At 46.0% G+C, this 288,358-nt stretch overlaps 1 protein-coding gene across 1 annotated transcript; it reads right to left on the reverse strand.

Annotated features, from left to right (window-relative positions):
- Positions 1-19,262: 19,262 nt before the first annotated feature.
- On the reverse strand, positions 19,263-237,539 carry LOC141100332 (adhesion G protein-coupled receptor E3-like). Its single transcript, XM_073588730.1, has 19 exons — positions 237,214-237,539; positions 181,470-181,544; positions 176,905-177,027; positions 170,255-170,308; positions 157,768-157,875; positions 156,854-157,012; positions 94,605-94,675; positions 92,410-92,490; positions 89,813-89,999; positions 52,973-53,086; positions 46,736-46,917; positions 45,395-45,565; positions 39,242-39,436; positions 38,848-39,083; positions 24,765-24,828; positions 21,519-21,610; positions 21,208-21,376; positions 19,654-19,746; positions 19,263-19,572 (listed from the first exon to the last, which is right to left on the reverse strand). Exons 1-19 carry the CDS (start codon positions 237,254-237,256, stop codon positions 19,495-19,497), a joined length of 2,295 nt encoding a protein of 764 aa, XP_073444831.1. The 5' UTR covers positions 237,257-237,539; the 3' UTR covers positions 19,263-19,494.
- Between the last annotated feature and the right edge of the window lie 50,819 nt (positions 237,540-288,358).

Below are 288,358 nucleotides of genomic sequence, written 5' to 3' on the forward strand. Positions count from 1 at the left end.
ACTCTGGAGAATGATAGATGGGGCCCACCATACACTGGAACATTCCAAAGGTGGACATCAGACACTGGAGCAGCATTTACAGGGCCCATTATACACTAGAGCATTAGAAATGGGGCCCATTATGTTTGGAGCATTATTTGGGCCCATAAGACAGTGGAGCTTCATCCATGGGGACCAACATATACTGTAGCATTATGTGGAGCTCATCATATACTGTTTCAAACATTATATGGGACCAATGATTCTGTATGGAGAAATAGATGGGCCTCGTCATGAGATGTAAAAAGTGAAGTATTTTTCATTGTACTATACCGCTATTTCTCTGCCGTATCGGAGCATGATGAGTTGTGGTATGTGTTAAAGGGGCGCTCTTTCGCCCAGGACACATGAAAACCTGGAGCCAGCCCTACCCCCCCACAACTTTAGCCAAATAACCCCCATTTTTCAGTGCGTAACTTGTATTATGAAGTTAATTAAGGTTGACAAGCTTAAGTAAGAAGCATTGATGCTTTTGGCATTCAAATGGGCACTGTAGGTGTGTTTCCTGTCCTCCTCTCACTGCCGACTTTTATTCCCCATTGACTTACATTGGGTTTCGTGTTTCGGGACGACCCCGACTTTTCCCTATAATCGTCCGATCTTGCTCGACCCGATTTTTGGAAAAGTCGGGTTTCACGAAATGAAACTCGACCCTAAAAAACCAAAAGTCGCTCAACTCTAATCACAACCTTTAACCCCAGAAATGCCAGTCATCAGCACTGGTTCCAGACATTAACCTCGCATGTGCGAGTCAAACCCGCACTGAGATCATGACACATGGTATGTGAAAAGAGCTCCATGGAGTAATCTGAAGTGTGGCCTGCCGCATCCTTCACTTTTGGTGGGGGTGAAGGACACAAGGAAAGGTGTTGTTCCTGACCAGAAGCCTGCACTGACGACTCAGTGCTTGCAGTTTTTGAAACTTCAGAAGAGGAGGCGATAGAGCAGGAGGCTGTTTCGGCAATGTAGGCCAAAACCTGTTCCTGATGCTCCGGCTTTAAAAGCGGTTTACCTACTCCCAGGAAAGGGAACCTTACAGGCCTTCTTGAGCCAGACAATGACGCAGGCTCAACATTTCCTTCCTTAGCTGCTATTGTGCTTTTGGCATAACCAGCAGATGCACCACCACCACCATCAGTACCAGCTTCCCCCCCGCTCATGTCCGCGGCCTCTTCCACCATACTTCCTCATGTTTGGGAAAATGTACCATAAATACCAGCAGATATATGGTACTGTATGAGGAGCGTACAGCTGTATAAGGTGTAGTGAAAAATTTAAATCTCCGCATATATTTCCTTAGTCACAGACGCTCTCCCAGTATGTATTTGACCGTAACTCAACAAGCAGATATACGGTACTGTATCAGAAGCGGACAGCTGAATACAGTATAGGGGAATGTTAGGGACGGCGGAAGGCACTAAGTAATAAATAATAACAAGTGCCACCTGGGGTCCACCATGCAGAAGGTGTTAAGTTGCTGCTATGTAATGGCAGACGCACTATATGGCGGTATAACGCACGTGGGTTGAACGTCACCCGGAGTGCGCTGGGCGATCTCTGTTCCTTCACAGAGGCGCCGAGGCGTTAAATATGAAGACTAAGCCTGTTGACGTCACTGCAATGCCCTTCTCTAAGATGGTGGTGGCCGCTGCCCATGTCATCGCGTTGCCCACAGTGTGCGTCCTTGCTCATTGGCAAAAAAAGGTGCCTGAGAGCATTATGGGAAACGCGACTTTGGCGCTCGGGTCGGCGACCGCATGGCCAACCTCACGCTATGGTCGGGTTTCGCTCGGCGAAACCCGACTTTGGCGAAAGTCGGCGACTTTTGAATCTGGCCGACCCGTTTCGCTAAACTCTATTCCTCCACTCTATTCTGCAGGTGACACCTGAAACCCATAACATTTTTATGATTCTGAGGAAAGGATCCAGGCTAAAGACATTACAATGGACTGAGAGGACAGCCCTGTCTCACATCCATCATGATCCTGAAGGATTCAGCTAAGTGGCCATTAATCCGAGGCTGGATAATTGCCTTCTTATACAGAACCTGTACCCACTGTGTAACGTGGTGGGGACGGTAGCTGTATGGAGGTCCCTGCTGGGTGTGTGGACTTGTGCTGTGAGGGAATTATGCCTGTGCAGGCCGCATGTAACCGATGTCGCTGGTTTGCCAGGACCAGATGTTTTCAATTCAATGAGAAAGACCACTTTTCCATAATAAACTCTTTACTGAATGGCAATTTGATAAGGATTATACAAAAGGGATATCGGGTACAAAGTCTTATGAACATTTCAATTACAACTCAAGACATTTTCCATAAAGTTTCCTTCCTTAGTAGTTTACTCCAGGTTTCTCTATGTCCATTGTTTCTCCCTACATCACCATCTTTATACATGAGAGTCCTAATCAACAAGTATCATCTACTTGTTCTTCGGTTCCGCGTCCTCTTTTCCTTTTAGCTTGCCACTATGGCTGATAAAGCTGATGCTCTGGAACTCCCGCTCGGGACACTTTACTCGTCCCACGTACTCAGTCCTGCTTTATGCCCGTTACCTTCTAGCATTATAAGTTTGGGGTCTCGTAGCTAGGCATCCTCTCCTAGGATCCCAAAGAAGAGAGCTAAGAAAACATACACCAAAAGCAGGGATCTCCTAGGATCCGTTTCCGCAAGGTGGCTCCTGATCTCGCTCTCCCTTTTCTTTGGTCTTCTCTCACTTAGGGTCAGCCCAGAATGCGTCACTGCTCACATTGTACATTTTGGTCCACTTTCTAAGCACTCCAAGCCTCATCTGACTTTCCAACAGTAAACTGTCGCTTTACCTGTTAACTCAGCCCCTCCCGCTTTGGGTTAGTCCCAAACATTAAATCTAACTAAGCAACTATCCCTATAGTCAAACTACACATATTACTGACATTACTGACGGACATCACAAGTCACAATATATGTTATATGTCACATTACACTACACAACGATAAACTTGCTTCTTCAGAGGCAAAATGTGGGCAGCATGTCCATAACCTGTACAAATCATGCCAGAAAACTGTTCTCTAATAACACCTGATACAGGCAGTCATGATGTACTTTATCAATGGCCTTACAAGCCTACAATATACATCCCAAAGTTATGCTGTTTAATGTACATCATGCTTTTTCTCACTAACAGCAATGAGTCCTAATAGTCCGACCCCTCACACCACACGTTGGGTCCGAGATGATAAGCTAGCCTGTTGCCTCACTCAGCATATAGTTCAAGATCTTGGAATTGTGGAAGTTTCCCTGCTGAGAGGCAATCCACATAGACCTGCACCAGGTCCAAAGCTAATAAATTTCAAAAATCTTTTTTAGAACTCTTTTTAGAACTTTATTAAGGAGTAAATGCTCTTCTTTACCTCCTCCTCAGTTGTGGGCTCACTACACTAACTGCCTGCACTGAGTCTAATGCCAGCAGATCTCTTCAGATAGACTTTGATGTCATCATTACTAATCTGAGCCCTTTTAAAGAGATCTTTGACTTTTCCATGACGTTCTTATCTTATAAGTGGGTATCAGCTTTTGACTGATTTTGTTCTTAAAGGTGACAAAGTGGTCTGGGATGTGAACCCCTCACTTATCAAATTGATCTTCTACTTCAAGGTAATTGTACTGCAGATTTTTCATCTTTGGCTTTATCTGGTTGACACACCTGCTCTCTAACTTGTCTCCACCATTCATTCTTCTGTATAGCTGGCTCAGGACTAATCTTAGGGCAGAGTACCTTGTATAGCCCATATTACTAAATCTCTGGCTGCTTGCATCATAAACTGCTTGCTGTCGCTCTTCATAGTTTCCCACTACTTCGCTGACTCATCACATGGTATACTGTTATGATTGGGTCACCGAGGAGGAAAGCAAGACCAAGTTAAGCCACAGAAAACCAGAGAGGTTGGTAACTAAGCGGATTGCAGACCCCTGATCCTAGCCACACAACTAGCAGCAGCCATGGATCATACCTACGATGATCCTAGATGCCTCGACACAGCCGGAGAACTGTTGTGAGTTCATTTTCCCCTTCACCTTTGATGTCTGATGAACTCCCTCTGCTGGTGAAGGGAGGTAGTGAAATTGATTTGGATGGGAAGAACCTGTCATCTGAACAGGCGGAGTGTGATTGGACATCCGGAATCTCTGAGTGGATATAAGGCAGCCGACGCCCTGCAGGGTTGCTGGTGATCCTTTCTGCTCTGAGCTCTTGCATCCAGTTTAGTTCCTGTCTACTAAAAGCTAAGTTTTTGCCCTGCTATTATTCCATGAGATTTTGTCTGGTTTCCTTAGTGTTCGTGTTCAGCCAGCCCTGGTTGGGACTGGCTGAATTCCATTTTTATCTCTGATCAGTTGATCTCTTTGCTCTGTTTTCAGAATATACCTGAGTGCTGATATAGTGATTTAGAAGTCTAGCGACTTCAGGGCCTTTTTTCCTATCAGACGGTTGGGACATTTTTGGTAGGGTTTTTGCGGATTGCAGCCAGCATCTTTTCTGTCCTGTCCTAGCTAGCTAGTTGGGCCCCTTCATTTGCTCAGCCTGTCTTTCTGTCTGTGTTTGTGTTTTCATCTGTTTTTCACCGACAATACATGTTGGGGGCTGTCTATTGCTTTGGGGTCTGCTCTGGGGCAGTTTAGATTTCCCCTTTCTTTCTTTAGGCTTATTTAGTTCTCCGGCTGTGACGAGGGGTCTAGGGCACCGTAGGAACCCCCCACGGCTACTGTTAGTTGTGGTGAATAGGATCAGGGGTCTGCAATCCGATAGCTACCAACTGCTCCGGTTTTCTGGACTTAGCTTGTATTTTTGTTTTCTCCTCCTCCGGTGACTCATTCATAACAGAATCACCAGCCATACCACAGATTCTAGGGTACTCAATAGCAGGAAAGAATTGTTAAAAAAAAAAAGTGTCAGAATTTTTTTTGTGTATATTTTTTCCTCTATTTCTCTGAGGCCGCAGGGGGAATTTTTTCTTAATGGAGATTAAGCAATTGTCTGATCGTGTGGAGCAGCTCACTGCTGAAGTGCGGGGAATTTCCGCCTGTCTTGCTCATATGCTGCTGAACCGAAGATCCCCACTCCTGATGTGTTTTTTGGGGATCGGTCTAAATTTTTGAATTTTAAGAATAATTGTAAATTATTTCTTGCCTTGAAGCCTAACTCATCGGGGAGCTCCGCGCAGCAGGTTAAAATTGTCATCTCTTTGCTGCGCGGCGATCCCCAGGATTGGGCGTTTTCTTTGCAACCTGATGATCCTATTCTAACTAATGTGAATGCATTTTTTCAAGCCTTGGGGTTGTTGTATGATGAACCTAATGCGATTGATCAGGCTGAAAAGGCCCTGTTGGCATTGAGCCAGGGTCAGGATTCTGCAGAGTTGTACTGTCAAAAATTCCAAAAGTGGGCGGTCCTTACTACCTGGAATGATGGTGCATTGGCAGCTCTCTTTCGGAAGGGTTTGTCAGAAACCGTAAAAGATACTATGGTGGGATTTCCTGTTCCCTTTGGTCTTGACAATTCTATGTCATTAGCCATTCAGGTTGATCGGCGTTTGCGTGAACGCAAAACTGCACGAGAGATGTTGCCACCTGTTGAGCAAATCTCTGAACCTATGCAATGTGATAGAGTTTTGTCTAGGGCGCAACGTCAGGAGTTCAGAAGGCGTAATAAGCTGTGTTTTTTCTGTGGAGATGCCTCTCATATTATTTCTGTCTGCCCTAAACGAGAGAAACGTTTTGCACACACATTTGCTATGGGTGATGTTCAACCTAAGTTTCTTCTGGAAATTACTCTGATCTGCTCCCTGTCCGCATTTTCTGCTAAGGCTTTTGTGGATTCGGGAGCGGCTCTGAACCTGATGGACTTGGATTTTGCTAAACGTTGTGGGTTTCCTATGACGCCTATGCACTCGCCTATCTCTTTGAGGGGCATTGATGCTACTCCTTTGGCGAAGAATAAACCTCAGTTTTGGACCCAGGTGGTAATACGGGTCGCCCCAGACCATCAAGAAAATTGCAGATTTTTGGTGTTGCATAATTTGCATGATACCATTGTTCTGGGGTTTCCCTGGTTGCAAAGCCATAATCCAGTTTTGGATTGGAAATCTGTTCTGTGGTGAGTTGGGGTTGTCGTTGTGCCCTTAGTGACGCTCCTGTTTTCTCCACCTCTCCCCAGTCGCATGATGTTCCTGACTATTTGGCTGATTTTTATGATGTATTTAGTGAGAATGAGTCTGCGTCTTTGCATCCTCATAGGAGTTATGACTGTGCAATTGAGCTGAGCCCTGGGTGTAAATTTCCCAAGGGTCGACTTTTCAATTTATCTCTACCCGAGCACGAGGCTATGCGATCCTATATTAAGGAGTCATTGGAGAAGGGTCATATTAGACCATCCTCTTCACCCTTAGGTGCTGGGTTTTTTTTCGTGGCCAAGAAAGATGGTTCATTAAGGCCTTGTATTGACTATCGTTTCCTCAACAAAATTACTGTTAAATATCAGTATCCGTTACCCCTGATTTCTGATCTATTCTCCAGAGTTAAAGGTGCTTGCTGGTTTACCAAGCTTGACCTCAGTGGGCGTATAATCTTATTCGCATCAAGCATGGGGATGAATGGAAGACGGCGTTTAATACTCCAGAGGGACATTTTGAGTACCTGGTGATGCCTTTTGGGCTCACTAATGCCCCTTCTGTCTTCCAGTGCTTCATGAATGATATTTTCCGAGACTTTGTGGATAAATTTTTGATCATCTATCTGGATGATATTTTGATCTTTTCCAAGGATTGGGACTCTCATGTGGAACATGTTCGGACTGTGTTCCGGATTTTGAGGGAGAATTCCCTGTATGTCAAGGGATCGAAATGCCTTTTTGGTGTACAGAGGATTTCATTTTTGGGATTTATTTGGTCTCCGTCAACTATTGAAATGGACCCGGCCAAGGTACAGGCCATTTATGATTGGGTTCAGCCCAGTTCTTTGAAGGCCCTCCAGAAATTTTTGGGTTTTGCTAATTTTTATCATAAATTTATAGGTAATTTTTCTGGTATTGCCAAACCATTGACTGATTTGACTAAGAAGGGTGATAATGTGCTGAATTGGTCTCCGGAGGCTGTTTCTTCCTTTCAGGAGCTGAAGCGAAGGTTCACTTCTGCTCCGGTTTTGCGGCAACCTGATGTCTCACTCCCATTTCAGGTAGAGGTGGACGCTTCTGAGATTGGTGCAGGAGCTGTTTTGTCCCAAAAAGATCCTGTGACATCTAAAATGAATCCCTGTGCTTTCTTTTCCCGAAAGTTCTCCCCATCCGAACGTAACTATGATGTGGGGAATCAGGAACTGTTAGCCATGAAATGGGCATTTGAGGAGTGGAGACATTGGTTGGAGGGAGCTAAACATCAAGTCCTGGTCCTTACTGACCACAAGAATTTGATTTACCTGGAGTCGGACAAACGCTTGAATCCTAGACAGGCTAGGTGGGCCTTGTTTTTCACACGTTTTGATTTTGTGGTCTCTTTTCTTCCGGGCACTAAGAATGTCAAGGCAGACGCCCTCTCTAGGATTTTCTTTGCTGATTCTCCTATTGTGACCAAGCCTGCTACCATCTTAGGTGAGGGGGTAGTTCTTTCTGCCATCTTGCCCGATTTGAGACGTGCTCTGGAAGAGTTTCAGGAGGACAAACCTGAGCGTTGTCCCTTTGGAAAATTGTATGTTCCTGACCAGTGGAGGAAGAGAGTAATGTCTGAAGTTCATTGCTCTGCATTGGCTGGTCATCCAGGTATTTTTGGTACTAGAGATTTGGTGAGTCAGTCTTTTTGGTGGCCCGCCTTGTCTCGTGATGTCAGGAATTTTGTGCAGTCCTGTGGGACTTGCTCCCGGTCTAAACCTTGTTCTCGCTCTAGTGGGTTGTTGATGCCTTTGCCGATGCCCAGGAGGCCATGGGCCAATATTTCAATGGATTTTATCTCTGATATGCCTGTCTCTCAGAGAATGACTGTTATTTGGGTGATTTGTGATAGATTCTCTAAGATGGTCCATCTTGTACCACTCCCTAAGTTGCCATCTTCCTCAGAGTTGGTGCCCTTGTTTTTGCAACAGGTGGTTCGCTTACACGGGATTCCTGAGAACATTGTATCTGACAGAGGAGTACAGTTTGTTTCTAGATTTTGGAGGACTTTCTGTGCCAAGCTGGGAATTCAGTTGTCCTTCTCCTCTGCGTTTCACCCTCAGACCAATGGGCAGATGGAGAGAACAAACCAGACTTTGGAGTCATATTTGAGATGTTTTATTTCTGCTGATCAGGATGATTGGGTTTCATTTTTGCCCTTGGCCAAATTTGCTTTAAATAATAGAGCTAGTTCTGCCACTTTGATGTCACCTTTTTTTTGTAACTTTGGGTTTCATCCTCGATTCTCTTCAGGGCAGGTGGAGTCTTCTGCCTGCCCAGGCGTTGACACTGTGGTGGAGAGAATGCACCAGATTTGGGACCAAGTGATGGATAAGTTGTCTCTCTCCCAGGAAAAGGCCCAGCGGTTTTCCAACCGGCATAGGACCATTGGTCCCCGGTTTAAGGTGGGTGATATGGTTTGGTTGTCATCAAAGAATATCTATATGAAGGTGGCTTCTCCAAAGTTTAAACCTAGATTTATTGGACCTTACAAGATTTTGGAGATTCTTAATCCGGTCTCTTTTCGATTGGCTCTTCCTGTTACATTCAAGATCCATAACGTGTTTCATAAGTCTCTGTTAAAGAGGTTTGTTGAGCCAGTAGTTCCTGTGGTGGCACCTCCTGACCCTGTATTGGTTGAAGGTAATGTGGAATATGAGGTTGAGAAGATACTGGATTCTCGTCTGGCTAGACGGAGACTCCAGTATTTGGTTAAGTGGAAGGGTTATGGCCAGGAGGATAATTCTTGGGTCCCTGCATCCGATATTCATGCCGAAAGATTGGTTCGTGCTTTTCATCGGGCCCATCCTGATCACCCTGGTGGCGTGGATGAGGGTTTGGTGACCCCTCCTCAAGGGGGAGGTACTGTTGTGAGTTCATTTTCCCATTCACCTTTGATGTCTGATGAACTCCCTCTGCTGGTGAAGGGAGGTAGTGAAATTGATTTGGATGGGAAGAACCTGTCATCTGAACAGGCGGAGTGTGATTGGACATCCGGAATATCTGAGTGGATATAAGGCAGCCGACGCCCTGCAGCGTTGCTGGTGATCCTTTCTGCTCTGAGCTCTTGCATCCAGTTTAGTTCCTGTCTACTAAAAGCTAAGTTTTTGCCCTGCTATTATTCCATGAGATTTTGTCTGGTTTCCTTAGTGTTCGTGTTCAGCCAGCCCTGGTTGGGACTGGCTGAATTCCATTTTTATCTCTGATCAGTTGATCTCTTTGCTCTGTTTTCAGAATATACCTGAGTGCTGATATAGTGATTTTGAAGTCTAGCGACTTCAGGGCCTTTTTTCCTATCAGACGGTTGGGACATTTTTGGAAGGGTTTTTGCGGATTGCAGCCAGCATCTTTTCTGTCCTGTCCTATCCAGTTAGTTGGGCCCCTTCGTTTGCTCAGCCTGTCTTTCTGTCTGTTTGTGTTTTCATCTGTTTTTCACCGACAATACATGTTGGGGGCTGTCTATTGCTTTGGGGTCTGCTCTGGGGCAGTTTAGATTTCCCCTTTTTTCTTTAGGCTTATTTAGTTCTCCGGCTGTGACGAGGGGTCTATGGCACCGTAGGAACCCCCCACGGCTACTGTTAGTTGTGGTGAATAGGATCAGGGGTCTGCAGTCCGATAGCTACCAACCTCTCCGATTTTCTGGACTTAGCTTGTATTTTTGTTTTTTCCTCCTCCGGTGACTCATTCATAACAGAGAACTAAATAAGCCTAAAGCAAGAAAGGGGAAATCTAAACTGCCCCCGAGCAGACACCAGCGGAATAGATAGCCCCCAGACATATATTGTCATTGAGAAAAGATGAAAACACAAACGCAGATAGGAAAATAGACTGAGCAAACGAGGGGGCCCACACTAACAAGACAGGACAGGAAAGGAAAGACTCTGTCTGCAATCATGCAAAAAACCCTGCAAAAAATGCCCAACACGTCTGATAGAAAAATACTGAAGTCACTAGACTTCGCTCACTATATCAGCACTCTGGTATATTCTGAAAGCAGAGCAAAAAGAGGCCAATCTAATAAGGGACAAAAACAAACTGGCACAAGCAGTAACATAAAGATGGAAATTCAGCACAGCCCCAACCGGAGCCGGCTGAACACACAAAACTGAAATAGACAAAACCAGATCAAATGTGAACGATAGCAAAAGAACACTTAGCTGAACATGCAGGCACTGAGCTGAAAACTAAGACCTCAGGAGGCAGGAAAACATGGATTTTTGTGAGTACTCACCGTAAAATCCTTTTCTCCGAGACGCTCATTGGGGGACACAGATACTGTGGGTGTATGCTTCTGCCGCTAGGAGGCTGAAAAGTGAAAAAAAGAGGTTAGCTCCTCCTCCGCAGTATACACCCTCGCCCCTATTGGGGGCGGAAATCAGTTTGGTGCCAAAGCAGTAGGAGGACAACAAATCAGCCTTAATACAGGTACAACATCCGCCGAAGCCTGAGTATGACTATTACAATGTCTGGCAAATGTGTGCAGGCTGTACCAGGTTGCTGCTTTGAAAGCCTGTTCTGTCAAAGCCTGATGCCGAAGCGCCCAAGAGGCGCCCACTGCCCAAGTAGAGTGCGCTCTGATCCCTGCTGGAATCGGCGTGCCTCTAATGCGATAGGACTCCTAAAAAGTCAAACAAAAAACCATCTATCTGGCTATGGTCGATTTTGAGGCAGCGAGTCCCTTTCTGCACCCTTCGGGGAGCACGAACAGCGTGTTCGTCTTACGAAAGGGAGCCGTCCTCGACCCGTACCCCCCGATCGCTCTTACCAGGTCTAACATGTAACGAGCCTCTTCCACACGGTGCACCGGTGCTGGACAAAATTACGGCAAAACAACATTTTCATTAATGTGAAAAGAGGACACGACTTTCAGCAGAAAAGGAGGGGTTGGTCTGAGCACCCCTTATCCTTATGGAAAGTGAGAAATGGAGGTCGGCCGGATAGTGCCATCAGCTCTGAAAACCCACCTGACAAAAGTGATGGCCACTTGGAACACCACTTTCCAGGAAAGGTACCTCAAAGAGACCTCCTGAAGAGGTTCAAAAGGAGCTTCCTGCAGAACCCTTAGGACCAGGTCAAGGTCCCAGGCATCCATAGGCGCCTTATAGGGAGGTACCAAGTGGGAGACTCCCTGGATGAAAGTCTTAACCTGTAACCTGGTAGCCATTTTGCACTGGACCAGGACGGATAAAGCCGATATTTGTCTCCTGAGGGAACTTGGGCCAGGCCCAAGTCTAGGCCCGACTGGAGAAAAATCAAGATGTTGGGGATCGAGAATCTCAGCGGAGAAACACCGCATCCTCGACGCCAAGCGAAGAACACCCTCCAGGTGTGGTGGTAAATTTGTGATGAGGTCGACATCCGGGTGCTAACTATTGTAGCGACCACCCTGCTCCCAAACCCTGCCTGGGTTAGAATCCAAGATTAACTGGCCATGTCGTCAAACACAGGGCCACTGAGCTCGAGTGGAAAATCGGCCCTTGAGAAAGTAGCTCTGGGCGCTCTGGCAGTCGACCAAGGAACGTCGGCGAGCAGGTGCATTAGATCTGCGTACCACGCTCAATAAGACCAGTCTGGGGCCAGCTGGATTGCCGGAACCCCTTCCCTCTTAATCCTTTTGATAACTCTTGGCAGTAGCGACAGCGGGGGAAATAGATATGGGTGGCGATACTGGTTCCATGACAGAACCACTGCGTCCACCGATTGCCTGCGGATCCCTGGCCGCATGTGAGCACCTTGGCATTCACTCCGGAAGCCAACAGATCCACATCTGGTGTTCCCTGTAGTTAAAAAATTTGCTGGAAAACTTTGGGATGTAGAGATCACTCTCCGGACACAGGACCCTGAGAAAGTCTGCTGCCCAATTTTCCACGCCCGGGATGTGAGCTGCCGAGATCACCGAGTGGTTTGTCTGACCCTCTGAAGAATGTGCCCCACCCCGTGCATGGTTGCTCTGCTGCGGGTGCACCCTTGATGGTCTATATAGACCGCTGCCTTGGCTTTGTCCGATTGAATTCGGACAAGGCGGCCTGCTAGAAAGTGATGAAACTGTTGCAGAGCCAGCCAAATTGCCCGTATCTCGACTAGCTTGGTCGGGAGGAGAGCCTCCTGGGGGGAACACCGCCCCTGGGTCGTGTGGTGGCAAAAACCCTGCTCCCCAGTCGAGGAGACTGGCTTTGGTTGTCATCACCAACCAATGGTCTGGGTAAAAAGGGCTTCCCCTGGGACAGAGAGGGACTGGTTATCCACCATTCGAGCGACTCCCTGACTTGACAGGATCGCCGGCCCCGCTGAACGAACGTGAACGGAATTCTTGTCCCAAGCTGACAAGAGGGCACGCTGCAGGGGGCGAAGATGGAACTGGTGAACGGTAACACTTCTATTGCCGCCACCATTTATCTTAGAATCCTCATCCTGAACCAGATGGAATGAGGGACTGGTTGGTGAAATGTCCAGACTCCCTCCGAAGAGTAAGCATATCTTCCTGAGGAGAATTACCAGCCCCCGGCAAGTGTCGAGGATCCTTCCTAAGAAGAAAAAACCTCTGAGCTGGCACAAGAGATGAAGACCTCGCGCCGACCAACCACCCTAAGTGGCCAAGAGTATCCAGCGTGATGTTGACATTTTCCTCACATGCCCGTATTGAAGGGCCCTTAACTAAGAGGTCGTCCAAGTAAGGCAAAAATTGACTATGCCTCAAGAATGTAGCATGGCCATGACAACTGTCATAACCTTTGTGAACACTCTGGGAGCCTTGGCTAGCCCGAAGGGTAGTGCTATGAAATGAAAATATCGACCATTGATGTCGAAGCGCAGAAACCTCTAATGAGCCGGAAAAATGGGCTCGCCACCTGATGAATGCACTCTTGCTCAGCCTAGAATGGCCGGTGGCAATGTGCAGATATGCGTTCTGGATATCTATTGAGGCCAAGTATTCTCCCCGCTCCATGGCCTATATGACTGACCGGAGAGACTCCATCCGGAAATGTCTGATGCTGGTGAACCTGTTCAGAAGCCTCAGGTCCAAGACAGGTCTGACAGACCCATTCCCTTTTTGTGAACCGCAAACAGCTTGGAATCGAAACCTTGAGCTCTTTCGTGTTCTGGCACGGAAACAATGACTCCGTTGTGCAGGAGCGATTCGATGGCCCCTAATAGAGCCCTTGCCTAGGTATCCACCCTGGGAAGACGAGAAAAGGAAAACCGTCTTGGAGGGCATCTGACAAATTCTATTTTGTAAACCTGAGGCCACCAACTCCTTTACCCACGTGTCGCGTGCAACACTAAACCAGACGTGGCGGAACCAGAGTAGACGGCCACCCACCTTGCCAGTGTCGTCTGGCAAACGCCTCGAGTCATTTAGCTGACTATCTTTGGGATCTGGATCCCCTTGATCTGGGCTGCTGAGTCCGCATTCCCCCCAATGGGTTGGATCTAAATGAGATCTGCCGCTCCCTATCCGGCCTGAAGCAGCGGAATTGGCCGCTGTGGTCCACCTGGGGTTGCGAAAAGATCAAAAACGCACCTGAAAAGGGTGCGAAAAAGGCGGTTTGACCCTTTGTTGAGGGAGAAAAATTGCTCTTTCCTCCGGCGGAGTCAGAGATAAGCTTATCCAACTTCTCTCCAATAAACGGCCGCACTGCTCATAAGGCAGGGAAGTCAAGGACTTCTTGAAAGCAGAATCGGCCGCCATCCATAGAGCTCTTCTGATAGAAATTGCGTTAGCAGCAGCAAGTGCCGAGCAATTAGCCGCATGCAAGGACGCATTGATTACATAGTCCCAGGTCCAACGCCATCTGCCTCGCGATCTCCGATATCTTGGCAGGTAGCTCTCGCTTCTGCGTGACCCTGCTTAACGATCCTGACCATGAATTCATGGCCTTGGCTGCCCAAGTTGCTGCGAACGAGGGAGAGAGCGCTGATCCTGACACCTCACTTACTGAGCAAGAAGCTCTTTATGAGGTGATCCAAGGAACAACTAGAAACGAAACAACAGGGTTTTAGTGGCTAGATGTGACACCGGTGGAACCACCATTGGAGATTTCATCCATTTTTTACGGATGTCCGGCAATTGGATACCTTACTTCGAGTGCCTTTTGACCAGAAAAACCCCTGTCTGGTCGTTCCCTGAGTCACTGCACCATGTCCTCAAACTCAGGATAAGTGGAACCAATTCCATGCCCGCTTCATTCGCTTAAATGCCACCTTATGGCCTAAAAGCCGCGGTGGAACCATCTTCAATCCTCAAGGTCTGACCGACGGCTTCTATGAGCCTGTCCACTATCTCAAATGACCCCGGAGCATCCAGGTCAAGGTGTCTGTCTGAGTCGACTTGAGGTCTGCGTGCTATGAACCACTAGTGACGGGGAGCGAGAAGCAGGACTTACGGATGCCACAGCATCGGATGGACTAGGCGACACCGCGAGGATTCCTTCCACCGGGTCTGCCTGAAGTACAAGCGGCCCCTGCAGGCCGAAGGCTCTAGTGAGGTGGAGGTCCCCTCTAAGGCCGATTAGCCACTGTCCTTGCCCCTATCTGGGGCCTGACAGAACTCGATTGCCCTCGTACTGTGACAGAGATAGGGCCCACTCCGGGGGGCTTGCACATTGGTTGCGTCGCAGGGGAGGGCTCACAGGCTGAGGAGGAGAGGAACCGTCTGCCGCCTTGCAGCAACGCCGTCTAGCTTTGGTGGAGCTGTGGGGGCCGCTCAGACTAGTCTTGTGCCTCTGAGCAAGCCCATGGTTTCAATACCTAGGGGTGGACAGGGCTAAGTCCGGCATCGTGTGCCACGTCGCGGAAGAGGATACGTGGAGGGACACTCGCACGTGCTCGCCCGTTGTTGGTTTTGGGAAATCGGACCCTTTCAATAGGATCTGTTGCCCCTGTCTCTTCTTCATAAAATAACATACAAAAATAGACGTCTGGGGAAAAAAGCCCAGATATGTCCCTCGGTGTGGGAGACGATACTCAACACGTGCTCGCCCCTGTCTTATCTGCATGGAAAAAAAGAAAGAGAAAAAAAAAAAGTCTGGAGAAAACCAGACACGTGTGCCTCCAAAGACACTAAGCAAAAAACTGATTTCCGCCCGCAATAGGGGCGAGGGTGTATAATGCAGAGGCGGAGCTAACCTCTTTTTTTCACTTAGTGTCAGCCTCCTAGTGGCATAAGCATACACCCACAGTATCTGTGTCCCCCAATGAGGCAAAGGAGAAAAATCACCAGCAGGGATAGAGGGAGTCGGCTGTCTTAAATCCAGTCAGAAACTCCAGATCTCCAATCATCCTCCTCATTATCAGGTGGCAGGCCTCTGTTAATTAGATCAGCTCCACTACCTCCAGTAACCACCAGAGGGAGCCCAGAAAGAGAGCTCGCGACCCCTCTGTCAATATAACCAGCTCCACTACCTTCACTAGTAACCAGAGGTAGGCCAGAAAGCGAATTCACAACAGTATACATTAGGTGAAAATGAATTATTGAAAATGAAGACATCGCTAAACTCTGAATTAGAGATGGGCGAACCTGAACAGTAAAGTTCGGTGTCCATACTGAACACCTACTGTTCGGGCGAGGACCCTAACACAGACTTCACCAGGATGTCTGTGTTACTATTCGGGTTCAGTATCCCAAACACCGGGTGTGTCTCGCACTGTCATGCACCGGCGGCTCTGATTGTCCATAAGATTAATATCATCGGTCAGAGCGCTGCGGTTCTCACACTGTCAGATGACAGTGTGAGCCTGCAGCTGTGACTGGAGGTAAAAAGTTTACCTCCGATCACTGGCGTCAGCTGATGGGACTACTACTCCCATCAGCCTACACCTGATGCCATTAATAACAATGAGAGCAGGCGGCAACTGATGGGAGTATTCATTAGCCTGTGCTTGCGCTCTACATAAATAATTAAAAAAAAGATGGAGTAGGTTACCCTGTATTTTTGATTTCCAGCCAGGCAAAATTAACAGCTGCTGGCTGTTAGCTTTGCCTGGCTGGTTATCAAAAATACAGGGGAACCCACACCATTATTCTTTTTAATTATTTATTAAGAACGCAGGTGCCGGCTGATGAATTATCCCATCAGCTGCCACCTGCTCTCGCTGTTATTGGCAGCAGCAGGTGTAGGCTGATGGAAGTAGTAGTCCTATCAGCCGACATCAGAGACCTTAGGTGAACTTTTTACCTCCGAGCAAACAATTGATGTTCGCCCCCCTCCCCCTTTCAAGTGAATGAGGTCCGTGAACTTTTCTGGTACCTGAACCAAACTTTTTTTTAACTGTTCGGCCGAACCCTCTGGACCCAAACATCCAGGGGTTCACCCATCACAACTCTGAATCCCTTAGTACAGACTATAGTGTGGGCCAGATCCAGCATCTCATTCGCCACACAATGGTTGGAGTACTCTAAAGGGCTTATCATGTACTAACAGCACCTCTCCTCTCTCTTTATATACATGCAGTCTATTCTGCTGGTGTTACCGGCTCCATGATATCTGTATGTCTACCTGGTGTGATGGGAACCATAAGGATCTACTAGATGGGCCTGCTGGACTATATTATTAAGAATCTTTTCATCATATCTGTCATTTTTGACTACTGGGTCTGTCCACATTACAAGAGACATTATTAAAGTCACCTCACAACATAGACAGTTTACATGTAGAGCAACAGGTCTTCATGTGGTCAAACTTCTCTCTCCGATCTTTTCTGCTCTGCTGAACTATGATGTCAGTAGCTCAATAATGGACTGAGTCCAGCATCAGACAACGAAGACAGAGAATTTGAACATGGTCATTTCGTCTGGACCAAAGGACCCGAATCATGGCCAGTATCTCCAGTATTTCTTGGGTACATGCACATGAGCATTGCTCTTGAGATACGTCTCCCGTAAGAAGACATCAGATCCCTCATCAGACAGATGCTGATAAGTCGTTTGCCTCGCCCTGTTCACATAAAGCTGATTTTGGGCACTTAAGCCCCCGTCACACACAGCGATCTCACTAGCGAGATCGCTGCTGAGTCACAAGTTTTGTGATGCAACAGCGATCTCACCAGCGAGATCGCTGTGTGTGACACTTATCAGCGACCGGCCCCCCTGCCGGGTATCGCTGATCGTTCTTGAATGGCCTGGACATTTTTTTGATCGCTGGTCTCCCGCTGGCCAGCACGCATCGCTGCGTGTGGCAGGTGGGAGACCAGCGATCAGCGAGCTGGTAACCAAGGTAAACATCGGGTTTCTAAGCGCCACGCAGCGCTTAAAAACCTGATGTGTACCTTGGTTACCAGCTCCCTGCACCAGCGCGCTGGTAACTAAGGTACACAGTGGATAACTAAGCGACGTGCGTCGCTTGTTACCCGCGTGTCGCTGTCCTGATCGCTGGTGAAGCTGCCTGTTTGGCAGCTCACCAACAATCATGTAGTGACACACCAGCGATCCTGACAAGTTCATATCGTTGTCGGGATCGCTGGTGAATCGCTATGTGTGACGGGGCCCTTAGACTTTCTAGTCTTCCTTTAGTGTGTGTGTGTGGGGGGGGTTAGGATCATCCTCCTGAAGGTCATCTCTACGGATGTATGAAGGATTTTGTTCATTTGAAACCTATTCTTCTTGGTCTTCTTCTCCCAGTACTCTATATTGACCATGACTTATTGCCAGCTCTGGTAACTCAGATATTCTTTGCAGAATGTTGACTTTTCTGGAAGGATCTGCAGCACTATTTTTTCTCTTTATAGTCTGGAACCCTTCTTCATTCACACTGACCCCTGCAGATGGTTCAACTGGTTCTGTAGGCATACTGGGTCTGGATACTGGGTCATGGTAAAGTGAATGGTGGCATTGAAAACAACTCGTCCTGAAAATAAGCAAACCCTCTTATGGATGTGTAGGAGGTGGCCAAGACGGTAGTCGCAGCCGAGGACACCAGGGCTCTCGTGTCCTGGCCTCCTCCCACAGAAAAAACCACCAGCTTCTGCCGGCGTACCTGTTTGCGGTGCTGGTCCATGGACAGGGATTCCACTGCGGTGCGACTTGGTTCTAGTGCTCAGGGTTGAAATAACGGACACAGATACCGGTTCTGATGCCAAATCAACGATTTTACTTTTCTCTTCAACGGTCCCGAACACATCAGTTACATTACAGTTCACACAGCCTTCCTCCTGCACTTTCCCTTTCTTACTTTCCTTGTCCTCATGCACCTTACGGGGTAGTAGCGCCCTTGGTGGTACTGCAGCTTCACTACTGTAGGACCTCAAGACATAGGGGATCCCGTTCAACCGTTTCGCCCTGGACGTACAAGCTTCAGCCCTATTTAAGATCTGCCACATGATGAATGTTTTGTGCCCTTAATGACTTTTGGGCCACGTTTTCCTTTCCGTTGCTGCTGCTGCCATAAACTGTAATTCCCCGGGTGCTCCGGTCTTATCCAGCACCCGTCTGACTGTGCTCGTGCTTCTCTTCTTAAGACAACATTGCGTAACTGCTATGGCATCCTGGGCTTAGAGCCCTTGTGAACTTGTCGGGCTTGCTCTGCCTTCTGAACTGTTCCTATCTCCTACTCTTGCATAACCCATAGCAGCTCCTCCTATAATTAACCCTTATGTAAACTTCCTATCAGCTATACCTAACGAGGCCCACTAGTATACCCCCATCAAGTGGCCCACAACAGAACTACGCTTACCCAGTCTATGGAACTATATACTAACAGTGCCCTCCACTATTGAACCCGAAGGATGCATTGGCTTACCCTAAACCTAATACATCAATATGCAAAACATAATACAATACAATATGATCTATACATTAATATACGGCATACAATTCAACATATTACAACATGGTAACACATAATGTGGCAGTACCAATGGGACAGGCAGTAATACACAGTAGTGTAGCAGTACCGAAACATAATAATATCCGTCCTTAAAGGGGAGGTGTCATTAAAGGGATATTTTACTTAAATCCCCTGCAGATGCATCACCAGAAAAAGAAACAGGTTGTGGATCTTGAAGGTAAAAAAAAAGAAAAATTGAAAATCATTTCAAAAACACAAACACCCCATTGTTAATATGCATTTATTTGTATTGAAAATTACAACATAGATTAATGGTTAGCCACACAAATCTTGTGTTCACATACATGAGCAAAACCAACAAAGAAAATAAACACTGTGCAGGTAGATAAAAAAATATCAAAAAATGTTTTTTGTTTTTTTTCTGGCGAACAAAATATTAAAGTTCAGCTCTAATACTGTTTTCATATTGACTTCTCCCCCCCAGATCCCTGTAAGCTATTTCCAATTCACTTTGTTCTCTGATTCAGAACTTTGTTCCTTGGTCACTGGTTTACTAATTTCAGTTAAGTTTACCTGTTAAGTAAAAAAAAAAAGGAAGATTTAGACCCCAGAAAGGACGTAGGAGGGAAAATTATTGTTGAAGTGGACACTTACTGATTTGGTGGCTTCGTGAGGAGAAGTGTCATCCGATGACTGCTTTCTGTGTTTTCCAGCTTTGCAGAATAGTTTTCTATACTCCTGTCTTACCTGTTTATAAGATGGAAAAGTGGGAGCAGTTATATATATCGTGGTCTTATCCAGTTTCTTATGTAATTTTTGTTCTGTGTAAATAAACTGATCCCTCCTCTACAGCTGGACGACACCTCTAGACTGCTGTTATAGTGGGCTCCAGACTACACATCCAGACTGCTGTTATAGTGGGCTCAAGATTACACCTCTAGACTGCTGTTATAGGGGGCTCTAGACTACACCTCCAGACTGCTGTTATAGGAGGCTCCAGACTACACATCCAGACTGCTGTTATAGTAGGCTCCAGACTACACCTCCAGACTGCTGTTATAGGGGGCTCCAGACTACACCTCTAGACTGCTGTTATAGGGGGCTCTAGACTACACCTCCAGACTGCTGTTATAGGAGGCTCCAGACTACACCTCCAGACTGCTGTTATAGGAGGCTCCAGACTACACCTCCAGACTGCTGTTATAGGGGGCTCTAGACTACACATCCAGACTGCTGTTATAGGAGGCTCCAGACTACACCTCCAGACTGCTGTTATAGGGGGCTCTAGACTACACATCCAGACTGCTGTTATAGGGGGCTCCAGACTAAACATCCAGACTGCTGCTATAGTGGGCTCCAGACTACACATCTAGACTGCTGTTATAGGGGGCTCCAGACTACACCTCCACACTGCTGTTATAGGCGGCTCCAGACTGCTGTTATAGAGGACTCCAAACTACACATCCAGACTGCTGTTATAGGGGGCTCCAGACTACACATCCAGACTGCTGTTATAGGGCTCCAGACTACACATTCAGACTGCTGTTATAGGGGGGCTCCAGACTACACATCCAGACTGCTGTAAAAGGAGGGCCCAGACTACACACCGAGACTACTGTTATAGGAGGCTCCAGACTACACATTCACACTGCGGTTATAGGGGGCTCCAGACTAGACTACACATCCAGACTGCTGTTATCGTGGGCTCCAGGCTATACCTCCAGACTGCTGTTATAGGGGGGCTCCTGCCTTCACTTCCAGACTGCTGTTATAGGGGGCTCCAGATTACACCTCCAGACTGCTGTTATAGGGGGCTCCAGGCTATACCTCCAAACTGCTGTTATAAGGGGCTCCAGGCTATACCTCCAAACTGCTGTTATAGGGGGGCTCCAGCCTACAATTCCAGACTGCTGTTATAGGGGGCTCCTGCCTTCACTTCCAGGCTGCTGTTATAGGGGGCTCCAGATTACACCTCTAGACTGCTGTTATAGGGGGCTCCAGGCTATACCTCCAAACTGCTGTTATAGGGGGGCTCCAGACTTCACCTCCAGACTGCTGCTGTTTGGTGTTTCAGCCTGGATACATTACACAGTCAGAATCCTGCTATGCTTATTTGATCAAGATGAGATTCTCTGGGACACATGCTGCAATTTATCAACGATTTATTAAATGTCATTTTTATGACAAACCATCTCACGGAATCTTTACCTGATTGTTCAACACACAATGTACAAGAAAGATGTAGACGCCCTGTAGACTGTTACATATGGTGAATATATAAGATATGACTGGGGAATTGTTTCCAAATCGTAAATAGCCGATACCCCAGGTACAGCCAAGAATGAATAATTGTGCCAAGGCTTTAAACGACAGCATCCTAAGTGGAGAACATAAGAAATTAAAAGTGTAAACCCTCTATTAATGGTAGAGACATTTACATGACAGCTGTATGTAGGGTGTCAGTATATACTGTACATATTACTTGTTCTGGCCATCTCGTCACTGTCTTTCATACTCACCTACTGTTTTGAAGGGTGGACACATTTGTGTTCAGAGACGTAAGCCTGTTCCTGAGGAGAACGAAAGTGAGGACTAAAAGACTAGTGTTCGTCTATAGAGGAGGGAAACAACATCAAAGAAAAAAGTCAAACGTTTACAAGACCATCACAGTGGATTCCCAACCGAAACGTGTCGCTACCCTCACATTCATGGCAGGACCCTGCTGGGCTCAATGTCAGTACAGAAAATGGCCTGAAAATCTGCTGTCTTATAGGGGTAGTTTTTATGGAAGTCGGTGAAACCTCAAGTATAGCCCCTTAAGGGCCGGTCAATTTTTTTTTAGCTTTTGCACAATTTTCCTCAAGTGATTGGCAGCAGCCATGGGCTGTTAGAGCTGTTAGAGGCAAATGGTGGATGAATAACATAGTCAACATCTGTCGGTAAAGATGCAAGTGCGAGCCCATATCAAAGGCTGGAGCTGCCTTATGATGAACATAGTCCATCATTAAATGGTTAAAAAGGATTTTCCATTCCTAACCTTATAGTCTGAACATAGCAATGGATATTTTGAGTCCATATTGCAATATACAGGATGCATTCAGACCATGCCAGAGGAGCATCACTGGTCATACATTTACAGACAGACAATGTTCACAGTGACACAATCTTGAGAACTGTTTACTCCCATTGTCTGATTTTTTTTTACCTCACAAACAGTAATATGTTTATTTTTTTGTTATTGCAAAACATGGAGACTTATTTAACCTTTGCCTTCTGTTGATGTATGTGTTTTTGGGGAGTTTTTGAATTGTGTGGGTTTATTGCCCCCATTGTCCGAAGTTTGCCTTGTATCTCTGATTCATCTTATTCCAAAGGCTGGCCACTGGAGGGCAAGGGTGAACCAGACTTACCACATAGTGCAAATCACTATGTAAGGCCAGAGAAACATGACCAAGACAGAAGCAGAAGCTGTGTACCTGTACTTATATGTGTACAGTGTTGTGATACCTGCACAAGTGGGGACACACATGCAGAGTTGTGAAATATCCAGGAGTTCTCTGTCTTGGTGCTTACTTCCCTGATATTCCAGACGGATGATGTTCAAAAAGCTCCTTGGTGATGATGTGAGTATACAATATGTATGAATGATACTACTTGTATTGCTCTATAGTTACAGCCTGTTTTATAATAAAAAGCTGCATTCATAATTCTGGAGGTTTCAGAGCTTCAACCAACCAGCATTATTTGCAGGCTCGAATCATTCTTTGACATTCTTGGAAGTATAATTTATACATAACGCACTGAGTAGTAATCTGATCTAGGAGAAAATAATCATCCAGAATACAGTAAATCATGTGACATTGTAATATCTAATTTCTGCTATATTGTACAGTGTTTTCACTAGTCTACCCCTCTGCAGGTTCTTTCTCTAATTTTCAGTTATCTCTGAGCTACTGGGTGAAAACAAGTTCCTATTATGAGGGACTCTTCCTCTACAGAACATAAAAGAAAAGGGGGAGACAGGGCGTTTCCAATGCATAGGTCTGTATGGAAAGTAGATGAGTGCACAGCAAGTGTTAGGCTCACCTGATAGGGTTGTGAGAGTCACAACACCTATAATCGCATAAAACAGCTGCAGCAGTCTGCATGAGGTCCAAGGACTTGGTACAAAGAGAAGGCTGGTAGTGCAATAAAGATATCTTGAATTCTACCACAGCAGCGCAGTCTCTTATTGCACTACCAGCCTTCTCTTTCTACAGAACATAGCAGATGCTCAGAATCAGCAGCATAAATGAGATTATATAGCAGTTATGAGCAGTGTAGCTGTGAATCCAGCTCTATGGTAAGGTAAAACATTAATAAGTAACCGGCAGCACATGTTTTTTTCTCTTTCTTGGATCTACCTGCTTGCCCCTCAACTCTCCATATACTTTAATCAGCAGTGAGCCTGCAGTTTGGATTCTAGTTGCTTTTTAGCATGAACAATAATTTTAGGAGGAAAGAGGAGGGCAGGGAAGGGGGTGAAGAAATGTCTGATAAGCAGAAATAATCATATTGCTTGTACAATTAATTTATGCAAACATTGTTGAAAGTGACCATTTCATGATGTTTCAAGTGACAGCTAGTAGAATTGTAGATACATTTACATTTTTAGACTATAATTTAATCTGTACCTCGGGGTAAATAGAAATAATGTAAAGTTTTAGTCTCAAGATAATGAAAAGTTAAAATTTCAGTGTTTGTAAAGACAAGCAACTTTGCAATTTATTTGTTACTAAAAATCCTCTTCATGTTCAAGAATGGAAGGAGTTTTAATGTTATTGTTCACTGCAGTCTATCACTGGTGGCGAGTCTCCTAGGCAAGGAATTCAGCACTCACCAGCTCTTTGCTATAGAGTTTGTAAAGTCTGCTCTAAAGCTGGTTCCGGCCAGTTTCATGGTCAGTGTGCTCCTATGATGCTGAAAAAACTGCCTCTAATTGCAGCACACAGAGAGCACACAGTTCAGGCCAATGGCACAATAATGCCACCAATCCCAACAATCAGGAGTGTTCTGTCCCCTGGCAAAGAAGACTGAGGGAGGCTGGAGAATGGAGCGCTCCTGAAAATATGTATTGAGAGACTAGAAGCAATGGGATGAAACTGAATGGGAGGAGATACAGATTAGATATTAGAAAAAACTTTTTAACAGTTAGAGTCATCAATGAGTGGAACAAGCTGCCACGAGAAGTGGTGAGTTCTCCTTCAATGGAAGTCTTCAAACAGAGGCTGGACAGACATCTGACTGGGATGATTTAGCGAATCCTGCTTTGAGCAGGGGGTTGGATCAGATGGCCCAGGAGGTCCCTTCCAACTCTACCATTCTATGATTCTATGAGAGCAACCATTTTCTGCTGCGTTTTCTACTTTTCCTGTTGAAGAACATGTTGTGTATCTACAAACTTGCTTTCAGTTCAGTCTTATATATAGAGCAACACACCAATTCCCATTGGAGATAGAACGAATATAAGGGCAAAGACAGATGACCGTATAACTCATTATATCTCATGGGAGGATCACATTGTAAACCTTGAACTGTCTGTCTGCTCTCCTGACCTAAGGTTGAAAGCTGCTCAGGTGAGGAGAGGTGCCAGGCCAGTTCCTGCAATGCGATCTGATCGTCGCACGAGTTATATGGCAGTCTGTCTCTGCCCTTAGCAATAATTAATATCCATCTATGTTACATTCATTTTGATGATTAGTCCGATTATTACAGTATGTACTCACAACAATGAACACAGCGACTGGACCAAGGAAACACCAAACTGCAGATGGAGATTGGAGCCAACAACTGTTAGAAACATAAGATACATTGCAAAATGTAAACCATTTGGTGACTCATATTATACAGTTTATATTATACTTCTCTGTGACTAGAACAATACATTTCACCATAGTATGATTTTAACCATCTTGTCCCTATAGGAAGCAGTTGTACCAAAAGCAACATAAATACATAGCTACCAACAATGCTGTTGGCAATTAAGGCATATTTTTATTCCCGCCTCCGGTGCCACCTCTGAACCCAAATTTGTGGGCCAGGTTTTCTAAAGCCCCATCCCCTTACAGCTTCGGACAGCCATGAATTTGCTGAGACTGTTTCAAAAAAATCGGCACGGTCCTGGCTAGAGTTGAGCGACTTTTGGTTTTTTAGGGTCGAGTTTCGTTTCGTGAAACCCGACTTTTCCAAAAGTCGGGTCGAGCAAGATCGTCCGATTATAGGGAAAAGTCGGGGTCGTCCCGAAACACGAAACCCAATGTAAGTCAATGGGGAATAAAAGTCGGCAGTGAGAGGAGGACAGGAAACACACCTACGGTGCCCATTTGAATGCCAAAAGCATCAATTCTTCTTACTTAAGCTTGTCAACCTTAATTAACTTCATAATACAAGTTACGCACTGAAAAATGGGGGTTATTTGGCTAAAGTTGTGGGGGGGGAGGGCTGGCTGCAGGTTTTCATGTGTCCTGGGCGAAAGAGCGCCCCTTTAACACATACCACAACTCATCATGCTCCGATACGGCAGAGAAATAGCGGTATAGTACAATGAAAAATACTTCACTTTTTACATCTCATGACGAGGCCCATCTATTTCTCCATACAGAATCATTGGTCCCAAATAATGTTTGAAACAGTATATGATGAGCTCCACATAATGCTACAGTATATGTTGGTCCCCATGGATGAAGCTCCACTGTCTTATGGGCCCAAATAATGCTCCAAACATAATGGGCCCCATTTCTAGTGCTCTAGTGTATAATGGGCCCTGTAAATGCTGCTCCAGTGTCTGATGTCCACCTTTGGAATGTTCCAGTGTATGGTGGGCCCCATCTATCATTCTCCAGAGTATAGTGCTCCCAAAAAATTGCTGTCCCAACATTGAAAACAATCAAATAAGTCTCCTCGCTAGGGAATCCCTGTACTAGTCTAGACTCCTCGTCGTCCCCATCTTCCATCTCACTGCACAGTATTTCAACTTTGCAAGTGCTGTGATCCTGGGCAAGCAGGGGGGGCCCACTCGTTGGCGACGGCACTGGCACAGGGCCCCTGATAGTACGGTGGTGTGTCTGATGGCGGGTGGGCCGAACCTGCACTTTCATCTGCAGCTTCCTCTTTGTCACCGTGTAAGATGGAACTGTATATGGGAAGGGTAACCTGAGTTTCATCAGGGTCAGATTCAGGCCGGGTAGCGTGCGAGGGGAATGTAGTGGTCTGGGTCAATGTACCAGCAGATTCATCGAGCAGTGGCTGGGCATCAGTGCACTTGTGTCGCCCCCAGGAGTACGGTCGCCACAGTGGCATTACCTTCTTCCTAGGGAGTGTGATGTCATGCTTGGGAGCAACGAAGGATCTCTCTAGCAGGTTAACTGATTGGGCGGCGTTATTCCCACGAGTCATGACCCTCCAAACAGCGTTCATGAAGGCAAAGTGTTTGTTTTACGTGGGCAGTATGGTTGCAAAGCTGAACCTTAAAGGAATGTCCAGAAGGGCACCACCAGGAGTGGAGACTACGGTTAAATTCGACTCCACCTGGGAAACCTCAACCATGCCAGCTACAGAACAGATGCACACATTGCAAGCTTAATTCCGTTAACGAACGAGACTCCGTCATGCCCCGCGGTCCGAGTCCGGCTTACTAGAGGGACATGTGAGGCTCTGGCACATGAGATTGGCCAATAACTGGTGTGTCATGCTCTTACATGTCCGTGGCTGCATGTGCGCTACACTGAAAAGGCCAGCGTTTGTCGCTTACAGGTGCAGATAACCCTGAACAACGTTAGTGATGGGGATCACTGATTACAATTATTACCCGCGAACAATGATTTCCCAGTAAGTGCAGGTCAACCACAGTTCCGGAATTAGGCCTAACCGTCATTCCTGAAAAAATGAAAAACTTACGTGTGCAAACCACAGGTGCTGTAGCTTGCTTAACAGCTCGCCAGCCGTTCTCACGCCCAGTATGGATTACACGTGATTGCACAAAGGTGAGAAAGGGTACCGTATCCCAGGATAACATGTATGGATAGCGTACACATTCAAAATATATGTCTATACATCAGGAGGCAGGCTCAGACGGTGTTAGGCCCAGTATGGATTGCACGTGATTGCACAAAGGTTAGAAAGGGTACCGTATCCCCAGATAACATGTATGGATAGCGTACACATTCAAAATATATGTCTCAGGAGGCAGGCTCAGACGGTGTTAGGCCCAGTATGGATTGCACGTGATTGCACAAAGGTTAGAAAGGGTACCGTATCCCCGGAAAACATGTATGGATAGCGTACACATTCAAAATATATGTATCAGGAGGCAGGCTCAGACGGTGTTAGGCCCAGTATGGATTGCACGTGATTGCACAAAGGTTAGAAAGGGTACCGTATCCCCGGATAACATGTATGGATAGCGTACACATTCAAAATATATGTCTCAAGAGGCAGGCTCAGACGGTGTTAGGCTCAGTATGGATTGCACGTGATTGCACAAAGGTTAGAAAGGGTACCGTATCCCCGGATAACATGTATGGATAGCGTACACATTCAAAATATATGTCTCAGGAGGCAGGCTCAGACGGTGTTAGGCCCAGTATGGATTGCACGTGATTGCACAAAGGTTAGAAAGGGTACCGTTTCCCCGGATAACATGTATGGATAGCGTACACATTCAAAATATATGTCTATACATCAGGAGGCAGGCTCAGATGGTGTCAGGCACAGTATGGATTTGACGGCCCAGATTACACAGCGGAGGAGCAGGGAGAGGTAAAGATTGCAAATGCTGGGGCCCTGCCCAAGCAAGGGGGGCCCACTCGTGGGCGTCGGTACTGGCACTGGGCCCCTCATAGTACAGCGGTGTGTCTGACGGCGGGTGTGCACCACCATCGTCAGAGACACTTGATTGCACTATGAGGGACCCTGTGCCAGTGCCCGCGCCCAAGAGTCGGCCTACCCACCTGTCCAGGGCAACGGCACTCGCACGGTGTCGTGCGCTAGGTGGTGACCCCGGCCATGGGGGGGAGGCAGCACAGTTAGGGAGTTTTAGAAAGTGGCATATGTTGATGTTGGACATTCAGCTGATGCAAAAGGCGAAATAGGTGAAGTCCCAGGAAGAGGTGGACCAAAGCAAGCCATTTTTCTGTCACCCTATGTGTCATCAGGGGAAGGTGGGACAAAATCCTTGGAAACCCATGCATGGTTCATTTTAATGAAGGTTAGATCATCCACATTTTGGGTTGACAGACGGGTCCTTTTTTCTGTCAGGATAGATCCAGCTGCACTGAAGACTCTTTCCGATAGCACACTTGCAGCTGGGCAAGCGAGCTCCTGTAAGGCATATTGGGCCAATTCAGGCCAGGTGTCCAGTTTAGCGGCCCAATAGTCAAAGGGGAATGACCTGTGTGGGAGAACATCGATATGGGAGGAAAAGTAGTTTGTAACCATAGTTGACAACTGCTGTCTCCTGTCACTTTCCATCGATGCAGTATTACCAGTTGTGTGAGCGGTATTTGAAAAATCAGTCCACAACATTGTCATGAAACCCCTGTCTCCAACGCCACTTCTGCTGTGTGCACCACGAACACCTCTGCCAAGCTGCCCCCGGCCCGTACGGCTCGTGTGAGAACCATCACCGCTGCTGTGTGCTGGGAATGCCTCAAGCAACCGATTTACCAGAGTTGCTTGTTTATTAGCCAATATTAGGTCAAGGTTCTCCTGTGGCATGATGTTTTGTAATTTGCCTTTATAGCGTAGATCCAGGATGCTGGCCAACCAGTAGTCGTCATCGTTCATCATTTTGGCAATGCGGGGGTCCCTTTTTAGGATCTGCAAGGCATAATCTGACATGTGGGCCAATGTTCCCGGTGTCAATGATGCACTGCGAGTGCTGGGTGGAGGAGCACTTTCTGGCAAATCCACATCCCTCCAGTCACGCACAAACCCTGTACCAGACCTTGCCACGCCAACATTTTCACTTGCCCCACAAGATGCATCCTCCTCCCCTAAGTAATCATCCCCATCATCATCCTCCTCCTCCTCTTCTTCCTCCACCTCGTCCAGGAGAGGTCCCTGAGCAGACAATGGCTGAATGTCATCAAGGATTCCCTCCTCCTCTTCCTCCTCATCAACATTGGCTGCAGACGCCTGCTCCTTAAGGTGCGTCAAAGTTTGCATGAGCAGACGCATAAGTGGGATGCTCATGCTTAGGATGGCGTCGTCTGCGCTTACCAGCCGTGTGCATTCCTCAAAACACTGAAGGACTTTACAGAGGTCTTTCAGCTTCGACCACTGCACACCTGTCAACTCCATGTCTGCTCTCAAAGTGCCTGGCCGTGTATCCTCCCACAAATGCATTAAGGCCTGCCTCTGCTCGCACAGTCGCTCCACCATGTGCAGGGTGGAGTTCCACCTTGTTGCAATGTCGATAATGAGGCGGTGGTTGGGAAGGTGGAGCAATCGCTGCAGCTTCTGCATACGAACGGAGTGTACAGGCGACCGGCGGATGTGCGCGCACAGTCTTCGCACCTTCTGGAGCAGGGCTGTTAACTCCGGATAATTTTTGAGGAAGCACTGCACCACCAGGTTCAAGGTGTGAGCCAAGCAAGGTATGTGGCTGAGTTTTGAAAGGGCTATGGCTGCCACAAAATTACGTCCGTTATCACTAACTACCTTGCCTGCCTCAAGATGTACACTGCCCAGCCATGACTCAAGTTTGTCGCTTCAAGTACTCGGCCAGCACCTCGGCGGTGTGTCTGTTGCCCAAACACATCATCTGCAACACAGCCTGCTGACGCTTTCCACTAGCTGCTCGATAGGGGGACACATCGTGTGCAACAGTGGCAGCTGCAGATGGAGTGCTCGTACGACTGCGCTCTGTGGACGAGCTTTCGCTTCTGGAGGAGGAGGAGGAGGAGGAGGGTCGAACGCCTACGGCCAACTGTTTCCTATACCGTGGGCTAGGCAGCACTGTCCCACCACCGCTGTCCCCTGTGGACCCTGCATCCACCACATTAACCCAGTGCGCAGTGATGGACACGTAACGGCCCTGGCCATGCCGACTGGACCATGCATCAGTTGTGAAGTGCACCTTTCCGCTCACTGACTGCTTGAGTGCATGGACAATGCGGTCTTTCATATGATGGTGGAGGGCTGGGATGGCTTTGCGAGAGAAGAAGTGGCGACTGAGTAGGTCATAGCGTGGTACTGCATAGGCCATGAGTTCGCGGAAAGCTGCGCTTTCCACCAACTGATAGGGCATCATCTCAAACGAGATTAGTTTGGCAATGTGGGCATTCAAACCCAGTGTACGCGGATGAGAGACTGAGTACTTTCTTGACCTACTCATAGTGTCTGGGAGGGTGAGCTGGACTTGAGAGCTGCATATGGTGGAAGTAGCGGTGGACAGGGCGGACTGAGAGAGGGTTGATGATGGTGATGGAGTTGGTGTTCTTTCTGATGGCCTAGAATCAGTCTTTCGTTGATATAACAGTGGGATTCCCTGACTGCTGTGGCCTTGCAACGACACCTCAACATTTGCTGCTGTGCTAACCGGTGGGCTTACAGTGGGGGAAACAATGTAGCGTTGCTGACTACCTTCGTTGTGATCAGTTGCACATGTGGCACTTGAGGTTTGGTGTTGTGTCCACGCTTGCAAGTGCATGCTGGTTAAATGTCTAAGCATGCAACTGGTATTCAAATTTTTCAGATTTTTCCCTCGGCTAAAGGTCTTTGCGCACTTCTTACAGATAATCGTGGCCTGATCATGAGGATTTTGTTCAAAAAAGTGCCACACTGCACTCTTCCTACTTTGGCAGACATTTTGCGGCCTAGCACGCTGTGATCTTTTGACCCTCTGGACAAGCTGTCCAGCAACTCTTTTGATGTTTGGAACCTGTCTTTGGAGTGCTACGGGCCTGCCAGATAACAGCTGTTGCGATGTCGATGTCTGCTGTGGATGCTCCTCATCTGAGCTATTGGAAGCAGCACCCTCTTCCCCCAATGGATGCCAATCTGGGTCAACAACTGGGTCATCCATCACCTCCTCTTCTATGTCATGTGCACCTTCCTCTGTGTCACCGTGTATGGTGGTATAGTTTGCGGGAAGGGGCACCTGAGTCTCATCAGGGTCAGAATCTGGCTCTGTACACTGCGAGGACAATGTAGTACTCTGAGTGAATGTACCAGCAGAATCATCCATCAGCGGCTGTGCATCAGTGCACTCCATGTCAGATTCATCCTGGCCTGGGTAATTCACCATTTCACTTGATAATCAAGGCATGGTATGTGAAAACAGCTCCATGGAGTAATCAGTAGTATGGCCTGCGTCATCCTTCAATCTTGGTTGGGGTGAAGGGCACAAGGAAAGGTGTGGTTCATGAACATAAGCCTCCAATGACGACTCAGTGCTTTTACTTTTTACAACTGAAGAAGAGGAGGCGATAGAGCTGGAGGCTGAGTCAGCAATGTCAGACAAAACTTTTTCCTGATGCTCTGGCTTTAAAAGCGGTTTGCCAACTCCTAGAAAACTAAGCGTTCGAGGCCTTATGTAGCCAGACGATGACGCAGGCTCAACACCTCCTGCATTCGGTCCTATTTTGCTCTTGCCACTACCATCAGATCACCACCAACACCATCATTACCAGCTGCCAACCCCCACCCAATTCCACGGCCTCTTCCACCAGCCTTCCTCATTTTTGGTAGAAATGTAGACAAAATCCAACAAACTATATAGTAATGTAAAACAAGGTACAAGGTGTCTATAGGACAGGGGAGATTTTGAATTTCTGCAGACACTGGACACTTTTGGATTGTGTGAGGCCCAATGAATATCTGAGCGCTATGTGACAGGCTCGATGGCACAGCTGTGACCAAAGTGACTAGAGGATAAGGGAGATTTTGAATCTCTGCACACACTTTTGGACACTGGACACTTTTGGATTGTGTGAGGCCCAATGAATATCTGAGCGCTATGTCACAGGCTCGATGGCACAGCTGTGAACAAAGTGACTAGAGGATAAGGGAGATTTTGAATCTCTGCACACACTTTTGGACACTGGACACTTTTGGATTGTGTGAGGCCCAATGAATATCTGAGCGCTATGTGACAGGCTCGATGGCACAGCTGTGACCAAAGTGACTAGAGGATAAGGGAGATTTTGAATCTCTGCACACACTTTTGGACACTGGACACTTTTGGATTGTGTGAGGCCCAATGAATATCTGAGCGCTATGTCACAGGCTCGATGGCACAGCTGTGACCAAAGTGACTAGAGGATAAGGGAGATTTTGAATCTCTGCACACACTTTTGGACACTGGACACTTTTGGATTGTGTGAGGCCCAATGAATATCTGAGCGCTATGTGACAGGCTCGATGGCACAGCTGTGACCAAAGTGACTAGAGGATAAGGGAGATTTTGAATTTCTGCAGACACTTGTGGACACTGGACACTTTTGGATTGTTGACATATTTGATATATTGTCATCCCCTGATGAAGAAATGGTATACATTTCGAAACGCGTTGGGAAATAAATGAATTAATCTTTTTCCTAAATATTGGATTGGTGAATTTATCTGGCAGCGCACAAAAGTCCGAGAATTTATTCCAAAAACTGATGTGTAAGCGGTCACAGAGCTGACCTTTGGACGTGCAGCAAGCAGATTACTGATCCTACATGCTTGAACCTCTCTTAAAAAGGGTGAGTACAATCTAAATTACTTTTCCAGCATTTAACCCGGATAAGACCCTATTGCGCTTTTTGTGTTCCTTTAGTTTTGACACTTTAGGAAGCCTTAAAAGGCAGCCCAACAACCAACACCACTGATACACCACTATATAGCCTCCCCTTGCACTGCACACACAGTGACTGGTGTGTTGTGCAGGCCAAATCGCTAGCAGCAGAAGCAGTTTTTTTGTCTTCTTCCCTGCCTAACGCTCTCCCTACAGAATCAGCAACCTCTCCCTATACTGAGATCGGCAGAATTAAGATGGCGGTCGGCGTGCACGCCCTTTTATACCCCCTGTGACGCCCACCAAAGCAAGCCAATCACTTGCATGCCCTTCTGAAAGATGGTGGTGACCCCTGCCTATGTCATCACGTTGCCCACAGTGTCCGTGGATCCTGATTGGCTGAAAAAGAGCGCAAAACAAACTTTTGAAACGCGACTTTGGCGCGTAAGTCGCCGACCTCGTGGCCGACCTCATCCTAGGGTCGGGTTTCGTTTCATGAAACCCGACTTTGCCAAAAGTCGGTGACTTTTGAATTTTTTCGACCCGTTTCGCTCAACTCTAGTCCTGGCATATCCAGGACTGTTGGTAAATATGTGAGTAGACTTCAACATGTGCACAGTCCACAAATAAATGTTAGCCTCTGTGTACTAAGTTAATAATTTTATCCGGTTTTAACAAGTCACAAGCCGAGCAATAGCCTACAGCCCTGAGACAAAGCAGTTTTCAAAAATTGGTCCCTGCAGGTAATCTGAAAGTGGAGATGGAAAAAAACATCATGCTTTGCTGTCAATTTCATAGTTTGGTGGCGATCATGTCATATTGTTCTGATATACTGTTAAAATGGGATGTAAAGTGGCTGCTGGACACATAGTGGATGAGAGATATGTATCACAGGAGGTGCATGTCCTCTATGATATAAATCTGGAGTAATTCTCTAGTTCCCATAATACTAAGAGGGTTTAATCAGCCATGACAGGATGACTGGAAGCAGCTGAAGAGTAGGGAGAGACGTCTGCTCAGCTCACCATGTCTCCACTCATGGGTGTGATTAACATTGTAAAATGAGGCCTGTTTGTCTCACAGAAGTCAGTATGTGTGGAGGTTTGCAGACCTCCAGGATTGTGCGCGTTTGCTAAAGGACTATGAAGCTGGACTCTAACTCAAGCAGGCGAACCCACACTATTGTATGGATTTGTTACCTAATGTTTCACTTTCTGCTGGACAAGGGTTGTATTTGAGTTTTCCTGCTATGCATTTTATGAGGATTGAAATAAACCAGCCAGACTTTTAAAGAGAAACGGTTCCTGTGACACTTCATCTCGCTCCCAAGTGGGTAGGATTGTTACAGGTATAAAAGGACACAAGTTTCTATTTTTATAAATATGTAAAATAGCAAACTGTCATGTCCGACGACTTTGGAATCATTCAGTATTATATAACATTGTGCTGTTTCATTGCTATGCAATAAGGTTTGCCCCTCTTTAGAAGTTTGTCCTTCCTCTCTCCCTGTCTCTCCCTCAAGCTATGAGGTCAGTAGCCTCTTCCTTCTTCTTCCTCATTCACTGTATATCAGCCATTTTAGGAGCTTATGTGTTTGCAGCTCAGGGTCAGAATAGTATTTTTTTCCCTACTGTATTTGTCATGCCCGCCATGTCTGTTATGCCGCATGACTCCTGGAGCGGTGTGCACGTGTACTGAATTCTCATGCCCGTTATGTCTCATGCTGCAAGATGCCTGGAGCGGTGTGCACGCGCGCCTTACCTCATGGCTGCACGCCGTGGCTAGGTAACCATCTGTCTCTGCTCTGATTCTGCAATCCTCTATGTATTCCTGGAACCCCTGATCATGTGACCTTTCTCATGTTCTAGCACTGTCTGATTCTGCAATCCTCTAGGTATTCCTGGAACCCCTGTTCATGTGACCTTCTCTATGGTTCAGCCCAGTCTGATCTAGCAACGCTCTCTATGATCCTGGAGGATCTGAACCGGAAGTCTTTCCCTGATACTCACCCGGAAGTGCAGGTGCTATAGTGCTATATCAGACCGCCCATTCCTATGGTCGGGGCCTGAGTATCGTGTTGCTTCCCTGCATGGCTGCTTAGTTTGCTCGGTCGCTCCCTGTATTCTGTGCCCCTGCACTCTGCTCTGTAGTGCGTCTCTGCACATGCTCTGTGCTTGTAGTCTGCCTCTTGTTTCGTGCCTTGTCTTGTGTTGTCTCTCATGCCATGTTTGTCCTTGCCTTGCTTTGCCTTGTATTACTTCCGCTATTCTCTGCCTTTGCCTGTTTCGCCATGTCTGGTCTTTGCTATTCTGAGCCTTGTAGTGCTTCTCATGTTTCTTGTCTCTGCCTGGTTTTCCGTACTCTGCCCTTTGGTGCTCTCTTGCACATTTCCATGTCTAGTCTCAAGGCTCTGCCTTGACCCGGCTCTGGGCTTCGGCCTACGCTCCGCTGCTAGACTCTGTCCTATCGTGCTCTCTTGCACATTTCCACGCTAGTCTCAAGGTTCTCTCTTGACCCGGCTCTGGGCTTCGGCCTACGCTCCGCTGTTAGCACTGTTCTCGCTCTGATCTGGCTCTGCGTTTCTGCCTTTGTTCCGCTCCGTGTTCCGTACCTTGTCTTGCCTTGTTTCTTGCTTTGCCTTGCCTTGTTTCTCCGTGTGCCCTTTGCATGCGCCTGGCCTTCCTAGCCTCCTGCTTGTGCCTCAGCCGTGCCTGCCCTAGCCGTGCCCGCCTGCTTGTGCCTCAGCCGTGCTCGTCGGTCAGTGACAGCTGTGTCGCCTGCTATGCCCCAGCCAGGTTCGCTGGAGTCTTACCCGCCTGTTTGTGCTGCAGCCCGTCCACCTAGCCAGTGCCCCAGCCGTGCTCTCTGTGCTTCCTTGCACCCACGCTGTCTCTGCACTGTGCTTTGCGTGCTCCACTTAGCACATGCAGGCCATCGCTTGCCCCGTGGCATACCTCCCCGTGCTTCTGTAAAAGTACGCGCAGGTCTTGCCATGTACCCTGTCGTGCCCTCTCGCACGTACAGGTCCTTGCCTGTACTCTGTCCCTGGCATGTCCTCTGCACGTGCAGGACTCTGCTTTTAACCCTGACCCTGGCGTGTCTCTCTGCACGCGCAGGACTTTGCCTTGAATCTGACCCTGGCGTGTCTCTCTGCACGCGCAGGACTCTGCCTTGAAACTGACCCTGGCGTGTCTCTCTGCATGCGCAGGACTCTGCCTTGAAACTGACCCTGGCGTGTCTCTCTGCATGCGCAGGACTCTGCCTTGTACCTTGTGCCTTGGCGTGTCCTCTACACATGCACCCTGTCTTGTTTGTTGAACTTTGAACCCTGGCGTGTCCTCTACACACGCACCTTGCCTTGCACCTTGCTTTGAACCCTTGAACCCTGACCCTGGCGTGCCCTCTGCATGCGCAGGACTCTGCCTTGAACCTGACCCTGGCATGTCTCTCTGCACGCGCAGGACTTTGCCTTGAACCTGACCCTGGCGTGTCTCTCTGCACGCGCAGGACTCTGCCTTGAACCTGACCCTGGTGTGTCTCTCTGCACGCGCAGGACTCTGCCTTGAACCTGACCCTGGTGTGTCTCTCTGCACGCGCAGGACTCTGCCTTGAACCTTGTGTCTTGGCGTGTCCTCTACACACGCACCCTGTCTTGTTTGTTGAACTTTGAACCCTGGCGTGTCCCCTACACACGCACCTTGCCTTGCACCTTGCTTTTAACCCTGGCGTGTCCCCTACACACGCACCCTGCCTTGCACCTTGCCCTGCACCCTGGTGTGCCCCTAGCACGCACCCTGCCTTGGACCTCGGTGTGTTCCCTGACACGCACCATGCCTGGATATCTGTCGTGCCTCCTTGCTTGTACCCTGGTTTGCCGGATGCCCGGGTCCTGCCGATCGCCATCAGAGCTCCGGAACCTGACAACCCTGTTGATCGTTGCCTGTTGTCCGGAGTCCGATACCATTGTGTCCTTGCCGGTAACCAGGCTTGCCTCCTGGCACGTACCATGCCATGGACCTTGGCGTGCCTTGCACGCACCTTGCCGTGTTTGCTTGTTATCACATTTTGCACTGAATGTTTTCCTGAAGTTGTCTTAATGAAGATACCTTGAACTTATGTCATGTCTTGCTTCCTGCTCGTCCGACACTCGTACCTAGTGTCTACCTGATCCGGCCGTCTGGTGGCAGCAGTCGTGGTGGCTCACCCCCTTGGTCTTGCCCCTGACACTCCCTGTATAGGGGGTGGTTCCTCACAAGGTCAGCTCACCCTAGGTGGGTGGGTGCATCGACCCAGAGGGTCCACTCTAAAGAAAAGTCGACTCAGCGTAAGCTGACCTCGTCACAGTATTTGAACATAACTACCAGAATTCAACTGGAAAATAAATCTTCTTTTGGAATTTTTTGCCATTTTAGTTTGAAAAACTTCTGATCTGCTAGATCTGCCCTGATCAACTGTAAGAATTATTAAGTGGTGAAGTTTGGCAGTAACAGCAACTTATCCATAAAGTGAAAACCCAGGCAGACAGCATAGGGATCAAGTGCCGAACAGTTGTAGGTGGGTGGGGGGACATCATCCCACCCTCTGCTTCATCACTCACTACCAAATTCCTACTTCCTCTTAAAGCAGGGGTGGGGAATCTTTTTTTTCTGCCAAGGGCCAATTGGATATTTATACCATCCTTCGGGGGCCAAACAAACTCCGCCCACAAATTACATCCTGACTCTGGCTCTGGTGTCCGGACGTAATCTTTCATTGCATGCTCTTCAGTGTTCTGTAGTGAACACTGCGTGTGTGTACTAACAGAGCAAGAATAAATTACTGAGCTGGTGGCAATCAAAATACAACTCCCTGCCAAAGCACTGCAGTCCCTGAGAATCTGCCCGGGGGCCTGATAAAAGGCCATCGAGGGCCGTAAATGGCCCTAGAGCCTGAGGTTCCCCACCCTTGTCTTAAAGTAATATCAGAGCAAGAACTGTACATCAGGAGATTCAATAAAATGGCAGAACAACTGCACACAATCCACAGTACAGTATGCACAATGCCAGGAGTTGGCTGGAGTGGTGTACAGCATGATGTAAATGAGCTCTGTTGTAGAAATGTGTTCTTTTGAGTGCTGTATAACTTTTCACAAACTGGTAATCTAAAACATGAATCTGGGTTTGGTGGGTACCCAATGAGATTGCTTAATGCCTACTGTAAAATTTGGTGGAGGAGGAATAAAAGTATCGAACTGGTTTTAAAGGTTTGGCCATTTATTTCCATTGAAGAACAGCATTGCTACAGCAGTTGGATAATTTTAGCTTCCCACTTTATGGGAGCAGTTTGGGGAGGCCCTTTTCTGTTTCCCATAACTGAGCCCAGTACACAATACAAGGTCCATTAAGGCATGATGTGATGAGTTTGACGTGGAAAAATATGACTGAATAAACAAAGCTCTGACCTCACTCCCATCCAACACCTTTGGGATGCATTGGAACAAACTTTGAGCATGACTTCTCATCCAACATCTGTATCTGACTTCTAACCTTACAAATGCTCATTCCACAAACACCTCCAAAATCTAATCTGAACAAAAGAGACCACAACAGCCACAAATGGGAGCCCAACTCAACATTATAACTAAAGGCTTTGGGACAGGACTGTCACTATGTGTGGTTTAGACAGTGGCCTACATTTACATAGTGGGCTATTTATATGGATACACCTGGGTGGGTCATTTATATGGACACACCTAAATTAAATGGGAATGGTTGGTGATATCAACTTATGATATCAACTTCCTGTTTGTGGCACATTTAGTATATGGGAGAGCAAAAACTTTTCAAGATGGGTGTTGAAGTCGGCCATTTTGGATTGTATCTTTATAAATGGCCCACCCAGGTGTATCTATATGGCCCACCCTGTATAAGCAGGATCCTTTTTCCTTAATTCATTATGATATGTTAAAATGTTCTAGAATAATTGTCATTCTATTGGGTCACATCTTACCTTAATTACGATAGAATAACAAATATATATCTTATAAAAAACTTGAATAGTATACTACAGTGACATCGTAATAGGCCTATAAAAGTCTAAAAGGGTCTTACTATGTTATGGTTCCATAGGCATCTGGCTGGACTGCTGCAGAGATCCCAACAATGACAGTAGGAACCCCAAATCCCAGCAAACACATCATTGGGAAATTTGACCTTCGAGATGTCATATAATTCACAGCTCGGAGGTTACGAACTGTCATAAACAACAGAACACTCTCTATGAACATCCAACAGAATGCACAGAGGAATAAGAAGTGGAGCGCTCCAGCAATGATAGAGCAGAGGATCTGTAGATAATGGAGAAGAAGATTAAATCAGAATATGTATAATATACCACGATCTTGCAGATATTGCATAAATGTTGGCGATGAGAACGTCCTTCGATGTGTCTGATTCACAGCATTTCATTTTACATGTAATGCCATCACAGACGGTCATCACTTACCTCGACGGATGTTTGTTGGATTCCCAACAGAAACAGAAGTTGTCCCAAGAAAAGACAACTACACATAGCCGTCAAGACAGACGTGTGCGAGCTTCGCAACGAGCGACAGAGGGTGAACGTGAGAAGAGACAGCGCCAGGCAGAAAACAGATAAACTTAGGCCAATGTGCGAAACAATGGAAAGACCGTGATCATGCTGTGAAGAAAAGAAAAATACAAAGGAATAAACTTTAGTCTGGTCCTGTAGAAAAAATGCATATGTGTAAATAGAATACTAATATGGCCTTTTGTGCGCTTTTTAGTAGATTTGATGCTCAACATAGAATATGTAACTTGCCCTCATCTTTTAAGTGCCATTTATAATACTGGTGCTTCCTTATACAGTAGAGGGCCACCCGTTGTAGCGTTGCAACGCAAAGTGGCCGTCGCCCACTCGACCTCTCCCTGCATTACTCAGTAACCTGCACTTCATGTCAATGTCCAAATCCCTGATTCCCACAGTATGGAATAATAGGTATTAGACCTACCGGTAATGATGTTTCCAGGAGTCCATCCTGACAGCACTATGGAGGACGTCCTCCTCCTCCTTACAGGGACAGGAAAGCACACGAGAGGTTAAAAGGCCATGTCCCACCCCCTTTCCCTCAGTGATTTGACAAGTACCACAAGGTGGATGATGCTAGTAACGGTTTAATGAAACAGTCATATTACAGCATATGACATAACATAATACAACATAGTATAACATAACAGGGAGGGAACTACCCGTGCTGTCAGGATGGACTCCTGGAAACATCATTACCGGTAGGTCTAATACCTATTTTCCAGGACGTCCACCTGACAGCACTATGGAGAGTACCAAAGCACCTCCTCAGGGTGGGATTACTGCTTGGAGAACTTTTCTCCCGAATGCGGTTTGTTGGCCAGCTAACACATCTAGTTTGTAGTGTTTGCAGAATGTATTAAGACTAGCCCAGGTTGCCGCTCGACAAATTTGATCAACTGACTCCCCTGCCCGCTCGGCCCATGAGGCCGATACCGCCCTTGTAGAGTGGGCTTTTAAGGAATCAGGCGGGCTGGCGCCTTCAGCCTGGTAGGCGTCCGAGATTACTGAGGTAATCCAACGCGCTATGGACGCCTTAGAGGCCTTCTTCCCTTTATTCCTACCACCAAAGAGAACGAACAGGTTCGGGTCGATACGCCAACTATTGGTGGCCTCTAGGTATTCTATAACTGCGCGCCTCACGTCTAGCGAGTGGAGCTGCCGCTCCTTCTCATTTCGGGGATTATCACAGAAAGAGGGTAACACTACCTCCTGGTTCAGGTTTCTTGTGGAGGCTACCTTCGGGGTAAATGCCGGGTCTAACCTAAGGATTATACTATCCTCTCTTATCTGGAGGTATGGATCCTTAGTGGATAGGGCCTGGATCTCCCCTATTCTTTTGGCCGTGGTAATGGCTACTAGAAAGGCCGTTTTACGAGTGAGAGCACGGATGGGTATCTTCTCACTAAGGGCGAAAGTGTCCGAGCAGAGGAACCGAAGTACCAGGCCCAGGTCCCATGGCGGGGTGAGCTGCCTAATCGTGGGACGCAGGCGTTGTGTGGCTTTTATAAACCTTATCACCCAGGGATGTGCAGCTAACTGATAATCAAAGAAGGCGCTCAAAGCTGAAACCTGGACTTTTAGAGTGCTGGGCTTGAGGCCTTTATTAAAGCCTGCCTGCAGGAACCCTAGTATGTTAGGGAGATCCGGGGTACCTGCCACGAGCTCGGACCTGCCACCCTCCAGACAGAATCTCCTCCATATCTTCCGATAGATTGCCGACGTCACCGGCTTCCTGCTGGCCTGTAGGGTGGATATGACCTGCTCCGACAATCCTTTTGCCTTCAGGATGTCCCTCTCAGGATCCAAGCCGATAGATGGAGTCTTGCTGGGTCCGGGTGGTGGATCGGGCCCTGGTGGATGATGTTCTTCCACAAGGGCAGCTCGACTGGATCTTCTACTGCCATGGCTCCCAGAAGGGAAAACCAGCTTCTCCTCGGCCAGTATGGCACTATCAATATCACTCTTGCGTGGTCCTCGCGTATCTTTCTGAGCACTGCCGGTATGAGGGCCAGTGGTGGGAACGCATAAGAGAGGGATTCTCCCCAAGTCTGACTCAGGGCGTCTACGCCCTCTGGATGGTCCATCGGATTTAAGGAGTAGAATCTGGGAACCTTCGCGTTCTTGCGGCTTGCGAAGAGATCTATACTGGGGTTCCCCCAGCGCTGACAAAGCTGGTTGAAGATCTCTATGTTCAGTTCCCACTCTGTCGGGTGGATCTGTTGTCTGCTCAGGTAGTCCGCCACTTCGTTTTGGGAACCTTCTAGATGTACCGCGGTCACGGATCGAACTGTCCGTTCTGCCCACGTGAATATCTTTTCCGCCAGTGCCTGAAGTGGTTGATGTCTGGTTCCTCCTTGGTGTTTCAGGAATGCCACTGTCGTCGTATTGTCGGATAAAATGCGGACATGACGACTCTTTAGTACCGACCGGTTTCTCCGCAACGCTTCCCAGACCGCGAAGAGTTCCTTGAAATTGGAGGATCTGGCCTTGATGCTTGCTGGCCACTTCCCCTGGAAGATCTTCCCTTCTATGTGGGCTCCCCATCCCCACGCACTTGCGTCTGTGGTGACTACCACGTATGGAGAGGTTGTCCAATGCACGCCCACCTGAAGATTCCTGGCCTGTAACCACCAGCGAAGGGACTCCTTTACTCGTCCTGAGAGTCTTAGGGGTTTGTCTAGCGACGCCTGACTCCTGTCCCACCTCGCGAGAATTTCTCTTTGTAACAACCGCGAGTGGAATTGGGCCCAACGGACACACTGGATGCAGGCTGTCATAAGGCCCAGGACCTCCATTGCTTCCCTTATGGAGCATTGACGCTTCAACAGACCTCTGGTTCTGGCCTGAATGGACTTCTGCTTCTGCTCGGGTAGCCAGGATATTCTGTCGGCTGAGTCTAGGAGGACTCCCAGGAATACCTTTCTGGTGTTTGGAGTGAGGTCCGACTTCTCCCAGTTGATCACCCAGCCCAGGAACTCCAACACAGTAGTTGTTCGGATCCTGTCTCGGATGAGCGCTTCCTTGGATCTTGCCACCAGTAAGAAGTCGTCCAGGTATGGCACAATCACAATACCCTGATCTCTCAGGTAGGCCACCACCTCTACCACCAGCTTTGTAAAGATCCTGGGAGCTGAGGCCAGCCCGAATGGAAGACCCTGAAACTGAAAATGGCAGGTCCGGGCTGGTGAACTGATCGCAAACCTTAGTAGGCTTTGGGATGAGGGATGAATAGGAACCTGATAATATGCCTTTTTTAGGTCTAGGGTGCACATAACTGCGTCCCTGTCTATCAGAGGAATTGCGGATCGGATTGACTCCATCCGGAACCTCCTGTATCTGACCCAAGCATTTAGTGGCTTCAGGTTTATGATGGTGCGGGCCTCTCCGGATTTTTTTGTAATTACAAACAGGGAAGAGTAGTGACCTTTCCCTCTTTCTGATGGTGAAACTGGTATTATGACCCCTGAGTCTAGCATGTCCTGAAGATCCGACCACATTGCGGAGTCCTCCTGGACGACAGTGGGGGCAATATATCTGTCGGGGGGAGGAGAATAGAGCTCTATCCTGTAACCCTCTCTGATGGTTCTGAGAACCCACTGATTGTTGGTGACTCACGACCAGTTTGCTGCAAAGTGGCGAAGTCTCCCCCCAATGCCTATGGCGTCATTGTCTCCTCGACCTAGATGTCGATGCAAATGGGGGATCTCTGCTCTTCCCACTTTGGCTGAAGGAGCCTCTGTAGGAGCTTCTATTAGACCTCGCCCGGCCCCTAAACTCTGACTGTCCTCTGAAGAAGGAGCCTCTCCGAAAGGACTGGGACCGTCTGGGCTTTTCTTCCGGGAATCCCTTATTCTTATCAGACACCAGCTCAAGGATATTATCCAGGGCTGGACCAAACACCCTCAGACCCGAGAAAGGGATGGCACATAACTTGGCCTTAGAAGGGTTATCTCCCGACCAGGATCTAAGCCAGACTGCTCGCCGGGCCGCATTAGAGAGGGAGCTGTTTCTGGCCGCAAACCTAACTGATTCCGCCGACGTATCCGACAGGAACGCCGTGGCTGATTTCAAAAGAGGAAGAGATGCTAGAATCTCTGACCTCGGGGTCTTGTTGGATAGGTTTTCCTCCAACTGCCCCAACCACAGGAACATAGACCTGGCCACCGAGGTGGCTGCTATGTTGGCTCTAATCAGGGCCGCCGACGTCTCCCATGTTCTTTTTAACAAGACGTCCGCCTTTCTATCCATTGGGTCTTGAAGACCGGACGAGTCCTCGGCTGGGATAGCCGATTTCTTCGTAACCTTGGCAACCGGGACGTCGATCTTAGGGACCTCTTCCCACGCCCGAGTTTCCTCGGGATCGAAGGGCAGTCTATTTTTAAAGTTTCGGGAGAGTGTCAACCGACGCTCTGCTTCCTTCCACTCCTCCTGGATCATTGCTTTGATGTGCTCGCTCACAGGGAACACCACCTGTTTGCGGGACACCAGTCCTCCAAACATTAAGTCCTGTCTGGACTGTGGCTTAGGGACTTCTTCCATCTGCATGGTATTTCTGACCGCGTGTACCAGCTCGTCCGTATCCTCCAGTCTGAACAGGTACTTTCTGTTCTGTTCCTGACTATCCCCCAGGATCTCGCCTTCTTCCTCCTGATCTGAGTTCCGGAAATCGGATTCCTCGCTAGGGCTCGCCTCTGATACTGGGACTGGTTCCCACCTCGGACGCTTGCGACCTGGACCAGGGCTGGGGGATCGACGGGACGTAGAGGCCTGAATCTCTTCCCTTATCAGCGACCTCATTTCAGAAAGCAGAGATGGCTGTTCCTCGCCTATGACCCTGGAGGTACAGGGACCGCATAGGGTCTTGCTATAGGTGTCTGGCAGCTTTACTCTGCACACCGGACATCTGACTGATTTGGCGGTAGCTTTCGCCGGGTCCTTTCCCGAGGGGGACTCAGCCGGGGTTCCCTTTTCCTAATAATATAAGGGGCACCTCATCAGATCTGGGCTGTGGGGACGAGTGGGGAGGGTGGTCTGCGCTATGCGCACTTACCCCTCCACCAGATGCAGTGTTGCCTTCCATCCCCTGGCGTCCGATGCAGTCACACAGCCTGGAACCGCCTGTGACGACTCTGGAGAAGGCTTTGGTCCAGGAGCGCGCGCGCCCTGGATTTGAAACCGGCGTCTGACGTCACCGGATGTGACGCTGGTAAGCCGCGCCTCCACTTCCTGCCGGGCATCCGCGCGCGACCGCGCTCGGCGCGAGCCCCCGGCTTCCACTGCCCAGCGTCAGCGTCGTTCTGCGGGCTCGGCCCGCCGCCCCGCTTCTGTCGGTGCCCGCATGGCCAGCCGCCTGCGGGGAGCCGACCCGTCCTGGAGCCGAGAGCCCCCCCACCGGGAGGAACGGCTCCCTCCAGGAGCGCCGTCCTGCTCCTGGCCTTTGGAACCGAGGGACTCCCCACCGGGAAGTTTCGGCTCCGGGACCTCTTGACAGGGGAAGGATTGGACCGGCCGCACGATCCCCTGGGTCCCTCCGGTAAGCTCTCGCGTGTCCCTCCGTGCAGGGACAGGAAAAACACTGAGGGAAAGGGGGTGGGACATGGCCTTTTAACCTCTCGTGTGCTTTCCTGTCCCTGTAAGGAGGAGGAGGACGTCCTCCATAGTGCTGTCAGGTGGACGTCCTGGAAAAAAGGACTATTACAGATTTCTCAACTTGGTGAGTGCCGCATTAATTCTTTTTCCCACTTTGAAAATATTGTATACTCAATGCAGAGTACCTAACACTGTTAGCCGCTGTAGCTCTAAAGTGTGGTATTAATTTAGCCTTCCATGGAATCTTTCTACGTTGTCTGGTGCCACTACTTTTTTCTCTGTACATCATTGTTTCTGCATCTGGTAGCCCATGGTACACCTGGTAGTATCAGGCTGCACTGCCCTACCCCTCCTGAGCACCAGGATAGGTGGTTCTGCTGGTAGTATATGCCAGCACCAGTACAGTCCCAAAAAGAGTGGTTGAAATAGTATCATTTCCAGCACATAGCCCTCAATCACCTCGAATCCATATGGTGCCATAAGTAACGCAAAGCTGGATAAATGGTTGCAGGAGCAGGTTGTGTGTGTGCGATTACTCTTGGAAGATTCAGTTGCGCATCCATCTTCGCTCCATCTATTCTCTATTGGGTCCCAGAATACACAGATCAGATTATGAAAAGGCTTGGGATCCTGAAATGAAAACAGATTAAGACATTCATTGACGAGGCAATCCTTTATAGTGTATGCTTTACATGTAGACCCACTGTGGACAGTCATATTATGAACTAAATCAATATCCAAGGAAGTATCTCCATTCTTGCAGTTGAATGGGATCTCAAGAGACTGATAGAGATTTGACCTTTGAGACTGTCAACCCAGCAGGGAAACCAACCAAAGTGACTGTTCTAGGTAGTGGCTCCACCTTCTTGACATTTTACATGTGATTTGAAAGCCCAATACGCTCACTTGAAAATTCCTTCTCAAGGTTATGCAAAACCACCCAGAATATAGAAGCACATTATCAAGCTGCTATCATCCTGGTCTGTCACAGTTTGAGGTCTAAATTTTTTTATGACAGGTTACCTTTAATGGGGTTGGCCACTGCTGAACATACCCAGCCTAATCAATTCAGTGCCGCCTATAGAATTAAAACAATGGCTGCCAACCCCTATTCGGCAGCAGCCACTGTTCGGAATTGCGTTTTTTGCAGGTGACGTTACATTGTTATGTCATGTGACCTCTGCCGGCAATGACTGGCCTTTGATCGGCTACAGATCATTAAATTCCATCAGATCAAATGCCTGTTCTGACAAAATAGTAAAGGTTGCAGTTAGTCAGTAGATGGTGATTGGCTGCAGCTCATCAAAATTCCATCAGAGCAAAACTCCCGTGCTGACAAAATAGTTAAGGTTGCAGCTAGTCAGTGGATGATGATTGGCTGCATCGGTCAGGTGATACAACAACGTCAGGTCATACACATAGAAGAGCAGCTGGAGGTACGTATACATTGGGGGTGATTCATCAAAGCATATTTGGCAAATTTCGAGTGGAAAAACAATGAAAAGTAAATTTTTTTTGCGCTTTCTAGCCCCAGCTCCGAAAAAGTGAGCGAAGCTGGAGTGGGATGGGTGGTGAACCTTACTCATCAAATCTTACTCCAGCCGCTACATGTACGCCTTATGATGATGAATCAGGACCTCATAAAGACCAGTGAGAAAATTGCCGGTTTTGATGAATCAAAGCAATTATTTTTATTTTGCAAAGGGCGCTGAATTAATTACGAAGTTCTTTAGTATTGGACAACCCCTTTAGCACGCATTGCCCACTCTTTTTTACAAACCTAATCCTCATTATACGAACCTCAATATGAGCAAGTATCAAGGTCACATTGGAGGTTAGTTTTCTTTTTATGGCACCAGTAACCACCCTCGAATTCACTACAGCCTTATAACCATGATCTTCTGAGGCTTCCGAAGGAAATAGTATATTCCTTTTTAAGCTGGACTCAAGGTCTTTGTAGACAATAAAAATGCCACCATCACCTAATGGAAGAAAATTAATGAAAACCTATTAGAATCAATTAAACATTAGCTGACATTATCATCTGGACATAGGCTAACTTTACAAAATGTAAAAATTATTCATGCACATGTCAGAAACATTACAGTCCTAAGTAAGTTAAAGATTTCTGTCATCTCAGATAACTTTTAAGCTGTCATATGTGGGTATGTGAGAAATAATACTATCTCTGGTCATTAATATTATATGACTTGAATTCTACCTTTTTCACTCGATTTACCCTATGCAAAGTATATCCTGACTTATGGATATGGGACGGACCCCCACTCCATCTTAAAACCACCATAACTACAGTAAACCTAGGCACTAGAATAAATACACAACACATTATTTTGGTTGTCAAAATGGCCACAGCTTTATTTAAATCACAGGATTAAAAACAATCACAGTAGGAGTCAGGTGAAGTACTAGTACATTGGGATTCACAAGTACTGTGATATCCCCAGCTGTCTGACATACAGAACCAGGCCAGACAGCCATAAAGGGGCGGCACGCACTGGCTTGCCATTCAAGCAGAGCCAGTAAACTTTCAGGGCACCAATGACCCTATTATCCTCACTCCAGTGCTTAACCACTGTGCCCGCCCCTGATTGACGTTACCATTACAACGTCCTTGAGGCTGGCCACCAAAGCCGAGCCTGTTCACCACCATGAGGTTTTACATCCTCTATTAGTTAAAATGAGTCCACCTTAACTTGCCTGCAACTTCCACCTGACTCCTAAACCGCCACCAGAGAGGCCATTTGACACCTTAAATGGACTCGACCCCCATCAACCATTTCTACATTGTATGGAAAGTCTGTGCACACAAGTAATAAACTTAAAATTCCAGAGCTCCGACAGATTAATTTTATCAATGCCATGCTACCAAGTTATGATCGATAATACGGTAACTACAGCAAAATAGCAGTTGCTAAACATCCTGCAATGAGGATCCCATAATGGGGAATGTGGAAAGTAAACCATAATTAAGGTTGTAGCCACAATCTGAATACCTGTATAATGACATCTGTCATGCCTCAAAAAACTATTATACCGCTCGTATTGCAGCCAGCTCTAATAATTCACCAAATCACAGATTTTAGTTCTAGAAACCACCATTATTTACAGTAGCTGTGCAGTAAAATTTCTTAAACCCACTTACTATCACTACCCGAAAAGTGATGAACACATCAATAGAAAGATATTATAAATAGGGAGTAATTAAAAACTATACACAATATAACAACATTATAACGGACCATAAAATAACGTTCAGAATATCTGGAAGTAGTAATTTAAATAAATCTAACATTTACTGTTGACCTCTCCAACTGAGTCAACGGCATTGGGAATAGGCATATTGCCCTTCGTGTTAATGCACTTGATTACTTTACCCTTAGCCGCTCCCACTGGCTCAAGGGCACATAGATTAGGTACACTGCTCTTCAGTTTCATGCACTAGATAACTGCATTGTCCAGACAACAACCTTGTTCTCTTCTCCCCTCCAGCCGCTGTTCCTGGCTCAGAGGAGGCAATTTCTTCTGTACCGGGGGGGGGGGTCAGCGGCCAGTTTATTAACCACTAACAAACATTTACAATAAGTATTAAATACACAATCTTATACGACATGAGGGAAGGGTTCTTGGAGCCCCAAAAATTCTGGCTAAATATTTGGCAAAAAACACAAGAACTTAAAAATCCACATTACCCTCAGCCGTAAACCACCAGCTCGAGGGCACCAAACATCCCGTTCCGGGAAGTCCAACCACCAAAAGCTCCCGGGTAACACCCCGTCCAGTGTTACCCGTCCAGAGCCGTAACCAAAAGCCAGATCCAAAAGCTCCCGGGTAACACCCCGTCCAGAGTTACCTGTCCAGAGCCGTAACCAAAAGCCAGATCCAAAAGCTCCCGGGTAACACCCCGTCCAGAGTTACCCGTCCAGAGCCGTAACCAAAAAGCCAGATCCAGAATTTTAACTTCCAATTCCTTTTCGCTGATTCAGCGTCAACTCCAAGAACCCCACCCCAGAGGTCCATACTTAATATGGTTACCCCTACTGACAAATTTATAAATAACTTCCAATGACCCACTAAAAGGAAAACAAATAACTTTTTTTTTTTTTTTATAATTTTAACTTCATGTCCTTATTAAAATAAACATCAAAGCATAAATAACGTTAACACGCTGGGGGGAGTCCTTGAAGCTCCCAAGTCTGGTGATTACCAAACATAGTGAACATAAAATGTACCAACAATTACTCCCAGCCGTTACCCCACCAGCTCGGGAGCACCATAACCACAAGGGTTCCAATGTTCACTTGAATTTCCTGGGGATCCGACAAACCCTTGCCGAAACTCCCCTCCACCTTTCACCAAATCAGAACCATATTAACTTCCAAAAAGAGGAATCCATATCCCAATGGATCCCCCAGACCAATTTCTAACCAACTTCAAGGACCCCCCCAACCACCAGGGTCCAGGTAATCCACTCAGGCCTGTGCTATCCGCCATCTTAAGTAATATAAAATAAGCACTTGGTTGGTATACACCGATCCCTTTTTTTTTTTTTTTTTTTTTTTTTTTTTTTTTAATATAATTATTATTCACACCTTTATTAAAACAAACATACCATAAAACATCAAAGCATAAATAATATTAACACGCTGGTAGGAGTCCTTGAAGCTCCCAAAAATCTGGTGATTACCAAACATAAAGTGAACATAAAATGTACCAACAATTACTCCCAGCCATTACCCCACCAGCTCGGGAGCACCATAACCACAAGGGTTCCAATGTTCACTCGAATTTCTTGGGGATCCGACAAACCCTTGCCGAAACTCCCCTCCACCTTTCACCAGATCAGAACCATATTGAATTCCAAAAGGAGGAAACCATATCCCAATGGATCCCCAGACCATATTTAACCAACTTCAAGGACCCCTCCAACCGCACAAAATGTGGGATAAGTGAGGGTGAAAATCATGCAGGTTTACAACCAAGGTATACAACAGGTTAATAATGGAAAATATCCCATCGTAAGGTCCAGGAATAGGCAGAGATGGGCAATGCTGTGTTATATGCTGTAACAATAAATGAGAAGCCAACTGCTCCACTAAAGCAGTTACAGACAGACTCTAATCACCAGCTGCGCATAAATGGTAAGAAACATGTAGGTCTAATATAAGCTGCCTGCAGCCATAGGTGTGTGAGCAGAAAACTGCAAGTTCTGTATCCCAGCCAGTCACTCTACTACATACAATAGACGAAAGACAGGGCTGAAAACTGGGCCCATGATGTGTCCTCCAGAGCAATGTGCAGCCTCACACTAGGAGTGCCCACTCACTGCCCGCCATGTGCGGAGTTATCAGTGCCCACTCACTGCCCACCATGTGCGGAGTTATCAGTGCCCACTCACTGCCCGCCATGTGCGGAGTTATCAGTGCCCACTCACTGCCCGCCATGTGCGGAGTTATCAGTGCCCACTCACTGCCCGCCATGTGTGGAGTTATTAGTGCCCACTCACTGCCCGCCATGTGCTGAGTTATGAGTGCCCACTCAAATGTGCCGAGTTACTCCACGATTATTTATTTTACACATGATAAAACATAATCCATTCAGGCCTGTGCTATCCACCATCTTAGGTAATATAAAATAAGCTCTTGGTGGGTATACTCTGATCATGCAACATACGAGGGAGACAATATAAACAGGATGGATATATCCGGCAGGACAGAATGTAACATAAGAGGACTAAAGGCAGCAATAGCTACAGAAATCAAGCCCTAAGCTGGAAGTCATGTCCAGATTATATGTACAGCCAGGAAAATGACCTGGAGACACAGGATGTCTATACCCAGCATGATCCGTATATAGCAGAGTGAGGAGTGATATCTTGTATACAGATCTGAGGTACGGGTTAAGTATACAGCACAGGAATAGAGCCTTTACACATATACCACATATAGTGAGTAACCTGGTTACACGGGATCTGTACACCCAGCATCAAAGTATGTAACAGAGATGAGGTCACATACAGATCATCAGACTCCATAACTGGGAAGGGGGGATAATCCGCACGCAGCAGGGTCAGTATACAGTGCACTGACATGAAGAGCAGCCTCTCATCATCATACATATACCATCCCCCCACTGCTCCTCTCACCAGTGTCTCTAATACATGGGACTGTCCAGCTCCACCATAGTAATGGCAGACACTGTATGCGTCCCTGCTTTGTCCTATCATACATATACCCAGAACTCATGAAGACTCTGTATAATACAGCAGTAATGTGGTATATCAGAAATGTCTGCAGGGAGGTCACACAAAAGCTGCCTCTGCTATAAGTGAGGGAACATGGCAGCTACATGAATTTCTGAGGTAATATTGTCCCAGATATGATATAGGAGCTGATACTACCCTAGTACACACTACACAATGTCTGAGGTGAATGCAGAGTAGTATATAAAACATGTCTGCAGGGAGGTCACACGGAAGCTCACAGTCTGTGAGGAAAATGTAGCATGCACATGAGGGACATGGCAGCTGCATGAATTGCTGAGGTAATATTGGTCCAATACATAATGTAGGAGCTGATACTACACTAGTACATGATGTCTGAGGGGAATGTGCTCCTATCGGCTGTAATGTGAGGTGATAACCCCAGTATTATACTCCCTGACACTTCCTCCTGTTCATCCTGTGCATGAAAGAGAGACACAGATTTCCTGCTCTATATAAGCCCCACCCTCCTCACAGTAACCCACCAGGCACAGACATACTGGGCTTCTTACTCTGAAAGCAACATCCCTCCTGCTTAAAATCTATACCACTATACCAAAAAAGCTGCAGGAGTAAAGGTCCACCCATCCCCAAGTCATGTCCTCCTCCGCCTATGGCTCCAGTGGTTTCTTTACTTTTTAGCTGTCTCTGAGCTAGTGAGCAGAGACCACCTGCTATGACTGCACACATACATGAAATATTTCTACTCACCTTTCTCTCTATAGCACATGGAGCACCCATGCCATTGAAAAAAAAGCAAAAAAAAATCACAACATATTCTTTAAGAAATTTGGAGAGCTTCTCATTCATACAAAAAGGAATGGTGGCAGGATTTGGGAATGTTTAGAGGGGACTTAATAGCTGTCTACAAATATCTAAAGGGCTGTCACATTGTAGAAGGATCAACTTTATTCTCATTTGCACAAGGAAAGACTAGAAGCAATGGGATGAAACTGAATGGGAGGAGACACAGATTAGATATTAGAAAAAACTTTTAGACAGTTAGGGTACCGTTACACCTAGCAACTCACCAGCGATCCCGACCAGCGATATGACGCTGTCAGGATCGCTGGTGAATCGCTGGGTGGTCGCTAGTGAGCTGCCACTCAGGCAGATCTCACCAGCGACATCGCTGGGGACGGGGATCGCTACTTACCTGTCAGACGCGGCGATCCTGCGTCCTCCCGCCCAGCTCCACGCGTCGCTCGTCGTCACAGCAGGAAGCGCCGCAGGAAGCTGACAACGAGAAATGGTCCAGCAGCTTCTCGCGCGATCAGCGATAACCAGCGGGGGAGCCGGTCGGAGGTAAGTATCACATGCAGCGATATCGCTAGTAATATCGCTGCTGCGTCACAAAATCGGTGACTTTACAGCGATATTGCTAGCGATATCGCAGTGTGTAACGGGGGCTTTAGAGTGATCAATGAGTGGAACAGGCTGCCACGAGAAGTGGTGAGCTCTCCTTCAATGGAAGTCTTCAAACAGAGGCTGGACAGACATCTGTCTGGGATGATTTAGTGAATCCTGCTTTGAGAAGGGGGTTGGACCAGATGGCCCAGGAGGTCCCTTCCAACTCTACAATTCTATGATTCTATAATTCAAAAAATAAAAAAATAAGAAAACTCTCCTTTCTCTGTACTTCCAAGGTTATCAGTGCCAATGGAATGTTTTTTCATACCTATAAAATTATATTACATGACCCTTTTATTGAATTAGTAGGGAGAAGTCTTCTTTGCATCATCCACACTCTAGATTACCTGCATCTTCACTGAACTGATCACATGGGACTTGCATAGCGTTATCACTCAAAATCATCGTGAAGAACTTGACAACAGGAGAGCAGATATTCTGAGAAGCTTGAATGGAAACATCTGAAAAACACAGGTGCACAGTAGATAGAAAAATAAGGATTTTTACAGAAATGCAGTGTGAACTTTAGAAAGGGGTATGACTGTTTTTGGTCCCAACAGAATAGATTATAACTGTATTATAGGGGTCCCCTGTGAATAGTGCGGTAGTGTCCAAGAATAGGTTGTGAGGAAAATATGCCTTAGTTAGAACAGATTTTCAGGGTCAGGTCATTACTTGACCTGGTCTCATTGACCCACTGTTATATTGTAGGTACATGGGCCGACTGGGGAGGTGGTCCCTTTTTCGCAGTGAACAGACTGGAGACAGAAACCGATGCACATTCAACAGGTCCTCTTTATTGCCCGTCCTCCCGACGACCACAGCAGCACGACAGCTTCCGTACACACAGGCCCGGGAACCTTTCACCTTCTTTTCTTTCCTAAATTGACGTCCCTCGCGGTTCTATCGCTGTGGCTGCCCTAGGCCTACCACTACAGCGCTTTGCCTGTCCGAGTCCATCCGTCTGATACCCCGGGCTTCCTCTGTCCTGCGGCTCTCCTGTCAGGGCCACCTCCCTGACTGTTTCTCCTTCCAGTCCCTCGCAGAGTCCTTCCTCTCTCAGTTTCTTCCTCCTTCAGTCTCCTTCTCTGCTGAACCCCTTCTCCTGGACTGGCTTCCTTCTGGAACTCTCTTTCCCTTTTTATTCCCCTACCTTGGAATTCCCCTCTCGAGTCCCGTTAATTCCGCCCACCATGACTATGCGGTTTCCTAGCCTTAAGCTGCTGTTAAGCCCTTTTCTCACTGCTCTCTGCCTCCACCTTGTGGCCAAACCTTAGTACTGCACCGTCTCCTTTTCCTGCTGTTCTTTGTCTGCCCCTAGTGGTCAAAACCCAGTACTTGACCATCTTTCACTGTCTCTAGCTGTCTCCCCATATGTCTATACAAATTCGTGTCACGTATATCTGCTGCATATCTTACATTCACTTTCCTGCTTCAGACAGGTCCATAGGTCAGTCCACTTCACTTATCGGTGACATTTTTTTCACATTGGGTAGTAAAATTCACATTTGGGCTGAGCCACAACCTTGGCACAGAGCTATCTTGCTAGACAACTGGACAGCAGACTCAATATGAATTTGTCTTAAAGTTTTTCCCTCTGTAAGCTCCATCTCTAATTTTCAGTTGTCTCTTAGGTAGTGGTTGGAGACCAGCTGCTATGATGTCTCCCATACACAGGACACACAGACATGAGGGATTCCTGCTTTCCTATCGCTTTGTAACACATGTTCAGGAACAGCAATATGCAGGACATTATACAGCAGTATACAGTGTCACACATAGAAATCACAGGACCCAATAACAAAAGTTTCAATTATCCCCCTCCCCACCAAAAAAAACAACAAAAATATATATTTGGTGATTTGGTGGAGTCATATCTCCCAACTTTTATAAACTAGGAGTAGGAGAATGACATGTATTAAAGCATTTTAATTGGTATGTCTGCTGAACCAGCTTCTTAATCCAGAATACTCACTGAACCCCTGAACACTCATGCATTGGTCATCCTCTGTTTTCAATTGGTATGTCTGCTGAACTCGCTTCTTAGTCCAGAATACTCACTGAACCCCTGAACCCTCATGCATTGGTCATCCTCTGTTTTCAATTGGTATGTCTGCTGAACTCGCTTCTTAGTCCAGAATACTCACTGAACCCCTGAACCCTCATGCATTGTTCACCCTCTGTTTTTAATTGGTATGTCTGTACTCTGTTTTTCCCCTGACTTTAATTACATGTATCATACTTCAAATTGACTGTATGCATATTGATATACCCATGCTCCTCACACCTTCCATCATTCCATCTTATCCCACCTCTTTCCTCAACTTTGATGCTAGTCAAATGTCCCATTAACTGCAATCTGTTAATTGCCCCCTGCTGTGAACCGTCCTCCAGCCCCCCTCTCCTCCTCCCTCACCTGGCTTCATTTCATGTACATTTGAATGGTATAAGTTGAACAAAGCAGGTCAGATATGACCTTGGTCAGATGTGACATCATTTGAAGTGACATCTTTAAAGTGATACATGAGAAATATACCAGACATAGTCCAGAAATCGGTCAGACGGTAAGACTAACCACTGCTTTCTTACTCTACTTGCTTTTTTTTTACCCTGCTGTTTAACCATGCTCACATTTGCCATCACCGTTTTTGCTCCACTAATCTTCATTCTCCTTCGCTATCCCCAAACCCCTGCACCCTCGAACCGAATAACTATCTCCCTCTCTCTCTTACTGCCCACCTCACTTTTTCTGCAGACATACTCCTTAACCTCAGACCTCTCCTACTAAAATACAATTCAAGACGATCACTCTCCTTCACCCACCTGCTTTCCCTTTCTCTGCTTCTTCTCACTGATGGTGACATATCCCCCAATCCTGACCCCCTGTTATGAATGGGTCACCGAGGAGGATTGCAGGACCAGGCTAAGCCACCAGAAAACCAGAGAGGTTGGTAACTAAGCAGATTGCAGACCACTGATCCTATCCACACAACTAGCAGTAGCCGTGGAGCGTACCTACGATGCCCTAGACGCCTCAGCACAGCCGGAGAGCTAACTCAGCCTAAAGCAAGAAAGGTGAAATCTAAACTGCCCCAGAGCAGACCCCAAAGGAATAAATGGCCCCCAACATATATTGTCGGTGAGACAAGATGAAAACACAAACGCAGACAGAAAAATAGACTGAGCAAATGATGGGGCCCAAACTGACTAGACTGGACAGGAAAGGAAAGACACTGTCTGCAATCACGCAAAAAACCCTGAAAAAACCAACACATCTGATGCACAAAAAAACACTGAAGTCACAAGCCTTCGCCCCCATTATATCAGCACTCTGGTTTATACTGAAAGCAAAGAAAAAAGAGACCAATATAACAGGGGACAGAACAAACTGACACAAGCAGTAGCATATGGGCGGTGATCCAGCACAGCCCCAGCAGGAGCAAGGTGACCCGCACAAAGCAGAGATAGACAAAACCAGATCAAATGCAAAAAGATTAGCAAATGAACCACTTAGCTGAACCATGCAGGAACAGAGCAGGAGACATCAGACCTCAGAAGGCACAGGAAGAAAATCACCAGCAGGGATTGAAGGAAGTCAGCTGTCTTAAATACTCCAGTCAGAAGCCCAAGATCTCCAATCGTCGTCATCATTATCAGTGGCAATCCTCTGTCAATCTGACCAGCTCCACTACCTCCAGTAACCACTGGAGGGAGCCCAGAAAGATAATTCACAACAGCCCCCCCTGCCTCATACATCCCACTAATCCTCACCCCTATCTTTCTCACACTAAGAGAAACTACCGCAATCCCTCACACTTAAAACCTGTGCCACTGACCCCCTCCCTCCTGCACCCTCTTTCTGGAGCACTTTGGAATGCTCGTTCCATCTGCAACAAGCTCCATGTGATCCACTACCTCTTTACCTCCCGCAACCTTTCCTTCCTGGCCCTCACTAAGAACTGGCTGACACAACCTAACAGGGCCTCCCTGGCCGAGTTATGGCGGTTTCCACATTACCCACACTCCTCCCCCTGGCAACAGACAAGGTGGAGGAGTGGGTTTCCTCCTTTCTAAAAACTGCTTCTTCAACCCTATGCAACCCCCACCCTCCCTTATCCTCCCTTCTTTCGAGGTTCTCTCTGTCCGTATTTACTCTCCCTCTAATCTCCAAATGGCTGTCATATACTGACCACCGGGCTCAGCCACTGCCTTCATTGACCAATTCTCCACCTGGCTCCTCCACTTTCTGCTGACATCCCCACCATCATCATGGGGGACTTCAACATCCCCATTGACACCCACAAGCCAGCAGCCTCAAAACTCCTGTCACTTACCTCATCCTTTGAACTTACTCAGTGGTCCTCCACAGCCACCCACACAGATAGACATACATTAGACCTCATCTTCACCCGCCTCTGTTCCCTATCTAATCTCACAACCTCTCCCTTCCCCCTATCTGACCACCATCTACTCACCTTCTCATCCTTTTCCTTCTCACCTGCCCCCCATGTCCAGCCACTAGCACATCCTCGCGGAAACTTCGCACACCTAGACATCCACAGACTCTCAGACTCTCTTCTACCTCTGTCCTCCATATCTTCACTCCACAACACGGACAGTGCCACCACTTTCTACAATGCCACCCTCACATCAGCCATAGACTCAGTCACTCCTCTCATGCATGGCAAAGTGCGACAAACCAATAGGAAACCATGGCACAACAACCTCACCAAAAAACTTCGACAAGCATCCAGGGTCACGGAGCGGCGTTGGAAGAAAACACGCCTGCCAGATGACTTCACTGCTTTCAAACAAGCTACACTTGCCTTTAAATTAGCCCTCACCTCTGCTAAACAGACCTATTTCACAAACCTTGTATCTTCATTATCCCACAACCCAAAACAACTGTGCAGCACATTCAACTCTCTCCTCTGCCCACCACTGCCAACTCCATCTCCCCTCAACTCTGCTGAGGATTTTGCCACCTACTTCGAAAACAAGATTGACCAAACAAGGCAAACCTTTACAGTTCCACCACCCCAACCGCTCCACATACCAGACCTCTGTCCTTTCCTAATAACCTCCCTCTCCAACATCACTGAAGGAGAGCTTACTCATTTCCTTTCCAAATCACGCCTCACCACTTGTGCACTTGACCCCATCCCTTCCCACCTGCTCCCCAACCTCACTAACATGATCATTCCAGCCCTAACCCATCTCTTCAACCTATCCCTAACTTCTGGTTCCTTCCTCTCTGCCTTCAAACATGCCACCATAACACTCATCCTCAAAAAATCAAACCTTGACCCAATTGCTATGCCCAGCTATCGCCCCAAATCAGTGCTCCCGTTTGCTTCCAAACTCCTTGAACAGCATGTCCATGCTCAACTTTCCTCCCACCTCTCATCTAACTCCCTCCTTGACATCCTGCAATTTGACTTCCGCCCCCACCACTCCACTGAAACTGCCCTGACCAAAATTACTAATGACTTACAGTCAAACCTAACAGACAGTTCTCCATCCTCCTCCTTCTTGACCTGTCCTCTGCCTTTGACACAGTTTTCCACTGCCTACTGCTACAGATTCTTTCTTCCCTTGGCATCAAAGACCTTGCCCTGTCCTGGATTTCCTCATACCTTTCTGACCGCACATTCAGCGTTTCCCACTCCCACACTATCTCCTTATCCCGCACCCTCTCTGTTGGAGTCCCCCAAGGCTCTGTCCTGGGGCCCCTACTTTTTTCCATCTATACTCTTGGCCTAGGACAACTCATAAAGTCCCATGGCTTCCAGTACCACCTGTATGCAGATGACACACAGATCTACCTCTCTGGTCCAGATGTCACCTCTGGGCTGTCCAGAATCCCGGAGTGTCTATCAGCCATATCCTCGTTTTTCACCTCTCGCTTCCTAAAACTCAATGTAGACAAAACTGAACGCATTATCTTTCCTCCATCTCACGTATCTTCCCTACCCGATCTATCTATTATGGTAAACGGCATCACGCTCTCTCCCGCACCTGAAATCCGCTGCCTTGGAGTAATTCTCGACTCTGCCCTGTCCTTCAAACCACACATCCAATCTCTTGCCACCGCCTATCGCCTCCAAATCAAAAATATTTCCAGAATCCATCCCTTCCTCAGTCCTCAATCTACTAAAACTCTTGTACATGCCCTCATCATCTGCCACCTTGACTACTGCAACACTCTCCTTTGTGGCCTCCCTGCTAACTCTCTTGCACCACTCCAGTCTGTCCTCAATTCTGCTGCCCGACTAATCCACCTCTTTCTTCGCAACTAATCTGTCTCCCCCCTCTTCAAATCCCTCCATTGGCTCCCAATTCCCCAACGAATCCAGTTCAAACTACTAACACTGACCTACAAAGCCATCCACAACCTTTCCCCTCCCTATATCTCTGAACTAATCTCCCAATATCTTCCCTCACGTAATCTTCGATCCTCCCAAGACCTCCTACTCTCCTCCACACTTATTCGTTCCTCACACAACTGCCTCCAAGATTTCTCCTGAATATCCCCTATCCTCTGGAATGCCATGCCTCAACACGTCCGATTATCCACCACCCTTGGATCCTTCAAATGGAACCTGAAAACCCATCTTTTCAAGAAAGCTTACAGCCTGCAATGACCAGTCTGCTGCCTCACCACCGCCTGAGCTGCCGCCTCATCACCACCAGAGCTGCTGCACCCCCGACCTTCTGTCTCTTCCCCACTATCCTGTAGAATGTAAGTCCGCAAGGACAGGGTCCCCTCCCCTCTGTACCAGTCTGTCATTGCAAATTTGTTTACTGTTAACGATATCTATAACTTTGTATGTAACCCCCCTTCTCATAAACAGCACCATGGAATTAGTGGCGCCAGGGGTGGATTAAGGGTAGCCAGGGCCCGGGGCAGTTCAGACTCTGTGGGCCCCCCTCGTCACGTGACGGGGGTCACGAATCGTAGAGCCACACTCTACATAGAGAATAATGGGGCCTCCAGCACCGACCTCCACCCGCAGAGCCGCACTCCACATAGAGAATAATGGGGCCTCCAGCACCGACCTCCACCCGCAGAGCCGCACTCCACATAGAGAATAATGGAGCCTCCAGCACCGACCTCCACCCGCAGAGCCACACTCCACATAGAGAATAATGGAGCCTCCAGCACTGACCTCCACCTGCAGAGCCCCACTCCACATAGAGAATAATGGGGCCTCCAGCACCGACCTCCACCCGCAGAGCCGCACTCCACATAGAGAATAATGGAGCCTCCAGATCCGACCTCCACCCGCAGAGCCGCACTCCACATAGAGAATAATGGAGCCTCCAGCACCGACCTCCACCCGCAGAGCCGCACTCCACAGAGAATAATGGGGCCTCCAGCACCGACCTCCACCCGCAGTGCCACACTCCACATAGAGAATAATGGAGCCTCCAGCACCTACCTCCACCCACAGAGCCACACTCCACATAGAGAATAATGGAGCCTCCAGCACCGACCTCCACCCGCAGAGCCGCACTCCACATAGAGAATAATGGAGCCTCCAGCACCGACCTCCACCCGCAGAGCCCGACTCCACATAGAGAATAATGGGGCCTCCAGCACCGACCTCCACCCGCAGAGCCGCACTCCACATAGAGAATAATGGGGCCTCCAGCACCGACCTCCACCCGCAGAGCCGCACTCCACATAGAGAATAATGGGGCCTCCAGCACCGACCTCCACCCGCAGAGCCCCACTCCACATAGAGAATAATGGAACCTCCAGCACCAACCTCCACCCGCAGAGCCGCACTCCACATAGAGAATAATGGGGCCTTCAGCACCGACCTCCACCCGCAGAGCCCCACTCCACATAGAGAATAATGGGGCCTCCAGCACCGACCTCCACCCGCAGAGCCCCACTCCACATAGAGAATAATGGGGCCTCCAGCACCGACCTCCTCCCGCAGAGCCACACTGCACATAGAGAATAATGGAGCCTCCAGCACCAACCTCCACCTGCAGAGCCACACTGCACATAGAGAATAATGGGGCCTCCAGCACCGACCTCCACCTGCAGAGCCACACTCCACATAGAGAATAATGGGGCCTCCAGCACCGACCTCCACCCGCAGAGCCGCACTCCACATAGAGAATAATGGAGCCTCCAGCACCGACCTCCACCCGCAGAGCCCCACTCCACATAGAGAATAATGGGGCCTCCAGCACCGACCTCCACCCGCAGAGCCGCACTCCACATAGAGAATAATGGGGCCTCCAGCACCGACCTCCACCCGCAGAGCCCCACTCCACATAGAGAATAATGGAGCCTCCGGCACCGACCTCCACCCGCAGAGCCGCACTCCACATAGAGAATAATGGAGCCTCCAGATCCGACCTCCACATAGAGAATAATGGAGCCTCCAGATTCGACCTCCACATAGAGAATAATGGGGCCTCCAGCACCGACCTCCACCCGCAGAGCCACACTCCACATAGAGAATGGAGCCTCCAGCACCGACCTCCACCCACAGAGCCGCACTCCACATAGAGAATAATGGGGCCTCCAGCACCGACCTCCACCCGCAGAGCCGCACTCCACATAGAGAATAATGGGGCCTCCAGCACCGACCTCCACCCGCAGAGCCGCACTCCACATAGAGAATAATGGAGCCTCCAGCACCGACCTCCACCCGCAGAGCCGCACTCCACATAGAGAATAATGGAGCCTCCAGCACCGACCTCCACCTGCAGAGCCACACTGCACATAGAGAATAATGGAGCCTCCAGCACCAACCTCCACCCGCAGAGCCACACTGCACATAGAGAATAATGGGGCCTCCAGCACCGACCTCCACCCGCAGAGCCACACTCCACATAGAGAATAATGGGGCCTCCAGCACCGACCTCCACCCGCAGAGCCGCACTCCACATAGAGAATAATGGAGCCTCCAGCACCGACCTCCACCCGCAGAGCCCCACTCCACATAGAGAATAATGGGGCCTCCAGCACCGACCTCCACCCGCAGAGCCGCACTCCACATAGAGAATAATGGGGCCTCCAGCACCGACCTCCACCCGCAGAGCCGCACTCCACATAGAGAATAATGGAGCCTCCAGCACCAACCTCCACCCGCAGAGCCGCACTCCACATAGAGAATAATGGGGCCTCCGACACCGACCTCCACCCGCAGAGCCGCACTCCACATAGAGAATAATGGGGCCTCCGACACCGACCTCCACCCGCAGAGCCGCACTCCACATAGAGAATAATGGAGCCTCCGGCACCGACCTCCACCCGCAGAGCCGCACTCCACATAGAGAATAATGGAGCCTCCGGCACCGACCTCCACCCGCAGAGCCGCACTCCACATAGAGAATAATGGAGCCTCCGGCACCGACCTCCACCCGCAGAGCCGCACTCCACATAGAGAATAATGGAGCCTCCGGCACCGACCTCCACCCGCAGAGCCGCACTCCACATAGAGAATAATGGAGCCTCCGGCACCGACCTCCACCCGCAGAGCCGCACTCCACATAGAGAATAATGGAGCCTCCGGCACCGACCTCCACCCGCAGAGCCGCACTCCACATAGAGAATAATGGAGCCTCCGGCACCGACCTCCACCCGCAGAGCCGCACTCCACATAGAGAATAATGGAGCCTCCGGCACCGACCTCCACCCGCAGAGCCGCACTCCACATAGAGAATAATGGAGCCTCCGGCACCGACCTCCACCCGCAGAGCCGCACTCCACATAGAGAATAATGGAGCCTCCGGCACCGACCTCCACCCGCAGAGCCGCACTCCACATAGAGAATAATGGAGCCTCCGGCACCGACCTCCACCCGCAGAGCCGCACTCCACATAGAGAATAATGGAGCCTCCGGCACCGACCTCCACCCGCAGAGCCGCACTCCACATAGAGAATAATGGAGCCTCCGGCACCGACCTCCACCCGCAGAGCCGCACTCCACATAGAGAATAATGGAGCCTCCGGCACCGACCTCCACCCGCAGAGCCGCACTCCACATAGAGAATAATGGAGCCTCCGGCACCGACCTCCACCCGCAGAGCCGCACTCCACATAGAGAATAATGGAGCCTCCGGCACCGACCTCCACCCGCAGAGCCGCACTCCACATAGAGAATAATGGAGCCTCCGGCACCGACCTCCACCCGCAGAGCCGCACTCCACATAGAGAATAATGGAGCCTCCGGCACCGACCTCCACCCGCAGAGCCGCACTCCACATAGAGAATAATGGAGCCTCCGGCACCGACCTCCACCCGCAGAGCCGCACTCCACATAGAGAATAATGGAGCCTCCGGCACCGACCTCCACCCGCAGAGCCGCACTCCACATAGAGAATAATGGAGCCTCCAGCACCGACCTCCACCCGCAGAGCCGCACTCCACATAGAGAATAATGGGGCCTCCAGCACCGACCTCCACCCGCAGAGCCGCACTCCACATAGAGAATAATGGAGCCTCCAGCACCGACCTCCACCCGCAGAGCCACACTCCACATAGAGAATAATGGAGCCTCCAGCACCGACCTCCACCCGCAGAGCCACACTCCACATAGAGAATAATGGAGCCTCCGGCACCGACCTCCACCCGCAGAGCCGCACTCCACATAGAGAATAATGGAGCCTCCGGCACCGACCTCCACCCGCAGAGCCGCACTCCACATAGAGAATAATGGAGCCTCCGGCACCGACCTCCACCCGCAGAGCCGCACTCCACATAGAGAATAATGGAGCCTCCGGCACCGACCTCCACCCGCAGAGCCGCACTCCACATAGAGAATAATGGAGCCTCCGGCACCGACCTCCACCCGCAGAGCCGCACTCCACATAGAGAATAATGGAGCCTCCGGCACCGACCTCCACCCGCAGAGCCGCACTCCACATAGAGAATAATGGAGCCTCCGGCACCGACCTCCACCCGCAGAGCCGCACTCCACATAGAGAATAATGGAGCCTCCGGCACCGACCTCCACCCGCAGAGCCGCACTCCACATAGAGAATAATGGAGCCTCCGGCACCGACCTCCACCCGCAGAGCCGCACTCCACATAGAGAATAATGGAGCCTCCGGCACCGACCTCCACCCGCAGAGCCGCACTCCACATAGAGAATAATGGAGCCTCCGGCACCGACCTCCACCCGCAGAGCCGCACTCCACATAGAGAATAATGGAGCCTCCGGCACCGACCTCCACCCGCAGAGCCGCACTCCACATAGAGAATAATGGAGCCTCCGGCACCGACCTCCACCCGCAGAGCCGCACTCCACATAGAGAATAATGGAGCCTCCGGCACCGACCTCCACCCGCAGAGCCGCACTCCACATAGAGAATAATGGAGCCTCCGGCACCGACCTCCACCCGCAGAGCCGCACTCCACATAGAGAATAATGGAGCCTCCGGCACCGACCTCCACCCGCAGAGCCGCACTCCACATAGAGAATAATGGGGCCTCCAGCACCGACCTCCACCCGCAGAGCCGCACTCCACATAGAGAATAATGGGGCCTCCAGCACCGACCTCCACCCGCAGAGCCGCACTCCACATAGAGAATAATGGAGCCTCCAGCACCGACCTCCACCCGCAGAGCCGCACTCCACATAGAGAATAATGGAGCCTCCAGCACAGACCTCCACCCGCAGAGCCGCACTCCACATAGAGAATAATGGGGCCTCCGGCACCGACCTCCACCCGCAGAGCCGCACTCCACATAGAGAATAATGGAGCCTCCGGCACCGACCTCCACCCGCAGAGCCGCACTCCACATAGAGAATAATGGAGCCTCCGGCACCGACCTCCACCCGCAGAGCCGCACTCCACATAGAGAATAATGGAGCCTCCGGCACCGACCTCCACCCGCAGAGCCGCACTCCACATAGAGAATAATGGAGCCTCCGGCACCGACCTCCACCCGCAGAGCCGCACTCCACATAGAGAATAATGGAGCCTCCGGCACCGACCTCCACCCGCAGAGCCGCACTCCACATAGAGAATAATGGAGCCTCCGGCACCGACCTCCACCCGCAGAGCCGCACTCCACATAGAGAATAATGGAGCCTCCGGCACCGACCTCCACCCACAGAGCCGCACTCCACATAGAGAATAATGGAGCCTCCGGCACCGACCTCCACCCGCAGAGCCGCACTCCACATAGAGAATAATGGAGCCTCCGGCACCGACCTCCACCCGCAGAGCCGCACTCCACATAGAGAATAATGGAGCCTCCGGCACCGACCTCCACCTGCAGAGCCGCACTCCACATAGAGAATAATGGAGCCTCCGGCACCGACCTCCACCCGCAGAGCCGCACTCCACATAGAGAATAATGGAGCCTCCGGCACCGACCTCCACCTGCAGAGCCGCACTCCACATAGAGAATAATGGAGCCTCCAGCACCGACCTCCACCCGCAGAGCCACACTCCACATAGAGAATAATGGGGCCTCCAGCACCGACCTCCACCCGCAGAGCCGCACTCCACATAGAGAATAATGGAGCCTCCAGCACCGACCTCCACCCGCAGAGCCGCACTCCACATAGAGAATAATGGAGCCTCCAGCACCGACCTCCACCCGCAGAGCCACACTCCACATAGAGAATAATGGAGCCTCCGGCACCGACCTCCACCCGCAGAGCCGCACTCCACATAGAGAATAATGGAGCCTCCGGCACCGACCTCCACCCGCAGAGCCGCACTCCACATAGAGAATAATGGAGCCTCCGGCACCGACCTCCACCCGCAGAGCCGCACTCCACATAGAGAATAATGGAGCCTCCGGCACCGACCTCCACCCGCAGAGCCGCACTCCACATAGAGAATAATGGAGCCTCCGGCACCGACCTCCACCCGCAGAGCCGCACTCCACATAGAGAATAATGGAGCCTCCGGCACCGACCTCCACCCGCAGAGCCGCACTCCACATAGAGAATAATGGAGCCTCCGGCACCGACCTCCACCCGCAGAGCCGCACTCCACATAGAGAATAATGGAGCCTCCGGCACCGACCTCCACCCGCAGAGCCGCACTCCACATAGAGAATAATGGAGCCTCCGGCACCGACCTCCACCCGCAGAGCCGCACTCTACGTAGAGAATAATGGAGCCTCCGGCACCGACCTCCACCCGCAGAGCCGCACTCCACATAGAGAATAATGGAGCCTCCGGCACCGACCTCCACCCGCAGAGCCGCACTCCACATAGAGAATAATGGAGCCTCCGGCACCGACCTCCACCCGCAGAGCCGCACTCCACATAGAGAATAATGGAGCCTCCGGCACCGACCTCCACCTGCAGAGCCGCACTCCACATAGAGAATAATGGAGCCTCCGGCACCGACCTCCACCCGCAGAGCCGCACTCCACATAGAGAATAATGGAGCCTCCGGCACCGACCTCCACCTGCAGAGCCGCACTCCACATAGAGAATAATGGAGCCTCCGGCACCGACCTCCACCCGCAGAGCCGCACTCCACATAGAGAATAATGGAGCCTCCAGCACCGACCTCCACCCGCAGAGCCGCACTCCACATAGAGAATAATGGAGCCTCCGGCACCGACCTCCACCCGCAGAGCCGCACTCCACATAGAGAATAATGGAGCCTCCAGCACCGACCTCCACCCGCAGAGCCGCACTCCACATAGAGAATAATGGGGCCTCCAGCACCAACCTCCACCTGCAGAGCCGCACTCCACATAGAGAATAATGGAGCCTCCGGCACCGACCTCCACCCGCAGAGCCGCACTCCACATAGAGAATAATGGAGCCTCCAGCACCGACCTCCACCCGCAGAGCCGCACTCCACATAGAGAATAATGGGGCCTCCAGCACCAACCTCCACCCGCAGAGCCGCACTCCACATAGAGAATAATGGGGCCTCCAGCACAGACCTCCACCCGCAGAGCCGCACTCCACATACATGGCTGCTCTCAGTGCTCTGTGCTGTGCGCACAGGACCTGTGATGAGGTCACAGGAGGGGAGGAGACAGGGGTCACATGATCGCAGGCCCTGACACCTTACCTCCTGTGATCTCATCACAAGCCTTTGCACGCTACCAGCAGCATCAGCGTTCACGCTACTTGTAGATGCTGCTGGTAGCAGAGCACATAATGCCGCCCCCACGGTCACTCACTTTTAGGTGGGGAGAAGATGGAGTGCCATTGCAGCAGCCAGCAGGAATGTGGTGGGGGCCCCCTTAGAAGCTCTTGTGGTGGGGGCCCCGGGGCTGAAGCCTCGCCTGTCCTGCCTATAATCCGGCCCTGCGCGGTGGCGGATTATAATGGGGCAATTTACTGGCCTGGGCTGTGGGCCCCTTAACCCCACTGGGCCCGGGGCAACTGCCCAAATTGACCTCATTATAATCCGCCACTGAGTGGCGCTATATAAATAAATAATAAAATAATCATTTTAATGTTCTCACCACCGATAACCCTTTTATGGCCACTTCAGAGTATGGATCTCTCAAAAATGCCTGCACCCTCACACACTGAGTATGGTATTCCCACAGTGAATCCCCCCACTTTTTATATGTACAGTATAGTATGCGACGACTCCACAGTTCCTCCAGCAAAGAATGATGGCCCCACAGTGCCATCAACATAATATAATAACCCCACAGCAGAATGTCCCTAAATTGCCCCCCATAGTATGATATCTCCACAATCTCTCCCCAACACACACAGGTTTATGGCCCCAACACAGTATGATGACCTTTTGGTATGATACCCCAAGTTCGTATGAAGGCCTCTATAAACCCCTACTAAGAATGAGGGCCACCACAAACCTCTACTCAGTATGAGTGGCTCTACAGCCCCCATACTGAGCATGACAGCATCCTACTTATTATAAGAGACTTCACTGCCCTGATATGAATATACAGCCTCACACTCAAGATGAAGGCCTCCACAGTCCCCAACATATCAAGGGCCTCTACTCATCAAACACTTTTTTGATGTACTTGTAAGAAGATGGACGGGACCGGGAGTACCTCTCTTGCGCCAGTTCCGGAACTGTCAGGGCTGTCACCATTGTTGGGTCGGGGGAAAGCTTTCCAACCCAGACCGACCTTTGAACTTGAAAGGAGGGGGCGTGACGATGATAAAAGGTCCTGTGCCCGGAAAAGGGGGAGCAGAATTGGCAGGAAGACAGAGCGCACAGCAGGGGAAGCTTGCTGCTCCATCCTCAGAGCATTGTGATAGCGCAGGCTCGCACTGTAGATTCCCTGCGTCCAGGTACACTGACTGAGGACAGAGTACTGCCGTGTGCCCCTTGTCTCCCGTGACCGAAAGTTACAGACTCTCCGGGCCGGTGGTTACTGTGCGCATGCCACCTAATACAGACTGGGTGACTCATTTAAAACTGTGTCATTCCTCACCCGGATACTACTGCCGACTTGAGTCTTGCTCTGGCAGTGTTACAGACTGTGCTGGATTCAGGACCCCGCTTAAGACAACGAGGACTCAACACCATCACCGAGAACCGGACCACCAACTTCTTCAGGATGACACCGGAGTCATCACACGCTAGCTGCGTCGGGGCCACCGTTGTAACCTAAGGCTCTGCAGCCAGCAACCCGGCGGACTGATAAGTTAACCCTTTCATGAACATTGGCTTACCTTTTACATCACACACACTCATACCGTGCTAATATCACCTCTAAACCCCCCTGCTTAACCCATTTCCTCCCTGCGTGGTGTATACCCCTGTTAATAAGTCTGTTAACCCTTGCTCTGCCTCCTATCCATTACTGCAGCTGCTCACATACTTATTCATAGTTGTCCTGAGTGAGAGCCTGTTAGCAGTTCTTCAGCGGTTTGGGTGCTTACTGCCTCCTCATCCTCCTGCTTCTTTGGGTCATATGCTTCCATTTCTCTTCTGCAGATACATTGAAAGTTGATCTCTTTGAACATTCTGAATAGTTATTTCTACTCTGTCATTAGCTTCTGCAGGAACACTGAAAAGTTCGTCCCTTGCAAAATTGAAGAGATTCTTCTGCTCTGTCAAGGAAATCCTCATCTTAGATGAGCTTCGGTGTAGCTATTCTCTCCTCAAGACTTTGCACCTTTTCCTCTAACAGAGTCACAAGCTTGCATTTCTGACACGTAAAGTTTGTCTTTTCCTCTGTCAAGTATGTAAACATAGAGACATAATGATTAAGGCTATGTGCACACAGTGCGGATCCTCCAGCGGATTTTTCCGCGCAGATTTTACTAAATCCGCAAGTCAAATGACCTGCATTTTTCCTGCGGATTTCTTACTTTTTTGTGCGGTTTTCCACCTGTGGATTTGTAGAATGGAGCAAGTGGAAAACTGCAGCAAAACTGCACAAAAGAAGTCACATGCTGCTTTTTTTTTTCCGCACAAAAACTGCGCGGAAAAAACCTCAACATGTGCACAGCGTTTTTTTTTTTTTGTTTTTTTTTACATAGGCTTTAATGGTACTGTACATCACCTGCAGTTCTGCTGCAGATCCGCAGCGGCAAATCCGCCGCAGATCCGCAGCAGAATCCGCACTGTGTGCACAGGGCCTTATTGCCCTCCAGTAAATAAATAGCATCGTACATGAAAATAATATACAGTATTTAGTTAACATGTTTTTTGATTAAAAAAATGCGAAAGCCATCCCGCCTCGTCAAGGCAACCATAATTGGGACAGTCCTAACTCTAATATTAAAAACTATTATGCACTATACCATTTATTTATTTACTACAGGGTATTTAATCATTATGTTTCTGTCTGTTTTTTTCTGTTAAGTGGCTAATGTGAACATGCGCTTACACGCTGCATGCACACCAATTTATATCCCAGTTCATACCTCTGGGGGGTTTTCTGTCTGTCTGCATTATGTGCATATAAAGGTGTGGCTTGCCTTTCTCTTGAGCTGGGCATTATTGATGTGGTCTCCCTTGGCTATGGGTCCGCTAGTTGGGCTCAATCCGTCTCAGCCCTTATTCACATGCATGTCACCTGATGAACGGTAAGGTTTTCAATATTGGAGTTAGGACCGTCCCAATTACAGTCACCGTGACGAGGCGGGATGACTTTCACATTTTTTTAAATAAAAAAAATGTTAACTAAATACCGTATGTTATTTTCATGCACTATGTTTTTATTTATTTAATCATTATGTTTCTGTCTTTGTTTTTTTTTCTGTTGAGTGGCTAGTGTGAACATGTGTTTTTTTTTTTTTTTACGTCTGTAAACATAGACCACACATTGCAGCACATTGTATGGTAATCTCCTTCTCCATGTTGAATAAAACAAATTTCTGTGGAATCGCCGTAAAGATATATCACTGACATTTATATTCAGATATATTATTGACGTTTTAAAATCTAAAAATGGAAAAACACTACTCACTGTGCCCTGTTACACCAGTGTGCAGCTCTGGTCTGTGTAGTGTGAGTGCTGCGGTTTCAGCATAGCAGGTGCGATGTAGTGACGTGGTGAACAGAGTCTCCGACTCACAGGTACATGCTGCAGTAAATGGCGAACCACAGGGCCTTCAGCCCCCTGATTCACCATTCTATACACCTTTCTCTGTATCCAGCTCACAGGTCCCATTGCGGCTGTGTGGGCTTCCGCTATGGACTGTATGGCACTGGCAGTACAGCTAAGGATCCAGCAGTGGGGTAAGATACAGCAGTTTTTACAAAGCTGCAGTATTCTTTTTCTCTCTCTTTCTCTCTCTTTCTCTCTCTTTCTCTCTCTTTCTCTCTCTTTCTCTCTCTTTCTCTCTCTTTCTCTCTCTTTCTCTCTCTTTCTCTCTCTTTCTCTCTCTTTCTCTCTCTTTCTCATAGACCTCGTAAGGCAGCTGTACTCTGGCACCTCACTGTCATCTGGTAACCTCGGTTAATTGACCAAAACATGTCATTTGGATATTTTTAGATGGAAACCCCAAAGTAAGTGCTGAGTGTATAGCGTTGGATAAATGTGATCCCAAATATTAAGTAAAATGTTCCCAATAAAAGCATCAACACAATCCACAAAAAAGCAAGTCCCTACTCCGGTCTATCATCTGTTAACGGAAATATAGGGGGCTTCCACATTACTGTAGTACAAAGGCTCTGGAAAAGTGCTACGGCTCCTCACCCCTCCAAAAGAAATCCAACAAATTCTGCACTCCCAAATCCAAATGCCCCACAGTGCGCCTAAACCACATGTTCGGCATTTCTGTAGTGATGAGATCCCAGGCAAAGGAAGAATTGGTTCCAGCTGCGTATAAAATCCTTTTCTTCTTTATTGAAAAAAAAAAACGTATTAAAATGCACAAATAGCTTATGCGCTCTCCACAGGTGCCATAACAGACAGAGGCTACGCAGATCAGAAAAATTGCAGCTAAATATCTTCCAATTCTATTTGAAGATGACAAATTAGCCAGTATTTTAACCCCTAGTATTAATGTGGTATCAAGAAGGGCTCCTACATTGGGGAACAAATTATCTCCAAGTTTATTTTTTCTGGATAAAAAATCCCCAAAAAATTGGTTGAACTGCACTGGATTTTTTAAATGCGGGTCTAAATTGTAAGACGTGCAAATACGCATTTATTTAAAAAAAATTTCTCAACTACGGATAACACGGTCAATTTTAAAGTAAAAAATTATATTAATTGCAATTCGTCCAATGTTGTATACAAAATAGACTGCAAAGCTTGTAATGTATCATATATAGGTTGTACTTCTAGGACACTAAAAACACGAATTAGGGAACATATTAATATCACTAAGAATACCAACAATACAGATCGTAATCCCAGCAGCTTCTTACAATTTCATATCCCAGCATGCTCGCAATACAGCGCATTTTCGGGTACAGGGAATAGAACGTGTCACCATACCTTTTCGGGGAGGGGATGCCAGACGGCGTCTCCTTACCAGAGAAGCTTATTGGATCTACCGCTCAAACACTAGAATCCCTGGTCGTCTCAACAAAAGAAATGATTTAATGCTACATTATTGTTAATTTATCATGTTTTTATTTATTTATTTTTTTTTTTTGTTCATTTTTTTTATTCATTCATTTTTCTGTTTGTTTTGTACCTTAAGGCCCTGTGCACACGGTGCGGTTTCAACTGCGGATCCGCAGCGGATTTGGCCCTGCGGATCTGCAGCAGAACTGCAGGTGATGTACAGTACCATTATAGCCAATGAAAAAAAAAAATCCGCTGTGGATTTTTCCACGCGGTTTTTGTGCGGTGGAAAAAAAAGCAGCATGTGACTTTTTTGTGCGGCTTTGCTGCAGTTTTCCACCTGCTCCATTCTTCAACTCTGGAGGTGGAAGACCGCACAAAAACGGCAGTAAAACCGCAAAAAAAGGAAGAAATCAGCAGGAAAAATGCATGTCATTTGACCTGCGGATTTCTTAAAATCTGCTCGGAAAAATCCACGGGAGGATCCGCACCGTGTGCACATAGCCTAAATATCATGGTTAATGCTTTTAAATTTTGTATAGGACCTGCTTATCTGTCATGTGATATACTATTGTGTTGTGATTGGTTACAATTTTCTATATAGAGATAATCTGTATATGTACTAGTATGGCTTGGTTAAAGACCGACAAGGTCGAAACGCGTAGCCTCTGTTTGTTTTGGCACCTGTGGAGAGCGCATAAGCTATTTGTGCATTTTAATACGTTTTTTCAATAAAGAAGAAAAGGATTTTATACGCAGCTGGAACCAATTCTTCTTTTGCCTTGTTCGTTTCCACGTTTGTCTGCACGGGGTTCCGAGGATATGCGCAGGTGGCTGGTGAGCTGGCTTACTTTTCATTTTGACTTCAGTGATGAGATCCCGCCTAATTTACGGGTGCATGTCTCGAGACGCATGAGCTGCACATAACATACTGGTCACTACTAGTGTTGAGCGATACCATTCGATACCCAAAAATATCGTATCAGATGGTATCGCCCGATACGAAAAAAATATCGGGTATCGCCGATTCCGATACCGGAAGTCCCATTCAAGTCAATGGGACTTCCGGTATCGGAATTTAAAAAAGCCCTTTATTTCCTTGTTGGCTAATTCTACATACAGTCATGGCCAAAAGTATTGACACCCCTGCAATTCTGTCAGATAATACTCAGTTTCTTCCTGAAAATGATTGCAAACACAAATTCTTTGGTATTATTATCTTCATTTAATTTGTCTTAAATGAAAAAACACAAAAGAGAATGAAGCAAAAAGCAAAACATTGATCATTTCACACAAAACTCCAAAAATGGGCTGGACAAAAGTATTAGCACCCTCAGCCTAATACTTGGTTGCACAACCTTTAGCCAAAATAACTGCGAACAACTGCTTCCGGTAACCATCAATGAGTTTCTTACAATGCTCTGCTGGAATTTTAGACCATTCTTCTTTGGCAAACTACTCCAGGTCCCTGATATTTGAAGGGTGCCTTCTCCAAACTGCCATTTTTAGATCTCTCCACAGGTGTTCTATGGGATTCAGGTCTGGACTCATTGCTGGCCACCTTAGAAGTCTCCAGTGCTTTCTCTCAAACCATTTTCTAGTGCTTTTTGAAGTGTGTTTTGGGTTATTGTCCTGCTGGAAGACCCATGACCTCTGAGGTAGACCCAGCTTTCTCACACTGGGCCCTATATTATGCTGCAAAATTTGTTGGTAGTCTTCTGACTTCATAATGCCAAGCACACGGTCAAGCAGTCCAGTGCCAGAGGCAGCAAAGCAACCCCAAAACATCAGGGAACCTCCGCCATGTTTGACTGTAGGGATCGTGTACTTTTCTTTGAATGCCTCTTTTTTTCTCCTGTAAACTCTATGTTGATGCTTTTGCCCTAAAAGGTCTACTTTTGTCTCATCTGACCAGAGAACATTCTTCCAAAATGTTTTAGGCTTTTTCAGGTAAGTTTTGGCAAACTCCAGCCTGGCTTTTTTATGTTTCGGGGTAAGAAGTGGAGTCTTCCTGGGTCTCCTACCATACAGTCCCTTTTCATTCAGATGCCGACGGATAGTATGGGTTGACACCGTTGTACCCTCGGACTGCAGGGCAGCTTGAACTTGTTTGGATGTTAGTGGAGGTTCTTTATCCAACATCCGCACAATCTTGCATTGAAATCTCTTGTCAATTTTTCTTTTCCGGCCACATCTAGAGAGGTTAGCCACAGTGCCATGGGCTTTAGACTTCTTGATGACACTGCGTACGGTAGACACAGGAACATTCAGGTCTTTGGAGATGGACTTGTAGCCTTGATATTGCTCATGCTTCCTCACAATTTGGTTTCTCAAGTCCTTAGACAGTTCTTTGGTCTTCTTTCTTTTCTCCATGCTCAATGTGGTACACACAAGGACACAGGACAGAGGTTGAGTCAACTTTAATCCATGTCAACTGGCTGCAAGTGTGATTTAGTTATTGCCAACACCTGTTAGGTGCCACAGGTAAGTTACAGGAGCTGTTAATTACGCAAATTAGAGAAGCATCACATGATTTTTCGAACAGTGCCAATACTTTTGTCCACCCTCTTTGTTATGTTTGGTGAGGAATTATATCCAATTTGGCTTTAGGACAATTCTTTTTGTGTTTTTTCATTTAAGACAAATTAAATGAAGATAATAATACCAAAGAATTTGTGTTTGCAATCATTTTCAGGAAGAAACTGAGTATTATCTGACAGAATTGCAGGGGTGTCAATACTTTTGGCCATGACTGTAATTGAAAACAAATAAGAATCATGTAGAATGTATTGTGTGAGGTGGAGGAGACATTAAAGGCATAGTGGTTTATTCAAATCACATGGCATAGCATTAATTCCAATTTTTTTTTTTCAAGACATTCGGAGTTAAAAAGATATTGACTATGTTAACCTTTTTTATATTTTGTCAGATATGTATGTTTCACAACTTCCATGCTCTTCACCTTCTTTTGTACTTCTCCCACACTTTCTCCTTCATGATCCGCAGCAGTAGCATTTTTTTCATCAACTTTTTCTTCACCTTATTCATCTTCTTCTTCTTCATCTTCTTCCCATTAATTCTTTTTTCCATTCTTCATATTCTTCTTATTCAGCTATTATTAATTTTAATATGCTATTTCTTCATCTTCTTCCTATTCTTCTTTGTCTTCATTTTCTTATGGTGACAGGCATTCCTGTAGTACTTATCTATAAAAGTTATAAGATTACACCTTACGTTCTGCCTGTCACAAAAGATTTACAACAGGATTTGTCCGCGTTCAGTTTGGCCTGCAGCAGCAGGCATTTTCCAGGGGCACCACGAGGAGGAACGGACTCGCCCCCATTGACTGCTTAGTCTTCTTCTGCTTATAATTTTGATTTCTTCTATGATGATTTTTAGTCTTATGCTTAATGTTCTTCTGCTTTTGCTTCTTGTTCTTCTGTCTTTTGTTCTGTATCTTGGTGGTTGTCTTCATGTTCTTTGTCCTCTTGGTGTTATTATTTAGGGTCATATTTCTGGTCTTCTTTGGTGTGGTCTTCAGGATTGTCGTCATCAGGGTCGTCGTCATGGAGATCAATAAGGATTACCAAAGACAATTTCAAAAAGCTTGATCTTGGAAATGTAGCAGAAGGTACAAGAAGGCTGAGAAACTGGCGAGAAGCACAAGACAGTGCTGGCACCCGGATGGGTAGCAGAAGGAACAAGAGCCAATGGCACTACCGAGGACCAACTGATGGTGCTGGACCACGGTTACTAAGCAGAAGGTACCTGTGCTAAAAAGCACTACCAAGGACCAGCTGACGGTGCTGGACCTCGGATACCGAGATGGAGGCACCTAGGCCAAAGGCTGTGGCGAGAACCAGCAGACAGTGCTGGCACCCGGATGGGTAGCAGAAGGAACAAGAGCCAATGGCACTACCGAGGACCAACTGACGGTGCTGGACCACGGTTACTAAGCAGAAGTTACCTGTGCTAAAAGGCACTACCAAGGACCAGCTGACGGTGCTGGACCTCGGATACCGAGATGGAGGCACCTAGGCCAAAGGCTGTGGCGAGAACCAGCAGAGAGTGCTGGCACCCGGATGGGTAGCAGAAGGTACCCATTCAAAGCAAAGTAGCCAGGCCGCAAGCCGGCCGCAGTTGCCGAAACCCACAGTCCTACAGGGGGTCCATGTCCCATTGGCACTACGGATCCAGCCTTCAGTGCCAGTTCCCGCAGACCACATAGGAGTCACCTAAACTGCAGGCACCGTAGAGTCGGCTAACCCGGCCGCAAGACGACAGGACAACGGATTGGTGGCATAGTGACCTTGACACTACCCAGAAACAGCTGGCGTGCTGGAACCAGGCTGGGCAACAGAGAGTACCCGTGCCAAAGACACTGCCGAGCACCAACTGGCGTTGTTGGAGCCCAGGGACAATCATGGTGCAGGCCGAGGCCTACTTGGTGGCTGTTTTTGATTGTTTGTAGGCTACAACAGACTGTCAACGTGCTCCAATTAGGCATCTGTCTCCACTCTGTTTCTAGGATTCACGTGACCACCAACACCGCCAGTTTATGCGTACAGCAGCCGTCTACCCAATCCACACGTGTTCCTGGGTTACTGGGGTTCTGTAATGTCGGCAGATCCCCTGATGTGTATCTGCCACTGTCTCCTGCTCTGTCCACCTTCCCACTGCTTGCAGTGGGAAGGTGGACAGCGCAGGAGACAGTGGCGGACACACATTGGGGGATCTGCTCACGTAACAGAACACCAGGAACACATGTGGAATGCGTGGACGGCAACTGTGAGCAGGAACTGGCGGTGTTGGAGGTCAGGGGAAATACTAGAGACAGAGTGGAGACAGAGGCCAAATCAGAGAATGTTTAAATCTGAAGTAGTTACAATTTGGAGGCAGCAGCAGTTTGCCCTCCACCCAGCAGGGGATCAGCTGACGTTACTGAACCCACTTTCACATGAACAAGTGTGTTTTTTCTGTGTGGACAGCACTTCCGAGCACCAACTAGCATTGTTGGAGCCCAGGGACAATCAGAGTGCAGGCCGAGGCCTACTAGGAGCCAGGTGTAAAGCTGAGGTATTTTGACTTTAGAGGGAGCAGGACACTTTGCCCTCCACACAGCAGGGGATCAGCTGACGTTACTGACCCCCACTTTCACATGAACGAGTGTTTTTTGTTTTTTTTTTCTGTGTGGACAGCACTTCTGAACAACAACTGATGATGTTGAAGCCCAGGGATAGTCATTTTGTAGGCTGAGGCCTACTTGGAGGCAGTTTAAGATAAGACGTTGTTTGAATTTGGAGGCAGCAGGATAGTTTGCCGTACACACAGCAGGGGATCAGCTGACGTTACCGAACCCCACTTACACATGAGCGAGTGTTTTGTCTGTGCGGACAGCACTTCTGAGCACCAACTGGCGGTGTCGGAGCCCAGGGAAAATCAGGTAGAAGGCCGAGGCCTACTTGGAGCCCGATGTAAATCTGCGGTTGTTTGACTGTGGAGTGAGCAGGACACTTTGCCATACACACAGCAGGGGATCAGCTGACGTTACCGAACCCCACTTACACATGAACGAGTGTTTTGTCTGTGTGGACAGCACTTCTGAGCAACAACGGGCGTTGCTGTAGCCCAGGAAATAAAGTTCAGGTCATAGAAACATAAACACAACAGGAGACCTGGATCCTGTTGCCAGCCAATTATTTATTCTGGAAGAGGACTGGCAAATTCAGGTGAGATCCAGGCCTTGTTCATTTTCAGAAAAGTAAGCCGGTCAACATTATCGGCGGATAGTCGCGTGCGACGGTCTGTTACCACACCACCTGCAGCACTAAAGACACGTTCCGATAATACACTGGCAACATGGCAAGCCAGCACCACCAATGCATACTGGCTAAGCTCTGGCCATGTATCCAGCTTAGAGACCCAATACTTGAATGGGGAAGAGCCGTCTGGGAGAACACTAACAGGGCAAGACAAGTAGTCTGTCACCATCTGACGGAAACGTTGCCTCCTGCTGACTGGAGCCGTCTGTGATGGTGTAGCCGTTTGTGGCTGTCCCACAAAACTTTTCCACATTTGGGCCATACTGGCCTTGCCTTGTCCTGCAGCATTGCCTCTGCTACCTCTTTGTGCAGAGCTTCCTCCACTGCCTCTACCCACATGGCTGCTTTGAAAAGCACTACCAGCAACACTTGCGGGGGGAATGGAGAACATGATGGCCTGCACAAGTGTTTCTTGGTACTCCCGCACTTTTTGCTTCCGGTTCAACTGTGGTATGAGGCTTTGTAAGTTGTCCCGGTAGCGAGGATCTAGGAGGTTGTACACCCAATAATTAGCCGTGTGGAGAATGTTGGCGATGCGGCGGTCATTTAACAAGCACTGCAGCATGAAATCAACCATGTGCTGCAGACTGCCAACTGGACCGGAAACGCTGTCCCCAGCTTGAGGCAGCATCTCTGTCTGCTCAGCATCACCCCACCCTCGCTGTACACACTGACTACTAGAGCCTTGTGTACCTCCCTCCTCTGGAGAGATGTGTTCCTCCTCCTCCATTGACTCCTCGTCATCCTCCTCACTAAGTGTCCCCTGCCTGGGCCTTTGTGTGGAAGTGCGTTGCGCAGACTTGCCAGAAGCAGATGGCATTTCTGACTGCTCATCCTCGACCTCTTCAAAAACCTCCTCACTTAGTGCTTGTAAGGTTTTTTGAAGCAGACATGAGGGGGACAGTCATGCTGATTAGTGCATCATCTGCACTGGCCATCCGCATGGAGTCATCGAAGGCACGCAAAACTTGGCAGATGTCCCTCATAGTGGCCCACTCAGTGGTGGTGAAGTGTGTCCGGCGCACAGTGCGACTTGTTTGCGCCTGATGCAGCTGGTACTCCATTACTGCTGCCTGCTGCTTACACAACCGCTCCAACATATGTAACGTTGAATTCCACCTGGTGGGGAGGTCACATATGATGCGATGTTCTGGCAGGCGGAATCGGCGTTGCAGAGATGCTATGCGCGATCTTGCCATGCTGGAACGCCGCAAGTGAGCACACTCTAGGCGAACCTTGTGCAGCAGTGCATCAAGATCCGGATAGTCCCTCAGAAAGCTCTGCACGACCAAATTGAGCACGTGTGCCAGACATGGTATGTGAGTGAAGTTGCCTAGGCCCAGAGCTGCCACTAGATTTTGGCCATTGTCAATCACTACCAAACCTGGCTGGAGATTCGCTGGCACAAACCACACATCGCTCTCCTGCTTGATGGCATTCCAGAGCTCCTGTGCTGTGTGGCTCCGATTCCCCAAAGAAATTAATTTAAGGACGGCCTGTTGACGTTTGGCCACACCTGTGCTCATATCTGGCCTAACAGGCTCATGCAGTGCTGATTCCGAGAAACTACAGTAGGAGGAGGACTCAATATGTACAGACTGCATTCCTGCAATCCTTGGAGTTGGCAGAATACGTACAGAGCCACTCTCCAGGTCTGTACCCGGCTCCACAACATTGACCCAATGGGCAGTGAGGGAAAGGTATCGTCCCTGTCCATGGCTACTGGTCCACGCATCGGTGGTGAGGTGGACCTTGCTACTGACGGCATTTAGTAGCGCATTTTTAATTTTTCCCTCCACATGCTTTTGCAGGGCAGGGACGGCTTGCCTGCTGAAATAAAAGCGGCTGGGCACATTGTATTGTGGAACTGCCAATAACATAAAGTTCCAGAAGGTGTCAGTCTCCACCAGCCTGAATGACAGCATCTCAAGGGCCAGTAGTTTGGCAGTGCCGGCATTCAGAGCCAGTGCTCGGGGATGGTTTGCCGAGTATGGCCGCTTTTTCTCCCATGCCTGTGCTACCGATTGCTGGTGAGTGGCCTGGGAGTGTGCTGATGACTGCGAACGTGGTTCAGTGGGTGGAATTTCACTGGGTCTCTGGACAACAGTGGCAGTGGTTCTTCCATGGCGTTCCAGTGAGGAAGCCGAACCAGCTGTGTGTGATCTGGAGGAAGAGGCCCCAACACGAGTTGAAGAGGTGGTAGGTGCTGCTGAAGGTTGGCCTACATCTTCAGTGTGTCTGTGTAACTCCACCTCGTGCTTGGTACGCACATGTTTCCACATATTTGTGGTATTGAGGTTGCTCACATTTTTCCCTCGTTTCACTTTCTGATGACACAGCTTGCATTTGACAAAGCAAATGTCATCTGCAACTGTCAAAAAAAGACCACGCACTGCAAGTCCTGGGAGCGCCCGTTTTGTGCTTTGGAAGAGGATTGCTCCTCACGGGTGCCAAAGTGGAGGCTACAGGCAACCAAGTCTGCCCCCGCCCTCTCCCTCCTCTTTTGTCCATTCGGGGAATCTCTTCCTCAGAGCTGCTCCCACCACCTTCCTGTGGCTGACGCCATGATGGGTCAAGGACCTCATCATCTCCACTCCCCTCTTCAAGCACCGGCTGGTCCTGGGTTGTCTCGCCAGCACCGTACGCACCAGAAATTGGCAACTGAGTCTCATCATCAGATGAGCACTGAGGTGTGCTGACAATAGGCACTGGCCCACCCGCCTCTTCAGATTCAGAGGGACAAAACAGTTGCGCATCACTGCATACTCCCTCTTCTTCACGCTCTAGAATGCTGCTTGGCTGGCCACCTCTTTCCAAGCCAACAGATTCTGAGAACAGAAGTAAAGATTGAGATGGCTCCTGTCCAGGGCTCTCAGACTGCCTGGGCAATTTGGCAGGTGGTGAAGAGACAGATGGTTGCTCTTCAGTGCTCTGGCCTTGGGAGGATGCGGAAGTCATTGAAGTGGATGCGTTAGCTGCCATCCATCCGACAACGGCTTCAATTTGTTCTTCACGCAGCAGTGGGGTACGGCGAGGTCCTACAAAGCTGCGCATGAAGGACTGTTGCCTGGTAAAAGTGGGGGATGCCGGGTCACTGGTGGCCGCAGCAGATACCGAATCCCTACGTCCTCTCCCTGCTGAATCCCCCCGTCCTCTCCCTGCTGAAACTCCACGGCCACGACCACGTGCCTTACTCCCTGCCTTCTTCATCTTGGTAGACTGATAAAGATAGGCAGAAAAGTAAAAAAGGGGTGGCTTAGTGTTCTTATTCCTGAACACCTGCTAACCAGTATAAGAAACACTAATTTGGCTAAGAGTGTGTGTACTACACTTTAATATGATCTAATGTGGCCTAGACAACTGTAAAGTGGAGTGTTTGGTGAACTTTATTTCCTTCTTTTTGGGGGGGGGGGGGGAGAAAAGGATGTGACCAAAGTTTGAAAGCTATAGTATCACAAACTTTTTGGAGCGATTACAATGCAGGAAGCTAACCTACAATGCAATTGATGAGGCTCCAAAAAATAGGGTGATACTAGTCTGGCTGGCCCTGAAGGGCACAAGCCAGCAAGAATGCTCCTCTATCTAATCCTATATAGTGTTTGCAACCAACCAATGACAATGGATGCGGTTGGAAGCACACTAATATAGGAGCAAAAATCTGGCTAAATTAGCTGCAAAAAAAGGACTATGTATGAGGCAGTGACGCACGCTGAGCGGACTACAGCTAGCGGTGGCTGTAGAACACACTGCAACGTGAGCTGCATTCACACACAGAGACCTATCAGACAGCCAAAAAGAGTGCAGAGAAATGGGCTATAGCACTGAAAGGCTGCTGAAAGGCTCCGCTGTCCACTCCTTTAGTGTTTGCAACCAACGTATATGGATACATATGGAAGCACACTATAGAGGAGAAAAAAAAAGCAGCAATAAAAGAAAAATGTGTATGAGGCAGAGACACACGCTGGCCGGCCTACAAGCAGATGTGCCTACAGGACACACTACACAGCTTGGGTCTGCACTCACACAGCCCTTGCAGACAGCTATTAAAACAGCGCTGCTGGGCTACAAAAATTCTACAGTGGTGGATTATGTAGCCTGGGTAGAGCAATAGATATTTTGGATGATCGCTATTTCTAACTGTCCCTCACAGTCTTCAACAGCAGCCTGTCCCTAACTGAATTCACAGCAGAGTGACCAGAAATGGAGGCTGCAGCGGTTTTTATAGTGCATCATGACATCATTTCAGCAGCCAATCACAGCCATGTCAGTAGTTAACATGCCTACATGCCTAACAGGATGTGCCCACACTTCTGAGGATCCCCATTGGCTGAATCAAATCGAGCGGGCTCCTAGCATTATGGGAACTTCCGATTCCGGTATTCGATATGAAAAAAGTATCGGAACTAAGTATCGGAATTCCGATACAGCTAATATTGGCCGATACCCGATACTTGCGGTATCGGAATGCTCAACACTAGTCACTACAACATACTGGTCACTACAGCGTACTGGTCACTACAACAGCAGTTTGGAATTTTCACTCAGCCACATAAAATGCTACTTGCTTCTGGAAAACACTTATGGAGTCAAAATCGTTACTACACCTGTACATAAATTCCCAAAGGGGTGAAATTTCCAAAATGGAGTTACTTGAGGGGGTATTCTGCTCTTCTGGCATGTAGGGACTTCTGTATATGGAGTGCGCAAACTATTCTATGATTTGTTCTTCAATAGTCAAATAGCGCTCCGTCATTCCTGAGTCTCGCTGTGTGGCTAAGTAGTACTGTACAACCACATATGGGGTATTGCCCCATTCAGCAGAAATTGTGAGACACATTTCGACACCATTTTTCCATGTGAAAATGTAAAATCTGGAGCTAAAACTATTTTTTGTGGTAAAAATCTAATTATTTTTTTTTCACTGCTTAATGGTATAAAATTCTGGGACCCACCTATGGTGTCAATATGATCACTGCACCCCTAGATGAATTAATTGAGAGGTATAGTTTGTAAAATGGGGTCACTTATGGGGGGTTTCTGCTGTTGTGGAATCCCAGGGGCTCTGCCAATGTGACATGGTCCCCTCAAACCAGTGCACCAAAATCTGCACTGTAATATAGTGCTCCTTCACTTTTGAGCTTTGCACTGTGCCTCAAAGTAGTTTTCAACCACTTATGGAGTATTGATGCACTCAGGAGAAATTACATAACAAATTGTACTGTTTTCTCCTATTACCCCTTTTTAAAATAGCAAACTTGGGGTCAAAGCAACATTTTAGTGGAAAAAATAGTAATATTTCATTTACTCAGCCCAATGTTATACAAGTTTGTGAATTGCCTGAGGGTTAAAAACACTCACTACTACACCTTAATTAATTCCCTGAGAGGTTTAGTGACCTGCGGGGATTTTGGCATGTCAGCGGCTCTTTAAATGTGACATGGTATCTGCGACTATTCCAGGCAAAATAACGCTTATTCCTGCCCTTCCAGCCCTACCATGTGCCCAAGCAGTTGTTTTCCAACAAGTACGGGAGTCCTCTGTAAAAATTGCACAACAAATTTTGGCATCCATTTTCTTCTGTTACCCTCGTTAAACAAATTGGGCTAAAACAACATTTTTGTGGGAAGAATTTGATTTTTTACTTTCACGGCTCAACGTTATACATTTCTGTGAAGCACATTAGGGTTCTAGATGCTCACCACACATCTAAAGTCCTTGGGGGGCCTAGTTTTCAAAATGAGGTCATTTTTTGTGGGGTTTCCACTGTTTAGGAACCTCAGGGGGTCTCCAGTTGAGGCATGTTGTCAGCTATTGATTCATGACAATTTTGTATTACAAAAGTCTAATGGCATTCCTTCCCTTCTGAGCCCTGCCGTGCGCGCAAACAGTAGTTTTTCTCCACATATGTGATATCGGTGTACTCCGGAGAAATTGCACAACAAATTTAGGGGTCCAATTTTTCTTGCTACCCCTGTGAAAATATAAAGTTTGTGGTTAAAATAACATTTTTTGAGGGAAAACTGTGGTTTTTAATTTTCACGGCTCAACATTATAAAATTCTGTGGAGCCCCTGAGGGTTCAAGGTGCTCACCACACATCTATATAAATTCCTTGTGGGGTCTAGTTTCCAAAATGGGGTAATTTGTGGGGTGTTTTACTGTTTAGGCACATCAGGGGCCCTCCAACCGTGACATGGCGTCTGCTATCGATTACTACCAATTTTGCATTCCAAAACTTAAATGGTGCTCCTTCCCTTCTGAGCCCTGCCGTGCACCGAAACAGTAGTTTTCCACCACATAAGGGGTATTGGTGTACTCAGAAGAAATCGCACAACACATTTTATGGTGCATTTTCTCTTGTGAAAATGAAAAATTTGGTTCTAAAGTAACATTTTTGTGGGAAAAAGTTAAATCTTCATTTTTTCCTTCCACATTCCATTACGGTACTTCCTGTGAAGCACCTGAAGGATTAATAAATTTCTTGAATGTGGTTTTGAGCACCTTGACGGGTGTAGTTTTTAGAATGTTGTCTGTTGTGAGATCATCTGTTCATTCATCTTTTGTGTCCAAGGATCTCCCTCTTCTGGTGAAGGAAGGTAGTGAGGATGATTTGGATGAAAGAAACCAAACACCTGATCAGGTGGATCGTGACTGGGTAACGGGAACTACAGACTGGATATAAGGCAGCCGACGCCCTTCTGAGTCGCTGGTGATTTCTCTGCTGCATTCTTGGAGACCAGTCTGATTCCTGCTTCCCAAAGATAAGTTTTTGCTCTGCTATTGAACTTATTAGTTTTGGTTTTGTTTACCTTGTTTTTTGAGTTCAGCCATCCCCGGCCGGGGGTGTGCGGGATTCTTTTTCCTTGATCAGTGTTCTCTTTTGCTCTGCTTCCAGAATATTCTGAGTGCTGATATAGGGTTTGAAGTCTAGTGACTTCAGGGTCCTTTTTTCTTATCAGTTGTGTTGGTAGTATTTTTTGGCAGGGTTTTCTCGGATTGCAGACAGCAGCTTTTCTGTCCTGTCCTTCTTAGTTAGCTTGGGCCCCATCGTTTGTTCAACCTATCTACCTGTGCTAGTGTTTTCATCTTGCTTCACCGTCATTATATGTTGGGGGCTGCCTTTTGCTTTGGGGTCTGCTCTGGGGCAGTCAGTTTTTCTCTTTTCTCTTTAGGCTTGTGTAGATCTCCGGCTGTGACAAGGTGTCTAGGATCACCGTAGGAAAACTCCACGGCTACTGCTAGTTGTGTGATAGGATCAGGGGTCTGCAATCTGCTAGTTTCCAACCTATCTGATTTACTGGGCTGAGTTTGTGTTTTGTTTTTTTCCTCCTCTGTGACTCAATCATAACAGTTGTCACTTTTGGGCATTTTTTGTTATATAGGCCCCTCAAAGTCACTTCAAATGTGATGTGGTCCTAAAAAAATGTTTTTGTTAATTTTATGAAGAAATGAAAATCGCTGGTCAATTTTTAACCCTTCTAACTTCATAACAAAACATATATTTCAAAAATTGTGCTAATGTAAAGTAGACATGCGGGAAATGTTATTTATAAATTATTTTATGTGACATGACTCTGATTTAAGGGCATAAAGATTAAACATTTGAGCATTGTGAAATTTTCAAAATTTTCTCCAAATTTCCAATATTTTCAGAAATAAATATGAGTTATAGCGAACAAATTTTACCACTATCATGAATTACAATGTTACGAAAAAGCAATCTCAGAATTACTGATACATTGGGCCAATTTTTGCAATTCTGACAATCACAAAGGCGAAAACAGGCTCTGGCATGGAAGGGTTAAGTTCATTGAGGATTGTGGGCATTTGTCTCTGCATAGCTCTTAACCTTCCTCCACAACAATCAAATTCGGTTGCAATTTGGACTTTGACTCGGCCATTTGAACATCCCAATTTCTTTATTTTTCAACAGGTTGGGATCATTGTCACATTACATGACCCAGTTATGGCCAAGCTTGAGACTTGAGACCCATATGAGACTCTAAAATACTTAGATGTATACAGAGGAATTCATGGGCCATAATATGACTACAAGGTGTATTGGTCCTGGGCTGTAATACAAATCAAAATCATGTACCCTCCACCACCTTGCTGACTGTTAGTATGAGGTGTGTGCCGTGCTTGGTTTTCACCAAACGGATCGCACAGTATTATGGTCAAACATCTCCACTCTGGTCTCTTCTGTCCAGAGGACATTGCTTCAGAAATTTTTCAGTTTGTTCCATCTTTGCATTCTGTAACCTAACTGACATGGGTTTTTTTTATAGTGTAAAGTGGAGTGTTTGAAGATTGTGATTTAGTCTGAATGTTTTCCACTTCTCTACATAGAGAGGTGAACTGCTCATTGTTTGGAAAATATTACAACCCTTCCTAGATTGATGAGAAGGAAAAATTGCTTCTTCAAGATCATTTCTTATGTCTTTCCTCCTTGGCATTGTGTTAACAGGCACCTGAATAATCTAGACCAACAAATTGTTAACCTTCTGCTTTTATGGAGGTTTTCACACTTGCTGAGGAACCATTAATCATGGTCATTTGATTAGTAAGATTTGGAGGCTTCTTAGCCTCTTAATCCCTATGAAAGCTGTCAGTGTGCCTAATTTTTGTCGCACTGTTTCTTCATTTAGGCACAGGTTTTTTTAAACTGATAATGACATGGTGTAATTTGTCATATGTTGATGTTGATCTGAGATTGTATTTACCTAATTTTAAGACCATCAAAGTACCATTTTTTTATTATGTTCTTATAAAGGTCGGCCAGGGCAGTAGTCGTGGCTGAGCTTTTCAGGTGTCTGATACCCTGGCCTCCCTCTACATGAAAAAGGTGTTTCTGATATTGCATCTTGTGTTCAGTGCTCACTGTGCTGTCAGCGTCTCCTGTGCTGCGCTGGCCAGCTGCTGCTTCTGGATCCCAATGAATTGAGTGGCAGTCCAGGGTAACTCTTAATTGAACAAATTTATTTCCTTCAGAACACAGCACATCCAAGTAACTTCCAGCATTTCCATCACAGTAGATAGAGCACATCACTACTTCTTTCCCTTCACTGTTTCCTTCGTCACTAAGAGTTTCTGTGGGTCGGAGCGTCTCAGATGGCCCTTCGGTGTCCTCCCTGTACAGCGTCACCACGGTGTAGCACTCTCCTGCCTGTTTCACCCCAGATGGCCCACGAAGCTATCCGCCACATTTGGAGCGATCTGCCCGTACACGTTTATGGTGACCTTCAAATATTCCTCTGTTTCCTTTCTTCCTCTGTCTACTGCTGGTTCTGCTGTGCCTAGCTATTTCCTGTGTACATGGCACAGCACACGCTGGGCTGGGCACACGCTAGAACATTATGGGATCATTAGGCAGCTCGGGCATATAGCCCACCCGAGCACTAAGGGATCTGGCCCCTGACTGACTACTCAAGGGAGACCTTCCTGGCTTATTCCCCAGCTAACCCCTCCTACAGTTAACTCTTATATGTACTACAGCTATATCTACCAAATAGTGGACTAAGTGCCCCCATCTAGTGGCCCTAACACAGACATGTACATGGTGCAGCAACCAAACAGTATATTATACAAGAGTAGCACAGAAACATGAAATACAGTCATATGTAAAAGTTTGGGCACCCCTATTAATGTTAACCTTTTTTCTTTATAACAATTTTGGTTTTTGCAACAGGTATTTCAGTTTCATATATCTAATAACTGATGGACTCAGTTATATTTCTGGATTCAAATGAGGTTTATTGTACTAACAGAAAATGTGCAATCTGCATTTAAACAAAATTTGACCGGTGCAAAAGTATGGGCACCCTTATCATTTTCTTGATTTGAACACTCCTAACTACTTTTTACTGACTTCCTGAAGCACTAAATTGGTTTTGTAACCTCATTGAGCTTTGAACTTCATAGCCAGGTGTATCAAATCATGAGAAAAGGTATTTAAAGTGGCCACTTGCAAGTAGTTCTCCTATTTGATTCTCCTATGAAGAGTGGCATCATGGGCTCCTCAAAACAACTCTCAAATGATCTGAAAACAAAGATTATTCAACATAGCTTTTCAGGGGAAGGATACAAAAAGTTGTCTCAGAGATTTAACCTGTCAGTTTCCACTGTGAGGAACATAGTAAGGAAATGGAAGAACACAGGTACAGTTCTTGTTAAGCCCAGAAGTGGCAGCCCAAGAAAAATATCAGAAAGGCCGAGAAGAAGAATGGTGAGAACAGTCAAGGACAATCCACAGACCACCTCCAAAGACCTGCAGCATCATCTTGCTGCAGATGGTGTCACTGTGCATCGGTCAACAATACAGCGCATGCATAATGCCTTTTTGTATGACCAAACAACTCAATCTTTGTTTCATCAGTTCACAGGACCTTCTTCCAAAATGTAACTGGCTTTTCCAAATGTGCTTTTGCATACCTCAGGCGACTCTGTTTGTGGCATGCTTGCAGAAACGGCTTCTTTCGCATCACTCTCCCATATAGCTTCTCCTTGTGCAAAGTGCGCTGTATTGTTGACCGATGCACAGTGACACCATTTGCAGCAAGATGATGCTGCAGGTCTTTGGAGGTGGTCTGTAGATTGTCCTTGACTGTTCTCACCATTCTTCTTCTCGGCCTTTCTGATATTTTTCTTGGGCTGCCACTTCTGGGCTTAACAAGAACTGTACCTGTGTTCTTCCATTTCCTTACTATGTTCCTCACAGTGGAAACTGACAGGTTAAATCTCTGAGACAACTTTTTGTATCCTTCCCCTGAAAAGCTATGTTGAATAATCTTTGTTTTCAGATCATTTGAGAGTTGTTTTGAGGAGCCCATGATGCCACTCTTCATAGGAGAATCAAATAGGAGAACTACTTGCAAGTGGCCACTTTAAATACCTTTTCTCATGATTTGATACACCTGGCTATGAAGTTCAAAGCTCAATGAGGTTACAAAACCAATTTAGTGCTTCAGGAAGTCAGTAAAAAGTAGTTAGGAGTGTTCAAATCAAGAAAATGATAAGGGTGCCCATACTTTTGCACCGGTCAAATTTTGTTTAAATGCAGATTGCACATTTTCTGTTAGTACAATAAACCTCATTTGAATCCAGAAATATAACTGAGTCCATCAGTTATTAGATATATGAAACTGAAATACCTGTTGCAAAAACCAAAATTGTTATAAAGAAAAAAGGTTAACATTAATAGGGGTGCCCAAACTTTTACATATGACTGTATATACATGTAGAGCAACAACATGGAGGCTTTAAAGGGGTAAAATCTCCAACCCCTTAACATCTGATACGTAAAACCACAGAATGCATAGAAGGTACATTTAGTTTTATACATATACCATAAACTAGTTTTTGCATTGTTTTACACAATTTGGTTCTCCATCTTAATTAGTTAGGCTGTGAAAACCCCTTTCCTTTGCACACACCCCAGTAGACAGTTTTGGAAGGTGAGAGTGGATAAGCTTAAGGAAAGGAACAGCCCAAGGATGGACAGTAGCTCATTGAGAAATAATAATCCTACCATGTAGTTTATTTCTGTCCTGCCCCCTAGGCAGGGGGACGTCTGCAAGCCCCATAGGGGTGTAACCCTATTAGTAAATGTAATGAAGTAGTTTGGCAGTCGTTCGAATACTACACTATTATAAAAAGTGGGATGAGTGCAGCCCAAACGCCAAAGGATCAGCTAGCTCCAAGCTTGAGTAAAACCCACGCTACCATCCATTGTTTTGTTTTCTGCTTCTGTTTATTAAAGCTTATGCTCTGTTACAAGAAGGAACTGCCAAGAATTCTTACACTGCATGTAAATGTGAGTTTTACTTAAACAGCTCCCAAGTTTTTTTTGATTTTTACTACTTCTCAGGTGCGTCACCTAACAACGGCCAGGAACAGCACCGTAACTATTTGGGATAGCACTAGGAGCAGGTACTTTGGCCATCACCTTCTTGGAGGCAGGTTTCTCCCAATAGACCCTTCTACTTGCCCTAATTCTCTAATCCTATACTCTACATGTGTCCTGTCAGAATTCTTTTATTAAGTAGTGGCTGAAATAAGAACCCATTGGCACCTAGTGAGTGCTGCCTGGGAAGGACATGTGACCGCCGCCAGTAACTGGTCAATGTCCCAGTCTGATACTGGAATACGAAGTACGGAAACAGGAAGAGCAGGAGCTAAACAGGAATAGCAAGGATTGGTTGAGTAAATATTTTATATTTTAATTTTTTTAGATGATTTTGTTTGCATTTTTTTTTTATTAGGGATGTATAACCCCTTAAGTTATATAACTGATTTTGATCTGTAAAACCAGTAATTGGACAGCGGAGATAAGGAAATGGTGGGTGGAAAGAAGAGGATTGGCTACAGAAATATATACTGATATGATATGTATATTTTTATATGACAGTACAGTATTTTTTTTTTTAATATTCATTAGGTTACACAACTACTCACCTAGCTGGGTTGTGTTGATGGTTTGGGTCCTTGGTGCATCCACAAAAGACTTCAGCACTAAGTTCTCCACATTTCTTAGGATGTCCGTAGTGAATTTAGCAGCATTTGTGTCATCAATGGCGTTCTTGTGCTTGTTGAGTATGTCATTGAGGTTTACTGTGTCTACTTTGAGTTGTCTTTTGGCTTCCTAGAGAGAACATAATATTATTGTGCAGAATTAAAGGGTTTTGGGTCTCTCACCTCTCCGCTTCTTGCTTGCATTTCAAGAGGTTGTTTAAGATATGTGAAATGACTCCTACAGATGTGGTACTCGCAGGTATGCATGATGCTGTGACGAACTGGAGACCGAGCAAGGGTTAAACTGGACTTATATATATATATAGAGAGAGAGAGAGAGAGGAAAGCTAACAATGGTTTTTCCGCACAGGGAATCCAGACACAAATACACAAGTAACAAAATGGTAAACAGTACGACGAGGGGTGGCAACTATATGGCCACACTAGGGCCGGCTACGGGTCCTTGGATTAACTATAAACGCAAACGAAATGTCACTTATCGATCTCTGATGTCCTGCAGAGTTGTAGTCCAGGGAGATGTCTGATCGGCATCTGAGCCGCTGGGTCCAGCCAAGGAAGAGTTGTCGCAGGCTTCGGGTGTTCCCACACCCTGGTGCTGGGGAAAAGATACAGGCCCCAGGCCGGCTCCCCTCCGCTGGGGTTGCCCCATCGGGCGGTGAGGCGTTCGGGTCTCGCTGTACAGGCCGCAGCTGCGGTATTGAGCATGGCACTGGAGGCCGTGGGTCTCGCCGTACAGGCCGCAGCCGCAGTGTGGAGCGGGGCAGTGGTGGCCACGGGTCTCGCTGTACAGGCTGCGAGTCTCACTCGGTCTCCTCCTCATGCTGCTCGGCACAGTCCTCCCTCCCAGTCAGGTGAGCCTCCGTCTCCCTGGTCTTGAAGATGTTGACTCACTCTCTCTCTGGGACGCCAACTAAGCTCCTCCCTCCAGAGTCTTCAGCTGGTTCCCTCTGCTCGCTTTGTCCCACCCCCATGTTTTCTGATGGACTGTCGGTCCTGTCCTGCTATTCTTCCCCCCCCCGGGAACATATCTCCTGGGAACCGGGGTGACAGCCCCCTCAGTTGCGGCCCAGACACACGGCAGGCCCTTTTACCGGGACTCTCTCCTCTACACAGACACTAATTCTCATCGTATTGCAGTGCTGCGCCCCCTGCCAATAAACTGTTTGCATTGACTGCAGATATCAGAGCCCACATTCCCCACGTTACATAAGCAACCAATGATTAGCTGCAGTGGTATATGGCCTGGGACCAGTGATTGGCAGCAGACATCATGTGTAGTAAGAAGAAGACTGTGACTTCTGCAGTCAATGTAAACAGTATATCGGAGGACAGCAGTGGGGTAATGAGGTTGAGTAAGTATTATTTCCCAGTGTGCACAATTTTCACATATTAGACCATTTCATTATGTAAAAATACTGTAATCCTTTAAAGGGAACCTGTCAGTAAGATCAATCAACACAAACCGCATGCAGGTCTTTGAATTTTAAATCCATAGACATCTATATATCATCTGTTTGTTGTTGCATTCCCAAGAAATTAGCATTTAATTCCCATGGAAAGAAGGTATTAAGTGCTCTGGGCTTGACAGAGCACTTAACAATCCTCTGCCTTTTGAGATTGTTTCTCTGCCTGACACCAGCATCTTTATCTTGATCGATGGCTCAGTCTAATTTCCTTCCCTGGTGCTTGACATCACATAGACAGTAAGCTATCAAATAAGCTAAAGAAGTTGGTGCTGGGAGGGGGAACAACCTAGAGATGCAGAGTCTTGGGATGTGCTCTGCCATGCACAGAGCACTTAAAGCCTCATTTACATATGACTTAAAACATTAATTTCTCAGGAATACAGCAACAGACATAAGTGTGTCTATTGGTTTAAATGTCAAAACCTGCATGTGCATTTATATGGTTCAGTAGGGTTGATCTTACTGACAGACTCCTTTTAACGGGACTGCACTCAGACACCCCATTCTTACGTTCTTTATTCCTCCCTCTGGTGCCGGCACCATTCCAGCGATTTAGTCACCGGGTCACCCGGGGGTTACATGACGTTGCTATGTCACGTGAGCAATGCTGTCAATCAACAGCCGCTAATGGGCAGCTTCACTCGCACTTCCATTAGATGAAACTGACATGTGGTGGAAGTGAGAGAAGCAGCAGTATTTCCTCCAGAGGGTCATTTCGTCTAAAGGAAGTGGAAGTGAAACGGCCCATAGTCACTGCTGATTGGCTGCAGGGCTCACATGACATAACAATGTCACACGAGCCCTGGGAACAACACCTGCATCATACGTGAGTATGGGCTGTTTTATTTTACACGGAGGAACATAGTAATACAGAAGGGGCATTTTTAGCACTATAGACTGCATAGAAAGGCATGGTACTGTAACATGGACCATACATGGCGGCAATGAATGCATTTTTTAAGCTCTGTATTTTGTATCTATATGCATGTATACAGTTATAAATATATGTACTATACTTTCATATACAGATCTAATCTCTTTGGACATACTTACCTCTATTGTTTTATGGCTTTTTGAATGACAGGAAGAATTAAAAATCTGAATTGTGGTCAGCAGCACTGAGCAGGCAGCATCCTACAAAAAAAAACATTGACCATTATTCATAAAAAGAACAGTATATTGTTTATGTAAAGGGATTATGTAAAAATGTTCATTGTTGTGTTTATTACTCTGTGCTAACTGGTATTGCTACATGTTTACATGTATCTCTGCACGTATGAAATGGTACTGCTACCCTTTCTGGGTATTACCATCATTTTGTCTTCACGTTTTATTGTATTACTGCATTTATTTGCACATAATTGAGATAATGTTTACTGCATTTCCATTTACAGAATAGGGAAAGCATAGTGCTCCCTTTGGACACTAGAGGGGGGCACTCTAGTGTGTAGGACTCGTAGTAGGATAGGGTTAAGTGTAGGAGGGGCTGCCGGGAGTTAAGGTTAGAGTAGAAGGGAAGTTAGTTCAGACGGGGCCAGGGTGCCCCAAGTGTCCACATGGGCTATTGGCCTAGGACGGCTCAGCAGCAGCACAACGTTAAGTAGCGACAGCCCACGTTATCCACTTCCACTGGACATCAATACAGTGGGTCAGTTCAGTAGAGAGAAGATGGGGCGACTCATAGCCTGAGCGGACACCTTTAGGGCGGGAGTCGGTTGGAGTGAGGAACAGAAGAAAGTTGAATCTTCGCAGGGAACCGTACAGATGGATTGGATGCACAGGCAGAAGGAATTGTCATCATGGCGAGGTTAGGCCAGGAAGAAACTGGGGAAACAGTCTAAGACGGTCCGGACGTGTGCCATATGGAAGCGTCAGCAAAGCAGGGAGAGCTGAGGAAACAAGTAAGGATGACTGTGTAACCTATGATGTGCCAACTGTGGATATATTGTGTGAAGTTATCAGTAAAGAAACCATTCAAGTTACTATGGACTGTGTCTCAATTACTGGGAGTTGCCTCGGAGAAGGGCCATCGCCGCTTGGGAAGTGCCCAGGGGGACCCGACCCTGAAGAAGCAGGTATGATGAACAGTGAAATGTAATTTTCTGTGAGGGAAGGCCAGGACACTGATGCTTTAGTGTCTCTGGCCACGACTATAGTCCTGGCCAACCCTTACATTTACATGAACCTAGAAGATTTGTAATTTTTCACATTTTTTTGTACAACGTATTTGGTACATAATAAGGAATGGTGCAGACGAGCGTATTTTCGGTCCAAGTGCGACCTGACAAAACATCAGATCACACTTGGACAAATGTTATTTTGCAGGGCTGTGCACATGTCCAATTTTTTTTCTCAGACCGAGCCTGTCCCAGGGAAAAAATTGCAACCTGCCCAAGTTGGCTCTGATTGGATCACACTCAGCCATGCAAGTCAGTGAGTCCATGGAACTCATCGGACTGCACTTGGATGACATCTGAGTGCAGTCTGATTTTCACGAGCTGACAGAATGGAGAAGATAGAAACCCTTTTTTTTTACCCATCTTTTCCTTATTGCAGAAAATCGGATCGCACAATGAACAAACTTTGATCAAACTCTGAGAGTGATTGGTACGAGAGAATTAGGCAGATTGTATGAGAGAAAATACGTCCATGTGACGCTGACTGAAAAGCAATTTGTAGTTTCTTATCTGTGCTAAAAAACATACTCCCGGGGAGTATACACTAACAAGTTTTCTCATTTTCTAAGGGTGTGTGCACACGCTGCGGATCCGCAGCGGTTTTGGCCCTGTGGATCCGCAGCAGTTTTTGCTGTGGTGAACAGTACCTTTATATTCTATGGAATAGAATATAAACCTGTGGTTTTACCTGCGGATTTTGCAAAATCCGCGTGGAAAAATCCGCAGCAGAATCTGCAGCGTGTGCACACACCCTAACCTGTGCAGAAATACTAATATTCATGTCTAATTATTAATTAACTAAAAAAAAAAAAAATATTTATCATCAGGTAACATACATACAGGGCATATTTGTCGATTTGTAATTGATTTTATTTTTTTCCATCAGTAAAAAATCACTGATGAAACTCTGCTGGAAATCAAATCCAAAACACAGATGAATAACGGTCAATGAATGTTTTTACATAAGTGAAAAATCACAGACGTCTGAATGAGGCCTTACACTGGGAGCTTAAAAACATGCTAAATAACTGCTAAAACAAAGCAATAAATCATTATGAAGTAAGTACTTACTGGCAGAGTCATATTTTCACATAATTCCTTTTTCTCCATTTCTGATCTACTAAATTCACATTTAATCTTGACTTTTTTTGCCAAAAAGAAAAAATGGAGAGCAAGTTACCAGCAGGCACTTATAGTGAACAGCACAGCCATAAATTTACCAATCCAAACATAACACTGGAAATGTAGAAAACTAAAACATTCAGCACCTAATTGTTCTAGATTCTCAAAAAAAAAGACAACTCCCAGCCACCACAAAATACAGTTTTTGAAGAAGTTTTAAAGAGTGAGGCTGGAGTCACACACAAGGTAGAAAAATACGGACCGTATTTTACGTCTGTAATATGCATAAATGGTCCCTAAATAGTGCTCCGTATGTCATCCATTGTCAGGGTGTGGCTGCGTATTTTTCTCATGTAAGTATCCGTATGTAATCCGTATGGCATCCGTATACAGTTTTTTTTGTTTTTTTGTTTTTTTTTTTTTTTCTCGCAGGCTTGCAAAACTGACATATAATGGAGCCCAATGACAGGTTTTCAAATCCAAACAAAAGAATAGATACACATATATATACATAGAGACACATGTATACAGTTGTGGCCAAAAGTGACACCCCTGCAATTCTGTCAGATAATACTCAGTTTCTTCCTGAAAATGATTGCAAACACAAATTCTTTGGTATTATTATCTTCATTTAATTTGTCTTAAATGAAAAACACAAAAGAGAATGAAGCAAAACATTGATCATTTCACACAAAACTCCAAAAATGGGCCAGACAAAAGTATTGGCACCCGCAGCCTAATACTTAGTTGCACAACCTTTAGAAAAAAAATAACTGCGACCAACCGCTTCCGGTAACCATCAATGAGTTTCTTACAATGCTCTGCTGGAATTTTAGATCATTCTTCTTTGGCAAACTGCTCCAGGTCCCCCATATTTGAAGGGTGCCTTCTCCAAACTGCCATTTTTATATCTCTCCTCACGTGTTCTATGGGATTCAGGTCTGGACTCATTGCTGGCCACCTTAGAAGTCTCCAGTGCTTTCTCTCAAACCATTTTCTAGTGCTTTTTGAAGTGTGTTTTGGGTCATTGTCCTGCTGGAAGACCCATTACCTCTGAGGGAGACCCAGCTTTATCACACTGGGCCCTACATTATGCTGCAAAATTTGTTGGTAGTCTTCTGACTTCATAATGCCATGCACACGGTCACGCAGTCCAATGCCAGAGGCAGCAAAGCAACCCCAAAACATCAGGGAACCTCTGCCATGTTTCACTGTAGGGACCGTGTTTTTTTTCTTTGAATGCCTCTTTTTTTTTTTTTTTCTCCTGTAAACGCTATGTTGATGTCTTTGCCCAAAAAGCTCTACTTTTGTCTCATCTGACCAGAGAACATTCTTCCAAAACATTTTAGGCTTTTTCAGGTAAGTTTTGGCAAACTCCAGCCTGGCTTTTTTATGTCTCGGGGTAAGAAGTGGGGTCTTCCTGGGTCTCCTACCATACAGTCCCTTTTCATTCAGATGCTGACGGATAGTACGGGTTGACACTGTTGTACCCTCGGACTGCAGGGCAGCTTGAACTTGTTTGGATGTTAGTCGAGGTTCTTTATCCAACATCCACACAATGTTGCGTTGAAATCTCTTGTCAATTTTTCTTTTCCGTCCACATCTAGGGAGGTTAGTCACAGTGCCATGGGCTTTAAACTTCTTGATGACACTGCGCATGGTAGACACAGGAACATTCAGGTCTTAGGAGATGGACTTGTAGCCTTGAGATTGCTCATGCTTCCTCACAATTTGGTTTCTCAAGTCCTCAGACAGTTCTTTGGTCTTCTTTCTTTTCTCCATGCTCAGTGTGGTACACACAAGGACACAGGACAGAGGTTGAGTCAACTTTATTCCATGTCAACTGGCTGCAAGTGTGATTTAGTTATTGCCAACACCTGTTAGGTGCCACAGGTAAGTTACAGGTGCTGTTAATTACACAAATTAGAGAAGCATCACATGATTTTTTTGAACAGTGCCAATACTTTTGTCCACCCTCTTTTTTATGTTTGGTGTGGAATTATATCCAATTTGGCTTTAGGACAATTCTTTTTGTGTTTTTTCATTTAAGACAAATTAAATGAAGATAATAATACCAAAGAATTTGTGTTTGCAATCATTTTCAGGAAGAAACTGAGTATTATCTGACAGAATTGCAGGGGTGTCAATACTTTTGGCCACAACTGTATGTGTATGTATATATATATATATATATAAAGCTCAAGTGTGTGTATGTGTATGTCCGGGATTGGCATCCGCACCATTGCAGTTACAGCCCAAAATTTGGCACAGTCACACGTCTGGACCCCGAGCGTGTCCTAGGCTATGTTGTGAGGTGAAATTTTAACCCCGCGTGTTCCAATTCACCAAACAATTTTGCCCCTATCTACATAATGGGGAAAAAGTGTGTGTGTGTATCAAGCCCCGCCCCTCATTATGATGTCATAATGGTTGCCATGGTGACACTGATGTCATCATAGGTTGCAAGCCCCGCCGCTCATTATGATGTCATGATGGTTGACTATGGGATGGAGGATGTGTGATGGGTATATGGGCATGGGACTATGGGATGGAGGATATGTGTGATGGGTGCATGGGACTATGGGATGGAGGTCATTAGTGCATTCACAGATCAGCCGGGGACTCCCTGCAGCCTCAGTGATGTCAGCAGGAGTCCCCGACTGATCTGTGAATGAACTAATGACCGTGGGAAAAAAGTCAGAAACTTTCCCACGGTAATTAGATCATCTACAGGCAGCCATTGAGGCTGCGCAGAGCTGAATCAATTCATTTTGTAGTAGATTACAGTGAGGCTGGTCGCATTAGCACTGGTCCTCATTGTAAACTATTTAACCCCTTCTGATGGATTGCAGTGTAGGACATGACTGAACGGCGGAGAGGTAAGGATATTGGTGATTTTTTTATGTTATTTTTGTTGCAGGTCATGGTTTTATTTTGGATTACGAGACTAATAAAAATTTGTCATAAACTTGGTGTATTTATTTCATTAAAAGACTTTTTAATTAATGTCTGTGTGGTTTTTAACCCTTTCTTAGTATAGGGTTAATAATGGATCGGTGTCTTATTGACACCTCTCCATTATTAATCGGCTTAATGTCACCTTACAATCGAATGGTGACATTAACCCTTTGTTATATTAACCCATTCGCCACCGCTACAGGGCAATGGGAATAGAGAGGATAAGTGCCAGAATTGGCGCATCTTATAGATGCGCCATTTCTGGGTTGTCTGGGGGGCAAATTTTTGTAACCGGGGGGGGGGGGCAAAAACAATGGTCTCTCTCATGGCTATTTAAAATCTGCCCTCACTCACCTGCTCTGGTTGACAAATTACAGCGGGAGCCCACGCATTTTTTTTTTTACGAATTAACCCCTTAAATTAACACCTACACCTCCCAAATTTGGCACACAAACCCTCATCTAATTATTAGTCAGGGACATATAAAAAAAAAAAACATGAAATTAAATGGTTTACTGTATGTAAACCATGTGTCATTTCATGTCGGGTTGGGGAATGATTTGACAGAAGCCGGCAATTGAATTAGCGGCTATTCTGCTATGAAGAACTCTGTGAAGTGTATATATATATATATATATATATATATATATATATATATATATATAATGTGTGTGTGTGTGTGTGTGTGTCTCAATGACGTGTGTGTGTGTGTGTGTGTATATATATATATATATATATATATATATATATATATATATATATATATATATATATCTAGATCTATTCTTTCATTTCTTTATTAAACCTGTCAGTGTGATTTTACTGTATAGCGCACAGAATTGCCGGCTTTTCTAAAATACACCGGGTGCGTATTTTTCGCAAGTCACACGTGTGGTCCATGTGTAATGCGTATTTTTAGCGCACCCATAGACTTGCATTGGCGTACTACGGTCGTAATACGCTGACAATCGCAGCATAGAGAATCATTGGTCTGTGGGCAATGCGTTTTTTTATCGCCTCTCACTCGTCCGTATTCCTCTCTAGTGTGACGCCGGCCTTACCGTCATTTTAATTTTTATTTCATAAAACAATAGTACACATGAAAATAAAAAACTTTGTAATATATCTTAGCAGAGAAATCTGCTTTTTTCTATGCCAAAATTGATCAGTCATAATTAGTGTTGAGCATTCCGATACAGCAAGTATCGGCCGATACCCGATACTTGCGGTATCGGAATTCCGATACCGACTTCCGATATTTTTTCAATATCGGAATTCGGCATCGGAATCGGAAGTTCAAAGTTGATTGACAGACTGACGTCATCATGATGCGCGGTGTGTGCGCATCATGATGCGCCGTCATTTCGGGCCTGCCGGGGGTCTCTGCCGGCCTGCCGGGGGGCTGTGCCGGCCTGCCGGGGGGCTGTGCTGGCCTGCCGGGGGGCTGTGTGGACTGCCCGGGGTCTGTACCGGCCTGCCGGGGGGCTGTGCCGGCCTGCCGGTGGTCTGTGCACCCTGTGGGGGTCTGTACCGGCCTGCCGGGGGGCTGTGCCGGCCTGCCGGTGGTCTGTGCACCCTGTGGGGGTCTGTACCGGCCTGCCGGGGGGCTGTGCCGGCCTGCCGGTGGTCTGTGCACCCTGTGGGGGTCTGTACCGGCCTGCCGGGGGGCTGTGCCGGCCTGCCGGGGGGCTGTGCTGATGTCCGGGGGTCTGTGCAAGCATCGTCCGATGGGACTACAAGTCCCATCGGGCGATGCCTGCTACCATGACAGTGATTGACACATTAGCCAATGATGGGACAGTAGTAGTCCCATCATCCGGCTAATGTGTTAAATGTTAAAAAAATAAATAAATAAATAAATAAAAAAAATACTACATACATACTACATGCATACTACATGCTACATATATACTACATACATACTACATACATACTGCATGCTACATACATACTACATACATACTACATGCATGCTACATACATACTACATGCATGCTACATACATACTACATGCCACATACATACTACATACATGCTACATACGTACTACATATATACTACATGCATGCTACATACATACTACATGCTACATACATACCACATACATGCTACATACATACTACATATATACTACATGCATGCTACATACATACTACATGCATGCTACATACATGCTACATACATACTACATATATACTACATGCATGCTACATACATACTACATGCATGCTACATACATACTGCATGCTACATACATACTACATACATACTACATGCTACATACATACTACATATATGCTACATGCATGCTACATACTACATGCTACATACATACCACATACATACTGCATGCTACATACATACTACATACATACTACATGCTACATACATACCACATATATACTACATACATACAATACATTCATACAATACATACATAGACATACAGTACATATAACATAGAGTAACATACTTACCAATACTTGTCACATTGTTCCCCGAAGCCATTGTCTTTTCCGGAATAAATATTAACATAACAAACCACAAAAATACTCACCCACGATCCGAAGCAGTCCACGAGTGTGTCCCACGACGATCTTGGGTAGAGAACGGCAGCATCAGATGATGCTGCCGTTCTCTACGGGCTGCAGGAATCCAATGACGGAAGGTAGGTATCCTTCCGCACTGTATTCCTCCGCCACTTAAAAAAAAAAAAGTCCCTAGTCTCACTTTATGCCATTGCTGCGTGGGAAATTCCCACACAGCAATGGCATAAAGTGAGACTAGGGACTTTTTTTTTTTTAAGTGGCGGAGGAATACAGTGCGGAAGGATACCTACCTTCCGTCATTGGATTCCTGCAGCCCGTAGAGAACGGCAGCATCATCTGATGCTGCCGTTCTCTACCCAAGATCGTCGTGGGACACGTATGCATGTAGTATGTATGTAGTATATATGTAGTATGTATGTAGCATGTAGTATGTATGTAGCATGTAGTATGTATGTAGCATGCATGTAGTATGTATGTAGCATGCATGTAGCATGCATGTAGTATGTATGTAGCATGCATGTAGTATGTATGTAGCATGCATGTAGTATATATGTAGTATGTAGTATGTATGTAGCATGCATGTAGTATATATGTAGTATGTAGCATGTATGTAGCATGCATGTAGTATGTATGTAGCATGCATGTAGTATATATGTTATGTAGCATGCATGTAGTATGTATGTAGTATATATGTGGTATGTATGTAGCATGCAGTATGTATGTAGCATGCATGTAGTATATATGTAGTATGTATGTTGCATGTAGTATTTATGTAGTATGAATGTAGCATGTATGTAGTATGCATGTTGTATGTATGTAGCATGTAATTTTTTTTTTTTTTTTTTTTTTTTTTTTTTTACATTTAACACATTAGCCGGATGATGGGACTACTACTGTCCCATCATTGGCTAATGTGTCAATCACTGTCATGGTAGCAGGCATCGCCCGATGGGACTTGTAGTCCCATCGGACGATGCCTGCACAGACCCCCGGAGCCTGCACAGCCCACCGGCAGGCCGGCACAGCCCCCCGGCAGGCCGGCACAGCCCCCCGGCAGGCCGGCACAGCCCCCCGGCAGGCCGGCACAGCCCCCCGGCAGGCCGGCACAGCCCCCCGGAGCCTGCACAGACCACCGGCAGGCCGGCACAGACCACCGGAGCCTGCACAGACCCCCTGGCAGGCCGGCACAGCCCCCCGAAAGGCCCGTACAGACCCCAGAGAGGCTGTACAAGGGCAGGAAAGGGTTTTTCTTATTCCGATACCGGAAGTCCCATAGACTTGAATGGGACTTCCGGTATCGGAATCGGCGATACCGATACTTTTTTTAAAGATCGGCCGATACCATCCGATACGATACTTTGAAGTATCGGACGGTATCGCTCAACTCTAGTCATAATCAAAATTCAAAATTCTAAGAAAATCTATATTCAGTGAAGACAGACGTTCTCATTACTAAGAGAAGACAGTTGCTAAGTATATACACTTCTATCCGTGTGTCTGTGTATCACATCCGTGTGCCCGTGTGACACGTAGCTGCACCTGGGAAAAGTAGTACAGTTCACAGTGTTCCCAGGTGCCGACTGCTGAAGGCAGCTCTCATCATTGTCGCCTAGTCTCCCTGAGATCAGTGTGACCAGGCAACAATGATTGAAGTTGTATTCAGCACCTGCTGTGTACATCGTGTGTAAAATAAAGAATTAAATAAAAAAAATGTCATGGGCTCCCACGTAATTTTCATAACCAGCAGAGGGAAAGCAGATCACTGGGGGGCTGATGTTGCTAATCTGGTAAAAGGGACACTATCCCAAAAGGTTAATAACAGCTTATGGCTGTTTACTTAGCCTTTACAGGTGAGCTTAAGGGGGAGTCCAGAAAAAATGACGTAGGGTCCCCCTATAAATTCAAACCAGTAAAGGCTAAACAGACAGCTGTAGGCTGATATTAATAGCCTGGGAAGGGGCCAGAGATATTGCCCCCCCCCCTCCAGGCTAAGAACATCAGCCTTCAGCCACCCCATAAATGGTGCATCCATCTGGCTCTTAGTCCCACTCTTCGCATTTGCCCTGTGGTGGTGGCAATAGCATTGGGGTTGATGTCAGCTTTGTAATGTCAGGATACATCAAGCCCAGGGGTTAGTAATGGAAAGGTGTCTATAAGATGACCCCATTACTATCCCTATAGTAAAAGTTTGGAAATATAGCCTGAATAAAATCCTTTATTTGAAAAAAATACTCCCCAACCCTTGTTTTCTCCATTTATTACTGAAAAAAGGAAAATAATAAACAACCATATTCCTCACCTGTCCAACGAGATTTTTTTTTATCATTTAATTCTTGATTTTACACAAGATGTGCACAGCGAGTGCTGAGAACAACTCCCATCATTGTCACTTGGTCGCTCTGATCTTCAGCAGCCGACACCTGGGATCAGCACAAACTGTACCTCTTTTTCCCAGGCATCGGTATGTGTAACACCGATGACACATGGATGTGTGCCGCATGCATTTTAGGAATAAAAAACTGCGAGTAAAAAACAGCTCTGTTGTTCATACAATGCCAGTAGGTAATGCTGCCAACCAACATGCAATATCCCCCTACTAAGGGAAAAATAGCAGCACACAATACAAGATTCAGAGAATTTTTGTTTTATTTCATCATGTCCCTCACCACTAAAACATATTAGTACATCATCAATAGAAGAAGAAATATGAAAGTGGGACATAGAAATACCTTCATGGTCAAAGACAAATGTTTATTCCCACAATACAACCAATAATACTGCAATACAGATACCAATTCTACATGGGCACACTGTAGAGTATTAACACTGATTTTATTACTATCACACAGTGAAAGTCTAGGAACTAAAAACATTTAATAGTGGAAAAAAAACTATTAAGCTAAATATCTGGTTGCAGCAATTTTGGCAGAGCAAAAACACTTTAAAATGTAATGAAAAAATACCACAAAAAACATGGTACTCAATTCATTATTCCATTTGCATCTTTTTTTGTCTAGCTTTAGGTGTTTTTTTTTTCATTTTATATTCTTCTTTTAATTTGCACCTTTTAAAGTCTATTTTATGTGTTCATCTGTTGTTTTTGTTGTTGTTTTTATGTTTGTTTGTATTGTGGCCAGAGTTTGTGGTTTCTGTTTTCTGTCGATTTCATCATTTGGGACTTTTTAAAAACACACACAATTTTGGTGTAAATATATTTCAGTCCCACATCAAGAACAAGTCCAATGCTTATCTCCAACTAATTCACTCCTGAAGATGGAAGAACTTGATCATCAGGCTCCATCAAGTAATGTCGCTAATGTTTGCCCACAAATTGTTATCTCTTCTGTATAGGGGGTAACTTGCTATTTTGAGGAAAAACAATCTTAAGTGGTTTTCCTAAGAGTATCATTTATCAGCTATACACAAAATAGGTGAAAAATGTCTGACTGCACCCCATTGGGATCCCTACTAATCGTTATAGCTTGGGTCCTGAGCCCCATATTTCTTTTCACTGCATGCATAAGTGCTGCTTCTTTTCAATTTTCGCAGAATCATTGGAAACAGCTGAATTGCATACTTTACTAATTTTGTCTTAACCCCTTAACGACCAAGCCATTTTGTAGGTTAAAGACCAGGCCTTAATTTTCAAATCGGACCACTGTCACTTTATGTGGTTATAACTTTGGAACGTTTCAACGGATCCCGCTGATTCTGAGATAGTGTGTGGTTTTTTTTTTTTGTTTTTTTTTTGTGACATATTGTACTTCATGTTAGTGGTAAAATTTCTTCGTTATGACTTGGGTTTATTTATGAAAAAAATGGAAATATGGCAAAAATTGTTAAAATTTTGCAATTTTCAAACTTTTAATTTTTATGCCCTAAAATCAGAGAGATATGTCACAAAAAATAGTTAATAAATAACATTTCCCACGTGTCTACTTTACATCAGCACAATTTTGTAACCCAAATTTTTTTTTCTTAGGAAGTTATAAGGGTTTGAAGTTGACCAGCGATTTCTCATTTTTCCAACAAAATTTACAAAACCAATTTCTTTAGGCACCACCTCACATTTGAAGTGAGTTTGGGGGGTCAATATAACAGAAAATACCCAAAAGTGACACCATTCTAAAAACTGCATCCCTCAAGGTGTTCAAAACCACATTCAAGCTGTTTATTAACTGTTTAGGTACTTCAAAAGAATTGAAGCAATGTGGAAGGAAAAAATGAACATTTAACTTTTTTTTCCCAAAAATTTTTATTTGGACACAATTTTTTTAAATTTTGTCAAGGGTTTCAGGAGAAAATGAACCACAATATTTGTTGTGCAATTTCTCCTGAGTACACCGATACCTCATGTGTGGCCAATCTTTAGGTGCACGGCAGAGCTCAGAAGGGAAGGAGCATCATTTGAGATTTTGAATGTCAAACTGGCTGGAATCGAGAGCGAACGCCATGTCGCGTTTGGAGAGCCCCTGATGTGCCTAAACAGTGGAAACCCCCCATAAGTGACCCCATTTTGGAAACTAGACCCCCCAAGGAACTTATCTAAATGTGTGCTGAGCACTTTGATCCTCCAAGGGCTTCACAGAAGGTTATAACGTATAGCCGTAAAATTAAAAAATCATATTTTTTCCACAAAAATGAAATCTTCACCCCCAATTTTTATTTTCCCAAGGGTAACAGCACCCCAAAAGTTATTGTACAATTTGTCCTGAGTATGCTGATACCCCATATGTGGGGGTAAATTACTATTTGGGTGCATGGCAGAGCTCGGAAGGGAACGAGATTTTGAATGTCAAACTGGCTGGAATCGAGAGCAAACGCCATGTCGCATTTGGAGAGCCCCTGTGTGCCTAAACAGTGGAAACCCCCCACAAGTGACCCCATTTTGGAAACTAGACCCCCCAAGGAGCTTATCTAGATGTGTGTTGAACACTTTGAACCCCCAAGTGCTTCACAGAAGTTTATAACGTAGAGCCATGAAAATAAAAAATCTTTTTTTTCCACAAAAATGATCTTTTTGCCCTCAAATTTTTATTTTCATAAGGGTAACAGGAGAAATGGGACCCCAAAGGTTGTGGTGCAATTTGTCCTGAGTACGCTGATACCCCATATGTGGGGTGGATCCACTGTTTGGGCACATGGCAGAGCTCAGAAGGGAAGGAGCGCAGTTTTGGAATGCAGACTTTGATGGAATGTTCTACGGGCGTCATGTTGCATTTGCAGAGTCCCTGATGTGCCAAAACAGTAGAAAACCCCCACAAGTGACCTCATTTTGGAAACTAGACCCCCCCCATGGAGCTTATCTAGATGTGTGGTGAGCACTCTTAACCCCCAAGTGCTTCACAGAAGTTTTTAACGCAGAGCAGTGAAAATTAAAAAATCATATTTTTTTCCACAAAAATGATCTTCAATGAGCTTTAATTTTTCCATATTATGGCCGACAGAGTCATGTGTGGGCTTGATTTTTGCGGGAAGAGCTGACATTTTTATTGGTACCATTTTCGGGCACATAATGTTTTTTGATCGCTTTCTATTCTGATTTTTCTGTTCATTTTTTGAATGAACAAAAACCAGCAATTTAGGAATGCTTTTTCTTTTTTTTTTTTTTTTTTTTTGGGTCGCGCACCAGGGCATTGGGGTACTGGGCCGGTATCTCAGAGGGAAGTGTCACAGTAGCAGTGACCCGGTCCGTGGCCCTTGGTGTCCATGTAAAAGGGGTTAAGCGTGGCTGGTTGAAGTTTATAAGTGGATGATACGTGACGCCACCTGTGGTGATCGGCAATAAAGGGGTTAAGCCGACGCTGCAGACAGATCCTCTGGGACAGATGGTATAAGGCAGCAAGATGTAATAGCTCCCCACAGGTGGAGCTGTGGTTCCAGGGCAGTGGTAATAGGTGTTGAGGAAGAGGGTGCAGTGTTAGGCACAGAGATGCAGCAGTGCTGAAGGGGTTGCAGGAAGAAGGCAATGACACAACAGGGTGCAACTTCCTTTACCTTTACTTTGCTTTGCAAGCGCAGTCCAGGATCCAGATTACAGATGGAACAGAGGCTGGCCAGCTTGAAAGCACCTTAGGAATCTCTCTATGCAGATGGGTTGTGTAGTCTCCTTTCTAGCGCTTATCTGAGGTACATGCAGTACTGTGTTACACTGAAGTTCCACTTGCTTGTTCTCATTTAGAACTCCCTCGTATGGCAGACAGCTGTAGCCGCCTTCTTCTGGCTCACACGTTGCTGTTGTGCCTCCGAGTCTTATGTGGGAACAGAGAATTTAGAGCTTCCTATGCCTCCGGTTTCTGCTGCAGGAACATCAGTATCTGTACAACCTTGGAGACCGGACTCCAGAACATGCACTATAGTTAGAAGTGAGCCTGAACTCTGCTCAATCTTTCAGCTCTTCGCCTCACGTCCACACACCTTTCCCTCCTCACACGAACTCCCCTTTCCCCTTTTCTGGCCCCCAGAGAGCAGCTCTTCCCCCAGTTTTGGTTCAGAGGTCCCTCTGCTGGCCTGGAGTGGGAACTGTGCTGTGTGTTGTATTTAACTGATAGAGAGACCCTTTATTGCTTCCAAGCATGACATCACACTCCCTTGGAGGAAGGTAATGCCACTGAGGAGACCATACTCCTGGGGGCGCCACATTTTTCCCCTTGTGGTAAAATTAGTATGGCAGCTTTATTCTTTGGTTCACTACGATTACAGCGGTACCTCATTTATATCTTTTTTTTTTTTTATGTTTTGGTGTTTTTTACACAAAAACTTTTATAGAAAATATTTTTTTGCATCACTTTATTCTGTGAGCTATAACTTTTTTATTTTTTCGCTGATGATGCTGTATGGCAGCTCGTTTTTTGCGTGACAAGATGATGTTTTCAGCGGTTCCATGATTATTATTATTCGTGCTTTTGATTGCGTGTTATTGCACTTTTTCCAAGCGGTATGATACTGCTTGGAAAAAGTGTAATTTGCTACTTTTTTGTGTTTTTTTTTGGCGTTCACTGAAGGGGTTAACTAGGGTGACACTTTTATAGATGGGATTTTACGGATGTGGCGATACCAAACGTGTATTTTTATTTTATTTTTTTACATAAAAATGTGTACATTTTTAGGAGATTTTTTAGGGAATTTTTTATATTTTTTTTTAAAAAATTTGTTTTTTTTAACTTGTCCCTTTATGGGACTTTCACTTTCACTTTAGGTATAATACATTAAAATGCTCCAGCATTGTAATGCATTATACTTATGCGGAAAGCTGCTGACACACATGGTCTCACCAGCTCTCCGTAGGTAAATGACCCGGAGGTTGTCATGACACCTCCGGGTCATCATGGCACAGGTAGTGCCCCACGATTACATAGCAGGGATGCCGTCCTGAGGCAGAGGGATCCCCCTACCTTCTGCCTCCCCCTCTGAACACTGCGATCACGCTCGATCGCAGCAGTGAGGGTGTAAACAGCCAGGGGCGGCGGGGGCACCGCTCCTAGCTGTCAGTGCAGAAGCTCAGCCACTGCAGGCTGAGCTCCTGCACTGATCAGGCAAGGAGAAGCTCAAATTTCAGTTTCTCCTGCTCATCACTGCTGTGTTTGGTCTTTCAGATTAACCGACCAATCACAGTACTGTGGGTGCAGGGACCGACTGCAAGGGTCCCTGCCCCCTTCCTGTGCTTCTCAGCTGTCATAGACAGCTGTCGGCACTGAACTGAAACTGCGTGCAGAGTCCGTCATGGTGCGGTAAGTTACCTCCTGCCATGACGGACTCTGCACGTCCATAGACATAAAGGGGTTAAGCTAAGTCTACACGGGGACATGTATTGCATAATATGAATATTGGAGTGTGATGTTGTGACAATGCATCTAAGCATTGTCAGTGAGGTTTTGTTGAGACTCGTCCAACTGCGACTGTGATGCAGTTGTCACAAAAACTCCAATGCTGTTGCTAATGCTGCGATGTTACAAACAATTATTTGAAATGTGGAGTCTGCAAGTTGGGTCACCATGTGGTGGGTTGAATATTATACTGTTTCTACTCTGTGGAAATTGATGCCACTTTAGTGCTGTATGACAATAATTTTTGGAAATTTGGTGACTCCAAGTTGGGCTCTCCTTCATGTGTGTTGCCTGTAGCAATAGGGCTCCCAGACCGGTAGGCCTGCGCTTACTACTTACCCCACTTGCCACCGCCACAGGACAAGTGGGAAGAGCGATGCTAAGGGCCAGATGGATGCGCCATTTCTGGTGTGGCTGAGGGCTGATGTTCTTAGCCTGGGATGGGAGGCAATTTCTCTTGCTCCTACCCAGACTATTCCCACAGCAGTCTGTTTAGCCTTTGCTAGTTTGAATTTAAAAGGGGACCCCCCAAGTCATTTTTTTTTTCTGGGGACCCCCATAAACTACCGTATATACTCGAATATAAGTCGAGTTTTTCAGCCCCCTTTTTGGGCTGAAAAAGACCCCCCTCGACTTATATTCGGGTCACGGTTCAAACTTACCTGGTCCTCTTCTCCGCGTTCCCCGGTATGTGTCTGCGGTCCCCTGCAGCCTGTCAGTGTCCCGGTGGCGGCGGCGTTACAAGTCGCTGTGCGCCGCTCTCTCCCAGCGCGCCGCTGTCTCCCGTCCTCCGGCAGTGACGTGCAGGGGGCGCGATGACGTGGCTAGCACGCGCCCTCTGCCTGAGTCACTGAAGAGCCGGTAACGCTCAGGAGCAGCTGTCAGCAACGGAGGTGAGTATATAGTGTTTTTTTTTTTTTTTTTTTTTGTTTTTTTTTTAAATTCCAGCAGGGGCAGCAGCAACATGATAGGATTACCGGTAATCCTATCACTTGGCCAATAAATCATGCACTGTGCAGCATTTATGGGGCATACCTGTTTTGCAGCATTACGGTATTTGGGCCACCATTACTCACTGTGCAGCATTTATGGGGGCATACCTGTTGTGCAGCATTATGGTATTTGGGCCACCATTACTCACCAGTATCTTCGGCAGTTCTTAGGTTTTTGAGGCAAAATTAGGGGGGTCGACTTATACTCGGATCGACTTATACTCGAGTATATACGGTAACCAGTAAAGGTTATGCAAACAGCTGTGATCTGTTATTAATATCCTGATAATCTTTTGGGACACTGTCCCTTTTTCCAGATTATTAGTATCAGCTCCCAACTGTGGGCTTTCTCTCTACTGGTTACGAAAATTCAAGATCCCAAGTCATTTTTTTTTCATTTAAATCTTAATTTTACACATGATGTACACAGCAGGTGCTGAATACAACTCCCATCATTGTCACTTGGTCGCTCTGATCTCAGAAAGACCAATCGACAATGATGAGTGCTGCCTTCAGCAACCGGTATGGTGCCCCTGAGGGTTCAGTCGCCACAGAGGTACTGCACCTCCTCCTGAGGTGTAATATCCCACCTCCCAGGTAAGATGGTAACACCTGACCAGCCTCCAACACCTACATCCAGCGCAGACACCTTAGAACAGCAGAGCACCCTTTATGGCAGCTGCTTTGGTTCATGAAGGGTGCTGGGTGGTGGGTGGAGCTTAGAGACACTAAGGCTGTGTGCACACGCTGTGGATTCTGCTGCGGATCTGCAGCGGATTTGGCGCTGCGGATCTGCAGCAGTTTTTGCTGCGGTGTACAGTAGCATAATATCCTATGGAAAAAACGCTGTGCAGATGCTGCGGAATTTTCCGTGCGGATTTGCTGCGGTTTCAAAACCGCAGAAAGAATTGACATGTCAATTCTTTCTTCGGATTCCGCTGCGGTTTGCCATCTCCTCCATTGTGGAGATGAAAAACCGCAGGAAAAAACTGCAGGCTAATCCGCAGGCTTGACCTGCAGATTTACCTGCGGATTTTACAAAATCCGTGCAGCCAAATCCGTAGAGCATTCCGCAGCGTGTGCACATACCCTAAGAGGGAAAGCTGATAGGAAGTTGGGAGCAGAATCCCCTGAGAGGGGAGGAAGGCAGAGGTTCCCTGTAAGGAGGGAGTGGAGAGGAGAAATCTCGACAGTGATAATCCCCGGAGGGTGGATGGAGAGAAGGACGTAGAAGCTGGAGCTGTTAGCAAGGAAAGAGGAAGAAGGAAAGATCAGTTGTTTAGAAGGAAGATAGATAAGCACGGAACGTAAGGAGGAGAGAGACTGGGAGTTAGGGCTAGTGCAGAGCCCTTTCCTAAGTTCATTGCGCCAGGGAAGGACCCAGCCAAGGAGTGGCTCCTTTCGGAAACCACCATTACCACCATATTAAGTGGCCCTTTAAGTCAATATACAGCTCTTTACGAGTTTACAGATATGACAAGGGAAATACCATGGTGGTTTCCAAAAGGAGCCACTCCTTGGCTGGGTCCTTCCCTGGAGGAAGATCTGGCTAGTCCCGTGTTTGAGACTCTTAAATGAGGCTCCACGGACTTTATTTGTATATTTGTATTTCCCAGGGAGCAATGCACCTAGGATTTCACTGTGGTTGAGCGCCTTTGCTGGCTGCCGCAGTGTTTTCTTTGACTGGTCTCCCTGAGGTCAGTGATTGTTTCATGATGTTGGTCTACTAGGCATTGCTCCCACCTTGCCAGAATCCTACTCCACACTGATGATGGGCAAGACCCCGAAACAGCTGTCTGTGGATGGATACCTGGCCTTGGTATTTCCCTTGTCATATCTGTAAACTCGTAAAGAGCTGGATATTGACTTAAAGGGCCACTTAATATGGTGGTAATGGTGGTTTCCGAAAGGAGGCACTCCTTGGCTGGGTCCTTCCCTGGAGGAAGATCTGGCTAGTCCCGTGTTTGAGACTCTTAAATGAGGCTCCACAGACTTTATTTGCATAAAGAACTGTGGAGATCATGAACACTGAATGATCCGGACACTCCAATTGTATATAGTTAGCGCCTCTTAAGGTGCTTCCTCTTGGTTTTACATAAATCTTTAGAAAGATAAGGATCCACCATTTCACAACAATTACAGACCTGAAGAAAAACCCACTGGGTTGTGGCCGAAGACAGGGTCTAAGCGGGAAGACCAGCATGTCCTGCAGCCCACCCAGGACCACCGTTGGAGGTTTAGAGCGGGTCTTCCACACAAGTACAAGGACATTGGAAGATACCCCGGCTGGGAGAATATCTGTCATTTTCCATTTCATCACTGCAGTATTTGTATAATAAAAGTGTTACTATAACTGTAATGTATATACTGTGTGTGTGTGTATGTGTGTGTGTATATATATATATATATATATATATATATATATATATATATATATATATATACACACATAGTAGAATGTTTTGTAAGTGTAGGATTTTTGATAACTTTTTGATGATCAAGTACCTTTCACTGGAGGTTGGAACAAACCTAAGCACTTTTTGATAACTAGCTAACTGGTTAAATAGGAACTAGAAATGTTTGAAGCAGTGACGAACCTTAGTGTGGCGGTTGTCATCCAAGAAGTTAGAGAATAGCACTTTACTGATGATGTCTTGTAGGTAAGATAGGAATGTTTTAATATATTTGTAAGGTATATAGGTAGGCTAAGAAGTACTAAATATTGATACAGGGACAAGAGAATGTCCATATCTGATGGCGAACCTGATAGATGGAAGTGGTTGCCCCAGTAGCACTTTATGACAATGTGACAAGAATTAGATAGTACTTAGGACATAGGATGTTATAATTAAAATGTTCAGTAATGTTCAAATTTTTAGTCCTCTCCTTAAGAGAGGTGTTTTTACCCAGTTAATTTAAAAGCAAAATTTTGTATGTTTCAGTAACATCTTGTTTCTCATTTGTTTACAGCCCGCGGAGGTGCTGCTGTTAACAGGGGGGTATGTGGCGCCCCTGAGGGTTCAGTCGCCACAGAGGTACTGCACCTCCTCCTGAGGTGTAGTATCCCACTTCCCAGGTAAGATGGTAACACCTGACCAGCCTCCAGCACCTATATCCAGCACAGACCCCTTAGAACAGCAGAGCATCCTTTATAGCAGCTGCTTTGGTTCATGAAGGGTGGTGGGTGGAGCTTAGAGACACTAAGAGGGAAAGCTGATAGGAAGTTGGGAGCAGAATCCCCTGAGAGGGGAGGAAGGCAGAGGTTCCCCGTAAGAGGGGAGCGGAGAGGAGAACTCTCGACAGTGATAATCCCCGGAGGGTGGACGGAGAGAAGGACGTAGATGCAGCAGACTCCTGTAAGCTGGAGCTGTTAGCAAGGAAAGAGGAAGAAAGAAAGATCAGTTGTTCAGAAGGAAGATATATAAGCACGGAATGTAAGGAGGGGAAAGACTGGGAGTTAGGGCTAGTGCAGAGCCCTTTCCTAAGTTCATTGCGCCAAGGCCGGGCGCCGGTATCCGAGGCTGTTTGTGATACTAATGATCCTGCAGCAGAAACCGGAGGAATAGGAGTTGTGACCACTCTATTCCCACCAAAGACTCGAAGACACAGTGGCAACCTAGGTGTGAGCCGGCACATGATTGATGGAGTCCCTGAAGCAGGCTACAGCCACCTGTCATATGAGTGGAGTTTAAGTAACATCAAGAAGGAGGCACTTGAGTGTAATTCAGAACTGCAAGTACTTCAGATTAGTGCCTGTAAGGAGACGTTCAGCAAAGGTACACGAAAGGGAGTTCTGGAAGGGTGTATTCCATCTGCCTGGGAGCTGGCTGAGTTCCTGACCTGGACGCTGCGGCATTGAAGCGGGCACCTGTCTGTGCCAAAACCGTGAGTAAAAGAACTGCACTCAGCTGTGTCATTGCCTTCTTCCTGCGCCAACCTACTCAGCACTGCTACATCTCTGTGCCTAACACTACACCATCTACCTCAACATCTATCACTACTGCCCTGGGACCACAGGTCTACCTGTGGAGAGCTATTATATCTTTGCTGCACCCCACCTTCTGTACCAGAGGATCTGCACCGCAGCGTCCGCTTAACACCTCCCTTGCTGAGCACCACAGGTGGCGTCACAAATCATCTACCTACAAACTTTACTCAACTACAATTCATTTCCCCCATATTTTACAATTGGACGCCCTGAGCCACGAACCGGGTCACCGTCACTGTGACTCATCCCTCTGAGACACCGGCCAGTACCGAGTAATCCCACAGCCCTGGGGGTGATCCACCGGCACCTGGGATCAGTGCAAACTGTATTGTTTTTTCCCAGGCACCGGTACATGTCACACGGATCTGAAAGCCTGACATGTGCACACCACCATTAGATACAATTCTTCACTGAATACAGATTTTGCTTTAGAATTGAGAATTTTGATAATGGCCAATCAATTTTGTCAGAGATAGAAACAGAGTTCTCTGATGATGGTGATCAAGGAGTGGAACAGGCTGCCACGAGAGGTGGTGAGTTCTCCTTCCATGGAAGTCTTCAAACAGAGGCTGGACGGACATCTGTCTGGGATGATTTAGTGAATCCTGCTTTGAGCAGGGGGTTGGACCAGATGATCCAGGAGCACTGGCGTAACTACCGGTGTAACAGCCGAAGCGGTTGCTTAGGGGCCCGGGTCCCCGGCTCCGATCGGCACTACCCCAGGGGCGGACCTACCGCCTGTGCAGCCTGTGCATTGCATGGGGGCCCCAGGGGAGAGGGGGCCCCTCCAGCACCGCATGGCTAATTATTCAAATTAGCCATGTGGAGCGCCAGGCTCAAGGAGGAGAGGAGCCAGCCCTGAGCCTGAGGTGAGATGATATCAGAATCAGTCACGCTGTGCTGCGCTGCTGCTGTGGGGGAGGAGAGGAGGAGACACTGTCTCACTCACTGTGCCTGTGGCGCCGGTGGCTGCAGCCGCAGGTCAGTCAGTCACGTGTGTGTGTGTGTGTGTGTGTGTGTGTATGTATATGTGTATGTCTGTCTGTGTGTGTGTGTGTGTGTGTGTATGTATATATGTCTGTGTGTATGTATTTGTGTATGTGTGTGTGTGTGTGTGTGGGTTAGCCTGGCCCTGGAGGAGATGCGGACATGAGAAGAATGATGAGGAGAGAAGGCCATGAGGGGTAATGGGAGAAGGCCATTGGGGGGTGATGGAAAGAAGGCATTGATGGGGAGAAGGCAATGATGGGAGTGATGGAGAGAAGGGAGTGATGGGGAGAAGGCAATGATGGGAGTGATGGGGTGATGGAGCAGGCAATGATGGAAGTGATGGGGAGAAGGCAATGATAGGAGTGATGGGGTGATGGAGTAGGCAATGATGGGAATAGGCAATGATGGGAGTGATGGGGAGAAGGCAGTGATGGGATGATGGAGAAGGCAATGATGGGAGTGATGGGGAGAAGGCAATGATGGGGGTGATGGAGAGAAAGCAATGATGGGATGGTGGGGGAAAAAGAAATGATGGGGTGGTGGGGGAGAATGCACTGGTGGCGGAGGAGGAGGAAATGATGGAGGTGGTGGAATGGGCAATGATGGGAGTGGTGGAGGAGAAAGCAAAGATAGTGGTGGGGGAGAAGAAAATGATGGAGGTGGTGAAAAGGGCAATGATGAGGTGGGGGAGATGACAATGGGATGCGAGGGGAGGAGGACAATGAGGGGTGTGGGGGATTGGGATGTTAGGAAGGGGGACTTATAATGGCCTTAGGAACAGGGGGAGGTGGAGGAAGACGTTATCGCTTATTATGTCTAACACTGTCCCTTAGTATATAGTGTACTCACTATGTCTAACACAGTCCCTTAGTATATAGTGGACTCACTAATTCTGTATAACACCACTCTTAGTTACATAGTTTCCTCTTTTATTATGTATAACACGTCCCTTATTACGTACCATCCTCTTTAGTTATATATGGTGCCGTCCCTTATTATATAGCTTCCTCTGCTGTTATGTATAGTGCTGTCTCTTACATAGTGTATTCTTGTTAATTTTGTTATTTACAGTGCCCTCTTTTACTACATAGTCCCCTCTCTTGTTAGATATAAAATGACTGCTGATGGAGCAGCCGGTGACCAAACTACCAGTCCATCAGCTCCTCCATTAGAAAGGAAGCTTTCCATGCTCCATCAGCCATCATTGTATTATACAGCTAACAAGACAGGACGGTATGTAATAAAAAACAGGGCTCTATATAATTCAATATGTAAGAGACGGTACTGTACATAAGTGAGGGCACTGTGTAAGGGACAGCAATATACATAATAAAGGAGACTATGTAATATATATACATGTATGTGGGTGTGGCTATATGACATCAATATATATCTCTTTGACGCCATAAAAGGAGGGGGGCCCAGACACATTTCTTGCACAGGGGCCCCAAGCTGTCAGTGTCCGCCCCAGCGCTACCCGGTAGTGCAATTTAATTAAGTACATTACTGCGGCGCTCCAGCGGGTGCTGTGGGTGGCCAACGCTGTCTTGGGGGCCCGCCGGCCCGGTGCGTGTAGTGTAGGGGATTCGGGGCCTCAGCGGAAAAAAATATACACTGTGATTTCGCAGCCTACGCTGCATTTCTGTGCCTGTTGTGCGGAGCGAAGCACATACTGGGCCCAGCTCCCTGCCTGCAGCCAGTCAGAGTGTATTGCTTCAGACTAGTTCAGTCCTGCCCCTTCCCTGAGCCCTCGCTGTCTATTAGCTCTCTGCAGAGCTGCCTGCCGCATGGACCTCTGGGAATGTCTTGAAGGGGGTGTGTCTATGAGGGGATGTGTCTTTGAGGGGGCCCCGTTTAAAAGTTTGCTATGGGGCCCAATCAGTTCTAGTTATGCCCCTGCCCAGGGGGCCCCTTCCGACTCTAAAATTCTATGATTCCATGATTCTATAAGATATATTACAAAATTGCTTTTTTCACATGTACTAAAGATTTATGAAATAAAAATTAAAACAACAATTATGCTTTAAGTTTTGATCAATATACTATCCACACATAAAACTGACATGTTGCAGACTTGAAACAAGCACCACAGTGGGCAAAATTAAAATATCATCAAAAAGTTAATTTATTTCAGTTCTTCAATACAAAAAAGTGAAACTCCTATATTATATAGAGTCATTACAGAGTTATCTATTTCAAGTATTTATTTCTGTTAATGTTGATGATTATGGCTTACAGCCAATGAAAACCCAAAAGTAATGATTTAAATTAGAATACTTTATAACACCAGCTTGAAGAAATGATTTTAAAATCCGAAATGTTGGCCTACTGAAATGTGTGTTCAGTAAATGCACTTAGTACTTGATCGGGCTCCTTTTGCATTAATTACTGCATCAGTCTATTGGTCATGCTCGCTGCCTCCACACTGAAGCGATCACAAACAAGGACACATGTGGGAGCCACATGCCAGCTGCAACCCTCTGTATGGAAAGTGATTAAGGCTCATTGTGGTCTGAACTACCTCTTATAACACTATATGGGCATTTCATCATCTTTGCAAGACCACTTTTTGATAGACGTCATAGGACAATCTGAAAATCTGGGACCTACACAAGATATAACTACCAGAAGATTGTCTTCCTGATGAAGGCTCGTGCCTGAGCCGAAATGTTGTTTGAAAACCACTCTTTTTTGCACGAGACAAAGTAAGAAAACTCTAAAAGCAACAAGTTCTCTCTTCATATTTTTGGCGTGTGCCGGGGTTAGATCTTTTGTATTGGTCATGAGTGGCTTGACACAAGGAATGCGACACTTGTAGCCCATGTCCTGGATACGTCTGTGTGTGGTGGCTCTTGAAGCAATGACTCCAGCTGCAGTCCACTCCTTGTGAATCTCCCCCAAATTTTTGAATGGCCTTTTCTTAACAATGTTTGCAAGGTTGTGGTTATCCCGGTTGCTTGTGCACCTTTTTCTACCACATTTTTTCCTTCCACTCAACTTTTCATTAATATGCTTGCATGCAGCACTCTGTAAACAGCCTGCTTCTTTAGCAATGACCTTTTGTGTCCTCCAGATTTACATTTATGGTGAATTATCATGTCATGTTAATATATATTTGTATGCACTTTATCATAATTGCCTTGGCCATAGGACATTTGTATGGAAGTTTGAATGTTGTATAATCATTATACCCACTACCTATATGTTTTGCAGTGAGTTCCTTGTAGGAGTTTTTCCCCCATTATGTGTTTTTATCATATCCTACTTATTTTTTTTATCCTTTAATTAAAAAATATTATCTCTTTTATCTACATTTCTTGTGTCTATTCACCTCTTTTGAGCAGGTATATTTGTTAAACTAGTGAATATTAAAACTATTTATGTGGAACTATTAGTAATTTATGTCACTTTGATGTTGTATAACTAATAGTGTTGAGCATTCCGATGCCGCAAGTATCGGGTATCGGCCGATATTAGCTGTATAGGAATTCCGATACTTAGTTCCGATACTTTTTTTCATATCGAATACCGGAATCGGAAGTTCCCATAATGCTAGGAGCCCGCTCGATTTGATTCAGCCAATGGGGATCCTCAGAAGTGTGGGCACATCCTGTTAGGCATGTTAACTACTGGCATGGCTGTGATTGGCTGCTGAAATGATGTCATGATGCACTATAAAAACCGCTGCAGCCGCCATTTCTGGTTCACTCTGCTGTGAATTCAGTTAGGGACAGGCTGCTGTTGAAGACTGTGAGGGACAGTTAGAAATAGCGATCATCAAAAATATCTATTGCTCTACCCAGGCTACATAATCCACCACTGTAGCATTTTTGTAGCCCAGCAGCGCTGTTTTAATAGCTGTCTGCAAGGGCTGTGTGAGTGCAGACCCACGCTGTGTAGTGTGTCCTGCAGGCACGTCTGCTTGTAGGCCGGCCAGCGTGTGTCTCTGCCTCATACACATTTTTCTTTTATTGCTGCTTTTTTTTTCTCCTCTATAGCGTGCTTCCATATGTATCCATATACGTTGGTTGCAAACACTAAAGGAGTGGACAGTGGAGCCTTTCAGCAGCCTTTCAGTGCTATAGCCCATTTCTCTGCACTGTTTTTGGCTGTCGGATAGGTCTCTCTGTGTGTGAGTGCAGCTCACGTTGCAGTGTGTTCTACAGCCACCGCTGGTTGTAGTCCGCTCAGCGTGCATCACTGCCTCATACACAGTCCTTTTTTTTTTATTTATAGCAGCAAATTTGTCCAGATTTTTGCTCCTATATTAGTGTGCTTCCATCCGTATCCATTGTCATTGGTTGGTTGCAAACACTATATAGGATTAGCTAGAGGAGCCTTTTTGCTGGCTTGTGCCCTTCAGGGCCAGCCAGACTAGTATCACCCTATTTTTTGGAGCCTCATCGATTGCATTGTAAGCGCTCCAAAAAGTTTGTGATACTATAGCTTTCAAACTTTGGTCACATCCTTTTATTTTTCCCACCCCAAAAAAAAGGAAGTAAAGTTCACCCAACAGTCCACTTTAGAGTTGTGTAGGCCACATTAGATCATATTAAAGTGTAGTACACACACTCTTGTCAAAATTAGTGTTTCTTATACTGGTTAGGAGGTGTTCAGGAATAAGAACACTAAGCCCCCCTTTTTTACTTTTCTGCCTATCTTTATCAGTCTACCAAGATGAAGAAGGCAGGGAGTAAGGTACGTGGTCGTGGCCGTGGAGTTTCAGCAGGGAGAGGACGGGGGGATTCAGCAGGGAGAGGACGGGGGGATTCAGCAGGGAGAGGACGTGGGGATTCGGTGCCTGCTGCGGCCACCAGTGACCCGGCATCCCCCACTTTTACCAGGCAACAGTCCTTCATGCGCAGCTTTGTAGGACCTCGCCGTACCCCACTGCTGCGTGACGAACAAATTGAAGCCGTTGTCGGATGGATGGCAGCTAACGCATCCACTTCAATGACTTCCGCATCCTCCCAAGGCCAGAGCACTGAAGAGCAACCATCTGTCTCTTCACCACCTGCCAAATTGCCCAGGCAGTCAGAGAGCCCTGGACAGGAGCCATCTCAATCTTTACTTCTGTTCTCAGAATCTGTTGGCTTGGAAAGAGGTGGCCAGCCAAGCAGCATTCTAGAGTGTGAAGAAGAGGGAGTATGCAGTGATGCGCAACTGCTTTGTCCCTCTGAATCTGAAGAGGCGGGAGGGCCAGTGCCTATTGTCAGCACACCTCAGTACTCATCTGATGATGATGAGACTCAGTTGCCAATTTCTGGTGCGTACGGTGCTGGCGAGACAACCCAGGACCAGCCGGTGCTTGAAGAGGGGAGTGTAGATGATGAGGTCCTTGACCCATCATGGCGTCAGCCACAGGAAGGTGGTGGGAGCAGCTCTGAGGAAGAGATTCCCCGAACGGCCAAAACAGGAGGGTGAGGGCGGGGGCAGACATGGTTGCCTGCAGCCTCCACTTTGGCACCCGTGAGGAGCAATCCTCTTCCAAAACACAAAACGGGCGCTCCCAGGACTTGCAGTGCGTGGTCTTTTTTTGACACAGTTGCAGATGACATTTGCTTTGTCAAATGCAAGCTGTGTCATCAGAAAGTTAAATGAGGGAAAAATGTGAGCAACCTCAATACCACAAATATGTGGAAACATGTGCGTACCAAGCACGAGATGGAGTTACACAGACACACTGAAGATGTAGGCCAACCTTCAGCAGCACCTACCACCTCTTCAGCTCGTGTTGGTGCCCCTTCCTCCAGCTCACACACAGCTGGTTCGGCTTCCTCACTGGAACGCCATGGAAGAACCTCTGCCACTGTTGTCCAGAGACCCAGTGAAATTCCACCCACTGAACCACGTTCTCAGTCATCATCACACTCCCAGGCCACTCACCAGCAATCGGTAGCACAGGCATGGGAGAAAAAGCGGCCATACTCGGCAAACCATCCCCGAGCACTGGCTCTGAATGCCGGCATTGCCAAACTACTGGCCCTTGAGAATGCTGTCATTCAGGCTGGTGGAGACTGACACCTTCCGGAACTTGATGTCAATGGCAGTTCCACAATACAATGTGCCCAGCCGCTTTTATTTCAGCAGGCAAGCCGTCCCTGCCCTGCAAAAGCATGTGGAGGGAAAAATTAAAAATGCGCTACTAAACGCCGTCCGTAGCAAGGTCCACCTGACCACCGATGCATGGACCAGTAGCCATGGACAGGGACGATACCTTTCCCTCACTGCCCATTGGGTCAATGTTGTGGAGCCGGGTACAGATCTGGAGAGTGGCTCTGTACGTATTCTGCCAACTCCAAGGATTGAGGGAATGCAGTCTACATATTGAGTCCTCCTCCTACTCTAGTTCCTCGGAATCAGCACTGCATGAGCCTGTTAGGACAGATATGAGCACAGGTGTGGCCAAACGTCAACAGGCCGTACTTAAATTAATTTCTTTGGGGAATCGGAGCCACACAGCACAGGAGCTCTGGAATGCCATCAAGCAGGAGAGCGATATGTGGTTTGTGCCTGCGAATCTCCAGCCAGGTTTGGTAGTGAGTGACAATGGCCGAAATCTAGTGGCAGCTCTGGGCCTAGGCAACCTCACTCACATACCATGTCTGGCACACGTGCTCAATTTGGTCGTGCAGAGCTTTCTGAGGGACTATCCGGATCTTGATGCACTGCTGCACAAGGTTCGCCTAGAGTGTGCTCACTTGCGGCATTCCAGCATGGCAAGATCGCGCATTGCATCTCTGCAACGCCGATTCCGCCTGCCAGAACATCGCATCATATGTGACCTCCCCACCAGGTGGAATTCAACGTTACATATGTTGGAGTGTTTGTGTGAGCAGCAGGCAGCAGTAATGGAGTACCAGCTGCATCAGGCGCAAACAAGTCGCACTGTGCGCCAGTCACACTTCACCACCACTGAGTGGGCCACTATGAGGGACATCCGCCAAGTTTTGCGTGCCTTCGATGACTCCACGCAGATGGCCAGTGCAGATGATGCACTAGTCAGCATGACTGTCCCCCTCATGTCTGCTTCAAAAAACCTTACAAGCACTAAATGAGGAGGTTTTTGAAGAGGTCGAGGATGAGGAGTCAGAAATGCCATCTGCTTCTGGCAAGTCTGCGCAACATGGTTCCACACAAAGGCCTAGGCAGGGGACACTTAGTGAGGAGGATGACGAGGAGTCAATGGAGGAGGAGGAACACATCTCTCCAGGGGAGGGAGGTACACAAGGCTCTAGTAGTCAGTGTGTACAGCGAGGGTGGGGTGATGCTGAGCAGGCTGAGATGCTGCCTCAAGCTGGGGACAGCGTTTCCGGTCCAGTTGGCAGTCTGCAGCACATGGTTGATTTCATGCTTCAGTGCTTGTTAAATGACCGCCGCATCGCCAACATTCTCCACACGGCTGATTATTGGGTGTACACCCTCCTAGATCCTCGCTACCGGGACAACTTACGAAGCCTCATACCACAGTTGAACCAGGAGCGTAAAATGCGGGAGTACCACGAAACACTTGTGCAGGCCATCATGTTCTCCATTCCCCCCACGAGTGTTGCTGGTAGTGCTTTTCAAAGCAGGCATGTGGGTAGGGGCAGTGGAGGAAGCTCTGCACAAAGAGATAGCAGAGACAGTGCCGCAGGACAAGGCAAGGCCAGTATGGCCCAAATGTGGAAAAGTTTTGTGGGACCGCCACAAAAGGCTACACCATCACAGACGGCTCCAGTCAGCAGGAGGCAACGTTTCCGTCAGATGGTGACAGACTACTTGTCTTGCCCTGTTAGTGTACTCCCAGACGGCTCTTCCCCGTTCAAGATTTGGGTCTCTAAGCTGGATACATGGCCAGAGCTTAGCCAGTATGCATTGGAGGTGCTGGCTTGCCCTGCTGCCAGTGTATTATCGGAACGTGTCTTTAGTGCTGCAGGTGGTGTGGTAACAGACCGTCGCACGCGACTATCCGCCGATAATGTTGACCGGCTTACTTTTGTGAAAATGAACAAGGCCTGGATCTCACCTGAATTTGCCAGTCCTCTTCCAGAATAAATAATTGGCTGGCAACAGGATCCAGGTCTCCTGTTGTGTTCATGTTTCTATGACCTGAACTGTAATTCCTGGGCTACAACAACGCCCGTTGTTGCTCAGAAGAGCTGTCCACACAGACAAAACACTCGCTCATGTGTAAGTGGGGTTTGGTAACGTCAGCTGATCCCCTGCTGTGTGTATGGCAAAGTGTACTGCTCCCTCCAAACTCTAAGTACCTCAGATTTACACCTGGCTCCAAGTAGGCCTCAACCTACTACCTGAATTTTCCTGAGCTCCGACAACGCCAGTTGGTGCTCAGAAGTGCTGTATGCACAGAAAAAACACTCGCTCATGTGTAAGTGGGGTTCGGTAACGTCAGCTGATCCCCTGCTGTGTGTACGTCAAACTCTCCTGCTGCCTACAACTTCTGACTACCTCTGATTTAATATGTTCTCTGATTTGCCCTCTGTCTCCACTCTGTTTTGAGTATTTCCTCAGGCCTCCAACACCGCCTGTTTCTGCTCTCAAGTGCCGTCTGCACAATCAACACTTGTTCCTGTGTTACCATGGTCCTGTAACATCAGCTGATCTCCAGAGGTGAGTCCGGCAATGTCTCCTGCTTTGTCTACATTCCCACTACTTGTAGTGGAAAAGTGTACAGAGCAGGAGACATTGCCTGACTCACCTCTAGGGATAAGCTGCTGTTACAGAACCCCAGTAACACAGGAACAAGTGTTGGCTGTGCAGACGGCATTTCAGAGCAGCAACTGTCGTGTTTGGAAGCCAGAGGAAATACTTGAAACAGTGTGAAGACAGAGGCCTAATTGGAGTACGTTGACAGTTAGTAGTAGTCTAGAAACAATCTAAAACTGCCACCAAGTAGGCCTCAGCCTACTACCTGATTTTTCCTGGGCTCCGACAACGCCAGTTGGTGCTCAGAAGTGCTGTACGCACAGAAAAAACACTCGCTCATGTGTAAGTGGGGTTCGATAACGTCAACTGATCCCCTGCTGTGTGTATGGTAAAGTGTACTGCTCCCTCCAAATTCAAACGACCTCTGATTTACACCTGGCTCCAAGTAGGCCTCAACCTACTCCATGATGGTCCCTGGGCTCCAACAACGCCAGTAGGTGCTCGAAAGTGCTGTCCACACAGAAAAAACACTTGTTCATGTGTAAGTGGGGTTCGGTAACGTCAGCTGATCCCCTGCTGTGTGGACGGCAAACTGCTGCTGCCTCCAAATTCTAACTACTTCTGATTTAAACATTCTCTGATTTGGCCTCTGTCTCCACTCTGTCAAGAGGAATTTCCCCTTGACCTCCTACACCGCCAGTTCCTGCTCACAGTTGCCGTCCACACATTCCACACTTGTTCCTGTGTTCCTGGTGTTCTGTTACGTGAGCTTATCCCCCAATGTGTGTCCGGCACTGTCTCCTGCGCAGTCCACCTTCCCACTACAAGTGGTGGGACCGTGGACACAGCAGGAGACATTGCCAGACACACATCAGGGGATCTGCTGACATTACAGAACCCCAGGAACACGTGTGGATTGGGCTGACGGCTACTGTGCGCATAAACTGGCGGTGTTGGTGGTCAGGTTAAATCCTGGAAACAGAGTGGAGACAGATGCCTAATTGGAGCACGTTGACAGTCAGTTGTAGTCCAGAACCGATATAAAACTGCCACCAAGTAGGCATCGGCCTACACCATGATGGTCCCTGGGCTCCAACAACGCCAGTTGGTGCTCGGAAGTGCTGTCCACACAGAAAAAACACTTGTTCATGTGTAAGTGGGGTTCGGTAACGTCAGCTGATCCCCTGCTGTGTGGACGGCAAACTGCTGATGCCTCCAAATTCTAACTACTTCTGATTTACACCTGGCTCCTAGTGGGCCTCAGCCTACTCCATGATTGTCCCTGGGCTCCAACAACGCCAGTTGGTGCTCGGAAATGCTGTCCACACAGAAAATACACTTGTTCATGTGTAAGTGGGGTTCGGTAACGTCAGCTGATCCCCTGCTGTGTGGACGGCAAACTGCTGCTGCCTCCAAATTCTAACTACTTCTGATTTAAACATTCTCTGATTTGGCCTCTGTCTCCACTCTGTCTCGAGTATTTCCCCTGACCTCCTACACCGCCAGTTCCTGCTCACAGTTGCCGTCCACACATTCCACACTTGTTCCTGTGTTCCTGCTGTTCTGTTACGTGAGCTGATCCCCCAATGTGTGTCCGGCACTGTCTTTTGCACTGTCCACCTTCCCACTACAAGTGGTGGGAATGTGGACAGAGCAGGAGACATTGCCAGACACACATCAGGGGATCTGCTGACATTACAGAACCCCAGTAACACAGGAACACGTGTGGATTGGGCTGACGGCTACTGTGCGCATAAACTGGCGGTGTTGGTGGTCAGGTTAAATCCTGGAAACTGAGTGGAGACAGATGCCTATTTGGAGCACGTTGACAGTCAGCTGTAGTCCATAACCGATATAAAACTACCACCAAGTAGGCCTCGGCCTACACCATGATGGTCCCTGGGCTCCAACAACGCCAGTTGGTGCTCGGCAGTGTCTTTGGCACGGGTACTCCCTGTTGCCCAGCCTGGTTCCAGCACGCCAGCTGTTTCCAGGTAGTGTCAATTTCAGTTTGCCACCAATCCGTTGTCCTGTCGTCTTGCGGCCGGGTTAGCTGACTCTACGGTGCCTGCAGTTTAGGTGACAGTTTAGGGCAGCACGGTGGCTCAGTTCGAATCCCACCAAGGACAACATCTGCAAGGAGTTTGTATGTTCTCCCCGTGTTTGCGTGGGTTTCCTCCGGGCACTACGGTTTCCTCCCACACTCCAAAGACATACTGATAGGGAATATAGATTGTGAGCCCCACCCGGGACAGTGATGAAAATGTGTGCAAAACTGTAAAGCGCTGCGGAATATGTTAGCGCTATATAAAAATAAAGGTGACTCCTATGTGGGCTGCGGGAACAGGCACTGAAGGCTGGATCCGTAGTGCCAATCGGACATGGACCCCCTGTAGAACCCCATGTCCCTGTGGGTTTCGGTAACTGCAGCCGGCTTGCGGCCTGGCTACTTTGCTTTGGATGGGTACCTTCTCCTACCCACCCGGGTTCCAGCACTGTCAGCTGGTTCTCGCCAGAGCCTTTGGCCTAGGTGCCTCCATCTCGGTATCCGAAGGTCCAGCACCATCAGCTGGTCCTTGGTAGTGCTTTCTAGCACAGGTACCTCCTGCCTAGTAACCGTGGTCCAGCACCGTCAGCTGTTCCTCGGTTGTGCCATTGGCTCTTGTTCCTTCAGCTGCCACTTCGGGTTCCAATACTGTCAGCTGGTTCTCACCAGTTTCTCAGCCTTCTTGTACCTTCTGCTACATTTCCAAGATCAAGCTTTTTGAAATTGTCTTTGGTAATCCTTATTGATCTCGATGACGACGACCCTGAAGACCACACCAAAGAAGACCAGAAATATTACCTAAAATAATATGACGAACAGGACAAAGAACATGAAGACAACCACCAAGATACAGAACAAAAGACAGAATAACAAGAAGCAGAAGAACAGAAAGCAGAAGAACATTAAGCATAAGACTAAAAATCAGCATAGAAGATATCAAGAATTACAAGCAGAAGAAGACTAAGCAGTAACTGGGGGTGAGTCCGTTCCTCCTCGTGGTGCCCCTGGATAATGCCTGCTGCTGCAGGCCAAACTGAACGCGGACAAATCCTGTTGTAAATCTTTTGTGACAGGCAGAACGTAAGGTGTAATCTTATAACTTTTATAGATAAGTACTACAGGAATGCCTGTCACCATAAGAAAATGAAGAAGAATAGGAAGAAGATGAAGAAATAGCATATGAAAATTAATAATAGCTGAATAAGAAGAATATGAAGAATGGAAAAAAAAAATAATGGGAAGAAGGTGAAGAAGAAGAAGATGAATAAGGTGAAGAAAAAGTTGATGAAAAAAATGCTACTGCTGCGGATCATGAGGAGAAAGTGTGGGAGAAGTACAAAAGAAGGTGAAGAGCATAGAAGTTGTGAAACATACATATCTGACAAAATATAAAAAAGGTTAACATAGTCAATATCTTTTTAACTCCAAACGTCTTGAAAAAAAAATTGGAATTAATGCTATGCCATGTGATTTGAATAAACCTCTATGCCTTTAATGTCTCCTCCACCTCCCACAATACATTCTACATGATTCTTATTTGTTTTCAATTATGTAGAATTAGCCAACAAGGAAATAAAGGGCTTTTTTTAATTCCGATACCGGAAGTCCCATTGACTTGAATGGGACTTCCGGTATCGGCGATACCCGATATTTTTTTCGTATCGGGCGATACCATCCGATACGATATTTTTGGGTATCGAATGGTATCGCTCAACACTAATAACTAATGAATATACATGTGTATCAGTCACACCCAGTCATTGTTAGACTGCACCACAGTTTTTTAGTTCTATTTTCCATTCACAATGTTTTGGGGCGTACCCAAATTAAAATAAAAAAATAAAATAAAAAATGAGAATGTTTTGCAGGGGACCCCACAGAAGGTTTTTTTTGAGTACTTCCAGAGAGACACGTGCACAGTACACACACAGGCTTTTCTGGCATAGTATTGCCACGGTTGCAGAGTATAACTATTTTTCTAGGCCCACAACTCGTACAGACACAGTGGCAGAGTATAATTATTTTTTAGATACACTACTCATACAGACACAGCTGCAGTGTACATGAGAGGCTTTTTGGCACGGTACACACAGACTTTTTGGCACAGTACTCACATCTGTTTTTTGGCACAGTACACGCAAAAGCTTTTGGGAACTGTATTACCAGAGGCTTTTTCACACAGTAATCCCAGAGGCTTTTCAGCACAGTAATCCCAGAGGCAGAGTTGAAGAGTACACACACAAACTTAAAGACAGTTATTTTTTTAGGCACAGCCACAACTCATACATATAGAAGAAAGAATTTGGCACTCCCAATTGAGATGCAAAAAACAATACAATTTTTTTATTGATGTAGGTGTATCCACAATTGACATTTCGGCCAATACTAGGCCTTTATCAGAATTACACCAAATGGACCTGAAGAAAGGAGAAAATGCGCTGGGGGTATGCACTGCCGTGCTAGGAGAAAGGTGCCTTTGGGAGTGCCAAATACATTTTTCTATATTGTTGGAGTGGTATCCTATTTGTGCACACCTCCCATTGGAGTGCCGCACAGCCTCTTTTTTTAAGTACAACTCATACATATACAGCGGTACAGTAGAATTTTTTTTTTTTAGACACACTACTCAAAAAAGTAGAGTAGAATAATTTTTTAGACAAAGTAATTGTATAGACGTAGTGGTAGAATAAAATAAATTTGGCTGCATAGTAGAATTGTTTTTTAGACAAACTGCTTGTATAGACACAGCAGTAGAATAAAATATTTTTTTCTGTCCACAAATGGGAAAGAGACACCTGCAGAGTAGAATTTTATTTTAGACACACTACTCCCAAAAATACAGCGGTACAGTAAAAATATTTGTTTGGCGTACAAATGGCCACTAGATGGCTGAGGCCAATTATTCATTTCCCAGACTACTAAAAAACACAATCTAGTCTAGAAAAATTATTTTTCGGGCCTAGAAATGGCAGCAAGACTGTTGATGCTAATTATTTATTTCCCAGACTACTAAAAAAAAACACTAGTCAAGAAAAATTATTTTTTTGTGCTTAGAAATGGCCACAAGACGGTTAATACCAAATATTTATTTCCCAAACTACTAAAAAACACAAACTAGTCCAGAAAAATGATTTATTTGGTCTACTAATGGCAATGAGATGGCTGATGTCAATTATTTATTTGCCACACTAGTAGAAAAGACACAGAGGTACTGAAAAATTATTTATTTGGCCTAGAAATGGCAACTAGATGGCTGATGCCAATTATTTATTTCCCAAACTACAAAAAAACACACACAAGTCCAAAAAAGTTATTTTTTGGGCCTAGAAATGGCAATGAGATGGCTGATGCAAATTATTTATTTGTCACAGTACTAGAAAAGACACAGCAGTACTGAAAATTTAGTTGCCACTTGTAAGTTAAATAAATAGACAGCTGATGTGATATATTTATTTGCTAAACTGCTAAAAAACACACAGCGGTCATGAAAAATTATTTATTTGGCTTAAAAATAGCAACTATATGGCTGATGCCAATTATTTATTTTGTAGACTACTAAAAAACACATTCCAGTGAAGAAAAGTAATTTCTTTGGCCTACAAATGGTGATGTGATGGCTGATGCAAATTATTTATTTGCTACACTACTAGAAAAGACACAGTGGTCCTGAAAAATTATTTTTTTGGCCTACTAATGGCAACGAGACTGCCGATGCAAATTTTTTTTTTGGCCACACTGCTAGAAAAGTCACAGCGGTACTGAAAAATTATTTCTTTGACCTACTAATGGCAATGAGATGACAGATGTCACTTATTTATTTGCCATACTACTAGAAAAAACACAAAGGAACTGCAAAAATATTTCCTTGGCCTACAAATGACTATGAAATGGCTGATGCGGTATATTTATTTGTGCACACAGCAGCTTAAAGGGCTCAAGTATCACAAGCAGAGGGGTGGAAAGTACAAATTGCAGATTTTAGCACAGTTTTCTCACAGACAGGTTTGCATCATACACACAGTGGCTTAAAGAACAGGAAGTGGGTGCAGAGTACCCACAGCTGCCTAAAGGACAGTATTCCCACAGGCACTTGGCTTGCAAATGGCAACTAGACAACTGATGTGATATATTTATTTGTCACACTACTAGAAAAGACTCAGTGGTCCTGAAAAAATATTTTTTGGGCCTAGAAATGGCAACTAGAAGGCTGATGCCAATTATTTTTTTCACAGACTGCTAAAAAATATACACCGGTCCAGAAAAGTTATTTTTTGGGCCTAGAAATGACAACGAGACAGCTGATGAAAATCATTATTTGCCACTCTACTAGAAAACACACAGCGGTCCTGAAAAATTATTTATGTGGCCTAAAATTGGAAACTAGATAGCTGATGCCAATTATTTATTTCCTAGACTACTAGAAAACACACACTAGTCTAGAAAAGTTATTTCTTTGGCAATGGCAATGTGATGGGTGATGCAAATGATTTATTTCCACACTACTAGAAAAGACACAGTGGTCCTGAAAAATTATTTTTTTTTACCTACAAATGGCAATAAGACAGCTGATGGAAATTATTTATTTGCCACACTACTAGAAAAGACACACTGTTCCTGGAAAAAAAATGTTTTGGCCTACAAATGGCAACAAGACTGCTGATGCAAATTATTTATTTGTCACACTACTAGAAAAAAACACAAAGGAACTGAAACATTATTTCTTTGGCCCACAAATGACAGTGAGATGGCTGATGTGGTGTATTAATTTATACACACAGCAGCTTAAAGGGCTGTACTACCACAGGCAAGGGGATGAGGGAGTACACACTGCAGATTTTAGCACAATACTCTCAAAGACAGGTTTGCAGAGTAGACCAGGGCCGCCATCAGGGCATTACTGCCCTTACTGCTGTATGGGGCCCGGTGAACAGCAGTACATAGAGGGGCCAGCAAGTCCGGGACCCCGTTTATGCACTTCTGCTCACCGGGCCTCATCCTGCATTAAAGTGGTGTGTGCAGCGGCGCACAGGTCGGTGCTTGGGCCCGGGAGCTTTCTTGGAGCTATGCATAGCCATCTTACCTCGACGGCTGCGCAGTTCCCGCTCCCTCCCTTGGTCTTCTGTATACTTCCTGTCAGGTGCTGGCGCGTACATGATGATGTCAACGTGTACACACTGACATTTTACCGGACGCTGGAAGCAGAGCCGCGCATGCTGGGGAACGTCTGTGAGGTATACAAAACTTTTTTGTTTTCTTTATCAAATGAATTAAATGGGTGAAGGGAGGAGGAGGAACTGCACATGATGAAGTGGAAGGGTTAAAGGGGTTCTGCACAAGATGAAGTGGGGGGGTTAAAGTGGTTCTGCATATGATGAAGTGGGGGTTAAAGGGATTCTGCACATGATAAAGTGAGGGGGTTAAAGGGATTCTGCACATGATGAAGTGAGGGAGTTAAAGGGGACTGCACATGATGAAGTGGGGGGTAATGAGGACTGCACATGATGAAGTTGAGGTTTAAAGGGGTTCTGCACATGATGAAGTGGGACGTTAAAGGGGACTGCACATGACTAAGTTGGGTGGGTAAAAGGGGACTGCACATGATGAAGTGGGGGATAAAAGACTGCAATGATGAAGTTGAGGGGTTAAAGGGGTTCTGCACATGATGAAGTCGGGGGTAAAGGGGACTGCACACTATGGAGTTGGGGGTTAAAGGGACTGCACATGATGAAGTGGGGGGAGGGGACGGGAGACTGCAAGTGATTAACAGAGTGAGGGACAGGGAACAGCAATTGAATTGGAGGTGAGGAGAGCAAATGATGATCTGGGGAGAGAAAATAATGAATTTTGAGGGTTGGGGAGTAAATTATATATTGAATGTGGGGGGAGAGCTGTTGATAATGAATAGAGGGTGGGAGAGAGAGAAGACATGACAATGAATTGGGGAGAAGGGGAATGTAAATATAATCAATCGAGGGAGTTGGAGGTACATAGTGGGGGTCGTTGAGGATGCAGTGACTGGTAATGAATTGGAGAAAGAGTACAGGTGCTACTTAATTTATATATTTATTAGGTGGGGAAAGTGGCTATGTATAGCGTGGGGGCACAGTGGCAGATTATAATTTATATGTGGAATGGTGGGTTGCATGTTAACCAATTATATATTAATGATGGATGCATATCTGTATTCAGATGTGTGGTGTAGAAGAAAGGGAAAAAGTGGGGAATGTGCTCTGGAAGTGGTGCTCTAGGTAACTGTGTGTTATTTTATGCAGAGATGAGTCCTGGCTGGAAGAAATGATGGCAGTCTGTGTTGCATGAAAAAGATAAGTAAAGATGAAGGACTTGAGCTATAGACGTCCATGATGAGTCAGTGTGTTATCTGTACACTGGCACTATATGCTGTATACCATATACAGAGGTCCTGTGTACAATGTCACTAGTGATCACTGTATTATTTGTACACTGACACTATACACTATATACAGAGCTCCTGTGTCTATTGTCACTAGTGATCACTGTATTATTTGTACACTGACACTATACACTATATACAGAGCTCCTGTGTCTAATATCACTGGTGATCACTGTATTACCTGTACACTGACACTATATACAGAGCTCCTGTGTATAATGTCACCAATGATCTCTATATTTTCTGCACACTGACACTGTATACAGAGGTCCTGTGTATAATGTCACTGGTAGTGTTGAGCGATACCAGCCGATACTGAAAAATATCGTATCGGAATGGATTGGCCGATCTAAAAAACAGTATCGGGTATCGCCGGTTCCGATCCCGGAAGTCCCATTCAAGTCAATGGGACAGAAATATCGGAATTGAAAAAACCCCTCTCTTGCCTTGTACAGCCTGTTGGTGAGGAGGGAAGAGTGTGGGCAGTGCGTGGGCGGACACTGTGCGTGTCAGTGTGTGCAGGCGGGGTCTGTATGGGCCTCTCGGGGGCCTGTGCCGGCCTGTCGGGGGCCTGTGCGGCTGTCGGTGGTCTGTACGGGCCTCTCGGGGGCCTGTGCCGGCCTGCCGGGGGCCTGTGCCGGCTGCCGGTGGTCTGTATGGGCCTGCCGGGGGTCTTGTGTGTGTGCAGGCATCGTCCGATGGGACTACAAATGCCTGCTACACTGACAGTGATTGACACATTAGCCAATGATGGGACAGTAGTAGTCCCATCATCCGGCTAATGTGTTGAATGTAAAAAAAAAAACAAAAAACAACATACTACATACATACATACTACATACACTCACTGGCCACTTTATTAGGTACACCATGCTAGTAAGGGGGTTGGACCCCCTTTTGCCTTCAGAACTGCCTCAATTCTTCGTGGCAGAGATTCAACAAGGTGCTGGAAGCATTCCTCAGAGATTTTGGACCATATTGACATGATGGCATCACACAGTTGGCGCAGATTTGTCGGCTGCACATCCCTGATGCGAATCTCCCATTCCACCACATCCCAAAGATGCTCTATTGGATTGAGATCTGGTGACTGAGGAGGCCATTTGAGTACAGTAAACTCATTGTCATGTTCAAGAAACCAATCTGAGATGATTCGAGCTTTATGACATGGCGCATTATCCTGCTGAAAGTAGCCATCAGATGTTGGGTACATTGTGGTCATAAAGGGATGGACATGGTCAGCAACAATACTCAGGTAGGCTGTGGCGTTGCAACGATGCTCAATTGGTACCAAGGGGCCCAAAGAGTGCCCAGAAAAAATTCCCCACACCATGACACCACCACCACCAGCCTGAACCGTTGATACAAGGCAGGATGGATCCATGCTTTCATGTTGTTTACACCAAATTCTGACCCTACCATCCGAATGTCGCAGCAGAAATCGAGACTCATCAGACCAGGCAACGTTTTTCCAATCTTCTACTGTCCAATTTCGATGAGCTTGTGCAAATTGTAGCCTCAGTTTCCTGTTCTTAGCTGAGAGGAGTGGTACCCAGTGTGGTCTTCTGCTGCTGTAGCCCATCTGCCTCAAAGTTCGACGCACTGTGCGTTCAGAGATGCTCTTCTGCCTACCTTGGTTGTAACGGGTGGCAATTTGAGTCACTGTTGCCTTTCTATCAGCTCGAACCAGTCTGCCCATTCTCCTCTGACCTCTGGCATCAACATGGCATTTCCGGCCACAGAACTGCCGCTCACTGGATTTTTTTTCTTTTTCGGACCATTCTCTGTAAACCCTAGAGATGGTTGTGCGTGAAAATCCCAGTAGATCAGCAGTTTCTGAAATTCTCAGACCAGCCCTTCTGGCACCAACAATCATGCCACGTTCAAAGGCACTCAAATGACCTTTCTTCCCCATACTGATGCTCGGTTTGAACTGCAGGAGATTGTCTTGACCATGTCTACATGCCTAAATGCACTGAGTTGCCGCCATGTGATTGGCTGATTAGAAATTAAGTCTTAACACACAGTTGGACAGGTGTACCTAATAAAGTGGCCAGTGAGTGTATATACATACATACATACATACTACATACATACATACTACATACATACTACATATATACATACTACATACATGCTACATACATACTACATATATACAACATACATATACACTACATACATACAACATACATACTACATACATGCTACATACATACTACATATATACAACATTTATACAACATACATATATACTACATACAACATACATACTGCATACAATACATTCATACAATACATACATATAGACATACAGTACATATAACACAGAGTACATACTCACCATTACTTGTCACTTTGATCCCCGAAGCCAGTGTCATCTAAGGAAAAATATGAAAATAACAAACCACCAAATACTCCCTGATCTGCAGAAATCCACGAGTGAGTGTCCCACGCCGATCTTCCGTGGAGAGCAGCAGCATCAGCTGATGCGACCGCTCTCTATGGTTCTCAGGAATCCAGTGTCGGGAGGTAGGTATCCTTTCGCACTGTATTCCTCCGCCACTGTAAAAAAATAGTCCCTGGTCTCACTTTATGGCAAATGCTGTGTGGGAACTTTTTCACACAGCAATGCCAAAAGTGAGACTAGGGACTATTTTTTTACAGTGGCAGAGGAATACAGTGTGGAAGGATACCTATCTCCCGACACTGGATTCCTTGAGCCCCTAGAGAGCGGTCGCATCAGCTGATGCTGCTGCTCTCCATGGGAGATCGGCGTGGGACACGCGTGTATTTCTGCGGATCAGGGAGTATATGGCTTGTTTGTTATTTTCATATTTTTTTCATATTTTTCCTTAGATGACACTGGCTTCGGGGAACAATGTGACAAGTATTGGTGAGTATGTACTCTATGTTATATGTACTGTATGTCTATGTATGTATTGTATGAATGTATGTATGTTGTATGTATGCAGTGTGTAGTATGTATGTATGTTGTATGTCTGTAGCATGTTGTATGTATGTAGCATGTATGTAGTTACCTCCTCAACCATTTCCAGGGAGGAAATGGTTGAGGAGGTAAAAGTGGCTGGAACCCTAGGAGGTAGCGACCATGCTATTTTAGAATTTTGGATAACTAGAGGCGGAAGACCTGTGAAGACTCAGACGTCAAGGTTAGATTTCAGAAAGGCAGATTTTAAGGGATTCAGAAAGATAATTGGAGGAATCCAATGGCTGGATATCCTTAAAGACAAAAATGTCCAGGAAGGATGGGAAATCTTGAAAAATGAAATTCTCAAAGCACAGTTGTTAACAATTCCGAAAAGAGGGAAGAATAGGAAGCATTTAAGGAAACCAGGATGGGTGAACACAGAACTTAAGCACATGCTAAAAAGGAAGAAAAAAATGTTTATAAAATGGAAAGAGGGAGGCATATCTAAAGAAGAATATAATGCTGTCTGCAGAATCTGCAGGGCACAAATCAGATTAGCTAAAGCTGAAAATGAATTGAGGCTTGCAAGAGATGTCAAAAGCAATAATAAAGGATTTTGGGGATATGTCAAAAGTAAAAGAAAAGTCAAAGATGCTATAGGATTTTTACAGGATGAAAATGATGAAATGGTAAGACAGGATGTTGAGAAGGCTGAACTTTTAAATTCCTATTTTGCATCTGTTTTCTCTCAGAAAGGAAATGTAACACCAACTGTTATTCACTGTCCTATTAAGGGAATAGAAGAATCCAGGATATCTATAAACAGAAAGATAGTGAGGAAACACTTAGCTAACCTAAATGAATTCAAGTCTCCAGGTCCAGATGAATTACACCCCAGAGTACTGAAGGAGATAGCAGAAGAAATTTCTGAACCACTCTCCATAATCTTTGAAAATTCTTGGAGAACAGGAGAAGTGCCAGAAGACTGGAGAAGAGCAAATGTTGTTCCTATCTTCAAAAAGGGGAAGAAGGTGGACCCAGGCAACTATAGGCCGGTGAGTCTGACTTCTATACCAGGAAAGATCTTTGAACAAATTATTAAACAACATGTAAGTCAATACCTGGATAAGAATGAAGTGATCAAACAGAGTCAGCATGGGTTTGTAACTAATAAGTCATGTCAGACTAACTTAATTTCCTTCTATGACGGTATCACTGATTGGGTGGATCAAGGAAATGCTGTAGATATAGTATATCTTGACTTCAGCAAAGCATTTGATAAAGTCTCTCATACAATCCTTATTGAAAAAATGACTAAGTATGGAATGGACAAGGCAACTGTTAGGTGGATTCATAACTGGCTTAGTGATCGGACCCAAAGAGTGGTCGTAAATGGCTGCACATCCAGTTGGAAGAATGTCTCAAGTGGGGTACCACAGGGCTCTGTCCTGGGCCCTGTATTGTTCAACATCTTTATCAACGATTTAGATGAAGGAATTGAGGGTAAACTGATTAAATTTGCTGATGACACAAAGCTAGGAGGGATAGCTAATACTAGAGAAGAGAGAGAGAGGATTCAAAAAGATTTAAATAAACTGGAGAAGTGGGCAGTAACTAACAGAATGGTTTTTAACAGGGAGAAATGCAAAGTACTACATCTGGGCAATAAAAATGAAAAAAGCATATATAGAATGGGAGGAATAGGGCTAAGTGACAGCACATGTGAAAAAGACTTGGGTATACTAATAGATCACAGACTGAATATGAGTCAACAGTGTGATGCAGCAGCAAAAAAGGCAAATGCAGTTCTAGGATGTATTAACAGAAGCATACAGTCTAGATCACGTGAAGTCATTATTTCCCTCTACTCCTCTTTGGTCAGACCTCATCTGGAATATTGTGTCCAGTTTTGGGCACCACATTTTAAAAAAGACATCAACAAACTGGAGCAAGTTCAGAAAAGAGCGACCAGAATGGTGACCGGTCTGCAAACCCTGTCTTATGAGGAAAGGTTGCAGGATTTGGGAATGTTTAGTTTGCAAAAGAGAAGACTGAGAGGAGACTTAATTGCTGTCTACAAATATCTAAAGGGCTGTCACATTGTAGAAGGCTCAACTTTATTCTCATTTGCACAAGGAAAGACTAGAAGCAATGGGATGAAACTGAATGGGAGGAGACACAGATTAGATATTAGAAAAAACTTTTTGACAGTTAGAGTGATCAATGAGTGGAACAGGCTGCCACGAGAAGTGGTGAGTTCTCCTTCAATGGAAGTCTTCAAACAGAGGCTGGACAGACATCTGACTGGGATGATTTAGTGAATCCTGCTTTGAGCAGGGGGTTGGACCAGATGGCCCAGGAGGTCCCTTCCAACTCTACGATTCTATGATTCTATGATTCTATGATTCTATGATTCTAGTATATATGTATGTTGTATATATGTAGTATGTATGTATGTTGTATGAATGTTGTATATACAGTATGTAGCATGTATGTAGCATGAATGTAGTATGTATGTAGTATGTATGTAGTATGTATATAGTATGTATATATGTAGTATGTATGTAGCATGTATGTAGTATGTATGTAGTATGTATATATGTAGTATGTATGTAGTATGTATATATGTAGCATGTATGTAGTATGTATGTAGTATATATGTATGTAGTATGTATATAGTATGTATATAGTATGTATGTATGTAGCATGTATGTAGCATGTATGTAGTATATATGTATGTATATGGTATGTAGTATGTATGTAGTATGTATGTAGCATGTATGTAGTATGTATGTAGTATATATGTATGTAGTATGTTTTTTTTTTTTACATTCAACACATTAGCCGGATGATGGGACTACTACTGTCCCATCATTGGCTAATGTGTCAATCACTGTCAGTGTAGCAGGCATCGCCCGATGGGACTTGTAGTCCCATCGGACGATGCCTGCACACACACAAGACCCCCGGCAGGCCCGCACAGACCACCGGCAGCCGGCACAGACCCCCAAGAGGCCCGCACAGACCACCGGCAGCCGGCACAGGCACCCGGCAGACCCGTACAGACCACTGGCAGCCGGCACAGGCCCCCGAGAGGCCCGTGCAGACCACCGGCAGTCGTCACAGACCCCCCACAGTCGGCACAGACCGCGCATCATGATGCGCACAGACTGCACATCATGATGACATCATTTCAGCAGCCAATCACAGCCATGCCAATAGTTAACATGCCTAACAGGATGTGCCCACACTTCTGAGGTTTCCCATTGGCTGAATCAAATCGAGCAGGCTGATAGCTTTATGGGAACTTCCGATTCCGGTATCCGATACGGAAAAAGTATCGGAAGTCAGTATCGGAATTCCGATACAGCTAATATCGGCCGATACCCGATACTTGCGGTATCGGAAAGCTCAACACTAGTCACTGGTGATCCCTGTATTACCTGTACAGTGACACTTTATACAGAGCTCCTATGTATAATGCTACTGATGATCACTGTATTACCTGTACACGGACCCTATGTACAGAGCTCCTGTGTAAAATGTCACTGGTGATCACTGTTTTACCTGTACACTGACAGTAAATACAGAGTTCCTGTGTATAATGTCACTTAGTATTGGATTTGTTTTTTTTTTAATTAATGATCAGTATTTTAGTATTTGGTCACTATCTGGTGGTAATATGTGATCTGGTCATGGTGTGGTGGTATTTTTCCCTTGTATGTGGTATTATTTGGTCAATATGTGGTGGTAATTTGTGGTCTGGTTATGGTGTGATGGTATTTGTCCTGTTATGATTGGGTCACCGAGGAGGAAAGCAAGACCAAACTAAGCCACAGAAAACCAGAGAGGTTGGTAACTAAGCGGATTGCAGACCCCTGATCCTATCCACACAACTAGCAGTAGCCGTGGAGCGTACCTACAATGATCCTAGAAGCCTCGACACAGTCGCAGAACTAAATAAGCCTAAAGCAAGAAAGGGGCAAATCTAGACTGCCCCAGAGCAGACCCCAAAGGAATAGATAGCCCCCAAACATATATTGTCGGTGAGACAAGATGAAAATACAAACGCAGATAGGAAAATAGACTGAGCAAGCGATGGGGCCCACACTAACTAGACAGGACAGGAAAGGAAAGACTGTCTGCAATCACACAAAAAACCCTGCAAAAAATGCCCAACATGTCTGATAGAAAAACACTGAAGTCACTAGACTTCGCCCACTATATGAGCACTCTGGTATATTCTGCAAGCAGAGCAAAAAGTGGCCAATCTAATAAGGGACAAAAACAAACTGGCACAAGCAGTAACATAAGGATGGAAATTCAGCACAGCCCCAGCCAGAGCTGGCTGAACACGCAAAACTGAAATAGACAAAACCAGATCAAATGTGAACGATAGCAAAAGAACACTTAGCTGAGCATGCAGTGACTGAGCTGGAAACTAAGACCTCAGGAGGCAGGAAAAAATCACCAGCAGGGATAGAGGAGTCGGCTGTCTTAAATCCAGTCAAAAACTCCAGATCTCCAGTCATCCTCCTCATTATCAGGTGGCAGGCCTCTGTTAATTAGATCAGCTCCATTACCTCCAGTAACCACTAGAGGGAGGCCGGAAAGAGAGCTCACGACCCCTCTGTTAATATAACCAGCTCCACTACCTTCACTAGTAACCAGAGGTAGGCCAGAAAGCGAATTCATAACATTGTCCCTTGTATGTGGTTTTATAGGTCACTATGTGGTGGTAATATGTGGTCTGGTTATGGTGTGATGGTAATTGTCTCCTGTATGTGGTATTAATGGTCACTTAAAAAAAATGTATGTGACTCATTCCCTTAAAGACAAATACATAAAAATATATTTATATTTAATTGGTTAGAGTAGGGCCCAGCAAAAAGAGTCTACCGTGTCATGGTGGCGGCTTAAAAATTCTTTTGGCTGGAACAAAAGCTGCTGGTTATGGATGTGTTCTGGTGTTTGATTGGAACTGTTAATATCTGATTGGTGAGGGCATGGTGGAGAAATTGAGTTTTTTCTAGAGAGGGTGGTAGGACTGTGGAAGATTTCAAAGGGTGGAGGCAGAGCTGGGTGGATCCTGGGCGGAGTCTCAAGGGGGCCTAAAAACTTTGCCAGTATGGAGCCCTGAAATTCCTAGTGGCAGCCCTGGAGTACACACAGCTTAAAGGACAGTAATCCCACAGGAGCGGGATGCAGAGAACCCACAGCGGCCTAAGGGACAGTACTCCCACAGGCATTTGGCTTACAAATGACAACTAGACAACTGTTGAAATACAGTATATTTATTTGTCACACTACTAGAAAAGACACAGCGGAACTCAAAAACTATTTATTTGGCTTACAAATGGAAACTAGACAGGTGATGAGATATATTTATTAGCTAAACTACAAGAAAACACACAGCAGCCATGAAAAAATATTTCTTTGGCCTAGAAATGGCAATTAGATGGCTGATACCAATTATTTATTTCCCAGACTACTAAAAAACGCACTCCAGTCCAACAGTTATTTCTTTGGCCTACAAATGGCAATGCAATGGCTGATGAAAATGATTTATTTCCACAGTACTAGAAAAGACACAGTGGTAGTGAAAAATTATTTATTTGTCATACAAATGGCACTAAAACAGCTGATACAAATTATTTGTCACAATACTAGAATAGACACAGTGGTCCTGAAAAATTATTTCTTTGGCCTACAAATGGCAACAAGATGGCTGATAATATATTTATTTGTAAACACAGCAGCAGCTTAACCCCTTAGTGACAGAGCCAATTTGCAGCTTAATGACCAGGCCAATTTTTACAATTCTGACCACTTTCACTTTATGAGGTTATAACTCTGGAACACTTTAACAGATCTCACTGATTCTGAGACTGTTTTTTCGTGACATATTTTACTTCATGTTAGTGGTAACATTTCTTCAATATGACTTTAGTTTATTTATGAAAAAAATGAAAATATGGCAAAAATTTTAAAAATTTTGCAATTTTCAAACTTTTAATTTTTATGCCCTTAAATCAGAGAGATACAGTATGTCACACAGAAACTGAATAAACAACATTTCCCACATGTCTGCTTTACATCTGCATTATTTTGGAACCAAAATTTTTTTTTGTTAGGAAGTTATAAGGGTTAAAAGTTGATCTGCGATTTCTCTTTTTTACAACAAAATTTACAATGCATTTTTTTTTTAGGGACCACATCACATTTGTAGTCACTTTGGGAGGTCAATATGACAGAAAATACCCAAAAGTGACACCATTCTAAAAACTGCAACCCTCAAGGTGCTCAAAACCACATTTAAAAAGTTAATTAACCCTTTACGTGCTTCACAGGTACTGAAGCAATGTGGAAGGAAAACATTAACATTTAACTTTTTTTTCAAACATTTTACTTCAGAACCAATTTTTTTTATTTTCTCAAATGTAAAAAGAGAAAATAAACCACAAAATTTGTTGTGGAATTTCTCCTGAATATGCTGATACCCCATATGTGGGGGTAAACCATTGTTTGGGCGCACAGCAGGGCTTGGAACGGAAGGAGCACCGTTTGATTTTTTCAATGCAGAATTGGCTGGAATTGAGACCGGACGCTATGTTGTGTTTGGAGAGCCCCTGATGTGCCTAAACAGTGAAAACCCCCAACAAGTGAACTCATTTTGGAAACTAGACCCCTTAAGGAACTTATCTAGATGTGTGGTGAGCACTTTGAACCTCCAAGTGCTTCACAGGAGTTTATAACGTAGAGCCGTGAAAATAAAATCTTTGTTTTTCCAAAAAAATGATCATTTCGCTCCCAAATTTTTTTTTTTACAAGGGTAACAGGAGACATTAGACCCTGAAAGTTGTTGTGCATTTTGTCCTGAGTACGCCCATACCCCATATGTAGGGTTAAACCTCTGTTTGGGCGCACGTAAGATGTCAGAAGGGAAGGAGCACCGTGTGACTTTTTCAATGCAGAATTGGCTGGAATTGAGATTGGATGACATATTGCGTTTGGAGAGCCCCTGTGGGCCTAAACAGTGAAAACCCCCGAAAAGTGATACCATTTTGGAAACTAGACCCCTTAAGGAACTTATTTAGATGTGTGGTGAGAACCTTGAACCCCCAAGTGCTTCACAAAAGTTTTTAATGCAGAGCAGTGAAAATAAAAAAACATTTTTTTTCCTTTTAGCTATTTTTTATTTTCAAAAGGCTAACAGGAGAAATTGGACCACAAAAGTTGTTGTGCAATTTTTTCCTGACTACACTGATACCCCATATGTTTGGGGGGAACCACTGTTTGGGTGCATGGGAGAGCTCGGAAGGGAAAGAGCACCATTTTGGAATGCAGACATTGATGGAATGTTCTGCGGGTGTTATGTTGCGTTTGCAGAGCTCCTGATGTGCCTAAACAGTAGAAACCCCCCACAAGTGAACCCATTTTGGGAAGTAGACCCCTCAATGAGCTTATCAAAATGTGTGGTGAGCATGTTAAACCCCCAAGTGCTTCACAGAAGTTTATAACGCAGAGCCATGAAATTTTTTTTTTCCACAAAAGTGATTTTTTTTAGCCCCCAATTTTTTTTTTCCCAAGGGTAATAGGTGAAATTAGACCCCCAAAGTTGGTGTGCAATTTGTCCTGAGTACGCTGATGCCTCATATGTTGGGGTAAACCCCTGTTTGGGCACATGTCTGGGCTCGGAAGGGAGGGAGCACCATTAGACTTTTTGAATGCAAAATTGGCTGGAATCAATAGTGGCGCCATGTCACGTTTGGAGACCCCCTGATGTGAATAAATAGTGGAAACCTCTCAATTCTAGCTCCAACCCTAACTCCAACACACCCCTAACCCTAATCCCAACCCTAACCCTTATCCCAACCCTAACTCTAATCCTAATCCCTAACCCTAATCCTAATTCCAACCCTAACACTAATTCCAACCCTAACCCTAATTCTAGCCCTAACCATAATGGAAAAATGAAAATAAATATATTTTCTTTATTTAATATTTCCCTAACTAAGGGGGTTATAAAGGAGGGGAGTTAATTACTATTTTATTATTTTGATCACTGTGATAGGATTTATCACAGTGATCAAAATGTACGTTGAATGAATGAATGGAATCTGCCGGCCGGCAGATTAGGTGGGCGCACTGCTCATGCACCCGCCATTTTCCTCCCGGTCATCGTTATACGGTTAATAACGGTGATTGCAAAAGCTTGGTCAGTAAAAACCGACCCGAATCATGTTCTCTGGGGTCTCGGCTACCCCCGGCAGCTGAGACCCCAGAGAAAATCTGACTCTGGGGGGCGCTATACACTTTTTCCACAGCACCGTTAATTAACGGTGCTGTGGTTTAAGTACCCTTAACTACCAACATTAAAGGTGTATTGGCAGAAGTTAAGGGGTTAAAGGGCTGTACTACCCCAGGCAGGGGGGTGGAAAGTACACACTGTGGATTGTAGCATAGTACTCTTACAGACGGGTTTGCAGAGTACACACAGCGGCTTAAAGGACAGTAATCCCATACACGGGGGATGCAGAGAACCCACAGCAGCCTAAAGGACAGTACTCCCACAATTAGGGGGTGCAAAGTGCACAGAGACGAATTTAGTACAGTACTCTCACAGATGAGTTTGCAGAGAAAACACAGTGGCTTTTAGCACAGTACTAGCACAGTACTGCCACATGTATGGGTTGCAGAGTACACACAGTGTTTTTTTTGCAGAGTGCGCAGTCAATATCTGTCCTTCACACAAGCTACATCCTATCCTTATACTAATGAGAGTATATCGGCAGCGGCATTCATGATCCGGCCATATTACAAACCAGGTCATGTGCTGTGCCTACCAAACACCACCATGCCAATACTTGTCATGGCTGTGATGGCTCCTGAGTGCCCACAGTCTAAAAGCTTGTTGATGGGCTGCGCTTCAGCCTTTCAACAAGCTTTATTAGACTGGTGAGCCTGATCAGGAAACCGGACATTCAGTAAGACGTTTGTGTTCGGGGTTCAGCAACAAACACTAGGTGTCCGGTATGGTCCCTGAACTTTCCCTCTCGGGTTCGCTCATCCCTATTCTCGATGTGAATTTACTGTGCTTGGCTGATTAAATTTTGTGGTCCCTTTGAGATATATGCATAAAAATCGGATGGCATATGCAAAGTCTATTGGTGCAGTACGATTTTTTTTCTCTCACACATTCACTCACATTGGCAAGTCTCGTCCGAGATACGAGTGCAACAGCAGTGTGCGCCGATTTTTTTTTTCCTCGGTCTGATTAGAGCAGAAGAAAAACTTGCAGATTAACACTGGTCAATGGTCAGAGTGCAATGTGATGTTTTCTTACATTGCACTTCTCTGTATTTATACGCCAGTGTGAGCGAACCCTTAGTAAGCCAAAACCAGGAGTGGGTGCTAACTACAGAAGTGGTGACTAGAGTTGAGCGAAACGGGTCGAAAAAATTCAAAAGTCGCCGACTTTCGACAAAGTCGGGTTTCAAGAATCGAAACCTGACCTTAGCGTGAGGTCGGCCACGAGGTCGGTGACTTTAACGCCAAAGTCGCGTTTCAAAAGATGCTTTAGCGCCCTTTTTCAGCCAATCAGGAAGATCGGACACTGTGGGCAACGTGATGACATAGGCAGCGGTCACCACCATCTTGGAGAAGGGCATGCAAGTGATTGGCTTGCTTTGTGTGGCGTCACAGGGGGTATGAAAGGGTGGGGACGCCGACCGCCATGTTACTCATGCTGATCTCAGAATAGGGAGAGCTGCTGCAGCTGCTGATTCTGTAGGGAGAGCGTTAGGAAGGCAAAAAGAAAAAAAAACTGCTTCTGCTGCTAGCGCTTTTCACTGTAGTTACTGTGCAGTGAAAGGTGAAGATTTTTGCTTTTGTGCAGCAGCGCTGGTGGTGATTAGCCTGCCTTTGAAGGCTAGCTGCATTGCTGTGTGCACCCTGGTGTTCAAACTACTTTTTTAAAAGCAATCCAAATTGTATTGTTTTGTCCTGGTGAGGTAGTGAGCGTTCATTTTTTCACACACCTTACAGCGGTGTACGCTCCTCGCACAGTACCGTGTAACGGCTGTTATCAAGGCCAAATTGAAGCTATCTACGTGTGAGACTCTGTAAGGAAAAGTCGAGGAGTTTGTCCGTTCTTACAGACCTACACCTTATAGTTTTATCCATTTTTCAAACAGTTTAGTATATTTGCTGTTTGATTACATTCAAAACTAGAGAGAAACAGAGTGTGTCAGTCTGTATACAAAAACACGGAGCTTGACAATTTTACATACACAGAACATCGGTGTACGTGCACGCTCCTCTCTCAGTACCGTGTGACGGCTGTTATCACGGCCAAATTGAAGCTATCTACGTGTGTGACTCTGTAAGGAAAAGCCGAGGAGTTTGTCCGTTCTTACAGACCTACACTCTAGGGAAATTCCAATTCTGCCCAATTCTATATACACCTTGTAGTTTGTCATACACTAGGCAATTTCTGCCGGTCACATTGCGGTGTTACAGACACAGGGCCTGACATAATCCAACTGTGTCCTGAAGTGTAGAGAGATTCCAATTCTCCACAGTCCTCTATCCACCTTTCTTACAACATCCAGAACCTGCCTGTCACATTGCGGTGTAAAATAAACAGGGCCTGACAGAATCCAACTGTGTCCTGAAGTCTACAGAGATTCCAATTCTCCCCACTACTATACACACATTGTACCTTGTTTTACAGTACCATATAGTTGGTGGTTTTTTTGGGTACATTTTCCCCAAAAATGAGGAAGTGTGGTGGAAGAGTCCGTGGAAGTGGGCGGGGGTTGGCAGCTGGTAATGATGGTGTTGGTGTTGGTGGTGGATCTGCTGGTAGTGGAAAAAGCAAAATAGCACCTAATGCAGGAGGTGTTGAGCCTGCGTCATCGTCTGGCTCCACAAGGCCTCGAAGGCTCCCTTTTCTGGGAGTAGGTAAACCGCTTTTAAAGCCGGAGCTTCAAGAACAAGTTTTGGCTTACATTGCTGACTCAGCCTCCAGCTCTATCGCCTCCTCTTCTGAAGTTTTAAAACATAAAAGCACTGAGTCATCATTGGAGGCTCATGTTCATGAACCACACCTTTCCTTGTGTCCTTCACCCCAACCAAAATTGAAGGATGCGGCAGATTACTCATGGAGCTGTTTTCACATGCCATGCCTGGGTTATCAAGTCAAATCGTGAATTACCCAGGCAAAGATGAATCTGACATGGAGTGTACTGATGCACAGCCACTGATAGATGATTCTGCTGGTACATTCATTCAGAGCACTACATTGTCCTCGCAGTGTACTGAGCCAGAATCTGACCCAGATGAAACTCAGGTGCCCCTTCCTGCATACTATACCACCATACACGGTGACACAGAGGAAGGTGCACATGACATTGAAGAGGAGGTGATGGATGACCCAGTTGTTGACCCAGATTGGCATCCATTGGGGGTAGAGGGTGCCGCTGCCAATAGCTCAGAAGAGGAGGAGGAGCATCCGCAGCTGGCATCGACATCGCAACAGCTGTTATCTGGCAGGCCCGGAGCAGTCCAAAAATGGGTTACAAAAACCAAAAGAGTTGCAGGACAGCTTGGCCAGACGGTCAAAATAGCACAGCGTGCAAGGCCTCAAAATGTCTTCCATAGTAGGAAGAGTGCAGTGTGGCACTTTTTTGAACAAAATCCTAATGATCAGGCAAAGGTTATCTGTAAGAAGTGCGCAAAGACCTTTAGCCGAGGGAAAAATCTGAGAAATTTGAATACCAGTTGCATGCTAAGACATTTAACCAGCATGCACTTGCAAGCGTGGACAGACTACCAAAACTCACGTACCACATGTGCTACTGCTCCCAAAGAAGGTAGTCAGCAACGCTACATTGTTTCCCCCACTGTAAGTCCACCGGTTAGCACACCACCAGCAGCAAATGTTGAGTTGTCGTCGCAAGGGCAAATCAGTCAGGTAATCACACTGTTATTGCAATGAAAGACTGAATCTAGGCCATCAGAAAGAACACCAACTCCATCACCATCATCAACCCTCTCTCAGTCCGCCATGTCCACCGCTAGTTCCACCATATACAGCTCTCAAGTCCAGCTCACCCTACCAGAGATTATGAGTAGGACAAGAAAGTACTCATCCTCTCATCCGCGTACACTGGGTTTGAATGCCCACATTGCCAAACTAATCTCGTTAGAGATGATGCCCTATCGGTTGGTTGAAAGCGCTGCTTTCCGCAAACTCATGGCCTACACAGTACCACGCTATGACCTACCCAGTCGCCACTTCTTTTCTCGCAAAGCTATCCCAGCCCTCCACCTTCATGTGAAAGACCGCATTGTCCATGCACTCAAGCAGTCAGTGAGTGGAAAGGTGCACCTCACAACTGATGCATGGTCCAGTAGGCATGGCCAGGGCCGTTACGTGTCCATCACTGCGCACTGGGTTAATGTGGTGGATGCAGGGTCCACAGGGGACAGCGGTGGTGGGACAGTGCTGCCTAGCCCACGGTATAGGAAACAGTTGGCTGTAGGCATTCGACCCTCCTCCTCCTCCAGAAGCGAAAGCCCGTCCACAGAGCGCAGTCGCACGAGCACTGCATCCGCAGCTGACAGTGGTGCACACGATGTGTCCCACTATCAATCAGCTAGTGGAAAACGTCAGCAGGCTGTGTTGCAGATGATGTGTTTGGGCGACAGACACACGGCGGAGGTACTGGCCAACTACTTTCAGCAACAAACTGAGTCATGGCTGGGCAGTCTACATCTTGAGGCAGGCAAGGTAGTTAGTGATAACGGCCGGAATTTTGTGGCAGCCTTAGCCCTTTCAAAACTCAGACACATACCTTGCTTGGCTCATACCTTGAACCTGGTGGTGCAGTGCTGCTTCCTCAATAATTATCCGGAGTTAACAGGCCTGCTCCCTAAGGTTCGAAGACTGTGCTCGCACATCCGCCGGTCGCCGGTACACTCCAGTCATATGCAGAAGCTGCAGTGATTGCTCCACCTTCCCAAGCACCGCCTAATTATCGACGTTGCAACAAGGTGGAACTCCACCCTGCACATGGTTGAGCGGCTGTGCGAACAAAGGCAGGCAGTAATGCATTTCTGGGAGGATACACGGGCAGGCAATTTGAGGGCAGACATGGAGTTGACAAGTGTGCAGTGGTCAAAGCTGAAAGACCTCTGTAAAGTCCTTCAATGTTTTGAGGAATGCACACGGCTGGTAAGCGCAGACGACGCCATCATAAGCATGAGCATCCCACTTATGCGTTTGCTCATGCAAACTTTGATGCACATCAAGGAGCAGGCGTCTGCAGCTGTGGATGATGAGGAAGAGGCGGAGGGAAGCCTTGATGACAGTCAGCCATTGTCTGTTCAGGGAACTGTCGTGGACGAGTTGGAGGAAGAAGAGGAGGAGGAGGATGATAATGGCGATGATTATTTAGGGGAGGAGGATGCTTCTCGTGGGCAAGAGAAAATGTTGGCGTGGCAAGGTCTGGTACTGGGTTTGTGCATGACTGGAGGGATGTGGATTTGCCTGAAAGTGCTCCTCCACCCAGCACTCGCAGTGCATCATTGACACTGGGAACATTGGCCCACATGTCAGATTATGCCTTGCAGATCCTAAAAAGGGACCCCCGCATTGCCAAAATGATAAACGATGACGACTACTGGTTGGCCAGCATCCTGGATCCACGCTCTAAAGGCAAATTACAAAACATCATGCCACAGGAGAACCTTGACCTAATATTGGCTAACAAACAAGCAACTCTGGTAAACCGGTTGGTTGAGGCATTCCCAGCACACAGCAGCGGTGATGGTTGTCACGAGCCGTAGGGGCCAGGGGCAACTTGGAAGAGGTGTTGGTGGTGCACACATCAGAAGTGGCGTTGGAGACAGGGGTTTCATGACCATGTTGTGGACTGATTTTTCAAGTCCCGCTCACACAACTGGTAATACTGCATCAATTGAAAGTGACAGGAGACAGCACTTGTCAACTATGGTTACAAACTACTTTTCCTCTCCCATATCGATGTTCTCCCACACAGGTCATTCCCCTTTGACTATTGGGCCGCTAAACTGGACACCTAGCCTGAATTGGCACAATATGCCTTACAGGAGCTCGCTTGCCCAGCTGCAAGTGTGCTATCGGAAAGAGTCTTCAGTGCTGCTGGATCAATCCTGACAGAAAAAAGGACCTGTCTGTCGACCCAAAATGTGGATGATCTAACCTTCATTAAAATGAACCATGCATGGGTTTCCAAGGATTTTGTCACACCTTACCCTGATGACACATAGGTTGACAGAAAAATGGCTTTCTTTGGTCCGCCTCTTCCTGGGACTTGACCAATTTCCCACATCAACATATGCCATTTTGTAAACCTCCCTAACTGGGCTGCCTCCTCCCCCCATGGCCGGGGTCACCACCTAGCGCACGCAACCGTGTGAGTGCCCTTGCCCTGGACAGGTGAGTGGGCCGACTCTTGGGCGCGGGCACTGGCACAGGGTCCCTCATAGTGCAATCAAGTGTCTCTGACGGTGGGGGTGCACACCCGCCGTCAGACACACCGCCGTACTATGAGGGGCCCAGTGCCAGTACCGACGCCCACGAGTGGGCCCCCCTTGCTAGGGCAGGGCCCCAGCATTTGCAATGTTTACCTCTCCCTGCTCCTCCGCTGTGTAGTCTGGGCTGTCAAATCCTTCACTGGGACTGCCACTACAAATTTGGTGAACTGATAGAAGATGATGGTTAAGACGTAGCTATGCCCTGTCCCGCTGGCCGGGATCTAGCTTCAGATGATCAATGGCTTCCATTTCTTATGGACGTCCACTCACAATGAGATGCAGTGGTGGTTTCTCATCAGCTTTCACAGTTTTCCTACCCACAGACGTGTGACATTCCAGCGCACATTTTTAAATGTGCCCTCTCATGCCAATCCAAGTGAATCGCCTACGGCCTGTGGCTTCTGTCTTTTGCAGTCCAAAGTTACGTGACAGAGCATGATAGGCAATGAGCACCATGTTTACATCTCTCTCTGTGATCAAAATTATATGGATATGAGTAATGGCGATGGGATCAACGGTACTGCGATACAGCAACACTTTCTTCACAAAGAAAGGTTTTTGCTGTCTCAACACACTAATTAATTGAGGATCTGGTAAATACTGCCCCCGGAAAGCAAACACTTTGCCTTCATGGACGCTGTTTGGAGGTTCGTGGGAATAACGTCGCCCGATCGCCAGTTGGCATAATTTATTGGTGGGAAGTCCGACGGTATATGATCGTGTTCGATTTCAGAATTTTTTTTTTTGGTTGGTATTTTACATTTTTATTCCAGCCTTTCTTGACTTTATAAGGGAATGACAAGCCTATATCTGTGTCTCCTCCACCTCCTCCTTTTACTCCTCCACCTCTTTTCTAAATGTAGTTGCCCTTTTCCATATGTAATTTTTGTCTTCTGAGCATTTTCTCTGCTTTGGGACACCTTTTAAGGTGTTTTGTAATTGTTTTCTATGTGTTTGTATGTGTTTGTGTTTGCCTGCCATTGTTTTCAATGGGGTTAGACGAACATTCGACGAACTTGCCTCCTGTGTGACGAACCAAAACACTAGCGTGGTGGCTCAACACTACTCCTGATATATAGACGTACATTGCTAATGTTTAAACTATGCTATATATACCTGCTATCTGATGATACTGTACACTTTGTCTACTTTTTATATTCTTGTCTAATCCATACTGAGCCTGTGAGCGTCACTGTGTGACTGATGGAATATATATGGAGATTGACAATTATCCTTTGACTGAATAGAGCTGTACATTTCTGATACAGTGCCATATATCTGATGCTATTTTGTGCAAAATTTTGAAGTTTGGTGGAAGAGGCTGCGGACGTGGGCGTGGGGGGGCCAGCTGGTGATGATGGTGGTGGTGCATCTGCTGGTAGTGGCAAAAGCACAATAGCAGCTAAGGCAGGAGGTGTTGAGCCTGTGTCATGGTCTGGCTCAGGAATGCCTGGAATGATACCTTTTCTGGGAGTAGGTTAACCGCTTTTAAAGGCAGAGCATGAGGAACTGGTTTTGGCTTACATTGCCGAAACAGACTCCATCAAATATGCCCGCCTCTTCGGAAGTTTCAAAAAATGCAAGCACTGAGTGGTCAAGTGCTGGCTCCTGGTCAGGACGAACCCCTTTCCTTGTGTCCTGCACCCCCACCCAAACTGAATGAGGCAGCAGGCCACACTTCACATTAGTCCATGTAGTTCTTTCTATCATACCATGCCTGGGTTATCAAGTCAAATCGTGAATTCCCCAGTCCAAGATGAATCTGACACGGAGTGTGGGTGGCCAGCCAGGGCAGTGGGGTTAATCGGTACCGGGCCGGTGTCTCACAGGGATGTGTCACGGTGGTGGTGACCCGTTCCGTGGCCCTGGGCATCCATGCAAAGGGGTGAATTACGTTTATAGGTGAATGATACGTGACGCCACCTCTGGTTTCTGATTAGATTGACCAGCGCTGCAGTGTTGCTTCTCTGGGACAGATGTTGTGGTGCAGCTAAGATGTAGAAGACCTTCACAGATAGGGCCGTAGTCGCAGGGCAGATGAAAGAGTAGGGAGATGGTGTGCAGTGCAGGATGTAGCTGAGCCATGCGCAAGGTGCAGGAGAAAGATGACAGACACAGTCGTGCAGTTCCTTTACCTGTACTTGGCAGGTGCAGTCCAGGACCCAGAGTACAGATGGAGAAGGAGTTGGTCAGCCTGGAAGCCAATTTGGATTTCTCTCTCTGCAGATAGGTAGTGTGGCCTCCATTCTAGCGCTTATCTGAGGTACTCGCAGTGCTGAGTTCAATGAAGTTCCCACTGTTGACTCTTTTGGAACTTTCTCGTATGGCTGGCAGCCGTAGCCTTTTCCTTCTGGCTCACACACATTGATGCAGGGGCCTCCGAGCCTCAGTTGTGTACAGAGCGTTTACAGCTGCTACTTCCTCAGGATTCTGCTGCAGGAACGTCAGTGTCCCTACAAACTCGGAGACCGGAATCCGGACCATGCGCTCCAGCTAGGAGTGAGCCTTAACTCTGCTCATCCTCCAGCTCCCCTTCTCACATCCACACACTTCCCCTTCCCTGCACAGAATGGCCTAACTTACCTCCTCCCGACCACAGAGAGCAGCTCCTCAGCAGTCATGTTCAGAGGTTTCCCTGCTGGCGTGGAGTGGGAAATGTGTGGTGTGTTGGTTTAACTGCTAGAGAGATCCTTCGTTGCTCCCAAGCATGACATCACACTCCCTAGGAGGAAAGTAATGCCACTGTGGTGACCGTACTCCTGGGGAGGGACGCCACAAGTGCACTGATGCCCAGCCACTGCTAGATGATTCTGCTGGTACATTGACCCAGACCACTACATTCCCCTCACACTGTACACAGCCAGAATCTGACCCAGAGGAAACTCAGGTTCCCCTTCCCGCATACTATACCACCTTACACGGTGACAAAGAGGAAGGTGCAGATGAAAGTGCAGGTTCCCTGAGCTGGTGGGGGGGCATACTCATGGGCAATGGCCCTGGCACAGGGCCCCTCATAGTACGCAAAAGTGTCTCTGCCGGTGGGTGCCACACCCACCCACCTTCAGACACACCGCCACACACCGCCGTACTATTAGAGGGGCCCTGTGCCACTGCTGTCGCCAACGAGTGAGCCCCCCTGCTTGCTCAGGATGACAGTACTTGCAAAGTTGAAATACTTACCTCTCCCTGCTCCACCGCCATGACGTCTTCCTCGTTTCCTGACAGTGATAGTGATAGTCTGATCAGAGAGCGCAATGACATCACGTCTGTACGCCCTCTGCCTAAACAGCCAAGTGCAGTGAGATGGACGATGGGGACGACGAGGAGTCCAGACTAGTGCAGGGATTCCATAGCGAGGAGACTTATTTAATTGTTTTCAATGTTGGGCAGCAATTTTTGGGGAGCACTATACTCTGGAGAATGATATATGGGACCCACCATACACTGGAACATTCCAAAGGTGGACATCAGACACTGGAGCAGCATTTACAGGGCACATTATACACTAGAGCATTAGAAATGGGGCCCATTATGTATTCAGCATTATTTGGGCCCATAAAACAGTAGAGCTTCATCCATGGGGACCAGCATATACTGTAGCATTATGTGGAGCTCACCATACACGGTTTCAAACATTATATGGGACCAATGATTCTGTATGGAGAAATATATGGGCCTCATTACTCTGTATAGCGCACTATGCGGAGTCCATAATACTGTATGGAGTAATATACTGTCCGTTTTTGGAGGTATTAAAAATGGATATCAGTCATGAGATGTAAAAAGTGAAGTATTTTTCATTGTACTATGCCGCTATTTCTCTGCATTATCGGAGCATCATGAGTTGTGGTATGTGTTAAAGGGGCGCTCTTTGGCCCAGGGCACATGAAAACCTGGAGCCAGCCCTACCCCCCACAAATTTAGCCAAATAACCCCCATTTTTCAGTGCGTAACTAGTATTATGAAGTAAATTAAGGTTGAAAAGCTTCAGTAATCAGAATTGATGTTTTTGGCATTCAAAAGGGCACTGTAGGTGTGTTTCCTGTCCTCCTCTCACTGCCGACTTTGCTTCCCCATTGACTTGCATTGGGTTTCATGTTTCAGTCGTTCTTCGACTTTTCACGATAATCGGCCGATTTCGTTCCACCCGACTTTTGCGAAAGTCGGGTTTCATGAAACCCGACTCGACCAGAAAAAAGGCAAAGTCGCTCATCTCTAGTGGTGACGTGTTTTTATTATACTTTTCCTCTGATTGTTCCACTTTTGATTTTGGCTTAGAAATACTAATGTGAAATACTGACCAAATTCTCAACTTGTGAACGTGGCCTTAGGGTCTGTGAAAATCATGGACAGCACACTGATGACATCAGTGTACAATTCATGTGCAGTATGTTTAACATTGCAAAAGTAGAAGAAGCCTTGTAATGTATTAATTTATCCATGTGTGAAAGACACTCATGAAACACTGACCAAATACTGATGACACTCGAATCCAAAACACTGATGCACGTACCATTTTTTGTGCATGTGAAAACACATATGTCTGAGTGAGGCCTTAAGGAAACATTTACGCCGCTCACCTTTTTGAGTCAGTGGATGTTGTTGATTAGCCATGAATTTTAACTTTTGGAATTATACAAGGAATCATAGACCTCAAAAGAAAGAAATGCCTCTTCAGGGTCTGGGGTATCAATCACCGGGAGCCATAGGAGAGGGAGGACAGGGAGCTTGCATCGCATCCAAATGGAAAACCACCCTGGGCTGAGTTCATTAATCCACAGGTGGGTGCACGAATTCGCTGGTGAGCACAGCAGATATCCAAAAAGAGAAGAAAGTTCATTCGGCACACCAGCATAAATAAAAAACTTTATTAGGCTTCTATGCCATATTTAAAATGCAGAAAACCACCTGATGCGTTTCTGGTGCACAAAGGCAGTCATAGGTAAGTAAAAACAAGGTGCATAGAAAAATATATACAGGTTACAAACCAATCACAAAGCTTGCAATTAATTACAAAGAGTGGCAACACATGAAAGGAAGAGTGAGCGATTCCTTGCAACGATACAGATCACTCCAGGATTGAAGTTCCCAAGAAAAAAAAAAAAAATTAAATAAATAAATCATACAGTCAGACATATAATAAGTCGATATTAGACAGATCATACTTGAATTTTATACAACTGTAGAATTTAATTATACATAGAAAAAAATTTTTTTCTGCAATAATATAAATGGATATATCTAAAACTAATTAGGTTACTCCAAAATGATCTCCTGTGGAAAATGGCTTTTCAGCACAGAAATAAATGGTTCCATGCGAAGGGTGTGAATGACTACCTACGAACAATATATAGAATTAGTCAGAATCAGAAGGAATTTTTTACACATCAAAAATAATTTATAAATAAGCAGGAATAAATTGTTCCATGCAAGAAGTGTGAATGAGTGCCTACAAACAATATATGGAATAAGTGACAATCAGATGGAGCTTTTTGCACATAAAATGGCTTTTCAGCGCAGAAATAAATGTTTCCATATGAAGAGTGTGAATGAGTGCCTGCCAACAATATATAGAATTATTCACAATCAAAAGGAATTTTTGGCACATGAAAAAAAAAACAAAAAACACCTTATAAATAAGCAGGAATAAATGGTTCTATGCAAGAGGTGTGAATGAGTGCCTACAAACAATATATACAATTAGTGACAATCAGATGAAGTTTTTATCACATAAAATGTAAGTTATAGACACATAGCAATCAATGGTGGAACTTTTGATGGAATTCATGTCGTTGGAAATTAAGCAGCATATGAAAAAACAATGAATAATTCCCTTCAAAATCAATAAGTGAATATAATAAATACATAATCCCTGGTAATAATATAGAAATAACCAATAAAGATAATATAAATATAACCATAATTAAATACTATAAAAAACATTCCGAATGATAACCATATAAAGACATCATTCTGTGCGGCGGTACTCAAAAAAAAAAAAAAGTACATGAAAATCATATTAAAGTTATTACTACTAAAGAATGCTTGATAAAAATATGAATGACATTAGGAAGTATAAGATAAATCCTATGATTTCCTACTATAACAAACTAAATACACAAAGCTTAATGAGGATCACTATAAACTTATTTTTGTTAGAAAGAACTAATAGGTACATGAGTTTCATTAATAAATATAGAACAAATCGTTCCTAAAATTCATACCGTTTGGAGATTTAGGCCGGGATCACACTGGCGATTTAAACGGCCGAGTTTCGCATGGTAATACACGGCGCTGCCGCCGGGACTCAGGAGCGGGGCGTGCAGCTCCATATATTGCTATGCGGCCGCATGCCCCGCTCCTGACTCGCCGTGTATTACCATGCGAAACTCGGCCGTTTAAATCGCCAGTGTGACTCCGGCCTCAGGCCAGGATCACACACAGCGAGATACGGCTGAGTCTCGCAGGTTAAAACCAAGCTCTGGCGCCGGCACTCCGGAGCGGAGCGTGCAGCCGCACAGTAATACATGGAGCTGCACGCCCCGCTCCGGAGTGCCGGCGCCAGAGCTTGGTTTTAACCTGCGAGACTCGGCCGTATCTCGCTGTAGTGTGACTCCGGCCTTAGTGTCTAGTTTTAATATCCAAAAGGCTTTGCGTATATTTAATAGCTTGTTTCTGTCACCACCTCGTGCAGGAGTTTTAACCTTTTCTAGACCATTGAAGGCAAATGAATCCATGTTGCTATGATGAGCATGAACAAAGTGTTTTACCGCTCCTGAATAGGAAGCGTTTTTTTGTTCTATATTTCTGATATGTTCAGCTATTTTTTTTTTTATTTTGCGTATAGTACAGCCAAATATACATTCGCCGGTGCGTTGCTGTCTCCACTCCCTCTCGCTACCACTTCCCCAGCGGCCTGGTGATCGTTACTTGGCATGTACTGGGAGCCGCATGTCTCCAACTTGGTTCATACTATATGAAATCACGTTATAATGATTGCTGTCTGGGTGTTACAATCAGGATTGGTATTTTAATATCTTTGAGGGAATCTTGATATATAATATTAACTCTAGTGGGGTCTTGTTACCGCTTATATACAATAACATTAGATATAATTTTTGTACTATTTAGACAGCACGCCTGCGTCCCGTTTGTCTTTTTATTCGCACATAGCACTTTGGTTTGTACTACCTTACACTTGCTGCTATATTTGTAACTAATTCAATAAAAAAATTGTTGTATTTGAGCATTTTGGTTTTGATGATCGTTTTTTCTTCCTTGTGGTTGTGGTTTTCATGTTATGTTGCGATCAGTCCATATATATGTCCACCACTTGGGGTACCAATACATGATTCTATAACTTTGATATGTCACTTTCTATATGAATAATGATACCCTTTTGTCTGCTGAAATTGTTTCTAATTCTATCTATTGTTCGTAGGTACTCATTCACACCCTTCGCATGGAACTATTTATTTCTGTGCTGAAAAGCCATTTTTCACACGAGATCATTTTGGAGTAACCTAATTAGTTTTAGATATATCCATTTATATTATTGCAGAAAAATTTTTTTTTTTCCTTTGTATAATTAAATTCTCCAGTTGTATAAAATTCAAGTATGATCTGTCTAATATCGACTAATTATATGTTTGACTGTATGATTTATTTATTTAAATTTTTTTTTTTCTTTTCTTGGGAACTTCAATCCTGGAGTAATCTGTATCGCTCACTCTTCCTTTCATGTGTTGCCACTCTTTGTAATTAATTGCAAGCTTTGTGATTGGTTTATAACCTGTATATATTTTTCTATGCACCTTGTTTTTACTTACCTATGACTATGGCCGGGATCACACACAGCGAGATACGGCCGAGTCTCGCAGGTTAAAACCAAGCTCTGGCACCGGCACTCCGGAGCGGAGCGTGCAGCTGCACAGTAATACATGGAGCTGCACGCTCCGCTCCGAAGTGCCAGTGCCAGAGCTTGGTTTTAACCTGCGAGACTCGGCCGTATCTCGCTGTAGTGTGACTCCGGCCTAAGGGTTCCTTTGTGCACCAGAAACGCGTCAGGTGGTTTTCTGCAATTTAAATATGGCATAATAGCCTAATAAAGTTTTTTCATTTACGCTAATGTGCCAAACGAACTTTCTTCTCTTTTTGGGCACCGGGAGCCATACTTTATAGGTAACATTTCTGGAAGTTGTTATTCAGAATGGAACAACTTTTGGAGTACACGCCCCAATACTCTTATTACCTTTTTCCGCTTATCACTCACCTGTACACTTGTTGAGTTTTTTTACTTCGGAAGGACAGAATTTGGTTAGATTTTCTCTCTGATAGCCTTTTTTACATTCACAGTAATAACCACCTTGGATGTTTCTACATTCAGCGTAAGCATCACAACGGTGTGTGCCCTCTCTGCACTCATTTACATCTGCAAAACAGGGAAAATTTGTGAGAAAAATTTTGCCTTTGGTTAATAATTTTTCTAGGATCTTAGAAGGGTTAAACGTTTAGCAGCTATTTTTCTTTTATTTTTTTCAGCAAAATTTACGCATGTTACAAACCTACTCAGTTTTGATGTGACTTGGAGGGGTCCATATTTAAAAAAAAAAAAAAAATCCCCAAAAAGTTAAACTATTTTGAAAACTGCACCCTCAAAGTATTCAAAATTCAAGAAGTTTGTTAACTCTTAGGTGCCTCACTGGAAATAATGCAGTAAGAAATGAAAAAGTACATTCTTTCAATTAAAATTAGCGCTTAGCCCCAATTTATTCACTTTCACAGGGAGTAATGACACAAAAATACTACAAAAAAAATTGTTACACAATTGCTACTGAACGCGGCAATACTCCATATGTCCAGAATCTACTGTTTGGGTACTCAGCAGGGCTCAGAAAAGGAGTAGCACTTCCAGACATTTGGAGCACAAATTTCACTGGAATACATTGTTCCATTTGCTGAACCCCAGGGATGCCGAAACAGCAGAAACCAAAATCTCCCACAAATGACATAATTTTGGAAACAGCACATGCTTATTGCAGCAGAACTGAAAGTGCTTCTGTTGGGTGTATACACTCATGGGGTATATGTGAGACAGTTGCCACAGTCTGAAGATGTGCCCTGGAATATTACAGTACTTAATTTTTTGCATCCCGCTGTATAGAAAAGAGCTCACGCATTACTTACCTATACAGTTTCCATCATTATTATCTTTCTTATACCCTGGTACACAGGGAAATGATTCGTCATAGGGCTGGCCATCTGGGCAGATATGGTTATTACAGTTGATTGTATCTGAAGGTTAATAAAAGAGGTCCGTTAAATTTTTATGGAAAATAACTGCATTTTAACACTTCACGGCTTTAGGAAAGAGAATCTAACAGGAGTTTTATATTCCCCAAATTGTGGACAACCTGAATAAGTCGCTGGGCGTGTCATGGCAGCAGTGTATGTTTTAGGCCGGAGTCACACTACCCTGCAATATGGCCAAATGCTATGCGAGTAAACATCACATAGCACTCGGGTCAGTGTTAATCAATGGGGCAATCCAGATCAGCGTATTTTTTCTCGGGCATATTCGGCGTGTGAGGAAAATCGCAGCAGGCTGTGATTCTACATGTATATCATCTGAGACTCGCCAAAGCAAGTCTATGGATGTGTAGGGGAGAGGGCCCCGGAGAAAGGGCCCGCTGTGTGTCTGGGTCGGAACTAGGGGGCTGTCACCAGGGTTCCCAGGGGGTACGTTCCAGGGGGGAATGATTGCAGGCCAGGACCGACAGTCGAACAGGAAACGTGGAGGTGGGTCAAAGAAAGTGGGTGGGGAAGCTATAAATCGGACGGTGGAGACCAGCAGGACTTACTCGGCGGGAAGAGAGATGAGAGACAGGAGGGAGGAGTCTAAGTGGCGTCCAGGAGCATGAGTGAGTCAGCACTTTCGACACAGGAGAGACGGGGGCTCACCTGACCAGGGAAGTGGATGGAGCCGAGCAGCACGAGGAGGATATCCAGAGAGACCCGCGGCCTGTACAGCGAGACCTGTGGCCTGTACAGCTAGACATGCAGCCGCCACTGCCCTGCCCCATACCATGGCTGCGGCCTGTACAGCGAGACCCGCGGCTGCCACTGCCCCTCTCCATACCGCAGCTGCGGCCTGTACAGCAAGACCCGTGGCCGCCACTGCCCCGCTCCATACAGCGACTGCAGAGGAAATACAGCGTATGCATAATTTCAGAAGGAGCTCAAGTAGGTCCCCACACCATACATGAATAATAAAGAAAACTTGGCACTCAACTTCTAGAATATTTTTTTGGATTTTTTAATGCAGCCAGAAAATAACTGAGCTGAGCTGACCAACAGTCGATTCTGGGTCGCTGATGTCTGCATGGCACCCCCACCCACCCAGGTACTATTTGATTCAGGCTCCATGCCCAGCGGCTAGTGCTTGACCAGGCACATTTAAAGTGACTATGGTGTCACTTCTATTATCGCACTGAATGCGATTAACTACTATACTGCAGTCTGTTACTGATGAAGGCCAGTGAGGCTGAAATGTCTATTATTTTCTGGCTGCATTAAAAAATCCAAAAAAATATTCTAGAAGTTGAGTGCCAAGTTTTCTTTATTATCCATACAGCGACTGCGGCCTGTACAGCGAAACACACGGGCGGCAATGCCCCTCTCCATACCGCGGATGCGGCCTGTACAGCCTCTGGGGCGCCCGGCCAGGGCTATCCGGGTACTCGGCACCGGGCCCGTTGATCTCAATGGGAGTTGTCGCGGAAGCTGTGACCCGGGTCCATGGCCCTGGTGCTCCATAGCAAAAGGGGGTGAAAGAACAATGAAATAGAATTGATGAATAGTTGATGACGCCACCTGTGGTGTTCGGCAAGTGAGATGTTGAGCCGACGCTGCGTGCAGATCCTCTGGGGCTGCTGGTGTGTTGCAGCCAAGATGGTGAAGCTCCCCACAGGTGAAGCTGTAGCCCCAGGGCAGTGTAGATGTAGGGGTAGAGGAGAGTCACAAGCGGTGTAGAAACTGGTACCCTGATGTAGCGGTGCTGGGTGTGTTGGCACAAGAATCAATGGAGGACACCAGGCTTGTAGTTCCAAAGCTTTACTCACAGTCTGTAGCACACACACAGGTGCCCGCCTCTATACCGAGTCCTCCGGGTCAGGGACTCAATCAACCTCCAGGCCAGATGGAATGCTCCGTTCCAACACTCTGTCAACATGTGCCTTGCTGAACGTCTCCTCTTATAGCACCTTTAAGTGTGAAGTACTCCTAGTACTGAGTTACACTGGAGTGCCTCCTGACAGATGTTCCCAAGAACTCTACTTGTACGGCAGACAGCTGTAGCCTGCTTCGGGGACTCCTTACTCCTGAGTCCCGGCTCACTATCAATGCTGCTGTTGTGCCCCCAAGTCTTAGTTGGGAGTAGTGCATTTACAGCCCACTACTCCACCGGTGTCTGCTGTAGGACCATTAGTATCCATACAACCTCAGGGACCGGGCCCCGGCCTTGCGCTTAGAACTTCTAGGCAGGGTTCTTCCTCTAACCCACGTCCTCTGTTCCAGTTTTCTCCTACGTTCCGTACTAGTCTTTCCTTCTTGTGGGAGATCAGGTTTCAGTTCAATGTCTTTCTCTTTCTTTCCTTTCCCGTGCCAGCAGACCCAGGTCACTGAGATCTGCTGCAGCACCTCCTTCCTCCATCCCTCTCTCAGGGATCTCCTTCCTTCACTCCTCTCTGAGTGACTCTCCGACTGACTGACCCAAATCTTTAGCCTTCCCGCTCTTTTATGTACTCTAAACTCCACCCGTCTCCCAGCACGTTTCGTGTTCCAAGCAGGGAGCCACCAAAGGTGCTCTGCTACACTCCAAGCAGGGAGCCGCAATGTGGCTTTGCTGAACTACCGTGTTGTGTGGGATGCGAGTGTTGGAGTGTGGTAAGGAGCCTCCAACTCACCTGGATGGTGGGGTACCACACCTCAGGAGGAGGTGCAGTACCTCTGTGGCAACTGAACCCTCAGGGGCGCCACACCTCTGCCTCGCCTCCCGATGAGGCAACTCCGGCGGTGGGGGACCAGCCCGGGGCCTGTATCACCCACCCAACACCTGGGCGTAGGAATACCTAAAGCCTTCGGCAACTCTTCTTCGGCTGGACACGTCGGCTGAGGCGCCAACCAGACATCTCCCGGACTACAACTCTGCAGGATGTGAGAGATTGATAAGTGACACTCCATTTGTTCATATTTAGTTCAAGGACCTGTAGCCGGCCATTCCGTGGCCATATAGTCACCACTTCTCACCATACCGTTTAGTATTGTATCACTGTGTATTTGTGTCTAGCGTCCCTGAGTGGAAAATCATTGCTAGCTTTCCTCTTTATCCATATACAGTATATAAAAGTTAAGTTTAACCCTTGCTCTGTCTCCGTTTCGTCACTGCATCCTGCGTACCTGCGAGTACCACAGGTACAAGAAAAAACTTGGACAACAAACGGACATGATGCTATTTCGAATATCTGGCATGCTTGATCATACACACTTGGCAAACTGAAGGCAAGTTTACACTGTAACCTATCAATAAAGACGCAAATAAAGTGATCATACTTAGAATTATTTATTGTGTAATTTTGCAGTGTCTGATGTCACAAGACGGCGCAGCTGCCGGGATCAATACCGCCATGAGCGCATGCAGCGGGCCAGGAGTGGTGTAGCAGCCAGTAAAAAGCGGAAGTATATATATTATCACCGCTTGAATTTCCTAGCTCCCATTTTGGATCTCTGTTTGTAAGTGTGTAAGGGTCGGCCAGGACCGTAGTCGTGGCCGAGGACCTCGGGGCAACGGAGTCCTGGCCTCCCCTCACATAGACATGACAGTTTTCTGTTAGCATACCTGTAGGTTTCTCCAGCTCCCCCTCAGGGCTTTCTGTTATGCGCTGCACATTCTCTTCAGATGATGAGGAACAAACAGAGTCACAGTCCTGTTCAATACTTGAACAATCAACTTTACTGTTTCCTTTACACAGCACATACATATTCACTCCAGAATCAGCATCAGGGTTGGCAAGAGACATTTTCCCTCTCTCCCACTAAGCTCGCTTCCAGGACGGACCGTGCTCTCCGGTCTTTCAGCATCAACTCTGCTCAGTCTTACTCCAGTAGGGGACCATCTTAACCGGTTAGCCTCGGTCTCAAGAACACTCACAGATGAAATAAGCCGCCACATTCTGAGTAACCTGCCCATACTGCTTAGTCTTCTTCTGGCAACTGCAGACACACTAATACTGCACTGCCAGCACCTCTCCTGGTGTTACTCCCCAATGAGAGACTGGCCCGAATTCTCTATGACTGGGCTCTTGACTTTAATATTATGGAGCCATCAGCCCTGTCAGGGGCCTCCCGCCCAATGGATTCAAATTCCAGATGCTCCCTGGCTTAACAGCTGTTAGCCCCTCCTACTTTAACTATTTACAAGTTGAGCATCTCTAACCCCATCAAGTGGGCAAACTAGGGTACTACACTTTCCCTATCTATATAGCATTGTCCAAAGTTAAATTCTTGTAACAGATACACTACCGTTCAAAAGTTTGGGGTCACCCAGACAATTTTGTGTTTTACATGAAAACTCATTTGTTTACTAACCAAATGCGTTGCCAAATGAAGTGAAAATCTAGTTCAGACATTGACAAGGTTCGAAAAAAAGATTTTAATTTGAAATAATAATTTTCTCCTTCAAACTTTGCTTTCGTCAAAGAATGCTCCCTTTCCATTAATTACAGCATTGCAGACCTTTGGCATTCTAGCAGTTAATTTGCTGAGGTAATCTGGAGAAATGTCACCCCATGCTTCCAGAAGCCCCTCCCACAAGTTGGTTTGGCTTGATGGGCACTTTTTGCATACCATACGGACAAGCTGCTCCCACAACAGCTCAATGGGGTTGAGATCTGGTGACTGCGCTGGCCAATCCATTACAGATAGAATACCAGCTGCCTGCTTCTTCCCTAAATAGTTCTTGCATAATTTGGAGGTGTGCTTTGCCCATATTTATCTTTTCCTTTTATTAGCCAGTCTCAGATATGGCTTTTTCTTTGCCACTCTGCCCTGAAGGCCAGCATTCCGGAGTCGCCTCTTCACTGTTGACATTGACACTGGTGTTTTGAGTGTACTATTTAATGACGCTGCCAGTTGAGGACCTGTGAGGCGTTGATTTCTCAAACTACAGATTCCAATGTACTTGTCTTGTTGCTCAGTTGTGCAGCGGGGCCTCCCACTTCTTTTTCTACTCCAGTTGGTTAGAGCCTGTTTGTGCTCTCTTATGAAGTGAGTAGTACACACCGTTGTAGGAAATCTTCAGTTTCTTGGCAATTTCCCACATGGAATAGCCTTCATTTCTAAGAACAAGAATAGACTGTCGAGTTTCACATGAGAGTTCTTTTTTTGTGGCCATTTTGTGACGTTAATGGAACCAACAAATGTAATGCTCCAGATTCTCGACAGTTAAACGCCTCCCGTTGCCCGATAAATTTTCTGGCGATGGCACCTCCTGTAGGGGTTTCATCAGTCAGTGCTCTATTCAGCTGGAGTTACTGGCTGCGTGATTCCCTACAGAACGGGCCAAGGTGGGGTTTATTGTTTCACTTCTGTCGGGCAAGGCGTTGGAGTGGGCTACGCCATTATGGGAGCGTCGTGACCCAGAGGTTTGGACTGCTGCTCACTTTCTAACATCTATTAAGCAGGTCTTCCTCGGTCCACGGGTCACGCACGACACCTCTCTTCAGCTTCTTGCTTTGACTCAGGGTTCCCTCTCGGTTAGTCAGTATGCCGTCCGTTTTCGGACACTGGCTTCCGAGTTGGAGTGGTCCGATAAAGTCCTCATCCCTGTGTTTTGGAGAGGTTTGGTGGAGCATGTTAAAGATGCTCTCTCTACCAGAGAGGTTCCTGCAAGTTTGGAGGAGCTGATTGCCATTTCCACCCGAATTGACCTCCGTTTTTCGGAGCGCAGTATGGAGCGTGCTCAATCCAAACGGAAGGTTACCTCGGCTCCCAATATTTTTGAGCCTCTGGAACTACCCGAGCCAGAGGTTCCACACCCAGAGCCCATGGAGGTGTCTCGCGCCATTCTCCTGGCGCATCCGGCACAAGACTCTAGTTGCGGTTATACTTGTCAACACGCTGTGTCTCTGAACAACAGTGCCCCACAACCGCCAAATTCTGTGCCGCCGGGCAAGACCTTTGTTCCTCCCCACCTTCGGCCGAAGGTGCTCGCGTGGGCACATGCGTCCAGGAGGGGTGGTCACTGTGGCTATATGCAGACCACAAAACTCCTGGCAGGGTCTTACTGGTGGCCGCACAGGGCTTGTGCTTGGAATAGCCTCTCTAAGCGAAGGGTGGAGATGCCTGCCGACACACGGTGGCGTTCCACTTTAACTTCTGCTCCCATTGTCTCCCACGGGTCCCTTCTCAGACCTGGCGATCTTGTCGCCCCTGACGCCTTCCACTTGTCTCGGCTCTCGCTGTCACCTACCGGGACATCAGACTCGCCTTCGGACGAGTCTGAGGCCTATTTCTCTGATGGGCACAAGTTGGTGGATCAGAAGGCTCAGGGAGGAGGGGGCCCTAGGAGAGGGGGTAATGTTAGGAGTCGGATTTCTGCATTTACTTCACAGGGATCCAGACCCTCACATTCTGAAGTCTCCTGCTCTTTATCTACTGCAGAGGAGATTGCAGAGGAGATTGCCTTGCAGCAAATCTCTCCTGAGGCTAAGTCCTTCTGTCTTCCTACTGAGCATGCTCATGGGACGATCTCCCATTGGAGATCGAGAGTCATGTGCTCAGGTCTCACTCCTGATCTCATTGGTCCATTTTAGAGATCTGGAGGCTTGCGGAAGGTCCCGGCTGCTTTAAAAGGCGTGCATGGCTGTTCCGCCATGCGCTAGTATAGACTTACTTGCTGCTGTGTGTATGAGGACGGATGCATGATTCTGGTGAATGACTCATTATGAAATCCCTTCATCATTACATATGTGGTCAGGGACTGAGTTAGAATCAGCGCCAGCGCTCCTCTGCTGCAACATCCACAGCTGCTAGCGTCCGACATTGTGCTTGCGTCATAGCATTGTTGTTTAGCGGCAGTGTCCACGCTGCGCTGCAGTAGCAGGTCTCTTTAGCGTCCGCAGCTGCGACGCCACACACACGGTAGGTCTAGATGGATGTAGTGCCGCCGTCTTGGGCTACTCCTGTGAATGGATACCGTGTGTGTATTTATACTGAGCACTGTGACCTCAACAGGCTCAGTCTTTGTATTTGTGTTTGTTTTTGCATCTCTGTGACTTAACTGAGATTGCTCTGCGCACCTGGGTGAAGTTTAACCCCGTGCGCATTACCGCAATATTGCTCCTGCCACCACTTAGCAGCGGTTATATCACCTACTGCATGGTGGACCCCGACCGGCGAACGCACTTCATTATTATTTTTATTTAGTGTGTTCTGCCGTTCCTAACAATTCTAACCATCCATTAGCCTTCTTACACAGTTAGCAAACACAAAGTACCATAAGAACACTGGAGTGATGGTTGTTGGAAATGGGCCTCTATACACCTATGAAGATATTGCATTACAAACCAGACGTTTGCAGCTAGAATAGTCACTTACCACATTAACAATCTATAGAGTGTATTTCTGAACTATTTAATGTTAGCTTCATTGGAAAAAACTGTGCTTTACTTTCAAAATAAGGACATTTCTAAGTGACCCTAAACTTTTGAAAGGTAGTGTATAATAAGACACTTACATGGCATGTACAATAAATACGGATAACGGTAAAGGGAAAGGGTATATAACATCCGACATTAAATATATATATATATATATATATATATATATATATATATACACATATATATCTGTACACTTTTGGACATTCCTTTGTGTTCCTTACATTCTCCCTTCCTTTTAACATGGTTGTCTCCAGCCATTGGAAAATATTAATAAATACAAAAAATATAATATCATTAAACTAAAAAGACAGTATATAAGCAGGTCCATGTTTCTTCCAAAAGAGTCGTCCCGGACAATTTACTCAAAAAATATATAAATTATTATTATTTTTTTATTCATACAATACTCCATGCAGGGAGGCACTTAAAATAGTTCAACTTAGCTCAACATGAGCAATTTCCTATTTAAACTCTTACATTCTTTTTATCAAAGGTGCCTGGCTTACAGTCCTCCAGATCACCTACAGTCCAATACAACTATCAATGGTAAGGAAAGTCTCTTTCCACAACAGCGTACGTTGACTATGGTCCCATCCATCCATGTGACGCAAACATACATGCAATAGTATTCCATGTATATGGTCCACAGTCCTTGGGGTTGGGCTCCCTCTTCCTTTGAGGGTAACACAGCCCTTTATGTCATGTGCGCTGCCTTGTCCGAAAACAGTCTGTTGCTGCTGCCACACGTGATTTAGGATGTAGTCCTAGGGCATGCTTCTGCTTTCCAGGACATGCCCACGAAGGGCAGAGTCACAGTTGTCGTTTTCTTTCCTGTCAGCACTCGCCACCATCTTTTTAACTGCCACCTTAGTCTCTGAGGCGTTTGTAGTTCCATAGAAAGGTTCAGGCACATCCGATAAATCAATCAATCAATCAATCAATCAAATTTATTATCGCCAAGTACATATTACATATATACAAGGAATTCTTTGTGGCAAAGAGGCAACATAATATATAACAATAGATACAACAAGTAACATCTAACAAGACAGATACAGTATATAGTCTACACATGACGATTTAATTGTTGAACAGAGAGTGGATAGAAGCTGTTCATATGGCGGTTGGTGCTGCATTTGGGGACACTGAAGCGACGTCCTGAAGGGAGTAGTTGGAATGAGGAGTGTCCCGGGTGAGGGGGATTGGATGAAATTTTCAATGCGTGGGATCGAATACTCTTATCATAAAGATCCTGGATTTTAGGCAGGGGGGAGCCTATAATTCTCTCTGCTGTTCTGAAAGTCCTTTGTAAGCGGAGTTTGTCATGCGCAGTGGCTCCCCCATACCAGACTATCAGAGAGGAACAAATCACAGATCTGATGACAGCATTAAAGAATAAGATCAGCAGATTCTTAGACAAACCATATCTTTTCAGCTGACGCAGGAAGAACATCCTCTGTTGTGCTTTTCTTATAACAGCATCCACATTTTTCCCCCATTTAAAGTGGTCACTTTCTGAATTTTAGTCTCTATTCTCTTTGCAGCGTCTCCACAAGACAGTATATCAATCCATATTAAATTTTCCAAAGTTTCCATAGCATCTGAGGTACTTGTCACTTCTCTCAGGTCTCCAGTCTCATTTTTACTGGTCACAACAGTCTCATCTTTTCTTATAACATCATGGTCATCTTTTCCTGTCACATCAGTGTCATCTTTTCCTGTCACATTCAGGCTACTTGCCTCCTCCAGGGCATCCGTTCCTCCTGGACCACAATCTTCTGACACATCACTCTTTTCTTTATTTGCGGTCTCTCCGCATAGCACGGTGTCGGCATCCTGCTGACTACGTCAAGTGTAAGGGTTGGCAAGGACCGTAGTCGTGGCCAAGGACTCCGGGGCAATGGAGTCCTGGCCTCCCCTCACTTAGACATGACAGAATTCTGTATGACTGGGCTCTTAACTTTAACATTATGGAGCCAACAGCCCTGTCAGGGCGCTCCTGCCCAACTGATTCAAATTCCAGATGCTCCCTGGCTTAGTAGCTGTTAGCCCCTCCTATTTTAACTATTTACAAGCTGAGCATCTCTAACCCCATCAAGTGGGCAAACTAGGGTACTACACTTTCTCTATCTATATAACAGTGTCCAATGTTAAATACATATAATAACAGATACAATAAATAGACATTTACATGGCATCTATATATATAATCGTCTAATTCTGTCTGTCTGTCTGTAACAGAAATCCCGCGTCACTGATTGGTCGAGCCCGGCCAGGAGCGACCAATCAGAGGCGCAGGATTTCCGTGGCAGACAGATACTGTATTGTAATGGGTATGGTGTCGGACAACGCGGTACGCGTACCTCGATGTCTGGCGCCATACTTACATACTTACCTCATCGGGAGGAGTGTTGCTACAGCACTTCTCTTCTTCCAGTGACCGGGGCAGGTGTGCGTGTGAGAATTTGCAAGTGTGTCTTCAGGAAAATGGCGCCGGACAGCACGGTACAGGCATGCACTACTCTGGCGCCAGTGCCACACTCCTCCCCCAGCCTCCAGCAGAACGGGACAGCGCTGGACTACAGGAAAGATGGGTGAGTATAAATGTTTTTTTTTGTGTGTACAGTTTCCTAGGGGTGAGGGGGACCATGCATACCAGGAAAGAGGGGTGAGGGGGACCATGCATACCAGGAAAGGGGGGTGAGGGGGACCATGCATACCAGGATAGGGGGGTGAGAGGACCATGCATACAAGGAAAGGGGGGTGAGGGGGATCATGCATAACAGGAAAGGGGGGGTGATGGGACCATGCATATCAGGATGGAGTAAGATTTTTGGCGTAGTGTATGCCACGGCTCGTAATAAATTTTTCAAGTGGGGGTCACCACACCCCATCATATGCCCATCCCAACTCCACCCATTTTATTAGAGCTGTGGTGAGAATGGCGTGAAACCCAATAGGGTGAAACCCAATGGTGTGAAATGTTGGGCTGTCTAGGGATCCAGAAAACAAGTGTTGAAATTAGTATTTTCATGGGAGATGAAATTCTGTGGTACAAAGAGCAGTGGATATAGAAGGATGCCGTGCTCAACTAACCATCGAATGTTTTGGGAGCCTTCCACTTCTTCATTGTCAACAAATGTTGATGGCAGATAAATATTGGAAAGTTTGATTTCAATAATCTGATCATTATAATCTTATAGCTGTAAGAAGAGAGTTCGTTGGATGCAGTGGAGAGCCGGAGGCAGAGAAGGGGTTAACAAAGGTTTACTGTACAGGAAATTAAACAAGGAAAACTCCATGCAGAGAGACAAGATTAACAACAGCAACTACGGTTATTATGCACAACCACCATGCACAATAGGAAGATATGCAAAAAACGTGGACAAAGTCTCTGGCTTTATTACGGAGGAACGAGAAGCACTGTCTTACAATGATGCGGATGGATCTAGTCCTGCTTGGCTTGAGTGTGTTGGATTGTAGAAACAGGCCTTGGTGTGGATTCCTCAGCGATGGTGCCGAACACGAACCGTGTGCCCGTTCACAGACTGCGGTAGTGGGAGGTTCTCTGGGATAGTCTCTAGGAATGCAGCAAGTCAGCTTATCAGTCACCACAGGCAGAACTGGACTGTCCACAAGAACAGGGTCACACGATAACTCAATAGCGTCAAAGTCAATCGTGGGGTCAGCACTCTGTGGGAAGGGTGGCGTGGAGTTGTTACTGTAACTGGAGCAGCAGAGAGGGAGCAACCTTCTCCTGTCGCTTTCCCGGCAAGTCTCTCTCGTTCCCGTGCTCGGTCCTCTTTATATTACCTGCTCCCCCTGCTGTCCAGCGTGAAGGTCTTTCCCTCCCAGAAGAACCCTCCCCCAGCAACAGTGGTGACAGTCCCGATAGTTCTGGCCTCAAAGGGCACCAGATACCGCTGACTATGTCTCGGCTCATCCACTTACATAGCAAAAAAAACAATGACAGAAGTTCTGGCACAGACTTATTTTCCTCTACTAATAAACACTTGGCCGAGCCCAACATACAAACTTGTGTATTGCAGGACGGGAGGAATAGCTGTTAAACAATCAAAAAATAGTCTTAAACACACAACGTGTTTCTACAGCACCCTTTTAACTGGCCTATGCCAACATTAAGGAACGAATGCGTGTGGACCCGCCAGGACACAGCTCATGCTCTTGCATTGGCGGCGTACTGTTGCAGCTTCTAATAGTCTTTTTAGGACCTTAGCAATCTCAAAATAGTTTTATTACTGTACTATTAGTAGGATTACACAACTTTTTACAAAAAATATTCTGAGAACAAAGGAGACTACATTTATGACTCATTGACTTGTTCCATTTAATTAGTGTCAGGGTACCGTTACACTTAGCGATGCACCAGCGATCCCGACAACGATATGGATCGCTGGTGCATCGCTAAGTGGTCGCTAGTGAGCTGCCACACAGGCAGATCTCACCAGCGACATAGCAGGGGTCGGGGGTCGCTACTTACCTGTCAGATGCGGCGATCCTGATGTCCTCCCGCCCGCGTCCACGCGTCGCTCGTCGGCGCCACAGGAAGCCCAGCAGGAAGCGCCCGACGAGAAACGGCCCAGGACATTCTCGCGCGATCAGCAACAGACAGCGGGGGAGCCGGTCGGAGGTAAATATCACATGTAGCGATATCGCTAGCAATATCGCTATAACGTCACAAAACCAGTGACGTTATAGCGATATTGCTAGCGATATCGCTATGTGTAATGGGCCCTTAAGAGTCAATCTGAGCCCTGAGCTGAACTGCAGTATAACTCATGGAGTAGGAAAAGCAGTTTGAACGCTCGATGGGGCACAAGGAAGATTTCAGACTACATGGCACTGCTGATAGATTATGCAGCTCATCTAGAAAATAAACCACACGTAATCACCGTCCATAGGTACATAGGTAACATCCTACATAGGACACTTACTTGGAGGCAAAGTCCCCATAGGACACATTAAATTCATTGGTTTCTTTTGAACATCTATGAAAAAAATAACAAGTGTCAGTGTCTCCACATAATATGATATAGAGAGATGTTGTGATGTACATAAAGGCACAAATTCATCAAATTTTGCAAAAATATTTAGAATTGAGAGTCCTCGGTGGTTGATACCTTTCAATGGCTAACTGAAAAGATGATAACAAATTGCAAGCTTTCGAGACTACGCAGGTCTCTTCATCAGGCATTGACTAATACAAAATCTGAAGAATCACATATTCATGCACAACACAGCACAGAAAAAATGCAATAGATAAGACAAGTGAAGTGAAGCAGAACTATCATTATGGGGGAGTGATAGACAGTTATGGCCATAAATATTGGCCAGTTCATAAATAAGGAGTGAAAGTTTTATTGTCCTCTGATTGGGGTCTGGTTCTGTGTGGGGAGGCAAAAGCTTAGAACAAGGACACACAATAAGAGAAAAAAAAATGGATCTACCTGTGGCAAAACATTTTTGTATGCCTGATCACAGCACCATGGAAATTAAATTACTGGTATTGAAAGGTAATTTCACATCTCAGAGAGACAGACGAGTCTGTGAGTACAAACTCATGACGACCTTTGACACACTAAATGCTGGAATGAATGTGTCACATGGATTTATGTCTTTTTGCATCAATTAAGGAATTAGCTCCTAAGACCTTGTGGGGGCATCACAACACAGAACAAAAAATAAAAAAATAAGGAATTGAAATGATGTGGTTGCATAAATATTCACGTCATTAAACTCGTACACTACTTTGCTGAAGTGCTCTTTGAATTTATGAAAACATTCAGTCTTTTTTGGTAGGAGTCTATCAATACAACACATCTAAATTGGCAATCTTTGCCCACTCTTCACTGCAATAGAGATCAAAATCTGTCAGATTGCAAGGGCATCTCCTGTGTACAGTGCCTTTTTCTGGTCACCCACAGATTTTCAATTGAATTCAGGTCTAGACTCTGTCTTGGGTATTCCAAAACTTTGATTGTCTTATGGAAAAGTCTTTCTTTTGTTGATTTATGAGTATGCTTAGGGTCATTGTCATAAAATTTCTTTCATTGTCAGCTTTTTAACAGTCCTGAAGGTTTAGTTGCGAAATTGAGTGATATTTGTAACTATTCATAATCACCTATAAGTTGAAAAAAAGGCCTAGCTCTAGCTGCTGAAAAACAGCCCCAAAGCATAATGCTGCCTTCACCATGATTTACTGTGTGTATTGTGTTTGTTTTGATGATGACCAATGATGGCCTTGTGCCAAGTATACTTTTTGAAATTATAACCAAAAAGTTCAACCTTGGTTTCATCAGACCATAACACGGTTTCCCAAATGCTTTTGACAGACTGATGTACAGTAGGTCTTGGCAAAACATTGTCAGATTTGGATGTAAGAAAAGGTTTCTGTTTTCCTACCCTACCCTACAAGCCAGGCATGTGAAGAATATGGAAGATAGTTGTCACATTCAGTACATAACCAGCACTTCTGAGAAATTTCTGCAGCTCTGAGATCAATTTTGTGCTTTTCTTTTCATCAATTTCTGAGGGACGTCCAGTTTTAGGTAATATCTCTGTTGTGACAAATTGTCACTTTTTGATAACCCACTTTGAAGCATTTCATGGTATATTTAATGTCTTGGAAATGTTTTTTTCCCTTCTGCTGACTGATATCTTTAGCGACCATGGCTTTTACTGTAAAATGCAACTGTGACTTTAGTCACTACTCCCAGCCATGAGTCAAGGTAGTCAAGCGTTCCAGGATCAGATACCAAGAAAGCACGTTGCTAACTAAAGGAAAAAGACAAAGACATAGTCAGGTCATAGTCCGAGGTCAGAATATCAGGAAGATAGCGGGTCAGAACAAATGGGCTAGGCAGTTGGATGGTCAGAAGGAGGCGCAAGGTCAGACAGCAATAGATCAAGAAACAGAGCACAGAAATACATGGCAAGCCACTGAGCAGATGCTACGTCTGGCAGAGATCTTGGATTAACAGCTCAGCTAAGTAGATGTGACACACTCACCAGGGCTGTGTGGTACTCGGAACCGAGTTGGACAGTTCTTTGGGGAAGTCACGGGGCCGCGACATGACTCCGTGGCCCTGGCTGTGCCGTAAAATGGGGAATATGTATATGGGATTTGACGTGACGCCACTTGTGGTGTTCGGCAATAGATGGCCGACGCTGCTAAAAGAGACCACTGGGGCTGATGGTGACGCAGCTGGGATGGTTCTGCTTCTCACAGGTGGAGCGGGGCCCCAGGGCTACCAGTTCTGTTTATGTCAGGCTTCGTGTACCTTGTGGTGCAGGACTCAGGACGCAAGAGCTCACTGGAGGACACAAGGACTGTAGTTTTCTTTTCCTTTACTTGATGGTTGATAGTAGTGACCGGGGCACTGGTAACAGATCATGATGGAGAGCCGGGCAGCCTGGAAGCAAATTTGGATACTCCTGGACAAGTAGGTACGGAGGCCTTCCTTCTGCGCTGTCCTCCCTTTTTCCTTGCTGCCTAACAGCTCATCCTTCTGCTGCTAACAGTCACTCTATGTTTTTAAATACAAACCATTGCCCGCATGGCAGCTCGAACCTTTCACAGGTGCCGCTCCTTTGTGTCGGCTCCAGGCTCTGGTATGCTGCTGTGCAGCCGGGTATTAGATCAGGCCAGGAGACCTGCAGTCCCCTACCCTCCCAATTTAGCTGCTGGGACTTCAGTACCTATGCAACCACGGACTCTGGTATCCGGTTCCTAGCGCTCAGCTCTGGGGCGAGTTTAATCACAACTCCACTCCCCAGGCTCTGCCTGACTTCTCTCCTACTGACACCTGGTAAGGGGACCCCTCCTTGCTTCCAGGCATGACATTACTCCCTGTGAGGGAGGCAATTTTACTGTGGCAACCGGACTCCTGGGGTGCCACAGATGGGTAATCACCTGGAACAGGGAGCACCTGAAAAAATCTCTTAACCTCCCAGATTCAGATTGGACAGCTGAACTGTCCATCAAAGCAGAGGCAGCTCAGCACGCCCCTGCACCAGACTGGATGACTAAGCTGTCAGTCACCATGTCCAAGACACAATGAGCAGAAGAATCGTGACAGCAACTAAGAAAATGCCAGGAAAATCTTACTAAAACAGATAAATTTTATATGGGGTTAATCAGAATCACTGTAAATCATGGCAGTTGTGTACTGACTAATGTGTAACATAAGTTTAAATGCTATTAGCTAATTCTGAAAACAACCACATCCCCAATTATAAAAGGGTGTTCATACTTATGCAACCACATTATTTTAGTTTTGTTATTTTTTCCCTCTCAAAATAATTAAATTTAGCTTAGTTTTTCAATGGTTTTGAACATAAAAGGTGGAAAAAGTTATAAAATCATTCTTTTGGTATTTTTTTTAAATAACAATTCTGACAGAGATGTGCAGACTTTTTGTATATACTGTACATTTATTGCAGTGGCACACGACTGCGCCAAACTCCTTAAAAGATGCAGGAAATAAAATTATCTGTATTAAGTCAAATTTATTTCACAAATGTAGGCACTGTATGTGATTCGTTCTCGGTTTGCTGTGATTAGTCGCTTCGTCCTCTTAGTTTTCTGCACATCACCTTCACTTCTTGATGCTAGGACCTCTCTTTGATCACACTTTGTGATGGTCCTCAGCTTTTATGCTAGGTGAGCTTACTTGACACTCCAACAATGGGTTGTGTTGAGCTATAAACTACTTGGTGTGCCTGGTATTGGGAGAGGGTGGTAGGTCTTGGTGGAATTTATCAACACCACTTGAAAACCAGTTCTACAATGTTGATAACAGTTTCATCTTCAGAGAAGCCATTTCTTTGGGTCAGTGTTTTAGGGCTTGTTGGATGTGGTCAAATCAAAGAGGTTCTCTGGTTGAACTTTGATCTATGCCCCTACACTTTACAGTGAGTTTGATGATTTAGGCTAGGTTCACATTTACGGATGGCCAAGCTGCATAGGTCTGCGTTGTTTTGACGATGCGCGACCCGCGTCGAGCGCAACTTGTTACAATTTTGATGTGGTCGCTCCATCGTCAAAACGACGCATGCGGAGGCATCAGCATACATCTGCATGGCCTGCATACCCAATGTTAAAGATAGGTATGCAGGCCGCATGCGAACGTAGGTGGAGCTGACCGGACGAGGCAGTGGGCGGAGCTTCACGGAGGAAGTCCCCAAGCCTCCGCAGCTCGGCCATCTGCAAATGTGAGCCTAGCTTAACAGTATCAGGATCCTGACATCGCCGACGTACAGACTCCGCTGAGCAGGGACTCACCCGCACTGTAGGGACCCCTGGGGATCAAGACAGCCAGAAAGTATAGGTGCACAGGACCTGGGTGATGAAGTTTAGCAAGCCGGCACGGGACCTACGGTCACGTGACTACAAGGGGGCGGGGCTTAGCATCCAGCTTTCAGAGAAGACAGAAAACTCAGTCAGGCAAAACGGAGTTCATACACAGTACAGACAGCGAGGTACAGGTGGGATCAACAGACAGGAGGTCAGACAAAGCCAAAGGTCATACACAAGAGGGCGACGTGGTACCAAGGGGATGAGCAGAGAGAAGTTGGGTCACAAGCAGAGAGTCATACGAGAGAGGTAGCGCAGTACAAGAGGGACAGGCAGAACTCGTAACAGGGACAGAACCGGATCAAAACCAAACAAGCAAGCAAGATAACAGGCACAAGGCACACGTACGCACAAGGTCAACTAACTCAGCCGAGGGCAGGAGTATAACTGACACCGGACCTAGGTCCAGTGAGCATTAAATAGCCGCCCTCTGCCAGGGAGAGGCGGAACAATTAACCCCCAGTCAGACCAGGACAGGACAAAGCGAAACCCCGTCCTGGATCATGACAAACAGTAACTTTTTTCATTGTCCATAGTCCAGTCTTAATGTTTCTTTGCCCATGACCGGTTCTATTCTTCATAGTGGCAATTAACCCCTTATGTGAAATCTGCCTTACAAGTAAGGCAATGTATGCACTACATAGGCAATCACGCTACAAAGCTCCGTCTGAATTAGCCAATTTAGGCAGCGGAGCTACAAGATGCTAAGGTCATGCTCTAGACATCAACGTCACTATGCAGGCAGTGCAATTATGTCACTGTATCGCGCTGCCTGCATTTGACCTGTAATTTGAACCTGGACCTTACCATACTTACTGGACTTTATTGTACTCTTCACGGGATCCGGGATAGGTATATTGTAAAGAAAAAAAGCAATTTCATTATGTGTTGAGTATAAAAGTTCTTAAGAGATCACTAAGAAAACATTACTACTTTTTAAGAGGGTATGAATACTTTCTTACTTTTAAAGGGACACAAGGGGGCGTCATTACTGCCTGAGGGCCACAAAGCGGGCAATATTAGTTAAGAAGCCACACTTAGAAGAAATACCTGCTTTTTAAAGGGAATCTGTCACCTCATTTTTGCCCCATAAGCTGGGGCCACCGCCATCAGGGGCTTATCTACAGCATTCTGAAATCCTGTAGACAAGCCCCCAATGTAACTTGAAAGTGGGTTTACCAAAGTATCTGCTTTTGGATCTCCAAGCTAATCGCAGAGCTATGATATGGGAACCACAATGTCAGAAGGAGTGCAAACCAAAGACATGGGCAGTGCAGGGACTGTCAATCACAACCAGGGGGTGGGACTAGTCCAGCTTCAGATTATGAACTAGTCTCAGTCAGTAAATGCCTCACTGGACTAGTCCTGGTCCATTAACACACAGCGAGGAGCTGTATATCACTTCATTTTGCTCCAATATGTGCAATTTCCTAAAGAAATAAACGTATTACTGGAATATTTGAATAGTTGTCTAATATGGAGCTAGTTTGAAAGTGTCAGGGGACTTGACAGGTTCCCTTTAAGGAAACACTAAAATCTTCCAAGGGACATACTGGTGGCCATTATTTGGGACCAGAAAGGGAGTATTATAACTATGTGGGATACTAAGAGAACTATTGGGGACTAAGAAGATCACTATTACTTGATGGGCACAAAAGATGTCACCTTTACAACACTGTGTGGTGCATTATTATCATCTGGGGCACCAGAATGATTTTTTGGGGGGGCTTGTTTTCATAGATGCTGTCTTTTTGGCACTAATTTGGAAATAATATCATAACTATGAGAACCCCCAAAGTTCAGTACTTGGATACCTTGACTGACAGTAGGTGTAATATTAGGGGTACAAGTGGCAGCAGAAAGCTCAAACTTGGGAATAGTAGTAGGATGGGGAGTTTTTATCATTTGATAAAAAGTATGGTCAAATGTTATATGTTACAAACTCTGTATTCACAAGTTATGACTGGTAGAAGTCTTCATGGCGGCCAGGGCTGGGTGGAAAATATGGATTTATCTACACTGTGGTTTCTTATATGGTCTGCAGAAATGATAGATATCTCTATTTGGTCACAGCATAGTGGTATTATTATTTTTGGTCTTTTCTAGAGAGTTTTTGTTTTTCATATCCCGAACAGCATTTTCATCCTCCTAGGTCCCTCTGGGATGTATATAACCAGCATAATCATGATGAGACTCTGCATTAGGAGTATTGAGAAGAAATCCACTCACCTCTACAAACTCTGACGCCCTTTTTTTTACATTGGTAGTAATCTTTTATGCAGCGGCATGCAGTTTTCATTTCGCAGCTTACATGTGATGGGCAGATCCAGTTGTTTGGGCACAGTTTTTCACCTGACGGTAACATTGTTTCACATGATTACACAGTTAGTCACAGGTTTTTTTTGTATATTATTATTATTATTATGGTTGTTCTATATAGCATTGGATATTGCACATAAATCAATGAATGATAACGACATCGAGGCAGATATACGACACAACAAAATATAAACCAATATATATCCAACGTAATGTAACACAACCATAATAGTAATACACAAAAAGATGAACAAACAAATGAAATTCAATAAACATAAAACATCATTTTTATAATTCATCCCATATACACTCACTGGCCACTTTATTAGGTACACCATGCTAGTAAGGGGTTGGACCCCCTTTTGCCTTCAGAACTGCCTCAATTCTTCGTGGCAGAGATTCAACAAGGTGCTGGAAGCATTCCTCAGAGATTTTGGACCATATTGACATGATGGCATCACACAGTTGGCGCAGATTTGTCGGCTGCACATCCCTGATGCGAATCTCCCGTTCCACCACATCCCAAAGATGCTCTATTGGATTGAGATCTGGTGACTGAGGAGGCCATTTGAGTACAGTAAACTCATTGTCATGTTCAAGAAACCAATCTGAGATGATTCGAGCTTTATGACATGGCGCATTATCCTGCTGAAAGTAGCCATCAGATGTTGGGTACATTGTGGTCATAAAGGGATGGACATGGTCAGCAACAATACTCAGGTAGGCTGTGGCGTTGCAACGATGCTCAATTGGTACCAAGGGGCCCAAAGAGTGCCCAGAAAAAATTCCCCACACCATGACGCCACCACCACCAGCCTGAACCGTTGATACAAGGCAGGATGGATCCATGCTTTCATGTTGTTTACGCCAAATTCTGACCCTACCATCCGAATGTCGCAGCAGAAATCGTGACTCATCAGACCAGGCAACGTTTTTCCAATCTTCTACTGTCCAATTTCGATGAGCTTGTGCAAATTTTAGCCTCAGTTTCCTGTTCTTAGCTGAGAGGAGTGGTACCCATTGTGGTCTTCTGCTGCTGTAGCCCATCTGCCTCAAAGTTCGACGCACTGTGCGTTCAGAGATGCTCTTCTGCCTACCTTGGTTGTAACGGGTGGCAATTTGAGTCACTGTTGCCTTTCTATCAGCTCGAACCAGTCTGCCCATTCTCCTCTGACCTCTGGCATCAACATGGCATTTCCGGCCACAGAACTGCCGCTCACTGGATTTTTTTTCTTTTTCGGACCATTCTCTGTAAACCCTAGAGATGGTTGTGCGTGAAAATCCCAGTAGATCAGCAGTTTCTGAAATTCTCAGACCAGCCCTTCTGGCACCAACAATCATGCCACGTTCAAAGGCACTCAAATCACCTTTCTTCCCCATACTGATGCTCGGTTTGAACTGCAGGAGATTGTCTTGACCATGTCTACATGCCTAAATGCACTGAGTTGCCGCCATGTGATTGGCTGATTAGAAATTAAGTCTTAACACACAGTTGGACAGGTGTACCTAATAAAGTGGCCAGTGAGTGTAGAAATTCTGTAATTAAACTCAAAATCCAGAATGCCTCTCGCAATGCTAGCTGTCTCTGCCAATTGCCACCTCTGGAAGGACAGAAATTGTGACATGTCACCTTTATGAATGGTGGTGAAGTGTTTTACCACTCCAGAGGACTTGTTTTTTGGAGGACAAGTTGAAAACCATAAAATAATTCCAACTGAAATGGTAAAAAAATACAACTGGCATAGTTTTCTGGACTGTTTTTATGTCATTCATTATTTGATAAAAAAATAACTTGAAAACCGGATTCCTCAGGTCAGTAGTATAGTGATAGAAAACTTGTATAGTTTTTCTCGACTGGTGAAAAAAATCAAAAACTTGTAAAAAAAAAAAAAAAAATTGGATTGTGTCGTCATTTCGTGTAAACTTGTTATTTTTTTAAACTTTTTTGTCAATGAGGCTTGATTCTTGCATAGTGATTTGACATGCTGATTGATATAATTTTGGGCACATACGAACATTTTGTAAGCTCCTTATTGTATTTTTTGGTGGAACTGCAGCATCCAAAGATGCTAAATTCTAGCATTTCACTTTCTTTTTCTCTATTTTTACTACCCTTACCAATCCAGCTACCGTAATCAATTTTATATTTTGCTAGAGAAAACTTTTATGAATGCATGAAATATGTGTTTGTTTTATCTATTTTTTGATGGGGAAAAATTGGTGTGATTCATTTTTTGAAATATTTTTAAAAGCATTTTTTCTTATTTCATTACTTGGTAAACTTTGGGGACTTTAACAGATTACCGTATGTCCAAAAATGGGCTGGGAAACAATACAATAATTAAAGCAAAATAAGCCGCCCCTGCTCGTGAGAGCTTACAATCTACAATGAGGTGGGGGAGATACAGAGTACAGGTGTGTATTTACAATGATGCATTTACAATGAAGGTCCAGCCATCTTGAGGGAGTGAGGGATGGATGGAGATAGTGAATGGGCTACACAAGCACACTTACACAGAGAATGACTGATTAGTGAACGTGATAGGCCGCTCTGAACAAATGTGTTTTGAGGGAACGCCTGAAACTATGCAAATTGTGGTTAGTCCTAATTTCTTGGGGTAGAGGATTGCAGAGGATTGGCGCAGCGCAGGAGAAGTCTTGGAGTCGGGAGTGGGAGGTGCGGATTAGTGCAGAGGTTAGTCGAAAGTCGTTTGCAGAGCGCAGCGGTCGGTTAGGCCGATAGACAGAAATGAGGGAGGAGATGTAGGGGGGTGCTGCATTGAGGAGAGCTTTGTGGGTGAGAACAAGTACTTTGAATTGTATCCTATAATGAATGGGCAGCCATTGTAAGGACTGGCGAAGAGTGGATGTGTCCGAGTATCGATTAGCCAGATGGATGACCCTGGCTGCTGCATTAAGTATGGACTGGAGAGGGGAAAGTCAAGTAACGGGGAGGCCAATTAATAGAGCGTTGCAGTAGTCCAGGTGGGAGTGGATCAATGCTACAGTGAGGGGTTTTGTTGTTTCCATGGTGAGAAAAGGGCGGATTCTAGAGATGTTCTTTAGGTGTAAGCTGCAAGAGCGGGCAAGAGATTGTATATGGGATGTGAAGGAGAGATTGGTGTCAAACATAACACCCAGACAGCGCGCCTGCTGCCGGGGTGTTATTATGGTGCCACCCACGGAGAGGGAAATGTCAGATTTAGGGAGGATAGTAGACGGCGGGAGCAGAAGAGTTCAGTTTTGGAGAGGTTGAGTTTCCGATAGAGAGCGGACATGATTTTGGAGACTGCGGACAGACAGTCACTGGCGTTCTGTAGTACAGCGGGGGTAAGGTCAGGGGATGATGTGTATAGTTGTGTGTCATCAGCATAAAGATGGTATCTAAAGCCAAATCTGCTGATGGTCTGTCCAATTGGGGCCGTGTAGAGAGAGAAGAGAAGGGGGCCAAGGACTGAGCCCTGAGGTACTCTGACAGTGAGAGGAAGAAGAGATGACGTGGAGCCAGCGAACAAAACACTGAAGGAGCGGTCAGAAAGATAGGAAGAGAACCTGCATTACTGTACGTGCCTGCTTAGTGAAACCGGGTACTATGTGAATATATGGTTACTGTTTAGACTGTGTAAAGTATATATTTGTGAGAAATAATATGTCACTGTATATAACATGATGTGTCGTGTGCTAATGTCATTCATATTATACTGTGCTAGGGATGAGAATAGTGACAGTTAATGACTCAGACAGGTTTAGCATGTAGTATTGGTAAGTGTAATGACAGTGTAGTTTGGGGTTAGTGCTAAGGGGGGCACTATAGAGATTAGATTTAGATAAGATAGTGTTAGGCCAATAGTAAGGTAGTATGGGAGGAGTTTAGTTAGTGGTTAGGGGAAGTTTTGTGAGAAGTAGGGAGTGTTTGCTAAGAATGAGAGACAAGAAGAACTGAAAGGAGAGTTCTGAAGAATGAAAGATTGTGGGACACAGGTGGATGTAGGCAGCCTGAAAGGATCCGTGGCTAGTCATATTATTACTCACAAACATATACTTTACACAGTATAATCAGTAACCACATATTCACATTGTACCCGGTTTCACTAGGCAGGCACGTACAGAAATGCATGGCCTAAAGCAGCCTCCTGCACACCCTCTACAAGGCCATTAATATCTGAACTGTGGGGGTGCGACACCTAGCTCCCCGTTGATAAGCTGTTACAAGCTCTGGAAGATCTCGGATGCTACCAGAACACCTCAGCTCCACCATTTCTATAGTGACCGGGTTCTATAGATCGGATCCACTATTCACTGCTCCATTCGCTATTCACTGCCACTATAGTTTTGCTGGAGCTGCTTTGTTCCGGAAGCATCCGAGAACTTCTGGCCTGTGACAGGAAACAGCTAATTCTTGTCATCTTTGCAACAATCTGTAATTCTGAAATTTTTCTGGTAAGGTAAAGATAGGTGGACAAATATTTTCAGACCTTTAAGAAGTTCATCTTCTTGCATGGTGGTTACAGTATGTTGCGTGGTAGTTGCAACTTGCATGGTTGGTACAGCTGTGAATAAAAACATAGAATCAGCATTGATTTAAGTAAGTGTTTTCCAAACTTTTTAGACTAGGGAACTACAAGTCAGTTGCAGAAATGACCCTACTCAAAAAACACTAATTCATCTGTAAGCATTAGAGATGAGCAGATTAATCAGTGTCAAATTTATTGAAATTCATGGTTTAATGCAAATTCGAATAATTTGAGATTTGATTCGCGGTTCGCAAAAATAAAAAACTTGCCTGGCACCATTTCAGACACTTCTGAGTCATCAGTGAGCTGGCTAATGTCTTTTTGCATGGCTGCTCGAACTTCCCCATAATGCCCTGCAGCTGTGTCATCTTACGGATTTTCATGCCTTGTATAGTGGTGGTCAGTAGCAGGGACATCACAGATCACTGGTTCCCAGCAGAGCACAGTTTGTACAGCAGAGTCTGTTTCCATCACCAGAATCACTGGGTGTCACGTGCCCCGTCCTGAGTGACATGGCCAGCAGGCCAGTAACTGATACAACAGGACGCGGCACGTGTAATTGTCCTATGTGACGCGGCCCGCAGGCCGGTAACTAATACAATAAGACAAAGGGATTAGGGAAATCCTGGGAAACAATAACAATGGTGGCCCTGCGATAGGGAAACGGAGAAGTGGAGACCTCCTGCACTCCCCTGAGTCAGTGTCTCTACACTCCTAACGTTCCCTAGGACGGTTCCGCACCGGGCGACGATCAGGAACCTCAAAACCCTGACTCGCCCTGCACCTAAACCCTCACTAGGGAATTGGTCGGTGCAGAAACTAATCCCACCACTGCACTAAACACACATAAGGAAAAATGACAAAACAGGGGAACACCACTTAGCTTTGCTCTGTTGCTTACGCTCCCAGCAACAGAGCCCACCACCTGCGTGCATCTTTTCCTCCACCGTGTCCGACATCTGGGTGCGCTGTCCAGAAACGGACCTTCTCAGCATCATAGTGCAGCCTTGGAGTCCACCCCTGCGTGCAGCTGTCCAGAACCAGAATCCCGCAAATGAGTCCAGCTTTTCTGCCAAAAAGTCCAGCATGCTTGAGTCCAGCTCTCAGCAACCAAGTCCAGCATTTTGAGTGCAGCTCTACACCGCAGCTGCCACTCCTCCAATCCATGCACGAACTCCTTGCTGACACCACAACTGTGACTCCACCATGCCATGCCAGCACTCCTTGCAGACACCATAGCTGACACTCCAGGGATCTCACTGAGCTGCCCGTGACTCTCCTTTAGCTCCATCCTTCACCCAGGCTTACTTGCAAATGAATACTTTATCACCAACAGTGATTAACACACCTGATACTCTCTTATAGAGCTATCACACCTGTTACATAATTACGTGCACAAACTAAGGTAACCAAAGTGCAATGACCCTAATGGCCATGGGGGGGAAAACTACAACTGAAATCACCACAGTGCAATGACCCTAACGGCCACCGGGGGCAACACCACCTTTGGCACACAGCCAAAGGAAAAAAAAAGGTTACTTTGTGCATTTAATCTGTCAGATCCAACCTGGATCGTGACACTGGGTAAGTCTCTCTCTCCTCTTATGGTGAGCAGAGTCCTTTCTAATCTGTACTGTGTAAGCTCTTGTGATCAGCGGTTCCTCTCTTTCTTTCTCTCTCTCCTGTAGAGTGTAAGCTCTTATTGTCAGTGGGGTCCTATCTCTTTTTTTTTGTAGAGTGTAAGTGGAGCACCCGCCAGGGCCGTGGGGATATTTGGTACCGGGCCGGTTCTTAAGGGGATGTGTCATGGCAGCAGTGATCCTGTCCGTGGCCCTGGGCGTGTTAGGCTGGCGGAACACACCAAATATTAAAAATGACAATGAGGTGCGTTCGCAGCCTGGGGTCCACCGTGCAGAGATGTAGTAATGGCGAAGATTATATGGCTAACAATAAATGAACACACGTGGGTTAGCGTCACCCGGTGTGTACAGAAGCGAGTTCTGTTACTTCACAGAACCGCGGTGCTGCAAAAGTAAATGCCAAAGCCTGTTAAGCTCGCAGGGCTCGGCGAAATGAGCGCTAGAATACGGACACAGGACTCTGTCCCAAGAACACGGGATTAGAGTCCTTCTAGTCCACTAGCGCTCGGTGCCGCTGCAGCGGTGCCAGCACGGGATAATAATCCCAGATAAGCGTGTGCACAGAGCCGCTCAGGCAGACGCCTCTAATCGCCCAGGGTTGGGCCAGATAAGCACACAGGTTGTGCAAGGCGCTGCACAGGCGGTAGCTGCCACTTGCCGCTGTACAATAGTGCCCTGCAGTGGGCGACATCATCGGACGCTAGTGTGTGCAAAGTACTAGGAGCACAGTGGAGTGAGCATAGCCACCCATTGGCGCTGACTCTAACTCTGAATCCCTAACCGATATGCGTATCCAAGGGAGGGGAGTTATAATGAGTTAGTCACTAGATACATGCATCCATCATCATACACACATAAGCATAAGAGTCTATACTAGCGCATGGCCGTGCGGCCATGCAACTTTTTTATAGTAGCGTCCTTCCGGGACCTTCCTAGTGGTCCAATAGGAGCAGTAATAGGACCTGAGCATGTGACCTCAGACTTCCAATGAGAGGACTTCCCACGGGCATGCTCAGTGGACCGAAAGAAGGACAATTTGCAAATTAGAAAAAACACGGCACTCCATGACTGAGAGGGAGGTGCACAAGTAGGATATCCAATCCACTATAGATTATAGTAAAGACTTTGCACTCAAAAATGAAAATTGAATTTGACAGATCCTTTATTGTACAAAGCATCCAGTTCAAAAATTCTTGAACGTTTTCGGTCGTACAATCGACCTTCATCAGAAAAGGAAATTCATAGTTGATTTACCTATAATGGGTGTACAAGAAAGACAAAAACATTGCAAGCAGTAAAAAACACAGTAATGTAGTCAAATACACACAGCTGGACGCTTCAGAAAAATACATTCTGTGAAAGAAGGTTTATAGAAACAACAATTTTTGACAAAGTGTCTATAGAAAATTGTAGTCACTACTGAAATGCGAATCCTGAGATATGGTTGAAAGTGAGTTCAGTGAAGATCCACAGAGTCCATGGGCAGTGGTAATGGGTCCTTGTGAGAATATTTGTGATCGGCTTGACTAATTGGTGCTTGTGCACCATAAGTGGAAGGTGGTAGCTAATTGAAGTGGGTGCCCAAACAGATACGTGAAAAGGAGATGAATATCTGGTCTAAAAGTCTGGAATAAGAGACGTCTAGTAAGCAGCGGATACTGAAGGTAATAACCTTGTTTTAAGCAGAGGAACACTGGTTTTCAGAATTGGGACTGTCAAAGGTTCTGGTAAAATGATCTGAGATTTAATTAGAGGATATGCCACATGTTGTGCATAGCAGGCTTGTGTCCCTGATATGGGACTGGTACTGTTTGAGGAAGTACTGTATATCCTGCCCAGGTATGTATGCCACAGGAGGAGGATGCACTGGTTAGAAAAGCACGTGAGTGCAGGGGAATAGCGCTGTGTCTGTGTCCGGGCGGGCGTGTGTACAGCTGCTGTTGGAGACACTCGAAAGAAGGACAGTCCCAGGAGCTGCTCGCTGCTGGCTATTGCAGGTTACTATAGCTGAACCCTGTTTGGCAGCTGTAACCAAGCCAAAAGTAGTAGACTGAGCAAGATGCCGAGAACGCCGTCTTTGCTGAGCAGGCTCCTCTGCGGTCGGAGAGGAATGGGAGACTGCAGACGGCAAGGCTCGGGATTCCTGCTGTACAGATGCAGGAACTTGATGCCTAACAGGGTGTCAAATGAAAAATGATGATTAAAGGGGAAATAAAGTTTATAAGAGATGGTTTGTGATGTCACCTGATGGTGTTGGGCTGATGGTGATGCAGCAGAGTTGATACAGCTCTCCACAGGTAGAGTTTAGTCCCAGGACAATAAGATGGTGATGATGGATGTAGTGCAGGGTGGATGGTGCAGTAAATAACTCCGAGGACACAGCAGGGTGCAGTTTCCACACTTTTATTCATGGCTTGCAGTGCAGGCCAGGGCAATGAACAATGGACAATGGAGGGGACGCCAATCTGAGGCAGAGGTAGCCCCCGACCCCCTGAATGCTGTGATCATGCTTGATCGCAGCAATCAGGGCGTTAACCGCCAGGGATGACATGGGCGCTGCTCCTGGCTGTAAGTGCAGGAAGCGCTGAGCTCCTGCACTTACAGGGCAGGAGATGCTGAAATTTCAGCATCTCCTGCCCAATCACGCTGTGTTTGGTCAGTCAGACTGACTGACCAATCACAGCGCTCTGGGTGTGGGGACCGACTGCAAGGGTCCCTGCACCCCTTGCCGTGCCTCTCAGCTGTCTAAGACAGCTGTCTGCACTGAACTACCACTGCGTGTTTACATGTAGTGGTAGTTCAAAGGCATGATGGGGATAGCCCTTCATGGTGCAGGAAGTTACATCCTGCCATGATGGGCTATGCCCATCAATGGATGTTAAGGGGTTAAAGAAACAGTGAACATGAGTCTCATCAGTCATGCACCAATCTGTCAAGCCCTGAATTAGATAAGGAATTTATCTTGTCATTTCTGAATTCTCTGTATGTTTGTGGTGTAACACTAAAATTTTCAACTCACATGACTTGGCAGTTATCCCTTGAATCATTTTCACACAAAAAAGTCTTAATAATTGTTTTAATGTTATTAAAGGTAATTGTAGCATAAAAATAAGTTTTTCATCTTCTTTTGCTTCCCTCTATCTCTTAAGTGCTGCTACTATCCTTTGCTGCAGGGGTGAGCTCTGGAGATAATCAATATGAGAAGTATGGAAACGGGTGGGGCAGACTTCATACTTCTCATATTTATAATTTTTATCTCTTCTATATGACATCACACTTTAAGATGTGGAATTACTCCTCTCTGCCGTGCTGTTAGTACTTATCTATATCCCATATTACACTGGTCCCTGGAAAAGGTACTTGTTTAACTGTTATAAAAATTAATTCTATACATAGTTTTTATTCATTAAGATCCTGTAGACTATTTAGCTCATTCCCACACTTGGTGTTCAGCGCAGGTATAAACTTAGAATTTATTTCCTTTACATCTCGTATCCATTCACACATATTTGATTTGGAGAACTGCTGCATTTTTGTAAACTGCAGCATGTCACTTTTTTGAGCATTCTTGCAGCGTTTTTTCAAGTGCAAAAACACAGCAAAAAGTGCAGATATCAGTTTTTGCTACCTCAACAATTCAAGTGTATTGAGCGAGGCCGTGCCCACTAGACGGGTTCTGCCCGGGAGCATGCTTAACGCATACCTGACCGCCGTTCCTGGGACAGAGAGCGCCAAATCCTCACAACGCAAGAATCTCTTCATCTGGCATAGCGTAGAAGTCAGGGGAAAAGTATGGATTGTGTTCTGGAAGAGATCAGCTATAATGACTGTTAAGGTTTCTGGGTTACAGGCAGTAAAGTTCAGTTCAGTCAGTCAGTCAGAATCCAGGACTCAGTCAAGTGCAAGTTCAGAGAACAGTCTAGTCAGTGAGTGGAGAGTAAGCAGGAAAGACAGTGTTAGTAGGAGCAAGAAGAGTCAAATGCAGAAGAGCTGAACAGGTGGTGTCAGGTCAAGTTTCCACACAGTATGAGGGCACATTTGAGGTTTGTCTGGATGCCGGGACAGTCTTGGGCTTGAGATCCGGAAGGGGTATTGAGGAAGATGTCAGCCGGGTCACAGAGAAAGGAAAGGATGGTGATCCTCAGGGAAGCTGTTATTCCAAGAGGAGAGTCCCTAGGGCCAGCTAGGGCAGTTGGGCTAGGGACAAGTCAGGCAGGAAGGAGACGAAGACTGACAGGCCAGGAAAGAATGGAAACATCACTAAAATGGGACTTTGTCTTATTCTGTATGCTGCCGCCTTGTGTAACCAAATCGCACAGTAAAGTTGAACCTGTTAACCGGGACCCAAGGTCTCCTTTCCAGTCTGAAGCTACAGCCGAACCCGATCCTATGGATGGGGAGGCAGAAGATACTCCTGAAGGAAGAGTGAGTAAAGAACCAATTCCACTGCACCACACACTCATGACTGACTCCCGTTTAGAAGAGGAGTCTCAGGGTGAACAGAACTCCAGCCCACAGCAAAGCAGCCCGCTGCCTCCCTTCAGATGCATATGGGTCGCCCCTCACACACCCAGGGCAGCGGGGTACTCGGTACCGGGCCGGTGTCAGACGGGAATATGTCACAACAGCGGTGACTCGGTCCGTGGCCCTGGGCGCCCAATATCAATGGTGGTGATGTTAATGGTGTTAAAGTTTATTAGAGTAGTTTGTGACGCCACCTGTGGTGTTTGGCAAGTAAGATGTTGAGCCAACGCTGCATGCAGATCCACTGGGACTGATGGTGTGGTGCAGCAAAGATGGTGTAGCTCTCCACAGGAGGAGCTGTAGTCCCAGGGCAGTGTAGGTGCAATGGATGAGGAGAGGCACAGGATGGTGTAGATGTTGTTACCCAGGTATAGCGATGCGGGAATAACTGGAGGATACCACAGTATGCGGTTCCAAAGCTTTACTCACTGTTTGCAGTTCACACCACTGCCTGCCTCCGTACCGTGTTCTCCGGGTCAGGGCTCCAGCCAACCTCCAGGCAGGATAGGATTCTCCCTCCCACACTCTGCCAACATGTACCTTACTGAACGACTCCTCCAATGCACCTTTAGGTGCGAAGCACTCCAGTACTTAGTTACCCTGGAATGCCTCTCTCTAGGTGTTCCTAGTCTTTACTTGTATGACAGACAGCTGTTGCCTGCTTCGGGGACTCCACTCTGCGTCCTGGCTCTCTATTCAGTTGCTGTTGTGTCCCAAGTCTATGATGGGAGCAAGGCGTTAGCGGCTCACTACTCCTCCAGTGTCTGTTGCCGGACATAAAGATCCAATCAGCCTCAGGGACCGGGCCCCGGCCTTTGCGCTCTGGACTGGAAGGGTTCTCTCTCTTTCTCAACCTGCTTCCCACCGTCCTTCTATTCTCCTTCGTACCGATCTGTTCTATCTCTCTTATGGAATCTGTAGTCTTCAGTTTACGCATCTTTCTCCTTCTCTTCCTTCGGGAGCTCGTTCCACTAAGATCAGTCCTCAGCCTCTTCTGACTGACTGTCTTCCTCCGCCTTGAGCCCCTCTCAGGCTGACCTGCTGTCAGCCTGCTCTCTCTCTCTCAGACCCTCGTCTGCTGACTGACTGACTGACCATCTGACCTCAAATCCTACACTTTCCCTCTCTTTTGTATCATCTCACTCCACCCGCCTCCCAGCACATCTCGTGTTACGAAGCAGGGTTCCACGAGGGGTGCTCTGCTAACTCCCAGCCTGAAGCTGTTAGGTGGCCCCACTGAACTATCCTGTGTGTGGAATGCAGGTGTGGAGCGTGGTCACGAGTTCCCACCTTACCTGGATGGTGGGGCACTACACCTTAGGAGAAGGTGCAGTACCTCTATGGCAACTGAAGCCTCAGGGGCACCACACATACTGTATGTCTCGCAACAGAGCCACGGAAAAGTACAGTGTTTTCAGTTACTGAGGGTCAACTTGACTGTTTATATTAGGTGTTGTTGGTATACCTATATATTGCTCTTAAGTCTTCTTTCTATTAAAGTCATTTGCATAGAAAACAGTTTTTATGTTTCCTTAGTGAAGTCCTTTCAACATTTTTTGCATTTTAAGGTGGCCACATCATGGAATTGTGACTGTAGAGATGAATATATATCGGATTTTTTATTTTTCATGTATCTTCTCCATTGCAGAGACATTAGCTTGTAAAGCTTATAATTTATGATAATTTCAAGAGGGTGTTACCAGAGGTTTGACACTCCCCAGAAAGTCAGAAGACCATGTCTTCTCCTGTGAGTTACAATAATAAACAGCCCTACTTTCAGACCTGAATTTTGTACCTATTGTGGAGTATAGGACAGAGATGCGAGTGCAAATACCTCATGCTTTCATTTCATGGCAGTCAGTGTGGGGGGAGGGAGTAGAATGAGAACACAGCTGAGTGTGATTGCAAACACATCTGCAGCTCTCCTCTCACAATTCTGTTGACTCTGCTATATCCCCCTCCACTGTCACACCTATTTCTATGAGATATAAGTTGTAAGTGTTTGTAATGACTCATAGCTCTGCTCTGAACTATCTATCATTACATGTCTCACAGGAGAAGGCATGTTCTTCTGACCTGGGGCTGTGTACTTTTTTCCACTGCCTTCTGCTTAAGATTGATTAATGACATAAATATAAGCAATTCAAGGTATTATCAAAGAAATCAAAAGGTGTGGATCCCTCAGTGTATTGAAGAAGGTAGCAAGATAGGGAACTTAAAACATGACATTTAATAGTAAATTTTAAAATTCAAAGACACAGCAAACATAGAAATCAGAACTCTAAATTAGCAGCAAGAACCTACATCTGCACAGTCAGGGAACCGACTGTCTATCCTACACTACCAATGCCAGTACCACTGGCAATGTAGTAAAACAGACCTCGTGAGGTATAAGAAGCATATAACCATGCCAGTTCCACTGACACCCTGCTAATTATGCCCCCCAAGAATATACATATTGGAGATCCATATAATAGAAATTAGAACAATCTCAACCAATTCAGGTTGATCATAGGACCTCAGGCATTTGTTGAAAGAACCTCATATGGAGCTGTAGGCACTGAACCATTAGAAAAACATCCATGTCAGGAGTAGGAATCATTATGCCATTCCAAAAAGGGACCGCCTCCCAACACGTTTCATCTCACCAGGACTCGTCAGGGGATATGGCAGCCAGGACAGGATGTCAGATACAGTGGGGAAAAAAAGTATTTAGTCAGTCAGCAATAGTGCAAGTTCCACCACTTAAAAAGATGAGAGGCGTCTGTAATTTACATCATAGGTAGACCTCAACTATGGGAGACAAACTGAGAAAAAAAAATCCAGAAAATCACATTGTCTGTTTTTTTTTTCATTTTATTTGCATATTATGGTGGAAAATAAGTATTTGGTCAGAAACAAAATTTCATCTCAATACTTTGTGATATATCCTTTGTTGGCAATGACAGAGGTCAAACGTTTTCTGTAAGTCTTCACAAGGTTGCCACACACTGTTGTTGGTATGTTGGCCCATTCCTCCATGCAGATCTCCTCTAGAGCAGTGATGTTTTTGGCTTTTGGCTTGGCAACACGGACTTTCAACTCCCTCCAAAGGTTTTCTATAGGGTTGAGATCTGGAGACTGGCTAGGCCACTCCAGGACCTTGAAATGCTTCTTACGAAGCCACTCCTTCATTGCCCTGGCGGTGTGCTTTGGATCATTGTCATGTTGAAAGACCCAGCCACGTTTCATCTTCAATGCCCTTGCTGATGGAAGGAGGTTTGCACTCAAAATCTCACGATACATGGCCCCATTCATTCTTTCATGTACCCGGATCAGTCGTCCTGGCCCCTTTGCAGAGAAACAGCCCCAAAGCATGATGTTTCCACCACCATGCTTTACAGTAGGTATGGTGTTTGATGGATGCAACTCAGTATTCTTTTTCCTCCAAACACGACAAGTTGTGTTTCTACCAAACAGTTCCAGTTTGGTTTCATCAGACCATAGGACATTCTCCCAAAACTCCTCTGGATCATCCAAATGCTCTCTAGCAAACTTCAGACGGGCCCGGACATGTACAGGCTTAAGCAGTGGGACACGTCTGGCACTGCAGGATCTGAGTCCATGGTGGCGTAGTGTGTTACTTATGGTAGGCCTTGTTACATTGGTCCCAGCTCTCTGCAGTTCATTCACTAGGTCCCCCCGCATGGTTCTGGGATTTTTGCTCACCGTTCTTGTGATCATTCTGACCCCACGGGGTGGGATTTTGCGTGGAGCACCAGATCGAGGGAGATTATCAGTGGTCTTGTATGTCTTCCATTTTCTAATTATTGCTCCCACAGTTGATTTCTTCACTCCAAGCTGGTTGGCTATTGCAGATTCAGTCTTCCCAGCCTGGTGCAGGGCTACAATTTTGTTTCTGGTGTCCTTTGACAGCTCTTTGGTCTTCACCATAGTGGAGTTTGGAGTCAGACTGTTTGAGGGTGTGCACAGGTGTCTTTTTATACTGATAACAAGTTTAAACAGGTGCCATTACTACAGGTAATGAGTGGAGGAAAGAGGAGACTCTTAAAGAAGAAGTTACAGGTCTGTGAGAGCCAGAAATCTTGATTGCTTGTTTCTGACCAAATACTTATTTTCCACCATAATATGCAAATAAAATGAAAAAAAAACAGACAATGTGATTTTCTGGATTTTTTTTTCACAGTTTGTCTCCCATAGTTGAGGTCTACCTATGATGTAAATTACAGACGCCTCTCATCTTTTTAAGTGGTGGAACTTGCACTATTGCTGACTGACTAAATACTTTTTTTCCCCACTGTATAACTAAAGAGCCTTCCATAGAGAAGATTCCATAATAGGGTCCATTTATATAAACATTTGTATAGCAAAAAATGCACACAATGTCAGTCAACTGTTTGCCAGATATCCAATCAAGACGGATTTCATCAACAAAGGTATCATTTTAATCAGTATAACGGTGACAACCTGACTGTAACTGTCTGTAGTTTACTGATCACAATCCTGCTGAGAGGTTCCCTTTCAAGGGAACCTGTCACCCCCCCAAGCGTTTTCAACTAAAACTGCATTCTGTCAAGGTGGCTCTTCTAATTGGTGTCCTTTCCACCCCTGAAAGAATCATTTTTATAATTTGTCTGTTATACCTGTAGTTTGTCCGTGAGGCAGGTCTTTCCCCCCCCGTACACAGATGCCTCACATCCATCAGTCATTTCCCCCTTTCCTCTTGGTGCCGCCTCCTCAGCGTTCATTTATTTTCCTGGCGCCTGCGCTGTAATCTTTTTTCTTGGGCATGCGCAGTTAGCGCTGCCCGTCCACTGACATCACATGATGTCTTCCTTATCACGCCTGCGTGGATGCGCGGCCCAAGATTCCCAGCCCCGCAGTGTGAATAAATCAGAAGAGACTGCGGGGTGGGATCTCGGGCCGCGCGTCCACGCAGGCACGATAAGGAAGACATCATGTGACGTCAGTGGATGGGCAGCGCTAACTGCGCATGCCCAAGAAAAAGATTATACCCACAAGAAAGGAGGAAATGACTGATGGATGTGAGGCGTTTGTGTCCGGGGGAAAGACCTGCCCCCCGGACAAACTACAGGTATGACAGACAAATTATAAAAACGATTATTTCAGGGGTGGAAAGGACGCCAAATAGAAGAGCCACCTTGACAGAATGCAGCATTAGTGCTGCACAAGGTGGCTCTTTTAGTTAAAAACACCTGGGGGGTGACAGGTTCCCTTTAACCTTAGAAGCCTTGGTTTATACAACCATTTAAAGGGTATAAAATGGCTGATATAGCATGTTGAGTTTGCTGCGACTACTGTGTGCGATTCTGTAATCATTCTTAAAAGTATTGTTGAATCCTGTAGCAGCAAAAAAACATGAACAATTTATTTTAATAATTTACCAATATAGAAAAAGGGAAAAATAACGGGAACAGAAACTGCAAAATAGACAGATGAAATCTTACAAAATTAGCTTATCCGTACGCCATTTCCCTGAACCATTTTTAAAAAAAATTTTTAGGCGTCAAAACGAAATTCTTTAGAATTGTTCTAATTGAGACACACTAGAAGACTTTTTAGCATGAACTTCTCATTTAATTTTCTCCTGGATTTATTATATACGGTATCAAAATATATAGTGATACAATAAATGATGAATTAAAAGTCTAAAATACATATGTGTTAACTTGTTGGATGATTAGTTTCATTGGAATGGTCGTTAGAATTTTAATCAAGGACAGAACACAGAACACATGTGCTATCCATGATTTTCACAGACCCATAGACTTGTATGGGTAATTTTGGACCATGACTGTGATCAAAAACAGACACGTCTATATGAATTTTTGCAGACTTACGGCACACGGTCCGCAAGGAAACACGTACATGTGAACAGCTCCATAGACTGTAATGGGCACGTGTTCTATTGATGAACTTTCATTACAAAACCTAATAGCAACAGGGGAAAATGAACACAACACCACAATTAGTTATGCATTTTCCTACAATGCGGTGATATCCCATATGTGATCTGGAACTACTCTTTGGGTTTAAAAGGAAAATTTAATTTTTGGGAGTGCAAATTTGGCTGGAATAGATTGTGGCCTCCATGTAGCACTTGCAGAGTCCCTGAGGTGCTGAAACAGCAGAAACCCAAAGAAGTGATGCCATTTAGAAACCTATACTCCTTAACCTCTCTCAGCCATCTGATGTACTATCCCGCCCATGTGCCCTGGGTCTTACTTTGCATGGAAGGGATAGTACGCAATAGCGATTGGCCGCGCATACAGCTGACACCCGGCACTAAGTGCCTGGAGTGGTCACAGACTGCTCCTTGCACTTTAACCCCTGAAATGCTGCAATCGAACACGATCGCAGCATTCCAGAGCCGACACAGGGGCTGATAGCCCCTCTGCTTTTGGATCGGACACCCCGCGATGTGACACAGGGTCCCGATCGCTGCCATGGAGACCTGTTATGAATGGGTCACCGAGGAGAAAAAAGCAAAACAAGCTAAGTCACAGAAACCCAGAGAGGTTGGTAACTATGCAGATTGCAGATCCCTGATCCTACCACACAACTAGCGGCAGCCGTGGAGCGTACCTACGATGTTCCTAGACACTTCATCACAGCCGGAGGACTAAATAAACCTGAAGCATGAAAAGGGGAAAACTCACTGCCCCAGAGCAGACCCCAAAGGAATAGATAGCCCCCACACATGTACTGATGGTGAAACAGATGAAGGCACAAACACAGGCAGGAAAATAGGCTGAGCAAACGATGGGGCCCAAACTAACTAGACAGGAAAGGAAAGACACTGTCTGAAACCTGCAAAAAACCCTACAAAAATAATGTCCAACACTTCTGATAGCAAATTTAACCCTGAAGTCACTAGACTTCTCCCACTATATTAGCACTCTGAAATATTCTGAGACAGAGCAAAAAGAGACCAAACTAGTAAGGGACAAAAAGCAAATTGGCAAAATACTGATAAATAAGAGTGGAAATTCAGCACAGCCCCCAGCCGGGGCTGGCTGACCACACAAAAAACTGAATAGACCAACAAAATCAAGTGTGAACATTAGCAGAAAAACTTAGCTTTAGATGACTGGAACAGAGCTGAAAACCAAGAGCTGACAAGCCAGAAGGAATCACCAGCAACTGAATAGAGCGTCGGCTGTCTTAAATCCAATCTGAGACTCCTGAGGTCCAATCGTCATCCTCATTCTCAGGTGGCAGATCTCCACCGATCAAATCAGCCTCACTACCTCCTGTTACCACCAGAGGGAGTCTGGAAGGAGAACTCACAACTGGTGAACCAGAGAATGAACTCACAACAGAGACCCAATGTCCAGAGCCGAGAGGCTTCCTGTCATGCGCAGTGATGATCAGGAAGTCTCTTAGGTCAGTGTAAAATACATGTAGCACTAGCAGCTTCTATAGCATGCAGATCTGCATGCTATAGAAGCGATCAGCCTGCACAAAACGATTGTCCCATAGTGGGACAAAGTGTAAAACATAGAATATCTACTGTATATACAGAAAGATAGTGAGGAAACACATAGCTAACCTAAATGAATTCAAGTTTCCAGGTCCAGATGAATTACACCCCAGAGTACTGAAGGAGATAGCAGAAGACATTTTTGAACCCCTCTCCATAATCTTTGAAAATTCTTGGAGAACAGAAGTCCCAGAAGACTGGAGAAGAGCAAATGTTGTTCCTATCTTCAAAAAGGGGAAGAAGGTGGACCCAGGCAACTATATGCCGGTGAGTCTGACTTCGAAAACAGGAAAGATCTTTGAACAAAAATATTAAACAACATGTATGTATGTACCTGGATAAGAATGAAGTGATTAAACAGAGTCAGCATGGGTTTGTAACTAATAAGTCATGTCAGACTAACTTAATTTCCTTCTATGACAGAATCACTGATTGGGTGGATCAGTGAAATGCTGTAGATATAGTATATCTTGACTTCAGCAAAGCAATTGACAAAGTATCTCACACAATCCTAATTGAAAAAATGGCTAAGTATGGAATGGACAAGGCACCTGTTAGGTGGATTCATAACTGGCTTAGTGATCGGACCCAAAGAGTGGTCGTAAATGGCTGCACATCCAGTTGGAAGAATATCTCAAGTGGGGTACCGCAGGGCTCTGTCCTGGGCCCTGTATTGTTCAACATCTTTATCAACGATTTAGATGAAGGAATTGAGGGTAAACTGATTAAATTTGCTGATGACACAAAGCTAGGAGGGATAGCTAATACTAGAGAAGAGAGAGAGAGGATTCAAAAAGATATAAAAAAAACTTGAGCAGTGGGCAGCAACTAACAGAATAGTTTTTAACAGGGAAAAATGCAAAGTGCTACATCTGGGCAATAAAAATGAAAAAAGCATATACAGAATGGGAGGAATAGGGCTAAGCAACAGCACATGTGAAAAAGACTTGAGTATACTAATAGATATCAGACTGAATATGAGTCAACAGTGTGATGCAGCAGCAAAAAAGGCAAATGCAATTCTAAGATGTATTAGCAGAAGAAAATGTGGCGCCCCCAGGAGTATGGTCGCCACAGTGGCATTACCTTCCTCCTAGGGAGTGTGATGTCAGGCTTGGAAGCAATAAAGGGTCTCTCTGTCAGGTAAATACAACACACAGCACAGTTCCCACTCCAGGCCTGCAGAAGGAGCTCTGAACCAAAACTGGGGGAAGAACTGCTCTCTGGGGAACAGGAAGGGGAAGTTTAGTTAGTTCGTGTGAGGAGGGCGAAGTGTGTGGACGAGAGGAGAAGAGCAGGAGGATTGAGCAGAGTTCAGGCTCACTTCTAGCATGGTGCATGGTTCCGGATTTCGGTATCCGAGGTTGTATGGATACTGATGTTCCTGCAGCAGAAACCGGAGGAATTGGAAGCTGTAAATGCTCTGTTCCCACATAAGACTCGGAGGCACAACAGCAACGTGTGAGCCAGAAGAAGGAGGCTACAGCTGTCTGCCATACGAGGGAGTTCTAAAAGAGAGCAAGCAAGAGGAACTTCAGTGTAACTCAGCACTGCATGTACCTCAGATAAGCGCTAGAAAGGAGACTACACAACCCATCTGCATAGAGAGATTCCTAAGTTGCTTCCAAGCTGGCCAGCCTCTGCTCCATCTGTAATCTGGATCCTGGACTGCGCTTGCAAAGCAAAGTAAAGGTAAAGGAAGTTGCACCCTGTTGTGTCATTGCCTTCTTCCTGCAACCCCTTCAGCACTGCTGCATCTCTGTGCCTAACACTGCACCCTCTTCCTCAACACCTATTACCACTGCCCTGGAACCACAGCTCGACCTGTGGGGAGCTATTACATCTTGCTGCCTTATACCATCTGTCCCAGAGGATCTGTCTGCAGCGTCGGCTTAACCCTTTCATTGCCGAGCACCACAGGTGACGTCACGTATCAACCACTTATAAACTTTAAACAGCCACGTTTAACCCCTTTTACATGGACGCCCATGGCCACGGACTGGGTCACCACTACAGTGACACTTCCCTCTGAGATACCGGCCTGGTACCGAGTACCCCACTGCCCTGGCGGGCAATCCATTTTGGCATCACAAACAGGATTTAAGAAGCCCGGTGTCCCCGGGTCCTGTGTGCCAGAGACTGTGTGTGTGCCATAGGCCTGTTGCTCCATTATCGCCATTACCCCGCCACTTGGCGCGCACGGGAAGCCAAAGGGGCGGGCCGTCATGGGCGGAGCCAGCCGGAAAGCATGAAAAGTGAAGTGCTGCGCGGAAAGAGACCAGCGCGCGGGAATTGATAAGCAGAGGCCTGCAGTCCCAGCATCTCCCGATCATCCAGTCTGCGGAGTGGCAACTGGTAAGGCAGCGCAACCCAGGGCCTTGCCAATGTTAACTGGGGGGGAGGAGAATGTCAGAGGCAAGGGAAGATGCAGCGGTGAACGCCACCACACCCCCCACAGCACCACAAGATGCAGGGGTCAGCACAGCTGCGGCCCCAATGGCACCGCAGAATCCAGCGGCCAGCGCCGCTTCCAGAGCGCAGCAGGAACAAGCACCCATCACAGCAGTCCCCATAATGCCGCTGTCCATGCCCTGTATAACGAGAGCCGCCTGGTTACCGCAGTACTCAGGGGAGTCAAATACCCTGAGTGAATTTAAAGAGAGACTGTGCAGTTTGTTGGAGGTGTATCCTCTGTCTGAAAGCCAGAAAGTGAACATCCTTAATGGGCAGCTAACTGGTGCAGCACAAAGGGAAGTAAAAGCCTGGCAGGACACTGATAAAGAGACTGTTAAAAAGATTCTGGCTAAGCTAAGAAGCACCTTTGACACCTGCACTGCAGCTGAAATAAAAATGAGATTCTTTGGGTGTACGCAGAGAGCGCAGGACAGTATACGGGACTATGCTCTTAACCTGCAGGAGGCACTGCGAGCCATAAAGCAGATTGACCCAGACAGTGTGAAAGATGGAGACAGACTGGTAAAGGAGCAATTTATTGAGGGACTCCTATCCAGTACCCACAGAGCACAGCTGCGCATCATAGCCCTACAAAACCCTGACCTAGAGTTTGCAGACTTCAAAGACACAGCTATCCGGGTGCTGCATGAACCAAACGTCAGCCGTCCAGCGCCCCCTAGGCACCCAGCGATCACATACCACCAAGAAGCAGCATCTTTCCCTCCCAGCCCTGTGGTGGCTGATGCACAGACTCTGGATAATGATCCATCTACAGAACTGCGCCTTCAAGTCCAACAGCTGGCCAAAAGTATGGCTGTACTTGCCAAAACTGTGCAGTCCATGCAGGTGTCCACAAAGGAGAAGATCCAGCTGGCCTCCAGTCCAGAGGATGTCCCGTGGCTACGGAAGAAGAGGATCACGCCACCCCGAGGGAGAGACAACGATCGCTATGACCAGGACGGACGTCCCATCTGTCGTCGCTGCTGCAAGGCAGGCCACATCGCAAGATTCTGCCACCCTGGGGCAGAGGGCCAACCCCCAGGAGTAGGACCACAAGGCCCAAAGAACTGGCGAGCCAAGTATGTTGGAGGGAGACCAGTCCTCCCAGTCATGATTGACGGCATCCCCATGAACGCTTTGCTGGACACTGGCTCTCAGGTGACAACTATGCCATATATCCTTTACAAGCGGTATTGGGCTGACTCTGAAATTCCCCGTGGCCCAAGTGATGAACTGACAGTACTTGCCAGCAATGGTCAGTCTTTGCCACAAGTAGGATGTAAAGAGATTACCATTAAAGTGGGGCGAGTAGAGTTAAAATCTTAAGGTCTGATAGTTGTAGACATTGATCGACGAGAATGTAACCCAATGATGACCTTAGGTACTAATGTGATTGAAAATTGTCTTTCCGAGGTTATTGTTTTGTTGCAACAGGTAGCCGAGACTACTGGTTCCAGTGAACAATGAGTCCTGCAGGAGATCAAGGCCCTGATGCAAAGACAGCAGGAAGAACTGTCTGGCGGAGAAATTGGCAGCGTCAGAGTGAGTGATTCTTTCCCCACTGCGATACCCCCCCAGATGTGAAATGTTAATTTGGTGTCGGGCAGCCATCGGCCTCAGAGGAAAAGATTACCAAGCATTGGTAGAGCCAGTGTACTCTGATAGCCGGCCCACTGTCCTGACAGCCAGAGGGGTAGTTGATGTCCGCAAAGGGAGAGTACCTGTACGCTTCTTGAATTGTGGGGAAGAGGAGGCCACAATACCTCGGTATGCCACAGTTGCTAAGCTGCTTACTGTCAGTAACAATGCAATACAGGCAGCAGAGCCCTTGGTCTCGTCCGACCAGGCAGGGGACAATGGTTCTGTAAAGCAGCTGGAGGAGTGGTGTCAGCAGCTGCAGGTGGGAACTGACTCCACCCCTTCATACCAAAAGAGTGGGGTTTACGGAGTGACTCAAGAGTATGAGCAGGGTATTTAGTAAACACCCTCTAGACTTTGGGAAGGCAAAATGGGTTCAACACCATACCCCCACTGGAGATCATCCACCCATTAAAGAAAGGTACCTGCCTATACCCCCAACACAATATCAATATGCCAAAAGTATGTTGAAATGAAGGAGGCTGGGGTGATCAGAGACAGTTGTAGCCCCTGGGCAGCTCCAGTAGTCTTTGTGAAAAAGAAAGATGGTACCATGAGAATGTGTGTTGATTGCCGAAAAATTAACAGCATTACACATAAGGATGCCTACCCATTACCCAGAATTGAGGAGTCATTAGCCGCACTTAAAACTGCTAACTATTTTTCCACCTTAGATCTCACTAGTGGGTATTGGCACGTTCCCGTGGCAGAGACAGACAAGGAGAAAACAGCGTTTACTACACCAATGGGTCTCTGCGAGTTCAACTACATGCCGTTCGGGCTCTGCACCGCCCCAGGGACATTTCAACGGCTAATGGAATGCTGTCTTGGATACAAGAACTTCAAGACAGTCATGTTGTACCTTGATGATGTCATTGTTTTCTCCAAGACTTATGAAGACCATCTGAAGCACCTGGCTTAGGTGTTTGAAGCCTTGTCCAACTTTGGCCTGAAAGTGAAGCCATCCAAATGCCACCTCCTGAAGCCCGAGGAACAGTAACTCGGTCATGTAGTGAGTGCAGAAGGTGTGGCACCAGATCCTGACAAAGTCACTGTCATCCAGGACTGGCAGAAGCCCAGCAACCTCCATGAGGTACGTCAATTCCTCGGGTTGGTAGGCTACTACCGAAGGTTCATCAAAGGCTTCACTGAGATAGCCACGCCTATGCAAAATATTCGTGTGGGCCAGCCCAAGAAAGCCAGGAAGAAGAGTCCTACATTTGAATGGAATGAGGAACTGGAGAGGTCGTTCACTCGACTGAAAATGGCTCTCACAGAAGATGAAGTTCTGGACTATCCAGATTATGACCAACCATTTGTTTTGTATACTGATGCCAGCAACGTGGGACTGGGAGCAGTACTGTCACAGGTACAGAATGGCAAAGAAAGAGTGATCTCCTACGCCAGCAGGAAGCTTCGTCCCACTGAAAGGAACCCTGACAGCTACAGTTCCTTCAAACTGGAGTTCCTTGCCATAGTCTGGGCTGTGACTGATCGATTCAAGCATTACCTAGCTTCAGGCAAGTTTACCATCTTCACGGACAACAACCTGTTGACTCTCTTGGAAAATACCAAACTAGGTGCACTGGAGCAGCGATAGATGGCCCGGCTGTCTAACTATGAATTCACCATCAAGTACCGAGCGGGGCACAAGAATGCCAATGCTGATGCGCTGTCCAGAATGCCTAATCTGCCAGATGCAGGAGAAGACCCTGAGGCACTCGAAGAAATAGAGTTACTGCCTTCCACCGGCCAAATGCAGCCCAACGAGCCCAAGGAGTGAGAAACAGACGATCTATCGTGAAAGAGGCCACCCTAAATCCATTGCCTCATCATGCCTGGGCAGATACGCAGGATAGCGACCCCGCAGTCCGCCTGGTCAAGGAGCTACTGTCAGAAGCTGACTCACGCCCAGGTCCAGATGCTCCTGAAGAAACCCAGCAGCTGTGAAAGGAAAGAGGCAGGCTGTTCCTCTATGAGGGAAAGCTGTGCCAGAGGAGTATCAATGCCCGCACTCATGAGTTGGTCTGGCAAGTGGTAGTCCCAAAGAGGGAGGCATCAATGGTCTTGGAAGCATACCACAATGGAGCTGGACACTTCAGAGGAAGAAGTTGGAGGCCTTGCTCCAGGAGAGATTCTACTGGGCTGGTATGAGGAAGGCCATTGAAAATTGATGCCGGGAGTGTGGACAATGTAACCTGCGCAGGGAGGACCGTAACAGACAGCGAGCTCCTTTGCAGCCAATAATAACTAAACAACCACTTGAATTGGTCGCGCTGGACCATGTGAAGCTGGTCCCAAGTCGTTCAGGCTACGTTTATGCTCTTTCATCGTTGACCACTAGTGTTGAGCATTCCAATACTGCAAATATCGGGTATCGGCCGATATTCGCGGTATCGGAATTCCGATACTGAGTTCCGATACTTTTTGCATATCGAATACCGGAATCGGAATAATGCTATGAGCCAGTTTGATTTGATACAGCCAATGAGGAATCCTAAGAAGTGTGGGCACATCCTGTTAGGCATGTAGGTATGTTAACTAGTGGCATGGCTGTGATTGGCTGCGAGCAGACCACCCAGCTGCTCCTCCCCCAGACACACGCTGAACAGTGATCTATGGAAAGTGAAACTAGTGAGGGAGGAGGAAACGACAAGTTCATTTCAATGCCAGAACACCCCCCCCCTGGACATTTATCTTAGAAGCAAGAGATGATATCTTGGAAACCGTACAGACTAGCCACCGAAGGTAAATTACTTATTGTCAGCATTCTGCAGCCTAGATATGCACTGAGATTATGTGAAAAGCCAGGACAACCTGTTCTGTTATGTATTTCTGCCAAGTTGGATCGCCCGCTAGGGCTGGTGGGGTACTCGGTACCGGGCCCGTTGGTTTCAATGGGAGATGTCACGGTAGCTGTGACCCGGTCCGTGGCCCTGGGCGTCCATTGTAAAAGGGAAATGTTGAATGTGTGGATGATGATTAAAGTTTATGAGTGAATGATTCGTGACGCCACCTGTGGTGTTCGGCAATGACGATGTTAAGCCGACGCTGCAGAAAGATCCTCTGGGACAGATGGTGTGGTGCAGCAATGATGTTGTGGCCCTCTGCAGGTAGGGCTGTAGTCCCAGGGCAGTGTAGATGGAGAGGTAGTGAAGAGACGTAGATGGTGCAGTGCCAGGCACAGAGATGTAGCAGTGCTGAGTGTGTTGGCGCAGGAATAACTGGAGGACACCAGGGCATGTAGTTCCAAATCTTTACTCACAGTCTGTTGTGCATACAGGTGCCTGCATCCGTGCCGTGTCCTCTGGATCAGGGGCTCAGTCAACCTCCAAGCTAGATGAAGCACTCCGTTCCAACACTCCACCAACATGTGCCTTTTCTGAACGTCTCCCTCTATTGCTACACAACCAATTTAACATAGTCAATATCTTTGTAACTCCGAACGTCTTAAAAAAAAACCTCTATGCCTTTAATGTCTCCTCCACCTCCCCCAATACATTCTACATTATTCTTAGTTGTTTTCCTTCATGTAGAATTAACCTACAAGGAAAGAAAGTGTTTATTTTAATTCCGATATTTCTGTCCCATTGACTTGCATTGGTTTCCGGTATCGGAATCGGCGATATCTGATACTTTTTGGGTATCGGTCCGATCCAATCCGATCCGATATTTCCCGATATCGGAAGGTATCGCTCAACACTAGAGTTGAGCGATACCGTCCGATACTTCAAAGTATCGGATCGGAATGGATCGGCCGATCTTTAAAAAAAGTATCGGTATCGCCGATTCCGATACCGGAAGTCCCATTCAAGTCTATGGGACTTCCGGTATCGGAATAAGAAAAACCCTGTTTTTGCCTTGTACAGCCTCTCTGGGGTCTGTACGGGCCTTTCGGGGGGCTGTGCCGGCCTGCCAGGGGGTCTGTGCAGGCTCCGGTGGTCTGTGCCGGCCTGGCGGGGGGCTGTGCCGGCCTGCCGGTGGTCTGTGCAGGCTCCGGTGGGCTGTGCCGGCCTGCCGGTGGTCTGTGCAGGCTCCGGTGGGCTGTGCCGGCCTGCCGGGGGGCTGTGCCGGCCTGCCGGTGGTCTGTGCAGGCTCCGGGGGGCTGTGCCGGCCTGCCGGGGGGCTGTGCCGGCCTGCCGGTGGTCTGTGCAGGCTTCGGGGGTCTGTGCAGGCATCGTCCGATGGGACTACAAGTCCCATCGGGCGATGCCTGCTACCATGACAGTGATTGACACATTAGCCAATGATGGGACAGTAGTAGTCCCATCATCCGGCTAATGTGTTAAATGTTAAAAAAAAAAAAAAAAAAATACTACATACATACTACATGCATGCTACATACATACTACATGCTACATACATACTACATGCTACATACATACTACATGCTACATACATACTACATATATACTACATGCATGCTACATACATACTACATGCTACATACATACTACATGCTACATACATACTACATATATACTACATACATACTACATACATGCTACATACATGCTACATACATACTGCATGCTACATACATACTACATACATACTGCATGCTACATACATACTACATACATACTACATACATACTACATGCATGCTACATGCATGCTACATACATACTGCATGCTACATACATACTACATACATACTACATACATACTACATACATGCTACATGCATGCTACATGCATGCTACATACATGCTACATGCATGCTACATACATACTACATGCTACATACATACCACATACATACTACATACATACTACATACATACTACATGCATACTACATACATACTACATACATACTACATACATACTACATGCATGCTACATACATACTACATGCATGCTACATGCATGCTACATACATACTACATGCTACATACATACCACATACATACTACATACATACTACATACATACTACATGCTACATACATACTACATATATACTACATGCATGCTACATACATACTACATGCTACATACATACCACATACATACTACATACATGCTACATACATACTACATATATACTACATGCATGCTACATACATACTGCATGCTACATGCATGCTACATACATACTACATACATACTACATGCTACATACATACCACATATATACTACATACATACAATACATTCATACAATACATACATAGACATACAGTACATATAACATAGAGTAACATACTTACCAATACTTGTCACATTGTTCCCCGAAGCCATTGTCTTTTACTGAATAAATATTAACATAAACCACAAAAATACTCACCCACGATCCGAAGCAGTCCACGAGTGTGTCCCACGACGATCTTGGGTAGAGAACTGCAGCATCAGATGATGCTGCCGTTCTCTACGGGCTGCAGGAATCCAATGACGGAAGGTAGGTATCCTTCCGCACTGTATTCCTCCGCCACTTAAAAAAAAAAAAGTCCCTAGTCTCACTTTATGCCATTGCTGTGTGGGAATTTCCCACGCAGCAATGGCATAAAGTGAGACTAGGGACTTTTTTTTTTTAAGTGGCGGAGGAATACAGTGCGGAAGGATACCTACCTTCCGTCATTGGATTCCTGCAGCCCGTAGAGAACGGCAGCATCATCTGATGCTGCTGTTCTCTACCCAAGATCGTCGTGGGACACACTCGTGGACTGCTTCGGATCGTGGGTGAGTATTTTTGTGGTTTGTTATGTTAATATTTATTCCGGAAAAGACAATGGCTTCGGGGAACAATGTGACAAGTATTGGTAAGTATGTTACTCTATGTTATATGTACTGTATGTCTATGTATGTATTGTATGAATGTATTGTATGTATGTAGTATATATGTGGTATGTATGTAGCATGTAGTATGTATGTAGTATTTATGTAGCATGCATGTAGCATGCAGTATGTATGTAGCATGCATGTAGTATATATGTAGTATGTATGTAGCATGTATGTAGTATGTATGTGGTATGTATGTAGCATGTAGTATGTATGTAGCATGCATGTAGTATATATGTAGTATGTATGTAGCATGTAGTATGTATGTAGTATGTATGTAGTATGTATGTGGTATGTATGTAGCATGTAGTATGTATGTAGCATGCATGTAGCATGCATGTAGTATGTATGTAGCATGCATGTAGTATTATGTAGTATGTATGTAGTATGCATGTAGTATGTATGTAGTATGTATGTAGTATGTATGTGGTATGTATGTAGCATGTAGTATGTATGTAGCATGCATGTAGCATGCATGTAGTATGTATGTAGCATGCATGTAGTATATATGTAGTATGTATGTAGTATGTATGTAGTATGTATGTAGCATGCAGTATGTATGTAGCATGCATGTAGCATGCATGTAGTATGTATGTAGTATGTATGTAGCATGTAGTATGTATGTAGCATGCATGTAGCATGCATGTAGTATGTATGTAGCATGCATGTAGTATATATGTAGTATGTATGTAGCATGTAGTATGTATGTAGTATGTATGTAGTATGTATGTGGTATGTATGTAGCATGTAGTATGTATGTAGCATGCATGTAGCATGCATGTAGTAAGTATGTAGCATGCATGTAGTATGTATGTAGTATGTATGTAGTATGTATGTAGTATGCATGTAGTATGTATGTAGTATGTATGTAGTATGTATGTGGTATGTATGTAGCATGTAGTATGTATGTAGCATGCATGTAGCATGCATGTAGTATGTATGTAGCATGCATGTAGTATATATGTAGTATGTATGTAGTATGTATGTAGTATGTATGTAGCATGCAGTATGTATGTAGCATGCATGTAGCATGCATGTAGTATGTATGTAGTATGTATGTGGTATGTATGTAGCATGTAGTATGTATGTAGCATGCATGTAGCATGCATGTAGTATGTATGTAGCATGCATGTAGTATATATGTAGTATGTATGTAGCATGTAGTATGTATGTAGTATGTATGTGGTATGTATGTAGCATGTAGTATGTATGTAGCATGCATGTAGCATGCATGTAGTATGTATGTAGCATGCATGTAGTATGTATGTATGTAGTATGTATGTAGCATGCATGTAGTATGTATGTAGTATGTATGTAGTATGTATGTAGTATGTATGTAGCATGCAGTATGTATGTAGCATGTATGTAGCATGTATGTAGTATGTAGGTAGTATATATGTAGTATGTATGTAGCATGTAGTATGTATGTAGCATGCATGTAGTATATATGTAGTATGTATGTAGCATGTAGTATGTATGTAGCATGCATGTAGTATATATGTAGTATGTATGTAGCATGTAGTATGTATGTAGCATGCATGTAGTATATATGTAGTATGTATGTAGCATGTAGTATGTATGTAGTATTTTTTTTTTTTTTTTTAACATTTAACACATTAGCCAGATGATGGGACTACTACTGTCCCATCATTGGCTAATGTGTCAATCACTGTCATGGTAGCAGGCATCGCCAGATGGGACTTGTAGTCCCATCGGACGATGCTTGCACAGACCCCCGGACATCAGCACAGCCCCCCGGCAGGCCGGCACAGCCCCCCGGCAGGCCGGTACAGACCCCCACAGGGTGCACAGACCACCGGCAGGCCGGCACAGCCCCCCGGCAGGCCGGTACAGACCCCCACAGGGTGCACAGACCACCGGTAGGCCAGCACAGCCCCCCGGCAGGCCGGTACCGACCCCGGGCAGTCCACACAGCCCCCCGGCAGGCCGGCAGAGACCCCCGGAAGGCCCGAAATGACGGCGCATCATGATGCGCACACACCGCGCATCATGATGACGTCAGGCCGTCAATCAACTTTGAACTTCCGATTCCGATGCCGAATTCCGATATTGAAAAAATATCGGAAGTCGGTATCGGAATTCCGATATAGCAAGTATCCACTACTCTACTCAAGATTCCTGGTAGTCGTGCCTGTCAAGGATCAAACAGCCAGGACAGCAGCCAGAGCATTCCAACAGCATTTTTGTCGACCACACGGATATCCCGAGCGAGTGCTTACAGATCAAGGTCCAGCCTTTGAGGCAGAAGTGTTCCAGGAATTCTGTAACTTGTACAGTTGCAAGAAGATCAGGACAACCACGTACCATCCACAGACGAATGGCATGTGTGAAAAGATGAATCAGGTGGTGATCGATCTACTGAAGACCTAGCCTTTGGAAGAGAGGAATCTGTGGCCAGAGAAGTTGCCAGATCTGGTAGACCTCTGCAATCACATTCCTGTGAATTCCACCAACTGCACTCCAGCCAACCAAATGAGAGCAAGGCCTGGCAAGCTGCCTATTGATTTGAATATGGGAGTCCTTACACCTGAGGTGACATCACCAGATGCTGACTGGGATTCAGAGCGGCAGCAGCAATACCGAAGAGTACAAGAGTGCGTAGAAAAGAGTCTAGCTCAGGCGAGACAAAAACAAGAAAATAACTACAATCAACATGCACCTGCAGTTCCCTTGTCACCAGGAGAACAAGTCCTAAAGAGGAAAAGGAGAATGCATAAATTGGATGACCAATGGGAAGCTGAACCCTACACCGTCTTACCATCAAACTTCGACAACACCAAAGTGTGCCTTATTAGTAAGGATGGAGGAGAAACCTCATCAGTAGTATCGAGGGATCATCTGAAACTGTGCCCTGACCAGCTAAAGGAAAGGATGGGAGAACAAAACAACCTTCAACCCATAGAAGAAGAAGAAAAGGTCAACACTGTACTCAGAGAATTTCCTGCAAACTGGACAAGAATGGATCAAGCCATCGTAGTTCCTGTCCTAATCTTTCCCCAGCCTACTGCAACTGAAGTAGCAGAGACTCAAGACAACTCTGAAAATCCGGAAGTTCAGGCAGCGGATGCCACACTAGCAGTGGAGCCAGAGAATCCTCGCCCTGCCAGTGGTGAATCTGTCATGCCCACAGTTAGTCGAAGAGTTCGTAGACGGCTACTACCCAGTTTACCAACAGCAGTAACAGGCCCACTAAACCTAAATAGGCCATTAGAAGTACCCATGCTACGCAGATCTACCTGTAGTACAAAAGGTGAGATCCCAGTTAGATATAGAGATTAAAGTGCAAATAGAATGTAAACTGTACATGTACATATGCCACTTTTCAAGTTTATGTGCCTACAGGGACTCTGTAAGAACTTTTGAACAATCTCAGTTTGTTTTTGATGGACAATTGGGCCACAGGACTATGTGTGGTCAAAACTCTACTTGTACATAGTTACCAACTGCTCAGGAAATGGACCATGGACATTGACGCATGGACTAATCATCAAAAAGACTATTTTTGGAGCTTTGGTTTTTGTAATTTTTCATTTTCGAAATCCTATTACATTTACAATTATTCATTTGTTAATATGTTCTGCATGTTTTTTCAGTGCGGGAGTACTGAATTGCACTAGGGGGGAATGTGGCGCCCCCAGGAGTATGGTCGCCACAGTGGCAATACCTTCCTCCTAGGGAGTGTGATGTCAGGCTTGGAAGCAATAAAGGGTCTCTCTGTCAGGTAAATACAACATACAGCACAGTTCCCACTCCAGGCCAGCAGACAGAGCTCTGAACCAAAACTGGGGGAGGAGCTGCTCTCTGGGGGCCAGGAAGGGGAAGTTTAGTTAGTTGGTATGAGGAGGGCGAAGTGTGTGGACGAGAGGATAAGAGCTGGAGGATTGAGCAGAGTTCAGGCTCACTTCTAGCGTGGCGCATGGTTCCGGATTCCGGTATCCGAGGTTGTATGGATACTGATGTTCCTGCAGCAGAAACCGGAGGAATTGGAAGCTGTAAATGCTCTGTTCCCACATAAGACTCAGAGGCACAACAGCAACGTGTGAGCCAGAAGAAGGAGGCTACAGCTGTCTGCCATACGAGGGGGTTCTAAAAGAGAGCAAGCAAGAGGAACTTCAGTGTAACTCAGTACTGCATGTACCTCAGATAAGCGCTAGAAAGGAGACTACACAACCCATCTGCATAGAGAGATTCCTGAGTTGCTTCCAGGCTGGCCAACTCCTGTTCCATCTGTAATCTGGATCCTGGACTGCAGTTGCAAAGCAAAGTAAAAGTAAAGGAAACTGCACCCTGTTGTGTCATTGCCTTCTTCCGGCAACCCCTTCAGCACTGCTACATCTCTGTGCCTAACACTGCACCCTCTTCCTCAGCACCTTTTCTCACTGCCCTGGGACTACAGCTCTACCTATGGGGAGCTATTACATCTTGCTGCCTTCTACCATCTGTCCCAGAGGATCTGCCTGCAGCGTCGGCTTAACCCCTTCATTGCCGAGCAAAATAGGTGGCGTCACGTATCATCCACTTATAAACTTTAATCAGCCACGCTTAACCCCTTTTACATGGACACCCAGGGCCACGGACCGGGTCACTGCTACTGTGACACTTCCCTTTGAGATACCGACCCGGTACTGAGTACCCCACTGCCCTGGCGGGAGATCCACATACAGTCTAGATCACGTGAAGTCATTATTGCCCTCTACTCCTCTTTGGTCACACCTCATCTGGAATACTGTGTCCAGTTTTGGGTGCCACGAGAGGTGGTGAGTAGAGTTGAGCGACTTTTGGTTTTTTAGGGTCGCGTTTCGTTTCGTGAAACCCGACTTTTCCAAAAGTCGGGTCGAGCAAGATCGTCCGATTATAGGGAAAAGTCGGGGTCGTCCCGAAACACGAAACCCAATGTAAGTCAATGGGGAATAAAAGTCGGCAGTGAGAGGAGGACAGGAAACACACCTACAGTGCCCATTTGAATGCCAAAAGCATCAATTCTTCTTACTTAAGCTTGTCAACCTTAATTAACTTCATAATATAAGTTACGCACTGAAAAATGGGGGTTATTTGGCTAAAGTTGTGGGGGGGGGAGGGCTGGCTGCAGGTTTTCATGTGCCCTGGGCGAAAGAGCGCCCCTTTAACACATACCACAACTCATCATGCTCCGATACGGCAGATAAATAGCGGTATAGTACAATGAAAAATACCTCACTTTTTACATCTCATGACGAGGCCCATCTATTTCTCCATACAGAATCATTGGTCCCATATAATGTTTGAAACAGTATATGATGAGCTCCACATAATGCTACAGTATATGTTGGTCCCCATGGATGAAGCTCCACTGTCTTATGGGCCCAAATAATGCTCCAAACATAATGGGCCCCATTTCTAATGCTCTAGTGTATAATGGGCCCTGTAAATGCTGCTCCAGTGTCTGATGTCCACCTTTGGAATGTTCCAGTGTATGGTGGGCCCCATCTATCATTCTCCAGAGTATAGTGCTCCCCAAAAATTGCTGTCCCAACATTGAAAACAATCAAATAAGTCTCCTCGCTAGGGAATCCCTGTACTTGTCTGGACAGGTGCTGTAGCTTGCTTAACAGCTCGCCAGCCGTTCTCACGCCCAATATGGATTGCACGTGATTGCACAAAGGTTAGAAAGGGTACCGTATCCCTGGATAACATGTATGGATAGCGTACACATTCAAAATATATGTCTATACAGCATGAGGCAGGCTCAGACGGTGTTAGGCCCAGTATGGATTGCACGTCATTGCACAAAGGTTAGAAAGGGTACCGTATCCCTGGATAACATGTATGGATAGCGTACACATTCAAAATATATGTCTATACAGCATGAGGCAGGCTCAGACGGTGTTAGGCCCAGTATGGATTGCACATGATTGCACAAAGGTTAGAAAGGGTACCGTATCCCTGGATAACATGTATGGTTAGCGTACACATTCAAAATATATGTCTATACAGCATGAGGCAGGCTCAGACGGTGTTAGGCCCAGTATGGATTGCACGTGATTGCACAAAGGTTAGAAAGGGTACCGTATCCCCGGATAACATGTATGGATAGCGTACACATTCAAAATATATGTCTATACAGCATGAGGCAGGCTCAGACGGTGTTAGGCCCAGTATGGATTGCACGTGATTGCACAAAGGTTAGAAAGGGTACCGTATCCCCGGATAACATGTATGGATAGCGTACACATTCAAAATATATGTCTATACAGCATGAGGCAGGCTCAGACGGTGTTAGGCCCAGTATGGATTGCACGTGATTGCACAAAGGTTAGAAAGGGTACCGTATCCCCGGATAACATGTATGGATACCGTACACATTCAAAATATATGTCTATACAGCATGAGGCAGGCTCAGACGGTGTTAGGCCCAGTATGGATTGCACGTGATTGCACAAAGGTTAGAAAGGGTACCGTATCCCTGGATAACATGTATGGATAGCGTACACATTCAAAATATATGTCTATACAGCATGAGGCAGGCTCAGACAGTGTTAGGCCCAGTATGGATTGCATGTCATTGCACAAAAGTTAGAAAGGGTACCGTATCCCCGGATAACATGTATGGATAGCGTACACATTCAAAATATATGTCTATACAGCATGAGGCAGGCTCAGACGGTGTTAGGCCCAGTATGGATTGCACGTGATTGCACAAAGGTTAGAAAGGGTACCGTATCCCCGGATAACATGTATGGATAGCGTACACATTCAAAATATATGTCTATACAGCATGAGGCAGGCTCAGACGGTGTTAGGCCCAGTATGGATTGCACGTGATTGCACAAAGGTTAGAAAGGGTACCGTATCCCCGGATAACATGTATGGATAGCGTACACATTCAAAATATATGTCTATACAGCATGAGGCAGGCTCAGATGGTGTTAGGCCCAGTATGGATTGCATGTGATTGCACAAAGGTTAGAAAGGGTACCGTATCCCCGGATAACATGTATGGATAGCGTACACATTCAAAATATATGTCTATACAGCATGAGGCAGGCTCAGACGGTGTTAGGCCCAGTATGGATTGCACGTGATTGCACAAAGGTTAGAAAGGGTACCGTATCCCTGGATAACATGTATGGATAGCGTACACATTCAAAATATATGTCTATACAGCATGAGGCAGGCTCAGACGGTGTTAGGCCCAGTATGGATTGCACGTCATTGCACAAAGGTTAGAAAGGGTACCGTATCCCTGGATAACATGTATGGATAGCGTACACATTCAAAATATATGTCTATACAGCATGAGGCAGGCTCAGACGGTGTTAGGCCCAGTATGGATTGCACGTTATTGCACAAAGGTTAGAAAGGGTACCGTATCCCCGGATAACATGTATGGATGGCGTACACTTTCAAAATATATGTCTATACAGCATGAGGCAGGCTCAGACGGTGTTAGGCCCAGTATGGATTGCACGTCATTGCACAAAGGTTAGAAAGGGTACCGTATCCCTGGATAACATGTATGGATAGCGTACACATTCAAAATATATGTCTATACAGCATGAGGCAGGCTCAGACGGTGTTAGGCCCAGTATGGATTGCACGTGATTGCACAAAGGTTAGAAAGGGTACCGTATCCCCGGATAACATGTATGGATAGCGTACACATTCAAAATATATGTCTATACAGCATGAGGCAGGCTCAGACAGTGTTAGGCCCAGTATGGATTGCACGTGATTGCACAAAGGTTAGAAAGGGTACCGTATCCCTGGATAACATGTATGGATAGCGTACACATTCAAAATATATGTCTATACAGCATGAGGCAGGCTCAGACGGTGTTAGGCCCAGTATGGATTGCACGTCATTGCACAAAGGTTAGAAAGGGTACCGTATCCCCGGATAACATGTATGGATAGCATACACATTCAAAATATATGTCTATACAGCATGAGGCAGGCTCAGACGGTGTTAGGCCCAGTATGGATTGCACGTGATTGCACAAAGGTTAGAAAGGGTACCGTATCCCTGGATAACATGTATGGATAGCGTACACATTCAAAATATATGTCTCAGGAGGCAGGCTCAGACGGTGTCAGGCACAGTATGGATTTGACGGCCCAGATTACACAGCGGAGGAGCAGGGAGAGGTAAAGATTGCAAATGCTGGGGCCCTGCCCAAGCAAGGGGGGCACACTCGTGGGCGTCGGTACTGGCACTGGGCCCCTCATAGTACAGCGGTGTGTCTGACGGCGGGTGTGCACCACCACCGTCAGAGACACTTGATTGCACTATGAGGGACCCTGTGCCAGTGCCCGCGCCCAAGAGTCGGCCTACCCACCTGTCCAGGGCAACGGCACTCGCACGGTGTCGTGCGCTAGGTGGTTACCCCGGCCATGGGGGGGGAGGCAGCACAGTTAGGGAGTTTTAGAAAGTGGCATATGTTGATGTTGGACATTCAGCTGATGCAAAAGGCGAAATAGGTGAAGTACCAGGAAGAGGTGGACCAAAGCAAGCCATTTTTCTGTCACCCTATGTGTCATCAGGGGAAGGTGGGACAAAATCCTTGGAAACCCATGCGTGGTTCATTTTAATGAAGGTTAGATCATCCACATTTTGGGTTGACAGACGGGTCCTTTTTTCTGTCAGGATTGATCCAGCTGCACTGAAGACTCTTTCCGATAGCACACTTGCAGCTGGGCAAGCGAGCTCCTGTAAGGCATATTGGGCCAATTCAGGCCAGGTGTCCAGTTTAGCGGCCCAATAGTCAAAGGGGAATGACCTGTGTGGGAGAACATCGATATGGGAGGAAAAGTAGTTTGTAACCATAGTTGACAACTGCTGTCTCCTGTCACTTTCCATCGATGCAGTATTACCAGTTGTGTGAGCGGTATTTTAAAAATCAGTCCACAACATTGTCATGAAACCCCTGTCTCCAACGCCACTTCTGCTGTGTGCACCATGAACACCTCTGCCAAGCTGCCCCCGGCCCGTACGGCTCGTGTGAGAACCATCACCGCTGCTGTGTGCTGGGAATGCCTCAAGCAACCGATTTACCAGAGTTGCTTGTTTATTAGCCAATATTAGGTCAAGGTTCTCCTGTGGCATGATGTTTTGTCATTTGCCTTTATAGCGTGGATCCAGGATGCTGGCCAACCAGTAGTCGTCATCGTTCATCATTTTGGCAATGCGGGGGTCCCTTTTTAGGATCCGCAAGGCATAATCTGACATGTGGGCCAATGTTCCCGGTATCAATGATGCACTGCGAGTGCTGGGTGGAGGAGCACTTTCTGGCAAATCCACATCCCTCCAGTCACGCACAAACCCTGTACCAGACCTTGCCACGCCAACATTTTCACTTGCCCCACGAGATGCATCCTCCTCCCCTAAGTAATCATCCCCATCATCCTCCTCCTCCTCCTCCTCTTCTTCCTCCACCTCGTCCAGGAGAGGTCCCTGAGCAGACAATGGCTGAATGTCATCAAGGATTCCCTCCTCCTCTTCCTCCTCATCAACATTGGCTGCAGACGCCTGCTCCTTAAGGTGCGTCAAAGTTTGCATGAGCAGACGCATAAGTGGGATGCTCATGCTTAGGATGGCGTCGTCTGCGCTTACCAGCCGTGTGCATTCCTCAAAACACTGAAGGACTTTACAAAGGTCTTTCAGCTTCGACCACTGCACGCCTGTCAACTCCATGTCTGGTCTCAAAGTGCCTGGCCGTGTATCCTCCCACAAATGCATTATGGCCTGCCTCTGCTCGCACAGCCGCTCCACCATGTGCAGGGTGGAGTTCCACCTTGTTGCAATGTCGATAATGAGGCAGTGGTTGGGAAGGTGGAGCAATCGCTGCAGCTTCTGCATACGAACGGAGTGTACAGGCGACCGGCGGATGTGCGCGCACAGTCTTCGCACCTTCTGGAGCAGGGCTGTTAACTCCGGGTAATTTTTGAGGAAGCACTGCACCACCAGGTTCAAGGTGTGAGCCAAGCAAGGTATGTGGCTGAGTTTTGAAAGGGCTATGGCTGCCACAAAATTACGGCCGTTATCACTAACTACCTTGCCTGCCTCAAGATGTACACTGCCCAGCCATGACTCAGTTTGTCGCTTCAAGTACTCAGCCAGCACCTCGGCGGTGTGTCTGTCGCCCAAACACATCATCTGCAACACAGCTTGCTGACGCTTTCCACTAGCTGCTCGATAGGGGGACACATCGTGTGCAACAGTGGCGGCTGCAGATGGAGTGCCATACGACTGCGCTCTGTGGACGAGCTTTCGCTTCTGGAGGAGGAGGAGGAGGAGGAGGAGGGTCGAACGCCTACAGCCAACTGTTTCCTATACCGTGGGCTAGGCAGCACTGTCCCACCACCGCTGTCCCCTGTGGACCCTGCATCCACCACATTAACCCAGTGCGCAGTGATGGACACGTAACGGCCCTGGCCATGCCGACTGGACCATGCATCAGTTGTGAGGTGCACCTTTCCGCTCACTGACTGCTTGAGTGCATGGACAATGCGGTCTTTCACATGATGGTGGAGGGCTGGGATGGCTTTGCGAGAGAAGAAGTGGCGACTGGGTAGGTCATAGCGTGGTACTGCATAGGCCATGAGTTCGCGGAAAGCTGTGCTTTCCACCAACCGAAAGGGCATCATCTCAAACGAGATTAGTTTGGCAATGTGGGCGTTCAAACCCAGTGTACGCGGATGAGAGACTGAGTACTTTCATGACCTACTCATAGTGTCTGGGAGGGTGAGCTGGACTTGAGAGCTGCATATGGTGGAAGTAGCGGTGGACAGGGCGGACTGAGAGAGGGTTGATGATGGTGGTGGAGTTGGTGTTCTTTCTGATGGCCTAGAATCAGTCTTTCGTTGATATAACAGTGGGATTCCCTGACTGCTGTGGCCTTGCAACGACACCTCAACATTTGCTGCTGTGCTAACCGGTGGGCTTACAGTGGGGGAAACAATGTAGCGTTGCTGACTACCTTCGTTGTGATCAGTTGCACATGTGGCACTTGAGGTTTGGTGTTGTGTCCACGCTTGCAAGTGCATGCTGGTTAAATGTCTAAGCATGCAACTGGTATTCAAATTTTTCAGATTTTTCCCTCGGCTAAAGGTCTTTGCGCACTTCTTACAGATAACCTTGGCCTGATCATGAGGATTTTGTTCAAAAAAGTGCCACACTGCACTCTTCCTACTTTGGCAGACATTTTGCGGCCTAGCACGCTGTGATCTTTTGACCCTCTGGACAAGCTGTCCTGCAACTCTTTTGATGTTTGGAACCTGTCTTTGGAGTGCTCCGGGCCTGCCAGATAACAGCTGTTGCGATGTCGATGTCTGCTGTGGATGCTCCTCATCTGAGCTATTGGAAGCAGCACCCTCTTCCCCCAATGGATGCCAATCTGGGTCAACAACTGGGTCATCCATCACCTCCTCTTCTATGTCATGTGCACCTTTCTCTGTGTCACCGTGTATGGTGGTATAGTGTGCGGGAAGGGGCACCTGAGTCTCATCAGGGTCAAAATCTGGCTCTGTACACTGCGAGGACAATGTAGTGCTCTGAGTGAATGTACCAGCAGAATCATCCATCAGCGGCTGTGCATCAGTGCACTCCATGTCAGATTCATCTTGGCCTGGGTAATTCACCATTTGACTTGATAATCCAGGCATGGTATGTGAAAACAGCTCCATGGAGTAATCAGTAGTATGGCCTGCGTCATCCTTCAATCTTGGTTGGGGTGAAGGACACAAGGAAAGGTGTGGTTCATGAACATGAGCCTCCAATGACCACTCAGTGTTTTTACTTTTTACAACTGAAGAAGAGGAGGCGATAGAGCTGGAGGCTGAGTCAGCAATGTAAGACAAAACTTTTTCCTGATGCTCTGCCTTTAAAAGCGGTTTGCCAACTCCTAGAAAACTAAGCGTTCGAGGCCTTATGTAGCCAGACGATGATGCAGGGTCAGCACCTCCTGCATTCGGTCCTATTTTCCTCTTGCCACTACCATCAGATCCACCACCAACACCATCATTACCTGCTGCCAACCCCCGCCCAATTCCATGACCTCTTCCACCAGCCTTCCTCATTTTTGGTAGAAATGTAGACAAAATCCAACAAACTATATAGTAATGTAAAACAAGGTACAAGGTGTCTATAGGACAGGGGAGTTTTAGAATTTCTGCACACACTTGTGGACAGTGGACACTTGTGGATTGTGTGAGGCCCACTGATATCTGAGCGCTATGTGACACGCTCGATGGCACAGCTGCCTGTGACCAAAGTGACGAGAGGATAATGGAGATTTTGAATCTCTGCGTACACTTTTGGACACTGGACACTTGTGGATTGTGTGAGGCCCACTGATATCTGAGCGCTATGTGACACGCTCGATGGCACAGCTGCCTGTGACCAAAGTGACGAGAGGATAATGGAGATTTTGAATCTCTGCGTACACTTTTGGACACTGGACACTTGTGGATTGTGTGAGGCCCACTGATATCTGAGCGCTATGTGACACGCTCGATGGCACAGCTGCCTGTGACCAAAGTGACGAGAGGATAATGGAGATTTTGAATCTCTGCGTACACTTTTGGACACTGGACACTTGTGGATTGTGTGAGGCCCACTGATATCTGAGCGCTATGTGACACGCTCGATGGCACAGCTGCCTGTGACCAAAGTGACAAGAGGATAATGGAGATTTTGAATCTCTGCGTACACTTTTGGACACTGGACACTTGTGGATTGTGTGAGGCCCACTGATATCTGAGCGCTATGTAACAGGCTCGATGGCACAGCTGTGACAAAAGTGACTATAGGATAAGGGAGATTGGATTGCTTTTAAAAAAGCAGTTTGCGGAGCAATGGGTAAACAGCAATGCCAGCGTGTCAGGAAGCCTTAAAAGGCAGCCCAACAACCAACACCACTGATACACCACAATATAGCCTCCCCTTGCACTGCACACACAGTGACTTGTGTGTTGTGCAGGCCAAATCGCTAGCAGCAGAAGCAGTTTTTTTGTCTTCTTCCCTGCCTAACGCTCTCCCTACAGAATCAGCAGCAACCTCTCCCTATACTAAGATCGGCAGAAGTAAGATGGCGGTCGGCGTGCACGCCCTTTTATACCCCCTGTGACGCCCACCAAAGCAAGCCAATCACTTGCATGCCCTTCTGAAAGATGGTGGTGACCCGTGCCTAGGTCATCACGTTGCCCACAGTGTCCGTGGATCCTGATTGGCTGAAAAAGAGCGCAAAACAAACTTTTGAAACGCGACTTTGGCGCGTAAGTCGCCGACCTCGTGGCAGGCCTCATCCTAGGGTCGGGTTTCGTTTCATGAAACCCGACTTTGCCAAAAGTCGGCGACTTTTGAATTTTTTCGACCCGTTTCGCTCAACTCTAGTGGTGAGTTCTCCTTCAATAGAAGTCTTCAAACAGAGGCTGGACAGACATCTGTCTGGGATTATTTCGCGAATCCTGCTTTGAGCAGGAGGTTGGACCAGATGGCGTAGGAGGTCACTTCCAACTCTACGATTTTATGATTCTAAATAAAAAAATGTTTTTAAATAATTGTAAAAATACTTTAAAAGATAATAATAATTTAAAAAATCAATATTTATTCTATCAATAAATAAATATTTGAATGAAAAAAAATAAAAATAATAAAAGTACACATATTTGGTATCACCGCGTCCTTAATGACCCGCCCTATAAAACTGTCCCACTAGTTAACCCCGTTGGTGAACACAATTAAAAAAAGGCAAAAAAATGCTTTATCATCATACCACCAAGCAAAAAGTGGAATAACATGCGATCAAAAAGATGGATATTAATAAACTTTGTACCGCTGAAAACGTCATCTTGTCCTGCAGAAACCAAGCCATCATACAGCTCCATCATCAGAAAAATAAAGTTGTAGCTCTTAGAATAACGTGATGCAAAAATATTGATTTTTTATATAAAAGAATTTTCATTATATAAAAGCGCCAAAACATAAAAAAATGATATAAATGAGGTATCGCTGTAATCGTACTGACCCGAAGAATAAAACTGCTTTATCAATTTTACCACACGCACGCGGAACGTATAAACGCCCCCCCTCAAAAAAAGAAATTCTTGAATTGCTGGTTTTTGTTCATTCTGCCTCCCAAAAATCAGACCTCACATGACTCTGTGGGCCAAAATATGGAAAAATTATAGCTCTCAAAATGTGGTGATGCATAAACTTTTTTGCAATAAAAAGCGTCTTTTAGTGTGTGACAGCTGCCAAACATAAAAACCCGGTATAACGCCTCTTTCACACGTCCTGATATTTCCGGTACCGTAGATGTCAGTGTCTGTGTGTGTATTACTTGCGGCACACGTGTGGCATGCGTGTGCCGCATCAGTACCACAAGGACGGGTGCTATGGAAGAAGCCTTACAGTAAGCGCTGTTCTCCGGCCAGGGATTAGCGCTTACTGTAACGCTTCTTCCCCAGCGCCGATGCGTGTCACACGGATGACATCCTTGTGTGTTATGTGTATGCATGTGTGCTGGATGTTTTGTGGCCCATACTGACAATAAAAAATGGACATGTCAGCTTGTTTTGCTCATGGACACACGGTCCGTGGAAACACACTGACATTTGCACAGACCCTGTTATGAATGAGTCAACCGAGGAGGAAAAAACAAAAATGCAAGCTCAATCCAGAAAACCGGAGAGGTTGGTAGCTAGCGGATTGCAGACCCCTGATCCTATTCACAACAACTAACAGTAGCCATGGAGCGTTCCTACGGTGGTCCTAGACGCCTCTTCACAGCCGGAGAGATAAATAAGCCTAAAGAAAGAAAGGGGAAATCTAAACTGCCCCAGAGCAGACCCCAAAGCAATAGACAGCCCCCAACATGTATTGTCAGTGAAAACAGATGAAAACACAAACACAGACAGAAAGACAGGCAGAGCAAACGATGGGGCCCAACTAACTAGATAGGAAAGGACAGAAAAGATGCTGGCTGCAATCCGCAAAAACCCTACCAAAAGTGTCCCAACACATCTGATAGGAAAAACGGCCCTGAAGTCACTAGACTTCAAAATCCCTATATCAGCACTCCGATATATTCTGAAGACAGAGCAAAAGAGATTTAACCAATCAGGGACAAAAATGGAAATTCAGCAAAGCCCCAGCCGGGGCTGGCTGAACACAAAACTAAGCAAATCAGAAATAATCTCATGGAACAATAACAGAGCAAAACTTAGCTTTAGAAGACAGGAACTGAACTGGAGGCCAGGGCTCAGAGCAGAGAAATCACCAGCAACCCTACAGGGCGTCGGCTGCCTTATATCCACTCAGAGATTCCGGATGTCCAATCGCAATCCACCTGTTCAGGTGACAGGTCTCTCCCATCCAAATCAGTTTCACGACCTCCCTTCACAAGCAGAGGGAGTTCATCGGACATCAAAGGTGAACGAGAAAATGAGCTCACAACAAGACCCATTCACTTGAATAGGCAAATAGCGCTCCGTTCCTCCCAAGTCTCTCCGCATGGCTGCCCAATGATATAAAATTCTGTGACACACCCACGGTGTCAATATGATCATTGTGTAAGGGAGGGACAGGACTGTAGTCATGACCTGAATAACTGCTATATCCATGTCCAGCCCTTCCCCTACAGAAAAATGCACTCTTCTCTTCTGCATACCTGCATATCTCCAGAATCTGCTTTCTCTGGGTACTTCCCAGGCGATAACAGTCCCTCTTCCAGGTGACCCCCAGCAATGGAGAAACTGTCCAAGTAAATTTTACCACTTTCTTTACTGAGAATTTCACACGTTACATCCACAGCTGGTACATCGAGACATATACTTGTTTCCTCATCTTTCCCTTTCTGGCTGTCGCTTCTGTGCAATACACATCCGGACAGAACTGTCCTAGACCGCTCCCCAGTTCCTTCCTGGCCTGACCCGCCATAATGACACTTCCTTCTGCCTATTTCGCCCCAGACTAGAAATCGCTAGTCATCAAGTTTGGTTGCTGCTGGTAAAGCATCCGGCCCATCTGTAAGGAACTAGTCGAAGCTCCAACTTCCTTCATATCTGCTGTCTAACCGATTCCTGCCCTAAAAGCATCGGACCAGGCAATAAGTCGCCACATTCTTCCTTTTCTACACTGGCCCACTGCTATGAGACACAGTGGCCGTGGGTAACGTGGGTTGCAGCACTTAAACGTTACAGGACTGCCAAGCTGTCTGGGCCTATAGCCCATGTGGGCGCTAGGGCACCCTGGCCCTGTCTGATCTAGCTTTCTAACCAACTATCTTCTTACTACCCAGCAGCCCCTCCTACTTTAAAACATGTCCTGACTTGTCTATTAATCTAAGAACTGTGTGTAATGAAATGCCCCCCATCTTGTGGCCAAATGAGGGTACTACATTCTCCCAATAAACCCCGGTGCACAACCTATGTACATAGCAGCAACAAGATATACGACAGTTTACATAAAGACATAGCAGAGCATATAAACACATTATAGATTTAACTTCTAAGGTAATACACCAGTAGGTGTAGCAATACCGGTTGTGAATTCCCCTGCTCAAACTTCTGAGCTGGAGCTCCCTCTGGTTGTTACTGGGAGTAGTGGAGTTGGCCAGTCTGATGGAAGTTTGCCACTTGACGATGATGATTGGGAATCTGGGATTGCTGGCTGGGAGCATATAAGTGAGCATGATTCCCTTGGTGGTTGCTGGTGATTTCCTCCTTTGTGCATTTTGAGCTCTTCAGTCTCCTGCCTGATCTGCATGGTTCAGTTAAGTGATTCTTTTGCTAATTCTTTGCATCTAATCTGTTTGTGCCTTTTTTTGCTTTCTGCTTTGTTGTGAGGGTTCAGCATACTCCCTGCTGGGGGCAGTGCTGGGCCCCGCTCCATATGTTACAGCTTGTGCCAGTTTGTTCAGTCCCCTGTTATATTAGTATCTTTTGCTTTGCTTCCAGTTCACACCAGAGTGCTGATTTAGCGAGGGTGAAGTCGTGTGGCCTCACGTTTTTTGTATATCAGATGTGCTGGATTTTTTAGGGTTTTTGCGTGATTGCAGACAGTATCTTTTCTGTCCTGTCCTGTCTAGACAGCTTGGGCCCCACTGTTTGCTCAGTCTGTTCTCTGCCTGTGTTTGTGTCTCATCTTGTCTCGCCGACAATATATGTTTGGGGGCTGTCTATTCCTTTGGGGATCTGCTCCAGGGCAGTTTAGATTTCACCTTTCTGGGTTTAGGCTTAGTTGGTTCTCTGGCTGTGCCGAGGCGTCTAGGGCATTGTAGGAACACTCCACGGCTACTGCTAGTTGTGTTGTAGGATAAGGGGTCTGCAATCCGCTGAGTTACCAACCTCTCTGGTTTCCTGGTGGCTTAGCATGCTCCTGCCATCCTCCTCGGTGACCATTCATAACAAATACCCTTAATATGAGTGGTAATACACTATAAGTGTAGGAGTACCATAACAAGAATATTAACTATACATTACATTATAGCAAATGATATCAGAGCCTGTTAAAAGGGAGGAACAAAGGGAAGCACATTCCTTCATCCCCTTACAACTGCACCCCTAGATGAATTCATTGAGAGGTGTAATTTGTAAAATGGAGTCACTTATGGGGGGTTCTGCTGTTTTGGCACCTCATGGGCTCTCCCAGTGGGTCATGGCACCTGCAAACCTTAACAGTAATATCTGGCGCTCCTTCCATTCTGAGCTCTGCCATGTGCCCAAATTATTATTATTATTATTTATTTATATAGCATCATTGATTCCATGGTGCTGTACATGAGAAGGGGTAACATACAAAGTACAGATATCACTTACAGTAAACAAACAATCACAGACTGATATAGAGTGGAGAGAGGACCCTGCCCTTCCGGGCTTACATTCTACAGGACATATGTGACATATCTCTGTGATTTAAGGGCATGAAAATTCAAAGTTGGAAAATTGCGAAATCTTCAAATTTTTTGCCAAATTTCCATTTTGTTTCACAAATAAACGCAAGTCATATCAAAGAAATTTTACCACTATCATGCAGTAAAATATGTCACGAGAAAACAATGTCAGAATCACCAGGATCCATGGAAGCGTTAAAGTGTTATTACCTCATAAAGGGACAGTGGTCAGAATTGTAAAAATTGGCCTGGTCATTAACATGCAAATCACCCTTGGGGTAAAGGGGTTAAAGGGCATCTGTTTGTAGGATTAACCCTCCTAAGCTGTCTACTTGGGTATGCAGGTGATAAAAAATTGAATAAAATGATACCTTGATGTTTATGATCCGATGTCTTGTTCCAGGGAAATTCACATTTTTCTTAATATATAAATGAGCTGTTAAGATCTATGGGCCGGACATAGATCTCCCTGAGAATCTGCCTCCAGAGATTATTCTAAATGAGGCATTTCCAGTGGGAGATATGTAGCTCAAGAGAGCAATGGAAAAGGTGATGACAAAGCACTTCAAGTATGTACAGTATTTTTCTGAAATACCATGGTGTCTCAGAGGCAAACATACATGGCTGAATACATGTTTGGCAGTCTCTGATGGATCAGGCAGCATATATCATCTGCTAGGTTCTCTTTAGGCAGACAGAGTTGTATTAATGCTTGTTTCTCTTGAGTTGATATTTTCAGTAATACCATTTTTCTTCCCCAAATTCAACCTTTTGATCACTTTTCATGCCATATTTTGTGTGGCAGCATGATGAAAGAAACAGCATATTTGGTGTGTTTTTTAATGTTTTTTTATAGTGTTCACCCTACATACTAAATAATGTTACAGATTTATAGCTCAAGTTCTTTTGAAAAGTTTCTTGGAAACCTGAAGCTAATAAAGAACGATCAAAAGACTGAACGAATGAATAGCAGGTCATTGTTTGACAAGAATGGATAGGAAAAGTTTTTCAAGTGTTTTCTGAGCACTTTTTTCAGGCAACTTTTGAAAAAAAAGACTCCTGTGTGCACATACTTTGGCAGGAACACTAAGACTATTCCTTGGCTTCAGGTTTCCATAGCATCCATCAGCATCCGATTGTCTCATCTATGTGCTGTGATTTGCACAAGCCCATATAATTGTATGGATGATTGTGGTCATTGACTCATCTAGGTTCCTAAAGGAACAGTACCCCGGGAACGGAGGAGGAGAATGGACTGCTCAGAGTGACAGGACAGCAAGGGGAGGGGCGAGTATAAAAGGGACAGGGAGCGCGCAGGGGAGTCAGTTGGCGGAACGGCAGACACTAAGCAAGAGACTGTGGGAGTTTGAGTCAGAGTGACAGACGGTGACCAGAGAGGAGAACATCAGCAGAGGGGAGACTTACAGTGGCCTGCGGAGACTAAGTGCTGAACCTACCAACAAGAGACTGTCACTTCACTCCAATCCGCAGTCACTTCCTGCCCACGGTCGTCCGCAGCTGTTACCGCTGTGCTCCAGCCTATTGCGGCTTGTCCGCCACCCCTCGCAGCCGCTAGCGGCTTAAATTTATAAAAGTTCTCTAGCCAAAGTTCAACTCAGTCTCGCGTCTCGTCACTGCATCCTGCGTACCTGCTGTTACCTACACAGATTTCACCTTTCAGCAGAAACATCAGGACTTAGACATTATGAGAATTTGAACAGTTTTATTTGGGACATGCAGCCATCATTATCTGCATCATCACAAAAGAGTAAAAACAATACAGACTAGAAAAGAACTACTCACGTATCAACAAGCTGTCACAGTTAACACAGCGCCATTGGCTGTCTGCTCAAGAAAATTTGCAAGAATAAGCCTGCAGCTGTTGTAGACTTCAAAACACTCACGCATAAAGCATTCCAAAATCATCATCATAGGTTAGATATGGTCAACATCTGCATTAAGGTAGCATTCAACTATCATAATATAATATTTTCCCACCCTTCTTAAAACCTTGTGTTACATTTGTAAAGGGTGTCTATTTGATGCCCTTCAAGAATATTTGCAGAACATAATAATAACAGAAATTGTTTTTTTGTTTTTTTTTTCACAAGAAGGCCCTAACACTAGATTGTAGTTAACACACATGGTGGCAGAATCGTCACAGAGTACACTTGATGGCATAGACATTAAACATGTTGAGACCTTTAACCCCTTAATGACCAGGGGTATTTCAGTTTTTGAATATCTGTTTTTCGCTTGCCTTCTTCCCAGAGCCATAACTTTTTTATTTTTGCTTCAATATGGCCATGCGAGGGCTAGTTTTTTTGCACTTTTGAACGACACCATTGGCTTTAACATATCGTGTACTGGAAAATGGGAAAAAAAAATCCAAGTGCAGTGAAATTGCAAATACAGTGCAATTCCACAGTTGTTGTTTTTTTTTACCATGTTCACTAAATGCTAAAATTGACCTACCATTAAGATTCTCAAGGTCATTACGATTTCACAGACACCAAACACGTATAGGTTCTTTTTTATTTAAGTGCTGAAAAAAAAATCCAAAATTTGTTAAAGAAAAAAAAATTGGTTCCATTTTCCGAGACCCATAGCGTCTCCATTTTTTGTGATTTGGGGCTTGATGAGACACTATTTTTTGCACGCCGAGCTGACATTTTTACTGATACCTATTTCGTGTAGATACGATCTTTTGATCGCCCATTATTTCATTTTTTTTTTACAATGTAAAGGCGACAAAAAATGTAATTCTGGCATTTTAAATTTTTTGTCATTACTCCATTTAGCGATCTCATTAATTTTTTTTCATATTGATAGTTCTGGCGATTGTGAAATCAGTGATACTGAATATGTGTATAATTGATTTTTTTTATTGTTTTATTTTGAATGGTGAGAAAGGGGGTGATTTGAACTTTTATATTATTTTATTTCTTTAATATTTTTAAAGACTTTTTTTACTTTTTGTGTGAAGTACAGTATTCAGATGTACAGGACATCTTGTTCTCCGGGATCCATTTTTGTGCTTGCGACGCCATTTTGCTGTTTACGAGTTAAATTTTGTAACTTAACTAGATGAAAGTTCACGGCTGTTATGAAACCAGACTGTTCCAGCTTGTACAAGATATGAGATATGAGATGAGACCCTAAAAGAATGTGCTATTGTTCTATATTCTACGTCACGCAGATAGGGACATATTCTGATTTTCTTGCAATACTATTGGCTTAAATGTATTACGATTCTATTGGTAGCTGTATACTTTGCATAATTAAGCAGAATGCTATGTAATGTGAGATTCAGTAAAGGGGCTCAGTGATCTGCCTCGATCCTCCTGTACAGAGACCCCCGTCTCCGTGTGGTCATTCCCAGTTGCTAGCAACGCCCTGTAAATTAATTTGGAAATCACTGGCTCAACCGTGAAGGGTTAATTTAGCCCTACCTCAACAGCTTGGCACCCAACGTGCGGCCCCTGAACAGGGACGCCTCTGCCCCCGGAGGACAACAAGACAAAGGACCCTCGGAGCGGACACAGGTGCTGGAAAATTGGGACTGATCACCCCCCCATGACAAGCACGGTAAGTTGGCAGTTATACTGTTCAGACTGACCATTGGTGTGGTTTTCCTGTGCTTGTTGCTGCAAAGAGGATCTGAGGTTTGTCCTCGTGGTGGGGTGATTCATGGGTGGAATCATATAGAAGTGCAGTCCCGTTGGGGGCCCAGTGCTCGAACCATACCTCATAAGGGACTGACACCCCGGATTGACCAGTGATTGTGGCTCTCTTTATAGTCAAAATATCCTGAATTCCTGATCATTGTTAGTAATCAGGTGTGGTCATGTGATCAAAGATGGGTAGGATACGTAACTCAGGTGTGCATATATATGTGTATATATATATATATATATATATGTATATACAGTATATGTAACCAGAGGTGTCCGGAGGGATAGTCTGAGATGCCCTCCTCCTTTCACTGAGTACCCGAATTTTGGGCAATCCCAGAGGGGGATTATTGACCTGGTGGAACAAACTGAGACGGCCGCTCCAGTATTGTGCACAACTAAAGGATATTTAGCTCTAAATGAGAGAATCCGTGGAAGGAAAAAAAGAATTTTGTGGCTTGGCACATTAATTGTGTGACGAAGGTGTTAGGAAGAACAGAGAAAGTGAATTCTGATTGTTTCTGCTACTGCTATGTTGAAGAAGTAAAAATTGTCTATTATGGCAAGGACGGGATATATTGTGGTTCAAGCAAGAGACTGGTGTGAGGAAGTGATTAAAAGAAGGAACTGAGATTAATGATACTAATGTGTTAGGCAGACGAATAGTTATAAGTGATGATTTGAAAGAAGAGGTCTCCCTGCTAGATGACAATTGTACAAGAAGACCGAGAGGCAGCCCCCACCTTTTCTTTGTTAAACGCTCACAGTATCTATTATCAGCCACCGCTGCCAGCCTCAGTCCCTGCTAAAAAAAAAAAAAGTTTACAGAAGAATTTAACCCGTCTGTTCAGCGTACAGAGAAAAAAAAAAAGCAAGCTAGCAGCCAGCAGCTGCTCCAGCCCCCACCATTGTGCCCAGCGAGGCTGCGAGTTCACAGTCCCTTATCAGTATCAGTGTGCCCTTCAGCCCACATAGCAAACTCTGGGCCCCCCTCAGACTTCAGCTACTGGGAAACCTGCTCCTCAGCCCCTCCCTGCTAATGATGGCGCTGTGCCAGACTCGAACACTTTCAGAGATTGTCATTCCCCTGCTGTTTTAATCGGAATAGATGGTAGACCCAATTAATATACTTTTATAAACCCTATTTCTGTGGGACCTTTTCCCAAGGTTACTGTTCGTAATCTCTCCCATATGTCCAGTAAATTTACTAGGGGCAGATTTATTATCACAGTTCCTCTCCGGAATATAATTCCAAGATGATGGTCAGATGGCTCTTACGTTATGAAGACAGTGAGGAAATCTGTATTTTGCATGCCCTTCCTACTGTTATGATGGCCCTGATAGGCTCAGATCCACCCCCAATATTGCCTGAGGATCAATAACTCACCCCATACCTCTCAGAGATACCATCTAAACTCTGGTCAAAAGGGCCAAATGATATAGGGAAAATGCCTGTAGAACCAGTAAAAGTGTTTCTCAAACCTGGTGCCTAATCCTCATACTCTTTTGTCCAAAATACCCCAGGATGCTGCTTGGTTTACAGTTATTGATCTTACCGATGCCTTCTTTAGCATTCCGTTACACCCAGACTGCCAGTTTCTATTTGCATTCACTTATCAGGGTCGACAGTTAATATGGACAGTTATGTCACAAGGGGCCCAAAACAGTCCCAACCAGTTTGCAAAAAAATATGAGCAGGTGTCTTTTGCCATTCCTGCCATTGCTAGCCTCCTTAAGTATCTGTCAGCACTGAACTGTCGGGTTTCGGCCTCGGGACTTCAGTTCTGCCTTGGTCAAGTGATATTCTTGGGCCACTGTCTCCTTCAGGGTGTTAGACACCTCACAGAAGAAAGAAAAAGAGCTGTCAGCTCCCTTCCTTTCCCAAAAGATGAAACTGAACTCCAGCGTTTTCCTATGCACCTATTTTTGTCAGTGGATACCGGATGCATCCCGCATAATGCAACCCCTTTACAATGCCTTGAAAGACGGTATAATTATCTATAAGGAAAGATGGCAGTGATGAGGATTATCTCCAATATGATTGTTCCCAACTTCTGACTGAAGAAACAGCTACTCCACCAAATGTGAGTGAGAATCCACTCCCAAATCCTGATCTGGTGTTATACACGGATGGTTCAAGATATGCTGACGAGTTTGGTAGATTCCACTCGGGATACGCTGTTACCACAGAGGACACTAGTGCACACAGCTGCGCTCCCGCTCTCACAGTCAGCACAAGAAGCAGAACTCCAGGCTCTGTCTACTGCATGTACTTTGGCCAAGAACAGACGGGCTAATATATACACGGACTCACGGTATGTATTTGGTATTGCTCACGATTTTGGGGCTCTATGGGCCAATCAAGGGTTTATTACTACTGCCGGAACCCCAGTGAAAAATGCTGAAGCTGTTAAAACCCTCATGGACTTGATCAAATTACCTACTCAGGTGGCCATTATCAAAGTTAAGGCGCACGGTCCTAGGAACAGTCCACAGACTGTTGGCAACGCATTTGTGGATATGCAAGCAAAAGCCGCCGCTCTTTTACCCGTTGAACCAACCATACCAACTATGGTGACCACACACTCTCAGCGTAAACAGTTACAAGAAGCATTGACCCTACAAGAACCTGATGATCTACAACAGACTGAAGTTTTCTGTCGGACCCCGCGAGACCGCTTAATGACGATGCAGAGAATGTCTCCAAAGGAAGAGGTGAAGCAATGGATGACTGATGGGGCACGAATGGATAATGGTCTCTGGAAAAAGGACCAACTTGTGTGTCTCCCTAAGCGGATGTACCCTGCTATTGCCATATGGGCACATGGACCTTCTCATCGAGGAAAGAATCAGGCCCTCGCACTGGTGCAAAAATTCTACCGGCCCCGATTCTCCAGTTGGCCGGAAGCATTCCCTGTTACCAACATGACTGCAAAAACCACAGCGAAGAAACTGGTGATGGAAATTATATGCAGATATAGGGTTCCAGAAGTTGTTGAAAGTGATCAAGGCCCGGCCTTTTCTTATCATGTGTACCAAGAAGTTTTGACAGTGCTTGGATCCACTGTAGCACTCCATACTCCGTACCACCCACAATCCAGTGGGGAAGTTGAGAGGCTGAATGGCACACTGAAGGGGACAATTGACCAAAATGATGCAGGAGACTACGGCTCCATGGCCAGAGCTCCTACCCATTGTACTCTACCACATTCGTACTACCCCTATTGTAAAATATGGCCTGTCCCCATATGAGATATTGTTTGGTGCTAGGTCCCAGTTGCAAATTTCCAGCCTCTGCAGTTATCAGAAGAAACTGACTGTGCTATTCAATGTGTTATTCAGCTTAGCAAGATTTTTTACTAACACCCATGTTCTAGTTTCCTCTTCTTTTCCAGATTCAGCAGAAACCGACACCTGTCATAACCTGAAGCCTGGTGATTTGGTAGTTGTGAAGAGGCATGTCAGGAAGCACGGACTAGAACCCTTGTATGACGGTCCCTATGAAGTCCACCCTATCACCCAACAAGCCAATAGCAAATAAGGGGACATAATGTTTTGGTTTTTCGCATTTTTCATATTATTATTGGTAACTGCATGGGACAGCCTAAATTCCCCAATGTCCTTGAATAATAAGTTTATACAACATCATGAAAAATTACTGTGAGATTTGTTGGACAATTCCCAGTCTCTGGCAGACTGTTGGATCTGCACGTATTCACGGGTGTCAGCCACAAGCATCCCCTTTTTGGCTATCCCTGTTCCACCCGAGGAGTTATTTACTTGGACTGACTGTTCTGACACACTCGCTAATAATGCCACAGATAATGCTAAATTATGGAATTTAACTGTTGGTATACCTATTGTGGGATGGGTGGGATACCCCTGGTGACAAGGTTATCTGTCAGGAAGTAATACACAACTTCAATATTTGGCCTACAAAGGAGGGGCTTGGGTCCCTAAGAATAAGACTAGTCTAACCAATCTAGGGCAAGTTCCAACGTATGGTTTACAAGTCAGTTTCAATGTAACTTCACACTCTACTGATGCCTTCAAACCAATGTTGTTAGAATGAAGGTTGCATAATGTCATGGGAATTTTCTAATTTGTTTCCCCAGGGTTCTAACGAAACCTGTGCCAGTATTCCTGGCAATATATCTTGTAATGAGTCCTCTGAATATGTACCAGGAACCCCCACTTGTGGAATTCCTGATGTAGGTTATTGTAGTCCTTTAGGGCAATCTCCAGCTTGGTGTATGTACCAGGAACCCCCACTTGTGGAATTCCTGATGTAGGTTATTGTAGTCCTTTAGGACATTCTCCAGCTTGGTGCATGCTTCAGAATGCATCTGCATTCATAGACTTAACTCATAGATTGGTGCTGCAACACTCAGTCCTATGGGATTTACCTGATGACATGTTCTGGGTATGTGGAGACAATGCTTATAAATGGTTGCCAGTAGGGGTAAGAGGTACTTGTACTCTGGGTCGCTTGACCCCGGCCACCTTTGTTATTCCGAACAAACAGTTGGATACACAGGCTATACCCAAACATACATTATACAAAAGAGCTGCGGACAATTCACCCCGCCCTTCAGGGAGACCACATATAGTACAGATGAGTGTGGCCAATAAAATTGTCAGTTCTATTTTCATTTACCCTATGATTACACAAATGTGGGATAAATTGTTTAGAGCCACAGACTATCTAGATTATCAAATTTGGGATATATTGCACATACTTAACACTACAGTTGCTGTCCAAAATCAACTTACTATAGTCACTAATCAACATACTATAGTGCTGGACTACTTAACAGCAGCACAAGGTGGTATGTGTCAGGTCATTGGACCCGCTTGCTGTCATTATATAGATCCTAACAGTACTATGAAGTTAAAGTTAGAAGACATTCAAAGACTCAGAGATCAATACGAGAAAGACAATGATCGTAATAAAGACAGTTGGTGGTCAGACACCATCTCCTTTCTCAATCCAGCCAATTGGTTTAAGGGAATTGGGGGGCTGGATAGCTGGTATCTTACAAAGCTTGTTACACACCGCTGCCTGTATCCTTGTTGTATATGTGATACTAAAACTTGTTCTTTGGTGTATTTCTGTATGTATTAGGAAATTCTGCACTAAGCCAGATAATGATGATACCAAAGGCGGCGTCGCCCCTGCTCTTCTCTGCACCGATCTTAAAAGGCTACTTGATGAAGATGTTGGCTACCTACAAAAGATCTCCACCACCATCATCAAAAATTGTTATTCGAGAACTGCAGTATACAGGGGGGACCGGTGCGCCGCGACAGCCATGACTGGTAACACGGCATCAGTCATGTGAAGACCAGTACCCCTCAAGCTGTTAGCTTGGGATAGCACCTCTGATGCTGCATATGTGTTATCAAAATTTATCTAGGGGGGAATTGTGAAGTACAGTATTCAGATGTACAGGACATCTTGTTCTCCGGGATCCATTTTTGTGCTTGCGACGCCATTTTGCTGTTTACGAGTTAAATTTTGTAACTTAACTAGATGAAAGTTCATGGCTGTTATGAAACCAGACTGTTCCAGCTTGTATAAGATTTGAGATATGAGATGAGACCCTAAAAGAATGTGCTATTGTTCTATATTCTACGTCACGCAGCTAGGGACATATTCTGATTTTCTTGCAATACTATTGGCTTAAATGTATTACAATTCTATTGGTAGCTGTATACTTTGCATAATTAAGCAGAATGCTATGTAATGTGAGATTCAGTAAAGGGGCTCAGTGATCTGCCTCGATCCTCCCGTACGGAGACCCCCGTCTCCGTGTGGTCATTCCCAGTTGCTAGCAACGCCCTGTAAATTAATTTGGAAATCACTGGCTCAACTGTGAAGGGTTAGTTTAGCCCTACCTCAACATTTGCATGCTTCAATAGTCTCCATGGGAGACTAGAAGCTGCAGTACTTCGATCGCCTCTGCTACACAGGCGATGAGCAGATTGTCTGTGTGTAGCAGGAATGCTCACTTGCTATGAGCGCCGACCACGGGGCGGTGCTCATAGCTTTCTGGCATTGACAACTATAGAGGTCTGATGCAGACCTCTTGTTGTTATGCTGACTCATCGGTGACCCGCGATCATGTGACAGGGTCACCGATGGGTGGGTTTAGCAACGGGCTTCTGGTAAGCAAGAGTTAAATGCCACTGTCAGAGATTGACAGCGACATTTAACTATTTAACAGTCATGGGTGGATCGCAATTCCACCCGTGGCTGTTGCGGGCACATGTCAGCTGCATAGATCAGCTGTCATGTGCCCAGGAAAGGGTAGGATCAGCACCCAATGTCGGAAAGGGTCACTTTTCAATAGTCCATTTATGGGGTTGGAGGACAGTGCAATACTCCAATAGACCACCATAGGCTGCTTCTGAACTGGTTACCAGCTCTCAGTCATTGTAGTTGGAATGCCGCTTACTGTGACTTCTTGTCCTGTGTAGGTGTTACTCGCAGTGCTGCACCTGATACTCCACGTTGTTCTGGTCAGCACCTCCAGATAGGATTACTTTCTACAAAATTACACCCATCCACCCTTTATAGCAATCATGAATGTTGCCCACCTCATTTTGTTCCAGATAATGGTGGGGCCTTAAAGAGGTTGTCCACTACCCTGATTCATTTTATTGTCATGAATGCTAAAGGATAATGTCCCTAAATATCCCCATATACCTTTGTACGGAGTAAACGTGAGGTCAGGACTGGCATGTAAATGATCTAAACCCAAATGCACAATTTGGTATAGTGCAACCAAATAGGGTTAAAAGACCAAAAAGTGGATACAAAGTATCCTGAGCACACCACTCACAAAGAGAGATACAGTTGTGGCCAAAAGTATTGACACCCCTGCAATTCTGTCAGATAATACTCAGTTTCTTCCTGAAAATGATTGCAAACACAAATTCTTTGGTATTATTATCTTCATTTAATTTGTCTTAAATGAAAAAACACAAAAAGAATTGTCCTAAAGCCAAATTGGATATAATTCCACACCAAACATAAAAAAGAGGGTGGACAAAAGTATTGGCACTGTTCAAAAAATCATGTGATCCTTCTCTAATTTGTGTAATTAGCAGCACCTGTAACTTACCTGTGGCACCTAACAGGTGTTGGCAATAACTAAATCACACTTGCAGCCAGTTGACATGGATTAAAGTTAACTCAACCTCTGTCCTGTGTCCTTGTGTGTACCACATTCAGCATGGAGAAAAGAAAGAAGACCAAAGAACTGTCTGAGGACTTGAGAAACCAAATTGTGAGGAAGCATGAGCAATCTCAAGGCTACAAGTCCATCTCCAAAGACCAGAATGTTCCTGTGTCTACCGTGCGCAGTGTCATCAAGAAGTTTAAAGCCCATGGCACTGTGGCTAACCTCTCTAGATGTGGACGGAAAAGAAAAATTGACAAGAGATTTCAACGCAAGATTGTGCGGATGTTGGATAAAGAACCTCGACTAACATCCAAACAAGTTCATGCTGCCCTGCAGTCCGAGGGTACAACAGTGTCAACCCGTACTATCCCTCGGCATCTGAATGAAAAGGGACTGTATGGTAGGAGACCCAGGAAGGCCCCACTTCTTACCCCGAGACATAAAAAAGCCAGGCTGGAGTTTGCCAAAACTTACCTGAAAAAGCCTAAAACATTTTGGGAGAATGTTCTCTGGTCAGATGAGACAAAAGTAGAGCTTTTTGGGCAAAGGCATCAACGTAGAGTTTACAGGAGAAAAAAAGAGGCATTCAAAGAAAAGAACACGGTCCCTACAGTCAAACATGGCAGAGGTTCCCTGATGTTTTGGGGTTGCTTTGCTGCCTCTGGCACTGGACTGCTTGACCGTGTGCATGGCATTATGAAGCCTGAAGACTACCAACAAATTTTGCAGCATAATGTAGGGCCCAGTGTGAGAAATCTGGGTCTCCCTCAGAGGTCATGGGTCGTCCAGCAGGACAATGACCCAAAACACACTTCAAAAAGCAATAGAAAATGGTTTGAGAGAAAGCACTGGAGACTTCTAAGGTGGCCAGCAATGAGTCCAGACCTGAATCCCATAGAACACCTGTGGAGAGATCTAAAAATGGCAGTTTGGAGAAGGCACCCTTCAAATATCAGGTACCTGGAGCAGTTTGCCAAAGAAGAATGGTCTAAAATTCCAGCAGAGCATTGTAGGAAACTCATTGATGGTTACCGGAAGCGGTTGGTCGCAGCTATTTTGGCTAAAGGTTGTGCAACCAAGTATTAGGTTGAGGGTGCCAATACTTTTGTCTGGCCCATTTTTGGAGTTTTGTGTGAAATGATCAAAGTTTTGCTTTTTGTTTCATTCTCTTTTGTGTTTTTTCATTTAAGACAAATTAAATGAAGATAATAACACCAAAGAATTTGTGTTTACAATCATTTTCAGGAAGAAACTGAGTATTATCTGACAGAATTGCAGGGGTGTTAATATTTTTTACTGTATATAATAAATAAAAAATAAATTTTATTAAGTAAATTCATATCATAAATAAATAGACAAACAAAATACAAGTAAGAGGAAGGAATGTATCCCCAAGTGAAATACACACAAATACAGGAATAAAGGAATGGATACAGGTAATGGTAAAGTGCAAAAATATATCAGCATATAAGCATATATCCACCTAGACCCATAGTGGTCTGTAAAGTGCAAAGTGCTATATAGAGGAAAAAATCCCCATGCTGATAATCACATATAACATGAGCACATACCCATTTAATCGCCTGTTCACAGAATTCCTGGAGTCCGACGCACGTTTCGCCTTTTTAGCTTTTTCAATGAAATTGTGTGTAAAAAAAAAAAGCTAAAAAGGCGAAACGTGCGTCGGACTCCAGGATTTTTTCCTCTATATGGCACTTTGTATCCACTTTTTGGTCTATGTATTTCACACGCCCCTGTACTTTATGCATGCTGGGAAATCCTTTATGGTGAAGGTTCCCCTACCGCATTAGTATGTTTTTGGACATTTTTGTGGTTGCAAATAGGGTTAAGCAGGCTAACAGCCTCATGCTACAATAAGGCGATTGTGTTGGAGAACCTGCTGGCAGCGTGGTGATAGATGGAGGACCCATTTAGGTCATTTACATGCTTGTCCAGACCTCACGTTTACACCATTGGTTTGGATCACCCAATTTGGGTTTGCTCACCTGGATTTCTTAACATTCATGATACACGTCTATTCATGTATTTCTTACACATATGTATGTGTGATCATTTGGTTGGTATTCATTGAGGAATGATGATCATGTTATTCCTGAGCAGAATTCTCATCTGACTATATGGTAAGTTTCAGGATATTTTTTTGTCTCTATTTTGCACATTTATAACTAGCAATTATCAGGAATTGCATTTTTACTATTTCCTCACTGTACAGTTATATTAATGTGGAATTCCTGCTTTTGGCAAGCTCAATGGATGGACCTCCTGGTGGTCATTTTTAGCCTTCATTGTTTTTTTTAATTGTTTTTATAATTTTATTATTGCGTTCATTAATAATATTTACAATCTTTTAGCATTGGTGATCATTGACTATTTTATACACACATCTTTCTTTCTTTCATTCCAACCATGGATAGATGTTACGCTATTGTCACGGTGTGACGCGACCCAACGATCGGTCGGTGACGAAACCAACAAAGACAAACAAGGGGACACCAGGGACACAATTACAATGGTGGGCCCTGAAATAGGGATGGGGAAAGGGACACCGCCTGCACTCTCCTGAGGCTGTGTCCCTGAACTACCCTGACGTCCATATACGGCTTCTTTCAAACCATCACTGACCAGGATACCTCAGCTCTCACTCACCCTGCACCTATCCCTCAGTAGGGAATTGGTAAGTGCGGACACTGGTCCCACCGCTGCACTAATACAACACCAAGGAAAATAACAGACAGGGAAAAACAAAAAATCTTAGCTTTCTCTGCTGCCAATGCTCCGAGGCAGCAGAGTAAGGCAGCCGAACTCAGCTTTCAGCAGAAACAGCACTGCTCCAGATAAGCTGTAAAATGCACTGCTCCAGATAGCTCCTCTCTTCTCAAAGGTTGGTTTGCAAAGGACCTGCTATTACCAACAGTCAGCTGGTGTACCAGGTGACCTTATATGGGAAGGCGGGAATGGTCTCCCTTAGCAAACTAAACATTTAGTAACACCAGCGGCCACCAGGGGCAAAAACTGATATTAACCCCCGATGGTCTGAAAGGAAAAAAGTTTATATCAGAGAATCCAGAATCTGACAGATCCAGAAATGGATCGTGACAGCTATTCCCACAATGCTTTTCTATTAATGGATCAATATTTAATTTAGATATTTTATTAAAGGGCTGAGATACACTAAATCCTAGCACCTCATTCACAGTGCCTCCTTGGTAGGCCATAATAATTCAGATTATCCTATTTTTACAGAATTTAAATAAACTATCAAACCATGAGATTACCTCTAAAAAAAACTCACAGAAAATTACTCTGTAGCATTTATCGTAGTCCATGAAAAGTGACCAGTCAAAACAATTCTAGACTAATTAGACATGTCAAAACACACATAGATTATTACCGAGTATCAGCAGCAGGATATGTCTGGAGAACCTCTGATCCATTCTGTGTTCCTTCAGTTGGTTTACATTCAGAAGAAGTTCTATAAATGCCTTGATTAGGAGCTTTACCCAAATGTCTTCCACTCTAGGTCATGTAGACCAACTCTCACTGTCAATCAAATATCAATTTCTATTTCGAAAAGTTTAGAATAAGGCTTGTCCTCATTGCACAACAACCTATCAGTCCAATATCTGCAGAATATTCTGTGGCACCTCGGACTTCTTCACACACGCGGTCAAGGCTGCTTCTCCACAATGAGAAGCTCCTTATGAATATTTTTTAGGCTTCAGCTATGAGCTGTATTTTATTCTCCACTAATAATGTCCTATTCAATTTACGTGATATGTGGTCACTTGCTGTCATATCTGTGTGATCTTATTTTAACTTTTTTTTTCTCAATTCTGATTGTGTAAATTTTAGAGGAAGTTTTAAAAGTGGGTTTGTAAAGTAGGAGAAGTACAGCAAGAAAAAATAGCTGAAGCTCAAGCAAGGAAATTCAAAAAGATTAAAAAAAAAAATAGATATAGATAATGTCATACATGGCCACCTCGATTCATGCGGAGCTTCAAGGATTTCATGTAGAAACGTGGCACAATCATACAGGTCTGCTTCATCTCCATTTACCAACCAAATTGTGTTCTTTGCTCAGAAACTCAACTACAAAATGTACTGTTTCCTTGATACACCCACAAATAGCCTCTTCAGAGAGGAAGAGGACAGGAATTCTAGTGCAAAGCTAAAAATCGACCGTTTAATGAGCCTAGAATAAGAAGCCAATCTAGACACTCTACTTACAGACGTGTTTCAGGGTATTTGCCCCTCAGCGGAAAGCAGGAGGACTGGTTTGGCTGCCCGAGAGGCTCTGAAAGGGGATCTAAGGGGTAAAGTTTCTCTTGTCCTCCTGCAGCCCTCCTACATTGCACTGATAAGTGGCAAATACTCTGAAGCATGTGTCTGTAAATGGTGTGTCTGATTTGCCTTCTTATTCTATTGTCAGGAGGTGAGGGCATAGCCCTGTAAATATTGTTATTGCATATTAACTGTGATCCTTAAATGTCTGTACAGAGTATATATGTCATGTGTGTGTGTGTGTGTTTGTGGCCGCATGACAATAGTTAGTTAGAAAGATAGAGTTTGTTGTAGTACCATTAAGGGACACTAGATGGGGGCACCGAGCATAACTGACGGAATCTGTGGAGAGGGTTAAGTTAGAGGAGTGGCTAGCCAGAGACAAAAAGGAAGATAGTTTTCCCTCTAGAGGAGTTGAGCCGGGGGTAGCCATACAGGACAGTGGAGAACAGTGAATGCCTACAGCAGTAGCTAGCGAGGAAGGTCGTTGGAGGTCCTGCAGTTAGAGACTGGGAACTGCAGGATTAGGGAGACTGAAGAAGGAGTCTCAGTGGTCAAGTCAGCTAGCAAGGAAGAGCTGAAGTGACAACCAAGCCAGTCTATTGAAACCAGCCTGTGTCTGGAGTTGTGCAAGCCAGGGAGGTCCGTGGGTGAGCCCCCTGTGGAAGTAGCAGCTGGGGTATGGGAGCTTTGTGAAGAGTCTAGTGAGCTGTGAATCTAGGACACGAACAGGAGCAACAGTGCCATAAAGGGGTGAGCTGTAACAGATAAGTCAGGTACCTTCGTGGGCTGAAGTCGGGCTCAGGAAGAAGGGAAGTAGTTCCGTGTTCACCGTGCTCCGTGTGACGTGTCAGCTTGTGCCCTGAAGAGATTAAAACTGAGTTGTTAAAGTTGTTTCCAGCCTCTGTCTGCAGTCAATTGGGTCTCCAAAGTGAACAGCATACGGGTGATGAAACAGCCTCCAATACAGTGAGTACTGGAGCGATCAAGCAGGCTACCCCCCGGCGGCCGCAATATTACACTATGTCATGTGACAAGACCCTTTAAAGGGCTATATTGACTTTTAGAATTGCTGCTTCCAATAAATGGGTCTAGTCCTCTTCCACTTTGAAGAGCCTATTTGCATATTTAAATTCCCAGAGGAGCATTGCATGACCTAAAAGTTTCCTTACATCAACTAGGCACTCCACCTCTACCCAAGGGGAATCTTTATCTCTCTGTGTATCCTCTCACTCCTTTCTGCAAGACTCATGCTGTATCCCTTCTGTGAACCCCTAGCCTAGGATCATTAAACTTAATATTACTAATATTATTATAAGGATGTTAATATTCCTAGTATTAAATGAGCATTTAAAACTAATTTCTTCAAAAAGCGATATGTCACCTAGAAATAAACCATGGCCCATACAAAACCTGACCTAAAGTATTTCCACCCATTCCTCAACTCGCTAGCCTTGCTGCATCAGTCTTCACTTTTTATGCAATGTTGGATCAGACACTAGCTGCATGCAGCTTTTTATGCCTAATGCCAACAGAGGGGTATTATCCCCTGAACAAAATTAGCCCCGTGTACCTATTGTTTAATGTATCTCATTCCATCTCTGGTGTATCAGATACTCTTACAGTGAGAGACCTACATAATGAGCACAGCCTCAGTGACTGGCGGTGATGTCATCAAGGTTACTGCAGACACTGAGGCTGCCTTGCCAGCCAAACCCCTGAACTGCAATGCCCTCAGTGAGATCACCACTAGCACAGTGAGAAAATGTCTCACGGTGCAGCCGGGATCTCATTGCAGTTCAGGGGCCCAGCAAGGAACGCAGTGCCTGACGTAACCTCGATGACATTACCACTAGTTGCTGACACTGTGTTCGCAGCAGCTCAATTTCCTGTGGTTTTCAGCTTTTTTATTTTATTACAGGAGACCATGGCTTCAATGGAATGGGTAATGATGTGAGTATGATTTAATTTAGAATCATTAAAAGAGCCTGCATCATTCTTTCAATTAAATGACTTTATTCTGGCTGTGTGTTATTTACAATATAGCTTTACAATTGATTAGTAATGGATTGGTGTCTTATAGACACTTCTCTGTTACTGTGTCGTGGGCTTGATTTTACCGGACAATGCAAAGTTGACATTAACTCCACAAATATGAACCCCACCTGCCACCACTACAGGGCAAATAGGAAGAGCCAGGCAAAGTACCAGAATTGGCACATCTAATAGATGTACCTTTTCTGGGGTGGCTGCGGGCTGCTATTTTTAGGCTGGGGGGTGTTATGAATGGGTCACCGAGGAGAAAAAAGCAGAACAAGCTAAGTCACAGAAAACCAGAGAGGTTGGTAACTATGCAGATTGCAGATCCCTGATCTTACCACAACAACTAGCAGTAGCCGTGGAGCGTGCCTACGATGTTCCTAGATGCCTCGTCACGGCAGGAGGACTAAATAAGCCTAAAGCAAGAAAAGGGAAAACTGCCCCAGAGCAGACCCCAAAGGAATGTATTGACACATGTATTGACGGTGAAACAAGATGAAGGCACAAACACAGGCAGCAAAATAGGCTGAGCAAATGATGGGGCCCAAATTAACTAGACAGGAAAGGAAAGGAAAGACACTGTCTGCAACCTGCAAAAAACCCTACAAAAATCATGTCCAACACTACTGATAGCAAAATTAACCCTGAAGTCTCTAGACTTCTCCCACTATATCAGCAATCTGAAGTATTCTGAGATGGAGCAAAAAGAGACCGAACTAGTAAGGGACAAAAAGCCAATTGGCAAAATACTGATAAATAAGAGTGGAAATTCAGCACAGCCCCCAGCAGGGGCTGGCTGACCACATCAAAAAACTGAATAGACCAACAAAATCAAGTGTGAACATGAGCAGAAAAACTTAGCTTTAGATGACTGGAACAGAGCTGAAAACCAAGAGCTGACAAGCCAGATGGAATCACCAGCAAGTAAATAGGGCGTCGGCTGTCTTAAATCCAATCTGAGACTCCTGAGATCCAATCGTCATCCTCATTCTCAGGTGGCAGATCTCCACCGATCAAATCAGCCTCTCTACCTCCTATTACCACCAGAGGGAGTCTGGAATGAGAACTCACAACTGGTGAACCAGAGAATGAACTCACAACAGTACCCCCCCTTGAGGAGGGGTCACCGAACCCTCATCCACGCCACCAGGCTGATCAGGATGGGCCCGGTGAAAAGCACGAACCAATCTATTGGCATGAATATCGCAGGCAGAGACCCAAGAATTATCCTCCTGACCATAACCCTTCCATTTGACCAAATACTGGAGTCTCCGTCTAACCAAACGAGAATCCAATATTTTCTCTACTTCATATTCCACATTGCCTTCAACCAACACAGGGTCAGGAGGTGCTGCCATAGGAACCACTGGCTCAACAAACCTCTTCAACAGAGATTTGTGAAATACGTTATGGATCTTGAACGTAACTGGAAGAGCCAATCGAAATGAAACAGGATTAAGAATTTCCAAAATCTTATAAGGACCAATAAATCTTGGCTTAAATTTAGGAGATGCAACCTTCATAGGAATATTCATAGATGACAACCAAACCATATCACCCACTTTAAACCGGGGACCAATGGTCCTATGTCGGTTGGAAAATCGCTGGGCCTTTTCCTGAGAGAGTGACAACTTATCCACCACTTGGTCCCATATCTGCTGCATTCTCTTAACCACAGTGTCCACACCTGGGCAGGACGAAGATTCCACTTGCCCTGAAGAGAATCGAGCATGAAACCGAAAATTGCAGAAAAAGGGTGACATCAAAGTGGCAGAACTAGCTCTATTGTTCAGTGCGAATTCAGCCAAGGGCAAAAATGAGACCCAATCATCCTGATCAGCAGATATAAAACATCTCAAATAAGACTCCAAGGTCTGGTTTGTTCTCTCAGTCTGTCCATTGGTCTGGGGATGAAACGCGGAGGAGAAGGATAACTGAATTCCCAGATTGGAACAAAAGGCTTTCCAGAATCTGGAAACAAACTGGACTCCTCTGTCGGACACAATATTCTCAGGAATCCCATGTAACCGAACCACCTGTTGTAAAAACAAGGGCACCAACTCAGCGGAAGATGGCAACTTTGGGAGTGGTACAAGATTGACCATCTTCGAAAATCTATCACAAATCACCCAGATAACAGTCATTCTCTGAGAGACAGGAAGATCAGAAATAAAATCCATTGAGATATGGGTCCATGGCCTCTTGGGCACCGGCAAGGGCATCAGCAACCCACTAGAACGAGAACAGGGTTTAGACCGAGAACAAGTCCCACAAGACTGTACAAAATTCCTGATGTCTCGAGATAAGGCAGGCTGTTATGATTGAGTCACCGTAGGAGGCAAAAACAGAAATGCTAGCTAAGTCCAGAAAACCAGAGAAGTTGGCAACTATCAGATTGCAGACCCCTGAACCTATCAACACAACTAGCAGTAGCCGTGGGGGGTTCCTACGATGACCTAGACCCCTCGATCACAGCCGGAGAGATACATAGGCCTAAAGAAGGAAAGGGGAAATCTAACTGCCCCAGAACAGACCCCAAAGCAATAGGCAGCCCCCCACATATAATGACGGTGAAGCAAGATGAAAACACTTACACAGACAGAAAGACAGGCTGAGCAAAGACGGGGCCCAAAAACTACCTAGATAGGAACGGATAGGAAGGCTGCTGTCTGAAATCTGCCAAAACCCTATCAGAGACAAAAGCCAACAAGCTGATATAAAAATGACCCTGAAGCAACTAAGCTTCAAAAACTAAATCAGCACTCAGGTACTTTCAGAAGACAGAGCTAACGGAACACTGCACACTCCAGCAGGGAGTGGCAGAATCCAAAAAGCAAGAAAAACAAAAACAAATCTTAAATGCAAAAAGGCAAAACAGAAAACTTAGCTTTAGGAGAGCAGGAATCAGACTGGTGTCCAAGAGTCCACAGAGAAATCACCCGCAGGGCAGAAAGGGCGTAGGCTGGCTTAAATCCAGTCAGTGACTCCACTCAGCCAATCGTCTTCATTAGTCCCAGGTGCCTGATAATCAGGCTCACTACTTTCCTTCACTAGAACAGGGAGTTCACCAGGCCCCAGTGACGGAGGGGAAAATGAACTCACAACAGTACCCCCCCTTGAGGAGGGGTCACCGAACCCTCAACAACGCTACCAGGGCGATCAGGGTGAGCCCGATGAAAGGCACGCACCAATCTTTTGGCATGAATATCAGAGGCAGAGACCCAGGAATTATCCTCCTGACCATAACCCTTCCACTTAACCAAATACTGGAGTCTCCGTCTAGCCAGACGGGAATCCAGAATTTTCTCTACCTCATATTCCAAGTTACCTTCAACCAATACAGGGTCCGGAGGTGCCACCTCAGGCACAACTGGCTCAACAAACCTCTTCAACAAGGACTTATGGAACACATTATGGATCTTAAATGTGACAGGAAGAGCCAAACGAAAAGAGACCGGATTAATAATCTCCAAAATCTTGTAAGGTCCAATAAATCTAGGCTTAAACTTAGGAGAAGCCACCTTCATAGCAATATTTTTTGATGATAACCACACCATATCACCAATCTTAAACTGGGGACCAATGGTCCTATGTCGATTGGAAAACCGCTGGGCCTTTTCCTGGGAGAGAGATAACTTATCCACCACTTGGTCCCAGATCTGGTGCATTCTCTCCACCACAGTGTCAACACCTGGGCAGGCAGAGGGCTCCATCTGCCCTGAAGAAAATCGAGGATGAAACCCAAAGTTACAAAAAAAAGGTGACATCAAAGTGGCAGAACTAGCTCTATTATTTAAAGCAAATTCGGCCAAGGGCAAAAATGAAACCCAATCATCCTGATCAGCTGAAAATAAAACATCTCAAATACGACTCCAAGGTCTGGTTTGTTCTCTCTGTCTGCCCATTGGTCTGAGGTTGAAAAGCAGAGGAGAAGGACAACTGAATTCCCAACTTGGAACAGAACGTCCTCCAAAATTTAGACACAAATTGAACTCCTCTGTCAGATACAATGTTCTCAGGAATCCCGTGCAAGCGAACCACCTGTTGCAAAAACAGGGGCACCAACTCAGAGGAAGATGGCAACTTAGGGAGTGGTACAAGATGAACCATCTTAGAGAACCTATCACAAATCACCCAAATAACAGTCATTCTTTGAGAGACCGGCATATCAGAGATGAAATCCATTTAAACATGGGTCCATGGCCTCCTGGGGACCGGCAAAGGCATCAACAACCCACTAGAGCGAGAACAAGATTTAGACCGGGAGCAAGTCCCACAGGACTGCACAAAATTCCTGACATCATGAGACAAGGTGGGCCACCAAAAGGAACGACTCACCAGATCTCTAGTACCAAAAATACCCAGATGACCAGCCAATGCAGAGCAATGAACTTCAGACATCACTCTCTTCTTCCACTCGTCAGGAACATACAACTTTCCACTGGGACAACGCTCAGGTTTGTCCTCCTGGAACTCTTGCAGAGCAAGTCTCAAATCGGGCGAGATGGCAGAAAGAACTACCCCTTCGCCTAAGATGGTAGCAGGCTTGGTCACCACAGGAGAATCAGCAAAGAAACTCCTAGAGAGGGCGTCTGCCTTGACATTCTTAGTTCCAGGAAGGAAAGAGACCACAAAATCAAAACGTGTAAAAAACAAGGCCCACCTAGCCTGTCTGGGGTTCAAGTGTTTAGCCGACTCTAGGTAAATCAAATTTTTGTGGTCAGTGAGCACCACAACTTGATGTTTGGCTCCCTCCAACCAATGTCTCCACTCCTCAAATGCCCATTTCATGGCCAACAGTTCCCGATTCCCCACATCATAGTTACGTTCAGATGAAGAGAACTTTCGGGAAAAGAAAGCACAGGGATTCATTTTAGATGTTATCGGATCCTTTTGGGACAACACTGCTCCTGCACCAATCTCAGAAGCATCCACCTCTACCTGAAACGGGAGTGAGACATCAGGTTGCCGCAGAACCGGGGCGGAGGTAAATCTACGCTTCAGCTCCTGAAAGGAAGCAACCGCCTCCGGAGACCAATTCAACACATCCGCACCCTTCCTGGTCAGGTCAGTCAATGGTTTGGCAATACTAGAAAATTTTGCTATAAATTTCCGATAAAAATTAGCAAAACCCAAAAACTTCTGGAGGGCCTTCAAAGAAGTGGGCTGAACCCAATCATAAATGGCCTGTACCTTGGCCGGGTCCATTTCAATAGTTGACGGAGACAAAATAAATCCCAAAAAAGAAATCCTCTGTACTCCAAAAAGGCATTTTGATCCTTTGACATACAGAGAATTCTCTCTCAAGATCCGGAACACAGTCCGAATATGTTCCACATGAGCATCCCAATCCTTGGAGAAGATCAAAATATCGTCCAGATAGATAATCAAAAATTTATCGACAAAGTCTCGGAAAATATCGTTCATGAAGCACTGGAAGACAGAAGGGGCATTAGTGAGCCCAAAAGCCATCACCAGGTACTCAAAATGTCCCTCCGGAGTATTAAACGCCGTCTTCCATTCATCCCCCTGCTTAATGCGGATAAGATTATACGCCCCCCTGAGGTCAAGCTTGGTAAACCAGCAAGCACCTCTGACTCTAGAGAATAGATCCGAAATCAGGGGTAACGGATACTGATATTTAATAGTAATTTTATTGAGGGCACGATAATCAATACAAGGCCTTAAAGAACCATCCTTCTTGGCCACAAAAAAAAACCGGCACCTAAGGGTGAAGAGGATGGTCTAATATGACCCTTCTCCAACGCCTCCTTAATATAGGACCGCATAGCCTTGTGCTCGGGTACAGATAAATTGAAGAGCCGACCCTTAGGAAATTTACACCCCGGGCTTAGTTCAATTGCACAGTCATAACTCCTATGAGGAGGCAAGGACGCAGACTCATTCTCACTAAATACATCATAGAAGTCCGCCAAATAGTCAGGAACCTCATGTGACTGAGGAGAGGTGGAAAAAACCGGAGCCTCACTAAAGGTACACCGGCAACCCCAACTCACCACAGACACAGACTTCCAATCCAAAACTGGATTATGAATCTGCAACCAGGGAAACCCCAGAACAACGGCATCATGCAGACCATGCAACACCAAAAATCTGCAATTTTCTTGGTGGTCTGGGGCGACCCGCATGACCAACTGGGTCCAAAACTGAGGTTTATTTTTAGCCAGAGGGGTAGCATCAATCCCCCTCAAAGGGATAGGCGTCTGCAGAGGTGTCAACGGAAATCCACAACGTTTAGCAAAATCCAAGTCCATTAGGTTTAGCGCTGCTCCCGAATCCACAAAAGCCTTGGCGGAAAATGTGGACAGGGAACAGATCAGAGTAATCGCCAAAAGAAACTTAGGCTGAACCCCACCAACAGAAAACGTGTGTGCAAAGCGTTTCTCACGTTTAGGACAAACAGAAATAATATGTGAGGCATCCCCACAGAAAAAACACAGCTTATTGCGCCTTCTGAATTCCTAACGTTGCGCCTTAGACAAAACTCTATCACATTGCATAGGTTCAGACGTCTGTTCAACCGGTGGCAACACCTCTCGTGTAATCCTGCGTTCACGTAAACGCCGATCAACCTGAATGGCTAAAGACATAGAATCGTCCAGACCAGAGGGAACAGGAAATCCCACCATAGTATCTTTTACGGCTTCTGACAAACCCTTCCGAAAGAGAGCAGCCAAGGCACTATCATTCCAGGTAGTAAGGACCGCCCACTTTTGGAACTTTTGACAGTACAACTCTGCAAATTCTCGACCCTGGTTCAATGCTAACAGGGTCTTTTCAGCCTGATCAATAGCATTAGGTTCGTCGTACAGCAACCCCAAGGCTTGAAAAAATGCATTCACATTAGTCAGAATAGGGTCATCTGGTTTCAAAGAAAACGCCCAATCCTGGGGATCGCCGCGCAGCAAAGAGATGACAATTTTAACCTGCTGCGCGGGGCTCCCTGACGAGTTAGGCTTCAAAGCAAAAAATAATTTACAATTATTTTTGAAACTCAAAAATTTAGATCGATCCCCAAAAAATACATCAGGTGTGGGGATCTTTGGTTCAACAGCATGTGAACGAGCAAGATAGGCGGAAATTCCTCGCACTTCAGCAGCGAGCTGCTCCACACGATCAGACACTTGCTTTATCTCCATTGAGAGAAAAAAAAAATTCCCCCTACGGCCTCAGAGATATAGAGGAAAGAATATACACACTTTTTTTTTTTTTTTTTTTTAAACACAATTCTTTCCTGCTATTGAGTACCCCAGGATCTGCGATTGGGCGGGTGATTCTGTTATGATTGAGTCACTGTAGGAGGCAAAAACAGAAATGCTAGATAAGTCCAGAAAACCAGAGAAGTTGGCAACTATCAGATTGCAGACCCCTGAACCTATCAACACAACTAGCAGTAGCCGTGAGGGGTTCTTACGATGACCTAGACCCCTCGATCACAGCCGGAGAGATACATAGGCCTAAAGAAGGAAAGGGGAAATCTAACTGCCCCAGAGCAGACCCCAAAGCAATAGGCAGCCCCCCACATATAATGACGGTGAAGCAAGATGAAAACACTTACACAGACAGAAAGACAGGCTGAGCAAAGACGGGGCCCAAAAACTACCTAGATAGGAACGGATAGGAAGGCTGCTGTCTGAAATCTGCCAAAACCCTATCAGAGACAAAAGCCAACAAGCTGATATAAAAATGGCCCTGAAGCAACTAAGCTTCAAAAACTAAATCAGCACTCAGGTACTTTCAGAAGACAGAGCTAACGGAACACTGCACACTCCAGCAGGGAGTGGCAGAATCCAAAAAGCAAGAAAAACAAAAACAAATCTTAAATGCAAAAAGGCAAAACAGAAAACTTAGCTTTAGGAGAGCAGGAATCAGACTGGTGTCCAAGAGTCCACAGAGAAATCACCCGCAGGGCAGAAAGGGCGTAGGCTGCCTTAAATCCAGTCAGTGACTCCACACAGCCAATCGTCTTCATTAGTCCCAGGTGACTGATAATCAGGCTCACTACCTTCCTTCATTAGAACAGGGAGTTCACCAGGCCCCAGTGACGGAGGGGAAAATGAACTCACAACAGCAGGCCACCAAAAGGACCGACTCACCAAATCTCTGGTACCAAAAGTACCTGGATGACCAGCCAATGCGGAGCAATGAATTTCAGACATCACTCTCTTTCTCCACTGGTCAGGAACATACAATTTTCCCATAGGGCAACGCTCAGGTTTATCCTCCTGAAATTTCTCCAGGGCGCGTCTCAAATCGGGCGAAATGGCAGAGAGAACTACCCCCTCACCTAGGATGGTAGTAGGCTCGGTCACACTAAGAGAAGCGGCAAAGAAACTCCTAGAAAGGGCGTCTGCCTTAACATTCTTAGTGCCAGGAAGAAAAGAGACCACAAAATTAAAACGCGTGAAAAACAAGACCCATCAAGCCTGTCTAGGATTCAAGCGTTTGTCCGACTCCAGATAAATCAAATTCTTGTGATCGGTGAGGACCACAACTTGATGTCTAGCTCCCTCCAACCAATGTCTCCACTCATCAAATGTCCACTTCATGTCCAACAATTCCCGATTCCCCACGTCATAGTTGCGTTCAGATGGGGAGAACTTTCGAGAAATGAAGGCACAGGGATTCATCTTAGAAGTCACAGGGTCTTTTTGGGACAAAACAGCTCCTGCACCAATCTCAGAAGCATCTACCTCCACCTGAAAAGGAAGTGAGACAACAGGTTGCCATAAAACTGGAGCTGAAGTAAATCTCTGCTTAAGCTCCTGAAATGCTGAGATAGCCTCAGGAGACCAATTCAGCACATCAGCGCCCTTCTTGGTCAGATCAGTCAGTGGTTTGACAATACCAGAAAAATTACCTATAAATTTACGATAGAAATTAGCAAAACCCAAAAAATTCTGGAGGACCTTCAAAGAAGTAGTCTGAACCCAATCATAAATGGCCTGTACCTTGGCCGGGTCCATTTCAATAGTCAATGGAGATAAGATAAATCCCAAAAATGAAATCCTCTGTACACCAAAGAGGCATTTCGATCCCTTAACAAACAGGGAATTCTCCCTCAAAATCCGGAACACAGTCCGGACGTGTTCCACATGAGAATCCCAATCACTAGAAAAGATCAAAATATCAACCAGATAGATGATCAAAAACTTATCCACAAGGTCACGGAAAATATCATTCATAAAGTGTCATGGTCCAGTCCGGAGTTTATCTCCTGCTGTCTTCACTCCGGACTGGTCATGCGGGGGTTAATCCCCTCAGGCTCGTTCTGGAGCTAGCTGGGCTATTTAAATCCCTCACAGCCTGCTGACCAGTGTTAGAGATAGCTCAAGCTTGCAGTTTAGAGCCACTGACCCTTGTACCCTGGTGATCCTCCTGCCTTTGACTGATATTCACGTGTATGACCCGGACTGATTTCTGACCCCGTCTCTTGGTATTCGTCTCTGCTGTTACGTTCCCTCTCTGGCATCTGACTCCCTGGCTTGTACCCCGACCACATATTTCGTCTCACGTTTTGGACCCCGTGCTCATGTTCTGGCTTTCTGACTCTCGGCTTTGGTATTTTGACTACGTGTATTGCTGCTCCTTCTGGTACGTCTGCTCCTGTTAGTTTATGACTCGGTTCGTCTGACTATTCTCTCTTGTTACCTGTGGCACCTGTGCTGTTGCTCAGGGTTGCTGCTCTTAGTGTATAACCTCTCTTCCCTCACCAGCTCCCCCTGGTGGAGGTTTCACTACATAAAGGACTGGAAGACAGAAGGGGCATTAGTGAGCCCAAAAGGCATCACCAGGTACTCAAAATGGCCCTCCGGAGTATTAAACGCCGTCTTCCTTTCATCCCCATGCTTGATCCGAATAAGATTATACGCCCCCCTGAGGTCAAGCTTAGTAAACCAGCAGGCACTCTTAACTCTGGAGAATAAATCAGACATCAGAGGTAACGGGTACTGATATTTATCCGTCATCTTGTTAAGGGAACGATAATCAATACACGGCCTTAATGAACCATCTTTTTTGGCCACAAAAAAAAACCCAGCACCTAAAGGTGACGGGGATGGTCTAATATGAGCCTTCTCCAACGACTCCTTAATATAGGATTGCATAGCATCATGTTTGGGTACTGATAAGTTGAAAAGCCGACCCTTGGGAAATTTACACCCAGGCATCAACTCAATTGCACAGTCATAACTCCTATGAGGAGGCAAAGACGCAGACTTGCTCTCACTAAATACATCAGAAAAATCGTCTAGATAATCAGGAATATCATGAGACTGAGGAGAGGTGGAGAAAACAGGAGCGTCCCTAAGAACACACTGACAACCCTAACTCACCACAGACCCAGATTTCCAATCCAAAACTGGATTATGAGTTTGCAGCCAAGGAAAACCCAGAACAATAGTATCATGCATATTATGCAGCACCAAAAATTTACAATTTTCTTGGTGGTCTGGGGCAACTCACATTGTCACCTGGGTCCAAAACTGAGGTTTATTTTCTGCCAAAGGAGTAGCATCAATACCCCTCAAAGGAATAGGCGTCCGCAGCGGCGTCATGGAAAAACCACAATGTTTAGCAAAGTCCAAATCCATCAGATTCAACGCTGCTCCTGAATCCACAAAAGCCTTCGTGGAAAACGTGCATAAGGAGCAGATCAGAGTAATTGCCAAAAGAAACTTAGGTTGTATACTGCCGACAGCAAATGTGTGTGCAAAATGTTTCTCTCGTTTTGGGCAGACAGAAATAATATGAGAGGCATCTCCACAGAAAAAACGCAGCTTATTACACCTTCTAAACTCCTGATGTTGCGCCCTAGACAAAACCCCATCACATTGCATAGGTTCAGACGCTTGTTCAAAAGGCGGCAGCGCCTCCCATGTAGTTTTACGTTCACGTAAACGCCAATCAACTTGAATGGCTAATGACATAGAATCATCCAGACCAGAAGGAACAGGAAATCCCACCATAACATCTTTTATGGTCTCTGATAAACCCTTCCGAAAGAGAGCTGCCAATGCACTATCATTCCATGTAGTAAGGACCGCCCACTTTTGGAATTTTTGACAGTATAACCCTGCAGAATCCTGACCCTGGCTTAATGCCAACAGGGTTCTCTCAGCTTGATCAACAGCATTAGGCTCATCATACAACAACCCCAAGGCTTGAAAAAATGCATCCACACTAGTCAGGATAGGATTTTCAGGTGTCAGAGAAAAAGCCCAATCCTGGGGATCGCCGCGCAGCAAGGAGATGACAATTTTAACCTGTGGCAAAGAGCTCCCCGATGAGTTAGGCTTCAAGGCCAGACATAATTTAAAATTATTCTTAAAATTCAGAAATTTAGACTGATCCCCAGAAAACACATCAGGAGTAGGGATCTTAGGTTCAGCAGCATGTGACCGAATGAGATAGGTGGAAATTCCCTGCACTTCAGCAGCCAGCTGCTCCACACGATCAGACAATTGCTTAATCTCCATTAGGAAAAAGAAAAAAAAAATCCTCCTACGGCCCTAGAGAAAAAAGAGGAAAAAATATAAAAAAAAATTCTGACCCTTTATCTTTTTAACAACTTTTTCCTGCTTTTGAGTACCCTAGAATCTGCGGTATGGCTGGTGATTCTGTTATGAATGGGTCACCGAGGAAAAAAAAGCAGAACAAGCTAAGTCACAGAAAACCAGAAAGTAGTGTTAAGCGACTTTTGTTTTTTTAGGGTCGAGTTTCGTTTCATGAAACCCGACTTTTCCAAAAGTCGGGTCGAGCAAAATCGGCCGACTATAGGGAAAAGTCGGGGTGGTCCCGAAACACGAAACCCAATGTAAGTCAATGGAGAATTAAAGTCGGCAGTGAGAGGAGGACAGGAAACACACCAACAGTGCCCATTTGAATGCCAAAAGCATAAATTCTTGTTACTGAAGCTTGTCAACCTTAATTAACTTCATAATACTAGTTACGCACTGAAGAACTGAAAAATGGGGGTTATTTGGCTACAGTTGTGGGGGGGAGTGCTGGCTCCAGGTTTTCGTGGGCCCAGGGCCAAAGAGCGCCCCTTTAACACATACCACAACTCATGATGCTCCGATACGGCAGAGAAATAGCAGTATAGTACAATGAAAAATACTTCACTTCTTACATCTCATGACTGATATCCATTTTAAATTCTCCAATACCTCCAAAAACGGACAGTATATAACTCCATACAGTATTATGGACAGCGCTTAGTGCGCTATACAGAGTAATGAGGCCCATATATTTCTCCATACGGAATCATTATTCCCATATAATGTTTCAAACCGTATATGATGAGCTCCACATAATGCTACAGTATATGTTGGTCCCAATGGATGAAGCTCCACTGTCTTATGGGCCCAAATAATGCTCCATATATAATGGGCCCCATTTCTACTGCTCTAGTGTATAATGGGCCCTGTAAATGCTGCTCCAGTGTCTGATGTCCACCTTTGGAATGCTCCAGTGTATGGTGGGCCCCATATATCATTCACCAGAGTATAGTGCTCCCCAAAAATTGCTGTCCCAACATTGAAAACAATTACATAAGTCTCCTTGCTAGGGAATCCCTGCACTACTCTGAACTCCTTGTCGTCCCCATCTTCCATCTCACTGCACTTGGCTGTTTAGGCCCTCCCACCGGCAGAGACACTTTTGCGTACTATGCAGTGCCCTGTGCCAGTGCCATCGCCCATGAGTATGCCCCCCCACCTGCTCAAGGAACCTGCACTTTCATCTGCACCTTCCTCTTTGTCACCGTGTAAGGTGGTATAGTATGCGGGAAGGGGAACCTGAGTTTCCTCTGGGTCAGATTCTGGCTGTGTAGAGTGTGAGGGGAATGTAGTGGTCTGGGTCAATGTACCAGCAGCGTCATCCAGCAGTGGCTGGGCCTCAGTGCACTTGTGGCGTCCCTAAGAGTACAGTCGCCACTGTGGCATTGCCTTCCTCCTAGGGAGTGTGTTGTCAAGCTTGGGAGCAACGATGGATCTCTCTAGCAGTGAAACCAACACACAACACATTTCCCACTCCAGGCCAGCAGGGAGACCTCTGAACCTGACTGCTGAGGAGCTGCTCTCTGTGGTCGGGAGGAGGTAAGTTTGGGCACTCTGTGCAGGGAAGGGGAAGTGTGTGGATGTGAGAAGTGGAGCTGGAGGATGAGCAGAGTTAAGGCTCACTCCTAGCTGGAGCGCATGGTCCGGATTCCGGTCTCCGAGTTTGTAGGGACACTGACATTCCTGCAGCAGAAACCGGGGGAAGTAGCAGCTATAAATGCTCTGTACCCAACTAAGGCTCGGAGGCCCCAGCATCGACGTGTGCGAGGCAGAAGGAAAAGGCTACAGCTGTCTGCCATACAAGTAAAGTCTGAGGAACATCTGTTAGACAGGAGGCGTTTCAGTGAACCACGGTCCTGTGAGTGCTTCCCCCACAAGCGCTAGAAAGGAGACGTTCAGGAAGGTACATGTTGGCGGAGTGTTGGAAGGGAGCTTTCCATTCTGGTCCCGGAGGTTGGCAGAGGTCATGACCCGGAGGACACAGCATGGAAGCAGGCATCTGTGTAACCTGCAGACTGTGAGTAAAGCTTTGGAACTGCACGCTCTGGTGTCCTACAGTTATTCCAGCACCGCTACATCTGGGTACCAGCACCTACACCGCCTGTGCCTTTCCCCCATCACTACATCTACACTTCCCTGGGACTCCAACTCCACCTGTGGGGAGCTTCACCATCTTTGCTGCACAATACCATCAGTCCCAGAGGATCTGCATGCAGCGTCGGCCTAACATCTATGTTGCCGAGCACCACAGGTGGCGTCAAACTATCTATATAAACTCTTTACCATTATACCACGCCCTTTACATGGGCGCCCAGGGCCACCGTCCGTGTCACCGCTGCTGTGACACATCCCACTGACACCGGCCCGGTACCGAGTACCCCACAGCCCTGGGAGGGCGACCCATATGCCGACTGCTGATCGGGCGGCGTTATTCCCACGAACCTCCAAACAGCGTCCCTGAAGGCAAAGTTTTTGGTTTCCGGGGGCAGTATGATTGCAAAGCTGAACCTTAAAGGAATGTCCAAAAGGGCACCACCAGGAGTGGAGTCTGTGGCTTAATTGGACTGCACCCGGGAAACCACTACCATACAAGCTACAGAAAAGATGGACAGATTGCAAGCTTTGTCGATTCTGTGTGTGGTGTGCTATGTCCGTTTGTAGTTGTGCTAGCGATTTCTCAGCTTTATTCCGTTAACGACCGAGACTCCGGCATGGCCCCGCGGTATGCGTCAAGCTTACTAGAGGGATACGCGAGGCTGTGGCACGTGAGATCGAGCAATAACAGGTCTAGCATTCCAGTACATGTCCAGGGCTGCATGCATGATACACTGAAAGGACCAGCTTTTGTCGCTTACAGGTGCAGATAACCTGCTGAACTCCGTTAGTGATGGGGATCTGGGACTCAGATTATTCCCCGCGAGCGATGATTTCCCAGTAAATTCAGGTCAACTGCAATTCCGGAGTTAGGCCTAACCGTCATTCCTGAAAAAATTACGTGCCCAAACCACAGGTGCTGTAGCTTGCTTAACAGCTCGGCAGCCGTTCTCAGGCCCAGTATGGATTCAACAACATTGTAGAAAGTTGATAAAGGGTACAGTTTCACCGGATAACACGTATTCATGTAGCCTAGTTTACACATTAAAAATATATGTCTATAGATCAGGAGGCAGACTCAGATGTTCTCAGGCCCAGTATGGATTTGACCAGATTGTACAAAGTTGAGAAAGGGTACTTTATCACTGGATAGCAGGTATATATAGCATAGTTTAAACATGTAAAATCTCCGTGTTCTCAGTATGGATTACACAGCAATCTAAAAAGTGGAAAAAAGGAAATGCATTTGAGGCGTACACAACTATATACTTTTGGTGCTATTTTTAAATCTTCATATATATTTCTATCTCAGTAATACAGTCCAGCCTCTCCGCAATAGGAAATGAGATGCATACAATTAGTGACATAAAGGCTATTGATTGCAGAAATCTAGGAATTATTATTCACGGGAAAAACTTCCGTCACAATTCTCATAGGCGATGCTGACCCTCAATTAATTTGTGTGTTGAGACAGTGAAACATTTTTTTGTGAATAAAGTGTTGTTGTATCGTACTTCCGTTGATTCCATCACTGTTACTCATCTCAATCCAATTTTTATCACAGGGAGCGATGTAGACATGGTGCTCACTGGCTATCATGATCTGTCACGTAACTTTGGAGTGCAAAAGACAGAAGCCACAGGCCATAGGCGATTCTATTTGATTGGCATGAGAGGGCACATTTTGAAATGTGCGCCGGAATGTCACACGTTTGTGAGTAGGAAAACTGTGAAAGCTGATGATAAACCACCACTGCATGTAATTGTGAGTCGACGTCCATAAGAAATGGAAGCCACTGATCATCTGGAGCTAGAGCCCGGCCAGCAGGACAGGGCATAGCTACATCTTAACCATCATCTTTCAGTTCAATCAATTTGTAGTGGCAGTCCCAGTGAAGGATTTGACAGCACAGACTACACAGCGGAGGAGCAGGGAGAGGTAAACATTGCAAATGCTGGGGCCCTGCCCAAGTAAGGGGGGCACACTCATGGGCGTCGGTACTGGCACTGGGCCCCTCATAGTACGGCGGTGTGTCTGACGGCGGATGTGCACCACCACTGTCAGAGACACTTGATTGCACTATGAGGGACCCTATGCCAGTGCCCGTGCCCAAGAGTTGGTCTACCCACCTGTCCAGGGCAACGGCACTCGCACGGTTTTGTGCGCTAGGTGGTGACCCCGGCCATGGGGGGGCCGCCCACTTAGGGAGGTTTACAAAGTGGCATATGTAGATGTGGGTCATTCAGCTGCTGCAAAAGGCGAAATAGGTCAAGTTCGCGGAATAGGAGGAGGACCAAAGCAAGCCATTTTTCTGGCAACCTATGTGTCATCAAGGGAAGGTGGGACAAAATCCTTGGAAACCCATGCATGGTTCATTTTAATGAAGGTTAGATCATCCACATTTTGGGTTGACGGACGGGTCCTTTGTTCTGTCAGGATTGATCCAGCTGCACTGAAGACTCTTTCCGATAGCACACTTGCAGCTGGGCAAGCGAGCTCCTGTAAGGCATATTGTGCCAATTCAGGCCAGGTGTACAGTTTAGCGGCCCAATAGTCAAAGGGGAATGACCTGTGCGAGAGAACATCGATATGGGAGGAAAAGTAGTTGTTAACCATAATTGACAACTGCTGTCTCCTGTCACTTTCCATCGATGCTGTATTAACAGTTGTGTGAGCGGTCCGTGAAAAATCAGTCCACAACATTGTCATGAAACCCCTGTCTCCAACGCCACTTCTGCTGTGTGCACCACGAACACCTCTGCCAAGCTGCCCCCGGCCCGTACAGCTCGTGTGAGAACCATCACCGCTGATGTGTGCTGGGAATGCCTCAGCCAACCGGTTAACCAGAGTTGCTTGTTTAGTAGCCAATATTAGGTTAAGGTTCTCCTGTGGCATGATGTTTTGTAATTTGCCTTTATAGCGTGGATCCAGGATGCTGGCCAACCAGTAGTCGTCATCGTTCATCATTTTGGCAATGCGTGGGTCCCTTTTTAGGATCTGCAAGGCATAATCTGACATGTGGGCCAATGTAACCGGTGTCAATGATGCACTGCGAGTGCTGGGTGGAGGAGCACTTTCTGGCAAATCCACATCCCTCTAGCCACGCACAAACCCTGTACCAGACCTTGCCACGCCAACATTTTCGCTTGCCCCACGAGATGCATCCTCCTCCCCTAAGTAATCATCCCCATCATCATCCTCCTCCTCCTCTTCTTCCTCCACCTCGTCCATGAGAGGTCCCTGAGCAGACAATAGCTGAATGTCATCAAGGATTCCCTCCACCTCTTTCTCCTCGTCAACATTGGCTGCAGACGCCTGCTCCTTAAGGTGCGTCAAAGTTTGCATGAGCAGACGCATAAGTGGGATGCTCATGCTTAGGATGGCGTCGTCTGCGCTTACCAGCCGTGTGCATTCCTCAAAACACTGAAGGACTTTACAGAGGTCTTTCAGCTTCGACCACTGCACACCTGTCAACTCCATGTCTGCTCTCAAAGTGCCTGGCCATGTATCCTCCCACAAATGCATTATGGCCTGCCTCGGCTCGCACAGCCGCTCCACCATGTGCAGGGTGGAGTTCCACCTTGTTGCAATGTCGATAATGAGGCAGTGGTTGGGAAGGTGGAGCAATCGCTGCAGCTTCTGCATACGAATGGAGTGTACAGGTGACCGGCGGATGTGCGCGCACAGTCTTCGCACCTTCTGGAGCAGGGCTGTTAACTCTGGATAATTATTGAGGAAGCACTGCACCACCAGGTTCAAGGTGTGAGCCAGGCAAGGTATGTGGCTGAGTTTTGAAAGGGCTATGGCTGCCACAAAATTACGGCCGTTATCACTAACTACCTTGCCTGCCTCAAGATGTACACGGCCCAGCCATGACTCAGTTTGTCGCTGAAAGTACTCGGCCAGCACCTCGGCGGTGTGTCTGTCGCCCGAAACACATCATCTGCAACACAGCCTGCTGACGCTTTCCACTAGCTGCTCAATAGGTGGACACCTCGTGTGCAACAGTGGCAGCTGCAGATGGAGTGCTCGTACGACTGCGCTCTGTGGACGAGCTTTCGCTTCTGGAGGAGGAGGAGGAGGAGGGTCGAACGCCTACAGCCAACTGTTTCCTATACCATGGGCTAGGCAGCACTGTCCCACCACCGCTGTCCCCTGTGGACCCTGCATCCACCACATTAACCCAGTGCGCAGTGATGGACACGTAACAGCCCTGGCCATGCCGACTGGACCATGCATCAGTTGTGAGGTGCACCTTTCCACTCACTGACTGCTTGAGTGCATGGACAATGCGGTCTTTCACATGATGGTGGAGGGCTGGGATGGCTTTGCGAGAGAAGAAGTGGTGACTGGGTAGGTCATAGCGTGGTACTGCATAGGCCATGAGTTCACGGAAAGCTGCGCTTTCCACCAACCGATAGGGCATCATCTCTAACGAGATTAGTTTGGCAATGTGGGCGTTCAAACCCAGTGTACGCGGATGACAGACTGAGTACTTTCTTGACCTACTCATAGTGTCTGGGAGGGTGAGCTGGACTTGAGAGCTGCATATGGTGGAAGTAGCGGTGGACAGGGCGGACTGAGAGAGGGTTGATGATGGTGATGGAGTTGGTGTTCTTTCTGATGGCCTAGATTCAGTCTTTCGTTGATATAACAGTGGGATTCCCTGACTGCTGTGGCCTTGCAACGACACCTCAACATTTGCTGCTGTGCTAACCGGTGGGCTTACAGTGGGGGAAACAATGTAGCGTTGCTGACTACCTTCTTTGTGATCAGTTGCACATGTGGCACTTGAGGTTTGGTGTTGTGTCCACGCTTGCAAGTGCATGCTGGTAAATGTCTAAGCATGCAACTGGTATTCAAATTTTTCTGATTTTTCCCTCGGCTAAAGGTCTTTGCGCACTTCTTACAGATAACCTTGGCCTGATCATGAGGGTTTTGTTCAAAAAAGTGCCACACTGAACTCTTCCTACTTTGGCAGACATTTTGCGGCCTAGCACACTGTGATATTTTGACCCTCTGGACAAGCTGTCCAGCAACTCTTTTGATTTTTGGAACCTGTCTTTGGAGTGCTCCGGGCCTGCCAGATAACAGCTGTTGCGATGTCGATGTCTGCTGTGGATGCTCCTCCTCCTCATCTGAGCTATTGGAAGCAGCACCCTCTTCCCCCAATGGATGCCAATCTGGGTCAACAACTGGGTCATCCATCACCTCCTCTTCAATGTCATGTGCACCTTCCTCTGTGTCACCGTGTATGGTGGTATAGTGTGCGGGAAGGGGCACCTGAGTCTCATCAGGGTCAGAATCTGGCTCTGTACACTGCGAGGACAATGTAGTGCTCTGAGTGAATGTACCAGCAGAATCATCTATCAGTGGCTGTGCATCAGTGCACTCCATGTCAGATTCATCTTGGCCTGGGTAATTCACCATTTCACTTGATAATCCAGGCATGGTATGTGAAAACAGCTCCATGGAGTAATCAGTAGTATGGCCTGCGTCATCCTTCAATCTTGGTTGGGGTGAAGGACACAAGGAAAGGTGTGGTTCATGAACATGAGCCTCCAATGACGACTCAGTGCTTTTATTTTTTACAACTTCAGAAGAGGAGGCGATAGAGCTGGAGGCTGGGTCAGCAATGTAAGACAAAACTTTTTCCTGAGGCTCTGGCTTTAAAAGCGGTTTGCCAACTCCTAGAAAACTTAGCCTTCGAGGCCTTGTGGAGCCAGACGATGACGCAGGCTCAACACCTCTTGCATTCGGTCCTATTTTGCTTTTGCCACTACCATCAGATCCACCACCAACACCATCATTACCAGCTACCAACCCCCGCCCAATTCCACGGCCTCTTCCACCAGCCTTCCTCATTTTTGGTAGAAATGTAGACAAAATCCAACAAACTATATAGTAAAGTAAAACAAGGTACAAGGTGTCTATAGGACAGGGGAGATTTTGAATTTCTGCACACACTTGTGGACACTGGACACTTTTGGATTGTGTGAGGCCCACTGAATATCACAGCGCTATGTCACAGGCTCGATGTCGCAGGTGTGAAAAATGTCACTAGAGGATAACGGAGATTTTGAATTTCTGCACACACTTGTGAACACTGGACACTTTTGGATTGTGTGAGGCCCACTGAATATCACAGCGCTATGTCACAGGCTCGATGTCGCAGGTGTGAAAAATGTCACTAGAGGATAACTGAGATTTTAAATTTCTGCACACACTTGTGGACACTGGACACTTTTGGATTGTGTGAGGCCCACTGAATATCACAGCGCTATGTCACAGGCTCGATGTCGCAGGTGTGAAAAATGTCACTAGAGGATAACGGAGATTTTGAATTTCTGCACACACTTGTGGACACTGGACACTTTTGGATTGTGTGAGGCCCACTGAATATCACAGCGCTATGTCACATGCTCGATGTCGCAGGTGTGAAAAATGTCACTAGAGGATAACAGAGATTTTGAATTTCTGCACACACTTGTGGACACTGGACACTTTTGGATTGTGTGAGGCCCACTGAATATCACAGCGCTATGTCACAGGCTCGATGTCGCAGGTGTGAAAAATGTCACTAGAGGATAACGGAGATTTTGAATTTCTGCACACACTTGTGGACACTGGACACTTTTGGATTGTGTGAGGCCCACTGAATATCACAGCGCTATGTCACAGGCTCAATGTCGCAGGTGTGAAAAATGTCACTAGAGGATAACGGAGATTTTGAATTTCTGCACACACTTGTGGACACTGGACACTTTTGGATTGTGTGAGGCCCACTGAATATCATAGCGCTATGTCACAGGCTCGATGTCGCAGGTGTGAAAAATGTCACTAGAGGATAACGGAGATTTTGAATTTCTGCACACACTTGTGGACACTGGACACTTTTGGATTGTGTGAGGCCCACTGAATATCACAGCGCTATGTCACAGGCTCGATGTCGCAGGTGTGAAAAATGTCACTAGAGGATAACAGAGATTTTGAATTTCTGCACACACTTGTGGACACTGGACACTTTTGGATTGTGTGAGGCCCACTGAATATCACAGCGCTATATGACAGGCTCGATGTCGCAGGTGTGAAAAATTTCACTAGAGGATAACGGAGATTTTGAATTTCTGCACACACTTGTGGACACTGGACACTTTTGGATTGTTGGAGGCCCACTGAATATCACAGCGCTATGTCACAGGCTCAATGTCGCAGGTGTGAAAAATGTCACTAGAGGATAACGGAGATTTTGAATTTCTGCACACACTTGTGGACACTGGACACTTTTGGATTGTGTGAGGCCCACTGAATATCATAGCGCTATGTCACAGGCTCGATGTCGCAGGTGTGAAAAATGTCACTAGAGGATAACGGAGATTTTGAATTTCTGCACACACTTGTGGACACTGGACACTTTTGGATTGTTGGAGGCCCACTGAATATCACAGCGCTATGTCACAGGCTCGATGTCGCAGGTGTGAAAAATGTCACTAGAGGATAACGGAGATTTTGAATTTCTGCACACACTTGTGGACACTGGACACTTTTGGATTGTGTGAGGCCCACTGAATATCACAGCGCTATGTCACAGGCTCGATGTCGCAGGTGTGAAAAATGTCACAAGAGGATAACGGAGATTTTGAATTTCTGCACACACTTGTGGACACTGGACACTTTTGGATTGTGTGAGGCCCACTGAATATCACAACGCTATGTCACAGGCTCAATGTCGCAGGTGTGAAAAATGTCACTAGAGGATAACGGAGATTTTGAATTTCTGCACAAACTTGTGGACACTGGACACTTTTGGATTGTGTGAGGCCCACTGAATATCACAGCGCTATGTCACAGGCTCGATGTCGCAGGTGTGAAAAATGTCACTAGAGGATAACGGAGATTTTGAATTTCTGCACACACTTGTGGACACTTTTGGATTGTGTGAGGCCCACTGAATATCACAGCGCTCTGTCACAGGCTCGATGTCGCAGGTGTGAAAAATGTCACTAGAGGATAACGGAGATTTTGAATTTCTGCACACACTTGTGGACACTGGACACTTTTGGATTGTGTGAGGCCCACTGAATATCACAGCGCTATGTCACAGGTTCGATGTCGCAGGTGTGAAAAATGTCACTAGAGGATAACTGAGATTTAGAATTTCTGCACACACTTGTGGACACTGGACAATTTTGGATTGTGCGAGGCCCACTGAATATCACAGCGCTATGTCACAGGCTTGATGTCGCTGGTGTGAAAAATGTCACTAGAGGATAACAGAGATTTTGAATTTCAGCACACACTTGTGGACACTGGACACTTTTGGATTGTGTGAGGCCCAGTGAATATCACAGCGCTATGTCACAGGCAGAAATTGGCTAGTGTATGACAAACTACAAGGTGTATAGGTGCAGGTATGTAAGAACGGAACATGTTCTCGACTTATCCTTACAGAGTGACACACAGATAGCTTCACTGTGGCCGTGATAACAGCCGTTACACGGTACTGAGAGAGGAGCGTGCATGTACACGGCTGTCCGGTGTACGTAAAATTGTCAAGCTCCGTGTTTTTTAAGTATACGGACTGACACACGCTGTCTCTCTATAGTTTTGAATGTGATCAAACAGCAAATATATTTAACTGTTTGAAAGCTAGACAAAACTAGAAGGTGCAGGTCTGTAAGAACGGAACATGTCCTCATCTTATCCTTACAGAGTGACACACAGATAGCTTCACTGTGGCTGTGATAACAGCCGTTACACGGTACTGTGTGAGGAGTGTGCACCGCTGTAATGTGTGAAAAAATGCACGCTCAGTACCTCACCAGGACAAAAAAAAATTAGGATTGCTTTTAAAAAAGCAGTTTGCAGAGCAGTGGGTAAACAGCAATGCAGCCGTCAGGAAGCCTTAGAAGGCAGCCTAACAACCAACACCGCTGATCCAGCAAAATATAGTCTCCACTTGCACTGCACACACAGTGACTGGTGTGTTGTACAGGCAAAATCGCTAGCAGCAGAAGTAGTTTTTGGTGTCTTCTTCCCTGCCTAACACTCTCCCTACAAAATCAGCAGCAGCAGCTCTCCCTATTCTGAGATCAGCATGAGTAACATGGCAGTCAGCGTGCACGCCCTTTTATACCTCCTGTGACGCCCACCAAAGCAAGCCAATCACTTGCATGCCCTTCTGAAAGATGGTGGTGACCCCTGCCTATGTCATCACGTTGCCCACAGTGTTTGTGGATCCTGATTGGCTGAAAAAGAGCGCAAAACAAACTTTTGAAACGCATCTTTGGTGCTTAAGTCGCCGACCTCGTGGCCGACCTCATCCTAGGGTCGGGTTTCGTTTCATGAAACCCGACATTGCCAAAAGTCGGCGACTTTTGAAATTTTTTGACCCGTTTCGCTCAACTCTAGTGTGCAGCACTGGCAGCTGCGGATGGAGTGCTTGTGCGACTGTGCTCTGTGGACGAGCTTTCACTTCTGGAGGAGGAGGAGGGTCGAATGCCTACAGCCAACTGTTTCCTATACCGTGGGCTAGGCAGCACTGTCCCACCGCCGCTGTCCCCTGTAGACCCTGCATCCACCACATTAACTCAGTGCGCAGTGATGGACACGTAATGGCCCTGGCCATGCCTACTGGCCATGCATCTGTTGTGAGGTGCACCTTTCCACTCACTGATTGCTTGAGTGCATGGACAATGCTGTCTTTCACATGCAGGTGGAAGGCTGGGATGGCTTTTCGAGAAAAGAAGTACTGACTGGGTAGGTCATAGCGTGGTACTGCATAGGCCATGAGCTCGAGGAAAGCTTCGCTTTCAACCCACCGGTAGGGCATCATCTCAAACAAGATTTGTTTGGCAATGTGGGCGTCCAAACAGAAGTGTACGCGGATGAGAGGATGAGTACTTTCTTGTCCTACTCAGAGTCTCTGGTAGGGTGAGCTGGACTTGAGAGCTGCATATGGTGGAACTAGCGGTGGACATGGCGGACTGAGAGAGGGTTGGTGATGGTGATGGTGTTGGTGGTCTTGCTGATGGCCTAGATTCAGTCTTTCGTAGCAATAACATTGTGATTCCCTGACTGCTTTGGCCTTGCGACGACACCTTAACATTTGCTGCTGGTGGTTTGCTAACCGGTGGGCTTACAGTGGGGGAAGCGATGTAGCGTTGCTGACTACCTTCATTCGAAGCAGGTGCACATGTGGTACGTGAGGTTTGGTAGTCCGTCAACGCTTGCAAATGCATGGTGGTTAAATGTCTAAGCATGCAACTGGTATTCAAATTTCTCAGATTTTTCCCTAGGCTAAAGGTCTTTGCGCACTTCTTACAGATAACCTTTGCCTGATCATTAGGATTTTGTTAAAAAAAGTGCCACACTGCACTCTTCCTACTATGGAAGACATTTTGAGACCTTGCACGCTGTGCTTATTTGACCATCTGGCCAAGCTGTCCTGCAAGTCTTTTGGTTTTTGTAACCCATTTTTGGACTGCAACGGGCCTGCCAGATAACAGCTGTTGCGATGTCGATGCCTGCTGCGGATCCTCCTCTTCCTCTTCTGAGCTATTGGCAGCGGCACCCTCTTCCCCCAATGGATGCCAATCTGGGTCAACAACTGGGTCATCCATCACCTCCTCTTCAATTTCATGTGCACCTTCCTCTGTGTCACCGTGTAAGGTGGTATAGTATGCGGGAAGAGGCACCTGAGTTTCATCAGGGTCAGATTGTGGCTCAGTACACTGCGAGGACAATGTAGGGCTCTGAGTGAATGTACCAGCAGAAAAATCTAGCAGTGGCTGTGCATCAGTGCACTCCATGTCAGATTCATCTTGGACTGGGGAATTCACAATTTGACTCGACAACACAGGCATGGTATGTGAAAAGAGCTCCATGGAGTAATCTGTAGTGTGGCCTGCCGCATCCTTCCCTTTTGGTAGGGGTGAAGGACACATGGAAAGGTGTTGTTCCTGACCAGGAGCCTCCACTGACGACTCAGTACTTTTATTTTTTGAATCTTTAGAAGAGGAGGCGATAGAGCTGGAGGCTGTGTCAGCAATGTAAGCCAAAACTTGTTCCTGAAGCTCCGGCTTTAAAAGCGGTTTACCTACTCCCAGAAAAGGGAGCCTTCGAGGCCTTGTGGAGCCAGACGATGATGCAGGCTCAACACCTCCTGCCTTAGGTGCTATTGTGCTTTTGCCACTACCAGCAGATGCACCACCATCAGTACCAGCTGGCAACCCCCGCCCACTTCCACGGCCTCTTCCACCATACTTCCTCATTTTTGGGAAAATGTACCCAAAATACCACCAGCTATATGGTACTGTAAAACAAGGTACAAGGTGTATATAGTATTGGGGAGAATTTGAATCTCCTTAGAGATTTTAGGAGGCTGAACTATTATCTCATGCCCACTATAGATTACACCTCAATTTAACAGGCTGAAATTGGCTGTTATATGACAAGGTACAAGGTGTATATAGTATTGGGGAGAATTTGAATCTCCCTAGAGATTTTAGGAGGCTGAACTATTATCTCATGCCCACTATAGATTACACCTCAATTTAACAGGCTGAAATAGGCTGGTGTATGTCAAGGTACAAGGTGTATATAGTATTGGGGAGAATTTGAATCTCAATAGAGATTTTTGGAGGCTGACAATGATGCTCTCAGTCCAAGTATGGCAGCAGGCAGCCTAATAAGCAGGACTGCTGCACACAAAAGTGTGGAAAAATGAACGCTTGGTAACTGTGCAGAAAAGAGGAAGAAAACTATTTTTGCTTTTAAAAAAGCTGTTTGCACAGCAGTGTGCAAACAGCAATGCAGCTATCAGGGAGCCTTATAAGGCAGCCTAATAACCTACAGAGCTGATGCACAAAAATATATCGTCCCCTGTCACTGCACACAAACTGTTGTGTTGTACAGTGAAAATCGCTACCAGCAGAAGCAGTTTTTTTTTCTTCTTCCCTGCCTAACGCTCTCCCTTATTCAGAATCAGCAGCAGCAACCTCTCCCTATGCTAAGATCAGCAGAAGTAAGATGGCGGTCGGCGTGCACTCCCTTTTATAGCCCCTGTGACGCCACACAAAGCAAGCCAATCACTTGCATGCCCTTCTCAAAGATGGTGGTGACCGCTGCCCATGTCATCGCATTGCCCACAGTGTGCGTCCTCCATCATTGGCTGAAAAAGGGTGCTGGAAGCATCATTTGAAATGCGACTTTGGCGCTCTGGTCGCCAACCTCATGGCCGACCACTCGCTATGGTCGGGTTTCGTTTCATGAAACCCGACTTTAGCGAAAGTCGGCGACTTATGAATTTGACCAACCCGTTTCGCTCAACTCTAGTAGTCACTTGTGAACTGCATGACCTTCCATTTCAGCCCAGATGAGAGGGCAGGTAGAGACTACATTTGTGGGACTTCTGATACTCCTTTGTGAATGTTCAGGCTCCGGGCGGCGTTCCCCAAGCTTAGAGCCCTCTAGTTTAACAGATGGTGTGAAAGGGACCTACTCTGTCGTGTGCACTCCCGAGCGAAATGTCCGGTTTCTCCACAATTATAACAGGTGAGGGGCCTCCCCCGACGGAACATCCTTGTTTTGCAGCGAGGTTAAGGTCCATCTCTGCCCCCTGACGAATTTGAGGTCCCTATTGACTTATTTTTTGTCTCAGCTAACATTTCTCGTATATCCCGGATTTCCTTCCGCAATTCCTCCACCCACCGTGGTTCGGTGACCATGTTCACAGATACCTCTTGGCTACAGACCTTCCCTACCGGGACTGTCTCCCCGTGCTCATGTGTGAGTGCCTCGCTTCCTATCTCTGAAAAGGTCATGCGAGGACTCACTCGCAAGCGCTCTCGCAACACCTGTTTTCTCAGTATGTCTCGCAAGCCTGTCACCAGTTGATCCCGCAACAGTACGTCAGTAGGCCCTACGCCTATGCCGTCTTTCCTAGTGATAGCAGTATGGATCTCCTGAAGGGCGTTCATGTACTGAGTCACCGTCTCCCCCTCCATTTGCATATGGCTAAATAGACGCATCCGTAATCTCCCATCGGTCTCCTCCAAAACTTGGAGCACCTTGTTAAAGGTGTCTCGCTCTCTGGGGATTGTAACATAACTGAATCTATGGCTTCTCCATCCAGGGCCACCTCGGATTCTAATGCAGGAGTGATGGGGTGCATCCTCATCATCCCGCTAATGCCTTTAATGCACTCAGTCCAGCTCCATAACATGGTATTATTCCCTGTGAACTTAGGGACGTTACTCAACATTGCCCCCAGGGAGATACTGGACCTAAGGCTCACCCCAACTGCTTGATCTGCTGCCTCTGTGCCTGTAGACTGCATCCTGTCGACTATTCCAAGTGTAAGTTAGCAGGAAACGGAGGATGCAGTGACGGGCAGGAGGCAGAACAAGAGTTAATGGGTTTATTACAGAGAATACTCCACGCAGGGAGGTAATGGGTTACTAGAGAGTAAACGTGTATATTATGTCTATATAAGAACAATGGTTCATGAAACAGGTAAGATCAGTCTGCTGGTGTCCTGGCTGTCAAGGCTTGCAATCCCACGGCGGCGTCCACGTAGGTGACACGTAAAGTCTCTGGCGTGATCCTGAAGATAGCTGAGGAGCTGGCTGGCGCCATCTTGCTAGAGGAGAAAAAATTTCCTCCTCCAAGATGGCGCCAATCAAAGGCAGTGTTTGCTGATCTGTCATGCACATGACAGCGCAAGAAACACTGTGTGTTCAGGGTACCGAACCCAGACAGTAACACGGACTTACTAGTGAAGTCCGTGTTTGGGGGCCCGTGCCTGAACAGTAGGTGTTCGGTACAGATCCCGAATTTTACTATTCGGGTTTACCCAGCTTTAATTATTAGTGTTTATTTTTTTTTCTATTCTGTGTTATTTTAATCCTTTTACCCCCTGAACAGGACAATTTTTAGGCTATGTGCCCACGATGCGATTTTTAAGCGTTTTTGCCGCAAAAACGTTTAAAAATCATGTACAGAACGCACCCCATGCATTCCTATGGCATTCCGCACATGCTGTGCTAATGCTGTGCTTTTTTCCGCGGCAGAATCGCATCATGGAAAAAATCGCAGCATGATCATTCTTTTGTGCGGAATCGCAAAGAATTGCCGCGATTCCGCACCCATAGGAATGCATGAGAATCGCTTACTTCCCGCATGTGGCTATGCCCACCATGCGGGAAGTTAAGCGTCTCATGTGCGGTTGGTACCCACGGTGTGGAGGAGAGGAGACTGTCCTCCAGGCCCTGGGTACCATCCCCCTGTAAAAAAAAGAATAAAAAATAAAAAATCGGGGTATATTTACCTTCCGACGTCCCGCGCCTAAGCGTTCCCAGTAATGCCTTGCGACAAGGTCCTGTGATGACGTAGTCTCGCGTGACTCTAGCGGTCTCGCGAGATCGCTATAGTAACGCGAGACCAACGTCATCACAGGTCTCGCAAGGCATCGCTGGGAACGGGAGCACCGCTGAGACTGCACGGGACGTCGGAAGGTAAATATACCCCGATTTTTTATTTTTTTTATAATTTTTAACATTTTATCTTTTACTATTGAGGCCGCATAGGCAGCCTCAATAGTAAAAAGCTGCTCACACTTGTCAAACACTATGTTTGACGAGTGTGACCAACCTGTCAATCTCTTTCCAAGCGTTGCTTCAAATCGCTTGGAAAGTGCTTGAAAAAATCACGGCAAAATCGCGAACAGAATCGCGGTAAAATCGTGGTGAAATTGCGCGGAAAAAAACGCGCAATTTCTGGGAAGGAGTCCGGTTTTCTGTGTGCGTTTTAACACGCAACGTGGGCACATAGCCTTACAGTTCTGACCACTGTCACTTTATGAGGTAATAATGCTGGAACGCTTCAACAGATCCCAGTGATTCTGAGATTACATTTTCATGACATATTGTACTTCATGATAGTTATACAATTTATTTGATATATCTTGTATTTATTTGTAGAAAAATGGACATTCGGTGAAAATTTTGAAGATTCAATCTTTTATTTTTTTATGTCCTTAAATCAGAGTGTTATATCACACAAAATAGTTAACAAAATAACATTTCCCACATGTCTACTTTACATCAGCACAATTTTTGAAACGTATATTTTATTAGGAAGTTATAATGGTTAAAAGTTGACAAGAAATTTCTCATTTTTCAAAAAAATTTTTTTAAGGGATCACCTCACATTTGAAGTGACTTTGAGGGGCCTATGACAGTAAATATCACATTTAAGAAGTTGTTAACCCTTTAGGTGCATCACAGGAATTTTTGGAATGTGGAAGAAAAAAATGAACATTTAACTTTTTGTCACAAAAATTATACTCTAGACCCAATTTTATTTATTTTCGCAAATGTAATAAGAAAAAATAGCTGCCAAAATTTGTTGAGCAATTTCTACTGAGAATATCCATATGTTGGGGAAAAACCACTGTTTAGGCACAAGGCAGGGCTCGGAAGGGAAGGGGCTCCATTTTACTTTCTGAATGCTAAATTTGCTGGAATAATCATCAGACGCCATGTCACGTTTGGAGAGCCTCTAAATAGGGGAAACCCCCCACAATTGACACCATTTTGGTATCTGGACCCCTCAGGGAACTAGTATAGATGTATAGTGAGCTCCTTGAATGCAAGGTGCTTCACAGAAGTTTACAACATTAAGCCGTGAAAATAAAAAAATCTCATTTTCCCAACAAAAATTTTTTTTAGCCCCAAATGTTGCATTTTCACAAGTGTAACAGGAGAAATTGCACTATACAATTTGAGTAGATTTAAGCAGAAACCCCATATCTTGGTATAAACTACTGTTTGGGCTCACAGCGGGGCTCAGAAAAGAAGTGACGTTTTGGAACACAGACTTTGATGTAATGGTCTGCTGGTGTCATGTCTTTGAAGAGACCATGATGTGCCTAAACAGTGAAAACCCCCCACAAGTGACATAAATTTAAAACCTAAACCCCTCAAGGAATGTATCTAGATGTGTTTTGAGCACCTTGAACCCCCAGCTGCTTCACAGAAATGTATAAAGTAGAGCAGTGAAAATAAAAAAAAATCACAATTTTCATCAGGAAAATGTTATTTTAAACCAAATTTTAATATTTTCCCAAGTATATAAGGAGAAAATGGACCATAAAATGTGTTGTACAATTTCTTCTGAGTACACCAATACCCCATATACGATTGAAAACTACTGCAGGTTTGAGGCACAGTGCAAAGCTCAGAAGGGAAGAAGAGCCATAATGGAGTTCACATTTTGCTGGAATGGTTTGAGCATGCCACATCACATTGGCAAAGCCCCTGAGAATAGCAAAACCGCCATGAGAGACCCCATTTTAAAAACTACACTTCTCAATGGGTATACTGAGATGTGCACTGATCATATTGACACCAAAGGTGGGTCACAGAATTTTAGACTATTGGGCAATGAAGAAAAAAATAATTACATTTTTACCACCAAAATTTTATTTTAGCCTCAGATTTTACATTTTTCCTCTAGGAAATGGATACAAATGGCACCAGAATTTGTCCCACAATTTCTGCTGAATGTGGAAATACCCTATATGTGGCTGTACAGTACTGCTTAGCCATACGGCGAGACTCGGGAGGGATGGAGTAAGCTATTTCCAAATAGGAAAACATCTCTCCCGAGTCTTGCCATATTGGTAAGCAATACTGTTATACAGGAGGCATACTGGAGTGCAGAATTTTCTATAACACCGTATTTTTCAGACTATAAGATGCACTGGGCCATAAGACGCACCTAGGCTTTAGAGGCGGAAAATAGAAAAAAATTGAAGCAAAAAATGTGATCAATTCTGAATTAATATCCCCCATCCTGGTATACATATGTCTCCAATCCAGATATACATGGCCCCTTCATTACCATCCTGGTATACATGATCCCTTCATCCCCATCCTGGTATACATGGTCCCCTCATCCACATCCTGATATATATGGTCCCCTCATCTCCATCATGGTATGCAAGGTCCCCTCATCCCTATCCTGTTATACATGGCCCCCTCATCCCTATCCTGTTATGCATGCCCCCCTCATCCCTATTTTGATATGTGTGTCCCCCCTTTCCCCATCTTGGTATGCATGACCCCCATCAGAAAACCAAAAAAAACCAAACTATTTTACTTACCTTCCGTGCGCTCCCTCGCAGCATCCTGTTCTGATGCCAGCAGTTAATTTCAGCTTGTAAGCAGCACATGGCAGTGACATCATGCACTGCTTACAAGCTGAGGACAGCTGCTGGAATACTCACTTGTACCCACGCCTGGGACTATGTGCGTGTGAAGCGGTTAATGCCGGGTGATCACGTGTCCGCTACTAAAGGGTATGAACATTCACTGCTCTCCACTCCCATGAGCGTGGCGAATATTCATTCCCTTAAGTTGCAGGCACACGTGATTGCTCTGCAGATGCAGGAAGCCGGCTGCAGCGGTTAACAGTGTGCCCGCTATTAAAGTGAAATAAATTAATATTTATTGCTCCACACACCCCATAGCTTCTCCCACCTATCAGCACCCACTTTATTCCATAGCGGTGGGAGGAATTATGGGAGTGGGGAGCAGTGAATACTCATTTCTCTTTAACAGCGGGCACAGTGTCAGCTGTCTCCTATGACCCACTGCTCCGCCGCTGCTGCTAACCCACACCCCCATCCACTGCAGGTATAACTGGATTATAAGATACCCCCCATTTTCCTCCAAATTTTTGGAGGAAATAAAGTGCATCTTATAGTCGGAAAAATACAGTAGTTTGCGGACTCTATATACAGAACCCCTAAGTGCTAGAAGAGGAGAATCCCCCCTAAAGTGACCCCATTTTGGAAATTATACCCCGTTGGGAATTTATGTACAGGTGTAGTGATAATTTTGACTCTGTGGGCATTTTCCAGAAACAAGCAGCAGTGGATGTTGCTGAGTGAAAATTGCAACCTGCCATTGTAGTTCCCATACATTGTAGGATGAGACTCCATCCCAGGTAGTCCCTACAGAGCGGAAACATTTCAAGTTCACATCTACAAAAAATGTATCTGTAGTGGGCTGGATGGCTATGATTATAGATGACACTGAGCACCCCAACATTTTTCTACTTGCAGACTCTGAGAAGGGTAACTTACAAATTTCAGGCATGGAACCGTGTGAACGTCATGTTGTGGGTTCAGTACATTGTAGTCCCCAGTACGTTCTACTGCTCGTACACTGTGCCCAGTTCATGCACCCGTAAATTAGGCAGGCTTTCATTGCTACAGAAATGCCAAACATGTGGTCACTAAATGTTTTTTAGGCACACTGGGGCTCAGATGGGAGGGAGTATTTGGATTTGGGAGCAGAGAATTTGCTGAATTTCTTTTGGGGGGTGAGGAGCCATTTCTCTTTTCTAGAGCCTTTGTGCTGCTGTGGCGCCCTGTGTCTTAATCGCCACAAAAGGGTTAAATATGTACTGTTTTGCATGTGTTTTGTGAGCAATGGGAAATATGTTTTCTCTGCTAGAGACCACAACACACACACAATTTACCTCACTACCTTACATGTCTGAAGCTTAGAGCTTTGCAGACATACCCTAACTGGGAGGGGGAGGAGTCGAGAGTTGTTATTTCAGTGAAGAAGAAGGAAGAAAAACGCTCCTGGAAGCCATGACGACATGTGCTCCATCAGGCGTAAAGCTAATAAGAAGCAAGGAGTCAGCCCCTAGGCCATCCATGCTTTCAGAGCAGGGTGGTAAGCTGAGAGACTGCGTGAGTTTATACAACCAACAGTGGAGTGTTTCCCCCCGGAGAGACAGCAGAAAACTAGGATCAGTGAAGGATTGTGTAAGAAGAGCTTCACACAGGAACCAAGCTGCAAGTTGCCCGAGGAGGAAAACACAGTGAGTAGAGGCTAAACTAGAAGTTCCAAACTCTGGGAAGCCTTAGTCCCTGAAGAGATTAGAATAGCAGGAAGCTTACACTGAGTCATAGCAGAGGGAAGGATAACTCCCATTCTCCAGAGCAGACTATAGCCTGGTGAGAGTTGTAATGTCTCCTCTGAACTGCACCTGAACTACAGTAAATGATAACGTGACTTTCCTTGTCTCCTGCCTTATTACTCCATGCCTTCTACTTCCATCACAATCTCTGGGGGCCAGCCCTGGTTGGAGAGGGTTAAACATCTGCACTGCCATCACCATCTACTCCCCCAGGGATTATCTGCAGTGGTGGCTAAACTACAGTCGAACACTCCAACTGGCATCACGAATCACTACATAAACTTTATCCCTAATCAATAATCCCCTTTTACATGACTGCCTGGGGCCACAGACCAGGTCACTGCCACTGTGATACATCCCTTTAAGAAGAGCAGCCCAGTACCGAGTATCCCACGGCCTCTGGGGCACGTAATTTTGGCATTACGAACAGGATACGAAAAGGATTACCATGTGCCTAAAGTCCTACAGGAGCAAAGACCTGCAGCAGCTGAAGCAGTGTGTCGCACCCCTGCAAGGGTTAAATGGGGGAAGATGTCTAGTCCTGGTGACGCCCAGGGTGCAGCAGCTGCAGCTCCCATGTTGCCTCTCACCATGCCTTATATACCGAGTGAACATGGCTGCCACAGTCCATTGGTGAATCGCACACCTTAAGTTACTTCAAGGAGAAGCTGCGCAGCATCTTTGAAGTTTACCCTATGTCAGAGGAGCAGAAAGTCAGTATACTTACAAGTCAGCTCAGTGGCGCTGCTCAGAGAGAAGTTAAATCTTGGCCAGCGACAGATAAAAAGACTGTAATGGACATTTTTGCTAAATTAAGGAATACTTTTGACACCCGTACTGCTTCAGAAATAAAGATGCGATTTTTCAGTTGCAGACAGAAATCACATGACACTGTTAGAGACAATGCCCTTGACCTGCAGGAGGCGCTTCGGGTCATTAACCCCTTCGCCCCCAAGGGTGGTTTACACGTTCATGACCGGGCCAATTTTTACAATTCTGACCACTGTCCCTTTATGAGGTCATAACTCTGGAACGCTTCTATGGATCCCGGTGATTCTGACATTGTTTTCTCGTGACATATTGTACTTCATGATAGTGGTAAAATGTCATTCAAATAACTTGTGTTTATTTGTGAAAAAAATGGAAATTTGGCAAAAATTTTGAAAATTTTGCAATTTTCCAACTTTGAATTTTTATGCCCTTAAATCACAGAGATACGGCACACAAAAAACTTGATAAGTAACATTTCCCACATGTTTACTTTACATGAGCACAATTTTGGAACCAAAATTTTTTTTGTTAGGAAGTTATAAGGGTTAAAAATTGACCAGCGATTTCTCATTTTTGCAACACCATTTTGTTTTTACAGACCACATCACATTTGAAGCCACTTTGAGGGGTCTATATGATAGAAAATACCCAAAAGTGACACCATTCTAAAAACTGCACCCTTTAAGGTGCTCAAAACCACATTCAAGAAGTTTATTAACCCTTTAGGTGCGTCACAGGAATTTTTTGAATATTTAAAAAAAAATGAATATCTAACTTTTTTTCACAAAAAAAATACTTCAGGTTCAATTTTTTTTATTTTACTAAGGGTAACAGGAAAAATTGGACTGCAACAAATATTGTGCAATTTGTCATGAGTACTCTGATACCTGATATGTTGGGGGGAACCCCTGTTTCGGCGCATGGCAGAGCTCAGCAGGGAAAGAGCGCCGTTTGACTTTTTCAATGCAAAATTGGCTGGAATTGAGATCGGATGCCATGTCACGTTTGGAGAGCCCCTGATGTACCTAAACAGTGGAAACCCCCCACAAGTGACCCCATTTTGGAAACTAGACCCCCCAAGGAACTTATCTAGATATGTGGTGAGATCTTGGAACCCACAAGGGCTTCACAAAAGTTTATAACATTCAGCGGTACAATTAAAAAATCATATTTTTTCCACAAAAATGATCTTTTCACCCCCAATTTTTATTTTCTAAAGGGTAACAGGACCCTAAAAGTTATTGTGCCATTTGTCCTGAGTACGCTGATACCCCACATGTGGGGGTAAACCACTATTTGGGCGCATGGCAGAGCTCGGAAGGGAAGCAGCACCATTTGACGTTTTTGGCTGGAATTGAGATCGGACACCATGTCGCGATTGGAAAACCCCTGATGTACCAAAACAGTGGAAAACCCCCACAAATGACACCATTTTGGAAACTAGACCCCCCAAGGAACTTATCTAGATGTGTGGTGAGAACTTTGAACCCCCAAGGGCTTCATAGAAGTTTATAACATACAGCCGTACAATTAAAAAATCATATTTTTTCCACAAAAATGATCTTTTCACCTTCAATTCTTATTTTTCCAAGGGTAACAGGACCCTAAAAGGTACTGTGAAATTTGTCCTGAGTACGCTGATACCCCACATGTGGTGGTAAACCACTATTTGGGCGCATGGCAGAGCTCGGAAGGGAAGCAGCGCCATTTGACGTTTTTGGCTGGAATTGAGATCTGACACCATGTCGCGTTTGGAAAGCCCCTGATGTACCAAAACAGTGGAAACCCCCCACAAATGACACCATTTTGGAAACTAGAGCCCCAAGGAACTTATCTAGATGTGTGGTGAGCACTTTGACCCCTCCAGTGCTTCACAGAAGTTTATAACGCCCGGGCGTGAAAATAAAAAATTCGTATTTTTTCCACAAACATGATCTTTTAGCCACCAATTTTTTTATTTTCCCAAGGGTACCAGGAGAAAATGGACCCCAAAATTTGTTGTCCAATTTGTCCTGAGTACGCTGATACCCCATATGTGGGAGAAAACTACTGTATGGGCACATGTCGGGGCTTGGAAGGGAAGTAGTGACGTTTTGGAATGCAGACATTGATGGAATGGTCTGCGGGTGTCATGTTGTCTTTGGAGAGCCCCTAATGTACCTAAACAGTGGAAACCCCCCACAAATGACCCCATTTTGGAAACTAGACCCCCTAAGGAACTTATTTAGATGTGTGGTTAGCACTTTGAACCCCCAAGGGCTTCACAGAAGTTTATAGTGCCCGGGCATGAAAATAAAAAAATCGTATTTTTTCCACAAACATGATCAATTAGTCCCCAATTTTTTTATTTTCCCAAGGGTAACAGGAGAAATTGGACCCCAAAAGTTGTTGTCCAATTTGTCCTGAGTGCGCTGACACCCCATTTGTGGGAGAAAACTACTGTATGGGCACACGTCGGGGCTCGGAAGGGAAGTAGTGACGTTTTGGAATGCAGACTTTGATGGAATGGTCTGCGGGTGTCATGTGTGTTTGGAGAGCCCCTGATCTACCTAAACTATTGAAACTCCCCATAAGTGACCCCATTTTGGACACTAGACCCCCCACGGAACTTATCTAGATGTGTGTTGAGCACTTTGAACCCCCAAGTGCTTCACAGAAGTTTATAACGCCCGGGCGTGAAAATAAAAAAAAAATCATTTTTTTCCACAAAAATGATATTTTTGCCCTCAATTTTTTATTTTCCTAATGGTAACAGGAGAAATTGGACCCCAAAAGTTGTTTTGCAATTTGTCCTGAGTAGGCTGATACCCTACATGTGGGGGTAAAACACTGTTTGTGCGCATGGCAGAGCTTGGAAGGGAAGGAGCACCATTTGACTTTTTCAACTCAGAATTGGCTGGAATTGAGATCAGGCGCCATGTTGCATTTGGAGAGCACCTGATGTGCCCAAACAGTGGAAACCCCCAATTCTAACTCCAACCCTAACGCCAACACACCCCTAACCCTAATCTCAGCCCTAACCCTAACCCTAGCCCTAACCCTAACCCTAACCCTAGCCCTAACCCTGGCCCTAACCCTAGCCCTAGCCCTAACCCTAATGGGAAAATGGAAATAAATACATTTTCTTTTAATTTTATTATTTTTCCCTTACTAAGGGGGTGATAAAGGGGGGTTTGATTTACTATTTATGGCGGTATTTATTTTTGGCGGCTGTTGCACGCTAAAAGACGCTTTTTACTGTAAAAATAGTTTTTGCATCACCACATATTGAGAGCTATAATTTTTCCGTATTTTGACTCACTGAGTCATATGAGGTCTTATTTTTTGCGGGACGAGTTGACGTTTTTATTGGTAACATTTTCAGGCATGTGACATTTTTTGATCACTTTTTATTCCGATTTTTGGGATGCAGAATGAACAAAAACCAGCGTTTCATGAATATCTTTTGGGGGGGTGCGTTTACACCGTTCCGTGTGCGGTAAAATTGATAAAGCGGTTTTATTCTTTGGGTCAGTATGGTTACAGCGATACCTCATTTAGGTCTTTTTTTATGTTTTGTCGGTTTTATGCAATGAAAACTATTTTATATAAAAAATAATTATTTTTGCATTGCTTTATTCTGCAAGCTATAACTTTTTTATTTTTTCGCTGACAATGCTGTATGGTGGCTCGTTTTTTGCGGGACAAGATGATGTTTTCAGCGGTACCATGGCTATTTATATGCGTCTTTTTGATCGCGCGTTATTGCACTTTTTGTTTGGCGGTATGATAATAAATCATTATTTTTTGCTTCGTTTTTTATTTTTATTTTTTAAGGGGTTCGTTAAAGGGGTTAACTAATGGGATAGTTTTATAGGGCAGGTCGTTACGGATGCGGCGATACCTAATATGTGTACTTTTATTGTTTTTTTTTTATTTCATAAAAATGGATTTATTGGGGGAATATTTTTTTTTTTTCTAATTTATTTGGCGATTTTTTTTTAATTATTTTAACACTTTTTTTTTTTTTTTAACTTTATTACATAGTCCCAGGTGGGACATCACTGTCCTGTGACAGATCGCTGATCTGTCACATCACAGATCACTGTGACAGATCAGCAATCTGTCATAGGCAGTTCTGCAGACTTCCTCATGCCTGCTCTTTGCAGGCACTGAGGAAGTCAGCTCCCTACAGGCCCCCTGAAGGCCCCCGTCGCCATCTTGGATTCGGGGGCCTGTAGGGAAAGACACCCCCACAGCAGCGCTGCACATTGCGCTGCTGTGGGGGGCTCAGGGAAGCACGGAGGCCCCTCCCTGACGATGCTTCCCTTTAATCCCCGTTATACCGCGATCAAACATGATCGCGGTGTGCAAGGGGTTGACTTGTTGGGGGCGGTCCGTGACCACCCCTGACACAAAGTGCCGGGTGTCAGCTGTGATAATCAGCTGTCACCCGGCCGCGATCAGCGGCGCTCACCACGTGGGCGCCGCTGATCGCGGTAGACGTACTATCCCGTCCATGGGCATAGGGGCCCGGGTCCCATGGACGGGATAGTACGTCTGATGTCAGGAAGGGGTTAAACAAATTGATCCAGACAGTGTAAGAGATGAGAACAAAATCCTGAAAGAGAATTTCATTGAAGGTTTTTTGACTGATTCCAGTAAGGCACAACTCTCGCATGATGTCATTGCAGAACCCTGACATGGACTTTGTTCAGTTTAAGGACAGATCCATCCGTATCTTAAGAGAATCTACCTATGTCTGCACTGAGTCAGTTAAACATCCAGCAGTTACATACCACCAGGGGGCAGTATCCTCACCCTGAGTGCCTGCAGTACAGCTTGTGCAGATTCCAGTTGATGATTCTACTGCAGATTTACGACTGCAAGTACAGGAACTGACTAAAAATATGGCTGCTCTATGTAAAACTGTTCAGACTCTGCAGACTTGTTCCCCCACAGAGAGGATCCAACTAGCATCAAGCCCGGATGATCTCCCATGGCGACGGCCAAAGAGGATGCCACAACATCAGTGACGACTGACTCGTACCAGCAGGAGAACAACAGACCAATTTGACTCTGCAGACGGTGCAATAAGCTAGATCATATTGAAAGGGAATGTCCTTTAAATGGGCGACCCCTGGGGCCAAGGATCAACCCCCAGTTGTAAGACAATCTGGTCCAACTAACTGGAGAAACAGGTATGTGGGAGGATGTCCATTTATACCCGTGGTAGTGGATGGTATCTCCTTCACCACCCTCATGGACAGTGGATCACAGGTAACCACAATGCCTCACACACTGTACCAGAGATACTGGACTGTTGCTGATTTCACCCAACTTCCTGATAGTGACTTGTCACTAGTGTTGAGCATTCCGATACTGCAAATATCGGGTAACAGCCGATATTCGCGGTATCGGAATTCCAATACTGAATTCCGATACTTTTAGCATATCGAATACCGGAATCGGAAGTTCCCATAATGCTATGAGCCAGTTTGATTTGATTCAGCCAATGAGGAATCCTAAGAAGTGTGGGCACATCCTGTTAGGCATGTAGGCATGTTAACTAATGGCATGGCTGTGATTGGCTGCTGAAATGATGTCATGATGCACTTTAAAAGCCGCCACCGCCATTTTGGGTTCACTCTGCTGTGAATTCAGTTAGGGACAGGACGCTGCTCTTCTGACTCTGAGGGACAGTTAGAGTTGGCGATTTGCTATATTGTGCTTTACCCAGGCTACTTTAGCAACCCCTGTGTGAAGCTTTCTTTTGCCTTGCAGCGCTGTTCACAGCTGTCTGCAAGGTCTCTGTGTGTGAGTGCAGCTCACGGTGTAGTGTGTTCTGCAGCCACCTCTGGTTGTAGGCCGCTCAGCGTGCGTCACTGCCTCATACATATTTTTTTTTTTTATTGCTGCTCAATTTTACTGATTTCTCCTATTAGTGTGCATCCATCCGTATCCATCTACATTGGTTGCAAACACTATATAGGAGTAGATAGCGGAGCCTTTCAGTGCTAGTGCCCAGTTCTCTGCACTGTTCACGGCTGTATGTGAGGTCTCAGTGTGTGAGTGCAGCTCACGCCGTAGTGTGTTCTGCAGCCACCTCTGGTTGTAGTCCGCTCAGCGTGCGTCACTGCCTCATACATTGTCCTTTTTCGCTGTAGTGCTGCTTATTTTTCCTGAATTTCTCCTATTAGTGTGCTTCCATCTGTATCCAGCTATATTGGTTGCAAACACTATATAGGAGTAGATAGAGGAGCCTTTTTGGTGAAAGGTGAAGACACACACTGGAGACACCTCAAGGGAAGCAGTGGGCTGCAGACTAGCTGAAGTAACAGCAAAAGAAGCAGCAGTGACACCACTTGACACAGAAACATCTCATCTGTACTCTATTATGGATCCAGAAACAGAGGGAAAGGGATAACCCTGGGGGAAAAATATAATGAAACATATTTCAACAGTTACAGAAGTGAGTGCCCTGTTTGCAAGCTTACAATCTATAAGGAAATCTATTATACTACATGGATGACTATGGCGAAACAAGCATCCAAAGAAGAAAAGAAGAAATGGACCCAAGATGAAGCTACACAGGATGAAATACGCCTAAGGATGAACAAGGAAAATGAAAGGCCTCGAACAAAAACCCTACATACTTGCTGCTGGACAGGAAACAGAGGAGTCATAGCATAAGAGTTTTAGTCTTTCCCTTGGGTCACACACACACAAGCACACATACGTGACCCACACACATGCACACACAGACTAGCAGGTCCAACAAAACTCAGCCCTATAAGATCCTACTTGTAAATATTCACAGTTTGGGATTATGCTTTGCTCACTATAGTTGTCTATATTCAGACTAAGCTTATTGTTATTGTTAAGTTAAATAAAACATGTGACTAAAATTTGTTCTCAAGTTCTATCTATCCCAGATCCTGAGGACCTAGGAACCCACCAGATCCTGCCTGATGACTGAGTCTTCATCACAAAGAGGTTCAACAGACATAACCTTAAACCTAGAGATAACAGCCCGTTCAGAGTCCTGTCAACTATCACAGCAGTCCATGGGTCCACGCTTCCCACTGCAAGGAGATGCCGGATCCAGAGTCCAGTGGCAGCGGCCACTCTTCATCCGTGTGGCACTTATCCTTTTCCTAGGCCAAGGGGTAGTCAGTCACTAAGGGGTAGTCACTCATGAGAAGGGTATAGTGACATTCTGGTATAATGTCTCCACCCCAAGAGTAACATATCAATTTGACTACTGTCTAATAGTAGAATGTCCAGGCCCCATAGCACAGTTTGACATCTGTTTAAGTACACAATTCATCTGTGTCAATACTGCTGAAACAGGGGAAGGTTCAAACTGTGAGGATGGGACACTTGTTGGGTGGCACACTGGTGAAAGGGACTGGAGACAACAACCAGTCCAGGCCCTACAACGCAGAGACAAATGGGGAATAAGCCTACTAAGCCGAATGACCCTGTCCAAAGCCCCCTTTAAGGGCCAGAGGGCCCTTCCAGATTCAATACTCCCCATCACTGCTACTCATTGCCCCAAGGAGGGATGCATAGTTCTGTACCTCACCATTGAGAGCCCCTCAGAAGGTGACCAAGGGTTATATGCACTGGGCACAAGTACTAAACTTGGGAAGGAGGATGGTGACAGAAAAGGTAAATTTTGGCTAAGAAGCATAGATACCAGTGTGGGCACACAGGGGGTACCTGACAAATTCAAAGTCATGACCAAGACAGCAGTTGGCTTTAACCCCACCATCCCCGTAACTAAGAATGCAAAGTGGATAAACTACCTATACCATAATCAACAATGGTTTATAAAATAAACTGGGGATGCCATAAAGGCGATTATTGACCCATTAAGTTCGCAATAGCTATTTTTATGTGTTTTGATCATATTTTCCTTAATTCTATGCTGCTCAGCTCAATGCCTTAAGAAGATGATGATGAAAACCATGGAAACCACAGTGATGACTATGCATGCCGACTTTGAAGATCCCCTATTCGAGAAATGCTGCCTCGAAGGTTCCCTATGTGAAGTAATGCGAGAAATGCCTTGTCCACAGCCCCCGGAATATGTCTGCCTGAGGCAAACCAACGAGGGAGAGACCAGGATCTGACTTCCTCCTGTGCAAAGTCCGTTAGGAGGGGGTCCATCTACTAGAGATGGGCCGTCTCGTGTATACGGTGAAGATTAGTTAGTTAGGGACCAGCATTTTGAGATAGGTAGGCCGGGAGGACAGATCGATAGGCTCAACGAGATCAGGGTTTTTGATTATTGCATATCTTCAAGGGGGGACTGTTATGGGGAGAATATATGGCATATGAATATATATCAAAATCAAACGTATATGATTGCTTTTACTGAACTTGTATTAAATGCCTACTTCTTCTTTAATTTAATTCTTGTCAATAAGCTGACCATCAGCAAGGATGACGTGATTAATGAAAGGAAACTGCAATGTACCAGCGAGTATCAAGCTCCACAGCTGCCGCTTCTCACAGAAATCAAACAGTGTTGGCTAAATCAAACCTATTAGCTAGATATGATGTACCTTGTTTTCTGCATAAATACTCTGCATTTTCCAGCTAATAAACAGAAATCATCTTGATACAATTGCTTGCATTTGTGTCTGATTTCCCGGCCGGAACACACTACAATTTGAAAGCAGACAATTAAGAAGGGTCTCACCCTAGTGGGACAACTCCAACAGTTGTGTAGGCCACATTAGCTCATATTAAAGTGTAGTCCACACACTTTATAAAATTAGTGTTTATTATACCTGTTAGCAGCTGTTCAGGAATAAGCACACTAAGCCATTAGTGGGTCACCCTCCCAGAGCTGTGGGGTACTCGGTACCGGGCCGGTGACAGGGGGAAAGGTGTCACAGCGGCGGTGACCCGGTCCGTGGCCCTGGGCACCCAAATCAATAGTGGTTTGTGATATAGTTTATGTGATAGTTCGTGACACCATCTGTGGTGTTTGGCAAGCAAGATGCTAAGCCAACGCTGCGTGCATATCCTCTGGGGCTGATGGTGTGTTGCAGCATAGATGGTGTAGCTCCCCACAGGTGAAGCTGTAACCCCAGGGCAGTGTATAGGTGCCGGCGGTGTGAGGAATCTTGGTACCCCGATGTAACAGTGCTGATGGTGTTGGCGCACAAATGAATGGAAGACACCAGGTCTTGCAGTTCCAAAGCTTTACTCACAGTCCGTGGTACACACTGGTGCCTGCCTCCATGCCGTGTCCTCCGGGGCAGAGACTCAATCAACCTCCTGGGCAAGCCAGGATTCTCCTCTCCAACACTCCACCAACATGTACCTCTCCTGAACGACTCCTCTATTGCGCCTTAAGGTGTGTAGAGCTCCAGTACCGTGGTACTCTGAAGTTCCTCCTGTCAGATGTTCCTAACAACTCTACTCGTATGGCAGACTCGTATGGTAGCTTCTCTCAGGGACTCCCTTCTCCAGAGTCCTGGCTCTCTATTCAGTTGCTGTTGTGCCCCAAGTCTTGGATGGGAGTAGTGCATTTACAGCCAACTACTCCACCGGTGTCTGCTGCAGAACCATAAGTGTCCATACAACCTCGGGGACCGGGCCCGGCCTTGCGCTGAGAACCTATAGGCAGGGTTCCTCTTCCAACCCACAACTGCTCTCTGTTCTCCTACTCCTTCGTTCCGCACTGTTCCTTCTCTCTCTTATGGATGCTTAGGTTGTAGTTCTACATCTTTCTCCTTCTGTTCCTTTCCCATGCCAGCTGGCTCAGGTCACTGAGGCAGCTGCAGCACTCCTTCCTCCATTCCTTCTTCCAGGGATCCTCACTCCTGTCTGAGTGACTTTCTATCCGACTGACCTTCTGTCAGACTGACCTCCAGACTGATCTGTAATTCTAAACCTTCCCAACCTTTCATATATCTCAACTCCACCCACCTCCCAGAACATCTCGTGTTACGAAGCAAGGACCCACGAAAGGTGCTCTGCTACCCTCTAAGCATGGAGCCGCAATGTGGTTCTGCTGAACTATCCTGTGTGTGGGGTGCAGGTGTTGGAGTGTGGAAAGGAGTTCCCAACTTACCTAGGTGGTGGGGCACTACACCTTAGGAGAAGGTGCAGTACCTCTGTGGCGACTGAGCCTCAGGGGCGCCACACTTAGTACTTTTCTGCCTATATTTATCAGTCTACCAAGATGAAGAAGGCAAGGAGTAAGGCACGTGGTCGTGGGCGTGGAGTTTCAGCAGGGAGAGGACGTGGGGATTCTGTGCCTGCTGCGGGCACCAGTTACTCAGCATCCCCCAGTTTTAACAGGGAACAGTCCTTTTTGCGCAGCTTTGTAGGAGCTCGCCGTACCCCACTGCTGCGGGAGGAACAAATTGAAGCCGCTGTCGGATGGATGACAGCTAACGCATCGACTTCAATTACTTCCACATCCTCTCAGGTCCAGAGCAATGAAGAGCAACCATCTGTCTCTTCACCACCTGCCAAATTTCCCAGGCAGTCAGAGAGCCCTGGAAAGGAGCCATCTCATTCTCTACTTCTGTTCTCTGAATCTCTTGGCTTGGAAAGAGGGGGCCAGCCAAGCAGCATTCTAGAATGTGAAGAAGAGGAAGTATGCAGTGATGCGCAATAGCTTTGTCTCTCTGAATCTGAAGAGGAGGGTGGGCCAGTGCCTATGGTCAGAACATCTCAGTACGCATCTGATGATGAGACTCAGGTGCCACTTTCTGGTGCGTACTGTGCTGGCGAGACTACCCAGGAGAAACAGTCGTTTGAAGAGAGTAGTGTAGATGATGAGGTCCTTGACCCATCATGGCGTGAGGAGCAGGAAGGTGGCGGGAGCAGCTCTGAGGAAGAGATTCCCTGAACGGCCAAGTCAGGAGGGAGAGGGAGGGGGCAGACTTGGTTGCCTGTAGCCTCCACTTCGGCACCCATTAGGAGCATTCCTCTTCCAAAACCCAAAACGGGCGCTCCCAGAACTTGCAGTGCGTGGTCCTTTTTTGACACAGTTGCAGATGACATTTGCTTTGTCAAATGCAAGCTGTGTAGTCAGAAAGTCAAAAGAGGGAAAAGTGTCAGCAACCTCAATACCACAAATATGTGGAAACATGTGCGGACCAAGCACGTGGTGGAGTTACAAAGACGCACTGAAGACGTAGGCCAACCTACAGCACCACCTACCACCTCTTCAGCTCGTGTTGTAGCCTCTTCCTCCAGCTCACACACAGCTGGTTCGGCTTCCTCACAGGATCACCATGGAAGAACCTCTGGCACTGTTGTACAGAGACCCAGTGTAATTACACCCACAGCACCACGTTCCCTGTCATCCTCACACTCCCAGGCCACTCTACAGCCATCGGTAGCACAGGCATGGGAGAAAAGGCGGCCATACTCGGCAAACCATCCCCAAGCACAGGCTCTGAATGCTGGCATTGCAAAACTATTGGCCCTTGAAATGCTCTCATTCAGGCTGGTAGAGACTGACACCTTCCGTAATTTCATGGCATTGGCAGTCCCACAATACAATGTGCCCAGCCGCTTTTATTTCAGCAGGCAAGCCGTCCCTGCCCTGCAAAAGCATGTGGAGGGAAAAATTAAACATGCGCTACTACACGCCGTCAGTAGCAAGGTCCACCTGACCACCGATACGTGGACCAGTAACCATGAACAGGGACGAAACCTTTTCTTCACTGCCCATTGGGTAAATGTTGTGGAGCCGGGTACAGATCTTGAGAGTGGTCCTGTACATGTTCTGCCAACTCCAAGGATTGCAGGAATCCTGTCTGTACACATTGACTCCTCCTCATACTCCAGTTCCTCAGAATCAGCGCTGCAGGAGCCGTCACAGTCTACCTCCACATGGAACCGTGAACTCTTACCTGTTACGACCGATATGAGCACAGCCGTGGCCAAACGACAACAGGCCGTACTGAAATTAATTTCTTTGGGGAATCGAAGCCACACTGCGCAGGAGCGCTGGAATGCCATCAAGCAGGAGAGCGACGTGTGGTTTGTGCCAGCGAATCTCCAGCCAGGCTTGTTAGTGTGTGACAATGACCGAAATCTGGTGGCAGCTCTGGGCCTAGGCAACCTCACTCACATCCCATGTCTGGCACATGTGCTCAACTTGGTCGTGCAGAGTTTTTTGAGGGACTATCCGGATCTTGATGCACTGCTGCACAAGGTCCGCATAGAGTGCGCTCACTTGCGGCGTTCCAGCATGGCAAGATCGCGCATTGCAGCTCTGCAGTGCCGATTCCGCCTTCCGGAACATTGCATCATATGTGACCTACCCACCAGGTGGAATTCAACGTTACATATGTTGGAGCGGTTGTGTGAGCAGCAGGCAGCAGTAATGGAGTACCAGCTGCATCAGGTGCAAACAAGTCGCACTGCGCGCCGTTCACACTTCGCCACCACTGAGTGGGCCTCTATGAAGGACATCTGCAACGTTTTGCGTGCCTTCAAAGATTCCACGCGGACGGCGAGTGCAGATGATGCACTAGTCAGCATGACTGTCCCCCTTATCTGCCTGCTTCAAAAAACACTGCAAGCACTAAAGGAGGTGGTTTAGGAAGAGGTGGAGGATGAGGAGTCACAAATGTCATCTGCTTCTGGACAGTCTGCGCAACGTGGTTCCTCACAAAGGCCTAGGCAGGGGACACTTTGTGAGGAGGATGGGGAGGAGTCAATGGAGGAGGAAGACATCTCTCCAAAGGAGGGAGGTACACAATGCTCTAGTAGTCAATATTTAGAGCGAGGGTGGGGTGATGCAGAGCAGGCAGAGATGACGCCTCAAGCAGGGGACAGCGTTTCTTGGCCAGTTGGGAGTCTGCAGCACATGGTTGATATCATGCTGCAGTGCCTGAGAAACGACCGCCGCATCGCCCACATTCTCAACAGGCTGATTATTGGGTGTACACCCTCCTAGATCCTCTCTTCTGGGACAACTTACAAAGCCTCATAACACCATTGAACCGGGAGCGTAAAATGCGGGAGTACCAGGATACACTGGTGCATTCCATCATGTTCTCCATTCCACCCGAGAGCAGTGCTGCTAGTGCTTTACAAAGCAGCTCTGTGCGTCGAGGCAGTGAAGGAAGCTCTGCACAAAGAGGGAGCAGAGGCAGCGCCTCAGCACAAGGCAAGACCAGTATGGCCCAAATGTGGCAAAGTTTTGTGTGCCCGCCACAAATGTCTACACCATGACAGACGGCTCCAGTCAGCAGGAGGCAACGTTTCCGTCAAATGGTGACAGACTACATGTCTTGCCGTCTCAGTGTACCCCCAGATGGCTCTTCACTAGTGTTGAGCATTCCGATACCGCAAGTATCGGGTATCGGCCGATACTTGCTGTATCGGAATTCCGATACCGACTTCCGATATTTTTTCAATATCGGAATTCGGCATCGGAATCGGAAGTTCAGTTGATTGACGGCCTGACGTCATCATGATGCGCGGTGTGTGCGCATCATGATGCGCCGTCATTTCGGGCCTTCCGGGGGTCTCTGCCGGCCTGCCGGGGGGCTGTGCCGGCCTGCCGGGGGGCTGTGTGGACTGCCCGGGGTCTCTGCCGGCCTGCCGGGGGGCTGTGCCGGCCTGCCGGTGGTCTGTGCACCCTGTGGGGGTCTGTACCGGCCTGCCGGGGGGCTGTGCCGGCCTGCCGGGGGGCTGTGCTGATGTCCGGGGGTCTGTGCAAGCATCGTCCGATGGGACTACAAGTCCCATCGGGCGATGCCTGCTACCATGACAGTGATTGACACATTAGCCAATGATGGGACAGTAGTAGTCCCATCATCCGGCTAATGTGTTAAATGTTAAAAAAAAAAAAAAAAAAAAAAAAAAAATACTACATACATACTACATGCATGCTACATACATACTACATGCTACATACATACTACATATATACTACATGCATGCTACATACATACTACATGCTACATACATACTACATGCTACATACATACTACATATATACTACATACATACTACATACATGCTACATACATACTACATGCTACATACATACTACATGCATGCTACATACATACTACATATATACTACATACATACTACATACATGCTACATACATACTGCATGCTACATACATACTACATACATACTACATACATACTACATGCATGCTACATACATACTACATGCTACATACATACCACATACATACTACATGCATGCTACATGCATACTACATGCTACATACATACCACATACATGCTACATATATACTACATGCATGCTACATACATACTACATACATACCACATATATACTACATACATACAATACATACATAGACATACAGTACATATAACATAGAGTAACATACTTACCAATACTTGTCACATTGTTCCCCGAAGCCATTGTCTTTCCGGAATAAATATTAACATAACAAACCACAAAAATACTCACCCACGATCCGAAGCAGTCCACGAGTGTGTCCCACGACGATCTTGGGTAGAGAACTGCAGCATCAGATGATGCTGCCGTTCTCTACGGGCTGCAGGAATCCAATGACGGAAGGTAGGTATCCTTCCGCATTGTATTCCTCCGCCACTTAAAAAAAAAAAAGTCCCTAGTCTCACTTTATGCCATTGCTGCGTGGGAATTTCCCACACAGCAATGGCATAAAGTGAGACTAGGGACTTTTTTTTTTTTAAGTGGCGGAGGAATACAGTGCGGAAGGATACCTACCTTCCGTCATTGGATTCCTGCAGCCAGTAGAGAACGGCAGCAACAGCTGATGCTGCAGTTCTCTA

This window comes from Dendrobates tinctorius, unplaced genomic scaffold (assembly GCF_039654945.1).
Source record: "Dendrobates tinctorius isolate UK_male_01 unplaced genomic scaffold, ASM3965494v1 ptg000104l, whole genome shotgun sequence".
Classification (NCBI taxonomy): Eukaryota; Metazoa; Chordata; class Amphibia; order Anura; family Dendrobatidae; genus Dendrobates; species Dendrobates tinctorius.

Excerpts from the sequence above, each read along its gene's own strand:
- LOC141100332 (XM_073588730.1), bottom strand. The coding sequence starts at position 237,256 with ATGGATCAGAGGTTCTCCAGACATATCCTGCTGCTGATACTCG. Across the intron at positions 21,611-24,764 it reads CAGTCGCTGTGTTCATTGTT|ACGAACACTAGTCTTTTAGT; the intron begins GTGAGTACATAC and ends CCTCCTCTATAG. Across the intron at positions 21,377-21,518 it reads TCCACCCTTCAAAACAGTAG|GATGCTGTCGTTTAAAGCCT; the intron begins GTGAGTATGAAA and ends TTCTCCACTTAG.